Here is a 288358-nt window from a genome sequence, read left to right as displayed (position 1 = left end):
GACGGGATCAGAGAAAGGAACAATCATGGCTCTTCTTTGAAGGGTTCGAGGATGAACCCCAAGATTAATTGAAAAACTGACCACCAGCCTTTCTCAGGCTTTTGTCATCTGCCCTATACCCAGCCCATGAAGAAGGAAGTGTGTGCTAATGAAATGATTAAATCAGAACTGGCACACTCAATAATTGGCCTTTGTTTAATTCTACCTCAAACACACTGTGCTGTGTGTCAGTTCCACCCAGCGTGTAGGTCTAGATACATATAGTCTAAGCACTGGCGGCTATTGTGCACTTCAGCTATAAAATGTCCAACACCATCCTCCACTTTCAGCTGCTGACAACTTTATTATTTACTAAGAGAAGAAGAGGCAAGTAAACAAATGCCCTGTTGCTTTTCAAGCGTCAAAGCTACCGGCATAGTCCAACAGAGACAGGAAGTCTCATCCTCTGTATCCCTCATTGCCTGTATTGTTTGGCTCCTGTGTCTTGGCCGTCTGTGAGCACAGTAGCTCTTACCCAAGAAGGTCAGAGGTGAGAGGCAAGAACAGTGCGTTAGGGAATAGCAGCCTTCAAGCTAAGCCTCCCGCTTGCTATGTGATTAACTCTGTTGCCCGATAGGATTCTGAAATAAATCAGTCCCGAAGTGAACATCCAACAGGCACGTGTTTTCCTCTCTTCTCTTGACTTTGCTCCTGGATGACAAATGCTTCTACGCTCCCATCACACCCGTGTATCTGGCTGTTAAAGAACTCTTGCCACCACCTTCACTTCTAGCTGAGTCTTCAGTCTTTCTCTCTGTGTCAGGATGTTCCCATCAACAAATATGCATGCCTAGCACCTACCTCAGCAAAACAAGCATGCCTCCTCCTAAGAATCTATACATTTCCCTGACTGTGGAGCTTTCCAGATGTCTGTGTGGGCTAGATCCACTTGTTCACATTTCTAGCTGTGCATGTGTGTGTGTGTGTGTGTATACATGTTCAATGTGTATGTGTACATATATATACCTTCATATACCTGAATATAAATGGAGTATCAAAGGCACTCCATTTAATATAAACATAAATATAAACATATACCTTTATAAACCTTTATACCTTTATAAACACACACACACACACACACACACACACACACACACACGTATGCACGTAAGTACGTCTATCTCCTCTCCATGAATATCTAATCAAAGTTATAAAATGCAATAGTCAGTCTCTGATGTCCTCTAAGCCAGGCTTCAGATTGAATATAAACACAAGGGCCCACTTCTAGCAAGAGTTCTGATACCACCTTGCCTTGGGCATTCTATTATACACCTAATTGGCTGTTTTCAGTTTCCTTTGGCTTTGGATTTGATTGCTGTCTTTATTATATTAGCTTGGCTCTGTAATGCTCCTGAAGGCTCCTGTGTTTAAGGCTTGGTCCCCGGGTGATGGTACCTTGGGAAAGTCCTGAAAACCTTAGGAGGTGGGAGCAAGCAGGATGAAGTGGGCACTGGGGGCAGGCCCTGAAGATGATATTGGCAATGTTGATTCCTCTGTTGTGTCTCTGATTCCTGGCCACCATGTGAGTGCCTTTGACACTCCGTTCTGTCAATGACATTCTTCCTTCCCACGGGCCAAGAATCAACAGAGCCAAGAGTGGATAGACTAACAATGAATCCATTCCCCTACACAAATAATTTTTCCTTTATGCTATGGTAGGTATTTTCTCCCAGTGATAGAAAAAGGTGACTGACGTACTCTCCAGTAAGTCCATGCCAGGCCTTTCTTCAGTGAGCAACAAACTCTTTCCTGCCAGACCTTCTGATCCCGTGTCTTTGAATGTCTATATAAGGGGTAGCATTGAGTGTGCACCGACACTCACTCCAGTGTATATGACAGGATGGCACTGGGTATGTGCAGACTCTTACTCACAAGCTTGCTCTTGGTCTTCCTTCAGTCTTCCTTATCTCAAGTAGAATTCTTATCTTTGCCCCTCAACTCCACAACTTCTCTCTTTCCCTCCTTCAATGAGCACACCACACAAGGAAGTTGTGTTGGGAGTCTCAGTTGACAGTCAGTTAAACCTTTGACACCAGCCCTCCGTCTCCTTCACTCAAGCCTCTCATCCCTCTCTGAACAAAGCTTGGAAGTGTGCTTCTTAATATTGTGCTTTGATTTACTGTAATTCATATTCGAGAGTGCTGAAGGATTCTTATTAAAGTCACATTATATTTCTCACTTAATGACTTCCACATGATTATAATTTATCTCTTCCAAACAAATTGACCATCCCCAAAATTTTTTTTAAAGAAAATTAGGAAACTCAGAAAAAAACAGATAAGGATTCAGGGATAAAATAACACAATTTAGGAGTTTTCTTTAAAATAGTACTATATGCCAAACCCTCAAAAGGATTGAAAAGAATAATAAAAAGTGAATGAAGGTATATGGGAAAAAAACGACTACTTACTGATTCATTACATTGGACTGACAACATATACATATGAGGAAGGCAACTAGGAACATTCATGTCCTATTGTCCTTTTGTCAAGACCATATACAATGACCTATTTCTCTCCCTTTCTGATATCTGCTTTGTTAGCTATACGTCGCCCACGTCATCTTCCCCCTAGCAGTTTACGACTTTGTTCTTTCTAGTTCCAAAGTGTAGTGCACACTCAGCGTGGCTTCTTCAGATCTTACTTGAAGAGAGGGTTGTCCTGACCACCATGCAGCCTCTGCTTATTCCCACACACAATCTTTTGTTAATTCAACTAATTATTCACAACTTGATTATTTTCTACGGCAATTTACTTTGCATTTTATTTATATTTATTTTATTCTGTAGTGTGGATGTTTTGCCTGCATGTGTGTATATACACCATCTCTATGCCTGGTGTTCACTGGAGGCCAGAAGAGGTCATCAGATCAGAATGCACATAGTAGGGTTATAACAGAAACTTATTAACAAATGCATTTGTATTACACTCTTCTTGGGTCATCCTTCCTTCTGGCCACCCATGACCATTGTGGACTGATTCATTTGGGATCAGCTGCAGGGGATTCTCATAAGGTCTAACCTATTGGCATTCCCTTCTGGAAGGAAGGATGCGTTTTATGGAGCTCAGGGCTGTGCACAAGATCTTCTGGAAGCCATGGCTCTCTGGGTAGCTGGCTGGAACTGGGGACTACTTTGGTAGTATAGCTGCCTGTAGGCTGCCCAGAGAATGTCAAGTGGTTCCATTTTACAGGAGTCTTCCATGTTACAAATAGCTGTCTACAGTGGTGGACTTGTCTGCAAGCTGCCGAGGACATGTCTGGATGATGCTTTTGAGTTGCACATGGTTCTGTAAATAACGCTAATAAACTAGCTCATCTAGCAGGACTTGTGTGGAATGTTTTCTTTAATCTGTCAGTCTCTAAAAAAAGTTGAAACACATGATTATTGCAGTGTGTGTGTGTGTGTGTGCACATATATATATGTACATGCATGCACATGCATGTTTGCACAAATGCATTTGTGGGCACACATGTGTATGTGTAAGCAGATGTGCATATACACACATGTAAGCATGACTGTGAGAAGGACAAAGGATGAGCCCGCAGCTGTCTTTGGATGTCTTCTTCATCTATTGCTTTCTATCTTATCTTTTGAGTCTGTGTCATTCACTGTTTTGGTAAGGCTGGCTGCTCAGTGCACCCCAGGGGCCCTTCTTCCTCTTCCCTCATCCTTTCCCAGTTCTGGGGTTACAGATGTGTGCACCAAAAGGGCCTTTGTATAGGTATGGAATTCCTATCTCAGGTCCTCTCTTATACTGGAATGCACTTTTAATCTAATTTTTTTAAGTGCCACATATACCAAGAGGAACTGTGTGTTCCAGTTTTTCTATTTTACAAGCTATTTATAGTCACCACACTGTGTAGCAATAGAACAGCAGAGCCTTTCATTCCTCTCTAGCTGCACCATCAGAACAGCCCATGGCACTCCTTAAATGTGTACAACTTTCCTGTATTAGATTGACTAGAACCTTTCAACGTTATGCCATTTCCTAGTAGGGTGAACCTAGAGAGGAGGCAGCATAGGAGAGGCTTCGAGGGTAGAAAATTCACAGAATTAATTTGGGAAGAAATTCCATGACTTCGATTAGGTCTCAGAGGAGATCCCGACCCCCTTAAGTCCCAGTGTTAAGCCTGGTCACTTGATTGCCACCAGGGCCAGCTTATGGTGTTAGTGGCTCAATGCAAAGTGAGAAGTTTAAAATACTCCCTGCTCAAACGTGTTGGGCCACACAGTCTTTTTTTTTTTTCATTCTTTTTTTTTTATTCGATATAATTTATTTACATTTCAAATGATTTCCCCTTTTCTAGCCCCCCCCACTCCCCGAAAGTCCCGTAAGCCCCCTTCTCTTCCCCTGTCCTCCTTCCCACCCCTTCCCAGTTCCCCGTTCTGGTTTTGCCAAATACTGTTTCACTGAGTCTTTCCAGAACCAGGGACCACTCCTGCTTTCTTCTTGTATCTCATTTGATGTGTGGATTATGTTTTGGGTATTCCAGTTTTCTTCACAGAGTTAGAAAGAGCAATTATCAAATTCATCTGGAACAACAAAAAACCCAGGATAGCTAAAACTATTCTCAGCAACAAAAGAAAATCTGGGGGAATCAGTATCCCTGACCTCAAGCAATACTACAGAGCAATAGTGTTAAAAACTGCATGGTATTGGTACAGTGACAGGCAGGAGGATCAATGGAACAGGATTGAAGATCCAGAAATGAACCCACACACCTATGGCCACTTGATCCTCGACAAAGAGGCTGAAAACATCCAATGGAAAAAAGATAGCCTTTTCAACAAATGGTGCTGGTTCAACTGGAGGTCAGCATGCAGAAGAATGCGAATTGATCCATCCTTGTCTCCTTGTACTAAGCTCAAATCCAAATGGATCAAGGACCTCCACATAAAGCCAGACACTCTGAAGCTAATAGAAAAGAAACTGGGGAAGACCCTTGAGGACATCGGTATAGGGAGAAAGTTTCTGAACAGAACACCAATAGCGTATGCTCTAAGAGCAAGAATTGACAAATGGGACCTCATAAGGTTACAGAGTTTCTGTAAGGCAAAGGACACCATCAAGAGGACAGATCGGCAACCAACAAATTGGGAAAAGATCTTCACCAATCCTACATCAGATAGAGGGCTAATATCCAATATATATAAAGAACTCAAGAAGTTAGACTCCAGAAAACCGAACAACCCTATTAAAAAATGGGGTACAGAGTTAAACGAAGAATTCTCACCTGAAGAACTTCGGATGGCGGAGAAGCATCTTAAAAAATGCTCAACTTCATTAGTCATTAGGGAAATGCAAATCAAAACAACCCTAAGATTTCATCTTACACCAGTCAGAATGGCTAAGATTAAAAATTCAGGAGACAGCAGGTGTTGGAGAGGGTGTGGAGAAAGAGGAACACTCCTCCACTGCTGGTGGGGTTGCAAATTGGTACAACCACTCTAGAAAGCAGTCTGGCGGTTCCTCCGAAAACTGGGCACCTCACTTCCAGAAGATCCTGCTATACCACTCCTGGGCATATACCCAGAGGATTCCCCACCATGTAATAAGGATACATGCTCTACTATGTTCATAGCAGCCCTATTTATAATTGCCAGATGCTGGAAAGAACCCAGGTATCCCTCAACAGAAGAGTGGATACAAAAAATGTGGTATATCTACACAATGGAGTACTATTCAGCCATTAGAAACAATGAATTCATGAAATTCTTAGGCAAATGGATGGAGCTAGAGAACATCATACTAAGTGAGGTAACCCAGACTCAAAAGGTGAATCATGGTATGCACTCACTAATAAGTGGTTATTAACCTAGAAAACTGGAATACCCAAAACATAATCCACACATCAAATGAGATACAAGAAGAAAGCAGGAGTGGTCCCTGGTTCAGGAAAGACTCAGTGAAACAGTATTTGGCAAAACCAGAACGGGGAACTGGGAAGGGGTGGGAGGGAGGACAGGGGAAGAGAAGGGGGCTTACGGGACTTTCGGGGAGTGGGGGGGGGCTAGAAAAGGGGAAATCATTTGAAATGTAAATAAATTATATCAAATAAAAAAAAAAAGAAAAAAAATAAATCTATGATAATTAGGCAAGACAAAAAAAAAATGCTCAACTTCATTAGTCATTAGGGAAATGCAAATCAAAACAACCCTAAGATTTCATCTTACACCAGTCAGAATGGCTAAGATTAAAAATTCAGGAGACAGCAGGTGTTGGAGAGGGTGTGGAGAAAGAGGAACACTCCTCCACTGCTGGTGGGGTTGCAAATTGGTACAACCACTCTAGAAAGCAGTCTGGCGGTTCCTCCGAAAACTGGGCACCTCACTTCCAGAAGATCCTGCTATACCACTCCTGGGCATATACCCAGAGGATTCCCCACCATGTAATAAGGATACATGCTCTACTATGTTCATAGCAGCCCTATTTATAATTGCCAGATGCTGGAAAGAACCCAGGTATCCCTCAACAGAAGAGTGGATACAAAAAATGTGGTATATCTACACAATGGAGTACTATTCAGCCATTAGAAACAATGAATTCATGAAATTCTTAGGCAAATGGATGGAGCTAGAGAACATCATACTAAGTGAGGTAACCCAGACTCAAAAGGTGAATCATGGTATGGGTCACACAGTCTTAAACGCTTTTGTCTGTTACTTTTCTAGGGCTGTGACAAAGCCACCATGACCAAAAACAACTTTGGACGGAAAGAGTTTGTCTGGGCTTGTGGTTTCAGAGGCATGAGAGTCCATCATAGTGTAGAACATTGGTCATAAGCAGCAGGCTAACAACAGCAGCAGGAAGCTGAGCCTTCCCATATTCAAATGCAAACAAAAAAGAGGGAGGGAGGGAAGGAGGGAGAAAAGCAGGGAGGGAGGGAAGGAGGGAGGAAGAGGGACAGAGGAAGGAAGAGACCCAAGAGTGGTGTAAGGTGCACAATCTCCAAGCTTGCTCCAGAGACCTAAATCTCTCCAGGTAGCACCAGCAACTAGGATGAAGTGTCCAAGAGCATTTCTAGGGGGGCATTTCTCATTCATGCCGCCACCCCATTAATGCCTGTTAACTACCTTTTATCAGTTTATTGGTTTTCTATAGGACATTAAATGTTCATATTTGCTTTCTTGTCTAGAATTTCAGCAATGTCAATGTTCACAATAGTAAAAAAGAATAGCAAAATAATTATAATCTTAAGATAGAATGACGTAATAGCGTATGCTCTAAGAGCAAGAATTGACAAATGGGACCTCATAAAATTACAAAGTTTCTGTAAGGCAAAGGACACCATCAAGAGGACAAATCGGCAACCAACAAATTGGGAAAAGATCTTCACCAATCCTACATCAGATAGAGGGCTAATATCCAATATATATAAAGAACTCAAGAAGTTAGACTCCAGAAAACCAAACAACCCTATTAAAAAATGGGGTACAGAGTTGAACGAAGAATTCTCACCTGAAGAACTTCGGATGGCGGAGAAGCATCTTAAAAAATGCTCAACTTCATTAGTCATTAGGGAAATGCAAATCAAAACAACCCTAAGATTTCATCTTACACCAGTCAGAATGGCTAAGATTAAAAATTCAGGAGACAGCAGGTGTTGGAGAGGGTGTGAAGAAAGAGGAACACTCCTCCACTGCTGGTGGGGTTGCAAATTGGTACAACCACTCTGGAAATCAGTCTGGCGGTTCCTCCGAAAACTGGGCACCTTACTTCCAGAAGATCCTGCTATACCACTCCTGGGCATATACCCAGAAGACTCCCCACCATGTAATAAGGATACATGTTCTACTATGTTCATAGCAGCCCTATTTGTAATTGCCAGATGCTGGAAAGAACCCAGGTATCCCTCAACAGAAGAGTGGATGCAAAAAATGTGGTATATCTACACAATGGAGTACTATTCAGCCATTAGAAACAATGAATTCATGAAATTCTTAGGCAAATGGATGGAGCTAGAGAATATCATACTAAGTGAGGTAACCCAGACTCAAAAGGTGAATCATGGTATGCACTCACTAATAAGTGGATATTAACCTAGAAAACTGGAATACCCAAAACATAATCCACACATCAAATGAGGTACAAGAAGAAAGGAGGAGTGGCCCCTGGTTCTGGAAAGACTCAGTGAAATAGTATTCGGCAAAACCAGAACGGGGAAGTGGGAAGGGGTGGGTGGGAGGACAGGGGAAGAGAAGGGGGCTTGCGGGACTTTCGGGGAGTGGGGGGGCTAGAAGAGGGGAAATCATTTGAAATGTAAATAAATTATATCGAATAATAAAAAAAAAGTGTGCTTCAAATGGTATGGTGGGACTTGAAAAGAACAAGAAAATTAGGAAATGTAGTGATGACACTAATGTATCTCTCTCTGTGTCTCTGTCTCTGTCTCTGTCTCTTTCTCTCTCTCTCTCTCTGTGTCTGTCTGTCTGAGTACCTGTATCTTCATATACATTCTATATATAATATGTAACAAGGAAATGATATCATTTTGTCTAGCATCTCTGCAGTTTCCAATAAAAGAAGCATTTTTCACTCTCCTTTTCTTACAAGATACTCTGGAATTTACAGCAGAATTTAACTTCCTAATTGAATATGTCACTTATGATTTACTGAAACACTTACCTGTTTTCCTTTTTCCCAGTTTTCAGTGCTGCTGTTTGTATAGCATGTTCAGTGGGGTGATGTTTAACCAGGTGGGATATCAGACAGACTTTACAAATGAAAAGTTAAGTATGCTGGCTTGCTTGAGTACATTAAGAAACTGAAAATTATAAAATTCATTGTGTCAGTAGGTTCGTAAATTTCTGCTGAAATTTGAATTGTTGTGAGCTTTCAGTCAGAGAAGACTAATCAGATAATGCTCTAAGACAATTGACATCTTTATTAGCTAGTTGGCAACTAAGTTGGGTATTTGAGATTTCAGTGTATCCCTGAGTATTTCTTAGCGTGAGCTTTTAAGCACAAAAACCATATTCTGGGTTGATATACTTCCAGTAACAAGAATAGTTAGCCAGAATTGGAACTACAGATGCCAAAAAGCAATGCTAGTGCATTTAGGGACTTTCCCAGAAGTACACATTTTGATGGATTAGGTATTTGTTCTCATTTCAGCAGATGTTGCTGCCTACATACTGGGTTCCAAGTCTCAATGGTACTTCTGTCTCGGTGTCGGTTGTGCTACAGTATGTGTCTGGGGGCCTACTAAGATCTGGGGTGGGGGAGGGGTGGCAGTTGCTATTAATAAAACCTGTTTTAATTCATATTGATAAGTATTTCTAAAGTATTATAATCAATTTATCAGAAACGGAAGTCCTGAGACTAGTGTGTTTTTGAGGAACTAAATTTATACACTATTAAGTTCTGTACACTGTAAAGAATATTAAATATATGCACTAAAAGATACCAAATTATAAATGAATTTTACCTTGTGCAGTGACACATCTGCCATCAGTGATGAAGGAGTTTTCTGTTGACTCTTGTGACAGAAAGAGCAATGGGGTTGAATCAGGCACTGTTTCCACTCTACCAAGAACATATGTACAGGGTGTATCTAGTTATTGAGTTGTACTGATTCTTACTTCTTGGGTAAGAAAACTCCCCTGAAAGTTGTACAGTGCATTAGGTTAATTCGTTGTTTTATTCCTGCACCACCTACCTATGACATGTAGGCCTGCCCTACATACTACTGAACTCCATTCTCCACCGAACAAAATGTTGGACCCTGGTAGGTATGTAAAACAGAACATACTTAATTATAGTGTGATCTGGATTGTAAGTTCAAATTTATTATTTAATAAACTGATCCCTGGTGAAAAAATGAAATGTTTATCTACTTTTCTTACTTAAACATTTCTTGCAAGTGACAGAACAAAGTCTTCTTTCCTACTTCCTTGGATACTCCATCATCGATTCATTACTGGGATGGAGAACTCCTTCCACCATGTGGGGGCTACTGCTTCCTCTTCCTCTGATGAGGTCATTTACATATCATCATTGTCTAGACCTACTCTGCGGGACAGTAGGGCTCTTGAGATGAGCCAGTGTGCACGCTGTTCTGTGACCACACCAGAACACATTGTGAATAATATGGTGACTTAGCTGACAGACACTGTTAAGACACTGATGACTCTAGGAAAACTCAGAGCTATTGGCTCTTGTTTATGTCTCACACCTAAAGGAAGAACTACAGGAAATCAGTGTTTGCTAAATGAGGGACGACCTGTCTTCTCCAGGGACAAGTTACCCAATAACCCCAAATGGTCAACCCTAAACACATACATATATGAACAACACTAAATAGACTCAGTAGGTTGTGTGTGTGTGTGTGTGTGTGTACGCGTCTATACATATGTGTGTGTGTATATACAAATGTGTATGTATAAGAAGATGAACTCATGTCTGTCTTAGACAGTGGAAATATCACATGCAAGAAAGCACTCAGAACTCTTATGATAATTCTGATATAAGACCATCGTTAAAGCAGTGAATTTCCTACCTAGCAGGCCCCGGTCTACCAGAGAGATACTTACAAGTAGATTTACGTGGACAGAAAATTGGGTGACAGTTGGAGGGTGCCTGAAGTTCAAGTGTGGTGTGTGTCTCCATGTCTCGGGAGTTGGGATGCCTTGCTTCCTATTGAACTTCCCATTTCCCTCTTCCACGTGTTCAAAACCACCAGCCACCATACCAACCTGTCCTCGGAGTCTCCACTACACTGATGCTTGTGTTTTCCTCTTCTCTTAGACTTTTCTTTCTTTTTTTGCAAATGGTTTACTGAGCTTGTTGAGATCAGTTTACACCCTGATCTCAAGTGATTCCATGTTTTATGAACAGTGACTCTTCTGCTGTGCCTACACAGGAAGACTTGAAATTCCAAGCAGGCTACATCTCTAGTGTAAATATGAGATGAGAATGACATGCACTGTTATGTATGGGAACAGTACTCCACGACCAGCATTATACATGAAGCCCAGACTAGTAATATAAAAATGCATCACCTATAAATGTCTGGAGGCACATCAGGGACATCTATGAGCACATGGGCATATTAAAATCAGAGCATCAAAATCAAATCCAAGGACATACCAAAGACACAAATATGGTGGCAGCAGTGGCATGTCTTGACATGGACCTCATACAGAGGAAGGCACTTCACACTGGCTCTGTCAACCTGTCACCTCACACCTGCTCGATGGACTGACTCCCAACTGGCCTAGTGTCTGCAGCTCAGTCCCCTCTCTGCTGCTGACACATCCTTTTTGAATTGTTGTAAATTCTTCTGCTGGCCCTGGATTTTGTGTCTGTGGCTTCCATGTTTCCACACCTTGCCTTTCTAGTTTGATTCAGACCTGGTGACAGGTCAATGTTGTGACCCTGTGGCTTGGTTCTGCAGTGGTAATCCCAACAGAGCTCCTTATCTAGCCAAGCAGAAACTCTTTCTTCCTTCGACCTCATCAAAGGCTTTTATGGATTCCTTTAAATATGCTATATAACCCCTTTATAGACACTCGGTGACTTGTGTAGATAGCTATAATGATTGTAAGATGTATACTCCTCATTTGATAATTAACAGTAATATTTAAAATTACAGTAAAAGGATATGTGTGTGTCCATGGCCAGCTGTCAATCTGAGACGACTTGACAAATTGCATCCAATGAAACTCACATAGCTCGCGATTTTATTGTTCTTTATATTCTGACACAAGGAAAGGCAAAAATGTATTTGTGTCCCTGTAATGGCATACTAAACAGAATTCTGGTCTATGCTAGAGGACATTGACACACATTTTGACAAATTATTCACTGACATCTTATTTCAGGAAATGAGCAAGATAAATCAGTTGAATATGGAGTGTGCTAGGTAAGCAAAATTAAACAGAAATGTGGATTAAAAATTTTGTGTGTGTGTGTGTGTATGTGTGTGTGTGTGTGTGTGTGTGTGTGTATTAGATTTAAGTCCAGTGATGTGAGAAACTGGCCATTGATAATAAAGGCTGAAAGTCCAAACCACGGAGCCATCTTAGAGGAGGACACTCAGGCCAGGGAAGAGTAAAGAGAAAGAATGGATCAAGAGTGTACCTGGCCTTTCCAGGGATAAAGTGCATCAATAGCAGAGTTTTCAGTGGGGACAAGCATAGAAATAGTCACAGGGATCTAGAAACATTACTGGAAAGGGTATCTTGCAAGGTTTGTGGTTTTTTTTTTTCTCTCAGGTGGGAAGTCACTGCAGGGTTTAAGCAGGTATTTCAAAACGTAACATTAGCTTACGCATTGAAGAACAGAGAGTGAAGGAAAACTAGTCTAAAAATAAAGTAGGCTTGTTAGGCATACGAAAAGATTAAACTATACAGTGGCTAGAGGATGACACAATTGTAAGGTTTTGTAGCAAGCTCTCATGTGAACATCCAAACCACAAAGACTAAGACTGGTATGAGGACAGTCAGGGACCAGCCTGGCTATGAGATGACTGCTAACTGTCCTTGACTAGTGAGGTATAACGGTTTGTAAAACGTACTTCTTCTTTCACTGTGTGGGGAAACATCATGGCAAGAGTATCAAGTAGGCCACATGGTATAGAAGTCTAGAGAGAAGCTATCTGGTACTGAAAAGGGAAGTTGGGAATGATATACATAAAATAGTATTTCTATGCCCAGGAACAAATGATCAATTTATTTACAATAGCAGGATAAAATCTGAAATCAGCTAATGGATATCCCATCCCGGAGCCCTGAGTATTACCACGTCCTAATGTCTTCACATTTGGGCTTTGGGTAGATGTAAAGATACAGGAAAATAAACCAATGGAAGCAAGAGGAAAAGTAGGCTTGAGTTTCATCTGGGTCTCAGCTGGAAGACTGCACACGCCTTTCCATCTGCTGCTAGAGAAGGTATACTCTGAGTGAGAAATGTGTCCTGCATACAGCAACAGGGAGCTCAGTCCTACCAAGTCTATACATCTCAGCTCAGGGACAAGAGTGGACATCACAGGAAGAGAGGCAGTCAATAGGTCATTAGCTGTTGGGTGAGGGAGCCTAGACAAATGGATCTGTGGCTGAAGAGTGTGTGGAAGAGATGCAGTTCTATTGGCCTATGGGAAGGGAGAGACCCCAGATGTTGTACATGAATTTAAGGTTGGGTGGATATCTTCTTCTACATGGCTATTTTAAATAGGTGTCCATCAAGAGGTGTGACACGGGGCATCAGATTGAATTTAGGGCATGAGACTCACGAAGAGAGAACACGAAGGTGGCGGGCTGCAGCCATTTGAGAGAGCAGCAGAGTGAACTATTGGAGCACAGTGCTCACAGTGTGGAGATTCACATGGTGTTTGCTTTCTTGAAGAAGAATAGAGAATAAAAAGCTTGGGCTTCAGAAATGAAAATGTCAATACCTCGTGCTGAGCGAGCGATATTCAGGTAAAATGTCAGAGCCGACAGAAACACACGCGCTATTACAAAGTGGTGTGGATGCAGTCGTCCCCAGGGGCAGGAGACAAGGAATAACGTGGGCTTTAGTGTCACCGAAGTTCTGGTTCAAGCCCTTTGGAGGCCGGTTAACTTCCTCTGGCTGAAGAATAGAGAGATGAATTGTATTTCCAGGTGAAGGAACTGAACAGCTTGTGAGGCAGGTGAGTGACATTCAGTAGGAGTATATGAAAGCTATTCAGTCAGTAACAAACAACGGATGACGGTTTGAGTTCAACTCAAATGCTGCAAATAAGCAACCCGTGTCGTTGATAATAATTATAACAGCTTTCGCCTTCTCTGCTCTGGTGAGAAGCCAGAATCGCTCTTGTGGAGGATCCGGAGTAATTCTTTCACAAATGAGAATGGAGAGGTGGCAAGCTCCTTCCTGGCTTATATTATTTTAAAGGACAAATGCAGAACTGTAAAAAAACAAAACAAAACAAAACAGCTGAATTGGAGAAGAAAGCAGCCATTGGATAGAACTTGGGGCCTTAATGACCGTAGAGAACTAATGTCCTCAGACACATTCCAGCCCCCCAAAAGCAGATTATTAGATAATGAAATGAAGAAATCTTGTAATCAGCATGTTACCAAGACTCTGAACCAAGACTATAGATACTCAAGACAATATTACTGGGCTGCTTTAAACCAATAGTACATAAGTAGAAACCTTTACAATTCAGCAATCTAAGTTTTCATTATTTTGCATAACATCTATGATTAGCAACTGGTTCTGGTTGTGTAAAGTTATGCTTTTGAGATAATTGGGAATTACATTCCAGATACAGTAAGAGGATCCTGTGATTTCCCGTTTTTGTCTTGTGCATAATTATCTATCTATATTTGTTGCATATTTAAAAAGAGGCTGACCAAGCTGGCTCGATTAGGATGCAGTTTGTTATGTCTACGGAATGGGAGAAGGTGAGGTGGCTGCCTGTGGCGGCAGAGGATCAGCTAGTGTCCCACCCCACTGTTTGTGTGACCCGCAGATGCTGTGGCATCAGCTAAATGCATGAGTAGGAGCAAAGGCAGAACCCACAGCTCCCGTAAGCCAGGCAGTTTATGTACCCAGATTTCATTTCAAATCTCCTTGGATTTATTCTCAAGATTGTGAATTTGGAAAGAGGCTGTTCAAAATAATAGTAGGATGTGGGTGGGGTTAAAGCTGGAAACAACAAGGCTATCGCTGGGCAAAGCTCTCATTTCCTCCCAGGGAAGCTTTTAGTATGTCTGATGATTTCTATGTATCTTCAAAACACATACGAGAGCTTCAGCTCGTATTAATATTTCAAGTTTTTTAATATCAGAAAGCGAGACAAACATTTCAAGACAGCACAATCCGGACTAAAATTAGATTTCCAAGTATAATATATTGTGAAAATCCTTACTGCATTGTGGTAGAAAATGCATTTAAAAAAAGTCATACAGGCTGAAATGAATAATTCCCAGGAGAAATGCTACAGAAAAGAAGAGGGTATGACAGGTCACAGAGCAGATCATCACAAAGCCACACACTAAAACTACTGCTAGGAGGATCGGCCTTCAGAAAACAACTTGTGCAGTCTTTGTGATGTGTCCTAGATAGACACTGGGAGATGGAAATTAAGGCTCAGCATCTCTCAACAAAATGGTTATTTTATTTTGGATCTGGAATGTCTAATGAAGACTGTGCCAAAGGACAGATCTCGATGGTGGTGTTACTGGCAAGAGGTGGAACCTAGTGTGAGCCTTTAGGTCACTGAAGGGAGCTGCAGATCCCTGACTGTTTATCTGTTTCATTTCCTGTTTCTGATGAGATCAGCTTTGGCTGAAAGAAGTCTAGCCAATCAGCCTTGGGCTAGAACCTTCACAGCTGTGAACAAAGCAAGTGTTCCCGGGTCCTACGGGTCACATGTGTAACTTAATTTTTCATTTCATAAAGTCTGACAGGTATAGAATTTGAACTTGAAATTTACACAATGCAGGCTGCAATTTTTCAAAACCTACTTTAATAAGGGTTCTCAAATGCTTCGGTCCTCCTTCTAGCCCACTGCCCAAAGGGAGGGGAGGAAAAATGGTAAACAGGACAAGGGACTGTGGACCTGTTTTTAAGTATTTTTTTTTTGAGGCAATTCCAATCTTCATTGTCAGGACACCAGCAGGACAGTGTCGGGATAGCAAACACGTGGCACAGTCCATCAGAGACCATGCAAGATCAATGCAGCATTGCACCGCTAGCTATGAAGGGCCTGTCACTGTACTCTCTCCAAACATCACACATCTTCCTCAGAGCATCCCGTGAGTCTGCCTCAGCCAAATGCCTCCATCCCATGACAAAACCAAACCTTCCACTTCAGAATAATGTGGGATGCTTTGCATTAGGGAGTAGGTACAAGGTTTAGGAGGCAGGAGCAAAACATGGTGGCCTGAGTGTGAAATGTTCTCAAGCTTTGAATGCTTGTGTCCCAGAGAGTGGCACTGTCTTAAGAACCTTGACAATGCTGGGCTAAACTAACAGAGTAGGTCACGAGGGGCAGGCCTTTGACAATTGTCCTAGGCCCTGCTTCCTACTGTGTTCATTGCCTGCTCTGCAGTGATGGGAACAGCCTGGCTTATGTTCCCACTGACAAGAACTGAACCATACTGCCTGCCCCCTTTTACAATGATGCACTAGAACCCACTGAAACTGTAAGGCAAAGTAAATCCTTGCTCCCTTCAGTTCTTTCTGTCAGGCATCACCGTTACAGGATTATTCAAAGTTCTCTAGAAGAACAAAATCGATAGAATAAATTGTGTGTGTGTGTGTGTGTGTGTGTATGTGTGTATATATGTGTGTGTGTGTATATGTATGTGTATATATATATATATATATATATATATATATATATATATATGTTTGACAGCAGGCACTTGTTGGACTGGTGTACAGGTTCTGTGATGGGTTGTCCAAAACTGGTTGTCCACACATCATAAGGCTGAGAGCGTGGCAGCTGCATTGCTGAGGCTTCTTTAGCCGTGCTGACCTGGTGATGGATACCTACAGGATTCCTGAAGCTCTTCAGTCCACACTGGAAGGCTGAAGATGCAGAGTTCTGATATCAGTGGAAAGTGTTGATACCATCATCATCATCATTATCATCAGTAGTAGTGGCAGCAGCAGCAGCAGCAGCGGTAGAGTAGAGGCAAAGGCCAAAAGCAATGCCTTTCCCTTCCACCCTCCATTTATCTGGGTCATGTCTGGAAGATGCTACCCACTTGGGAGAAATATCTTCTCCTTTTAGTTAATCCTTGCAGGAAATTCTATTATAGACATACCCAGAGGTTAGGTCTTAGTTAATCTCAGATCTAATGAATTTAGCAATCAAAAGAAACCATCAGTGACACAGCAATAATATGAATAATCCATAGTCATCTTTGTGATGACTCTTTCCTCCATCTTGCACCTCTCAGACCTTTTCAACACACAAAGGAAATATTTTCCATGTTAGGGACTCATAGACTCATTTGGATAAGCCAGAATAGTCTCTCAAGTCTTTAATCTCATTTGAAAGATCCTTTGCTGTGCAAGGTAACATTCATGGGTTCAGTCATTAGATCAACAGTGAGGCAATTGTTTTACCCATCATACTGTGATCCAAAACTTCCTTCCTGTCCAGATAAAACCCCTTCTTCATTTGTTGGCATGCTAAATACCATCCTGTTTGAAACTTCTCTGGATTGCATAATGAACCATCCTCATCTAAATCATCTCTATGTAGGAACCATTAGATTAGTTTATTTATTTTAGAAGAAGCCAAATATATTTTCATTTCTCAGATGTCATTCTACCATTCCTAGATAGAAAAATCTTTCTTAGACCCTCCTGGTTGGAGTTCTCATCTCCCTACATTTATAGTCATGGAAAGATTCTGATGCTTTCAGGAAAACAAACCAACAAACTTAAAACAAAAACAAAACAAACAAACGTGAGGAATTTCTTAGATCTTTGAATCTGGCAGGATGTAATCTCATGCCTGTCTCGGTCTTATTTTCTCTTGCTAAGCTGGCTGCTCACAGAAGACCTCTGCTTTCTTCTGGGTTTTGGAAACTTCGAATTCAGAGGTACAGAGCCTTCCAAAGGTTCAACATGCCCATTCCCTTGCCCTACCCAGTGCCATCTTTCTATAGAGTGCTTTAGAGTCCGAGACACAGGCAGAGTAGCAGTTTTCTTTCCCCTCAGATTGGTGTACTGTGTTAGCCTGACTGTATTGGCCTCATCTCCTTACTACCACTAAATGCAAACACTTTTTTTTTTTTTTGCTTTTTTGCTGATTTTCTTAGATTCTTTTTTTTTTTCCTTCTGGAGGCAAACCTTGGAATACAAAAAAATGCAAACCCCTGCATTTTCTAAAAGCCTTTACAAACAACTCTTTAAGAAAGTGAGACCTTGAAAGAAATATTGCTAGAATAAAACTCAAGTTAATAGAGTCATGATTGATTTCTTGGTTCTGCAGTGAGGGAGGAGGTCTATGCCCTGCCACAGCTGATATGAGTCGTTCATTGGATAGATGTACACCTCAGCTAAGACACCATGTGTGATTAAAACCCTTGAGTTTATATTAGTAATGTTAGGGGGAAAATAGCAGTGAAATTGAGACTTAAAAGATTTAAATTGGTGCTAGGGCAAATGTTAGACTCTTTTCCTAACATAATGTTTGAGCCCTATGTTCGATTCCAAACATATACACTAACACCGTAGTAAGGATAATATATAAAATGGGACATATTCTTTATTTCACATGAATCACCAAAAATCAATGGTATTTATTTAATTTATTATTTGGGTATGCTATTCTGCTATTTGTTATTGTGTGTAGATACTTGTGCACATGTGTGGGTGTCTTTGGAGGCAAGAAGAGGATGTTGGATCTCTTGCTGGGGAAAGAAAGCTATTAAATCTTACCCAGTTGTAAATCCAGTAAACTACAATAATAACCAGCGCAGCAAGATAACCCCAAAGGCACCATCGTGGGCCAAGATCTTAGTGGTAACCAACAGCTGTCTGATTGAACTTATATCCCACTCAGTAGGAGAGAATTCATGCCAGATACTAGAAACCTAGCCAAGAATCCATGGCTGGAGACATCATAGACCCTAGAAGAAAGCCTACTATTACTATGCTGCTAAATTGATATAATTACATCCATATGCCCATATTAGCAAAGATCAGAGAAGGTTCATCTTGCAACAGATGCAGGCGACTGTAGAGATCTACAACTGGTTGAAATGCAGATAATAAGTGACTGTGAGGTCCCATCCCCCAAAGGGAATGTTGTGAAAGAGGGAGGAAGAAAGATTGTAAGAGCAGAAGTCTGAGAAGACTTACCTGCTCAAGGCCACACAATCTACTTTCCAGCATGGATAGAAGAAGGGCAAGCAAGGCCTCACTGGAAGTTGAGCAACCACAGGCAGTCAATGGATGCTGAGGGATGGAAAGTCTTTTTTCTTCAGTCTGCCCATGACCATGTAGGTCATAGTAATGGAGTAATTCAGTAGGTTACAGGTTACACACATGCTCTGGTATGCCCACACAGGTGCGCGCGTGCACGAGCACACACACACACACACACACACATACACACACACGTGCACACACACAATGTGTATGTATGTCTATATATGTAATTATAATATATTTATAATTATACTAGAAATAGAAGATAAGGACATGAATTTGAGATGGGGTGTAGGCAGTATGAGAGAAGTCAGAGGGATTAGGGAGGGTTTGATATGTCCAAAACATACTGTACTTTTGTATGAGACTCTCAAAATATTGTTTAAAAATTACCTGAAAAGTGATTTTATAATAATGATATTAGTAATAATTGCTATCATTGCTGGTGTCATTTTTGGCTTTTCAAGATAATGTCTCACTAGATATGTTTGCCTGGTGTTAGACTCATTGTAGCCTGAGCTGGCCAAGTGTGGGGATATAGGCATGTACTACCATACCTGCTTTCTTTGTCATATGGAAGCAATGGTTTATCAAGTCCACTGTGGATATGTTGGTGCTCATGTCTTCTGCTACAAAGGCTTGGGATGCCTTCCGCTTGGCGTGGCTCTTGAGAAGTAAACTCGCAGCTTAACAAATACTTTTAAATTCATTGTCAAGACGATCCAGTATTTTTAATGAAAACAGAATCAACTCTCTTTCATCTTCTCCTTTTCTCCCTACGGTCCATCTTAGCTTCTCTCCTGCCAGCCCCGCCCATGTTCTCCCAACTCTCATATTGATAGCTCTTTTCTCTGTACACACACACACACACACACACACACACACACACGAATATGCACGAATGCATACAAATACAACATGTTGAGTCCATTTTCGCTGAGTAAATATGGTTTCAAGACTGACCTCTCATCCTAAATGAGGTAACTCTTTCACAAAAGAACACACATGGAATGCAGTCACTGACAAGTGGATATTAGCCCAGAAGCTCTGAATACTCAAGACACAACTCACATATCAAATCATTCCCAAGAAGAAGGAAGGAGAGGGCCCTGGTCCTGGAAAGGCTTGATGTAGCAATGTAGGGGAGTACCAGGACAGAGAGGTGGGAGGTGGTTGATTGGGAATGGGCAGAGGGAAGAGGGCTTATGGGACTTATGGGGAGGGGGGAAAAGGGAAAGGAAAAATCATTTGAAATGCAAACAAAGAATATAGAATATAGAAAATAATAAATAATAAATAAATAAATAGACTGACTACTCAGCACTGGATGGCTGTAAACGGGCTCATCTGCCCGGGGTTAATTCTCTCTGCAAGCTGCCTTCAGTTCCCTGTCATTCTTTGTCTGGGGGTGGGACCTGAGATTTTCCCACTTCCGCATTAACATATCCGTTGCTATTGCCATTATTCTGGTCTAGTTTATGCAGCTATTTCTAGGACAGACTATTTCACAGCAGACTTCCTGATGTTCTGGTTCTTACACTCTCTTGTCCCCACCTCTTCCCCAATGTTTCCTGAGCCACAGGGGTGGGGTGGGGTGGGGTGGGGTGGGATGCGGGGAGGAGCTGTTATGTAGATATATTTGCTGCTGCTGGAATCCTCATGATCTGGTGATCTCTGAATTGTGTCCAGTTGAATTTTTCTGCAATGGTCTCCATTTGCTGCAAAGAGAGACTTCTTTGATGAGGGGCTGTAACTACATTTTCTCTGGCGCAGCGGCTCATGCAACAAAGATCTAGTGTTTTAAAAATATTTTATAGATGGTCCCTGTCAGATTTAGGTCATCAATCTATTTAGATCTGATTTTGAGCATTCCGAGATTATATGGAGAATGTGTTGTCACGCAGGCCAATGAAAAGAATGTCAGCCCCCACTAGTCTACAGAGGATTGTCCCTGTGGTAGACAGAGATAGCTCTTAGGTTACACTCAGACTCCTTGTGCCCACTGGCCCGATTTTCTTTCGCTTTGCCATTTTGAAACTCTGTTTGTTTTACTTTATAAAAAGCTTGAAATTCAGCTAGAAATAGATCCCCCCACCGCCCTTCAATAGTCTGTTGGTTTTTAATTGCCGTTAAGTCCAAAACTAAATTTGCAAAGATTGAATAGCCTTTGAATAGAGATTTCCCAATGCTGTGTTAGTTTTTCTTTTTGTTTGTCTTTTGAAACTAGTTTCCATCGCATTTTATGTCTTTATGAAGTTTTAGGTTTAGTTAATAGTATTTCTAGCTTTTCTGTGTTTTTAATGCTGCTTTGAATAACCCAATTTTTAACTGTTATACCCTCTATGCTTTCTTATAGAGTGTGTTTGAATTTACACATCAGTTTTATTTATCTCCAAAACTTGCTGTACTGTCATCAATCCAATAATTACTCTGTATGTTAAGATATTCTCTATAGACAACTTTAGCATGTGGGAGGAGACTGCAGGGCTGGCTCTCTTTGAGGTGTTTTGTGTTTGCTTTCTTCTCCCTTGACTAATTGCTAGGAGGAATTCCCAGTACATAGTTAAGCAGAGGTGGAATTGTTGTCAAACTCTGAAATAGCGTTACTATTTCATAATTATTTATGAAATTAACCATTTCTAGGTACTTCTGAAATGGTAAAAAGTTAAGTTTATTCTACTACTAAATATATACAGGTAAAGCACACATAAAATTAACAAAGACAAAGAGAATAGGTTTTATCCTGGTGGCTTACTATAAAGAGTATTACAAATTTAATTACCATGAATGTTTTTGTTGATCATATTATAATTATATTATTATATACCTTCATTATCATTATATAACTTAACTAAAATGTAACAAAAGCACTAGAGAATAGCCTTTGGGGGAGTTATTCTGCCATGCCAAGGCTGAAATTTTGATTTCAAATAAATGTGAGAGAAGACAGAATTTTGAGACAATTCTAAAATATAAGATAAACTTGGTTGTTTCCAAGTTTACCAGAGTTTTAGGGGATCTGAGCACTAACACTGCCTTTTTATTAATGTGAGTGATCTTTGCTCCAACAGCTCCGAGTAGTGCCATTTTTGAGCCTGGATAAATTCAGAAGAGCAAAGTTCCTGCCAGGTGAGTCTTCTGTAAGGATTCGTATATGTGGCAACCTCAGGGCAGGGGCCCCAAAGCTCAGCATTCAAAGTCTCTCCCGGAGTTGAGGAGTTGATCCGCCTGGAGGCAAGCATGTGGGGCATTTACTTGATCAGTGATTGATGTAGGAGGTCCAACACACTGTGAGGGATAATGGGTGGTAGATGAAAGCAGATGTAGCAAGGTATGAGGAGCTAGCCGCTAAGCAGCTTTTTGCTGCTTCAGTTCCTGCTTTGAATTTCTGGCTTGCCTTCCCTTGATGGGCCACCTATAAAATCTATAAGTCCACTAAACCCTTTCCTCCCCAAGTTGTTTTTGGTCAGTATGTTATCAGAGCAAATGAAATCAGGCTGGACAGTGGTGGCCCACACCTTTAATCCCAGCACAGGGAGGCGGAGGCGGAGGCGGAGGCGGAGGCGGAGGCGGAGGCGGAGGCGGAGGCGGAGGCGGAGGCGGAGGCGGAGGCGGAGGCGGAGGCAGGCAGATTTCTGAGTTTGTCTAGGCCAGCCTGGTCTACAGAGTGAGTTCCAGGACAACCAGGGCTACACAGAGAAACCCAGTCTTGGGGAAAAGAAAAAAAAGAAAAATAAAAATGAAAGAAAGGAAATCAGAGCAAGACCCTTAGGTGCTGTCTCAGTGGTCACATGACTCTACCTGCCCATGTAATGAGAGTCCAGCTTGTCAAACTGTTCTCCTTCTCTCCTTCATTTTCTGTTAGACTCTAACAGTTTGAGACTTTTCCCACATGTATTGAAATCAAGCTCATATCCCTGCATCATGTCTTGGCTGCTTCAAAGTAGTTTCCGTGAAATACTGGCATATCTTACTGCTTAACAAGGTGCTAGAAATATGGGTCAGGCAAGTGTGATAAAAAGAGTCAGTCTGCTTGAATTACATAATAGTAAACTTTTAGAAATATTGGTTTTAAGACGGGATGGAGACAGAATTGATTGTCTTCGTCTTAATCAAGTCCATCCCATGTTTATGTTTTGGAATGTGGCACATTTATTGAGCTGTGAATTCAGGAGATCTGACGATGTTTGCTTGGTGATACTTGTCACAGAGAAAAACATAAGAACTGGCAAACCAGGCTCCTAGTTTTTAATATAATTCAAAAATTGACAACCAAGTCCCCTGTAGATGTGAATATGAGTGCATATATATGTGTGTGAATATATACTCAAAATATCACTAATAAACTGCATGAGCTTGAATTTGCATTATACCAATTAAACTAATTTGCTTTGAAATATAAAAATGCTGAGACCCACCCCTCCAGCATATCTATAGTTATTTTGTTCCACACCCGCCAGCTGTCTCATATAGTTGCTTTAATATTCCTGCTGGCCATTGACACAGAAAAATAACTTGATTCAGAGCAAGGTCGTGCTGATTACATATCCTGTTAAGTTCTGTATGAGGTTTGTTATTCTTAAGAAATTCTACAAAGCTTTCTATAGGACTCATCAAATTAAAGGTCAATATAAACTGTTATGTTTAAAATGGCTGGAGTCAGAGCCAACCACCAGACAGCACTTCCTTGAATGAAATATTGAAGGGAGTTGGGACTTTTCAGAATCCATAGTTGAGGCAGCAAGCAGACTTTGAGCCCGGGGAACACTGGACAAGCTTGAAGCAAGGTTGTGGTTGAGTCATTCCATAAATAAACCGGCCATAAAAGCTAAGGGACATGCTTGGGCAATCTCCTATAGTTCATACACTATCTGGACTGGAGTCTCCTGTCTCCTGTCTCCTGTCCCTTGAATACAGTTTACTAATGTCAAAGTGACCATTCTGCTAACAAAAATAAACCGCCCTCCTACATTGCTGATGGCCTGATCTGCACGTATGCCAAAAAGCCCACCCTGCACGCAAAAATCCCCCGCCAATGTTTGAATCGGCAAATCATGTGTAACCGTGCCAAAACCCTCTGACTTTTCCTATATAAACCCCTAACTTTTGAGCCCCAGGGTCGACCCCTCTGTCTCCTGTGTGAGATATGTGTTGGCCCAGAGCTCTGATAATAAACTGCCTTATGCGTTTGCATCAAGTCGGTCTCTCACTTTTCCTTGGGTGTACGCTATCCGGAGAATGGAGTGGGAGTCTTCCCAAAAGGAGGTCCTACAATATGAGCTCCCTGTGTTTTTGTTTGTTTGTTTGTTTGCTTGGGTTTGTTTGCAGTTTTTGCCTTTATAAACGCTCACAGAAAAGGATGTTCAGGGTCATAGCCTCAGCCCCAAATTCGGAGCTCCAGCTCTCATCGATCAGTCTTAGGATGAATGGACATTCAATAAACCATCCATGTCTGACTGAGATTGGCATTTGTATGGCTTGTGGGGTGACTCTTGGACCCCCCAAAAAATAACTATGTACAAAAAAGAAATTGCACGTCATGTTGCTGGTCTAAACAGACGCAGTGGTTTATAACCTCTTCACACTTTTATTGTAGTTTGAAGAGGACATCCGATATCTACAGTCCTTGCACCTCCTGGTGTGCTGCCCTAGTATTCTCAAGTAAGTGTTGGTTGTGTGCAGTCCATGGAGGAATGCAGGCGAGGAGGAGGAAGTCATCGAGGCTTAGCTTTGTGTTCCTGCTCGGTGTTGAGTCTTGAATTTCTGAACACTTTTCATACCTCAGAGAGAAATTGGATAAGCCTTCAAAGTTTAGTTCTTAATGAAATTCAACAAATGAAAACTACTTCCCAGAAGATGTAAAAATAATTGCCAGCAGAAAAAGCGTTAGCAAGGTTCATCCTGACAAAGCACTAGGAATGTTTACCACTCAATTTAATCTAACAAGCAATGAGGCTTTTTACTTACGCAATGCATCACCAAGTGACAAAATGTTCAGTCCCAGAGTTCTGGGGAAGCAGTGGCTACAACAGACTCGGTTGACTGATGTAGAGTTCAAACTGTAATCTTCTGCTATATTTACTTGTTATATGCTAGCATCTGTCGGTTTCACATTTTGAAGTATAAATTAAAACCTGGTGAAGAGTTAACCCAGCCATTTCATAACTGTTAAGTAACAGGGACATTACATGTGCTCTGCATGGAGGAGATAGATGGAGGTTAATTAGATTTGTTTGAGTGAATGGCTAATTTGTCTTTTTTTTTTTTTTTTTTTTTTTTTTTTGTTTTTTGGATTTGGTTTTTTGGAGACAGAGTTTCTCTATATAGCCCTGGCTGTCCTGGAGCTCACTCTGTAGACCAGGCTGGCCTTGAACTCAGAAATCTGCCTGCCTCTGCCTTCCGGAGTGCTGGGATTACAGGCGTGCGCCTCCACCGCCCGGCTGTCTTTCTCTAATTTATAGATTTCACTGAAAGATAGTTGGATAAGAACAATGTTGCAAACTGTATGTGAATATTTTACATGCACATAATATTTCTCTAGGGAAATGTAAATAGTTACAGAAAGAAAATGTCTTAGTTAGGGTTTCTATTCCTGCACAAACATTATGACCAAGGAGCAAGTTGGGAGGAAAGGGTTTATTGAGCTTATACTTCCACGTTGCAGTTCATCACTAAAGGAAGTCAGGACTGGAACTCAAGCAGGTCAGGAAGCAGGAGCTGATGCAGAGGCCATGGAGGGATGTTTCTTACTGGCTTGCTTCCCCTGGCTTGCTCAGCCTGCTCTCTTATAGAACCCAAGAGCACCAGCCCAAAGGTGGAACCAGCCACAAAGGGCCCTCCCCACTTGATCAGTAATTGAGAAAATGCCCCACAGCTGGATCTCATGGAGGCACTTCCCCAACTGAAGCTCCTTTCTCTGTGATAACTCCAGCCTGTGTCAAGTTGACACACAAAACTAGCCAGTACAGAAAACAACTAGCATTTCCAACATTTCCTTGGGATCAGAGGGATGTGTTGAACACTGATGACTAGGTCTCAGCCCAGGATAGCCTTATTTGGTTTGCCTTGGGGTTAAGCTTTGTCATTGTTTTGCCTTGTGTTTTATGTTCTAGAATTTTCCATATATAGCTCTAAACTGTACAATAATTCAGAATAAGAATTCAACATGATAGGCTCTGATTTGGGTAGTTACCCATTGGAATTTCATCACCTTTTTTTCTTCTCAAGGGTTTTAAATAGCATATGGTAATTATACAGAAGAACGGACTACATTTTGGCATTTTCACATGTATAGCTTATGTGTTCCAGTCATATTCTCCCTTCATTACTTCTTCTTCCCTCCCACTCCTGATGATTCCCCATCCTCTTTTCAACTTGTCCCTCCTTCTCCTTCATTTTCACGCTCTTATGTCTGGACCCAGTGAGTTTCATTAGGGTTGCTTATGGGGACTTGTCTGAGAGGCTTTTTACAGAAGCACAGGCTAGAGACTTGCCAGTGGCTATGCCACTGAAAGGTGTGTTTCTCCCTTTGTCAAGAACCATCAACTACCTATAGGTACAGAGAGAAAAGAGGTCTTCTGAGCTTTTCCTCCTCCATGATAGGGGGTTAATGAGTTCATGTCCTTGCAGGTCTTAGGTAGATAATCAGAGTTTCTGAGAATCCAGAAGGACAGTAGCATGTCAAACCTGGAAGACAAGTCCAAACTACAATCCTCGGGGTCTTAGATTCTTCTCTCTCTTTGTGATATTCTCTGAGCTACAGATAGGATGCTAGAGATTTGCATTTATGGCTGAGCAGTTGTCAGTCACAAATATTCTCAGCACTTGAACCAGTTGTGACTCTCTGCAGTTACCATGTATCACTGCAAAAGCAATCCCTGAAGCTTCTCTGACGGAAAAGGAAACAGCACTAATTTATGAACACTGAAAATCATTGAGAAGACAATTTGATGGGTAGATGATTCCATACAGGAAAAAAAAATGCAGCATCAGAGCTTCTCCCCTAGAGCCGAGCCATGCCATTGGACCAGGTTCACAATACCAGGTATGAATTCCCGCCTATGGGCCTTAAAGTCAATCAGAAAGAAGCTGATTTCTCTTATAAAAAGAAAATCCGGGTTAGAGTTAGGGTTAGCAGTTGATCATAGTTACAGGTTGATTTCTCTCATGTAACCAAGGATTCTAGGGCCTCCAGACCTAGGGCTTCTAGGGTTATATCATATGGTACTTATAGGAAACAAAGAACAATGACAGGGACTTGGGATTTGTGTGGGCCTCAGGGGCCTTCCTAACCAAGAACTCATACAGAGTTCTTGTATCACTGGGATTTTTATGCAATAACCTCTAGAATTAAGAAAGGGCCTTTTGGAAGAGGTTTTATCAGGCATGTATGTTGTCTCCCTTAAAATATTTATTTTAGTTTGGTTACAAAAATGTAGGTTTCCATTCAGCTTTTTCATTGTGGCCAACCATCCCTTCAATACATTAACCTCCGTTTTTCCTACCCTATCCCTACTTAAATGTCCCTATCCTCAATATTCTCCCTCTTTTTTTTTTAACACTACTTATAATCTAATATCCACCTTTCATTAAGATGCTCCCTTCCCTGTGGTGTCTGTCTAGACTTCTGACTATACAGGAAACAAAGTTGAATACTCAAATTTGAAAATCTGGAGGCAGGATACACACATGAGTGAGAACAAGTAGTGATTGTTTTTCTATCCTGAAGTTACCTCACTCAGTATACTATTTTGAACCTGAATGCTCAAAATACAAAAATAGTGTACTGTTTTTGTAACCTGAAAGTTTCGTAGTCTAATTTTTCTTTACAGATAAAGAAAATTCTACTGTGTATGTGTACCACATTTTCATGTTCTATTCACTGGATAACAGACACCTAGACTGATTCTATATTCTAGTTATTATTAATAGAGCTCCAGGAAACACAGAGAAGAAAGTATTTTGGTTATAGCATATAAAGTCCTTTGAGTATATGCTCAGGAAAGAGATGGCTGCATCATATAGTAACTTTCTTGATCACTTTTTAAGGGATCTTTATGGCGATTTTCAAAGTGGCTCCACCAGCTTGAAGTTGCTTCAGCAGTAAATCAGGGTTTCTCTTTCAACATCTGTTGTCATTTGATTTCTTGATCGCCATTTTGAGTATGGTGCCATGAAATCTCAGAGTATTTGTAATTTGCATTTCCCTGGTGGCTAATAAGGTTTAAAACTTTAGAAGTATTTATTAGCTATTGGTATTTCCTTTTTAAAGTTTTTTTTTAATATCTGTAGCCCATTTCTTTTCTTGACTTTTTTTTTTTGAGTACTCTGTGTATTCCAGATAAAAACTCTGTCCAATTTGCAGCTTGTAATGATTTTCTCCAGTTCCGTCAGCTGCCTTTTCGCTGGATTGATTGTTTTCTTTGCTGTATAGAAGCTTTCAGTTTTATGAGGTCCCATTTATCAATTGCTGGTCTTGTTTCCCCAAGTAAACAGAGTCTAATTTATGAAATCCTTACCTGCGTGTATTATATATGGTGCTATACTTTCCACTTTCTGTTCTAGCACTTTGAGGGTTTTTGGTTTTACACTGAGATCTTTGACCCACTGACTTTTGTGTATGGAGAGAGATAAGGATCAAGTTTCATTCTCCTATGCATGTACTCTCCCAGCACTATTTCCTGAAGGTGCTGCTTTTTTTTTTTAAATGACCTGTACTTTTAGTGTCTCTGAAAAACCAGATGGCCATAGTGAGTCATGCTCAAGACTTTCCTTTATTCTATTGATCTAGGTGTCTTTTTTGGCCCAATTATCATGAAATTTTTCTCCACGTATCATGATATTGGGTTTTCGTGTGTGTGTGTGTGTGTGTGTGTGTGTGTGTCCTTTATTGTGCTGGGATATGTTTCTCCCATTTCTCCTCCCCTTGAGATTTAATCGTGAAAGAGTTGGGGTGTTTTGTCAAAGCCTTTTCTGCATTTCTTGCAATAATCATGTGATTTCTGTCTTTTAATCCATTTATTGAATTGATCTATTAATTTTCACACGTTGAAGCATATCAACATTCTGTCATGGAGCCAAGTCGGCCTATGAGTTTAACTCACTTCTGCATCTATTATCACCAGTGAATAATTGATATAATAATTGATTAATAATTTTCTTTTGTTTTTGTGTATGTCTGTATAAGAAATTTAAATCGAATCACCATAAAATGGATATGACAACTAGACATCTAATGCCACCTTGTTAAATTTCCAGGGACACAAATGAGTTACAGTTTGTTGAATTGTTGGTTGTGTAAAGCCTCGTGGACCTCCCCTCTTCTCACCCCACCCCCAACAACAACAACAAAAAATCTCAGAGGCTGTTGGTTTCTTGGATTGCTAGGTCTATTAGTTCTTCTGTATGATTTGATGGTAAGGCCCAACTGTAGAAGACAACACTTATGTCATAAAACAGAGAAGTTGAGCTGGTGCTCTACTAGAAACCTCAGCCCTACAGGCTAGTGTTCATAGTTCTAGAAGGCATTCCTTATACTATTGGAGAAAAAAAAAGTAATCATCAGTATCACCTGGATGAGATACTGATATGACCTATATTCATGTATTTTGTAACAGTCTGCCAGATATACTGGTGCAATAGTGGCAGAAATATCCCCACTTTTTGATTAAATTTAAGGCACACTCCATAAGATGGAATCCATACCTGACACTGCTACAGTATCCAAGAACCATCAAGTAGATAAGTCACAGGCTTAAGCGGAAAATTACTACTATTATTCTTCTAAAGGGACCTAGGCCCTCTGTACCTATGTAACAGATGTGCAGCTGGATCTTCATGTGGGACTCCTAAGGCAAGAGCAGACGCCGTCTCTGACTATATTGCCCATCTTTGGCTAGCTTTCCCTTAAGTGGGATGTCTTGTGTAGCCTCATGGTGAGATGGTGAAGTTCTCCTTTATCAGATTGATTTGTTTTATTTTCATGTGCCTTTACTGTACATTTTCAGGATGCTAGGTCATTTAGAGGAGTTCAAAGGCCCTAGGATAAGCCTGTATTAGCAGCTTAGGTGATGGGAATTAGAGCATCATGGCTAGTAAATGACGGTACCATGCTTACTTTTAAACACTGCGCCTCTGGGTACCACGCAGCCAGAGCTCACATTTCAAGCCTTGAGTCTATATGGAGATGCAAGCCTTCATTTTTCTGAAACAATGTTCCAAAGGTCTTAAAAATAGAAGCTCTTCAGGATATTGACATTCTCAAAATCGTTACATTGTATACTTCTGTGTAGGATTGCCATTTGTTTAAAATCCCTTTTCTCCCATGGTTCAAAATACCATGATTAAAAAATGGCTGCTGTGGAACTGATGTTCTGGCATGTGAAACTATTATGATAGCTTTGCTGCAAAGTCAAATATTATTTCTGTAAATGAAAAAAGATGGATCTAAAACCAGAACACAATATAATTACAGGTTTAAAAAACTGTTGACTTAAAAAGCAAACTTTTCTACATTAAATTCTGAACAACAAAATTGAATATTCCTTGAGTGCTGCCTCTCTGAAAAGTCCACAATAGATCATATTTCAAAAGTAACAGCTTGCAATATTCTTAACGCTTCAGGGCTACAATAAGCACAGATTAAATTTCCAGATGAAAGGCTGGGACCTTCACTAGACTTTGTGGTGAAGAAAATATAAATACAAGGCCAGTGTGTCCTCTGACAAAACTAAGACCAAGAAGGGAACAATGCTGATATTAAAATAAAAAAATGAGAAGAGAGTTCTAAAAACCTGGAACAAAGACATCTGTGAGGACTTCACGACAATCCCTTTGTTTGACAGGCGGTTAGCTGTTAATCATTCAGGAAGCAAATGCAATTGTTTCAAGTTATATGCTCTTATAAGTTGACAGGATGAAGTCTTGTTCTTTAAACTCTGCCTTCTCCTGCCACTGTTTTTACTCCATTTGATCCAGGATCTAAACGTCTTAAGGTGTTCTTACAAGACATTAAAGGTATATGTGTGTGCTGTAGACATGTGTTAACATATGATAAGACATGGTCCTCATTCCCAAAGAACTTAATACATAGCACATCTAGTAGACACTATGTATATATAATAGGGAAGAAAATCTAGAGATCTCAGTGTTTGAAGCACCCACCATGTTTGCCACAGTAGATGGCATAACATAACACTATTTACTACTACAGAGGAGTGGTATGGCTCAGATACTGAATTTTCTTCTTCTAATTAAAAGAAAAATCATTGATAGCAATGTCAATTGAAAAACACTAACCAGTAATTTTTCTCTTATTGACTGCAATTGTTTTCTCTGAAGATTGAGTGAGTTGTTTAATATCTTAATTGTTATGACAATTCTTGACTTGGTTTTATAACTCACAAAGCAATTTTTGCAAAACACAATTCCATACGACTCTCAGTATGCACCTATAAGATACTAAATAACAGCATTTAGATTTCAAAGAAGAAATACCATGTTAGAATGATCTCATGGCTAGCTAGACAGTGACAAGAAACCTGAACGGACTCTATTCTTTTCTTTCTCTCTTCTAAGTTCTGTCATAAATTTAATGTAGTTGTTCATGTTAAGAAATTCTTGTGTGTATGATAGAAACTGAATTGTGAACTTGGTGGTGGAGATGCATGGAGCCTTCTATTTAATGGTTTTTTTTTTTCCTTTTTAGTAAAAGAAGACATGAGCAAAGTTACTAATGGAGAACAAAGATAGGAGATGCTATGTTGGATGTTTGACAGAGAAGCTGACAGGTATGTAGATAAGAGAGCTATGTGTGGTTGCTGCTTAGTGCTAAGGACCTATGTCAAATGGTTTTAATTAATTTGGTTTAGGTTCATCCAGGTTCAGCTGTTTGGGGGCAGAGGCACTACTCTTCGAAAAGTAGAATTACAAAGAGGTTGAAATTTTGCAAGTGAAATACATAGAGGGCAGAGAATTTAAAGGATTAAAAAGAATGATTAAATTGATGGACCATGACCTAAACTGGAAACAAATGAGATAAAGTCCAAGTGATCTGGAGGAAGTGCTGAGTAGAGAGGCAGGGCTGGCATCTTGGCAGCCACAGAAGCACGAGGGTTTTGAAGTTAACTATTTGTGGGTATTGTGTGCTAGACACATGGTGGCCACAAATGTGCTTTATATTATTGTTTTCTGTTAATGTGCATTTTTATAGTTTGACAGTTAACTAGGGGTAAGGGACAAAGTAATTTCTAGAATTTGTGTTAAATATGCTCTGTGCTCTGACATGAAATAAAACACTTCAGCCCCATCAGACAGAGCCACGGAGGTTTGCACATGGTTTGACCATTAGAGCCCCACCCCATAGTCACAGGAATGGATTGAAACCTTAAAAAGTCAGTGCCTCTGTCACACTCAGCTCTTAATTCTTATTTTCAACAACATTCTTCAGTGGAAGGAACAAGAAGGCACATGCCTCCAATCCTGGCACTCAGAAAACTGAGGCAGGAGGATTGTGAGTTCAAGACCAACTTGAACTATCCCTGGATAGACCACCCCCAAAGAAAATATTATCAGAGATTCCAGGAATTGCAACTGCTTTTAGGGCTAAGGTAATAAACATACAATAATGAGTTCTGTGTCATGATGTCGTGCCAACAACTTTTTTTTTTTAACTAAAAATAGGCTGAGGGCACAAGAGTCAACTAAAGAGCTTTCAGTCGTCAAATCAGGAAAAAGCTACACATTAGAATTTATCCATGAGAGAAATAATTATCCACATGTCAGTTACATATGAATTTAACTGAGCAATTTAATTAATAAGTTAGTACATGGGAAATGTGGCACATCTTCCACAGAAGATTCTAGATCAAGAACTTTCCCTCTTAGACTGTGAAAATTCTGGGTGACTTTCTCCCTATGGGTACTTAAGGAGAAGAAGAAGGGAGCGATCAGAGCAGCTATGGAGCAGAGGAACATGTGACTCCGGTTAACATCACAGAAGGCATGTACTGTTCACACTCTTGGGTTTGTGATGTGTTCACAATACTTCCTCCTCTGTGAGAGTTCTCTCAGAAACCTAAAACTCTAGTTTGAGGAAAGTATCAGAAAATCATAGATTAAAGCATGTGTCAAAAGTGCATCTTAGTTATAGTAATTATAGTGTGAAGAAGCGATGTTATGTGTTACCATCAGAAGACCCAGGCTGCCTCCACTGACACTTTGAACTATCTTTGACATCTTTGAAATCCTTCTATAAAACTTCATTTGAAACAATTTTGAAGTTTATGAAAAATACATGGGACCTCCAAAGAGTGTGCATATTTGCCTGGAATGTGGCACCGAGACTCGGCAGTTGTCCTCACTGTTAAATTATCTCTTCAGGCCCTGGGCACTTCAGCTTCCTTTTCTTTATGACTTTCTCCAATGTTGCCTTGACAGCAATATGGCACTTGTAGTCAAAGTGGCTGGTTGTCTCACACGATGTAAAATAATTACAGAAATGCAATTATCTTTTAAATTTCAAAAGCCTCTAGCAGTTTGGAAGTTTTAATGAAGCGTTTATTAGAATGCAGATTGCTCCCCGTCTCACATTTATGTTTGACCCAGGCCTTCAAAGATTTGATAAATATGATGTGGAGATACTTAACAACACTCATAGTTTGTGACTCCTGGTCTTCTCAGCATGGTATACATAAACTCTGTATCTATGGATGGATATCTATGTTGGTCTCCTGTGTGGCAAGCATTGTGTGGTCTGGTGGAAATGTGTAGTGTAGGAGACACTGACCTCAGACCATCTGAGGCCTCTTGTCTTTTACATTACCACTGTTTCTCAAAATGGTGCATTACACAGGAGACAATAGATTGTTTATAAAACTGTACTCTGTTTCAATGCCCACGTGAAGAATCATCAAATATTCCTTTTTGTAGAGAAGGAAGTACAGTTAGTAGGCATGGGAGCTACAGGAGGATATAGAGGGAGTAATAAAGCATTATATATGTATCCAAAATTATTAATAAAAATACTTTCATTCTCCCTATTGAAAAACCATTGTACCCTGTAACATGGCCCCAGGAAATGTTTGAAAATTGAAGGTTTTAAAGGGACATATGAAAACGTTTCCTTTTTAGGATTGAGACTTCATTAGATGGCAGCATCGTTAAGATGTAATATTTTAATAATAATTAAATATAAGAGGACAGTTGAACTAGTCTCCAATTTTTAGAACCAACATAAAAATGTAGTATCTACTAAAAAAAAGACTATCAGGGTAACTTGACTTGTTACTTTCATATAATTAAAATAATTTTACTGCATATTAATAATATTCAACAAAAATGAAGATCAGTGAAGCAAGTCCCTCTTTATATTATTGTTGTTAAGCCTAACCATGCACAAAACCTTGAGATTAGTTTTTGCAAACACATTGTAAGGACTAATCACTGTCTCTAACACATAGAAAATGTAAATTTAAATACAGCTCATGGCAGAATAGTATTGCTTATGTTCACACATAGCACAATAATTTAATAAGCAAAATGGAGGCTATGTCCCAAAACACACTTTACACAGATTATGAATGGGTTATCCTTATTTAAAAGTAAAGCCCCCTTAAGACTTTCTCCAGTGAACTGATAAAGGAAACAATTTCACTGTACTTTTTCAAATAAAGTAAAACTAATGATCCTGAAGGTAAGGGGAAATTAATGCCAATTAAAACAATTGGGCAGGTAGGGATGGTTTATATTTATTCTTAGATTACTGCTTTTGTGGTATCTAAAAAATGGATGAATCTTATCATTTATATGTATAAATCAATACTTATAATTTTCAACCTTGTTTGAGCTTTCATCTTTTAACTGGTGTTATTTTTGTTCTGGCTTGCATTTCTGAGAATATTAGTATAAATTATTTAAAACACATACTGGCATGTTCACTGTACCATCATCTTTCCATTTACATTCCCCTCCTATTTGTCCATTTTGTTCTTGAGAGAAATATGTATGTGTCAAAAGAAACCTCTCTTGAGGTGTTAATTATGTACAAGAGAAAACCCAACTGTGAATGGATTTTTAACATTAAGTGCATCATGGTTTTAGTCTCCAGTGCTTTCTTGTAAATGATGGTGAAGTGCAAAGAGTGCTTGGCACAAACAAGTATGCCATCAACTTGGCATCAACAAACAGCCTATGCCCTAGGGCCCTAGCACATAGTGTAGATGTATTACACACACACACACACACACACACACACACACACTACGTATATGTATAGATGTAATATATATATATACATATAGAGATTATATGTAGATATATATAGATATAGATGTCATAGATATAGATGGAGATGTAGAGATATGAAAAAAAACCTCTTTCCTTGTTAAAGAGGTTGTCATCATTAAAGACAGGCATGACCATCTGCAGTTGACTGTTGGGACAACTAGAAATGTGCCTGAGGCAAAGATTTTACCCATCATACTCTGTCATGTCATGTAAATCTATTCATTCACTTTAAAGCAGTCATTCAAAACCAAGAATGCCACTGGTAAGATTCTCTGCTCAAAGTAATCGCCCAGAGTCAACAGAAGGGCCAGATGTATGTGTGGTCTACAGGGGCCAGCCTTCCATCCTCAGATGGCAGCAGAACGTGACAACATTATCCACATGGTATCCATTTTGTCTGAATAAAGGATGCAGGATAATGTGGGTCATGGAATCTTTTACCAGGGTTCCAGAGAGGTAATGAAGTAAGGCATGTGTAGGGTCAGAGTTTTGACAATAAACCTCCAAAGGCCATTGCATGAAGCTGAGAAAGAGAAGGTTAAGCTGTAGTGGAAAAGCCAGGGTGCTAGAGAGATGCCAGGACCAGGGAACATTGTTGTAACACTTCCTTTCTCCCTCCCTTTCTCCCTTCCTCCCTCCCTCCCTTCCTTCCTTTCTTTCTCTCCTTCTTTCTTTCCTTCTTTCTCTCTTTCTCTCTATTCCTTCCTTCCTTCCTCCCTTTCTTTCTTCCTTCCTCTCTTCCTCCCTTTCTTTCTTTCTTTCTTTCTTTCTTTCTTTCTTTCTTTCTTTCTTTCTTTCTTTCTTTCTTTCTTTCTTTCTTTCTTTCTTTCTTTCTTTCTTTCTTTCTTTCTTTCTTTGCTATAAAAAAGCATCCCGACGAAAAAAGCAACCAAGGAGAGAAAGGGGTTTGTTTTGGCTTATAATTTCAGAAGGATAGAGTCCATCTTTGTGAGGAAGTCATTGAAACAGATGCAGGAATCTGGCTGATTACATTTCATATGCATTCAGGAAACAAAAGAGAGATCAGGAAATGAGGACAGGCTACAAAACATCAAAGTTTGTCCTTAGTGACATATTTCCTATAATAACATTTTTTTCTAAAGAGTGCATAGCCTTCCCAAACTGTACCAATAGTGAAGAGCCAGCTGTACAAATACATGAGCCTGTGAGGTACATGTTATAATCAAACCACAACAGATGTCTGCTAAGGAACGCTGCAGGCAAGGAGTAATGCCAGTCCCCCAAAAGAAGTGTTGTGTGCTACAGGAAGAAGAACTGCAGTGGTAGTTAAGATGACACTGTCATAAGATTCCAATGCAGGAATGTAAGATTCAGAGTGCTCTTCCACTAGATTTGGGTCTTATAATGAATGGTTAGATCATTCCTTGTTATGCCTCTTTTTTTTTATCTCTTTTAGAATGGAAATATTTATCCTTTACCATTGTATGTTGAAATTATGCAACATTTTTTTTTAATAGGAGCTCTCAGTGAAGAGATTGCCTTGAGATTTGTTAAGATGTGGGCCTTTGCTTTTAAATAGTCTGGGGACTGTTAAAGACAATCAGGACTTATGAAGTTGGATGAATTTTGTATTCAATTTAGTTCATTGACCATGAACCTATGGGGCACAAGGGATTGTAAAGCTATGGTTTAAAAGTGACAAGTTTAGGAGCTGGAGAGATGGCTCAGTTGTTAAAAGCATTGACTACTCTTCCAGAGGTTCTCAGTTCAATTCCCAGCAACCACATGGTCTCTCACAACCATCTGTAATGGGATCCAGTGCCCTCTCCTGGTGTGTCTGAAAACAGTGACAGTGTATTCACATATATACAATAAATAAATAAAATCTTTTTTAACAAAAAAGTGATGTGTTTGAGTTTCAGATTAACAAGAGATGAAGTTGTTAATCTGCATTGTCAATTTATTGGAATTTAGAATCACAGTAGAAACAAGCTTCTGTGTATGTTTGTGAGGGATTGTCTAGATTAGGATAATTGAAGTTACAAGATCCATGAATGTGGGTGTTACCATTGTGTGGGCTGGGATTCCAGACTGAATACAAAGAAGAAAGTGCTCTGAGAACAACTTTTCATCTCTCTCTGCTTCCAGATTGTTGATACAGTGAGACTTCCTCTTGTCCCCGTTGTTGTAAATTCCCTGCTATTGTGGACTATATTCCTTACAACTTCAAACCAAAATAAATGCTTTGTAAGCCAATTTAGTCAGATATTTTTTCATAATAAGGAGAAAAATATTAATACAAAGGAGAAAATGAATAACAAAAATAAGAGGAATCTAGCTAGGATGACTAGGAAAATGGCTTCTTAAAAAAGAGGCGTGTCATGTTAGATTCACTAATAAAATAAAGAACATACTACAAATGACTTAAATGTGAATGAGTTATGTTTTTTTACTTACAACTCTATTGTGATGCTGAACATAAACCAGGATCATAGAGAACTTAGACAGTGATTTAAAACATACCCCACAAGTGGAAGAAATATTACAGCTCAGCAAATATAACAATATGACACATGCTTTTGCTCACATTTTTTGTTTGTCCTTCTGGTGTGTATATATATATATATATATATATATATATATATATATATATATATATATATATAATTGTGTTCTTATGCATATGTGAGGCGTAGATATGCACAAGTTCAAGTCACTCCCCACAATGCAGACAGTAAGTAAGTATTGTAGATGGCAATGTACCACCAACCTCAAGTCCAAAAAGACACAGAAGAGATTAAGGACAAATCTCTCAGATTCTCAAGCACCAAAGATGTAGAAGAACAAGAACCTGACAGTCTGGAAGAAGCCAAGAATTTATCAGTCTGTCACTGGATTCTGGGAAATGTCACTCCCTTGCAAGTTTCTTTAATTCAAGTTAAATGTTCACAGAAGGTAGAGTTACCCTCGTTCTGCACACACCTAGACTCTCCACAACAGATTATCCTAAGCCTTAGGGGAGAGGAAGTTGAGTAGGCTGAGAGCTGAGAAATGTTCCTAAGCAGCATTAGTGGGAAAGAGGAGAGGACAATTATACATCACGTGAACTAACCGATCCTGCCCTTCCACAGAGCAATAAGCTGTTTCCTCTTGCAACAGAGTTAAGCTGCTTTTCTACTGGCTTGTCATAAGAGAAAAGTCAACAAATCCTGTATGTTCTTTAGAATGACAACCAATGCTGTATTTTTCAGTTCATAATTTACTCTGGGCATACTAATCATTCAACTCCAAATGTTCCCAAACAGATTTTTATGGGAAAGACACATTGGTCAGTAGAGTTGACTTTCAGGTAACCATTTTGAGATTAAAATTTAGTTCAAGAAAGTACATCAATTTAGAAGCCAGAAACAATGTTCAAGCCTTTATTGTTTGTGAAAATTACAAAGATGATACTAAGGAGATGGACTAGTTTCTCACCTTTTAATATTTTTAATTGCAAACTTTTTCATGCGTTATATGCAGAACATGCTTTTTCCTTCCCCCAACTCCCCTCAGATCCTCCCTACTTCTCTATCAAAATCTAGTTCTATATTTTTTTAAGATTTATTTATTTCATGTATGTGGGTACACTGACACTGTCTTCAGACACACCAGAAGAGTGCGTCAAACCCCATTACAGATGGTTGTGAGCCACCATGTGGCTGCTGGGATTTGAACTCGAAGAACAATCAGTGCTCTTAACTGCTGAGCCATCTCTCCAACCCCAGTTCTATACTCTTTAAAAAACAAACAAACAAAAAATCTAAGAAACACACAAACCAAGCAAACAACAGCAGCAATAACAACAAAACACAGAAAAGGGAATCCAAATACCAGCAAAAGATCAGTAAGCCAAAAAAAAAAAAAATGCTCAAAAAGTCTACAAACTTACCATTGAGTTTCTTTTATGTTGGTCAGCTTTTCCTGTCCTAATCTGAAGAGAGATTTACATATCCAGGGAGAGAACTAGAGAAAGTGAATTTTTCCTTTACCAGTAGGATCAACTGCAGCTATTTTCTAGATCAAGGATAAGAGCTAGTGTCTGCTTCCCTCTGTGGGTGATCAGAACCCCTCTGGCTTGACCCTGAGCAGGTCCTATACACGCTGCCACAGTCTTGTTGAGTTTATATGTATACCAGTCATTCTGTGTTTGGAAGAGATCATTTTCTTGAAGTAATCTGTAACCTCTGGCCATTTCAATCTTTCTGCCTCCTCTTTTGCATAGACTCCTGAACCCTGAGGGGAAGGTTTTGATGGAGACATTTCACTTAGGATTGAATGTTTCAAAATCTCTTACTCTCTGAACATTGTCCAGTGGTATATCTCTGTATTAGTTCCCATATGGTGTAGTAGGAAGCTTCTCCAATAGTGGAGGAACAAGGTGCTGATCTATGGTTATAGCAGAATGTTACTAGAAGTTATTTTATTGTCCAGTTTCTTTGGCAAATATGTAGTATTTAGTTTTCCCTAAGGCCTATGGTTATCCAGTCTCAGGTTCTTGTGCACCCTAGCAGTTGCAGTTGTGAGTTCTATCTTGCAGACTGGAATCCAATGAGAGAGGTTGGTCATTCCCTCAACATTTGTGCCAATCACTACTGCATGAGCATATCTTGCAGGCAGGTCACCACTGTGGATTACAGAGTTTGCAGCTAGTTTGATTACTTTCCTCCCCTGATAACATGCAGAGATCCTTTTAGCACCATCTAGTTAAGCATGAGCTGGACTTCTCCATGTTCAATGAAATGTATAAATTCAGAAGTATGGCCATGCCATCAGTTTGTGGAGAGCAACCAATAGCCTTGATGATACCAGAGATGCTTGGGATGCTTCATGGGACTTCTTTGGCTAATGAGCTGAGGCAGTAGGCTGTTAATCCACTCTAAATTCCCCCAGGAAGTGCTCACTCACTTCTCATACTGCCCAAATGTTTTGGATTCACAAATGAAAGACATACATACATACACAGACTTATTTTTAATATGTCCTAAGCAGCTCAAGAGCTTAACAACTCCTAAAGTTCTATGTTGCTAATGCCTCCCCTCCTATGTCCCTGGATTATTACTTACTAAAATCTATATTTCATTTCTGCTACCCCAGACCCAATTGATTCTTGATTCTTACATGCTTGTGTGCTTTCTCTCCTGCCCCACGCAGGCTGAAGTTTCTGCTTCCCCATCATGGCAATTCTAAAACTCTTCCTTTCTCATGGTTGCTTTGCCCAGGAAATCTAAGAGGTCCTGCCTCTGTCTCCTCTGTCTAGCCATTGGCCACCTGCAACTTTATTTACCAATTAGAGTCAATTGGAGGAGGGACCCTCAGCATTGTTTAAGATAGTGGAAGATTCACTCCATGGCATTGGGTGTCTAGCATTATTTTCTACCATATTGGTCACTCTATTTAGATTCCTTTCATATGTGTGTACATATTTTAGAAAGCATTTACAATAACAGGTTTCCATATTGTCCCTCAAATGACCCTTAGTTTTACTTGTCTCTTCTTATATTTACTTGTCTCTTCTTATATAAGCTCTTCTTATATTGCTTATATTCCCTTTGACCTAATCTCATATAAACCCCCACACATTTTTTACTCCAGTTTTTCCCCATCTTTCCATAATAATATATTCTATTTTCTCTTTCTTGGAAAATCTTCATCTCCCCCTTACTTCCTTACTAGGCATACCATATCTGTGGCTGTATGGACTCTAGAGTACTTTGGATGAATTTATTAGTATGACAATAACTCATGAAAAAATGTTAATCTCAATTGGAAATATAATCAAATGGAATTGCCCTTTCCTGGACTCTGCTAAGTTCTGAGCAGACATTCTTGATTGCAAATTTGGAGACATGAATTTTAAGCTATTAAAAACTGAAGATAATTTAATCAGAATTTTCCCAAGGAAAAATATTAAATAAAAATATAAAATTGCATTAATATTTAAATTCTTTCATTTAAATATTGCCAGCCAGATACTCATAGAATAAGACCAAGCTAAAAGTGAAATCTGTTTCTTCACACAACCTTGGTTCTTATTTTAGCACTAAACTCAAGTCTAATTTTTCTTCCTCTTTATAAGTTTGGAAAAATAACACAAGCAATCTCTTGCTGAAGGCTAAAGTAATTCATTCATATGTTTTTAGGCATAATTAGCAATGGGGAAGAAATAGGACTTTTCGAGTGGAGAAGGCAGTGGGGTGATTAGCTGAAGGTAGTCTGGCTACTGTAAGGATAGAGGAACACATTCCCTGAGTACTGTGTAAGAGGTAGATCTGTACAGAGAGACATTATAGGCTTAGGGGAAAAGAAAAACACAAAAGGAAGCTGATAAGGACACCATTAGGACAAAGTGGTGATAGGAGAGACAGGTTGGGTAGCTGGTGAGAGGTCTCTAATATCAACAATCTCAGGTTGTTCCCTGAATCTAAAGAAGAAGCTAGTGAGGCCACTCTTGTCTGTTCATGTCAGCAGAATGCATTTTGTCTTTCTGTCCCTGTAAATCTCCCACAGTGGCTGAACAAAAGCTATCATTTGTATTTATACAGATCAAATCCCCTCCACCCTGGGAGGAGCCTCAATAGCCCAGCACAAGGGCCAGGAAGTAGAGTAAACCTTGAGTGGGGAGAGAGGCACAGCCCTGTGTTTTATGGCACCAAGTAGAAGTTTAGATCACTTCGGTGGAAAGGTTCAGAGAAATATTTAATAAAGAAGGATGTGAATGCGGGAAATGGAGGAGCGATGGGGTGGGGTTAGTAGATTATCGTTTGAGAAAAGAGGTAGGAAATGGGAGAAAATAAGTGAAAGAGTGATTAGAATTTGTGATGTGTAGTAGAATTCCAGATTTTCCTCAGGATCATAATACCAAATAAAATACCCATTTCCCCATTGATTTGTGGTTTAACTTCGCTGGTGGGTCACTGTATCCAAGTGGATCCTGACCTACCTGATTCTATTTGTTTATCTGCTTTAGGCTGATATATTACAGTTACAGTTTTAATCTGAAACGTCTCCCCCATTCTACCTTCAAGGTTCTGGCAGTGGAAGTATCTAGAAACTAGAGGAGGTAGGAACTTCCTAGAGGAAACAGGCATTTATGACATGCCTTGAAAATTATACCTACTGTCTGTCTTTGACTCTTCTCTCTGTCTCTCTTCCTTTCTCACTGTGAGTATGGTAGTCTCCTCCAGATCCCTGCTACTTTAATGATGTATTGCTTTTCCAGTCCCTAAAGTCAATAAAGCTGAAGACCCTGGAAAGAAAAACTCATAACCAAGATATTTCCTTTGTTCTATAAGTTGCTAGTGTCAGGTATTTCGTGACTACCAATTTGTAGCTGTAATGTGTGATAATCACATTCACAGTTTTTACAGACAAAAGAAATACCTGGTAGAGCAATTTGCACAGTTGATGTTCCTCTAATTTCTTTTCTAAGAGTATTGCATCACTAACTGTATGTTGGAGTCTTTTTCAGTGAGCAAACAAGACTGTAGGGATGACATCTCTATGTTTGGAGTGTCTGTGATGTGTCAAGTACTGGGATAAAACCCTCCTGTTTTCTCATTAAAGCTTCCTAATGACTGCAGGTCAAGTATGATTAGCTCCACTTGAAAGTATTGAAATTCATTCAAGAGATCAAATCAACTTACCAAGGCAGAAAATGTGAGGGCAGTGTATAAACTATCTTCAGTACTGTTTTGTCCCATCCTCCCATGATGATGATCCTGACTTTGACACTTGATCCAAGACTATGCGTGTCTCCAGAGATGATCCCTCTCATCTCAGCCTAGGGAAGTATTCTGTATTGATCATTATTTTCTAAATTTTCTGTACTTGTGAGGAATACTTGATCAGTTTTGGGACTAAATTCTAAATATTCTTTTTTTTTTTTTAGGAAGAAAAGTTATTTTCTTCTTTTTTTGAGTTTTTTTTCCTTTATTGATATATTTTTTATTTACATTTCAAATGATTTCCCCTTTTCTGGGTCCCCATTCCCCGAAAGTCCCATTAGCCCTCTTCCCTCCCCCCTGTTCCTCCATCTACCCCTTCCCACTTCCCTGTTCTGGTATTCCCCTATACTGTTGCATTGAGTCTTTCCAGAACCAGGGGCCACTCCTCTATTCTTTTTGGACATCATTTAATATGTGGATTATATCTTGGGTATTCAAAGTTTCTAGGCTGATATCCACTTATCAGTGAGTGCATACCATGATTGATCTTTTGAGACTGTGTTACCTCACTTAGTATGATGTTCTCCAGCTCCATCCATTTGTCTAAGAATTTCATGAATTCATTGTTTCTAATGGCTGAATAGTACTCCATTGTGTAAATATACCACATTTTTTTGTATCCATTCCTCCGTTGAAGGACACCTGGGCTCTTTCCAGCTTCTGGCTACTACAAATAGGGCTGCTATGAACATAGTGGAGCATGTGTCCTTATTGCATACTGAAGAATCCTCTGGGTATATGCCCACGAGTGGTATAGTAGGGTCCTCAGGAAGTGTCATGCCCAGTTTTCTGAGGAACCGCCAGACTGATTTCCAAAGTGGTTGCACCATTTTGCAATCCCACCAGCAGTGGAGGAGTGTTCCTCTTTCTCCACATCCTCGCCAATACCTGCTGTCTCCTGAGTTTTTGACCTTAGCCCTTCTGACTGGTGTAAGGTGAAATCTCAGGGTTGTTTTGATTTGCATTTCCCTGATGATTAATGATGTTGAACATTTCTTAAGGTGTTTCTCAGCCCTCTGAAGTTCTCCATGTGAAAATTCTTTGTTTAGCTCCATACCCCTGTTTTTAATGGGGTTATTTGGTTCTCTGGGTTCTACCTTCTTGAGTTCTTTGTATATACTAGATATTAGCCCTCTGTCGGATTTAGGGTTGGTGAAGATCCTTTCCCAGTCTGTTGGTTGACATTTTGCTAAATATTCTTGAGAACCTGAAATTTCCCATTGTGTTCTGTACAGTGATTCTTATCTCCTACTTCCTCTGAAAACAAAGACTTTCTTTCAAGGATGTGGGAGAGGCTGCAGAGTCTTCTGGAGAAGGGATATCTAGTCACACTGTCTCATGTAACTGAAGTGCCCCTTGATGCTAATGATTGGTCTCAACTCTTTTCAGAACTAAATATCAGAACCTCCAATATTGTTTTTTTTTTATTTAGAAAAAGAAATGATGAACTTTTATAAAACTGTCCAGAAAAGCAAACTTCCCCAACTTAACCAATGTGTTTTTTCACATTGAGGCATTATTTCACATTGGGCTACTAGGTCTATTTGAGGAGACATTTTAGTTGACGCAACTGGTACACAGCCTTCCAGATTTAATGATTAAAGTAGCCCTTTATCAGGTCACTAAGTGATGAATAAGGCAGCATGCTGAATTTCAAGGCTAAGGACATTGGCTCCTGGAAGCTGAGGGGGCACAGGGGAGAATGAGTCCCTGAGAAAGCAGAATGCTGTCATGCTTGTTCAGTCCTGGAGAACTCGAGAAAGACAGAAGGAAGTGGAGTTTCAGTGCAAGTCCTTTTCAAAGTGGACCCCTGAACTCATTCTATTCTGAACTATTCTACAAGTGTTTCCTGGTTTCCTGAATTCATAATAAAGGCACTTCACTCAACACTTATTGAATGATACATTTGCCAGAAGCACAAACACACACTTTTTGATGTGGACCATTTTCTACAGCCTCATCTTGCCCTTTTTCTTTCAATTATAGATGGAGAAGCAATTTGACTTTACAGGACTAGACACTAAAACTATTGTGTTTCCTGCCCATAATGTCTGTGCCAACATTAATATGCAGACATATTGGCTGCTTCACTGGCATCATAGTCTCTCATAATAGTATTGCTTCTGCCCAATATTAGATACTTCTTACAGAAAAGGTCATTTAGGATTGTATTGATGAGGATCACAAGTATTAACTGCATCACTCTTGATAGAGGGGCTCATATGATACATCCATGCCTGACAAATTAATCATGTAAATTTCAGATTGGGCAATAAATCATAAAGAGTTGATGTATCATTCCAAAATATTTACTAAGCACTCTGAGCCAGAGTATGTCATCTTATATTCCATATTGTCTGACAACAGAGAAGAACATGGATTTCCTCTCAGTAATTATTTTTGCCTCTAATGATGAAGTCTGGATCTGTTACTACAGAAGTTGAGTTTAAAATGGGGGCGAGGCATTGAGGTGACAATACCTGATGATAGGTAATAAACTCTGGGATTGTTTTAAGTATTAAGTTTCAGTATCATGTTCAGGAGAAGGCTAGACCAAGCCTGAGGAAGAATGCTATAGTTTGGTACTTACTTTTCTCCCAAATACCATGTAATAAATGCTGGACTAGGGTGTTAATTGGGAGGTTATGGAACCTTCAGAAGATGAAGACAAATGAGAGGCCTACAGGTCACTGGGAGCCCTTGGAAGGGATTATGGGACTGTAGTCTCTTCCTCCTTCTTTTGCTTCATAGCAAGTGGTATGAAGTTTTGTTCTGCTGCATATTTCTCCTAGGCTATGCTGACTTTCCAACAGCAACACATCCTACTGATATCAGACAGATCTCCAACACTAGGAGCCAAAGACCTCTTCTTTTATCTTCACACGTTAATTATCTTGGGTAATTTGATAGCAATGGAAAGCTAACATTGTAGTCTTAACTAACTGTCCACTAGCTCCCAGATTTTGAACATTATACTCAAGTAATTAAGGGAAGAAAAGCTGTTCACTTTAAGTAACTATCTTTGCTCTTAAGCCTGTGTCTGTTTGGAAGCACTGGTTTTGTGGAAGACAAAGAAGGTGAAGCAGTCAGACTATATTGGTTAATGAGGAAGGATTTAATTGTCACCCGGGGGAAAAAAAAAAAAAAAAACGAAAAGAAAAGAAAAGTAAAAGTTTATTACTGCATACCCAGACTTCAGAAAAACTTTGAGAGTGGGGAGATTCACTAGGGCCCTTCTTTTGCTTCCCAGAAAATGGTTGCTTAATAGAAGACTGTATCATTATTCCATAACTTAAGTTTGATATTATAAATTTATAACTCTCACATCAATTAGTGTTGCATGATAAAGAAGTAGAAGACAAAAAACCCTACCAATACCTAGTTAATGTATGTATAAGAATTTTCTTAACAAAGAGGGGGAAATCAAAAAATTTACAATCCTTGTTTCTGTAACTGGTCATGTGGCCTTAGCTGATATCTCTACATACCTTTCTCTCCTACCTATTCTACATTTCTTCTACCTGTAATAAGCACTTTACCAGGTCTTGGTTCTTTTCCTGGCCAGTTGACCCATGCCTTTATGCATGGGCTATTTGTTATCCTGCATGGATTGGGTTGTTCAGTTTCTTATTGCCATTAGTCATAGGACATGTTGACACCAGGAGACACAGGATCGTCTGCACTCCAGACGTACTTCTTCTGTATGGAGACAGGTGAATTTCTCCCTTATGGCCTGGATCAATCACATCTTCTAACATGGCTACTCTTTCTTTGCCAGTGGACCCAAAAGTTATCACAAAAATAAAAAATAAAAAAAATAAAAGACCATGAGGGGAGTGTTGACTTGTAGTTTGGTGGAATGTTATGTTTCCTGTCAGAAGGATTCCTCTCTTTGGAACCAAAACTTATAGGATCACGGAGAATAATAGCATGGGGGACAGAAGCAAAACTTTGATTTCTAGGCCCACGGGACACAAGATTATTAGAAGAGGAAGCATTTTTTTTTCCTAGTGGGTTATTAGGCATGATGGTGAGTGGAACCATTCCTATGTCCACCTCTTCATTCTTAGACACATGCATCACTGATATTTGGACTTCAAACTCCATTTTACCTAAGATAACCAACTCCCCCTTTAAGCAATAATAGTTTCCCAAAGCATAATTCCCATTCCTAACAACAGAAAGAACAAGTGAATTTGAATGGTCAGACAAGAACACTTATATTCAATATCTAATCCCCGAGTTCTGATTGATAAAAATCAATAGTTGATAATTGATAAATTGATATAATACTTGATAATTGATATAATACTTGATAAAAATTGTAATGGGAACTTGGCCTAGATGCTTGCAGGCTTTTTGCTTATCACCCCTGCTTCAGGACCTGCGTGGGGGCTGCCAGAAGAAACAAGGCTCCCGAGTCCTTGCCGAGCAGCCCTGATTGACCAGTGACTCCACTTATGTGGTGGGAATAACCAAAGATTTTGCCATTTCATGAGCCCACTGCTGTATTCTCTCCTCTTCCTCATGGCATGCAATGGTGTGACACTCCCAAGTCTGACCATCCAGACAAACTATTGACTACAGCCTATAACTCAGTATAAACTGTCCATCTGTCCATTTTTCCCCTCTAAGAAAAATATACAACCATGTTTGAAGTTCCGCCCTCTAAGTAGAGTTTCCTTTATTATGTCATTCATGGCTGTCCCAGAAAGGGACCAATGCAGATGTTCATTTCTGAATGATGCCTACATAGCTTACAGAGCCATCTGTAAATCAGTCCCTACACCTTCTCTTTCTCAGTGAATCCATCACAGGGTGCACCTCAGAAGGCCTTATTTGGATTTGGCTCCAGGGGGCTAGAAGATATTGTAGCAAGAATAAGAACCATAAAATTTGGGCAACTTTTTGGTGTAACTGGCTTGTGTCCTCAGGACCTTTTGTGGCCTGATCACTTTAGACACCACTTCTATTTGATAATGGAATGATGCTGTCTATGTCCAACTGTATGGCTAGATACATCGAGCTTGTAATGGGCAGTTCGAATCCCATATTAACCTGACATCCATTGTTAAATGCTTAATTTCCATTAAGTACAATAGCAGGCCAAAAGCTGTCTGTCAAAAGATTATTGCTTGCAAATGATGCCAGGTCTTAGTTCTAAACCCCAAGGGCATTCTTCCTAGAGATTCACCTTATGAGTCTGCCAAAAGCTCCTAATGCCATCCCGCCTACCACTGACACATCAAGTGTCATCAGATCTGTTGGGTTATATGGCCTAAATGGCAGAGCAGCCTGGATTCTGACTTATTTTCTGAGTCACTTGCTATATAGGCTAAAGTAAAACATGAAGCTGAGAAGTTTTCTGCCTCCAAAATCTGAACAGGCACATGTTTTGTACACTTTTTTTTTCTTGGTAATAGGAAGCCAAGAAAGCTCTGAATAGATGTGTTAATGGCTGATAAATGTCTGAATGAATATGCAAATAGTTGATAAAGTCCTGAGTGAATATTTATTGTTTGATGTGGGCACAGCCGTGTCAAGAATCAATGTCTCAGACCCAGGGTAAAGGGGAAAGCCTTTTGTGATGCTTTGTATAAAACCTTCATCTTCTGAGATATGAATACTAACAGGGTGTGCAAGTAGGTGTGTTTATGAATGATCGACCAGTGTGCAGAAGCTAGCGACTATGTCTTCCTTCCCTGAGATGTTTACACACTGAAACTGCTAGACTACAGAGATCTCCTACAGAGATCTCCTAGCTAACCTCTCCCCCCTGTGCATAATAAATATCTCCCCCTTCAGCATAATAAACATGCTGAGGTCTCAGATTGTTGCATAGTTTGTAACACACACACACACACCACCACCACCACCACCACCACCACCTGACCCAGATTTTTTGTATTTCTGTCTGTCTGTCTGTCCGTCTGTCTGTCTGTCTGTTCTTACTTCATTTCCTCACCACCTGGAATCAGCTTAGGGCCTAGCCATGCTGGACATATCAGGAGAGGTCAAGTGTAACAACTTAAATCTTTCTCCTTAGAAGGACTATCTTCCATGCCTCACACTATTTAGACTTCTGGAGATTTCAGTGCTGTAGAAGGTCCCTGAACTTCAGTTGAATTTATTTCCCATTCTTTCATGTGCACATGCTTTATCACCAGGTCCAACATGGTTACTACCTCCCACTTCTTTGGTTCAGTGAGCAAAATACCATCAGTATGGTTGCCCTGCGTGATAGCTTGTGGGAGAGGTAAAGATCAAGATCCATCCCAAGAAAAGTTATGGCACAGGGTAGGAGAATTAATATTCTGTAAAGCTATATAGCTGACCTTGCCAGCTGAAAGCAAAGACATTTCTTCTGGTGGTTTCCATGCCCAGGTATAGAGTGAAACATCTGACTGATCAGTATCTGAATACCAGGTACCAAGTGCCATGTTAATCTGCTCAAGTAAGGAAACCACATCTGTCACAACAGCTGCAATTGGAGTCAATTCTTTTTAAAGCTTGTGATAGTCTATTGTCAATCGTCATTCTTTCCCATGACCCAAACGGGAATGTTAAAAAGAGCTGTGTTGGAATCCGCCACCCCTATATTTAAGTCTTTAATTCCATAATGGAGTCACTGGGTATCAAAAAGAAGCCATGTCTACTCCAAGGAATACCGGTTCTTATTGACAAAGAGATGGTGTATTTTATATATATATATTTTATGTATATATATATATATATATATACATTTTATGTGTATATATATACATAAAATGTCAATATATATATATATATGTGACATTTGAATAGTAAGATATATAGTTCTTGTTATTCAACACTGACCCCCCCCCATCCTCACTCCTACCCCTGACACACACACACACACTTTTGATAACAAGTGGGGTTACTTTTCATTAGGAAAACACCTGATTGGTCTCATAAACCCTCTTCCTTCTGTCCATTTCCCAATCACCTCCCTCCCATTTCTCTGGAGACTGATGGGGAGGGGGGAACCTGGAAAGGGGAAAGCATTTGGAATGTAAACAAAGAATATAGAAAATTAAAAAAAATTTAAAAAAAGGAAAACATCTCAACACCATTTTTACTGTCAGAGTTTGATGCATAAATTCTACTCTGAAGGAGTTTGAAAGTTTGCAGAGGACATCAAGGTGAGGTGGGGGTGGGACCAAGCCAAGCAATCAGAGCATCACCTCTTGCTTCAAGTGAATCACCATTCTTCTAGGCTCCAGTGAGACTGGTTAACCACAGGAACTAGTATTTACTGGGTCACAAAGACAGGCAAGCATTTCCTCCAGAGTTGTGGTCACATTCTTATGAGACTAAGGATGATTGCAGTGCAGTCCATAGAGGGGGGAGGGGGAGGAGCAGGGGGAAAGAGGATCATTTGCACTTCTGCATCCAGTCCTGCTCTAAGTATTACAGAAAGGACTGACCTCTCTGTCACATTTATTCACAGCCAGAAATAGCCCTGGCTAATAGCCCCAATCATTTATTTAAGTGATTAGAGAGTGCCTCCCCACACACACAATGAACACAGCAGTTGGGTTTATATATTTTTTCATACACATATATATATGTGCAAATGTGTGTGTAACAATAATAATCAAAAGAGGCTATCCATTTGATAGTGAGGGAGACATGGGAGGGGCTGAAGGGAAGGTTCCTGGGAGGATTTGAAGGAAGGAAAGGAAAGGAAGGGGATAAAAGTGACATAATTATATTGTAGTTAAAATTTAAAAAACACATTATAGGGCTTCTTGAGTTTTTTTATTACATTTTTTTATTAAACCATCTAATTAGGGATACTTTACTCACAGTCAGAAATAGTATTAGGTGATAGTACCAACTATTTAACTGATTAGACAAGTATTACAAAGTAGAGAAAATAATATATTAACATAATATACAATACAGAAATGTAATCCAATTTACTGGCAGTAATTTTTCAAAGTATTTAAATTCTAGTTATAAAATAGCTTCTGCCTTTGATTTGGGACAAGCAGTCTTTTGAGAGACACTTGCATTGTGTGAAAAATTCTTAATAGTATTTAAAGAACTCAATTTGATGAAGTGGTATATAATAGTTGATACTCAGGATAATGAGTATCTAACTCTGAACAAAAGCCCAAACCATTTGTAGAATAAAAATATAACTGTGTAAGAGTGAGCAAATTTAAAATTTCTACCCATACATATATTATAATCTTCATTTTTTTCTAATACTATGATTTTCAATATTTCCCTGCAATTATTCAGGCACATGGCAAGCTGTCTCCAGCTTGAGGGACCTCACTATCCACATGGCCAGAAATTAGGAAACTCTTTGTTACCTGTGCAGAATATAAGGTAGAATTATCTAACTTATAGCCTTCATTTGCTAGAAAAAGGATTCTGCCCATGAAGACTTTCTGCTCCACTGCAAGCTTCTCTCTTCTCTTTTCTGTTCTCTTCTGTTCTCCCTACCCCTCTCCTCTCCTTTTCTCCCCTCCTCTCCTCTTCTGTGTATGAGAGAGGAGGTAGATGCATGCTGGGATTACATGGATGTATTTTTGTGAGTACCAGTTCACATGTGTGCCTGGGTATGTATTCATGTGAAGGTTGAATGTTGAAGTTGAGTATTTGTCTTTCTTCATGCATCTCCATTGTATTTATTGAAGCATAATGTCTTGATTTAACCCACAGCTTATCAACTAGCTGGGCTAGGTAGTTAACTTGTATAGTGGATCTTTTGTCTTTGCCTTCCGTGTGCCAAAACAGCAGGCAGTAACCATGCCACTTGGGAAATTACATGGGTTCTGAGTATACAAATTTCAGTCCTTCAACTTGCACAGCAAGCATATTATCTACTAAGCCATATCTTCAGTCATTGAGAAAGATTCTTAATATTAAATAATTATGAAAGAAAGTATTTATTAGTTAAATCATATGAAAAATAATACAATTATTTTAGATATTTGGTAGAATAGTTGGGAAACAAACACTTTTTCTGTTACTTCATGGGCGATCTTTGCAAACAATGAGAGCACTCATGGGCTGGAAGCATCATTCCCAAATCAGCTCCTGCTTGTCTTTAGAGGAAAAGCAAGATCTGCTATTTTGAGCAGAAGAAATGAGAGAAGATGAGCTTGTCAAGTGAGCCAGAAGTCAGGCTCATGCTGCCTTGTAGGTAGAATCATTTTCAAAATTCAATTGTAAAAGGCCATTTCCAAGATTCTGGTCTCTAAACATTAATGGCCACTAGGATCACAACAACAATAATTCCAGACTATGGTCTTGATAATAGCAATTAATCATATGTGTAGTAGAGTTCTAAATGATTGAGTCTATCTAATTTTTACAATTGTCAACATTTAAAAATGCAGAGGACAAATACATGAGATTATAAATTGACCAAAAAGAGATCAGCAAAATCCACACCTCATGGAGCACCCTGAGAAAAAATGGCATTGTTTCTACAACAAATCAATCTCCAGGTTGCAAGGGTATGAGGGTGAGAGTGTATGTGTAGGTGATGGAGACAGAGAGGGTCCATTTAAATAATTTCAATCAATATGCTAACAAGTTGCAATGTGTGGACTTTAATTTGGTCTTAATTCAAACAAGCTCCAAAAACCATGAAAAAAAATTAGAGAAAACAGGATACTGACAGGCTATTTCATAGCAATAGTAACTTGGCTAATGCTTGCAAAGCTACTAGTTCTGTTTTTGCTTGTTAAAAAAATGTATTTATTTTTATTTAATGTCCATTTGTATTTTGCCTGTGTGTGAGTGAGTCATGATCCCTTGGAAAAGAAAGCTGTTACTTTCTATGAAGAAGATCATTACAGAGAGTTATGAGCTACCATGTGAGTGCTAGGAATTGAACTCTGTCCTCTGTAAGAGAAGAAACCAGTGCTCTTTGTAGAGGGTGGTTCTGATGCTAAGGTTCTGTTCCCCAATTGATTCTTGATCGATCAATAATGATAACCAGTGACCAATGACTAAAGACAAGGGTTGGTGGGGGGACATTAGAGCTTTGAGGAAGGACATGGGGAGGATCAAGAGAACTGGGGCAGAAGGAGTCAGTAGCAGCAGGAAATAAAAGCCAACTGGCCATGTGAGTTTTCAGTTGGAGTGGCCAATGACCACACTATCCAGTTATGCCTGGGGTAGAAGGGGAGGTTTAAGAGTACCCAGCCATTGAGTTAGGAAGACATTTTAAGATTAACTGGCATATTTGTGTGTGTTGGGTTTTTTTTTTAATCTGTGGATTCAAGGCCTGTGTTTTTGCTTTTAAATACATAATATATTTTTTATGACATCTATCATAGTCATAGATGGGGCAAAGTAATCTGTGAGCTTACTTCCAAATAGTCTTGGTAGAGCCTGGGAGGGAACAGTATAGGAGACACCAGCCTGGTACTGCATATGAGATGATGCATGTGATAGGCATGTCAAGTTTTATTACACTGTTCTGTGTATAATTTCATACACTAAAAATATTTTATAATAAAACCCCAAATTAAACAAACCAACAATTGCTTTTCTACTTCCCTTTCTCTTATATCTCCTTCATGTGATCTATGAAATGGAGGCTGAGAGAAATTAAACAGTTTACCCAAGGCATTGCTATTTCGAACTTGCTGTTACTTTCTGTGAAGAAGATCATTCATCTAGCTGCATGAACTACCTGTGTGTGCCCTTGTGTGCAAAGGCTCTTCCTTCCTAGTAACTCGTGAGTGCAGAGACTGATGTAGGAAGAGAACTTCAGGTCATTCACATGCTATTTTAAAATGTTTCATTGAATATTTCATCTTGTATATTGAAGTAGTTTTTATTTATTAACTGTAAGTATTAGTATCTACCTCTTACTATCTACCTCTATCACAACCAGATAGCAGCTATAAAATACTTGAAAACATCTCTGTGTATTTTTATCATGCAGACAGGAGGTTTTATTCTGAGTTTTGATTGTAGTAAGAAATAAAGAGCTGGGCAGTGGTGGCGCACACCTTTAATCCCAACACATGGGAGGCAGAGGCAGGCAGATTTCTGGGTTTGAGGCCAGCCTGGTTTACAGAGTGAGTTTCAGGAAAGTTAGGGCTATACAGAGAAATCCTGTCTGGAAAAACCAAAAATTAAAAATTAAAAAAAATGAACAAAAACACTTCAAATAAGTATAAAAAACCACCAGAGTATTTCCCCCAGGAAAAAAAATGTACTATTTATAGTTCAATGCATACCCCCTTAGAATGGTTTACATTATGTTTTGCATAATTACACATGTATGCTTTTTAAAAATCACAGAAGAAGGTACTGTGTATTTATGTTTTACCTGTGGGGAGCTTTCTTCACCCTTAACATGCAGTAGTCGTATATTATTTTTCTTTAAGCTTGTAGTGATTACCCAAATATAGGTGGGATTACAGTAGGCTGCTCCAATACTGACAAGCACAAGGGTGGCTTCCTGTGTTTGCACCCATGATGGTGTACATCCTGGTTCATGTGGCTTTGTGGCTTGTGAAACAGTTTCTACCAGATGAAGTTATCATGGTTCCTCAGAGTGAAATTCATGGGGCACTGACTTTACAGATCTGTTCAGTTCTATTCAGCTGTTCTTCCAATGCTTGTACAAAATGTTTGCCCATAAGCAATATGCCTCATGGCCGGTTTGGTCCCTACTTCTGAGTCATTACTAATCTGTTTACTTTAATTCTATGTATTAAGCAGTAATTCCTGGTTTGCTGGTTTTGGGTAGGTTATGATGTCATTTACAGCCCTATGTACCACTTGGGTTTCTTTAATCCTTCTCAACTATTTGTATCTTTATGACTTTTTTCCCCAAAGCATACACAACAGTCATTGCATTCCTGTTACATTGGCCTTTGGCCTTTATTCAAGTTTAATTGTGGTGTCTTCTAATAGAAAACTTTTGGGGTTTTCTTTGGTTGGTTTGATTTTGGTTTTTCGAGACATGATTTCTCTGTATAGCTGGGGTTGTGCTGGAACTTGCTCTATAGACCAGGTGAGTTCAGATATCTGCCTGCCCCTGCCTCCCAAATCCTGGGATTAAAGACATGCACTACCAACCTGGGCATCACTTATGTTTTTATGGGTTTGTTTGCTCAGTTTAAGGTCTCAAGTAGTGTCTCCTCCTAAGATTTTCCTGCACAAGAAATATAAATTGTTTCTTTTTGATAGTACCATAGACTTCTTTTATACATTTGATCTATAAATAGTGCTATTCACAGAGTGTGCTATAATTCTGATATATGTTACTTGTCCACACTGCCTCCATGTAACAGTGACATAAATCCCATAGGTAACTTCCAAAAGTTTTGTATTCATTTATGCACATATCTTCTTATTATTAATTCATAGTATAACCCCCTGTCTTAGTCAGGGTTTCTATTCCTGCACAAACATCATGACCAAGAAGCAAGTTGGGGAGGAAAGGGTTTATTGAGCTTACACTTCCACGCTGCAGTTCATCACTAAAGGAAGTCAGGACTGGAACTCAAGCAGGTCAGGAAGCAGGAACTGATGCAGAGGCCATGGAGGGATGTTTCTTACTGGCTTGCTTCCCCTGGCTTGCTCAGCCTGCTCTCTTATAGAACCCAAGAACACCAGCCCAGGGATGGTACCACCCACAAGGGGCCCTCCCCACTTGATCACTAATTGAGAAAATGCACCACAGCTGGATCTCATGGAGGCACTTCCCCAACTGAAGCTCCTTTCTCTGTGATAACTCCAGCCTGTGTCAAGTTGACACACAAAACCAGCCAGTACAGTTGACCCCTTGTTCACTTGACACACAAACACATCATTATTAGGCCTCAACCCTTACTTTCTTATTCATCCCCAAGATGTAAATTACTTTAAAAGTCCCACAGTCTTTACATATTAAAAGTTCAATCACTTTAAAATGTCCAATATCTTTAAAATTCAAAGTCTTTTAAAAGTTTAGTCTCTTAACTGTGGGCTCCACTAAAATACTTTCTTCCTTCAAGAGGGAAACATATCAAGGCACAGGCACAACCAAAAGCAAAACTCAAACTCCAATGGTTCAATATCTGGGATCCAACTCATGATCTTCCGGGCTCCTCCAAGGGCTTGGATCATTTCTCTAGCTCTGCCCTTTGTAGCACACAGCTTGTCTTCTAGGCTCCAGCTGACTGTACTCCACTGCTGCTGCTGTTCTTGGTGGTCATCACATGGTACTGGCATCTCCAAAACATTGCTATCTTCCACTGTAATTAGGCATCACCAAGAGCCTCTCATAGGCTCTCTTCATGGTGACAAGCCTCTGCTCCTATGCATGACCCCTTCAAGTCCTGGGCCGTCGATTACAACTGAGGCTGCACCTTCACCAATGGCCTTCCGTGGCCTCTCACTGTGCCAAGAGCCTCAGCTGCTCTTCATGACCCCTTCATGTCTTCAAAACCAGTACCACCTGGGTGACTTTTACACAGTACCAAGTCCAGCCAAAGCACAAAATACAACTGTGGCTATCTCTGGAACATACTCTCTGTGCTCTCAGAAAACACTTCCCAGAAGATTTCACCTCAGTGATGCTGGTCTCTTCTTAATCACTGCTAATTTCTTAGCTACAGCTAACCAGCATCAATAGTCTCAGTAACACAAAGGGTTGCTTTAGTGGTTCTGGTGTCTTGTTAATCACAGCTGATTATTCAGCTCCAGCTAACCAAAACCACAGAATCTTCACAATCAAAACATGGCCACTGTAAGAGTCTTTAATCTTCCCTCTGAAATTTCACAAGCCAGGCCTCCATCTTCTGCACTGTTCTTAACATTGTCTTCCAAGTTCCTACAGAACTTTCCACCAAGCTCTTAATATCAAATGGATCATCTAGCCCAAAGTTCCAAAGTCCTTCCACAGTCCTCCCCAAAACATGGTCAGGTTGTCACAGATATCCCACTACACTGGTACCAATTTGTCTTAGGGTAATATTTCTGCACAAACATCATGACCAAGAAGCAAGTTGGGGAGGAAAGGGTTTATTGAGCTTACCCTTCCACGCTGCAGTTCATCACTAAAGGAAGTCAGGACTGGAACTCAAGCAGGTCAGGAAGCAGGAGCTGATGCAGAGGCCATGGAGGGATGTTTCTTACTGGCTTGCTTCCCCTGGCTTGCTCAGCCTGCTCTCTTATAGAACCCAAGAATACCAGCCCAAAGGTGGAACCACCCACAAGGGGCCCTCCCCCCTTGATCACTAATTGAAAAAATGCCCCACAGCTAGATCTCATGGAAGCACTTAGCCAACTGAAGCTCCTTTCTCTGTGATAACTCCAGCCTGTGTCAAGTAGACACACAAAACCAGCCAGTACACCCCCTACTGGCATTTTACACAGTCTCACTGTACTTAGAGTAATTAAAAAATTAGATTTTAGCTTATGTTTAATAGTAAAGCACATCTATTTACTTGGGATTTAATATATATTTCTAATAAATTTGATAGTTTTGTGTCATACTATTAGTTCTCATCATGCTAAATTCTAATTCCAGAGTAGAAAAATGTAAAAATGTGAATATCTTCTCTTACCACAAAATAAAGAAGCTCTTAAATGATGCTACAGGTATGTCAGAAATGGCTCTGAAACCAGGCACATTATATAAGACTCAAGGGAGTCTTCACTTACTAGAAAGACCCCTTGAGTGGACCATGCAGAGACTAGGATCGAAGCAAAAAGCAAGAGGATTTTTATTATTACCCAGCATGCTGGGGTCACCCGACACATAGAGCCTGAACTACACACATTCTAGGCTATGGCGGGCCTTTTATACAGTTCTCGGGAAGCTGCCTTTAGGCACAATGTGATTGGCAGAACAGTGTTACCTTTAAATTAATTGGTTGATAGGGGTATGAGGTAGGTGGCCACGGATTCTGGGCCTTTCCTAGCCGAAGGGAACACACTGCAGTCTGAGGAATGTAATTTAGCCTCTCCCTTTTGGGAGGAGGAACACTTGCCCTTCTGGAAGGGGCCAGTGTTCTATGACCTGTTCAAAGTTTCTGAGTTAACCCTTTCAATTAGATTCTTCAGCTAAACCGGAGAGAAAGGGATTCTGATAAGCATTGACCTGCAAACTGAATATCAAACTGGGTTTGATATTCTACACTTGCAGTAGGAGAACTCAACACTAAAATCTCAATGTCAACTCTGAGGTTGCCATGAAACTGATTATTTGAAAAACTAATAAATAAAAGGGAAAAATCTAGCAGATGTCTTACCATGTCAGTTAACCATACCTCCAGATAACACACTTTGGATAAAAGTCTATTTTCTAGGATGGAAGTATTTCTGATTTTAAACAAGAAAGCATAATCATTTTGAAACAATTAATTAAATGCATCTGAATAATTATAACCAGTGGTTCATGTGACATAAAAATAGATAATATGCACTTCCCAGCCATATCTTTAAGGCCAGGAACTAAAGTACTCTTGTCATGAAAGGATCTAATCAAGCCACTGTATCAAAGTACCTACTTCCAGAAAATACAAGGGGTAGCTGAAACTTCGCAGGTAAAGTGGCAACACATTTAACAAAAGGGACTAAAGACAGGACACTTAACAGGACAAACCTGTCCTTTCAGTAATAACCAAAAGTCACAAGAAAAAAAGTATAGAAACCAAAAAATATAAAGTACAAGTATCTTATTAGATATCCTAAATTCTCATTTTGATTCCTAATTCAAGTAATAAATAAACAAATGGCTATGGTGGTTTAATGGGGATTGATTACCTTTACAACACTATTCATACCTTTGGCAAATTTTGTTCTTGGGAAATTCCTTTATTTTCTTATTTTGCTACTTTATTTTGTTGCTCAAAATTGTGATGGTTATACTAAGAATCAGGAGTATTATTAGATCTATTTGTTGAATTTTTTCCTATTTCAATAATAACTTTGCATTTTCATAATGATATCTTTCCTAAAAATTCATCGAGCATTGAAGAGTAGAGGAGGCTTATAATTGAAACGGTAGGAGATTTGGGAGTTCAAGGTCATGTAAGGGCCAAGGTCATCCTGTAAGCCCCACTCGCCCAAGGACAAGGTGACTTTCTGGAATGCCAGGAGTTATAGCTCCTAGACAAAGCAAGCCACATGTTTTTTACTCCCTCAAATAAGTTTGTTTGACCCGTTTGTATCTGATGTGTTTGATCACGTGTGGGTAGGAAGATTGCAGACAGGAAATATGTCAAGAGGCGTACTTCCTGATGGGAAATGCAATGAATAGTGGTTTGCCCTTAAAAAGTTCCCACAACATGTGACTTGTGGCTACTCCCTGGGATCCAAGTGTGGATCTGACTCAAGTTCATCCTGGTTAGTATTTAATTAAATCATGTTTCAAATTTGGCTAAAAAATTGTGGAACTGATTTTTTCTCTCAAGAATCTCAGGATTAACAGTCATTCTTGGCTAGTTATCAAGTTCCATATCAGCTTGGATTTCATGAGAGTCTGTCTCAAAAGAAAAACACACAAGACCATGAAAGCTTCACAGACAGACTAAATTTCAGAAGTGCCCTTTAGGACATTATTTTAATGTGTTTTCATGTTTCTACTTTCTTCTCCCATTCAGATGCTAACAGTTCTGTTGGTTGAATTAAGTGATTCACAATAATGACTTTCCCTCAATACTTAGCCTCCTTGTTTATCTTGTAAGCTTTCTATATCAAGGGCACTTCCTGGGAGACCTACAGATTGAAATCAGCTGGGAAAGATATGAGACGTGGAAGAGAAACTTCAGCCAGGTTCAAAAGCTCAGAGACAGAGTGGAAATCACATTTTGGGGGGCGGGATGGTGAAAACACATTGGTTAAAAGATTGGTTATGATAGGCTAGGGTTAGGACAATAGAGAGCTAGGTCTGGTTCTTCTTTCCAGCTCCAAGAAATAAAACTCAGGCTTAAAATATATTTACAAATACCCTAGCCATATAGCTAGGTTCTTCTCTGACTTATTTTAATCAACATTTTACCAAACAGCTAGTTACCCATGTTCAGGGACCATGTATCTGTCTCCTCACATCTTCACTGGCAGATTTTCTTGTGCCTGGCTCTATCCCAGAATACTTTCTCTCTCTCTCTCTCTCTCTCTCTCTCTCTCTCTCTCTCTCTCTCTCTCTCTCTCTCTCTCTTCCCCCCCCCCCCCCACATCCCTAGACAGGGTTTTCTATATAGCCCTGGATGTCCTGGAACTCACTCTGTAGACCAGGCTGGCCTTGAACTCAGAGATCTGCCTGCCTCTGTGCTGGTTTAAAGGTGTGTGCCACCACTGCCCAGCTCAGAATACTTTCTGCCTTCCAGATATCCCATCTTCTATTTCCTTCCTAAACCATAGGTCACACGCTTTTTAATTGAAAAGTGATGCATCCATCCAATACACAAGACACAAGATGTTCTCTTTACAATGTGCCATTTATGAATGAGAATTTGTGCTGTATTTGTGGTTCATGAAGGTTTCTTTGGATGTGTTTCAAGGAAATGCTAAATAGCCATTTAACACAGTTATCATAGGATATTGGGATTTTACTTGATGTGTGGTTCCACACTGATCTAGTTTGGTTTTCTCTTGTTATGATAAGCACTGCAACTGAAAGCAACTTAAAGTGGAAAGAGATTTTGACACCATAGTTCAGTATTGAAGGAAATAAAGGGAGAAACTCAAGCAGGAACAGAGCCAGGAACCTTGAGAGAATCTACTTACTGTCTTAAGCAGCTAGTTTTCTTACATATCCCAGGCTCCTGCTCAGGAAAAGCACCACCCACCGTGGTCTGGGCCCTCCTACATCAATTTGTAATTGAGAAAAGGCCTCACTGAAGGTGCCCTCCAGCTGATCTAACCTGAGAAAATCCTCAATCTGAATTCAGTCTTCACTGGGAATGTCAAGTTCACCAGTAAGATTAGCCATCACACGGACTCACAGGCTTTGTGCAGGAGGATGTGTTCCCAAGTTCCAGTATAGCTGGTAATACCCACCCCAGTGGCTTATGGTAGCAAATAGTATTGCACTGTACTTGCCAAAATAATTTGGTAAAGAGTCAAAGAGTCAAAGAACGGACGCTTTATGATGACTATTATCCTGGTAACTTTTTTTTTTTTGGACATTTTGAATAGAGTTGCCATACAGGTTATTAAAAGTCATAAGACTGACACTTGAATTTGGACAGTGTGCTAGAGCATACCATATATTCTATGTTTACTTGGTTATTTTGGATCACAGTTTTAGACAATAAAGTATAAGTGATATATGCCTATAACATATAGAATATGTTAAATACTGAAATGTATATCAAATGAGTCAGGCATCTGAAATACAATTAGTTGTGTTAACCAGCTGAGATTCAGTTTATTTGCTATGGTAGTAGGTTTGGTTTTACTAACATTCAAATATAGTGCAAAGGATACATAGCAGATTGAAGATGGGGGTCATAACCTCATTTTCAAGATATAAGCAGTATCTCTAGAATCAAGAACATTCAGGATGGAAGGAACTCACTGAAAAGGTAGGGGACAAAGTTCCACCATAAACAGACTAAATCCCTTGTAAGTCACCCAGGTGGTAAAGGTTAGGGGCTGTTGAGAGTAGGCTCAGCAGTAAGAGCGCTGGCTACTCCTCCAGAGGACCCAGGTTCAATTCCCAGCACCCACATGGTGCCTTACAGCATCTAACTGCCATTCCAAAGGATCTGATGCTCTCTTCTGGCATCTCCGGGCACAGGCACATATGAGGTACACAGACACGCATACGTCAAAACATCCATACATGCTAAACAAACAAACAAGAACAAAACAAAGGAGGAAAAAAGCTAATCAAGTAACTCAAAGACAGAATACACAGCAGTTGTCATGTGAAGTGTGAGAAGTGCGTTAGGGCAGGTGAGTGCGTATGTCTGTGATGTGCCTGCATCTTGGTCTTTGTTGGATATTAGAAATGATGAGAAAAAGGTGGAACTTGATATGAGAGAAGAGGTAAGACCCAGGCAGATGCTCTCCGGCAATGCAGGGAAGGAGTAAGCTTAAGCCAAGAAGCAGGATGTGGAGCTTGCACTAAGAAAGCTTGGCAGCTGATGCTTGCCCAGTGCCTACTAAATTTGAGCAAGGAGTTCTTAAATCAGGGTTTCTGTTTTAATCTCCTTGGAGAACTGGTTAGAAAGGAAACGTCTTTTTTTTTTTTTTTTTTTTTTTTTTTTTTTTTTTGGTTTCCTGTAGACACTCCCACAGAGGCATTTACGCTGCAGTACCTTTGAACTATTTTTTAAGTGGCAATTTCACGAATAAAGGAGTAACATTTTTGTTTCTATTATAGACAGACTTTTTTTTTTGACATGAATTTATAACTCGAGCTTTAACTTTATCACCTGTTTAGCACTTTTCCATAAATGGATGGATTACTAATCTTTCTTGCCATGACAGCTGTTGGGTTTTCCTAGTACTTTCAGCAAATAATAGTTTTTAGGACCCTCCTTAGACTCTGAGTCATAAAAGTAAGATCTCCAGGATGTGTTAATTAATGACTTCCAATGGAAACTGAGAAGGAGGTTGTGGGGGAGTGATTGATATTTGCATCCTGTGGTAGTTGAGCTCAATTATGCCTTTGAAACCTAGAACAATGAGCTGCTTTGAAGACCAGTTTCTCATATTCTTCAGTGCTCCATGTCTACTTATTCTGGGTGGCTGCAGGCTGCTTTGAATCTTTAAATGAAAAAGCCTTTGTGTACGAAGGTGAGAAATTTGCCTTCTTGGTCTCTTATTTATCATGATACCTTGTCATGTTCAGCTACCACCAGAGTTTACACAGCGGCTCTCCAACTTCTGATTAGTTTGTTACCATGGAAACGTGGGGTCACATGAAAATACCACTTTGGGTTTCAAAAGTAGTTTATCTCAGTCTCTACCTGTTTGGGAAGATTCCTTGAGTCACACTGTACAGGATCTCGTGGAACAGGTATCACAGCATGGACTAGAGTGTGAAGTATGTTTCCCTCAGGGCATATTTTCCATAGAAACCCTCTGTGTCAGCAAATGACTTCTGTTGTTCCCTATAATTACTCAGTAGGAATTATGTAAGTGAAATCTTTCAAGCCACCATCTGGCAATCAGATCCAATCGAGAAAAAGTACGAGCTTGTTCACCTGACGATGGGCAGTTACGGGGTACTGCGCAATGCAAAACTCAAAGCAAGGAAGAGAGATCAACATTCCACACTCAGTCAAGAAGTTATGGAGTAGTGGGTCCCTCATGGTGGCATTCCTGGGTCAACTGGGCTAGCATTTCCAAATACCAGCGTTTTCATAAACATTTTCTGTTCTAAATTTCAGATGTGAAAACAAATGGTTTGGGGGCTGAGGAGAAGGGTTGGTCTCTCTGCCTCTTGCTTCTTTAAAGCATGGCCAGTCAAGGTGCTGTTTAGGATCGTGTGAAGCATACCAGTTCATGGCTATTATTGATTTTGTTGAGCACTTTCCTAGTTCATTCACTCGTCACCCTTTTTGATCATCTCTTCGAGGTGCTAAGAGTCAATACGTGAGTAAGAAGTCTGGTCTCTGGTTTTCAGGAATTCATATACTTGTGGATAAAGAACACCCTTTGATCCAGGGGATATTTTAATTGCTTGGTGTTGGAAGTTTGTACTCACAACTGACTATCTATGTGAACTTGGCCGGATAAAATTGATTGATGGATTTGTGACAAGGCTTCAGTATCCATAGAAGGCTGGTCTAGAACTCTAGATTCTCCTGTTTCAGCCTCTGGAGTCCTGAGAATACATGTCTGTACCACCATGCCTGGCAATTGAAACAACTTTTGTCAGTTAAGATGCTAGGTATGAAATCGCTAATACAGAGAAGGGACAAATTTCCTCTCCAACAAATTTATGTTTGAAGGATATATTTTATTTTTTTCTGTAGCTGAACTTAGTTTCAACCTCAAATTCCTCTTTCAATGAGTAGTGAGAAGTCTTGTCTTGCAAATTTCAGACAAACTTAGTGTTCAGTGTGTAGTTATGTGCTTCAGGATCCATCATGGTGCTTCGTTTTCTTGAGTCATCTACATTAGTAAGAGCTTAAGTACAAGACTTGTGGTGGTTATTAAAAGTAATAATCCAGTTCCAATTATCTATACCTTCTTTGCCTCTTAATTCTAGTGCATTATTTCTCTTGATGTAAGGCACTGTTTCTCAACCTTCCCGAAGTTGTGACCCCTTAATACAGTTCATGTTGTGGTAACCCCCCAACCATAAAATCATTTTGTTACTACTTTATAACTGTAATTTGCTACTGTTATGAATCGTCATGTAAATAAATATCTGATATGCAACCCCTATAGGTGAGAGGCACCGCTGCAAGGTAAGCTTTGAGAACTTAATATATATAGTGTGTACAATAGCCGTCTTGAAGGTTAGTTAGTACTCAAGGCAGGGACATCTTCAAGTAGTCAGCACAAGAATTACTCTTTTGGTTTAAATGTTGTAACTACCACTAAGCAGACACTTAACAGTTATCCAATAAGTTGGCATTTAATAGATGCTTGTTTGGGGTACAATGGGCAAATTTACACAAAATTTCCTGGACTTACTATGTACTCTGTCTACAGAGAGAGGCAATTTTTCTTTCTTTTTTTAAAAAAAAACAGATAGAAGATTTGGGTACAATGGCAGCAGGGAGACACATTTTTGTGAGATGTTTTGTTAGATGCCTAATAATCCTTGAGTAAGTTGAATGCTGTGTTTTCTTACCTTCTAGTCACAATACTGGCTTCTTACACACACCCAGAAGTTGTTATAGTTTGTATATTGAGGATATAGAGGATTGCTTTCCCTGGACATATTGATAGTTCCATTGAATTTGAAATGAAGATTTGCAGCCTGAAAATTTCCAGCTCTAAAAGCCACTTAATAAAGGGCATATGTATTGAGGATAAGGACAATGACGTGGGTGTTTTAGTTTGATCTCACATGGAAAGAAGTTTGATGCCACACATTGGAGACAGAAGAGGGTAGGAGCAGAATGAGCTCGCTGAACCCTAGCCCACCCACCTGTACCCAACTTAACCCTCAGCTATCCCTGATTATACATCCTATATTCTGGTTCAGTCTGGTGTCCATAATCTACCTCTACCATATCCAACCTCCACATGTTACCAGGGAAGAACCTCTGTGCTAGAATCCAGCCTGGTCAGTTCCCTCAACCCTTAAGTATTGTTATATAGCCTGTATGCTGGCCTAGCTGGAGGCAACTCAGAATATCACATCAGACATGCAGCCAATGAAAGTCCACAAGACCAGATCTGATATATATATATGAATATTTATATATTATTTTCAAGTTAGTATATTTTTGCCCAAATTCCCCAGTCCTATAGGAATGTTCTCCAATAATTACTTAGATGAACTCTGAGATGCAGAATTTAAAACAATAATCAGAAACTTCATCAAATAATTCAAGATGTCTAAAGAAGTCCTGAATAGACCATATAATGAACTTACACAGTAGACTTAGAGATGATATCAATAAAAGCCTGACTAGGTGCTCAGGAAAACACAGGCATGCGTTTCCATGAGATGATGAAGAAAAGCAAGGATCTGAGAATTAATTTAGTAAAGAGATTGATAATCTGAGGACAACCCAATATGAAAAAACACTGAATTAAAAATCACAATAATCCATTAGAAATCTCAGGGGGGATCCTCAACAAATAGAATGGTCAACTAGAAGAAAGAATTTCAGGACTTGAAGTTAAAAATAGAAGAATTAGAAACTTAGCTAAACCACTTAAAAATGAGAGAATGGGAAAATAATATTCCAAGCAAATGGAATCAGGAAGCAAGCAGGTATCACAATCCTAACTTAGGAGACAAAATAAATTTCAAACAAAAACTAATTGAAAGAAATGGAGGACACTCCATTTTAATAAAGGTAATAATCAATGAAAACACATCGGAAGCCTCAACAGGCATGCACAAATTTCGGCACACTCAGGATCCCAAAGAGCATATTACTGGTATTAAAGATGTAGATTAGCTATAACCCAGTATTTGTAGGTGATTTAAATAACCCACTTTCTCTAGGGCACAGCTCATCTAATCAAAAGGTAGAAAAACATTAAAATTGAATGATATCAAGCTGGCCAACAGGTATTTGTAGAATATCCCATGCAAACACCAAAGAATATATGTTCTATTTAGAAGTTTCTCTAAACTAGACCACATCCTGGGATACAAAACAAATCTTAACAAATTCAGAGCCGGGCAGTGGTGGCACACGCCTGTAATCCCAGCACTCTGGGAGGCAGAGGCAGGCGGATTTCTGAGTTCGAGGCCAGCCTGGTTTACAGAGTGACTTCCAGGACAGCCAGGGTTACACAGAGAAACCCTGTCTCGAAAAAACTAAATCCAAAAAAAAAAAACAACAACAAAAAAATTCAGAATATTTGAAGCACTTCCATGTAACCTTTCTGCCCACAATGCAATGCGATAAGACTTAAAGCTGACAAATCAGCAAACAGTAGTAAAGGCACAAGCACAGGGAGAGGAAAGAGCACATCACGGAATGATGAATAGGTCTAAGAAGAAACCAGGAACAGGATGAAATTTCTAGAATTTAATAAAAGTCATGCTACAACACAACAGAACCTCTGATACACACTAACAAAACAGTCCTGCAGCAAACACGGAGAGCTCTAAATAGCTACATTAAAAATTCAGAAAGAAGCTGGGCAGTGTTGGCACGCGCCTTTAATCCCAGAACTTGGGAGGCAAAGGCAGGTGGATTTCTGAGTTCGAGGCCAGCCTGATCTACAGAGTGAGTTCTAGAACAGCCAGGGCTACACAGAGAAACCCTGTCATCTCGAAAAAACAAAAACAAACAAACAAACAAAAGTCTTCTAATTGATAAGCAGAGATATTTTGATCCCCCTTCTAAGAAGGACCAAAGTATCCACACTTTGGTCTTCCTTCTTGAGCTTCATGTGGCCTGTGAGTTGTATCTTGGGTATTCAGAGCTTCTGGGCAAATATCCACTTATCAGTGAGTGCATACTGTATGTGTTCTTTTGTGACTGGGTTACCTCACTCAGGATGATATTTTCTAGTTCTATCCATTTTCCTAAGAATTTCATTAATTCATTGTTTTTAATAGCTGAGTAGTACTTTATTGTATAAATGTTCCAAATTTTCTGTATCTAAAGTAGATGCTCACAGCCAACCTATGGACTGAGCACTGGATCCCCAATGGAGGAACTAGGGAAAGAACCCAAGACGCTGAAGGGGTTTGCAACCCCATAGGAGGAACAACAATGTGAACCAAGCAGACCCCCCAGAGCTCCCAGGGACTAAACCACCAACCAAAGCATACACATGGAGGGTCCTATGTCTCCAGCCATGTATGTAGCAGAGGATGGCCATTAATGAGAAGAGAGGCCCTGGGTCCTCTGAAGGCTCAATGCCCCAGTGTAGGGAAATGCCAGGACAGGGAAGCAGGAGTGGGTGGGTTGGTGAGCAGGGGGAGGGGGGATAGAATAGGGGGTTTTCAGAGAGGATAACATTTGAAATGTCAATAAAGAAAATATCTAATTAAAAAAAAAAAGAAGTCTTCTAACTTAAAAAAAAAAATTTCAAAAGCCCAGGACCAGGTGGATTCACAGCAGTTTTCAATTAGATTTTCAAAGAAGAGCTATAACGAATCCTTCTTAAATTATTCAAAAATAGAAACAGAAGGAGCGTGTTGGAATATGGTCCAGGAATAGAGTCACGTGAAGAGAATTCTGAGTGCTTGTGAGAACACTCCCAGAAAGCAATCTCAGCCTCTTTAAAACATGGAATTGTTCTTGGAATGTGGTTTTGTGCTCCTGGCAGGTGTAGCGGATAGAAGTGAGTTTACTTCAGGTTACTTGTTATTGCTTGTTGTTGTTATTTGATTATGCCTGAAGGGAAAAACATGTTTGTTTGTTCCTTTGTCTTTTTGCCAAGTGTGCCTTAACTTTGTGATTGTTTACAGATTGGCCTCATGAGACCTCTACTCAACTGATGGTTCTCAATCTTCAGAGTGTAAATTTTCTGAGGCTGTGAATGACTGGCGTTGGTTACTGCATGAGACTTTAATCCATTTCATTTATTGTCTGCATTCTCCAAGGTCCAGAGGTGACAGGAGCTACATAAGCCCAAATTCCTTCAACAACCAGGGAAAGACATCATCTGAGAAGGAAACTACAGGCCAGCTTCTATTACAAACAAGTTGGCTTTATCCCAGAAATGCAGGGATGGCTGGGTGGTGGTGGCGCACACCTCTGGGAGGCAGAAGCAGGTGGATTTCTGAGTTCGAGGCCAGCCTGGTCTACAGAGTGAGCTCCAGGACAGCCAGGGCTACACAGAGAAATCATGTCTCGAAAAACCAAATCCAAAAAACTAGAAATGCAGGGATGGTTCAATGACTGTAAGTCAGTAAGTGGATTTACTTATGATTATCTTAATAAGTACAGAAAAAGCTTTTGAAATAAATTAAACATACATGGGTCTGGAGGGAATGGATGTCCATATAATAAAAGCTATATATGACAGGCCCGCAGCCAGCGTCATTATAAACAGGGAAAAACTGGAAGTAATCCTGTTTTTAACAGGAAGGAGAGGGCTGTTCACTATCCCTATTGTTTTTCAATATAAATGTGGGTGTGTGTTTGTGTGTGTGTAATATACATAAGATAATTATATATAACACTGTGATAGCTAAATCATGAAAAGTTATAGATTTAAATGAATGTTTAAAATGTATTTTGTATATGTTGTCAGTGTGGAGTATTTACACATGTCCACACTTACTACTTTTCTTTTCTTTTTTTGGTTTTTTGGATTTTTTTTTTTTAAGACAGGGTTTTTCTGTATAGCCCTGGCTGTCCTGGAACTGACTCTGTAGACCAGGCTGGCCTTGAACTCAGAAATCTGCCTGCCTCTGCCTCTGCCTCCCAGAGTGCTGGGATTACAGGCATGTGCCACCACCACCCGACTCTTTTTAAAAAAAATATTTATTTATTTATAATATATAAGTAACTGTAGCTGTCTTCAGACACACCAGGAGAGGGTGTCAGACCTCATTACAGATGGTTATGAGACACCATGTGGTTGCCGGGATTTGAACTCAGGAACTTTGGAGGAGCAGTCAGTTTTATAAATGTATTTTATAATATAAAATATATAACTAAACAAGCATCAAACATGGCTAACTATATTTTTCTATTGATGAAGCTTAGATTGTTAGGGAAAAAAAAAAAGAAACCAGCTAAAAGGGACTAAGACTAAAGATAAAACAGAACATGGTAAAAAGTTAAAACAAGGGTGGGAATTATGGGCTGGAAATGGCTCAGGGGTTGCGAGCACCAGCTGCTCTTCACCAGACCCAGGTTGCTGGCATCCACATGGTCACTCACAAAGCCCTCTAACTCTAATTCCAGGGGCACTAGGCACATACATGCTGCAGACAAAACATACAGCATATGAAATTAAGAAAATCATTTTTTAAAGAAAATCACTTTTAAAGAATGGAAATTAACAGGATAAGAAAACAATGATTAAAATAATCACATTTTGTTAGGTCGCATTAATAGATCTCAGCAGCTATGAGCAGCTATGAATTCTACCGGTGTTCAGAGAAGGAACCCGAATATCTGAAGCATGTGTGGTGTGACTGTCCCAGTTTCCTTTCTATTGCTGGGATAGAACTGTCCCAGTAAAAGCAGCTTGGGGAGGAAATAGTTTATTTCACCTTTCAGTGTATAGTCAGTCCATCCAAAAGAGAAGCTAGAGCAGAAAATCAAACAGGAACCCTGAGGCAGGAACGGAAGCAAGAGCCAAGGAGAATTACTGCCTACTGTGTACAACCCGGGACCACCTGCACAGGGTGGTCGCACCTGAGTGGTCTGGGCCCTCCCACATGAATCATTCATCAAGAAAATGCTCCACAGGCTTTTCCCCAGGCAAATCTGATGAAATCCCTTTCTTTGCTGAAGTCCAGGCTTCCCAAATCCCCCTAGCTTTTGTCAAGTTGAGAAAAACCTAGCCAGCAACAAAGAATTACTTGGCAAGTCTTTGTTAGATAGGACAATTTCCTGGGAGAGTCCAGCATATCTTATATGTAGAATGATGTATCTACAAATAAGGACACTTTGATTTCTTCCTTTAGCACAAATATCCCTTTTATTCTCTTCTCTTATATCAACTAAATTTTAAGTGCTGTATTAAATAAGAGTGGAGAAAGTAGACATCCTTGTCTTCTTTATTTTAGTGGAAATAGATTGACATTTTCCCCATTTAGTATAATGTTGTCTATAGGTTTGTCATATTAAGCCATTATTGTGTTAGGATATGTTCTTTCTATTCTGAGCTCTCTTTACAGATTTTATTATGAACAAATGTTGGGTTTTTTTCAAAATCTTTTTTTGGCATCCATTGAAATGATTATGATTTCTGTCCTTGAGCCAATTAGTGTGATGTTTGTGTATGTTAAGCTATCCCTGTCTCTCTAGAAGAAAACCAAATTAATCACCATGAATTATCTCTTTGATCATTCTTTATTAAACCTGCCTAATATTCAAATGTGAAATGTAATTTATCAAACTTTTCACTATTTGCTTTCTTATGGTATTATTAAGTCTATTGTATTAAAAAAACTTTTAATAATTTAAGATTGCACTCATTTCTATAGATTTCTACAGATTAGATTCATGATGTCAAAATTCTTGGTCAAATGGTATATTAAAATTTTAGAAAACTTTATGACACGACCTCTAACTCCATCTCCAGTGTTGTGGTATAAGGTTTCATTTTAGATAGAGGCAACCAGTCCTGGTTTAGATGTGGTCACCTTCATCATTGTCCTTACTGTCACGAAGGTTCAGTTCATGGTACCCAGATGCATCTGGGGTCTCCCTGCTATTTTCTTCTTGAACAAAGAAAGGCTGTCAAGGAACATAGACAATTTAAACAAAATTTTACTTAGCAAAGCCAAGCAAACCAACAAGTTTAAAGAGAGACTGAAATGGGTTTCCAAACAGAGGAGAAGCAGCCCTATGGAATGAGCTCTGTACTGTGACACTGAATATGCCTTTAATGAGTATTTATGAGCTATGTGGTTTATTCATGCAGTAATGTGACTTTTTTCTCTCCAAATCATAGTGAACTGGGTCTCCCTATTAGGATATTTCTTCTTAAGACCCTATAGAAAAGCCGACAAAGAGGGTTTGGGGGAGAAGGGTTTCAAAACCAAATACAGACCCATAGTGAATACGTATAGGAAAATGCCCTGGTGACTTAATTTCTGGCATAGCAGGAAGCTCATAATTGTACCTTCAAGGCTGTCTAATTATGGAGAGGCATTATGACTGGCAGAAGATGTAGCTATCAAAGACTGTTTATCTCGGTTACCTCATAGCTAACTTCTAGCCTATCAGATACTTAACTTTTATATCAGTTACTTTCCAGTTGTTATAATAAAAATGAAAAAAAGAACAGCTTAAAGAAAATCGGGTTAGATAATTTCATTTTACCCATTTGCATTATTTCTATAGAATAGATTCTTGACTTGGAAAGTTTTGGTTAAATAGTAAATGAAAAGCTTTAGAACATTTCATTGAGGTGTTTTGAGGTGACCTCCATCTTCAGAGTCCTGACATGAAGTTTAGTTTTAAATAAGAAACAAGAGGTAAGCATGGCTAACAAGTCCTGGTCAGAGTGTGGTCACCTCCATCACTGACCCATCATTGTCCCTTTTTCCAGTCTATTCTGCAAGGTTTGAATTTGGTTCATTGGCTCACCAAATCACTGGCTTATAGTTTGAGGACAGAGGCCATTGTGGTGGGAAGCTATGGTGGAAGAGTGTAGATGTGGCTGGTCATATGGAACCTATGGCCAGGGGGCAGAAAATGATGAATGATTGCGCTCAGTTCACTTTCTGCTTCAGATGGTTCAGAACTTCAGCCAGGGGAAGAGATTGTCCCCCATCAAAGATTCTTATAAATAATCCATAGGCATGTCCAGAGATCCATCTCCTAGGAGATTCCTGAACTCATCTAGTTGCTAATTGAGATTAAATGATCACAATTCTATTCCTTATCAATTTGACACCCTAAAATGTCACTCAACATCTCTAACTCTTAACTTGACAATGTATCTGTTGAAATTATAACCTCCTACCCTTTGTCCCAAGAGTTTCATGTTGATCTTATAATGTGAATTACTATAGAACGTCCCAAGAATCTGAATTCTATAACAGAATTGTTATAGACTTGGGAATTGTTTTAAATTGTTATAACATATAAATTTTAAATTGTTATAACAATTTAAAAGTCCAATGTTCATTTCCTGAGAGTCAAAACAATATCTTAAATGTGATCCCCTATGAAACAGAAAATAAGTTGCACATTTCAAATATACAATGGCACAGAAGAAGCACACAGCAAGGAATGATTGAACCAATGCAACTCCAGAATTTGGCAGGCTAAACGACAAATCCTGCAGCTCCATTTTGATATTCCGGGGCTTGCTATGAAATTATCTTGTGTCCACAAGACTTACGTAGTCTCACTTCTCTAGCCGTACCAACCACGGCATGAACAGCACCCCTCTCGGCCAGCTCCTCTCCATGCCTGTAGCTTTCCTTGGCAGACCCTCATAGTCTAGAAACCTCCTGTATCTTCATATCTCCATTGTATCGTAGACTACAACTTAAGAGTATTCTTTTGCCAGGCAGTGGTGGTACATGCCTTTAATCCCAGCACTTGGAAGGCAGAGGCAGACAGATTTTTGAGTTCGAGGCCAGCCTGATCTACAGAGTGAGTTCCAGGACAGCCAGGGCTACATAGAGAAACCCTGTCTAGAAAAACTTAAAAGAAAAAAGAGTGTTCTTTTAAACCTTCTCTCAAGGACTCTGCCTATAACACACATTTCCTGCCCTCAGCTGCTTTCTGAAAACATGGAATGAGATTCCAGGATCCTCTCAAATGTGCATCTTCAACATATACATAAACAACACCATGTAGATACCGCTTCCAAATTCTGCTGCCAGTTTAAGATACAGCCTGTTTCTCTTGGACCATATCTGTATCCATTTCTGTGTGCCGACCCTGTAGTAACAGGGTCACTTAGCTTTGAAGAGCAAGTTTAAATTTAGACTTTGTTCCCCCAAAGAGCTCTTGAATCTTTACAAGACGAAGCCTCCTAAGGGTGGGGTTTCCTTCTCAGGTCATTTTCTCCTTCGTCATAGTGAAGTCCAGGGTTTTTCTCATCAGTGGTGCTGACAGTTTTAGCAATTACAGCTGTTTTCTCAGTCTGCATTTTCTCTCATCTGGAAATTTTCTTTGAAAACAAATTAGCTCACTGTAGCCTGTAATATTAAAACAGCACCCACGCTATCACTGGCTAGGTACCGACCCTCAGCTTCCGTCTGTTTTCAGCCCGGCAGACAGACGGAGACCACATTATTCATTTTTGCCAAGGCCTGTCTCATGCAGGCTGGCTCTGTCTCCCTGGAGCTCTGAAGTCGCTCTCTCTACCCGCTTTGCTAAGTTCCCATGGCTGGCTGCTGCCATACCTGGCTAATGCTCCCAAACTCCTGCAGCCTGCTGGGATGGACTCTTGCACACCTTTCCCTCCAGAACACAGCTGAGTCACTGTGTGAAGGAAAACACCACACAATCTTAGTTTAGAATCAACGGGTAACACAATCACTGGGCTCAGAATCCAGCATCCTCGTTTTACAATAGAATAAACTATTCTATTTTAGAAATCTCTGGTGGTGAATCCTTGTGGATCTGTAACTTGAACCAACTGCCTCAGGCTTCCTACATTCTATCTGCCTCTCTTGCTTCCCTCCTGCCTTCTCTCTCTCTCTCTCTCTCTCTCTCTCTCTCTCTCTCTCTCTCTCTCTCTCTCTCCCCCCCCCCTCTGACCCAGAAGTCCTGCCTCCTTCTCCCCCCAGTGATTGACTTCTTATATTTGTTATAGTTAATTAGGGGAAAATTCCGCTGTAGTTCATTACCTTTAAAATCAACAGCACCGCATTCTCAAGAAATATGCAGAACAAAAATCATATTCTTGGCCAAAATTCTAATCGAATGACCCCAGTACAGCTCCTAATAGAGTCATTATGCCCCTCTAAAACCTGGCCACTGTCCATATTTTTCTCAGCATTTTTGTCTTCCGATTTCCCAAAGAATAGACCATTAAGCCTTGTTTACAGTATTCATGGGCTTTTCTAGCCCAAAGTTTAAGCTCTTGAACATTTCTTCTGGAAACCCAAGAACCACATGGTCACGCCCATCCCAGCACAGAGGCACTTTAGCTACCAACTTTGTGTATTGCTTGCCTTTCAAGTTGTTATGATGAAAAAGGTCACCTTCAATGGGAAAGGATTTATTCTGGCTCTGTTTAAGAATATAGTCTACTGTGGTGAAGAAGTCGGGAGGGCACAGGAACTTTAGGGCCTTAGTCACATGATAGCCAGAGCCCGGAAGCAGAGAAGTATGAGTGTGATCTGTGCCCTTCTTCCTTTATTCATGCAGCCAGGATCCCAGCTCAGGAAATATCACAACCTCCAATGAGTGGGCCTCCTGTCTTCATGAGCATAACCCAAGATAAGCTCCCATAGACATGCCCAGAGACATTCCAGAACTCATCACGTTGACAATTAAGATTAACCATCACCTCCTCCAAGAATTAGTAACAGTACAATCTTTTAGGGTAGTAGATATAGATATCATGTCTGGTTGATTCATGCTGAAAACTATAAGCCCTATAAACTTAGATATGTTCATTTCTTTTGTGTTTCTCTCTGTAGTTTGGTCAGCTCACTGACCTTTTATAAAGGGAGGTGGCTGTAAGGCATAACCTGCTATCCTTTATGTCAAAGTCATTATCCCCTGAAGTTTCAGGGTCTGGAGACTGGCAGCCATCAATGGTAGCATGAGGTTAAGGGAGCAAGGGTCAAAGACATAACACAAAATTAAAAAGCAAGAAAGGAGTTAGAGTCCCCTGGTATAACATTAGGATTGCTGCCTGTGGGAATCATACAGAAGTTTTCTTTCATGTGATCTAGAGCAGGGACTGATGTATTGGGGTCCAATGTGGCCTTTTCTGTCAGAGACCAGTATCTTTGTTGCTTGAGAATTTGTCGAATTCTGGGGAGAAACAAACGTGATTCCTCATGCATGGCAGCGGAGTGTGACAACGCAGAAGAAACGAAGAAATGTTTGTAGTGAGCAGGTACGAGGGACTGTGCACGGCCATGCCCACGTGTTGGGTTTCATAGCTGCCTGCAGCTATTACGAAGTGGGTTTCTGGAACAGAAGCTGAGGGATAAATAGGGAAGGGAAGGGGCGAAAAGAAGTATGGCTAAGACAATATTCACTGATCAAAGCCAGAAACTTTAATGGCGCCAGACCTTTTAACAGTTTGGGCAAACCCTTCCCCCCAGACTCCAGGCTGAGTTCCGGTGGAAGTTGTCTAGCTTCTCTTGGAGGTCCTCGTCTTGACTGCTCCGGCAGCTGGGTGGGTCACCTGCTTAATTCAGGAATTCCTAGACCTGGAGGAACAAGGAACTTAACCTTTACTTTGAGCATTCCACCCTAGGTGGAGCAGGATCCTGGCTATCTGGGAGAAGTTAACCTTGACCAAAGTCAAACTCTGACCACGTGCATGACTGCCCCAATATGGCTCTGTACACCCACGCCCATCCCAACCATGGGTAGACAACTCAACCATGAGAGTTAAAGACAGAGCATCAGGCCGGGCAAGAAAGAGATGTTTGTCCTGTCAGGAAAGAGAGTAGAAAAGTAAAACCTGCTGTGCCACCAGGTGGGTGGGATGGTGGGTGGGGGAGATTACTTTCTCTTCGGAAGCCCTGGTGCAGCTTGAGAGACTCAAGATAGCAGAGGAATGAAGGGATTGTTTGCTAGCTACAAAGCTGCAAAGTTGTGTCCTGGGGCTTACTCTAGTGTCTGGTCTGGGGTGCCACTGGAAAACAGATAATGTCCCCTTTTGGGGAGAGGTAAGTTCCAGCCCACACCAAGCTTCAGTCTTTTTCTTGCTTTACTATGAGGTTGATCCGTTGTTTCCACTTATGGGTTCAACCAAGAAACTGCTACCACGATCACGTTTGTGACACATCTGCTCCATCTTGAATTTCCTTTACACACTGGCTTACGGTCCCTCTGCTTACTGTCCAGTCCTTCACGGCTGCTTCTTTGCCAACCACTATGTCAATCCCCTGCATCTCTATTGTAGTGTGCATATGGATAGACACACACCATGCAATATTCTCTCTGTCTTCTCTCCTTACACATAATTATGTCAGGAATAACCTGTGATGCCTGGCCATGGTGGGGCAGGCCTTTAATCCCAGCACTTGGGAGGCAGATCTCTGTGAGCTCAAGGCCAGCCAGACTGGTCTACATAGTGAGTTTCAGGTCAGCCAGGGCTAAATAGAGAGACCCTACATCAAAGGAAAAGAAAAAAAAAACAAACAAAAAGAATAATCTATGTTGTTGCTTCTGTTGACAGCTTGTTTTCTCTTTGTCTTTTTTAAACATTTAAGCTGCTTTCACATTTTAGGCATTACAAATAAAACTACCACAATTATTTATATATATACATATCTTTGTATGAACTGATACTTTATTTACCTTTAAAAACTATTCAGTGGTAAAATGCTTGGCTTATATGAATATATATATCTTTAAGAAATTCCAACCTGTTTCACAAAGTGGCTGCATCCTTGCACTTCTCACGAGCACCGTGTCAGTCGAAGTTTCTCCACACCCTGCCCCCACCATTTAGGACCATGAGACTCATTAGTTTTATCTGTCAGCACATAGTGGTTTCCCACTGTAAGGTTAGTGAGCGCTCTTCTGCAGTTTGTCAGAGTGGAGCATTTTTCCTGAACTTCTTTGCTGTTCATGTTTGTCCTTTTGTAAAGTGTCTCTTCAAGTGTGAACAGATCGATTCTTCAGATTGAATTCTTAGTTTCTTCCTATCTTGAGGCTGTACAAGTATTTGGATATTCTAATAATTGACGTGATTTTTTTTTAAACATTTCTCCTGTATGTAATTGGTCCTTATTTTATTTACAGCATTTTTAAAAAATATAACTTTTCTTTTTTTTTTTTGAGACAGGGTCTTGATATATAGCCCAGGTTGACCTGTACCTGAAGCTGGCCTTAAACTAGTGGGCATTCTCATAACTCAGCTCTCTGAGTGCTGAGCTAACAGGTCTGTGATACTATCTTTCGCTAAGTTTGGGCTAGCCTGGTGCCTCACATTAAGGATTCAGGTTCTAGTGCCAGATCTGTTCATTTTTTTTGCCTCAGCCAGTGTCACAAAGATACGCTGTCTACTTCATTCTACAATGTATGTTCTAGTTGCATTACCATCTGTAATCCAGTGCAATATACTTTATTAATATGGTATGACCTGTCGGTCGAGTATCTATTTCAATCATTTTTAATCCTGCTGAATATTACCAGGTTACTCTCCAAAACACTCTTTCATTTACACTTCACAAGTACACATCAAGAATCCTGTTTCCCTGTCTTACAGTATTTGCCTACTAGCAAATGGTGACATTTTTCAATTATCTTTAACAAATAATGAAATGGAACATTGTCTCCTGTTTTAGACATATTAGCCTTTCCCTCCTGAGTCTATTACGCCCTTTGCTTTTTTCCCTATATTTTAGGCAATTAACTTAAAGGTTAAATCATAGTCGGTGCTTTAAAAATACATAAGTATTGGCTGTAAAAGTTATTTTACCTTTCATACACTGAAACGGTGTTTGGAAGAAGGCACAGATAACTTTATTTGAGAACTGTTGCTTAGCTGAGTGTGGAACTCAGAGATCCTGATCAACCTAGTAAATCAAGGAAACTTTCAGTAATTTAGGACTGACCAGGCCAATAGTAAAGATATCCCACAGGCAGGGTGAAACTATGCCATAAGCTGTTTTGACAGAACTGGATTTTAATGTTTTAATTTTTGATGTCTGTATTTCCAGAATAAAACTATACAGTTTAGACACTTGCCTCTAGTTAATCACATATGCCTGGGTTTTCGGTGCCCACGTTTTTTACTGTGGATCTCTTGAGAGAACTGTAGCTGTTTAGCCAATGTATCACTTATGACGGATTGGTCCTTCAACATCAACAGGCAGCATTAGAAAGACTTTGTGAGGGCTGGAGAGATGGCTCAACAGTCAAGAGCACTGACTGCTCTTCCAGAGGCCCTAAGTTCAATTCCCAGCAACCACATGGTGGCTTACAACCATCTAGAATAAGATCTGATGCTCTCTTCTGGTGTGACTGAAGACAGCTACAATGTACTCAATAAATAAAATAAGCCTGGCGGTGGGCGCATGCCTGTAATCCCAGCACCTGGGAGGCAGAGGCAGGCAGATTTCTGAGTTCAAGACCAGCCTGGTCTAGAGAGTGAGTTCCAGGACAGCCAGAGCTATACAGAGAAACCCTGTCTCAAAAAACCCAAATCAAAAAAACCCAAAAATAAATAAATAAATAAAATTAAAAAATTTAAAAAAAGAAAGATTTTTTTTTTTATATTGAAACTTAAAACTTGCCTGGTCTACAAAGTGAGTTTCAGGACAGCCAGGGCTACACAGAGAAACCCTGTCTCAAAAAGCCACCCCCCCAAAAAAAAAAACAAAAAAAAAAAAAGAATTTAAGAAAAAAAAGAAACTTAAACTTAATTGTTCCTTTGTCTCACTGTTGCTGATGTTTAATAATGTACTTAATAAAAACAATTAATTTTTATTTTATTAAAATCAAACAGGCCACACATTTTATTAAAATAATCTACCCAAGTTCTTTCTTCTATGGCAGCTACCACCCTCGGTGACTACCCTCAACATCCAATATATGTGTATATTGTATTAGCTCTACAGCACACTAAGGGACTCACTTAGGAAATACAATGGTTTAATTATTACATTTCCAATAGAAACTACTCTTCTTGTGGCAAATTATAGAAAATTTAGCAGCCATTATCATAGTTATGTAAACCAGTTTTGTGACTCAGTTTCCCCTAAAGGTCTTACACAATTGCAATATGAGCATTTAATATTTCATTGTCTTAGTTAAGAGAACTATTTCCAACTATAGCAGAAGACTGGGTTCTAAGGGAGTGCTAATTATATTGTTGTTAAATGCCAAATTTTCAATTTTTTTCCTCGTCTCTCTTTTCTGCTTGTTTCCAACAGAACAGTTGGTCTGCACATTTACATTGCTGCACATCCTAATTGTCTAAGCGGGGAGAAAAAAAAAAAAACAACCACACTAGGCTCTGGGGAGGTCAGGTAATGAATCCTATCTAAGCTGATGGAGCAGAGAACTAAATCAGACTTGAAAACCTGGCATCAGTCCCTCAGACAGCACGATTATGAAGTGCTCCCAGAGAAATAGCACAGCTTATTTAGAAGCAGATGGGTTTTATGTTGTAGGTGGTGAAGTGGGGCCAGCAGTGGGCTCCTCAATCCTTTACAGCAGATGATTCTGAATGACAGGTGTGGGATCAGAGCCCATAACCTATACCGGATTCTGTAAAAACAAAGGATAAAGCAACTTGCTGGCTGTACTGCTGAACAGTCTTCTGGGGAGACGGAACTTCCATTGAGAAAAAGCCGGCATCCGATTGGCCTGTGGATAAGTCTCTAGGGCAGTTCTTGATCAGTGATTGTTGATGTGGGAGGGTCCGGCCCACTGTGGGCGGTGCCACTCCTTAGGTGGGTGGTACAAGTCCACTGAGCAAACCTTCTTGAAGGAACCTTAAGCGGCATTGGGTCCTGCTTCCAGGTTCCTGTCTCGCGTTCCTTCCCTGGCTTCCCTTGGTGATAGAGTGTGACCTGGAATGTGTCCGTCAGACAAACTCTTTCCTCCCCAAGTCGCTTGGGATGTTTATCACAGAAATAGAAACCTAACTGGGACACAGAGTGGCCCCAACATGAAGGCAGGGCCATGACGGTGGCAGCATCTGCTTCAGAGACTCTCTGTTATGAAGCGGTTTACTCTTATTTTCCTTTGTGATTGCCCTTGCCTTTATTTCTTCATTTATTTCTCTGCCCGGAATGTTTCCTTGAGTTCTTAACTTTCCTTGCTAATTCTGAGCGTACAATCCCGTTCTTTTAGCATCCTCAGACACCCTCTGGACTTGATTTCACTTGACCTCGACATAGACCAGAGACTCTAGATGCCTTCAGCGGCCGTTGGACACACAGCCCCAGCTCTGTCCTGATTCTGTTCACTGTGAGTCAGACAGACAGACAGACCCTCCTTTTGTGGCTCCAAGAGGGTAGCAGGAGAATTAAGGATTAAGCAAATTGCCACAAAATAATTGTTCTACTCTTGACAGTAACAGGTGAAAGGTGCCAGAACAGAGCCTACATTGAACACTTAAGACCTAGCAGGTGCAAATTATTCGCAGTCCACCGCCTTTAAGAATTCGCGCTTGGAGTCGGGCAGTGGTGGTACCCGCCTCTAATCCCTGCGCTTGGGAGGCAGAGACAGAATTCATGCCTGGACCCCTTTGCGAGGCTTCAGTCTTGGGCCTGCCCTGTCTACCTCATTCTCAAAAGCGATTTTCTTTTGGCAGCTTTAAGCAACAAAATTCTCTGACTTAGAAAATTTAGTGTATGGCTACTTAAAAGAAGCGTCTGATAGAACCAGAGGCTGAACGGATAGAAATTAAATCTTGCTCTGTGTTCAGTAACCACGGAAACGTGTCCTTGTAAAATTCTTATGGTGGGCCCCTTTGAAAGACATCAGCATTGTGGAAAGTGTAGGCGAGACTCTAGACAATTAGCTTTCATTGGATAATCATGCTAAAAAAAAAAATCAGTCTTTTAAATATAAACGGTCATTTTATTTATTAGTCAAGAGAATCGGAACACTTCCTCCCTGCACTTTCCCTGTGAGTAAAGTGGTTCAGTCCCTTCGTTTCATTATTTAATAAACAAATCAAATGAAGATGCAGGGTGGGGTGGGGGCAAGCCGTAAAGACTGGATAAGAAGACAGGCGGTGGTGGCGCATGCTTGTAATCCTAGCACTTGGAAGCCAAAGGCAGATGGATTTCTGAGTTGGAGGCCAGCCTGGTCTACAGAGTGAGTTCCAGGACAGCCAGGGCTACACAGAGAAACCCTGTCTCGAAAAAACAACAACAAAAAACTGGATAGGAGTTTGGCCAAGGAAAAATGAACCAGTCAGTGGGAAGCTTCCAGGACTGGAGCAGCGCATGCTACCCAGGCTCAGATAAGGCCATGAGTAGAATTACCACTCACGTGACTCTCTGCACATAGGGCCACTCAGGTCAGGTAGAAGCATTAGTTCCTAGATAGGTGGCAGTTTAAACACCACACTGGAAACCTTAGATGAGAAGATAATTCGCCACCAAATTATTGTTATCTCCATCCCCTCTTTTTCTTTGTGAGTAGGGTCTCACACAGCTCAGAATGGACTGGAACTTCCTGCATGACCTAAGCTACCCTTGAACTTCTGGATTCTTCTGCCCTTGTCTCCTTAATGTTGGGGCTGAGGTACATGCTGTCACGCCTAAGCACTGATCTCATGTTCAGCGAGGCACATGACATGAAGAGGTTCGCATGGCGAACACTGGTTTGTCACAGAGAATACCAGGCTTTCCAGCTGACCGGAACTTTCCTCAGACACCTCTCAGACCCATCAGTGCTGCCTCTTGTACAATGACTGGCTGTTCTTCTTCTGCTCATTCATCATCTGCGCTGTGGGAATTAGCTACAGCCAAGAATCGCAAGAACTATGAAGATAACTGAAAACAAGGAGTGCCTTCTTCGTGCTTTCTGTATTTTTCCTCTCCTGTTCTTGTTGTAGGAAGCAGAGCTATCACGGAACACACGGCCTGGTGCAGTACAGTGCAAGCTTGTTACATGGTCAAACTAGGTGCTTTCTTGTCTGATTTGCAGATTTCTTAAAAGATGTCTAAAATATCAGAAAAAAATAGAATCAGGTTGTTTTGCTTGTTTGTTTGTTTTCGAGACAGGGTTTCTCTGTGTAACTCTGGCTGTCCTGGAACTCACTCTGTAGACCAGACTGGCCTGGAACACAGAAATCGGCCTGCCTCTCCCTCTGCCTCCCAAGTGCTGGGATTAAAGGCATGCATCACCTGGCTATAATCAGGGTTTTTTTGTTGTTGTTGTTGTTTGTTTCTTTGTTTAATTTTAACCTTTCTTGAGCTTCACTGAACTATTTTAAGTAATTTTGCAAAACCCTAATTCCTTGCCAGATAAAATGGGAATGTTTCTCAACCTTGTAACTCAGCTCAGTCACACTAACCCTCTCCTACCTTGGACTGTGGCACTGTTTAGACACCTCAGGGAAAATCTCGAAGCTTCTATGTTGAACAGAGGAAAGCTAACCTCCATGCTGAGGGAAAAAGCACAGGAGAGACTCCAGTGGCAAGACTGAAGGACCTGGGTCTTCAGACATGAGGTGCCTAGTGCAGTTACTTGAGCTGGCTGTGCTCAGCCAGGAGCGTGGCTCTATCCATCCTGTGGAGCAGAAACACAGCCTGGTCAAGCTTAGTCAAATTTCAGACACAAAGCATCGTGTAGAAGAAACCAGTGCTTTTTTGTGTGATTAAGTTTGAGAATGGCATGTTACAGTGGAAGACATGCTATTGCTAAAAGACTAAATAAAAAATTACAAGAAGAAACTAAAATTATAAGAAGAAAACATAAAACATATTTTTGGCGATATCAAATTAGGCCAAGATTTCTTAGCATTGGCATGGACAAAATCCAAACCAAAACAACAAGCAAAAAAAACTGTTAAAGATGAAATTGGAAAACTGAACTCATCAAAATTAGACACTTCTCTTTCATAGACAAGAAAATGAAAATATAGATTTTTTTCAAACTGAGAGAAAACACATTGTAAGTCATGTGTGACGAGTCTTATTTGCTGAATATAGAATCTTCAAAACTCAAATAAAAAAAAACCCTGATCCTCCATTATAAATGAACAAACACTAAGCCGGGCATGGTGTTGCACGCCTATAATCCCAGTACTTGGGAGGCAGAGGCAGGCAGATTTCTGAGTTGGAGGCCAGCCTGGTCTACAGAATGAGTTCCAGGACAGCCAGGGCTACACAGAGAAATCCTGTCTCAAAAAACCAACCCCATCAAGTTATATATAAAGTACTTTCTTTTAAGCATGCTGTTTGTCATTAGTCATTAAACCACAGTGCTGGCAAGGCTCTGGAGCAGCTGGCAGTCATATACTACTTTAAGATAGATAATAGTAAAACTATTTTGTAAAAGCAATTCAGTGATTTCTTAAGAAATTACACATACTATTCCATTTTATTTAGCGATTCTATTTCTACTTGTCCAGTGTGATGAAAGCTTACACCCACTAAAGACTTACATGCTAGCGTTCACAGCAATTTCATAGGTAATAGCCCAAACCCAGGCACAAGTACATTGTCCATCAGGGTGAGTGGGCGACCAATCTGTGGCAGGTCTCTAAAAGTGGAAGATTATTATTCACTGTTGATGCACCCAGTATCATAGATGAAACTGCAAAGAATTTTGCAGAGTGAAAGAAATTGGATTAAAAATGGAGCGTGTCATATTCTGCAATATTTACGTTAAGAAAATGAAGTGTTGTTTTCACGGTGAAAGTAGGGGTTGATTACAAAAGAGACACCAGCTGTCTGGGCGCGGGAATGGTTTATTATTTTGGTGTGGTGATGGTTTAGCGGGGACACTGACCATCATATATCAGAGGACACACTTTAAATACCTGCATGGTATCATACATGTAAATAAATGTATCAAGAGACACCCACAAGAGCCGGGCGGTGGTGGCGCACGCCTGTAATCCCAGCTCTTGGAGCCAGAGGCAGATGTCTATGAGTTCACAGCCAGCCTGGTGTACATAGAGAGTTCTAGGACAGCCAGAGCTACATGCACATATTCTACATATATACATATAAGAAACAACTAAAGCTAAAAAATAATTCGGGAAGAAAGAAAAGAAAGAAAACCACGAGAGTATGTTCCTGCTCTACTTGATTGACTGTACGGGAGGTTCTAATGCTCACCACTAGTCTCCTGCCCACACAGGCTACGCAAGCCATAGGGTCTAAGCCCTTTTTGTTTGTTTGTTTGTTTGTTTGAGACAGAGTAGCTCTGGTATCCGCTTGCCTTTGCTTGTTAAGTACTGGGATTAGCCGGGCGGTGGTGGTGCACACCTTTAATCCCAGCACTTGGGAGGCAGTCACAGGCAGATTTCTGAGTTTGAGGCCAGCCTGGTCTACAGAGTGAGTTCCAGGACAGCCAGGGCTACACAGAGAAACCCTGTCTCAAAAAAACCAAAAACCAAAAACCAAAAAAAAAAAAAAAAAAAAAAAAAAAAAAATGCACCCACATGTAGACTTCAATAAAGTGGAAAATTTGGAGAAGGCCCCTGGGGTTGAGCACTGAAGTCCTTATCTTTTATTTCTTCAGCAGGCACAGGCAAAATAATATTCTAGTTAGCTTAGAAAAACCTCTAGACCTTGTCCACCAAATCAGTTTCAGGCACCAATAAGAGAGTTTGAGGGAAAATTCTAGTCATCAACTACTGTTTAATTTGTGATGGGGGAAAGAGAAGGAAAAACAGAACTGGTGGATTTAAGGGGTGTTGAGTAGAGGGTGGGGCGACCAGGGAAAGAAAAGGAGACCAAAGTGAGGCAAACAGTTGGGGCAGGGAAGAGCCGCAAGCGCGTCTACACTCTATCCGCCCTCCCCTGCCTCCCTCTCCTCCCCTGCAAGATTCTTTAAGAGAGTGGCTCCAAGTGGATTAAAATGCCACAAGACAGAATCCTTACGAGCCCCAGATCCTCCAGGTGAGCCAGGGTTAGCTAGAGCCAGCCATGCTCCTTCCCCAGGCTTGGCGCCTTGCTCTCCATCGCCCCCTGGCGGCCATCGCCAGAGGACCCGCAGTGACGCCTTGGGTCAGGTGTGCGCTGGAAAGTGGGGGTTGCACAGCGTGCTGCGGCGGCGCCCCGCGTCTTGCCCACTCCCAGTCGCACTGCCAGGAATCTATTTGTCAACCTCCCCGGTCTCCCGGAGCTGCTCATCTGCTTTAGGGTGTCCTGCTTTCGGGTTTTGAGGAGCAGACCTGGGGAGAAGAAGCTAGAGGATAAGTTACACCTCCTCGGCCTCAGGGCAGAGATCCCTTTGGTTTGGAATGTACGTAAAAGGTGCAACGTACTTAAGGGGACCCTCGCCTAAAAGTTGCGGGGGATGGCAGATGCATTGAAGCCTCCTCTTTCATAACACAGCGATTGTCCCAACAGCGTCCATTGCCCCCGAGCTTGCCCCTCATATTGGCACGCCCCTCTGCACCGGGAGTCAAAGGCTGGAGGCCATCCCTTGCTCCAGGACTACTGCAGTCCTGTAGCCCGAAATGGGGAGCCTATCAGCGGGGGCGGGGGGCAATCGCCGGCGCCCGGGGCTCTCCCACTAGACGGCGCGGTGTCTGTCCGGGTTACCTCCTGTCTCTGCGACCTACGCCCAGAGCCCAGGAGCTGCAAACCCAGTCACTGCCCGGGGGCTGCCCCGGGGCGGGGGCAGCCCGGAGCACCACTTGGGAGACCGAGGCGGCTTTGCCTGGACTGGCTCGGTCTCCAGATTCGCGACGAGGTCCGCCTCCTCCCTCCCCTTCCCGCGCCGCCTCCGCCTCCTTCCTCTGCCTCCACCCTCACCCCTTCCCGTCGGTGCGGAGCTCCGCTCCGAGCAACGCTCAGCTCGCGACTGCTTGGATGTGGGCTCGGGACAAGTGCTCCGCGCCTCCTCTCGAGATGGACAGCCGCTACACCAGCGCCACGGGCATCGGGGACTTGAACCAGCTGAGTGCAGCCATCCCTGCCACACGCGTGGAGGTGTCGGTGTCCTGCAGGTGAGGACGCGGCTCTCTTTTCTTCCTTCCATTCGGGCTTGGTGGCACTTGACTAGCGCTCCCGGGACCACGAGGCTTGGCGCCGGTGAGAAGTTGCACGCTGAGTGGGGACACCCTAGTTGTGGTACTGGCTGACGTTACTCCCCAGCCCCCACCCCCAGCGGGTCAAATGATACAGAATCCGGGATGAGAGTGGTGGGCTTTGGGGCTGAGTCTTTTCTTTTTCTTTCTGGGAAATGTTGTGAAAGTTGGCAAAGCTGCGTGTGACTCAGCTACAGGAACCCTAGCCGCCGCCCACTTTGCAACCTTTAAAAAAAATTATTTATTTATTTTAAACAACCGCAATCAGGGCCAGAGGTTCGGTGATGACGGGAACCGAAGGGTCAGTCCTGCCAAACGCACGCGCGATGCTGCGCGCCTTGGCCCGGGACTCCCTCCGCTGGGTGTCTGGGAAGCAGTGCGGTGGGCTCAGCTCCAGTTCCACAGCTTCTTCCTCCCCACCCACTTCCTGGAACCATCCAGCTTCCTTACCCTACACCCTTCCGGGACGTTTGCCCTGGCCCTGTAGCGGGTTCCAGGCTCAGTGTTCCTGGCAGAGAATTGAGAAGTCACGACTGTTTTTCTGCCCGCCGGTAGACAAACATCAGAATGCTTCCAGCAACTCCCAAGGACTGCCAATTTCAGACTCCCTTTCCTAACGCTCCCTAGGCCAGATCCTCTGTAAGTCAGGTAGAATAGCTGTGCTGCCCCAGTTTTGGGGAATTAGATGGTCGACTATGTTAAGAATACCTCATTGCACATACCCAGGTGCCCACTCCCCGTTTGAATACTTCCTTCCACGGTTATCACTGGAAAACATCACTCATTCCCCTCTGTGACCCCGTGTTTTTAAATGCCCACAAATGTTCTTAGCCTTTCTTTAGGAAAGAGCATTGTGACTCTAATAAGCATGGGTGATTTTGTTATAAACAAACCCTGAAGTTTAAATGCCGCCAGCCTCTAAAACATCTCAGTCTTCCTAGTGCTGCGCCCATTTAATATTTAATACAGTTCCTCATGTTGTGGTGACCCCGCCCTTTCCCCCTCCCCCCTTTCCCCTCTCCCATCAAATTATTTTTGCTGCTGCTTCATAGCTGTATTTTTTTTACAACTGTTACAAATCGTAAATGTAAATATCTGTGTTTTCTGATGGTCTTAGGTGATCTATGTGAAAGGGTCACGTAACTCACAGAGGGGTCGCTACCCAGAGTTTTGAGAATTCCTGCTCTGAAACTAAAGTTTCTTGGAAATTCAAGTTTTAGCATCCATCCCCCAATTGACCATTTTCTTTGGTCGGGGAAAGTCCTGGGACAATATAGGATTTGTGCTGATTGACTGACCTCAGACTGTGACAGTCATAATGGTGTTCATGACAACAGACACAAGCCCTTGGGTTATTGGGGTCACAGCCTCAAATGCTCCACTAGGCTCCTTTTAGTTAGCAGCTGCCTGGCAGACTCCTGTGACAATTTGTAGCTGCATCTCTTCTCTCTGAAGCTGGTTTTAGTGTTAGGTTACTTACCCACCACTGTATAAGACAGTGAGCAGTGGGTGGTCAGGCATTCCACTATCTCAGCATCTTTTAGAGTTCTGTCATTTGTTTGAAATCCTGCCGCACCGGGAGGCCACTAAACAGACAAGAAATGGCACATAGACTCTGAATGTCTTAGAGTTCCTTAGGAGTGAGGTAAAATAGCCCTGGTCTCACTCGCCAACTGTTCCAATGCTTATTTACTGAAGGTATACTGGGGATTCTGAAGGGCACTGGCTTAAACCAGTTTGTTTCAGCTTCCTTCTCCAGACCCTGGAGACTTTCTTCTAGGTGGGGTTACATTTTGGTACTTAAAAACAAGTTTCAAATAGGAAAAAAAAATTCTGAAAGAGAATTGAGCACTTTGAATGCCAAGTATTTCTTCTCCTAAGCTTGTCCAGCCCTAGTTTATTTTTTGAGTTGTCTAGTAATGAATAGTTGTCTGTTTCAGTTGATTGTGTATGTCTTATTAAACTTGGATGTAGTTTCTACATTTGGGCTAGTGTACTTGACAACTTGTTGGCTTAAGGCTAGTTCGTTTCATTTCTTTGGTGTTGAGAATCCTGTCTTACCACCTTAGGGGGTAGTATTGTTTGAACTTTGACATCTGAGTCCTGGGTGCAAATTCTGGCCTTACTGTTATCTGGATTTACTATTATTACCTGAAAATTTGGCTTTTATTATTTGTGTAAGCTTATTTATGTCTAGTAATGAAGCTAATTGTGGCATGTTTTTTAGAGCATTGTGAGGGTGTTTATGGAACAGCTCGGGGGAGCATGCTTGTGCCAGTATGTGGCAGCGCAAGCTACGAAATAAAAAACTGTGGGCTACTATTGTGATACAGTGTCTCAGGCAGGGTTATTGTGGCTATCATGAGACAGCAGGACTTGGGAAGGAAAGTGTTTGTTTGGCTCAACAGTATAAGAACTCAAGCAAGGCAGGAGCCTGGGGGGCAGGAGCTGATGCAGAGGCTATGGAGGGTGCTGCTGACTGGCTTGCTCAGCCAGGTGCCCAGGGATTGCACCACCCACAATAGGCTGGGCCCCGCCCCAACAATCACTCATTAAGAAAATATCCTATGGTTGGAGACTACAGCAGCATTATCTCAGTTGAGGTCCCCCTTTTCAGATAATTCTAGCTGGTGTCAAGTTGACATAAGACTAGCCAGGGCATGCAGAGAGTGTCACTCGGAGTTCTGCTGGTAGAGTTCTGGAACTACTCTATTTTAACCTTCATGAGCCAGTTAACGAAAACAGAGCTAGCCGTTCGTTCCCAGAGCACAGCTTTCTCAGGGTGGCAGGGGGGATACAGTTGAGAGCCTCTCAGCCTTGCTGTGGGAAGGCAGGGCAAGCATATCCCCTGCGTAGTTGTCAGGGAGAGAGCTCTGAGCGCTGCTGATACTTCAAAAGCAGCTCACAATGGAACCCCCTTTGATAACCTTCTTCCTCTGCTCCCTATAATCAAAAGATCCCTCATCACTTTGGGAAGGGAAAAAAGGTAACAGCTGAGGCCGGAAGCCAAATATAGCTCTTTTTACTGATCAAGTGTCTGAGTGCCTTTTATACTCACAGGAATTAAACCGTGCTTCTTGAGTCGTACGAATATGCTGTCACCTCTGAGACCATGAAACGTGACTGGCAGATAAACATTTTATCAGATAGCAGCCCCAGATAAAACTTAGCAATAAGGCTTCGGCATGTGCTGAGACAGTCCATTGTAGAACTGAGAACTCAGCAATTGTGACAGGAGGAAGGGGGACGGACGGGCTGTTGCAGACCAAGGCAGATAGATGTGCATGGATTGGAGAGATGACAGCATCCATTTTATTTGCTATGAACTTGTTAGTGATGACCACATAACTGGTTACAGCTACCTGAAGGCAGACTCACAATCTTTGACTCCTACCCATTACCTAGCTATGTGTGCATTCACATTTCTTAATTTGTAGATTTTTTTTAAAGACTTAAGTTATCTGACTATCTGAACTTCCCTGCAGCTGAAATGATACAACTTTAGCTAATCTTTCAATTTTATCCTGAAAACACATCAATGTAAAGGGATGCTAACGCTAATGGGAAAAAAATAATTTGCGGTAATTAATCACTTTCACTTTCCCCAGAGCATTTGTCTCGATAGTTTATTGATACACACACACACACACACACATATATCTCACAATTTTAGTGATTTTTTTTGTCATTTTCTCTGGGCTATCCAGCCTCTGGACCCTGGCCCTCCAGGCAGTGTCAGGGGGTGGACTCACTCTTGTGACATGGATCTCAAGCTGGACCAGTCATTGATTGGCCACTCCCATAATTTTTGCTCCGCCTTTACCCCAGCACATCTTGTAGGCAGATTTTGTGGCTGGGTTGGCATCCCAGTCCTTCCACCAGAAGCCTTGCCTGGTTCTGAGACATTAGTTTATTGATGGTAAACGTAGACTGAGTAGGCATGACGCGTGCTTCCGGTCTTCTGACGTGCTTCCAGTCTTCTGACGTGCTTCCGGTCTTCCCATGTCCGCTCTCAAGTTCAGGATCAAGCTAGATGATCCTTTCGGCTATTTCCGGAATGGTAGGTGTACTGATTTTAAACACTAACACGGAAGGAAGTTGAAATGTTTTGAGTATGCACACAATGGGAAGCATCCTAAAAGCTGGACCTGACCACAGTTTCCTTGTCTTGTCTCCAATCGATACCCCCATGAATCATCTGGATGTAGCACAACAAACTATGTTTACTGTGTATCAAGACACCTGGCAAATGAATATGGCAACAAAGTTTGATCCAGAGATAGAGTTCCAAGACACACCAGGTGATGATCCTGGGCAGGACCAGTGTGCCTGCTGCCCCCTGTTCTCAACCTCCCTCCCTCTCCTTAGTCCCTCTTCTTAATTAGATTTTCATTTGTTCTAAAAACTGAGATCAAACGTCATCTTCTTCCATGACCCCGACTTTTTTTATTTATTTATTATTAGTTGGAGGGGGAATTGGATATTTTCTTTATTTACATTTTACATATTTTCCGTTTTCTAGGTCTCCCCTTTGGAAACACCCTATCCCATCTTCCCTCCTGCTGCCTCTATGAGGGTGCTCCCTCACCTACCCACCCACTCCCATCCTTCTGCACTGGTATTCCCCTACCCTGGGGCATTGAATACCCTCCAACCCAAGGGCCTCTCCTCCCACTGATGTCCAACAAGGCCATCCTCTGCTGCATATGTGGCTGGCACCATAGGTCGCTCTATGTGTATTTTTTGGTTGGTGGTTGTACTGGCTGGTTTTGTGTGCCAACTTGACACAGGCTGGAGTTGTCACAGAGAAAGGAGTTTCAGTTGGGGAAGTGCTTTCATGAGATCCAGCTGTGGGACATTTCTCAATTAGTGATCAAGTGGGGAGGGTCCCTTGTGGGTGGTACCATCCCTGGGCTGATGCTCTTGGGTTCTATAAGAGAGCAGGCTGAACAAGCCAATAAGAAACATCCCTCCTCCATGGCCTCTGCATCAGCTCTGGCTTCCTGACCTGCTTGAGTTCCAGTCCTGACTTCCTTTAGTGATGAACAGCAATGTGGAAGTATAAGCTCAATAAACCCTTTCCTCTCCAACTTGTTTCTTGGTCATGATGTTTTGTGCAGGAATAGAAACCCAGACTAAGACAAATTGGTACCAGCATGGTGGGGTATTCCTGTGACAACTTGACCATGTTTTGGGGAGGACTGTGGACGGACTTTGGAACTTTGGGCTAGAAGATCCATTCCATGTCAAGAGCTCTGTGGGATGTTGTGTAGGAGCTTGAAAGATGATGTTGAGAACAGTGTAGAAGATGGAAGCCTGGCTTGTGAAATTTCAGAGGGAAGATTAAAAGCTCTTATTAGGGCCATGTTTTGATTGTGAAAATTCTGCAGTTTTGGTTAGCTGGGGCTGAAGAATCAGCTGTGATTAACAAGATACCAGAACCACGAAAGCAAACCTTGGCGTTACTGGAACTATTGATGCTGCTTAGCTGAACCTAAGAAATTAGCAGTGATCCAGAAGAGACTAGCATCACTGAGGTGAAATCTTCTGGGAAATGTTTTCTGAGAGCACAGAGGCTGTGTTCCAGAGAAGTTACAGTTGTACTTTGTTCTGTGGCTGCACTTGACACTGTGTAAGAGTCACCCAGGTGGTACTGGTTTTGAAGGCACGAAGGGGTCATGAAGAGCAGCTGAGGCTCGGCACTGTGAGAGACTGCAGAAAACCATTGGTGAAGGTTCAGCCTCAGTTGCAATTGATGGCCCAGGACTGAAGGGGTCATGCACAGTTAAGAGACTTTGAATTTTTAAAAGACTTTGAATTTTAAAAGATATTGGACATTTTTAAGGGATTGAACTTTTAAAATGTAAAGAGTGGGACTTTTAAAGTTATTTAGATCTTGGGGATGAATAAGAAAGTGAGGGTTGAGGCTTAATAGTGATGTGTTTGTGTGTCCAGTTGACAAGGGGTCAATTGTACTGGCTGGTTTTGTCTGCCAACTTGACACAGGCTGGAGTTATCACAGAGAAAGGAGTTTCAGTTGTGGATGTGCTTCCATGAGATCCAGCTGTGGGGCATTTTCTCAATTAGTGATCAAGTGGAGAGGTCCCCTTGTGGGGGTGGTGCCATCCCTGGGCTGGTATTCTTGGGTTTTATAAGAGAGCAGGCTGAGCAAGCCAGTACGAAACATCCCTCCATGGCCTCTGCATCAGCTCCTGCTTCCTGACCTGCTTGAGTTCCAGTCCTGACTTCCTTTTGTGATGAACAGCAAGGCAGAAATGTAAGCTCAATAAGCCCTTTCCTCCCCCACTTGCTTCTTGGTGTTTGTGCAGGAATAGAAACCCTGACTAAGAAAGTTGTCCAGTCCCTGGGGGCTCCAGGGGAGGGGGTCATGGCCCCTTTCTTAAGTTGGAGTTTTCTATACTCTCCAACAGTTGTTTCTCATAACTTATGAAGTAGGTATACTTTAAGTCTTGGACACAATGTCAGATCCATTGTGACTCTTTTCTTGATGTTGTATTCTGAGTGGCCAGTAAACACAACAGGCTTTAATGAAATCATCTAGTGTTTGTGAAGTTGAGAGGGTTCCTATTACAGACTCCTGGGCTCCATAGCAGATCTACTGAGACATCTCTGGGAATGCGGTGCTGGGCTCTACTCCCACAAATTCACACATGCTGATTATATACTCCAAAACTTGATGATCAGATAACTCTGACTCAGCAGAAATACTAGCATGCTGATTACAACTGTTCTTTCTGCTAGACTTTCCATCCAAAGCTTTGAAAAATGGAGAGAAGTGCAATCAAATTTAAGTCTCAGTCAGTTTCTTAAATTAGAAAGTTATGTTCGAGAATTTAAAAATAGTTTTGAGAGAAGTTCAGAGAGCATCACTTACAAGAGGGTGGGTTTTCAAGTCAAGGTTAGTCTTATAGTTAAGTAGGTTCGGTTTGTTTGCATGGATTAAAGCACTTTGCCCTGGGCTTGTCACGTTTGAGGTTTAGGACTCCCTTGTGTAGGGCAGCCCCAGTCCTGAGCTTCCCATCTTTCTCCGTGCTCTTTGATGAGACCATGTAATCAGCTGAAGTTAAACAGAAGGAAGTCCCCCGTTTGCCATTCACAAAGTAGCTAAGTCATAATTTATGTTTTGTACAATAGGCCATACATTTAAAACAATTACACTGCTATAATATAATGGTATTAATATATAATTTTAATAACTTGATCTAACACATGTGTAGATGCGATGAAATATGATATTATTTGATGCATTGATTTATCTTGGAGGTTTCCTTTTGTTTGTTGGTATGTTTCTACTTTGATTTTTGATAGGATTTCCCCATGCCAACGTTGTAGTCTAGGCTGGCCTGAAATGTGTGATCCTCCTACCTCAGCTCTGCATGCTGGGACTATAGACAGGAAGCACTAGGCCTGACTTGGATTTATTTTCAATAACAATGAAGAAATAAAAGGGGAAAGTACAGTATTAACATATGATTATAAACTATTACTTTTCCCTGTTCAATGTAACTTGGTTGACATAACACACATTGCTTTCTACAAAGGTCCTACCTAATTTGAGTTTGGGATTTTAAATAATAAAGATAAATAATAATAATAATACATAGTAATAATAATAATTGAGGTATGGGGGCATAAGCATTCCATGGCATGTATATGTATGTCAGAGTTCAACTCGTGATAGTCTCTCCTACCACTGTGGCTTCCAGCCACATTTTAGGACCAAATGCAGGTCCTAAAGCTCGTGTTGCAAGTACTTTACCTGCTAAGCTTTCTTGCTATCCCTGCCTTAGAATTTTTTTGAAGGATATTCTGGTAGGTTATTTCTAGAACCAAGCCCTGACCGTTTCAAAGTCCTTGTTTAACTCCGTCATCTCCCAAAACAATGTGAGATTGATTCTACCGTGGTTGATCTAGAGTTTCCTCTCAACAGGAGTCTAGCCGGTTCGAGATGAACAGCGCTCGATATTAATAAATAGCAGCGCTCTTCCCGTAGCTTACTTCTGAGCGTGCTTGTCATGTTTGTGGGAAACAGAGCTTCCAGTGGAGATGGCAAATGGGGTCAATCTTGTGTGCTAACTTTGCTCACTTGTTAACGGGTCCTGGCTGCCTGAAGTTGACTCTGGAGGGATTCAGAGGGGACCAGAAGGCTTTGTGAAAAACTAGCTGACTTGAGAAATAGTGAACCAAGACTATCTGCTGTCCAGATGCTGTTTTTCTATCCCAGGGTTTCATATTTGTGTTTCATATATGCTTTACAGTCCGCGATCATTCTTTTTAAACCAGTCTACCGGATCCTGGGACTCTGGAGTCCGCTACCTCCTTTCTATCTATACTTTGACCCCTCTGGCTCAGGAAGTAGTCATTTTAGTATTGGGCATGGTAGGGCAACTTGTGGGCGAATGACTTGGAGGATGACTAGTTTTGTTTGCTGAATGATGATCAGGATTCTTCCTCATTTCACCAGCCATTGCCTTTCGAGCCCATCTGGACTTAGAATCTCCAGCTTTCTGAGTGTCTTTCTGAGTGAAAACCTTGCCTTGTGGCTTGCATGTGGCTAAGCTTACATGCAGTTGTCATGATGTTTTCACAGGTCTACAGAATATGGTAATTCAGTGTACCTTCTTTGAATTCGAATACTATCTCACATTTTATTTTTTTATGACTTAATATTCTTTGCATTTTTGCATGTGTTTTTCCATAACCGATTTTAAAGGCACATGTTTTATTACTGATTACTATAAAATCTTGGTTTCGTGTTTTGTGTGTAAACATTTCATCATGCTTGTTGCTTGTTGGATAGGTTGGAAAATGAACCTACCTGTCCATGGATTTAATTATTTTCACAATCTTAAAATTTCAATATAAACAGTACAAAACATGAATACAAACCCATTTTTACTATAGATTTTACTGAAAGAGTAATTTTTAATCCAGCTAATATAACACTCTTCAAGGTTTTCATGTGAACAGACAAACAGATAATTTTAAATTAGGTTGCATTGTTTCTAAGTATAAACAATCACTTTTAGAAGTGGACACTATTTCTTGCCTACTGGCAGATGATTTGCTTCTTTAATTTGGAATGAATGTTGAGCAAAAATCGGCAATCAATAGAACCCAGAGGGGCAGCTGGGTAGATAGCTCCTTTGGTAAATTGCTAGATTCAGTCTTGTGTCTCCTGGGAAAGCAGACAGGAGAGTTTCTCCAGCCCCCTAGCCCAGGACTGTGCAGAATAAGCAAGCTTTCACTGGGAGTCTCTGTCTTAGAACACAAGGTATAGAATGACAGCAATGTTCCTGATGTGGGCCTCTGGCTTCTACACACACACACACACACACACATATGCACACACATATGCACACATACACACACACACACACACACACACTACCAAACTTGTATGTCCAATATTCTATATAATGTATCTAAATAGGAAAGCATATGGACATATCTTAATCTTTGACTCAAGAGGGATTTTTGTATTGAAGAAAAATATTTTTACTAACTTACTTGATGAAGCAATGAAGTGTGCAACTCATGGTATTTCAAATGGATTCTCCCTTGAGGGAGAAATTGTTAAGGTTCTTTCTTACAGACTCCATGTAAGTTGTTCAATCAATTTTTTATTTAGTGCCACAAAAAATGTAAATAAAATTTTTATGAAAAGTCAAAAGTCGCGACAATGTCAAGCCACAAGAATAGAATGACTGAAGGAAACAGTTTCTAGAGATGAAAGCTGATTGTTATGTACTATATATATATACATATATATACACACATATATGATATTTATGTTAAAATAAGCAGACTTGTGAAGCCACTGTCGGTAAATCATGCCACTTCCTCCTTTTGTCTGGCTATGGAGTTTTGCTGAGTTGTTTAAGTAATATCCAAAGTGCTTCTAACACAGCAGAAGGCCCTGAATACTCCATTGATTCTATTTAGCCCAAACTCTGGTAATGCTTGATTGTATGAGGTATTTTTAAGGGGCAAACCTCACTTATTGTTGAGTGAGGACTCAACAATGACTATAAAGTCAGGAAAACCCAAAACTTAGCATCACTCTTCCTCACTGAAGCTGGGACACAGGTGTTTGTGCCTGTGGAGGTGCCCAGCAGCTCCCGGTGTGGAGAGAATGCTGTGATTTTTTTTTCCCCAGGCAATTATTGTGTGTTTGTATCATTTCCTTCTCATTTGAGGAAAATGGTCCAAGACCGCTGTTTTAAACTAAACTGGCGTCAGTGTTTCCTCAGAGACTTTTCAGACTGCTTGTGGGCCCACTAGGAAATGCTAGTTTATGTCTTCACCTGGGACAAAATCCCTTCCCCTTTTAAAAAATATTCTTAGTCCATTAGTAAAACTTCTGTCATTTGGCATTTAAGTCCTCACTTCCTGCTACTGACTATGATGCTGAGTCTGTACTGGGGCATAAGTGTTACCAGAGGATGTAGGCCAGGAAATTGGCGCCTGCGATCCCAACACAGCAGGCTCAGCTACTCGTTCAACATGGCAATTCAAAGAGATAAGTAATAGTGCAAAGCAAGACTGGAGATGTGTCATACATGTGAGAAGAACACTTGAGGATTCCAGTGACCCGCCTTGCCCACACCCACACCCACACCCCAATCTATCTTTGGGGTCCTGATGAGGTTCTGGTTCAAATAGAGAATAAGATATATGATTAACTAAGTAGTCCTCATGACTCATGTGTCTCTGTCCATTATTGACATATTTGGGCTGTGTGAAATCTTCTAGGAGGTAGGAAAGGGCATATACACCATTACAGCTTTGTTTACAACTCCTCGATAGTCAGTGCATTAACGGTCTTTAGATATTTTGATTGTTTTTCTGGTTGAGTTTTGCTTGTAGCATAGGTTGTCCTTGGGTTCACTGCGTAGCAGAAGATGACCTTGAAATCCTGGTCCTCCTTCCTTTGCCTTATCAGTGTTGGGGTCTTGACCTGTTTAGCTTCACATCTGATGTCTCCAGCTTCCCTAGTCTCTCCACTGCCTTTATCTAGATCCTTCCTAGTTCCACGCCACTTCAGACCAGCTGAATCAGGATTGTTCCTCACAGCCTCCCTCCTGTTGGACTCTGTTGATAGTTGACATGGACTCTGTTGATAGTTGACACATCCCTGTTGCTGGAAAGACTTTCAGATAAACTTGGTTGACACTTTTACCCTCTAATTTATAAGGAATTTGTTGTACGTGTTTGTTCTACATTTCACTAAACTGTTTGCCAGTCTCTCCTCTTAAATCAAATACAGATGATATAGAGGCAGGAACACAGGCATTTGCAGCTGGTCTCTTTTTTTTTTTTTTTTTAAGATTTGTTTATTACTATATGTAAGTACTCTGTAGCTGTCTTCAGACACACCAGAAGAGGGCATCAGATCTCTTTACGGATGGTTGTGAGCCACTATGTGGTTGCTGGGATCTGAACTCAGGACCTTCGGAAGAGCAGTCAGTGCTCTTACCCGCTGAGCCATCTCTCCAGCCCCCTTGCAGCTGGTCTCTTACACGCCATCCTTTCTCTGGCTCCCAATGACTTAATGCTTACTGAAGAACCATCCTAAGGACTATCAGATATGCATGGAATTACATTTTGTCAAACACCAACTGAGTCTTAACAATTGTACCACTTCTAGCTGAGAGTAGCATCTTGAGTAGAAACTGCTTACTGATTGCCTACACAAGGTTGTTGAAGAAGGAGTGTATCTTACAGTGTTGGGAACTCCAAATGGAAGACATAAGGAACAAACACAGCCTTCACAGAGTTAACAGTCATATAAAGAAAGGATGAAGGAGACAGGGTTGAGGTAAGGGCCTTTGATGAACTTATCTGTTTCTGTTTTAGGATTCGTAGAACTAAATGCACAGTGGATTTGTAGATGCTGGCGCTGAGTTTATTTCCTCGTCTTAACATGGTTAGTCCTTGTGATTCAGGGGTGCATCACCCATGATGGAGATGACCGCCATGTTAGGAATTTATCTTTAGTCCCTGGGTCGCCTGGTCACATGTGCTGATAGTCAAACTCAGATTCTGTCCTCTGTTTAAACTCGCTAGGGGAGTCTGTAAAGCTCAGATTGCTGTGAAGTACAATTTGAATTATTCATTGATTTAAACAGATTTCTGAAAATAGTTGAAAACCTGGAGGGAACCATGAATTTAAAAGTGAGCCAGGAGGGGTATTTGGGAGGGCTCTGAGGGAAGAAAGGGAACAGAGAAATGGTGAAATTATTACTATAATCTCAAAAAGTATGAAGAAAACAAAATCCCAGCTGATCTAGCTTTGCTTTCACAAGCTTATTTTTATTGGTTAAGAATATATCCCGACTGAGGAGACTCAAGGAAAGTTGACCCACATGTACGGGTTTTCTCTTGAAATGTAGAGATATTAAACTTGCAATTGGTTGAAATTGCAACCGATTTCTCAACCGCTAATGGAGAAAGAAAGAAAAAGTTGGGAAATACAGTCATATACTTCTCATGTATTTAAAATGCTTGGAAGGCAAAACCAGCTGGGCTAATGCCGGGCACACAGTATTTGCCTTCAGCTTTTGCCCCGGATGGATGGGGATTTGTGGACCAGTCACCGCCATCAGCATTGGCATCCTGGAACAGGCATGCTTCACGCATTGACTCGGAAGGAGCAGTGACCACACAGACTACTAATTTAGCAAACTGTGTGAAATACGAAGCAGCTCAGGGCCACTCAGGTGCCAATGAGTTCAAAAGTGGTGACTGCGGTCATGTGGGCAGGAAAGGATTGAGAAAACAAAACAAAACAAAACAAAAAAAACGGTGTTATGGAATCTCAGTGTTGTGACAGGATCCAGGAATTGTGTAAGAAGCAGCGAAGAGCAGGCCAGACTTTGATTACAGCTCATATATTTAACTTCGGGAATTCAGTAAACTCGCCGATCTCTGCTTTTGCATGTAAACAGGGTAGAAAGTCTTTCTCCTATGTTTGCTATTTGGACTGTGTGATGTAATAACAAGAAGATGCTTTGAAAGCATCTATGGCTTAGCCTACCACTCATTGATGCTGCCATTCAAACCAGGAAGGAGAATGATGGCTCCAAGCATGAAGACAGTGAAGACTCAAAGATCTGCCATTTTTAGAAACGTTTTTACATAATCACTGTAAAAATACATAGAAAACCTGAACCAAATTGTGTTTGAAAGAATGGAGCAGAGGCAACACAAACACACACAAACATACAAACACACACACACACACACACACACACACACAGTGTGTTTTTACTCAAATCCATGTTCTCATGTCTTTTGTGGTTGTGTTAACTGCCCCTCTTAGCAGGCTTGTGGATCTTTGCCTTGAGAGTCCTCAGCTGTGATCTAAGGAAACCTGTGGGGTTCCTGTCTGCCACGGGGAGCCCATTACCAATGTTGTGGCCATGCTTCTGTGGATGCTGCCACAGAGAAGTGGCAGTAATGCCCTGTTGCTGTGGAGTCTGACACATGGCTTTGCTGCCTGTTCCCACGGTGACTCCAGGCATTGTGTGTGATACAGGACTCTTCTCTTACTAGATCCTGTGGTGATTCTATGTGCCCCGAGGGTCACATTAAGTTGGCAGCCTCTTTGGTCAAGATGTTCTGGGCATGGTTGGATCTTTCGGTCCAGATTTTAGGTGTGTGCTCACATCACACAGCTCTGGTTGGCAGGTGGTGCAGCCTGGAACTTGTCTTTGATCCTGGGCTTTCAGAATGAGCTCCACTCTTCAGGGGACAGTTGCCCTGGGTGTCCCTCATGTTCCAGCTGGGGGCAATTATGACATCTCACAGGAAACCCAGGAGCTTCCTTTTTCATGTTTCCAGGAGTCTCTCCTTAGCCTTTTAAACTTTAACACACAGGAACTTGAAGCACAGGGTAATGAGCATGGAATCTCTATATCGTGCTGACTGCCTTCCCTTCTACTGTGTGCTGGGTGATGGTCTAGGTACTTTGTTTACTCCCCAGAACACCCTGTGTGGAGCAGTCAAGCATCATCCTCTGTTTTCTCTCACACCCCCTTTTGTTTTCTAACAGAAGATGGCTGAAACATATGGGATTTAGGATGAACAGCCAGGAAGTGCCCACACCGATGCTTCCGAAATCGGTGACATCATGATAGGACCAGGTTGTTTCTTTGATGCTAAATTTTCACTGAAATCATTCATTAATATGATTGAAATCTCATCTCTTTAATCAGTTGCTTGATGATTATTCAGTTTCCACCAAGTGTTCTTAATTATAAGCAACAGTTATGATTATGTTGTAATAGGCATTGCACACAATATATAGTTATAGAATTGAGAAGGATGCCAATGTGTGCACATTATAAAAAAAAAAAAAAAAAAAAAAAAACTTCTCTGTTTGGCATTCAAGACTGTATTTCCAGTCAAGATATAGGTTGGAATAGAAAAGGGAATTTGCTTTTTCTTTCCTAAATTTTAACTATGGGATGCATAGGCTTTGCAAGCTCCTACGACTGGGCTCACGACTCATCTCCGGGCCACCATTCAGCTGAGGTAGAACACTGGCCACAGCGTGAAGAGAGTGAGGAGTAAAAGACCTGCTGCTTTTAGCAGTGGCATCACGTTTTCGACTCAGGATGCTTATACCCAGGTAAACAGCTCCGCATTGTTCTTTGGAGCAAGGTCAGTTTCCAAACACCAGATATCATTTTTCCTTCTAAAATGCACAAGCCTCGCTCTTCAGGACGTTAATTTTCTCCCCATAACCCTAACAAGATTTCACCATGAAATTGGGTTACCATGGCCACAAGAGTGAGGACCTCCCTCACCACTGTAGTTCGTGTAACTTTCACTTTCTGCTGCTGCCTCGGGCCCTTGTGTTCATCATGCTCCCCGCCCACCACACTGGACTGCCAGGCCTCTCCATACCTGCCTCCTTCCCCTCTGTGGCTCCTTCTGCCTTCTTCTAAACCCCATCTGGAAGCACTTTTATGAACTCAATTTGAATGTTTTTCACTCTGTCCCTCTCCTCCTTCCTCCTTCTGTTTCCCTTTCTTCCCCCTCCCCCACCCCAGCTCCTTCCTGTGGTGCTGAAGATGGAGTCCAGAGATTTGAATATCGCAAGCAATCATTCTGCTGTTTTTATCTGTTTAAGTGTGTGGGTTCAGGTTCACTGGTGATTGCAGACACCCAGCTTTTGACATGGGTGCTTGGATCTGAATTCTGGTCCTCATGGTTGTACAACAAGGGTTCTTAACCCAAGAGCCATCTCTCTAGACCCTCAATCACTCTACTGTTGTTGAGTTGTATCTTCCACTGCCCTGTCTTCTGTTCTGAGTGATACCTGAAAGGTGTACCTCCATCTGTTTTCAGACTGCATCTCGTCCTTTTTCTATAAAATAAAACTCCTTGAAATAAGGGCTTTTCCAGTCGTTTCACATGGTACCCAGATACTGGCTGGCATTTAACAAATGTTCAGTGAGTGCTGGTTGAAAGGAAGAATGAGTCTAACCTTCTCCCCTGATTACAATGCGTTAGCTTAAAGTAGGGCTTTCTCCAGCTCTTCAGAAGTGGACAAGCTACCAAGTGAGAATCAATCTGTGAAAGGGGGCAGTGGAAATTAAGGGGGTGGGAAGGGTGGCAGAGAGTCTTAGGTGCCTGGATTATAAAGTAGGGTGCTCAAGGACTCTATCGTATGCAAAGCACAATTCTTCTGGAGATGTAGTTTAGATCTGAGCCGGTAGCTGAGCTGCAGGAGGCAGGGCTGGTCTTTGCTTCTTTGAGGGAGGCTTCGCCCTGCCCTGTAGCTGAGTTTGGCATCCTTCCTCAGTCTCACTAGTGCTGGATGTGCAGGCATGAGCTACCACAGCTGACTGCTCTGCTCACAGACATCTGACTGAGTGCCTGAGTCTGGGATGCATAAGGCACCTCTGTGTTTTCATCACCCCCATTCTTTGTTTTCTGTGACAACAAAATAAACATTTAATATGCCATTTATTCAAGAGTGCCTCCGATTTGTCCATTTTACAGGAGGACAGTGGCTCGTCATGTACCTCATGTGGATCTCAGTGATCATTATTGATGAACTTTATTTAATATACTCGAGGTACCCTAAGTTACCATATTTCTTCTTTTAATGGGCAGTAGCTTTTCTGGTGGAAAAGAAGTTAAAAGATATTCTAAAACTAGGCTGTGGTGATGGTTGTTACACAGTTGTGCAGCTACACTGTAAAGTGAGCTGCAGTGTTAGAAGGCAAATTCCATGCTCTGAATTACATCTGAATTCAGTGGTGGCAAAAAGAGTGTGTGAATCTTTAAAGAGAGACATGGAGATGTTCTGAGAAACACATCCCCAGGGAATTTCACCACTGCAAAAACATTATGCTTACATGAGCTAGCCCAGGCTATATGGTGAATATGTATCACATAACCTATTGCTCCGAGGGTTATGATGAACAAGACAGCTTGAAATTCAAGAGTAAGAGAAAACGATGACGCCTATAGAGGCCATGACAGCATGTGTCTGCTGTCATCCTAACTGCAGTACATGGTTTTTGATACAATGGGCTCTAAAACTAAGGTCAGGAAGTTTAGTGAGCATCTAAACCAGTGACATAGATATTTATAATCAACTATTAGTTGATCTCATATGACTGGCCACATCACCACATCAAACAAGTGAGTCACTGTGCCTTTGCAATGCTTATGATGACAGTGGTGTGACTCGAAGATAAGAGACTTTCAGCTCTGTTAAAACTTAGTAGGACAATCGTGGCATATGTATCCCACAGTCAGTGAGATGTTTTATTTGGCATCTAACTGTACTACTAGAGCTGTAGAACTGTATGTACACTCACTGTTCTGTAGAACTACCCTCTGAGCCAAAGGCCGCCATCTTCAGGAGGAGTCCAGCTGGGCTGACTGGTGAAAGACCCTCACAACTAGGCTTGCTAATTGTTGACCTTCCCTCTTGGTAGGAGAGGACAGGGCCGTCATGGTCCTCTCCTGAGTCATCCTCCCCTCAACCAGTTGCATGCTATTCTGCCTCAATTGTATATGGCCTTAGGGGATCTAGGAAGGGCTGGAGGTTGTAGGTAGAAAAGTATGGGGAGATGGAGGGATCTCCCTCTATGAAGTCTTAAAGAAGTAAGTCACCATTCTTGCTGGGACCTTCCAGATGTTATGGGTCTGAGGTCACTGGGAGATTCACCATGATGATGACTAAACTTTAATAAGAGGCTTTTTATTTAGGCACTGGCACCCAGTGCAGGGCCTAGATTTCACCTGAGAGTTCTCAATATGCAACAGCTAGTCACATCAGCCCAGTCCTTATAAAGGCAAAGCCCGTAAAGTTACATGTGTTCTGCCTGCATCTACTTGGAGGCATTTTGGAGGCACACTTGGAGGTTTTATTTTAACCTATGTGTCTTGCAGTTGTCCTAGTCATTGAGCAGAGTAAGCAAGTTTGATTACAAAATCAGAAACAGCAGTTAGTGTTTTGACGTATACTATCTTATAAGAATAGCAAATTTTACAAGATTAGTCAATCCAAGAATACTCTTCAATGCTAGAACAAAAGGGAAGAGTAGGCTCCTAAGTGATAGCAGCCTGTACAAAGTTAAGGTCTAATATTTTAGAAGCATTTTTTATTGCCTTTTTGGTTTTTCAAGCACAGTAAGTTTAAACATTAAATGTAATGTTACCCATTAAATTGTCCATCTTGAGTTGTATCCTTGGTCAAATCTTTGACTCTGTGGCAGGCACCTGTTTATATTTCTAAAGCCATACAATAATCTTCTGGTAGAGGGAAATTAGTTTCTTTTGGTCCTAAGAGTTCAGTCTTTTGTTGAGGATAGGGAAGTTGTGTTTTCTTTTGTAACTGCTTCTCAGCTGAAATTAGGCTGTCATTTGAGAGCCCGGGAAGGTTAGAATATTGGTCAAAGGCCAGGTGGGAATTCAAGTGATGGGGGTCATTCATCAGAAGCATCTGGTTCCTTGACCCAGCTGGAGAGACATCAGTCAATCACAATGGCTGGACTGGCTTACATTGGCTTTCAGCAAGTTTAGTTCTTTCTGGTTTTGGAGCAATTTATAGTCTACAGACGGTTCCTGGATAGTGTCCATCAGTCCTAACGGAAATCAGCCAGGACAAATAAATACTCGGGGCAGAAGTTAAAGGTTAGGAACTTAAAGAAAAATCTTACATTTGGAATTTCCCACTTAGGAATAGGAAGCTTAGGCTGTTGTCAGTGCTTCACCAATTACCTTAATAGCTTATCAGAATTTAAAGACGGCTTTAAGGTCACCTGTACCCCTGCCTGTCACCGCTCACCCATTGCTCTGTAAGTAAAACTACTGTGCTCAGTGGCTCCCCAGGTGAACTTTGAAATCATACCTTGATTCATCCTCGAGGTCCTGGAATGAGGGGGTAGGCATTGTTTCTATCTGTCCTTGGGAAAGGAATGTTAGCCATACATATCTAGTAGGTCACATGGTTTACTTTGTAGACTATTGCTCTAAGTTGAGAGATGCCTGAAGTCATGGGTACAGATGTCTGCCGAATTCCCTGCACTGGTGCTTAGTCAAAGCATGCCACTAGAATATATATTATCATAGCTGCCTGAGAGTGCTGTTTGGAGTGCTTCAAAATGACTGAAAGCTGAAAGAGGGTTAAAATCATGGGGCAATCTGTATGAGTGTTTGGGGTCCTGCTTGCTAAAGAATTATTGTCTCATTGGCAGTAGGCTATAGTCAAAAAGCTGCCTAGCCCTTATGTACTCAATATGAAAGTTTCTTAGTCAGGGTTTCTATTCCGGCACAGACATCATGACCAAGAGGCAAGTTGGGGAGGAAAGGGTTTATTCAGCTTACACTTCCACATTGCTGTTCATCACCAAAGGAAGTCAGGACTGGAACTCAGACAGGTCAGGAAGCAGGAGCTGATGCAGAGGCCATGGAGGGATGAAGTTAAGCTTTAACTAATTTATTTATTCTCTTGCTTGATTTCTATGTGCAAAATTAAATTTTCTACCCAATAACTTAATTTTTCTATTTCTAGCATTCATTTTTTATTTTATGTATTTCCTAGAATTTTCTGCTATGCTCAATAAAGACTTTATAGCTCATGTTGTTTTTTCATTGACACAACCTGTCAATATAACCTATATGTATGTCAAGTTTAAAAATCAAAATGAAAAGTCAGTTATTAAAATTTACCCCAAAAAGATCATTTTTTTTGTTATTCTGACTACTTTCCTGAAAACTTGAATTTTGTAATTTTATCTGGAGAATGAGTCTTACTAATGATTGCCACTTGTTCGGCTCATGTTGAAGGATAAGGAAATGGCTTGTCTAAGAGCTGAGCACAGCCTGGTACCTGGCTTGGTGAACAGAGTAGGAGTAGAAATTGTGCTCTGAGTTCTTGTTTTGTGCTGGCCACATAGGAAGGGAGTGGGCAGTGTTTAGAACAGCAGCAGGTCAGAGAGAAGTTTCCAGAAAAAGAGAGTGCCGTGGGAAGACATAAACACGGAGAACAATGAAGCAGGGGTAATCTGGAGCTAGATCAATGGTTCTCCGCCTTCTTAACCCTTTAATATATACAGTTCCTCATGTTGTGGTGAAACCTGAACCAAAATTATTTTGTTGCTACTTTATAACTGTAATCTTGCTATTGAGTTGCAATGTAAATATCTGATATGCAGGATATCTTATATGCTCTTCACATGGGGGTTGTGACCAGAGTTTGAGAACCACTGAGAGATGCACAGAGATGTAAAGACAAGATGTGGTGGGTGGTGAGTATCTGGACAAAACAATCTGGATTTCTGTAGGTCATGGGTCTCTCTTGGAGGTGTCTTGGTGACTGTATTTTTGTGATGGAAGGCAAAAAAGCCAACAGAGAGATGTAATACTGAGTCAAGGCTATGGATGCTTCAGGGCTGTGGAGAGAAACGGCTGGTTTTCATATTAGACATAAGAGATTTTCACAAATTAGTTGCATTCCAGGCATGTTTTTTTTTTTTTTTGTTTTTTTTTTTTTTTTTTTTTTTTGGCAGTTGTACTGGCTAGTTTTGTGTGTCAACTTGACACAGGCTGGAGTTATCACAGAGAAAGGAGCTTCAGTTGGGGAAGTGCCTCCATGAGATCCAGCTGTGGGGCATATACTCAGTGATCAAGGGGGAAGGGCCCCTTGTGGGTGCTACCACCTTTGGGCTGGGAGCAAGCCAGGGGAAGCAAGCCAGTAAGGAACATCTCTCTATGGCTTCTGCATCAGCTCCTGCTCCCAATCCTGCTTGAGTTCCAGTTCTGACTTCCTTTGGTGATGAACAGCAATGCAGAAGTGTAAGCTGAATAAATCCTTTCCTCCCCAACTTGCTTCTTGGTCATGATGTTTGTGCAGGAATAGAAACCCTGACTAAGACAATTTCTCTTCTGTTTCTGGAGACAGAGTTTGTGTTCTCCACCATTTCTCCTAAGAAAGTTGTATGCCCCTGAATTAACCCTTTGCTTCTTCAGATCTGTAGAGGTTCTTATTATCTTCAGTCTACCAGGCATGTGAGGTATCAGACACTAGATTTCTTTGTAATTTGTAGTAGAGTGATTAAGAAGAAATATGAAAATATTTTCACTCTTAATTATCTCTGGATGTCTGAAGCATATCCCCTATGCAGAGTTGAAACTATACATCACTGGTCTTTTAATGTCAAGAATACTAATAAACATAGTTGGAATAACCCATCATTTATTAAAATGACAAGGTTGTTTCTGGGTGTCCCGAAGATTGCTGAGAGGTGCATGTTGTTTATGGTGGTCAAGTTCCCCCATCTAAGATCTTGGTCCTCTGCTGTTGAAAGCCAGGCAGTCTTGGTGAGGGCTACCCAGTGACTCTGCTTTTTAGAATTCCTTTATGCCTTATATGCAAGCTGACTTGACTTTTCCATAATTTCAGCCTCAGAATGTTTATTTTTATTTACATATTTACTTTTTTCTTTTGGAAACCTATCTTTTTGGCCTGTATACAATCTGTCTCCTTCTGCTGTGACAGTCATAGTTTGGGGAACATAGATTTTCCTGAAATATGCATGTAAAATTCTCAGAAATAATGTTTTCCAACCAATGAAAGAATAAGTGAATCAAATATTGCAGGAAGATCAATTCCAAAGATGGATTTTTTCCCCTTGCCTTTATAAAAAAATTTGAAAAGTGAAAAGTTTTTTTAGATTTAAGGAAAAATGTATATTTTCTTAATATACTCCCTGATTTTAGTCTGTGGGAATGGCAAACATGAAGTCTCAGGCTTGGCTCAGTGAATCCCTGTGACCTCACATGCCACGTCTCCCTGCTCTGCTGCCTGTGGTAAAGTACCTCACCACAGCTAATACGAAGGCTGTCAATCGATGTCTTCCATTAAACAATAACTCTCTTGTGTGATTCAGTGTTAGTAGGCCTTGCTTTCTGCAAGCTTGTGCCAGGTCCTGGAGCTGTCTAAACAGTATTTGGTAGCAGCCTGGCAGGCCTCCAGTACTCAAGAACCCACACTAAACGGCAGGCAAATATAAGACTCAACAATTTCCAACTTTTAATCATAACCTCTTCTTTGGTAGAAACAGGATAATTTTGAGGTGAGGCCCCATTAAACAGATTTTGTCACATGTGGAATGATTTTGCTGTGCAATATTGTCTGGATCTTACCTTACCATTGTCCCCAAGGAAAAAGAATATATATAATTATATATCTATATCTATAATTTCTGTTCTATTTTATTTAGCCATTTCTATTGAAAACTAACAGAACTGTTCCACTCATACAATAATAAAGACTTGTATTATTGGAGCAAGCTCTCCCAGGTACACTTAGTAATAATGCATCCTGCAGTACCCCCCTCAGTGTTTTCAATTTGAGGATGTATCCCTTAAAGCAAGCATTTCACATGCTTTATTAAGTTAGCACAGCCAGAACTTACAAGCACTCAAAGTGCTCTGTTTTTTAAAAAGTATTAACTTTGAAATTTATAAGAACGTCTAGTGGATTCTTCTATTCAAGTTTGCATCTGTGATTGGATAGGTAATGATATCCGTTTTCCTTTTACAAAAAAAGAATCCTTATGTGGTATCAGTTACTGAGGAAGAAGAAGGAATGAGTAATAAAGGTTCTTGTATCTTTGTATTACTGTGTGCATGATGTGTGTGTGTGTCTGTGTGTGGTGTGTGTGTGTATGGAGTTCACGTCCTTCTTTCCACCTTCATGAGGGTTGTGGGCCTAGCATTCAGGTCAGCAGGCTTGTATACCTCATGCACTTTTGCCAGCTTAGCCATCTTGCTGGCTCTACAGAAAGCTCTTATTATGAGATATGTGTAGGCGTACTTTTTTTTTTTTTGATTTTTCTGCTCTTTATTAAAGGTTTACTGTTCTTTTTTTTTCTTTTTTAATATTTTTATTTTCTATATTCCTTGTTTACATTCCAAATGATTTCCCCTTTCCCGCATCCCCCCTCCCCATATGTCCCATAAACCTTCTTCTCTCCATCCCTTCTCCAATCACCTCCCTCCTTTTTCTCTGTCCTTATATTCCCTTCCAATGCTAGATCGATCCTTTCCGGGATCAGGACCCTCTCCATACTTCTTCATGGGAGTCATTTGTTATGCAATATGTGCCTTGGGTATTCAGGGCTTCTGGGCTAATTAATATCCACTTATCAGAGATTGCATTCCATGTGTATTCTTCTCTGATTGAGTTACCTCACTTAGGATGATATTTTCCAGATCAAACCATTTGCCTAAAAATTTTGTGAATTCATTGTTTCTAATTGCTGAGTAGTATTCCATTTTGTAAATATACCACATTTTCTGAATCCATTCCTCCTTTGAGGGGCATCTGGGTTCTTTCCAGCTTCTGGTAGGCGTACTTATTTTGGGCAACTTTATTTGGGTTCTTATATCTACCACCCTTCTTTACTCCAATCCCTTTTAAACCCCAACCCTAGGTAGGAGAGAAACAAGATTAGAAGGGAAAGGGGACATAGACCTCTATGCGCTATTTCCTGCCAAATAGGGATGTAGTTCCTTAGGTTCTTCCTCATCTCATCGATATCCAGCAGTCCAACAAAGCAGCGATAATAAACGCAGCAGGATAAGCCAGCATCATCAGGAGCAGCAAAAGAGGTGGTAGCAGCAACGATTGCTGCCTTCTTCAGAGCCTTCTTTCTCTTTCTCCCTCTCCCTCTCCCTCTCCCCCCCTCCCCCTCTGGGCTCTGGCATTTATTCCCTCTCCAAGAGTCCTCAGAATTAAACTATCTGCAACTGTCAAAGATCACGCCCTCTCAGAACAAGCATGAGGCAAATAAGTCTGCTGGGGTTTACATCAGAATCAGCTCCATATTCCCACCCCTGGAATTAAAAACAAAAACATGTCTATGTAACGTAAGTGGGTTTTAAAGCACATCAGCACTCTCACTACCGATATTTTATACTTACATGCCTATCAGTTGTTTTTTCCCCTCTGGTACATTTCTCAAAATAGCTGGAATCAGTGCTGAGAATTAGTTAGATTCTTCACAGCTGAATTGGTGCGGCCATTTTGGTTACTCTGTCATACTGTTATTTTTTTTTTACATGGCACCAGAGATGGCCAGTTAGTCATTCAACACCTTTGTCTTCCCAGTACTCAAGACTCTCCATGACATCTAGTATATGTCTGTTGTATTTGTTGCATAATTGCTGTGCACAAATTGGAGTCTGATGTTCCTTGTTTGCTTGCAAAATGCCTGCAGAATTCCGTGAAAGTTTAAAGGAAATTGCTATTTCTCATTCAGCAAAAAAAGAAAAACTAACCTCAGCTGTTGAGAGGCAGGGTCTCAGGATGGCAGTGGATGGTGAGGAGTGCAGTAGGTAAGGAGATGGCTCTTCACGCTGCCTTTCAGCACAGCCAGGCTAATACCTCTGGAAGCCTTGTTATCACCAGGAAATGGTTTTGAGCATAAAGTCAGCAGTCAGGTTGACAATCTTAAGACACCTGATTACTGTCTTCCACGAGGATAGCTTCCGCTATGCTTCAGGGGTGTTCTACTCCTGGGGACTGAATGCTTCAAGAGCCGCACAGTGAAGTCTGTCCCCCATTAAAGAGATGTTGGTGACTTCCTGATTATCTACTGTCCTGTTTTTGATATGTAAAACATACTTCCTCAGTGAACTCAGACTGTCCTTGTACAGACTGTCATACATTGGCTGGCCCTGTGGTGCCATTAAGTCATCTTCTTTTAAGGGCACAGAGCAGTATTTTAATTTAAACTTAAAGAAGAGTGATCATTAGAGTAACTTGGGCACTCTTTTGTACAGTTTACACTAGATATCTCTTCAGACTCAAACATACATACACATACAAGTGTGCCTATATAAACATGAATATCACTGTTCTTCAGGTACTATAAATGTATGCATGGATATTACTTGACTCTGTAATGTCAAATAGCAATTCTGGGGGTGAAACCCAGAGCTTTACATGTTCTAGAACAGGGGTCTATTACTTAGCTATATCATATTCCTCTGGGCAATATTTCTATAGTATACTATTTTCTAGATAATTCTTCAAGAATTTGCCCTCTTGTTTTGGCCGTAACTACATTTCCAAAATGGAGACAGAACATTCAGCGGTTTTAGCTTAATGCTGTAGTAGCATAAAACTATTGGCATGAGTTTTTTTCTTCTAGTTCAAGCTAATGGCAACCCTTGGGAGAGCACAGCTTTCCCATCTCAAATCTATCAGAGTGTGTGAGCCTGTGTTTGTGTGTTTGTGCCAATATGTGTGTGTGCATGCATGTATGTGGCATGTGTATATGTGCATGTGTGGTATATGTATGTACAAGTGTGTATGTGTGTACATGTGTGTGTGTGTGTACATGTGTGTGTCTTGCATAGGAAACAAAGATGCTTCTGTGTGACAAATGCCTCTTGATGCTTCTTTGGCCTCTTGAGCTGTTTCTCTCATTCTGTAAGCAAGGCCTTTCAAATTGCCCTTCTGATGAGAACTTGTTTTGCTTTATAACATTTGGCTCAAGGTGCACATTCCTAACACTTCTGAGAAAATAAGTTGTTTGTTCTGGAATTCTCCAGACTGTGTTTTAGTCTATAAAGAACAGGGGAGTTGGCATCATGAGGTCATTTCTTACTGGAATTGTGTGTCTTGTTTAGTAACTTACTTTTTCTGGGCCTCAGCTGGGTTTCCTTATTTACAAAATGACTTTTTAAAATTGTTTCTTTTATTTTTGAGATTATAATATAATTAAATCATTTTCCTTATTCCCTCTCCTCCCTCTAAACCCTCCCTTACATCCCTCCATATTCTCTTTCAAGTCCATGTTTCCTCATTAATTGTTGTTACATGCATGCATATATATATCATATACAATATATATTACATACACATATGCATATATTTCTAAATAAGATCTGCTTAGTCTGTCTAATGTGATTTGTATGTACATATTCAGGGTTGACCATTTGGTATTGAAGAGCCAATTGGTTGTGCTTTTTCTTGGTAGGGAAGACTGTTCTTTTGCTCTCAGTATTCCTTAGTTGTCTGCAGTTCTTTGTATAGGGTTGATGTTGCCTGGGCTTTCCCATTTCCAATTTGACAAGTCTATTGTTGGTCTCCTTGTTCAGCTCAGGTTTCAGCAGGGATGTTGGTGAGACTTTAAGTGTATAGCCTCTGATATTACACAGTCTCTCAGGACGTTCTCTGATTCTCTGGCTTTGATGATCCTCCAGTCTCTCTTCTTCGATGTTCCTGAGCCTTAGATGCAAGAGTTGTTTTGTAGACATATCTACCGAGACAAGCTAGGCTCCATAGCTCTGCTTAGAACTGGTTATGCTTCTCTGTAATGGCCTCTGTTTGTTGCAATGAAATTTTTGGATGAGGAATGAGGACTACACTTACTTCGGATTTAAGGACAAATATTTAGATGCAGTTAGAGCTTATGTTGGTTTAGGCAACTGGAGCTTGTAGGTTCTTCTCCAAGCTCCATGTTGTCACTAACTCTAGGTGGTTGGGTAACTTTCCAATACCAGGCATGCTTTCCCTCTCCTAAATGGGTCCTAAATCTAATTAGAGAGCTGTTGGTTACCACCAAGGTATGTGTGCCACCATTGCGTCCAGAGGTTTATTGTGCTATTCATTGTCATGGTTCACAGGTGGGATAGTCAAGTTGACAGATTGGCTGCTTCTCTTGCTTGGAAGTTTGCCTGGTGCCTTCTGGTCCCATTACATCTTCAGGGAAGATTCATTTAAGTCAGATCCAGTGCAGTGGCCTCCAAGCCCTGTTTTTGAAGTACATGGTGATGGCTGCCATGGTACCAACTATCGGGCGTAGGCCTAGGGGATTAACAGAAAACACAGACTCCGTCATTCTGGTGAGGAGCATGCCAAAGCTTTACTGAAGGACCAGCTGGCTGAAAAACAACCATAGCCATAGGTCAAGCACCTGGGAAGTCCCTACCACACAGGGAGGGAAAACAGGAATCAAGCTAAGCCAGGGGATGTTCCACTCTCAGGAAACCTGTGCAAACAGCTCAGCTGGGGGTATTGAGCTAAGCTCACTGATGCCCAACACATGATTCCTTCAAAAATAGGGACCTCACCTCCTACCTTGGGTGGGAGGGTGTAGCCTGGGTGTACCCAAGAAGGTCAATAGCAGTAGTTTGTAATATTTGGGAATCTTTTTAACAATCCTGACCCAACAACTCAAAAGAGGACTTCTAATGGCTGCTGTTGGGGTTTCTTGCTAGATTGTCTTTGATTCTAGGAAGAAGCATTCACTCAGATGAGAACTTTCATTTAAATTACATATGTCTATTTATACAGAGACTTCTGCATATTTCACATTTCCCTTTAGGTAGGTAATGTCTGATTGCCTATGATTTCTTTAGCCACCCTTACTGCTGCCTTATCCTTTTCTCCTTTTGCCCTCCCTAATTAGAGATCCCATTTCCCGTTTCCCCAAGGAAATCCCTTGTACCCAGTATTTGCTCTTCTAGTGCACCCCACTGACCACCCTGGCAATGGTTCCTCTGTACTTTACTGGTTTCTGCAGTTACTGTATGGTATGGGCTCACATTAGAAGATTTGGCGTGAGGAGCCTTTGATTAAATGGAACGCTCAACTCTGTCTGCCTCGGTCAGGTCACCTCACTCAATTTAGTCGTTTCCATCCGACATATTAACAGGAGTGTATTTCTTTTTAACAAAGTATATATAAGATAAAATATTTTGTATGAGATTTTAAGTAGGCTTATGGTCAAGGTGCAATGTGACCACTGATGATTGTTGCCTCTCTGTCCATAATTTAAAATTTTGACTTTTATGAATTTTCAGAATGTGCAAGCATAATACCCTTCCAGGGACTCAAAGTCAGATATTCTGTCATATCCTACTCATATGACCACAGGAGAGAACAGCATATATTTAGGCAGAATTGGAAAATAAATCAAAGTTGTCAAGATCACATTGAGGAAGTTCTAGGGTTTTCAACTTCTTGCAGATAAAAATCTTTTTTTTTATATTTTTAATTAAAGATTGTAGCTAGTCTTATGAGCAAGGCACTAGCATTACATTAGAGTCTTTAAAATATGTATCTGGCATATTTTGAGTCTCAACCACATTGCTTTGGCTGTTTCCATGAACTTTGAACGAAGTAACTTAATTAACATTGTTTTAGAATTTTCATGGGTAGAAGTTGGAGCCGCCGGAAGGGCCAGAGAATTATTACTAAGTGGAAAACTACCTTTGCAGATGCACTATCACAGTGCCTCCTCAAGCGGAAATGTTTTGAATTACCATTTGCCAGCCGCTGCTGGAGTCTGGGAGTCTGCATAAGGGACAGGAAGGAGATTGTTTTTTATTTGATTTCTCTGTAGCATAGGCCTTTTAAAATCTCACTCAATTCCAAATACAAATATGTCTTCTTCCCTGCCCCTCCCCCCCCAGGAATATTTCAAGAGGTGGCTTCAGGTTGCCACCTGTGCTGTTGGTTAACTATCTTTATTTTTTCAGTGACAGTGACAGTGGAAGTGGTAGCTTTTGAGAGGTGACTTTTTAGTACTTGCCTACCTTATTAATCATAAAATACTGACCATAACTCTTGTATTTTGTTGCTTATGTGTATGTACATGTTTGCATGTGGGTGTGCACGTGTATGTTCACATGCATGTATGTTTGTATAGGCGCAAATGTGTGCACTGTGTGTGTATGTGCACACACATGTGTGTTTGCATAGGTGCACATGTGTGTGTTGTGTGCATGTATGTGTGTCTGTGCATGTGTGTGCAAAATGTGTGTTTGTGTAAGTGCATATGTGTGCGGTGTGCGCGTGTGTCTGTGTGTGTGCCCGTGTGCACGCACACATGATTGTTTTTGTGTGTAAGACAGACCAACACTGATATTTTCCTCCACTTTTCTTTACCTTATTCTTTGAGGCAGGGTCTTTTACAGAATCAGCAGCTTGCTGATTTTGCAAGCTGCCTGGCTGTTGAGCTTCAAGGACCCACCCATCTCTGCTCCCCCTGGGTTGGGCACTTGGGCGCATGTGCACTCCCTGGCTTTGAACATGGGTCCCGAGGTCCTGACCTCAGTCTTCAGGTTTGTGTAGTAAGCACTTATTGAGCCATCTTCCTGGCCCCTGAACTTAATTTTTAAATGATAATCCAGGATTATACAATGTATAATGCAATGTATAGAATTGTATTATTGCTGTTGAAGATAACAGAAATGCCCGTTTTTCTGATTTTACATTTTTCTGTTACAGATGTGAAAATACTTGCAACATTTTAAGTCAAAAGATGTATTGGCTTTGCCTAGTTTTTTATATGCCTCTAATAGAAAGGCGGCTTAAACAAGATCTATATGCTCATCAGAAATCCCCAGACTAGAAGCTTGTTTGCAACAACCCTTCAGGGCTGACAAAACACTCGTTTATAGAACAGGCTTTCTACTACGTGCTGTTATATGTGTCCATGTGGCCACAATTGCTACATTTGTCTTAGTAATTGACTCTCATTTTAGTTTGGGAAGTTGGTCCAAGCATCTGCAGGGTCTCAATGATGAATTAAAAGGAAACCTGCAGTAGTGATGTCTGCACAGACATTCCAGTTCTATAGGGCAGAAAGTCAGACCATTGCTCAACTGTAGTGCAGGACAAGGAAATGAATCCACTGATAACCAGTCTGAATAAGAGAAGCAAGAGGTAGAAAGTTAATATTTAGTTCCATGTGTGTGTTCACATATTTATATTTTCTGCAGTTATAGAAATCTAAGTGTTTGGTTTTGTAATTAACTAGTGTTCTCTGTTTTATTTAACAGAAATCTTCTTGATAGAGATACGTTTTCTAAGTCTGACCCAAGTAAGTCAAATGTTCTGTTTATTTTACTTAATCTTGCAAACGTTATGTGAAATTTACTCTTTCTGTTTATGTTTGTTTTCTTAACTGAGAAAAGACATTGAGATTTGTGGTGAAATTCTTTGCACCTCATTTGACAAGTGATAAGATTCTTCTTAATTCATAATCATTGTGTAAAGTCTTTAATCTCCACTTATATGCTATCAATTAATAGAACACCTTTCTTGTTTACACACAGTGCTGATGAGTCACTGAGGTAAAGGCCGAGTGCGTTTGCCTCAGGTTGACACTTCTGAGGTTGCTCTGAGCAATTTAAGCATTTCAGAAGCAGTTTACACACGTGCTAAAACACTGATATTTGACATTATTGAAGTATGGTTTTAAAACTTATCCACATCTATAGTGTAATATAAAGGCAATATCTACCAATGGTAATATTCTCTGTATGATAAAAATGGTCACATTAAATTCTGGTGATTTAAAGCCCTGGAATTAAGCCTGCTTGTTTTGTTTTGTTTTGTTTTTAATTTTTATTTTTCTTAACTGCATTCTTTGGACAGTTGAAATAGAAATCATGTAAATTCCTACTAAACATTTACATATGTGTGTGTTTTTTCATCTTTTGCAGTTTGCGTCTTATACACACAAGCAGTTGGAAATAAAGAGTGGAGAGAGGTAAGAGACACTGTATTTTCCAAGTCACTGTGCAGAAGATCCAGCCTGGGCTACAGTGCAGAGTTGTTTACCTGTTTGTTTTAAGTTATTTTGAGTGTTCCTCAACCCAAAGATTGGATTTCTTATTGTTTAATTTTACTAAATTGCATTCACGAGCTTCTCATGGAATCTTCAGCCCCTGAGACTTGTCCAGTTGACTTGCTTCCCTCTGAGCCTGATGTCTGTGGAGGCAATCTCACTTTTAGAAGTCAATGGTTGAGTTTTTATAAAATGCCAGACCAAAAGGATCTTAAGCGGAGGCACTTAGCGGAAAATAAGTGCCTGCTTTTATATATTTATGTTCTGTTAGAACATAGCTTGTTGTTTGGAAATAAAACAGAAACTCACCCAGATATGCATTGTTAAATGTGCAAAAGCAAAGCAAATGAAAGATTCCAATTACTGTATTTTCCAGACCATATGCGCACTTAACGGAGAGAACAGCCATCAAGAGTGGGGCCTCTCACTTCCCTGGGCTTTCCTCCTTTTCTCAGAGAGACAGCGGATCCTTTTAATGGGGGTCGCAGTATGTGGCTAGCCCTCCCTAGTGCAGGTCTGGTACTTTCTGTAGTAGAAAGCTTCTCATTAGTTACCTTTTTAATCGTCTCAATGGTGAGGTGTAGACGGTTAATAAAGACCAATGTATTTTATGCTCGACTGGGGTTAAAAACAGCTCTAATATTGTAACTCTTGGTTAAGGATGGACTGCCAGTGTGAAGCTGAGTAGTGGCTTCTCTCATACATGTTTTGGCGAGCTTTTCATTGCTAGAGCAAATACCCAACACAACTTATGTATAAAGAAAAACAGCTTCTTTTGGGTTCTAGTTTTAGGTTTAGTCTATGCTTGGTTGAGGTAACCCATAGTGGGAGGCCGAGTTTCTCCATTGTCAGGACGCAAATGAGAGCAGGGAGGGGCTAGGGCTAGTGCCCATTGAAAGCGACACCTCCAGGGACTTGAGAATCTCTCTCTCTCTCTCTGGGCTTCATGTCTTCTCAATAGTAACAGTTTTGAAATCTACCTTTTAGTACAGGGGATTTTGGGTAATAACAAACTGAAAGACCTCGTCCTTCCAAATTTCATGGCTGTGTCAAAATGCACACTTACTCCACCCATCAGCGTTGTGAAGCCTTAATTCAGCATTGCCTGAAAGACTCTGTGACGCCAGTGAACTGAACGGCAAGCCCTATAAAGACAAGAGCTATGCATATCCCAGGGGGAGTGGTGAAAACAGACACAGAGAGTTCAGGACACAGAAAGGAGTTAGCTCAAAGTAAGAAGGAAACTCAGCAGGGAAGAAATCCCTAGTATTCCTGGGCTGCATTCTAGCACACTGTCACCAGACGTGGACTTTAAGGACTAGGGTAGCCCCATCCTCTATGGTCTTCTTGACTGTGGCTCCTGTGGCCAGCCCCTTCAGCTGGCTCTGCTTGCTCCTACAGCATCCCCAAGGAGGCATAGCTGCCTGCATTCATCTGTCGGAGGCTGCTTGCTGGGATTTGGAGTGGGTTGGCCTGGTGGTATTCCTTTGAAATCTCCACGGGAACATTCACGACTCCCTTTGTAGTCTTAATAGTGTGCTCACCTAGAAAAGCCAGTGTTATAGTGGACACTGAAGTCGACCTACAGCTTAAACTACCTGGTCCCCCTCAGACTGTACAGTGAGCTCACCATGGATGGGTAACCTGGGGAAATGATTCTCTAGTAGGTCCTGGGTGTGTAGAGCACCCAACAGCCTCTCTTCTGACATAAGCTTTCAAACCAAATTTGCAGTTCTTCCCTCTGGAGCTGCCATTAGTGGGAGCTGAGGTGTTCACAGCATGTCTGTCCTCTCTTGGATGCAGGGATCTGGTTCTTTTTTTTGTTATCTGTGCTGTTCTGGCTTAACTGAACTGTACGTGTGCCTCTTTGTCTGGCTGCACTGCAGAATTTCCCAGTCTTGCTGCCTTCTTTTCTTTGATCCCGATTCTTTCCTTAAATCTGACTAAAAGCAGCCAGTGACGCTCATGCTGAGAACTGAGTCCTTTGTTGTCTTGAAATTTTCTTTGTCAGACAAACAAATCCATCATCTCCAAGTTCAAAGGACCAAAAAGTCTCACAGCATGGCAAAAAAGCCTCAAATTGGTTGGCACGGTACTAGAAGCAAGGCCTTTGGTCCGTTTCTCCACGGAGTTCTGGTTTTTGTTTGAAACCCCACCAGCAGACTGTTACTGTCCATGTTCCTAGCTGTGTTCAGCACTGCTTTCAGAATTTCAGGCTTTTTCTACCCGATTCCACCTGACTCTTGTGTTTCCTGTGAATTCTACAGGAGCACATCATGTTATCATGTTAGCACACAACATCTGCAAAGATCACTCGACTTCCCGGTGCTGACGTTTTAGATCAGCCAGCATTCTGTTACTGTGGGATAGTTATTGTAGCAATGTCAGTTTAGTTTGACAGTTGCAAAGATCTGAGTCCACGACTTCCCTGGCTGAAGCAGTAGCTATTGGCAGAAATGCAGAGTAATTCAGAGCTGTTCGCCTCAGTTCTATGAATAAAAAGAAGGTTAGGAGAAGGCCACAGTCTTGCAGTGCCTTCAACAGCATACTTCCAGTGACTTCATGGTGGGGACTGGGAATGGCCACCGTAGGTTCATATAGGTCTTTCATATTTACCTCAAAACTAATCATATCTAAATGTCAAGTTATATAATAATAACTATATAATTGTTTTCAATTGTCCTGAAATTTTTCCCGTATCCTCATGACCTAATCAGTCATCAAGAGTTGTGCATTTTCTTTCACAAACAGGGCAAAGTAGAACAATAAGTTACTGCCTTACTGCTTCATTACCTTCTCTATTCACGTGTGTGTGTGTGTGTGTGTGTGTGTGTGTGTGTGTGTGTAGGAATATGTGCCTATGTATGAGGAGGTCACAAGAGGACATCAGGTATATTTCTTTGTTGATCTGACTGAGCCAGAAGCTTGCTGTCTTGCCAAGGCTTGTTGGCTTGTGAGCCCCTGAGGCCTTACCCCTTTGCTCCCTGGTTCTGGGCTTACAGGCCTGTGGCCATGGCTTGCTTTTATTCCTGTGCTCTCTGAGGACCTGTACTAGGATCCTCTTCCTTATATAGCCAGTCCTTTTATCCAGTGAGCCTTCTCCCCAGCCTCACAGGCTGGCTTTTGTTTTCCATGTTGCAGTGTTCTTTCAAGCCTGGCCTACCTGCCTGCCTGCCTGCCTGTCTGTCTGCCTGCCTGCCTGTCTGTCTGTCTGCCTGTCTCTTTTTGTTCTTTTATTTGGTTATGCATTTGATTGGCCTAAATATCTTTGCAACCCCCTGAAACATGCTCCCAGTTCCCCCTTTTCCTCATCTTGCTTATGCAGTATACAATCTTAACAGACCATAGGTGCCACACAGTGGGGAAGAGTACGATGCTTCAGTAACCAACAAAGGAACCACGGTAAATATGGAACCAGGTGCTTAGCCAGTGAAATGGTGACAGTCAAAAAATGGGGAATTTGAATAACAATGGTGTAAAATGTTCAGAACTGCATGAGACTGTTCTTTTTTTTTTTTTTAAAGATCTATTTATTATATGTGAGTACACTGTAGCTGTCTTCAGACACCCCAGAAGAGGGTGTCAGATCTCATTACAGCTAGTTATGAGCCACCATGTGGTTGCTGGGAAGTGAACTCAGGACTTCTGATAGAGCAGTCATTGCTCTTAACCACTGAGCCATCTCTCCAGGCCTGGAAACTGTTCTTGTTGCATGTTAATAAACTTAAAGTTTTATTTGGTTAAAAATCAGTCTCAGTTTTTTTTAATTGCACAATTAGTGAAGTGATTTTTTTAAAAAATATAATTTGCAAGCTCTTTTACCAGAACAATGGATAACAACTGTTTTAAGCTATTCTCATCTATTGGCTATTTTTTTTTTACACTTTTTTTTTATTCGATATAATTTATTTACATTTCAAATGATTTCCCCTTTTCTAGCCCCCCCCCCCACTCCCCGAAAGTCCCGTAAGCCCCCTTCTCTTCCCCTGTCCTCCCACCCACCCCTTCCCACTTCCCCGTTCTGGTTTTGCTGAATACTGTTTCACTGAGTCTTTCCAGAACAGGGGCCACTCCTCCTTTCTTCTTGTACCTCATTTGATGTGTGGATTATGTTTTGGGTAATTTTTTTTTATAAGAGGTATGGGCTATTGTAATCATTATACTAGGAAACAGAAACACAAATGGATAAGCATCTTGACCAGTGATACTTGGTTATAAATTTAGAATGGTGCTTTGAACCACGGTTGTCTGAAACGGTTGCTGGTGGACTACTCTTGTGTATACGATTATTATCCAATTTTTTATAAAGGTAAAGGCATTTCATGTCATTGGGGGGTACATTGTAATTATTTCTGAAGCTTGAGTCTGAAAAAAACAAAAACAACAAACTCCAAAGTCATATGAGAAGCTGAGGCTTACTGTTTAGGTGGTATGTTATTAAGATAGAAATGCCGAGGTACAGTAGAATATTCCGCTGCTCTCTTGTTTGTCATTGAGAGAACCGAAAATGGCCATTACAGGAAACCACCATTCAAAGGGTGACGTGAAAACCAGGCAGGACCCAGAGCTAACCTGGATGGGTAGAAACCATGGGTGAAAAATGAGAAGCACTGGATGTCTTTCTACAAAAGAACACCAACGCTTGTATAAATTATGAGGAAAGTATTTATCTCTCCCTGTTATGGAAGCTGTGAAGTTTAGTATAGATGTCGAGGGGAACATGTCTTTCGAAGCCTCTTTACATCATTCAGTGGTGGAAAGAAGAAGGGAAAGGAGACTGGGCCAGGATGGAGTTGGGATGAGCTCACCAAAGCATCTTTATCTCAGGAACCCAACTTTCTCTAATCAGGGGGTTGCTGCCCCGGAAGAGCCATCACGTTGCTAGGGGGACAGCATACAGTGTTACCTCTTCAAAGCCCTGATGGGTTGTCCAGCGTGTGGACCCCATGCAGCCATAAATAGTAAGGAGAAGGCACTTACTTTCAAGGTAGTTTCCAAAGAGCTGACAGGATCAACAAACCAGAGAATGATACTGGAGCCTAGGGAGGAGATGTGGATGCAGGAAAGCAACTAAAGGAACTGAACAACCACAAAACACACCCTATTGATACTTAATCCCCATGACAATTCTTAAGAAGGACACATCCCTTAGCTCACAGAATGTAAACATATCCTTTACATTTCCCAAGGTAGCACAGCGGCTGGTTTCTTGCTGACTCTCTGCTCATGTAACACTAACAATGATGATTTCTGCTCCTATAGTTGTTCCAGTAATGAAGTATTACTTGCTAGCAGCAATCTCTGGCATACAAGTACTGTACACCTAAAGATACACCAATTAGAAGAGGGAAGACAACTTTTTTAAAAAACAAAATACAAAACAAAACACTACCAAGCAGCAGGTAACAACTCTCTACAGTATAGAATTCTGTTCTTGGTGCTTGCCTAGCAAATGATACGAAATGGTCCTTGGGGGTTTAACTTGGCCTCAAATCCAATCTGTAAGTGTGGCATTACGTAGATGCTAACAGCTAACGCAATCTGAACCTACACCCATGCATGCACAATGCATATGAGGAAAAAAAAAAGATGCATTTAGATTGAGCTGCACAGAGTTGCCATTTTTATATGTAAAAATGATTTGTCATCAGGCAATTTCTGGTGACTTGGCCCAATACTATTGCTCTTTAGTTGTCTGGGAGCAAATTCAAAATCTTCCCTTTTGGTTTCTCTGCATTAGGGCACAGGTGAGTAGGTATGTGTGTGAGGAAGGACTCAGTCTTAAAGTAAGAGCTAGCCCCTGTGGCACGTGAATGAAGGAAGGTTTGCTTTGAACACTGCAGAGTCTGGATAGTCACAGCAACCCAACCATCTTCAGATTCTTAAAAACATTTTCACATAGAAGGAGGGTATAAGGCAGGAGAGCGGGACACTATGAGGAAGACCTTTACTACATTAGTATTTGTTACATGAGATTGTGTTCCTAGTGGCTGTGTAGAGGCATGGTGGTTGTCAGTGGCAGGAAACATTCAATGAGGTCTGTGCTGACTCAATAAGAAAAGCTTGTTCTGTGTGCTGATATTCTTGTAAGTTAGTGATTTCATGTTGTTAGGGGAGCCAAAACAAAACTTATTGCCACTATCAATTCTTTCAAAAACATATCAAGATGAGACATATTTATCTAGCTATTTCAGATCAGACTTAGAAAATAGAGGTGCTTTCTTAATAACTTCACAAAAACCTAATCATTTATTAATCTCAACAGCATTTAGTAAGTACTAATTGTGTAGCTGGCATGGCAGTTATAGTATAAAAATAGAGTATGTGTACCTCAAGAAGTGTATGGTACAGTTAGATTTCTCAGCAACTTTAATTTGTTTGTATATCCATATTTACTGACTTAGATACCAACTTCACCCCACTCCTGGTTTTCTTCTATCTAAATTAAGGGTGATTTGTCAAAAGCATTAGCCTGCTATGAGTTCATGTTCTGAGATGCATAACATTTAGATAGCAGAGATTACCTGGCAAAATGATTAAATAAGAAGTTTAGATAAATACAAGATCATCTTAAATCATCTTGTAGTCAAAGTGTTTAAATTGTATCTGACACTAGTATAATTATACTCTTCAGTATATCTTATCTAATGATCATGCATTATGAAAAACTCATGAAATAATGGATCTCTTAATCTTTCAGTGCTACAAAAGATACAAGTTGTCATAAGCTATGAAAATTCAAAAAATGACTTAATAAACATAGTGAAGGAATCTCCCAAATCGTTGCATGCCAATAGAGACTTGGAAAATGCTGTTCACTTCTGTGAGTTAGAGTTTAGTTCTGCAAAATGAATCCATTTGTGAGTTACTCTTAAACATTTAAATTACAAAGTCGATTAGGGATTCCATAAGTTTCAATGTGAGGGGAGTATTCAGTTGCAGTTGTTTATAAATTTCAAATATTGTTGCTTAAGATGATTGACATCGTCGGAGTTGTCTCGGGCAGACTTCCTTTCATGCACGCTTAGTAGTCCAGCGTCGTCTCCACGGTCAGTCACGAATGCGTCACACCTACTGAGACGTCACTGGGAGAGTCTTCACAGCTCAGCTTTCTTAACTTCACAAATAGGATTTCTGCCGTGAAATGCATGTGCTTCTTTATCTTGCACCCTTGAAATCCTGCAGTGGTATTATGGGCTTTGTTGCTTTTTCACTTCATAGAATAAATATCAGACTTTATTATATTTTATTGGTACCTGTATTAGTCAGGGTTCTCTAGAGAAACAGAACAAATAATCATCCATATACACATATTCACACACACACACACACACACACACACACACATTCAGCTTAGGAAATAATGTCCAAAGAGTCCAACAGCATCTGTCACATATCTGAAAGCTGAGAATCTGGTGGTCACTTGGTCCTCTTATCTGAGTACCACAGGAGGTGGATTAATGAATACAACAATGGCTGCTCACACCAGAGCTGCCCAGAACCCAATAGTTGGTTTAGTCTATACCAGACTAGCAGAGAAACATGACCTGAATAGAGGATGCATCCTCCAAAATCCAGAAAAAAAAGAGAAAGTTAAAATGCTAACTCTACCACGAACTTGTCCCATCCTGAATACTGTAAATACCTCCGCTGAAAGAAGAGACAATGGAAAGACAAACAGGAAAAGACAAACTCAACCAATATATACTGCTGATGCACAAATCCAATGCAGAAATAAAAATACCATGAAAAATCCTACAAAACCCATAATAATGGCCCCCAATGAATGTGACCAGAATAATATATAAAAATGAAACTCAAGAATGATTATAATTGTGGTCCAATAACTCAAGACAAAGGCTAAACAGGTCAATGGAAATTAATCCAAGACATAAAAAGAACACCAACCTAAACTGAAATGATGCCAGAATTGAAAAACTCAACAAGCCAATTAAAAACTTTAGGGAAAACCTTGCCAACAGAATGAACTGTGCCAAAAATAGAGAGCCAGGGATTAAAGACAAAGCAGAGACAAAAATTTCTGTGAAAAATTAAAATGCACACACACACAGGACATATGCATATATATATGTACATATATATACATGCATACATACACATATGAAACACACAGAGAACATGGGAGACATTCTTGGGCATCATTAAAACAAACCTTTAGGGACCTCATAAAATTACAAAGTTTCTGTAAGGCAAAGGACACCATCAAGAGGACAAATCGGCAACCAACAAATTGGGAAAAGATCTTCACCAATCCTACATCAGATAGAGGGCTAATATCCAATATATATAAAGAACTCAAGAAGTTAGACTCCAGAAAACCGAACACCCTATTAAAAAATGGGGTACAGAGTTAAACAAAGAATTCTCACCTGAAGAACTTCGGATGGCGGAGAAGCATCTTAAAAAATGCTCAACTTCATTAGTCATTAGGGAAATGCAAATCAAAACAACCCTGAGATTTCATCTTACACCTGTCAGAATGGTCAAGATTAAAAATTCAGGAGACAGCAGGTGTTGGAGAGGGTGTGGAGAAAGAGGAACACTCCTCCACTGCTGGTGGGGTTGCAAATTGTTACAACCACTCTGGAAAGCAGTCTGGCGGTTCCTCCGAAAACTGGGCACCTCACTTCCAGAAGATCCTGCTATACCACTCCTGGGCATATACCCAGAAGACTCCCCACCATGTAATAAGGATACATGCTCTACTATGTTCATAGCAGCCCTATTTATAATTGCCAGATGCTGGAAAGAACCCAGGTATCCCTCAACAGAAGAGTGGATGCAAAAAATGTGGTATATCTACACTATGGAGTACTATTCAGCCATTAGAAACAATGAATTCATGAAATTCTTAGGCAAATGGATGGAGCTAGAGAACATCATACTAAGTGAGGTAACCCAGACTCAAAAGGTGAATCATGGTATGCACTCACTAATAAGTGGTTATTAACCTAGAAAACTGGAATACCCAAAACATAATCCACACATCAAATGAGGTACAAGAAGAAAGGAGGAGTGGCCCCTGGTTCTGGAAAGACTCAGTGAAACAGTATTCAGCAAAACCAGAACGGGGAAGTGGGAAGGGGTGGGTGGGAGGACAGGGGAAGAGAAGGGGGCTTACGGGACTTTTGGGGAGTGGGGGGGCTAGAAAAGGGGAAATCATTTGAAATGTAAATAAATTATATCGAATAAAAAAATTAAAAAAAAAAAAAAACCAAGCCTTTATCATCAGAAAAATCACCCAGAGAGTGAGGTGCCCATTAAGTATAAGAAGTCTACAGACCAAATAGACAAGACCAGAAATTATCAATGACATATTAGTTAAAACATTAATAACATAACAAAAAGGAGTATTGACCACACCACAAACTGAGCACCTTGTCGGCAGTAGATGGAGCGTGAGAAGGCCTCTCGGCCCATTCAAGACAGTAGAGTTTTCTGAATGTTTGTAGTTTCTCATGACCCCTCATTTGATAGCATCTCTTTCAATTTAGATAATTCCCTTCATTTTTTTTTTAAGGATGGGCCTTATGGAAGTATGTGATCTCAGCTTTTGTTTCCTGTCCTATGTTTCTAAAGGATAGCTCTGCTAGTCTTCTTGGTTGTGATTATTATTATTATTTTTTTATCATTTTCATCTCTCTCTCTCATGCTTTGAAAGCGTCCTTCTGCCAAGTCTGTGATCAGGAGTTGGAGCATGCCGCCATGTTCTTTTTTTACTGCCTTGGGGATACTCCTCCTTTACATTTGAGTGAATGATTATACTATGTTTTGGAGTAGATTTGGCCAAGTTAAATATGATTACCTCTGACCTTCTGTAACCTGGATATTTGTATCCCTCTCTTGGTTGGGGAAGAGTTCTGTTAACATTGCTTTTTAAAAATCTTTCTTTTCCTGAGCTCCTGTCTCTCTGGAGCCTGTTACCAGATTGTCTACTTTGTGATGCTGCTGCCATGTTCATACTATTATTTATTTACATTTCAAATGTTATCTCTCTTCCAAGTTTCTCCTCCACAAGCCCCATCCCCTCCCCCTCCTCCTTGCCTTTATGAGGATGCTCCCCCACCTGCCCACCCACTCTTGCCTCAGTGCCCTAGCATTTCCCTACCCTGGGTCATCAAGCCTACACAGGACCAAGGGGCTTCCTTCCCAGTGATGCTCACTAAGGCAATATTCTGCTACATATCCAGCTGGAGCCATGGGTCTCCCCTTGCCCCCCCCCTATACTCTTTGGTTAAGGAAGGGGAAGGGAAAGGGGGATACAGTTTAGATATGGAAGGAGATGGGGAAGAAGTACAGAGGGTCGGTAATTTGAAAGTAGGTCTGAAGCAGTGGGGGAGGGGGGCTAGGGGTTGCCACTAGAAAGTCCTGGGTGCCAGGGACCCAGCAGGGAAGGCATTAGCCAAAATACCCAACAAAGCAGAAAGAGAACCTATAGAGACCATATCCAGTGAATAGTCACTGCTCTTGGTTGAGAGATGGAGCCACCTACCCACCTCAAAAATATTAATCCAGAATTTCTCCTGTCAAAAGGAAATGCAGGGACAAAGAGCGGAGCAGAGACTGAAGAAGTAAAGGCCATCCAGAAACTGCCCCACCTAGGGATCCATCCCATCTGCAGACACCAAACTCAGATACTGTTGTTGAAGCCAAGAAGTACTTACTGACAGGAGCCTGGTAAAGTCCCCTGAGAGGCTCTGCCAGATCCTGACCAATACAGATGAGGACGCTCTCAGCCAACCATCGGACTGAGAGCAGGAACCCCAATGGAGAAGTTAGGACAAGGACCGAAGGAGCTGAAGTGGTTTGCAACCCCACAGGAAGAACAACATCAGATCCCCCCAGACCTCCCAGGGACTAAACCACCAACCAAAGAGTTCCCATACTTTTAATTCCTTCTCCTCCTCCTTTCTCTTTCTCCCTCTGTGTGTTTTCAAATAGCCTGCCTTTGAATTCACTAATTCTCTCTGTTTAATCTGTAATATCTTTCTGTTACAGTTTAATTTCACTCCATCTGTTTTTCAGCTCAATAATTTTGTGGATTTTTTTTAAAAAATTTTCTTTCCTCTCCCTAAATTTCTTTGTTGGTGGATTGCATCTTTTCTTTGTTTTGCCTTGAACCACATTGCCTTAAAATAGCTGATTCAGTTCTCCTAGTCTTTGTCCATATAGGTATTGTTTCATTATTTTCTTTCAACTTATTTTAACTCTTAGGTGACATCATGATTTCCCTGAAATTTTCTGGTTCTTGTTGTGGGGTACATTTTCTGCATATTGAAGAATTAAGCATTTATTCTAGTCATGGTAGTTGGTCATTATCTATGCCTGTTTTTCTAGAAATGCAAGCATTTCACTTTCTGCCCAATTTTTTTCAGAGACTCTTCAAATTGTGTCTCCAGCTTTCCTGCAAGTCTGGGTGATGATTGTTTCATTACTAGAATGACTGTCTTTAGTCAGGGTTTCTATTTCTGCACAATCATCATGACCAAGAAGCAACTTGGGGAGGAAAGGGTTTATTGAGCTTATACTTCCACGTTGCAGTTCATCACTAAAGGAAGTCAGGACTGGAACTCAAGCAGGTCAGGAAGCAGGAGCTGATGCAGAGGCCATGGAGGGATGTTTCTTACTGGCTTGCTTCCCCTGGCTTGCTCAGCCTGCTCTCTTATAGAACCCAAGATTACCAGCCCAGAGGTGGTACCGCCCACAAGGGGCCCTCCCCCCTTGATCACAAATTGAGAAAATGCCCCACAGCTGGATCTCATGGAGGCACTTCCCTAACTGAAGTTCCTTTCTCTGTGATAACTCCAGCCTGTGTCAAGTTGACACACACACTACCAGCCAGTACAATGACCTAAACTCAGATTTGCCCCAGATCTGTGGTTGGCTGTTGGTCACTATGTATTAGTTTATTAGGATAGAATCTAAAAAGGCTACTCTGACTCTATGAGCCTCTTCTTGAGTCTAGAATACGTCCTCATGCCTTACAAAGTTTCAGGTCTGTAGTAATAATTTTAATTGTCCAGAGAGTGGCAGGATCGTTCTCGATAGACCAGCTGTGGAATTCTATGCCATACTTAAAGCCACAAATTCGCCAAACTACCATAGCCTGCCATATAGCTAAGTACTACATAACATCAGGTTTGACCAAGGCCTATTCTGCTATCTGAGGTCTAATGCTTAGGTAGATTTATGACCCAAGATTCTGAAGCCACAAAGTGTGGCCAAAAGAGAAGTCTGAGGGGAGCGATATTTCTCCTTGATGTTGGTCCTCATCCAAAGGTCCCAGCTGTGGACACTGGCCTGTGAATGGCTCTACCAGGTTTTAGCTATCTGTGGCCTGGCATGGATTCCTAGGCAAAAGCCTACACTGCTACCCCGCTCTACAGTGAGTGAGTAGCCTTGCTCTTACTCTGTCTTGCAAGTTTGAGGTGGTGTGGAGAGGCCTGGCTCTTGTCCTCCAGAACAGACACCAAAGTGGGTCATACCCTAATTCCTGCAAGAACCTATGTAGTCTCAGCGGTGTATGTTAGCCCAAGCTGCAGCTGGTAGTAATATAGGGCAGAATGCGAGCATGTCTCATTAGGACATTTAAGGTTAATCTAGCACTCTGCTGTTAACCCTCTTGAAGACAGTTGTAAGAGCCCGAGGTTGGGGAAGGGTGAGAAGGTTAGCCCTTTGGGCCCAACACTGATATAAAACTGGGTCATAGCTGAATCTCACGGCTTCGGGATGTTAGCAGTTGGGCGGGAAATTGTGCCACAAACCCACTCTATGGCAGGCCTAGAGGCTCCATAGGCCAGCCCTATCCTGGATGTGGAACCCGGTGTTGGTTTTCACAGTGGTGATCCCAGCCCTGAAGTCTTGCTACTACTGTCTTTGCTGACTATGATTGCAGGTGAAGACAGAGTTGGGGATGCGGGTGGAGGAAGCCAGTTACAAAAGTTCATTTACTCAACCATGAGCATTAGCAGAGCACGCATGCGTGAGATGGGGAGGGGGGTGGTAGAGGGAGGGAGGGAGGGGAAGAAGATGGGGTTCTATGTGCTGGCGGGGGAGGGAGAGAGGAGATGAGGCTCTGCATGGCAGTAAACTTCAGGATGGGGAGCCTGATTGATGCTAGATTTTAGTTTTAAAGAAAACATATAAGTCAGTCTCCGTCCCCAAGTCAGAAGCATTTTGACTTTGGCTATTCGGAATTAAGGAAGAGAAGACATGGACCAACTCTTTCCTTCTTACATCCTCCATTGTTTCTGAATCTTTTCCTTACTCGAACAGTGTGCTGGGAGCTCCTCATATGGTGCCATTAGCTGTTGGGGAGATTGTTTGTTATTGTGAACAGCCACCATTCTAACTTGTGTGTTTGTAGGGATGGATGCTAGAGGATCTTAGCCACCATTTTGCTTTGCCTCTCCACATTGCATGTTTTTCAAATTTATCAGTTCACTTTAGATAATCACCTCTTTGTAATAATATAGCTTAAAGTTATTGGCATATTTAAATTATCTCATTTCTGCCCATTTTGTTTGGAGTAACATTTCACCAAACCCTGCATTTTAGTGGGGGGAAAATCAGCTTTTTTAACTAGTGTTTCTGGGGGGTTGGAGAGGCAGGCGGTTGATTTGCTAAAAAAAAGAAAGAAAAAGAAAGAAAGAAAGATATAAAGTTGCTTTGTGTAGTGAGCCACGTGACCCTCTTTCCCTCAGAGGAAGAGGTCCAATCATATAAACCTCAGACTTCACAATTTGTTGAAAACATGTATCACATATAAATTAAGATTTAACTGATATGTAATAAATATAATGTGTATTCTCCAATAAGAACTATCCATGTAAATCAATCCATTTTTTCTGTATGTAATAAATTATGACACTAACCATAGTGTTGATAGCTAGAAATAATTTTTAAAAAGCATGAGAAGTAATCCTGTGAAATATTATTAGTTTTAGGCTATGATTGACTTTAAAAACAGGATTTGAGAAAAAGTTTTAAAATAATGGAACCTGAAAATTGATGGGGATTAGTGCACTGTAGCTTATGTATGAAAGTTAAAGAGATATGGTGAAGGCTGAATTTTTTTTTTAATGGTAATGCTTCAGATGAATTTCTAAAAGTAGAAGGTCCTAAAAATCCACAGACTGTCCCATTTGTAAAACATGGATTTAAGCAAGATTATCACAAGGAAGTCACCTGGCTTCTCCTTTTGCATCTCAGTAGCCACACCTCACTGATCAATAATAACCTAAGTTCTGAATAGAGGCTTAGATTTTTCACTTGTTATTTCATAAATAAATGAACTTCAGATCATTAATTTGTAAAAAATTTGCTTTGGGTAATGAGTCCCATGACCCTATTTTATCTCTTTCCCTCAGAGGAAGAGGGCCATGGATTCACCGATGAGGCAAGAGTTTAACTTTTAAGAGCAATAGTATGAGGATGTAAGTCTTGAGTGTGTGTGTACAAACGTGAGTATATGCATGTGTGTGTGTGTGCACATGAGTGTGAAAGTGTGTGCTTGCATGTGGGCAGATGTGTGTTTGTCGGTGTGAATTTAACATCTTCTATTCTATGGTACAGTAAATATACACAGTTTATAGTCTTAAGTGGAATAGTTTATAGTGTTAAGTGGAATTTTCTCATTGAGTGATTCTGAATAGTATGTCTGCCTTAAACTCTGTTTGCACTACAGTTTATTATTTCCCTTGTCTGATAATCTGTCCTCTGCAGCTCTAACTAACAATAAATGTTTTTTATCAGATAGTAGTTGACTTAAGATGTAGTCTAGTTCTGGTGAATTTGTTAGGACTCATTTGACCTAGGCTATATCTTGATAACATTTCTCCTGAACAGACCTGATATACCTGATGTTAAGAAAAGGAGTTTCTAAATATTATTTCTAGTAATTCTCCTCTGAAGTACTTTAATAATCAGTTGATTTAGAAATCAGGAAAGAGTATTTTCTTCCTACCATTTTCTGCTACACTCATTTCTAAATAGAAAAAGTAGATCTTTATTCTGTTAGCATAAGCATCAAACAAAGGAAAACTTTGAAAACTTCACTGTGAATTATTTTTTAATTTATTCGTTAAGGTTTGGAAGAATGATGTTTTATTCTAATAAAATAATTTTTATATTTAATTTAAATAAGCAAAAGAAAAGGGCAGTTTCTTAATTATTATATGATAAAAATTTGTATAGGAAAAAAATGTAAGGGAAAAGGCTGAAAAAGACACACCTGTATATATTTATTGTACCACAGATTATTTTCAAAAGACATATATCTCCTTTATATAAAATTATATTTTAATTACATTTCACTACTCCCTTTTCTCCCTCCAAATCTTCCAATATACCATTCTTATTCAAACTCCGTTCTTTTTTCAACTGTCATTACAAGCATATATGTATTATATAACATAAATATGCTCAAAATATGATCTGAGTTCGTATATTACTTGTATATATGTTTTATTGTTCATTAGATAATTATAAACAGGAGTATTCATTCTTTTGATAATACAAAATGGCTGATATTCAGAATAAGATTTTTTTTTCCTCTATGACTCATTCATCTCCCTATCCACTCAAACTAATTTTCTCTTTCCAGAAGCCAAAACAGTCAAACAAACAAACAAACAAACCCAAATATTCCAAACAAAACAAAAGCACACACACACACACACACACACACACACCCTATGTGTTTTGTGTTGGCCAACTATTTACTCCTGGGCATGGGGCCTCCCTGTGTATACCTAGTGACACTACATTGGAGAAGACTGATTTTCCCTTCTCAGAAGGTATGAATTGTAGATAGCTTCTTAGTAAAGTGTGTAGCTTTGTTTCTGCCACCCTTCTCAATGCTGGGAGCTTGTCTTGTTTGACCCTGTGCAGGTCTTGTTTGCCCTGTCGTCTCTCTGTGAGTTCATATTTATATCCACACTGTTGTGATCAACCACTCATGTATAACTAACACCTGATTATTGACAAAGATGCACAAAGTATCTCATTGGAGGCAATGTAGTATTATGAACAAATGGTGCTGGAAAAACCAGATAACTAAAAATTGGATGAATTGGATTACCTCTAACCCTGCACACAATTTACTCTGGGTGAAATAATAGCATTTGTGTGATAACCTGAATCACTTTGAGGAAAATAGGTAGACCCTTCAAATTACAGTCATAGAAAAGGACTTTCTGAATATGACCAATAATCAACAGATGGAATTTAATGAAATTATACAGCTTCTACACATCAAAAGAATCTGTTACCTAGTAAGGAGATGGGTGGCAGAAAAATCTTTGCCAGCTGTCCATCTAACTGGCGATTAACATGCAAAATAGACAAAGAACTACAAAACCCGAGCATCAACAAACCATCTAGTCAATAAATGTGCCATGAAACTCAACAATGAGTTCTTGAAAGAAAAAGTACAAATGGCTAGCAAGTACATCAAGAATTTTCAGTATCCTCATTTATATAGGAAATTCTGAGGATAATAGCCTTGTGTTGTTGTGTCTCACAGCGGAATGGCTGTTTTCAAAAATAATGAATTATAATGGTAAGGACATAGAGAAAACGGAGTTCTTGTTTTTATTGTTAGGAGGATAAACTGATGCAGAACTTCTAGAAATCAACATGGGGCTTTCTCCAAAATGTAAGTCAGTTATAGGAACATAAGTACAACATACTTAGAGGGCTCTGTATCCTCTTACATAGGTTCTTGTCCATCAATGTTCATTTATGCTCTATTACAATATAAGTCAGTTATAGGAACATAAGTACAACATACTTAGAGGGCTCTGTATCCTCTTACATAGGTTCTTGTCCATCAATGTTCATTTATGCTCTATTACAATAGCGAAGAAATGAAACCCGTCCATATATCCATCAGTTGATAAATGGATAATAAAAATATGGTCAATATACACATCAGAATTTCATTGAACTATTAAGAAAAATGAAAATTTCAGGAAAATATACAGAATGGAAAAGAATCATAGTGCAGTGGCCATACCCAGATAGACAAATAAATAAAATAAAATAAAATAAATCTAAAAGTATATTAATTATCTTTGAGAGGAATCAAGTCCTCTAGATTCAAAAGAGTTTGTCCAATGTATTCTCTGAAGCCATTAGGTATTTTAGTCTGTTGAAAAGACATAATATTTACATTATTTCATAATGGCTCTGGCTGTGGAATTTATCATGAAAACAGAAGAGATGGAGATAGGAGTTAAAAGCCCTTGAAATCATTCATTGTCAGACAAAAATCTTGAATTAAAATTTGTAATGCAAAATTATCAAGTGGGTCATTGTGGGGATGTATTTTGAAGTTAAAATTGATAATTTAGGAAGCAATGGTGAAGAGGCCATTGATAGGTTAAAAAGGAAGTTGTTGATATAGGTAACTTCCCTTTCAGTTAGAGTATAGAGCAATATACAATCACTTTTTATTGGGACACAGGTCAAAGTACCGGGATTAGAGAGGTTATGGGGTAATGATTATTATTAGATGATAATTTTGGAGGGCCTGTAAGACTATCAGATGTGTACATAACTCAAGAGAACAGCTGTGTGCATGAGTCTTCAGTAAGGTGACTCTGGGCTGGTCAAATAGTCTTAGAAGTCACCATCAAGTAGGTGAGTTGAAAAGTCTAATGTATAGTCTTAGTCTGTTTTATAATGCTATGAAAGAGTACCAGCGAGTGTACTTTGTGAAGTACTGAAATTTATTTTCTCCCAGGAGGTTGTTCCTTACCTGTACCTTTTAGTGAGGCTCTCCTTGGTGTGTTTCCACAGGCAGAAGGTAGAAGTGGGCAAGTGATAAGCCTTAATCCCATGTTCAGGAGTGGAAACATTAGGGGCCTTATGTCATCACTAGTTTTAGAGAAGATACTTACGTGGACAGAAAACGGCCAAATGACACTTCCCCAGTAGAAGTGTGCCTGTCGGGAGGTCAGAACCTAGAAGTACACTCTGTAAAGAAGAAATTGAATGCCCGCGGATGCTAAAGAAAATGTAGTCAACCATGAAGACAGAAAGCTGGAAAAGCATGCTTCAGGAAGGGTGGGGGCATGGAATGATCAGCTATGTCATATAGGCTGAGAGGCCATGTGAGGCCAGGGCCCAAAATTCACACTGAATTTAGCTTCGTGAAGGCCCTGGGAATGTCAGGGCAATGTGTCAGAAGATGCACTGAGACAGACACAGTCATGATTTATACATGATTAGCTAAAATCAGAACCCATTAGTTTTCAGTAGAAATAGCATAGTGTACTCAGCGCTCACTGCAGTGAACAAGAAGTAGTAAGCACGCTCATGGCTGATGAATTGAGGGATTGTGGGCAGAGTACATGGAACCTCTGCTAAGATAAGTCATTTTTTCTAGTGCTCTCAGTACAGATTTAGGTTGAAGTTCAAACGAGGTGTACTGGCTGGTTTTGTGTGTCAGCTTGACACAGGCTGGAGTTATCACAGAGAAAGGAGCTTCAGTTGGGGAAGTGCCTCCATGAGATCCAGCTGTGGGGCATTTTCTCAATTAGTGATCAAGTGGGGAGGGCACCTTGTGGCTGGTTCCACCTTTGGGCTGGTGTTTTTGGATTCTATAAGAGAGCAGGCTGAGCAAGCCAGGGGAAGCAAGACAGTAAGAAACATCCCTCCATGGCCTCTGCATCAGCTCCTGCTTCCTGACCTGCTTGAGTTCTAGTCCTGACTTCCTTTAGTGATGAACTGCAAAGTGGAAGTGTGAGCGGAATAAACCCTTTCCTCCCCAACTTGCTTCTTGGTCATGATGTTTGTGCAGGAATAGAAACCCTGACTAAGACATGAGGGATAGATTTTGGGAAGCATAAACAATGGTGGAGTTCTCTTTGCGTGTGGTGCTTTGCTAGCTTAAGACTTTCCACTTCAGTTTAGGAGCTGTTTTAGCCCTAGAAATTGGAAGCGGTGAGGGTCTAGATTCCCTTGGACCGTGGCTACAGCTGCATCTGAGTGTATGTGTGTGCCTAACACAGGGGAGCATCCACAGGTGACTGTGTATGAAGAGTGCACCCCACGACTCTCTTTTCTCAAGCAAACTTGTTTCAAATGAACTTAAAGCTGTCTACCCTCCAGTGAGAGGTTCTGGCCAGTTCCCAAGACGATGGGTCTCACAGCATCATTCGGTCATTTCGTGGAGCTCATGAAAAATGCGTGGCTTTCTTTTTTCTTTGTTTAGCATTTTTGTTAGTTTTGTGTTTTTGCTTTTTTTTGTTGTTTTTTTTTTTTGGTTTTTTTTGTTTGTTTTTTTTGTTTGTTTTGTTTTGTTTTGTTTTATTAGATAGGGAGATCACTAAGGCTGGCATGGAACTCACAGACATTCACTGGTCTCTCTGGCTCCTGGGTGCTGGAATTAAAGGTGTGGTCCCCCATTCCTGGGTACCTGACTTCTTTTCAATGGCGTGCATCTCTTTAGCATGACCTTTGCTCCCAGCTTGCCCCTTTTCTCATAAGGGGCCTCCCCAAATCTCTTTGCTCGACTTTTCCCCCTTGACTCTCACTGTAAATCTTGCTTCAAGTAGCCATCAGAACCCAGGCTATAGCACAAATGTTACAGCAGCCAGCCCCCAAGGTTCTTCTTTCTTGTTGGTTCCTCCTGTGACAGCGGAGGGGGGAAGATCTGCCTGGTAAGACTTGGTCTTGCCACATATTTAGGGTTGCTGTTAGTAATTAAATGCTTTCCTATCTTAAGTCTAAATCACTTTGCTTCTGGAACTGACCTGCTTGTCTGAGTTGCTCTGAGGCTTAAAACTGTTTAGCACTTCATCATAAAACAGTAGGGGATTATGCCTTTGTTCTATCTCTGCAGAAACTGCATGGCTCTAACTCACAGCCTCCTAGTTGAAGTCAAAGGAAGAAAAAAAAAAGACTTTGAAAAGTGGTTTTAGAGCGGGGGGGGGGGGGGGGGAGAAACACCTTTAATCCCAGCACTTGGGAGACAGAGGCAGCAGGATTTCTGAGTTCACAGCCTGCCTGGTCTACAGAGTGAATTCCAGGATAGCCAGGGCTATACGGAGAAATCCTGTATCGAATAAAAACAAAACAAAAAAAAAAACAAAACAAAAAGAAAAGAAAAAAAAGGTTTTAGCCTTTATTTCTAAGTTCTTCAGTTCTCCAAAAAGTTTCTACAAAAGTTCTCCTCCAAAAAGTTCCCTCTGCTTGCTTGCTTCTACCCTTGTTATTTTCTCCCGCTGTCATGATAATGCCCTTATTCTCAATACCATGACTCCCAATGACTTGACTTCTAAGTTTTACTTAAGTTCTGTTGTATCGAAAAAGTTCACCACAAGTTTACTCATAAATTCAAATAATAAGAAGAACTTTTTGCCATGTGGTCAAGTATTCTGAAAGATATTTAAGTGCTGAGGACAGAGGGGAGATATCCCCCACCCCCACCCCCTGCTTTCTTACAAAGGCCTTTCCCCCCCTTTATCTTAGAGAACTTTTTAGCCAGTACTCAAGAACTTTTTCAGAAAGGATTTAATAGAAGCCCTGCTATAAAAGAGCTTAATTACTATAATTTTATGAATTCTTCTAGGATCATCATTAAGAATTAAGAAATCATCTATTTGTCTATATAGCATCACTACAAGATAGTGCATCTTCGTTGTTCTGCCAAAATCTACTCAAAAGAGTGGCGCAATACCTAGTGGTTTGTTATATATATTATATAATAACAACGAAACATATTAATAGCTGAAATCTTTCCTAAAATGAAATTCACTTGGGCCTTTCTTGAAGAAGCAAATCATCATTGATTTTAATACAAGGCAGACCCATCTCAGGAAGATCACCTGTTAATTTTTAGCTTCTCCTTGATAGCTCCTGACGAAATATATGCTGTCTTGGTATATTATCCACCAAATCAATTGCCCTGTTATTTTGGATTTCAGTCTCATTTATGACATGAACAAAAGAAAGATATTTTTTCTAGAATAGAAGAGGAACGACCTCTAGTCCAATGCCCAGTGCAGTTCTCTCGTGTGTCTGGAACCTCCTAAGCAGCGGATCTCTGTGAGTTCTGTGCCAGTCAGCGATGCTTACCGACTACGTTCTCATCAGTATTCTACCCTGAGTTCCCACCAAAACTACCCACTTATCTCTTTACAATACTCTAGAGCAGTGTTGCTCTCCCTTCCTAATGCAGTGACCCTTTAATATAGTTCCTCAAGTTATGGCATCTACCAACCTTAAAATTATTTCTGGTGCTACCTCACAACTATAATTTTGCTACTGTTATAAACTGTAGTGTAAATATCTGATATATCTAACGAGAACCGAGGCTCTAGAGCCTAACATCCATCTCCAAACTCTTCCTTGTTTCTCCCACATGCCAGTCCTAAAGGTCTAAGCACGCTTTCTAAGGCTTAGTCACAGCAAGAGGCCAGTTCTCTGACATAATCACTCTGACCAAAATTTCTTATAGAAGCAACCTAAGGGGCAATGTGTTTCTTTGGCATTCTGTGCATTGTAGTGGAAAGTCATGTGAAGGAAGAAGTTCACAGCAAGCTCATAAAAGGGCTGCAGGAATATAGGAAGGGACTGTGAATAAATATCCCTGAGATCCTAGCTCTACTGATTGAATTTGTCCACTAGGTTCACCTCCTGAATTTTCCAGAACCTTTCAAAATGGCTCCACAAGCTGGACAAACAACTTCTAACTATATGAGCCTTTGGTAGGACCTTCATAAATGGATGGTAACCATTGAATTTGTCTGTGTGATATTGATCCATGATATATTGTTCAGTGACAAATTACTTCTTTGTGAGGGAGTGATTAGTTGGCCATAATGCAAATAAATTCTTTGTCATATATATAATATATAATATATATATTATAATCATTTAAACATAAAGTTAGAGCAGCCTCTGGCCTGCACATTGAATAGTAGACAAGCTTGATTCTTCATTTTCTTATTAAAACAGATAAGGCTTCCTGGAACTTTAGTAAGAATAGGTTCTCTAGCAAGACAGCTTGCCTGCTTGGTTGACGAATGGCTTTGAGCTCAGGTTACAATCCCCTCATTAAACTGGCAGCTGCAGGTGAAGAATCTTGGCTGAAGACAAGAGCATGTGTGTTGTGTGTCTTTGTGCTGACTTTAGGAGCACCATCTAATGACTGTCCTTACATGTAAAGGAGAGAGTTGCTCAAAGTGCACTCCTGTTCCCTGATTTCCACCCCCTCAAAATAGAGAAACATATTTTTCCAAGCTGAAGCAGTACCCACTTTTTAGAAGCATACAAGATTGGTATAGGTCATTATCATGTCTCAATTTGAATGAAATTGTGCTGCAAGTATAGAATAGTTACAAGAAACTTCTGCTGAAAATATGACTAAAGACCTTATTGTGTGAAGGGCCCATTTCCATAAAAGTTGAGGCAGAGAGCTATGGATATTTGTTCTAATTAAGAATGCATATTATTAGGGCTGGAGAGATGGCTCAGCAGTTAAGAGCACTGACTAATCTTCCAGAGGTCCTGAGTTCAAATCCCAGCAACCACATGGTGGTTCACAACCATCAATAATGTAATGGGATCTGACGCCCTCTTCTGGTCTGTCTGAAGACAGCTACAGTGTACTTACATATAATAATAAATCTTTTAAAGAAAAGAATACATATTATTTGTCTGACTTTTTAAAAAGTGTTTTATTTTAAAAAGTAAGTATCTTGTATACATGGATTCTTGAGTTAGAAAGGGATTAATTTTTTAAGTTAGAAGGGAGAAGGATGCATTACAACATGTAGCTGAGTTTTGAATTGAACTCAAGTTCACTTCCCTGAGGGAGTTGGAGCGTGGTTTGGTCTTTAGTCACTTCTCTCTGGAGCTGCAGTTAATCACACCAACAGGGTGTTGGTTGCTTATTTTTTTAAAGGAACATGGACACTGAGTGTTACTCTTCCAAGTAAGTCACCACGTAAAGTTTGCTTTTAACCTTTGTGCCTCTTCTCTCTCTATCGACAGTTTGGAAGAACTGAAGTGATTGATAATACCTTGAATCCTGATTTTGTAAGAAAGTTTATTCTGGATTATTTCTTCGAAGAAAGAGAGAATCTTCGTTTTGACTTGTAAGTTCTACTGAAACATGACATTATAAACGTGATTTTCTTTAAAGAACTACTTGAGTATATCACAGTCTAGACTGTGTAGATTGCCCTGAGATGTTCCACAGAAAGACAGTTTTATTCTACTCAGCCAGGGGCTGAAGCACACACAGTACTGAACATATCTTTTCTTTATCTTACTATTTTGAAATAGTTGAATAGGTGAGTAGGCAGCTTAGTTATGCTGGGAAGTGTACGTGGACTCTCTCTCAAGCCCACCTATACCCCAGTGGGTTTCTTCAATCTCAGAGTTCTAGAAGGGAACACAGCCAGCATAATGGCTAATGGTGGATGGCTCATTTCTCCCTGTGTCATACGAGCCTAGCACTGTATCTCTGTCTCATGATGGCTTCCTTAGGTACTTACTTCATGCTTTTAAGGCCAGGGTGGTAGATATAGCATTCAAATACACACACACACACACACACACACACACACGATCTCTGACACCAAATCAGCCGTACTAAAGTACTATTGCCAAGTTCAAATCCCTGACCAGAGAAAACATAGTGCCAACTTTTTCTCCATTAATTTATATACTCCATTAATTTAATTTACGTCCCAATTGCTGCCCCCCCCTCCTCCCTGCTTCTCTCCTCACACAGTCCCTTCTGCCATCTCCTATTCCCCTTCCATCTTCCCCTTCTCCTCTGAAAGGGTGGAGCCCCTCCTTGATATTCCCCACCCTGGCACATCAAGTGCAGGGCTAGGCACACCCTTTCTCACTGAGGCCAGACAAGGCAGCCAAGTTAGCGGAACCGGATCCACAGGCAGGCAACGGCTTTCTTAGCTATGAATGAGTCCTTGTTTCACAAAGGTGGATTTTAGGGATTAATGGGCTTTGGACATGGGTGAAAGGAAACCTGGGGGTTGGGGGACAGAAAAAAATGTGTACTTGTATTCAAGATACTCTGTGTAATATAATATAGCATTTGCCTTGTATATCAAAATAATGATTTTGAGTTTCAAAAGTATTTGAAAAGGTTAATGCCTTGTTTAAATCATTGAGAATAGTGCCAGCCTATTAGCATCTATAAATACTTTTTAAAAACAAAAGATGACAATATCTTATTTAGAAGAGTCCCAGTTTCCCTCCTAACATAAAATAAGTTCTTTGCTGCTAGCAATTGTTTTTATTTTATTCTGAAATATATGTAACAAAATAATTTGTAATGCTTCCTTTCAAGGGTGCTAGATGGTCATCAGATTTCTGCAGCAAAATGTTGTACTATATTCACATTAGACTTTTATGTTCTCCAAATCTCTTAATAATCAAAAGAGGATGAAACAATGTCTTCTTCCCACCGGTGACCATAGAGGCTGCAATATTGTTACTTAACACCTCGAAAGAAAAGCCGCTCACTGCTCCCCTGACTCAGCGCTTATAGCAACTGTTTCTGCAATGATTCATCGTACCCCCTTAACATCTCCTCTTTCATTTTATCCTAAAACCAGTCACCCTTTCATGATTCTTTGTTCTGTTTCCATTTCTTTTCCCTTTTCATGTCTATCTCCATTTTCTTTTACTTAAAAGTAGTAGGTATTCATTGTAAATGTAAAATGATAGAACTATTCGAAAAATAAGAGTTCTGTTATTCCAATAAAAAAATGGTGCACCTGGTTCACTACATCAATCATCTGAGTTTCTTTAACAGTGACGTGCATGTGGGAATTGAGGCAAATGTATTTTCCTGTATTTTTAAATGTTCTCGTATTTTTCTATGCCACAAAATGTAATTCATTTATTTTTAGGGCTGCATGACTATTATTGCAAGAATATAATGTATTTTGCCATTTATTGCCTCTCTTTGTCACTGACTCTGCCCTTCTGCTACAGGTAACCTGAAACAATGTCCCTGCTTGCAATGCAGTGGGAATTTATTATTACAACAATTTGCATTTTGGGGGATAAAGTGTTGAGAGTGAAATTTTATTATGGGAAGCACACTGTTTTGTTGACACTCAACCTAGAGATACATATACAGACCTCGTTGCTTCTCTGAACTCTTCTTCTTTAGCTCTGACTGTTAGAACCATTTCCCTGGAGTTTTGGTTGCTGTCTGCAGACAGGAACCAAACCCCTTTGTTGGGTGATAGCTATTATGCTCTCTTCTCTGCTGTCACCCTTTGCCCTTTTGCCCTCCTATCCTGGCACTTTGGGTTCATGACCTGCTGGTCATTTCTTCTCTGGTACTCATTGTGGTGGCTTTTTCCAGAACAGCTATGTCAGTGGGACAGGAAATGGAAAATGACTAAGGCAGGCTGACTGACACTCTGTAACTTCAACTTCCTAGAAACTACAGGTCTCACAGAAACCAAATAATCCTTGAACCATGAAGCTGTACTGCAGGATTGAGTTAAATAGCACATTATTAAAATTCCAGAATTTTTGATTTCATGTTTGGAAAAACCTAAAACAAGGAGGACTGGAAAGGGTTAATTGCAGAGCTCAAGGAAAGTGACCCACATGTTCTCTCAGTTCATGTGAATTTCTGAAGGCTTAATTCCCTTGATTTTATTTCATCGAGCTGTCTCATATAATGCTTTCCATTTTTTAGTTGGCTACTTTTTATTCTGTGATCTGTTTCATTATATAAGTAAAATAAATAAAGGAAGATTTATTACTTTTATTTCCTTTTTCCTTTTTCTTTTTTTTTTTTAAAAGGATTTAATTATTTCATGTATGTGGGTACACTGTTGCTGTCTTCAGACACACCGAAAGAGGGCATCAGATCCCCATTATAGATGATTGTGAGCCACCATGTGGTTGCTGGGATCTGAACTCAGGACCCCTGGAAGGGCAGTCGGTGCTCTTAACCATTGAACCTTCTCTCCAGTCCCTAGGAAACATTTCTTAACTGTATTTTTGTGAGAATAATTTGAATTTTATATTTTAATTTTTCAGATATGATGTTGATTCAAAGAGTCCCAACTTGTCCAAACATGTAAGTTCATATTTTTTCTTATTATATATTGTTTCATAATAGGATGTACTAATGCTCAATTTGGTAATTTAAAAGTTATATTTGATGTGATGTGATTTACACAGAAAACAAGTAACATTTTAAAGGAATGCTGGAGTCACATTTAGAAGGAGCTTATTGAAAGAAAGTACCTTCTGTTGGTAGAGTGTTGGGTCGGTGTTTTCATTTTGTGAGATGTGGGCCTATTGTATGTCATATATCATCAGGTTGAACAGTATGAGACAGTGAGTCAGATTGTCTTAGTAGGGTCCATGTCGGAGACATTGGGAGATACATGGGTTCCAGGCAGAGCCTTTGCCCTGCCTCCCTGCAATTCAGTTGTTCAGCAAAATTTCCTCAAATGTCAGTTTCTTAAGAGTGCAAGACATTAAAGGACATGCGTACAACCAAAATTATGAGTACAAGATATGCTTGTCGTCAGGTTGAGCCACGCCTGTTTCTCCAGTCTCTTCTCTCCAGACCATAGCTGTTATCTGCAGTAGTGCCTTGCAGTCTGGGAGCAGGAGAGAGAGATTAGGCAGGGTAAGTGGAGAAGACAAGAGGAAGGGACTCAGGCAAAATACCCATTTATCTGCTTGTCACTGATGCGAAAGACTGAAATTGGATCAGACCAAGCAGCAAGGCCTGTTGACTGTTTGTGCTGCTGTGATAGACTTGCAACTTAGAATGCAAAGGGACTTGTTTCTGCCTTACAGTTCTATGGAATGGCAGTGAAAAGACATGGCGGTGGCAGCCTGAGGCAGGATGAGCAGTCAGAAAGTAGAGTGATAACATTTCACCAGTACATAGGGAAGAGAGGGGAGAGAGGACAGAAAGATACAGGAGAGGGGAGAGGGGAAAGGAGAGAAGAGAAGGGGGAAGAGGGGAGAGTCACCAAACCATGAAGCCCTAAAGGCTGACCTGGTGACCAGTGACATACTCTATTCAATAAAGGTTCATTTCCCTAAAGATTCAATCACCTTTCCAAACAAAGCCACCAACTGGGTTCAATTGATCAGTAACCTGAACCTGTGAGGGACATTTCACATTCAAACCACAATATGAGGGCTGAGTGAGGAACAGGTACAATGATGTTGTGAAAAGGACACCGCCTGCTTCAAACTCTGCATCGGAGAGTTGTAGAACTAGCAACTAACAAACATTGGAACGGCAGCTAGACTCATCCTTTGTTGTGTGCTGTAAACAGAATAAGTGGACACACAATATCCATTGTAGCCTATAGAGAGGGATGTTGTTGTTCAAATAAGAGAAGAATTTATAAGGTAATCACAGGCTAGGAGAGATGGATTTGGGTAGTTCACTAAGTAGGAATAATATTTAATTGTATAATAAAGAACACACTAGAAGTATGCGAAGGAATAAAAAAGGAACCATATACATAATGATTTTTCTATAAACTAAAAAAAATGGTGTAATAAGCTGCTTCCTTCCTGTTAGCTCTTTATGCCACCAGCTCTTTATGATGGCTACACAGCATTGTGGTTGCGCATTGAGAATGTGCTGTTCTTTATCATGGGTTCATAGTGTTGTGCCTTTGCTTTGAGAGTGTGTTGTTCTCTGTGATGGTTTTGTAGCATTGTGGCTGGGCACTGAGAATGTGCTGTTCTTTATCATGGGTTCATAGTGTTGTGCCTTTGTATTTGTATTGAGAATGTCTTCTCCCCTAGGATAGTTTCACAGTTTTGTGACTGGGCATTGGCGAATATGCTGCTCTCTGTTGAAGATTTGCGGCATCCTGACTGGACATTTTTCTTCTAATTTCTTCTAATGTTTTCTTCTCTGTAAAAGGTCCACAGCATCATGGATAGGCACTGAAGATGTGTTAATCTCTCTGATGGGTTTGTAACATTGGGGCTGGGCTTTGACCGTGTTTTGTCTTTGCAACAGGCTCATATTGTGACAGGGCACTGTGCCCTGCTATTAGAAAAGATTTACACATTCTTGAGAAGAACCTGAAAAAGAAGCACAGCTCCTAGGCAATGATTTTCTCTATAGAAAGAAAGAGCAGCATCCACTCATCCACACGGACTGGGACCATCTCAAGGATAAGAGGCAGAGCTTGGCCAAAGCTGGGAACTGGAGAGTCAGCAGGGACCAGGGTGTTTTCTCTCTTCTTCTCTGTACTTCTGAGGTCATGTGATCATTCTCTTCAGCACCTCTCTGGAGCTTCTCTTCTGTTTACCCATCATCCATTTATTGGACATAATATGGGTTTCCATTTACCTGGGACATAATTTCTGTGTTTCTTGATTGTTTTAGTTCAAACTGCTCTTCAGAGAGTGTAATACAAGAGCAGTTAGAGACATTTCCATGGTGATGGATGGTTGGAGCATATGTACACATAGGCCCCATGTGTGTGTGGAAGTACATGTAGGCCCTATTAGTGCAGTGGCCTTCCATTCAAAGAAGAAAGTATGTGAGGTATATGTGTGTCCAACATGACCAACAATATTTTCCTACAAATGATAGTTATTATTAGACTTTATGATATAAAACACATGTCTTCCATAATATGGGATTGAATTATTTTTTTTAAAATAATTCTTTGGAGGAAGAGTATTTTTCTCCCCACGAAATAGTCTCATGCTTTTCTCACCCTAAAATGCTTTGTGAGGCCTAGCAGATGACTCAGCACTCAAGAATGTACCTTGCTCTTTCGAAGGACTTGCGTTCTGTTCCCTGCACTCTCACCGAGTGGCTCACAACCCAGTGTAACTCCAGCTCCTTGAGGATAAAGATCTTCTGTTCTCTCTGATGCCTGTACCCACATTCACATACCTTCACACAGATGCACGCATACACAAATAACATGTCATTAAAAGCCATAATCCTTAAAATTCAAACTTTCAATGTGATATCCCTCATAGCAGCTCTTCGATCCAGTCTCTAATCGTTCGTCTTGGTTTCTTCCTTTGCTGCGTTCTTTGTAACAATCTGGATTCTAGTTTTTAACTTCTAACACTACTCCAATGTAATCAAGATAGTGACTGCTCCTCAGCTCTAAGTTAGTGCATCTTCTTTCCTTTGGAGAGAACTGACCCTTCTCTTCAAGGGAATAACATATTTTCCCTAATTTGCCCAGGAATCCCTCTCCACCCCCCAAGACTTTCTACTTTTACAGAGCAAAGCTTCTTTTTCTTTCCTGCCTCCCTGGTCTTAATATTAATGTTTCTCGTGGTTTCTTTTTCATTATTTATATCAGTTCGCTGTGGGACACTTTTCTTCTGGATAGCTGTCATATTTCTATGTCTTGTGAGTTGCCAGAGTGTCTGATTTTTGAACTCACAAACAAACCCAATTTTCAATTGCTTGTTAAATATTTTCCAGTGGATAGTCTATTGAAACCTAAAATTGAAATGTCTTTGGTTCATTATCTTTCTTGTGTTGTCTCTATTCTCTGTGCACCCAGCCCCTCTTCATCTTTCCTACAACATGCAATGCACCATTAAACACTTTCCAGCACACATACACATACACATTCAACAGATTGTCACTTTTTTTTTGTTTTGTTTTTTTTGTTTTTTTGAGACAGGGTTTCTCTATATAGCCCTGGCCTGTTCTGGAACTCACTCTGAAGACCAGGTTGGCCTTGAACTCAGAATCACCTGCCTCTGCCTCCCAGCTGCTGGGATTAAAGGCGTGCACCACCACTGCCAGGCTCAGATTGTCACTGTTGTCCACACCAAAAGAATTGTTTTTGTCTTCTTGACTTTGGTGCTGGTTCTATTTGATGTTCTTGAATGATTGCCTTCCCACACAGATTATGTTATCTAAATCATCTTCATTACCATATAATATATTTAAAATATATCATGGAGCCAGCAAGATAGATCATTAGATAAAGGTGCTCACTGTTGGCCTGACACACCAAGAGCTTGATTTGTAGGACCCATGTTCTGAAGAAAAGACCTAACTTCTGAAAACTGTCTTCTGACCCCCACCCTGCTCAGCAGGAATGCACACCCAAACATGTACACATGTGCACACATCTTTCTCTCTCTCTCTCTCTCTCTCTCTCTCTCTCTCACACACACACACACACACACACACACACGTACACACATGCATGCACACACAGACACATGCATGCATGCGCATACGTGCACATGTGCATGTGCATGTGCCCATACCAGGTAAGTCTAATAAAAAAATAAAAATGCATATATTCAGCAGACAATACAAATGAGTTAATAAATACCTTAGGCTTCTAGGCTAAGTGGATAAAACATGTACAAAGAGGGAGAAAACATAGGTTTGAATACTTGCTGGAGATTATTACCTTGAGGTTCTGTAAGAAATTAATAATAACACAAACTCTTTGTTATTTGAAAGCACTAAAGTACAGATTTTTAGGTAAAAAGCACATAGTGCATCCAACCCTAAGTAATTCATGATGCATTTCGAAGATCAGAGGCACCAATCAGCAAACTTGGTGTATCCCCAGAGACACAATCTCTTAACAGCAGAGCTGTCTACCTGCCAACTGTGCAGAGTGAAATTCAGACCAGAGTCATTTAGAAAACACTGCTAAGTGCACAAATCCCCATGCGGATGAATTCACTGAGTTGTTTTTCCGCAAAAGGGATCTGTCCGTAAATCATTTCTTGGAAACAGACTTTAAAATCATTGGTTTTGAAATTTTGGGGGAGGATTTCCTTTTTAGGATGACCATGTTTGTCATGGGATATTTAAGGATCCTGGGTTGGAAATCTCTTTTAGCAGGATGTGGTGGCGCATGTTGTGGACATTCTGGCCCTCGGTCTTTGGGAACTTAAGGGCAGCATCCATACAGTCTCTGTGAATTTAGGGCCAGTAGTTTCAAGTCAGCCAGGGCTACACAGTGAGATTCTGACCCCCAAGACAAGAAAAGTCATAATACTATCAGGGAAAATGGAGATCGAAAGTAGACCAAGTAGCTTTGGTTTGGAATAGTGTTACATGAAACAAAGGTGGAATTTTAATGAGTTTCTCTGGCGGCTGGAAAGCTTTCAGTGGGTGAAAATACTGGTTCCAAGTCAAGGGTGATGAGATCCAGGGTCTCATTTCATCACTGGATTGTAATCTCCAAATAAATACCTCCAGTAAAATATTTCCCTCCACAGGCATTAAATAGTGTGAATAAAGGATATCATTCGTTGAGGAACCAGGGAACCCATTCATCTTAATAGTGTTGGTAGAACAATATCCTACACTTTCCATTATAATTTAATTTCATCAGTTCAGCAATCCATGAAAAGGTTAAGGATAGGTGTTCTTAGTTGGTGTGCCAAACTAGATGACATTGTGTAGCCAAGAGGCAAGCCAAAATTATTTTTTTTTTCTTGCTGGACTTCAGAAGGTGGCACTGAAATTCTTGTTTCAGACGCAGTAACAGTTTCACTGGCTACCTTTGGCCATCATTCACTAACCTCCAGTGTAGGCTTCCGTGGTCTTTCTTTCACTTCCTAACTATTCTGCATATAAATGTCCTCTTGTGGGTTAATTTTATTTTACAGTTTCATTTGGAAATTTAAACGCTTGGGCTGTGATATGTGTTTTCTCTTGGGAGTAGGTTAACACAGACAGGCCAAGTTTATTTCATTAGAATGTAAAGCCAAGTGCAGTGGAGCCTTTTCTTACTTCTGCGACTAAACACCTGCAAAAAACAACAACAACAAAAAAAACAAAAACAAAAACAAAAATTTCTGAATAAAGTAACACAGGGAAGAAAGCATGGGAAAGTTTAGGTAGGAAGCAGTGCCTGTTAGGTATATCACAGCAACTGCCAGGGATTCAGAGACCCCGAAGAGAAACAAATGTGGGCTATTCCTCTCTAAAGCTCATCCCCGGAAAACTTTAGGGGCCCCTGGAGGCTTCATAACCTTACAAAACAGAGCCACTATGTGAGGGCCAGTGTTCAGATATGTGAGACCATGGGGGAGAATTTCATATTAAAACTATAATGCAAAATTGATATGCATATGACTGAACTGAATTGGAATGTATGTATCCATGCCCATACAGTCAGCTCAGGAGTAAACATGTTTGAGTCAACTCTTGGATCATGAGAGCAGAGAGAGCAGTTCCAATGCAAAGTGTATCCTGTCTCCAAAAGCTGATACGTCCTTATGTGGAGGTAGGGTAGGCAGATATAGTCAGTAAAGACAGATATGAATACATGATTAAATGCGTTATTTTTCCTTATAGCACATATACTGATGGCCATAGATAGCATAATACTGAGAAACAGAATGAGAGAGAGAGAGAGAGAGACAGAGACAGAGACAGAGAGAGAAAGAGACAGAGAAAGAGAGAGAAAGAGACAGGGACAGAGAGAACACTACAGTCTGAGATTCCCCTTTCCAGGCACTGTGGCAGGACTCTCATTCTCATTAGTATGTACTTAACTGAGTATATAGTTTACAGGGGGAGGGGGGGAGCTACTGAGAAGCTTAGCAAGGCATAATTTCAAAACCAAAGGGAGAGGCAATTTGAAGTCTTTGGAGGAAGGGATGTAGCATACCGTGGCCATGTGACAATGTTGCTGAGAGCCTTGTGGTTCATTTGAAATGGGCATATATATATATGGGATGCAGAGATTTCCAGGCACGCCATGCCTCTAAGGGTTCTAAATGGTTGTTGGTGCATGCTACTGGAGAGCGATGTGATGTGATTTATGCATTTCAGTGATGCGTGCCGGCTGAAGTGAAGAAAGAGGTCAGAGAAGCGAACCAGAGTCAAGGATAGCGGTTAGGGATCTGTTGTCATTTGACAGCAAGAGTCTCATTTGACAATTAGAGCCACTGGAACGGTAAGAAGCAGTCCCACCTGGAATGTATCCATGGCTGTGTGATTACAGATGAATTCCCTATTGGCCGTGAAATAAGAGAAGTTGCTTGACTGTCTTGAGCACTGGTGAGAATAAGTGGATAAACAGTGACGTCTACTGTGGAGGTGTCTGAGGTCAGAGATGTGGGGCGAGGCCCAGGTGGTAAGGACAAGTTGATGCTAGTTTATTCTTGACTCCTAGTAAGCTTTTAAATGCATATATTGGCTAGGTGATGCTTAGAGACTAGTAAATACCAATCGAGAGTATTAGGACTTAGGCTACTTTAAACAGATTGCAAATGGAGAAATCCAGAGGACAGGTTCTTGAGTGAACTGAAGCTGTTAGAAATTCTGTAGAGGAAGACTAGCTATAACCATCATTTTCTTTCTTTCTTTTTTTCCCAAATCCCCTTTCTCAGTCCCCCCCCCCCCACATTCCGAGATAGCTCCTCTCCCATCCTCCTTCCCCCTACTTCTATGAGGATGTTCCTCCCCATCCTAGATTCTCCTACATTAGGGCATCTATTGAGCCTTCATAGGACCAATGCCCGACAAGGCATTCCTCTGCTACATATGCAGCCAGAGCCATGTGTACTCCTTGGTTGATGGATTTGTCCCTGGGAGCTCTAAGGGGGTCTGGTTGGTTGATATTGTTGTTCTTCTATGAGGTTGCAAACCTCTTCAGCTCCTATAGTCCTTTCTCTTAACTCCTCCATTAGGGACTCCCCCCCCCCCCCCAATCCAATGGTTGGCTGTGAGCATCCGACTCTGTATTTGTAAGGCTCTGGCAGGGCCTCTCAGAAGACAGCCAGAATCAGGCTTCTTCCAGCAAGCATTTTTTTTCATCCCCAATTTTGTCAGGGTTTGGTGACTATATCTGGGATGAATTCCCAGGTGGTACAGTCTCTGGATGGCCTTTCCTTCAGTCCCTTCTCTACACTTTATCTACATATTTGCTCCTGTGAGTATTTTGTTCCCCTTTCCAGAAGAACTGAATCACCCATACTTTGGTCTTTATTCTTCTTGAGCTTCATGTGGTCTGTGAATTATATTTTGGGTATTTAGGTCTGTCTTGTGACCAATAATATGGTTGATTTTGGAGAAGGTACCATGAGGTGCTGAGAAAAAGGTATATTCTTTTGCTTTAGGATGAAATGTTCTCTATATATCTGTTAAATCCAATTGGTCCAAAGCTTCAATTAGTTTCAATTTGTTTTCCTGATCGGTCCATTGAGGAGAGTGGAGTGTTGAAGTCACCCACAATTATTGTGTTAGGTGCAATGTGTGCTTTGAGCTTTAGTAAAGTTTCTTTTATGAATGAGGGTGCCCTTGCATTTGGAGCATAGATGTTCAGGATTGAGAGTTCTTCTTGTTGTATTTTTCCTTTGACCAGCAAGAAGTGTCCCTCAGAGTCTCTTTTGATGACTTTGGGTTGAAAGTCAATTTTATCTGATATTAAAATGGCTACTCCAGCTTGTTTCCTGAGACCATTTGCTTGTAAACTTGTCTTCCAGCCTTTTACTCTAAGATAGTGTTTGTCTTTGACACTGAGGTGTGTTTCCTGTATGCAGCAAAATGTAGGGTCCTGTTTTCATATCCAGTCTGTTAGTCTATGTCTTTTTATGGGAAATTGAGTCCATTGATGTTAAGAGATATTAAGGAATAGTGATTATTACTTCCTGTCATTTTTGATGTTATTTTTTTATTTGAGTGGTTATCTTCTTTTGGGTTTGATGAAAGAAGGTAATGATCTTGCTTTTTCCCAGGGTGTCGTTTCCCTCCTTGTATTGGAGTTTTCCTCCTATTATTCTTTGTAGAGCTGGGTTTGTAGAAAGATATTGTGTAAATTTGGTTTTGTCATGGAATGTCTTATCTTGGTTTCTCCATCTATTGTGATTGAGAGTTTTGCTAGGTATAGTAGTCTTGACTGACATTTGTGTTCCTTTATAGTCTGCATAAGATCTGCCCAGGATCTTCTAGCTTTCATGGTCTCTTGTGAGAAGTCTGGTGTGATTCTGATAGGTCTTCCTTTATATGTTACTTGGGATTTTTCTCTTACTGCCTTTAATATTCCCTCTTTGTTTAGTACATGTGGGGTTTTGATTATTATGTGAAGGGAGGTATTTCTTTTCTGGGCCAGTCTGTTTGGAGTTCTGTAGGCTTCTTGTATATTCATGGACATCTCTCTCTTTAGGTTAGGGAAGTTTTCTTCCATAATTTTGTTGAAGATATTTGCTGGCCCTTTCAGTTGTAAATCTTCACTTTCATCTATGCCTATAATCCTTGTTTGGTCTTCTCATTGTGTCCTGGATTTCCTGGATGTTTTGGGTTACAAGCTTTTTGTATTTTGCATTTTCTTTGACTGTTGAGTCCATGGTTTCTATGGTATCTTCAGCATCTAAGATTCTTTCTTCTATCTCTTGTATTCTGTTGTTTATATTTGCAACTGTGGCCCCTGATTTCTTCCCAAGGTTTTCTATGTCCAAAGTTCTATCCGTTTGCAATTTCTTAGTTGTTTTTACTTCTGTTTTTAGATCTTAGATGGTTTTGCTCAGTTCCTTCACTTGTTTGTTTGTTTTTTCCTGTAATTCTTTAAGAGATTTTTGTGTTTCCTCTTTCGTGACTTCTGCCTTTTGACTCAAGTTCTCCTGTATTTCTTTAAGTGATTTTTGCATTTCCTCTTTATTGAATTCTATCTTTTGACCCATAGTCTCCTGAGTTTCTTTAAATCATTGTTGTGTTTCCCTTGCAAGGGCTTCTACCTTTTGATCCATTTTCTCCTGTATTTCTTTAAGAGATTTATTTATGTCCTCCTTGTTTTCCACTAACAGCATCATGACCAGTGATTTTAAATCTAAATCTTGTTTTTCTGGTGTGTTGGGGTATTCAGGACTTGCTAATGTTGGAGAATTGGGTTCAGATGCTGCCATATTCCCTTGATTTCTGTTAGTATTGTTCCTACATTTGCTTTTTGCCATCTGGTTATCTCTGGCATTAGTTGGTCTTGCTGTCACTGGCTGGTGCTTGATCCTCCTGTGAGCCTGTAAGGCTATTTCTGCACTGCTGGATGACTGGGTTTCCCCTGGCACAAATTACTGATGTGCTGCCTTCCTCTTGGGTACCATTGGAGCCCTGGTGTGTCTTGCCCCAGCAATGTTATACTCGGTTGTCTCTGTAAACCTGGTGCTGGGAACAAAAGTGGGGAATGCTGCGGGGACCTTTTCCAAATGCTTATCACTCTGTAGGGCAAACGTCCCCTGACATGGCTGGCACACAGATGGCCCACAGGGCTGCCCAGGCCCTGAGTGCAGGCAGAAGCCTGACAGGCTGAGACCCAAGCAATGTTAGACTCCAGCTATGTCTGTGTAGCTGGTGCTGTCTGTAAGATCTGCCTGAAGTCCGGGAGCCAAGATGGTGGAGAGCCCCAAGCATCATTTTCAAAGCCTATTACTATATGCCTGTCTGGTTCCAGCCTACCCCGTGCCTTCTATTTTCTCATTTGCTCTGTCCACTCCCTTGCTTTCTCTCCCTCCAGTATCATTGTTGCCTCATATGCACTGTTTTCTTGGGAACAATGTTGCTCTTGAGAGTTTTCTACCCATAAGCTTCTGTCTCAGACATTTGTCTGGTTCTCTCCCTCACATTAATCAATGACTTTTTGAGGATTTCATACATGAGCTCAGAGAATTTGTCCCTTCTCTATCCTCTTTGCTCCCTCTAACTCTTCTGGTCCCCCAACCATTCAGGTGCTTAAAAAATATTTATTCACTTTTCTCCCTTCAACCCCTCCCATGTCCTTGTATCCACTCCTTTTCACATTCATGACCTCCTTTTCTTCAATTATTATATACATGTGTGTACATGTGTACTCTCATGTGTGAATAAATATATGAATAAGAGCTGCTGAGTCTGTTTAATGTTTCTTGTATGCATATATTTTTAGGGCTTACTTACCACTTGGTACTGAATCCATTAAGAGGTTTAATCTAGGCAACTGATAATTCCCTGTATTTCTTCATGTACAGGCAAGACATGGTCAGGTTTTCTCTTTGCGGTTGACATGGTCTTGGTAGCCATTTTGCTAAGATGTCATGGGTATAGTGTCCCTGTCATATATAGAAGATGCAATCTCACAGCAGATTTCCCGTTCTTCTGGCTCTTACAATCTTTCTCTTCTTACTTCCTCAGTGTTCTGTGAGCCTAGGTGTAGGAGTTGTAGAAATATCAGTTGGGGCAGGCACGCATGTTCAGTTCTCTGCCTTTTGATGTTGTTGCTTTCTGTAATGGTCTCTGTCTCCTGGGGGTAGGGAGAGAAACCTTTGAGAGTTGAGAGTGAACACACTACTGCCATTTCCCCAAACCTGGCAACTGCTAACTATATCTTACACCTACAGATGAGTGTAGCTCTCAGATATGCTCTCTATGTGCACCATTAAAAGAGTGTGTAACTGTCTTCCATGCTGTCCTCTGATGTCTGTGGGACAAAAGCTCTCTGATCCATTGCACTTGATGAGACCTAGTCTTATTAACATACCTGAGTGGTTGCTATTCTGTATGTGTATTAGGCTTCCTATCCCCACGTTAATTCAGTCTTCTAGAATACGCTTTTACACTCTTGTGTCTTACATAGAATTACTACCTGATCTGGGCTACATGACTGTTATTGAAGTGTTCATTAGTTTGGAGGAGCTAGCATAGTTTATATGGAAAATTGGCTCTTACTGAGTACTTAGTATCAATAGAGGTCCTTCTGGTAATGTTACATAACATTTAATATTATTACTTAGTAACTCTAAAGTGTTTCATACTGAACAATTATTAGTAAATATTCCATAGTATTCTTAGTCTTTTAGCTGTTTGCTTGTTACTTACTTACTGCCAGTGAGAAAATGAATGACAGTGAGTTACTTTTCAAATCGCTTAGTTGAGAATTAGTGGGTTTGTTTTTAAGATAATGTATTTCCAATAGGTGATATTTACACTATTTCCAGGTGTACTATTTTACACATAAATATTATGCTATTTGTGAATTTTATTGCTTTTTAAAATTTATCTGCTATATTTGTGATGATTTAAAAAATGATTTACTTTAATCAGTGACTGCTGATTTGTTGAAACCTTAATTGTCAGCCAGTGGATTAACTACCCTAATTTGTACTCTGAAAATGATAAAAAAAAAAATGTATTGAAAACCATCATTCCAAAGGGCAAATAGATAAATTTAGTTGGGGAGGATTTGTAAACTTTGAAAGTTAGTTTAGAAGTTTTTGTTAGAAGAGGATTAACTACTGTGGTTCATCAATGTTCTTTTTTTAGAGGTAAAATCCCTGGGTATGAAGACAAAAAGCTGTTTTGCTCTTCGTTAATCTGCAACCAATTGTTTCTATTAAAATATTGACCTCAATTGTTCACTGGTGAGCTTTCTCATGTCCCAAATGCTATGACTGTGTCAATAATCACTTAAAAATCAAGGATCACTACTGAAACAATGTAGTACTTGGGCTATTAATTAAAAGTGGTTGCCATACTAAATGTAGTGTGTGATATAATAGCTCACTCTCCATTCTAATTTGTGCAATTTATAAAATAAAATAAATAGAAATGAATTAGAAAATATTAGACATTTCAGCAGTAAATGATAGCAGGCAACACCAGTGATATGATATTTCTGGATAGAATTTTTCATTTCCCCAATTATACTTCATTAAGTTAAAAATACTACAAATGCAAGACATTTTTAACATTCGTTTTTTTCTTTGACTGTATAGATGTGCTAAAAATTGGTTACATGATCTCAAAATGTATAAAAGCAAATCACAACTCACGTGAAGAAATCTAATGGTCAGGTCATGAGCAGTTGACTGTCCCCAGTGGACCATCAACACAACACTGAATGACTTTTAACCTAAATCACCTATTAATTAGGGAAATTATGTATGCAGATTTGCATCAATCATTGATAAAGTAGGAAAATCATGTCATAGTTATCGTTAGAACTGTGGAGAGATGTCATGCTGTGAGATGCTCGTGAAATTGCTTAGTATTAGGTTTGTGGTATGCTATGTGTGTTAGTAGCAAAAGTCAGAAACAGAAACATCTTTCAGATGATTCTCCTGTGTTCCCTGTGCTAGTGCTTTCGAACATCCTTCTGCACATGTATGTTTATGTGTACAACATGAAGGATGGGTTGGTGTGTAAGACACATCTACATTGCATCATAGCACTTTCAGGGACTTGGCATGGCTGGAATTGGAACAGAAGATATTTTACTTAAATAGTAGTATCCCAGTTTTGGGTCCTTGCAGCACATAGTATATTATTAGTATGTAATAATGCTTTAGCCAGAGGATTATGTTCCAGACTTATATTCCAAGTGCTTTGCAAATATTATCTATAGATATTTTCTTAAATAATCCTCCTAGGAATATATGAAGTAGGAATTATATGTTCATTTTGGAGATCAGACTACTGAGGTATAGGAACATCAGTATGTGTATGAGTGCAGACAACAGAGACCTTTGTGTTTCTATTCAAAGGTAGTATATTATATTGTAAACTCACTGTGTGTGTGTCTGTGTCTGTGTGTCTGTGGAAATCAAATAAATCATATATAGAAACTATTAGTATTTGTACCTAAACAACTCAAATCAGTTCTTTTACTGCAAAGTTTTCCTTTAACATCTAAAAATATTTTTATTTATGTATTTTGTGTGTGTGTGTGTGTGCGCGCGCGCGCACGCATGTATATGTGCACCCTAGTATGTATGTGGATATTGGAAGATAGCTGAAAAGAATAATTTCCCACTTGCTATCATGTGGGTCCTAGGGCTGTCTTCTGAGCCATCTCACTATTTCTAGAGCTTTCTTTTCCTATGTATAGAGTTTCTAAAGCTCAGGGCAGAAGTGAAATGAAAATAGAGAAGGCAGACAAGTATGAAGCTATGATATAAAATACAATTTAGGCAACAGAACATATCAGTAAGGGTTCATGCTTAAGAAATGGTTATAATGATAAATCTGAAGAATAAGAATTTGTTCTTGCTGTCATCTAATCCTTGGTGCTCTCTCCTTCTTGCTTTAGTCTCCCTCTTACAATTGACATCAGCATATTGAGGATAATAGCTGGATTGACTTAAGTTTCAATGAATCCTAGGTGTGAACAGAATGCTTTTTCATATTACAAACCTATTTAAAATATAAAGTAATGGATTTAATAACTGTTTACTGTTCTCATGGTCATCTAAGGGAGAATCCATCTATTATATATATATATGTATTATTATGTATAGCCATTCTTATGCTATACATTAAAGCATTTCTCAGCTGCCTAAGACTCCCCAGGCTGGATTTGGTCTGTAGGGGTGTAGCGTTGTAGCAGAGGCTGCATTTATTCTTGGAAATATCATCACGATCTAATTATAATCATTCCACAACTGGGTCACACAGCACCCGCCTTAGAAGCAGTGAGACAGTTTGTGGTGTAGCTTGTTTTTATTTCCATCTCTACCTACAGCCCCAAACACCTAAAAATACCCAAAGAAAGACACTAATTATTTACACATGAGTGTACTGTAAAAATGCACAGCAGATGGGAGCCCCTAAGCCAGCTTAAACACACATTGAATAGAAGTCTCCCACTTCGTGACTACTTAGTAAATACTGTGTGCCGAGTAGTGAATGTGTAGCTTGATACAGAATGTACGCACTCAGAAATCCAGGAAAAACACAGGGATGCTATGAACATGGGATAGGATAAGGAAACAAGCAGGATTCTCGTAGATTCACAGTGTAACTGGTAGCACACATTTTATTGATCTAACTAATTGAATTATCTGTCTGTTACACAATACTGATGCTCCCCTGTTTGCTGGTAGGTGTGTAAACTGCCACCAATTTCTATTGTGTTCTCCTGTGCAGTAGCTTACAGCTTTTTCTGATCCCTCCTGTTCCACTGACAGAACCCACTTACCATGTATTTGCAGTAGCTCATCGATGTCAATATTCTTAGTAAACAGTTCTAGAGTAATCCATGAAGTTTTTTTTTTTTTTTTTTTTTTTTCTGTAGCAGATTTATTTCCCAAGTACCAAGCATTTGGAAGGCCAAGTATTCAGCCCTACATAGCTTTAGCTTTATTCAACTTCCCATGTCTTTTAAATATATATTGAAATTGACATGCTAATGATGGAGTTTAACTATTAGTAATTTATAATAAGGATTTAAGTTGTTTTGCATATGAAAAAAACAAATTTTAAAAGACCTGCATTTTAACGATAGTACAGCCCTTTATCTGTTTCTAAGTTCTAGATTTAGAGTGAGTTTTTGGGACTCTGGCCTGCTCCCCTCTGCCTCCAGCTTCTGCCACACACAGGGCCAGTTTGCCAAATCTGTTTCGCACCACTCATTGCAAAGTTGGCTTGGATCTTAGCACTTTGCTTAGTATTAGCGACTGTCATCTCCTGAGTGCAAAATCTTTCCTGTCATGAGCCTGGGATCAGAGCAAGTACTAGAGCCGTGCTGTCGGGACCAGACCCTCTGCTCTGATCACATCCCTGCACTGACCACACTGTCTTGCTTGCTTCCGCTTATCCAGCCTAGAGAGTTCTTCCTGGTCCAGGCTCTTCACCCCCACACCTCCTTACTGTAGTCTGATCTTTCCTCTAGGATTAACAGTTCAGTCTGACTCCAAGTGCCCCCTCAAGGCTTCCTTCCTAATCTACACGAGGAAACTCCTGTTTGGACTTAGAACACTTTTTCCGCTGTGTTTCCTGCTTTCCCTGCACTGTGCAATGAGGCAATGAGGGATTTTGTTCCTGTGGCTCATTGCTTTTTTGTGTACCTGAGTTCCGAACTCCCGCTCTCAGCAGCACGGCTGGGCACAGCACCCTAACGAGCCTCCCATTTATCTTCTGGGTTTTCAGCATGATTCTAAGGAAATTGCTTATTTCAAATACCAGTTTGCTTATCTGTAAGCATGAGTTGGCTTCTTTTTTTTTTCTTTCTTTTTTTCTTAATTTGAGAAGTTATTTTTTTCCTGAAATTTTAGTAAACTCAGCATCACACCTTGAACACTTTTAACAAGCAGATTTATAGACTCTTATTTTACTGGAAAAAATGAAATGTCATATTTGATGTCTGCACGTCATTGTCATTCACAGGGCTTCCCTTGGGCCATTCAGCACATGAAGCTCTGCCCTGCAGAGCTGTTAGGATAGCTAAGATCTCGGAAAGCATTCAGGCTACCCTGGAGCCTGGGGCTTCTTCTTGACAACCGCTCTGCTCTCTCAATGTGTGCATCGGGACAGTGGCAGAGCCCTTGTTTGATGGTCTTGTAACACTGGAAGCTCAAAACAGTGAACTGGTTCTGTGACTAAAGTGTGACATAGCGTGTGAACTTGGGGCAGAGTGACAACACTTAAGTCGATTCGTATTGGGCTTATTTATTTATTGGAATTGGGAATTCTATATTTCAGTACTGAAATCAATGCAAAAGTGATGCACAAAATATCTGCTTGCACAACAGTGTGGGAACTTATGAGCTTTAATCCTCTTATCTATTTTAGGACTTTCTGGGACAAGTGTTTTGTACATTGGGGGAGATTGTTGGTTCACAGGGAAGTCGTCTGGAAAAGCCAATAGTGTAAGTACTTTTTAATTCAGACAGTGACATGTCATCTCTGGCGTTTTTATGTTAGCAGTTTGGAGCTCATTAATGTGTATGGTTGTAGAACAAAAGAGAGTCTTACATTTTCTTTTAATTGGGATTTTCTCTTCCAGTGACTAATTTTGACATTTTAATAAAGAATGTGCATCAGCTGTCATATGTTAAGTAAAAAATCATACTCAATGATGAATTGATCAGATTTGAAAGGAAATGTACTCTATATTGTTAGATTTGATACTTTTATGGAAAACAAGACATTTCTTCAAGTCAGGAAGTATGCATAGCACTACTTTCAACCCATTTGTTCAATAAGTGTTCTTTGGATTATTGAGATCTTAGTAGTTAATTGCTACATAACTTTCCAGGGGTGTGGGACGCAAACAATCTGTTCATTCCAATAGAGCATCAATGACACTCCCAAGAAGTGATTGGCAGTGAACCAATGGGTTTATCAAGCTTACAGAAACATGGGCTGGTGGTGCATTCAGATTGACAGTGATATCCAAACAGCAGAAGCAATGAGAAGTCCCACTTCTGAATGCTGTACCAGGTCCAGTGCATCCAGCACCTCCTGAGACCACCTGCAGCTGGAACAGCAGTATGTGCTGCTTGTGGGACCGGGAGAAGTGGCTAGAGTCTCAAGTGAAGGTCTGGTTTCAATTGTGGTGGTCCTTCCTTCCCTGAGGGAAGGGCAACCAGCCAGATTCTGTGTCAATGACCTCTATGAATTGAACAGGCCACCAGCCCTGCCATCCCTGCAATCCCCAGCACACAATAGATGAGAATTCCATCATTGTTTTTGCCTGTTAGAGCTGGTGGAGGAAGCAGCAGCATGTGGTTCTGACCAATTCATTTATCTTATTTCTAAAAATCAGGAGCTCTAGGGAAAAAAAAGTTCAACAACTGAGAACTAGCCACGAAGTCTAAACTTTAGGATAAATTTAACTCCTGTCTTATTTATTCTCAAACCCACAAAATTAAATATGTCAGAGTGATCTGTTCTTTAGCCTCAGGTACATGAAAACACCTCTTCATGTTTCTCGTGTTTCTGTATAAAATTTAACTCCATGTATATGTCAGGGTTATACAAAACCTCTTAGCTACTAAACTAGGGGGGTGTCTATTCATTGTAACTTCCTTTATTTACCATGAGTTTCACATTAAATCATTAGCAAATATCAGTTTGAGAAAGACTTTGATTTAGCTATTCCTTTTTAAATAGTCCTGCTATGTATAATTTATTTCCATCTAGTTATAGGACTTCAGTGCTTAGTAGTAAAATGTATTTATTCTTAGTTTAGTGTGTTTAATAAAGCCAGGTGTAGAGCTTAAGGGAGGAAGAGGAGGAGGAGGAGGAGAAGGAGGAGGAGGAGGAGGAGGAGGAGGAGGAGGAGGAGGAGGAGGAGGAGGAGGAGGAGGAGGATTGTCCATGATTAATGCTAGCCACGGGTATGGAATGAGAGTGCTCCAGAACAGCCTGGGTATGATGTGAGATCCTTTTACAAAATAAAACTACCAAATATGTCGTTGAGCAGTAAGCTGTAAAGTTGGGTTCAAAGCAAACAGCTTTAAGTGCCTTTAAAATTATGTCATTTTCTAGCCAAACAACTGTTAACATTCATAAGGGTTCCTAGAATAGCATGAATCTAACTTTATTTTTCAATTAAAAAAAAAAACATTACATCCTCTGCTATCTTAAATATATCTTTAATATTTTTTCAAGATAAAGCATTCACAGTAAAGTATCAAGTTTTCATTTCAGATGAGAGAAATAGGAATGGTGTTTTTATAAACTTAAAATCATATTTTTTTAAGTTGGTGATCTTATTGGAAAAAAATTAACTGCTTTAATTCCCTACATAAAATGCAACCATAATTCCAATTTTAAAACCTGCTTTAATTGCAAAGCATTTTCATTAATTCTTAAACATCTGTTTAAAAATTGAGATTATTATATTCATTGGGGTGTGTAAAGACTATAGCATAGCATCAGATTGTACCCTTGGTTCAACTGACTCGAAATTCCCATTTGAAGAGATCAACAAGTGTCAACCTGTCCTAAGAGGTAACAGGAGGTAGGGTAATGATTGGAACACTATTCAGATGTAGAGAGGATTCAGTAGCTATTGAGTTGTATTGGTTTTGCAGAGTTGTCCATTGGGTTTGCCAAGTGGTACTGAGGCTGGACAGCTAATACAGCAGGGCCTTAGAATCATTGATACAATGAGTGAGGATTCCAATCATTGTGCTTTATGAGATTTTGAAAATGTAGACAACTTTGTTGTTTCGATGTTGTATGTATGTTACAGAAAACGGTATGGTTTTCTCAATTGTCTAAGTATACATATGTCCTTACTAAACATTTTTCTCAGGCAAGCACTCGGAAAATGTTGCCTCAACAGGCTTCTTGTTTGAGTGTGAGTCTGAGAGTTTTCTAAGCCAGTGGGCCAGGCAACAAGTCCAGGTAGCAGTGGGTCACAAAATCCAGAATTTGTACATCACGGAGATAGGTCACAAAAGAAAGAAGACAAGAAATAAAACTGTAGAAATTGCAGGAAGGTAATGTCTGAGGTGAATTGAAGGTTTCAAGTATGGGGAGGGAGCTGAGACCCAGCCCGTCACCAGAGAGTAAATCCACATTGGATTAGCTTGCTAGTGGAATGCTACTTTTGCTAGGTATTGTCAGAGAAGCACCAGGTAACACACTCACCTTCTGTGGTCTCCGTCATTGCTTCACCTTAGATGAACAAGGGATTGGAACAATTATAGGTAGTCATGGGTCCTCCTGCTCAAAACCAGACTGGCTTTCCTGAAAATCTATACCCATGAGAGACATGTGTCTGGAGGGTGCGGATACATTAGAAAGGAGTTCCACAGGTGGACAGTTTAAGTTCAGGGCCTTCCAGTAAGAATGCAGCTTCTGGGCAGACAACGTTTTACTCCATTACCCCAACTGCAAATAAGTTTTCTTGTTTGAAAAAGTGCTGTTGTATTGAGAAAGTCAGTGACACACCTTTCCTGATGGGCCGCCTGTACTGTCAAGGCATCCTCCAAAGGAGCTGGCCCTCTCCGAGGTTCATCCTTGCTCAACCACTCAACATCATTTCCATGTATTTTGTCATTTCCCCTGAGTCCATCTAACAGGAAAACAATCCCCTAGAGATGAAAAAGGTTGGGGAGAGTGGACATGTTCCTTTTAGTTCCTTTTAGAAGAGAGTGGATGTGCACGCAAGGACAAAGGCAAGAAAATACTAACAATATGTCGTCAGGAAGGTGCTTCTCCGATAGGAAGTTAGTTCCGAGAGACACACACACGGCTTTTAAAGACACAGCTCTCATCATGTGGTATATAAAACCAGAATTTGCAAAGCATGCCACAGATGATGTGGTTCACACAGGAGATCACAGACTCCTAAGAGGCAAAGTGAGTATCTGTTCTCCACAATGCCCTCTCTCTTGGACCACATTCCCCCACCCTGACCAGACACCCACTCAAAAGGGATGATGTTTCAGGCTGTTCCTCAAGGTTAGGGCTAGAGATGGGGGTCTCTGCATTCTCCTGTTTTCGGGCAGCTCCTTTGCAGTTGTGTGAAGGACTCCGGCAATCTTCCCTGTGCTGCTGAACACACACTTCTGAAATGCAACACAAAGTACCTCCTGAGGTAGGAAATACTCCCACAGCAAACAAAATTGATTCATCCTGAATTTTAAAGTTCTTCCTGTGTCTCATGTGTTATTTAACTTAAATTGCATTATCCAAATGGTTTAACATTTATTTACTAGTTCATTTAGATCAGAGATTTATCTTTTGGTTTCCCATTTATATTCTAAGTTATTCAAAGTACCCTCTTGTTCTCTTCCCTCTAAATGACCTGGTTTGTATGCTGATAAAATGCTCAGAGGACTCTTAGCCAGCTTCCTAATTGCTGCTGAGTTATCATTACCTCATGAGACAAGCACTTTTAAATGAGTAATAACTATAAAATTCGGGGCTTTAGAGAAGACGAAGTAGCATTCTAAATGATTCATTAATCAAACCTTTGACAACTAAGCCAGGTTTGTCACAAAGGCTGAAAAGGATACTTGTATATAGCCACGTGTCTTATTAAATAATCATAATTTGAATTTCAGCTTAACTGTTACATTTCTGGACTTTAGTTATGACCATCGTTGAAAGCGTTAGACATGTATGTATATATATATATATATATATACATATATATATATACACATATATATATATAATTTAAATTATATAATTTAAAATATTATATTTAATTATTTAAAAAGTAGCCTCTAAGAACTAAAGTGAAGTGATTTGAACTGGTATTCAAAACTTTTACTTCCATTTTATTAGCAGTTAGACTTTTTTTTTTTTTTTTTTTTTTTGCAGCGGACAGGAAGTCTGTTTTTTTTTGGGGGGGGGGGTAGGCTACATTCATTCACCAACTATTTATCACCATACATTTTTGGTGATGCGCTGTTTGCTTGTCTGCAGCCTTTGCTGGGTCTCTGTGACTCCTGGCCCCTCTCATTAGCAGTTAATTAGCAATTAATCACCATCCCTCTAACTTAGCTCTGTGGTTTGTTGTTGTCATTGTAGTTTTGTTTGCTTTTATGCCTTTAGATTGGATCCAACCTTCTCCTTAATGGTCTCAGTGCCTTACTTCCTCTTTCTGTAAGGAGTTTAGTGATGGATACAGCAGTCTCAATAAATAAATAAATAAATAAATAAATAAATAAATAAATAAATAAATCGAGTCAGCTCCTGTTTAAGAATGATTACTGTCATCTTCTGTGGGGGAAAGTTTGGGTTCCTCAAACAATAGACTTTCTGGTTTTGTCCCTTTCAGCCCAAGCACAGGTACATCTGCATCTGGACATGGGACCAGAATGCATGGGTCTGTGGCAGGAAAGCAGGTCCTTCCTCTGAAAGGGAAAGGGAGCCCTCGTGGTAATGTACCAGTTGCTCATTTAGGTGAAGGAAGTAGAAGGGACAGGTTCTGAAAAGCAGTAGTAGCTCGTGGTCTCCGTGCCAGGTTTTGGGTAGAAGATGAAGGGAGGTTCAGAGAATGGCAAGTGAGCTGTGGAGGGCACAGGGTGGGACCCTGAGGCAAGTGGGACCTGGAGAGCAGGCTGAGGCTGTCTGTCGGATGCAGGACTCTTAGGTGTTGCATAGGCCTCAAGGTGGAGACAGATGAGTGCTGAAGGTCTCCACCAGAAAGGATGCACAAAGGACAAAGCTGACAGGAAGCTGAGGGCTGAGAAAACCAAGACACAGAGGGCCTGACAGCACCTGAAGTCCAGCTTCTCAGTGAGGGTTCATCTATGTGTTGTCTGTGAAAGCCTGTGGAGAATACCTATCACTGTGAGAGGAGGAAGAAGAGGAGGGGGAGGAGGGAAGAGCAGAAGCAGGAGGGGCTAAAACAAGGACAGCTTGTCTAGAAGGTGAGTTTTTAGAAACTTACAGTAAGAAAAGACCACGCTTTTTATTATGTAATTTTCTGCATGTTAAAATATAGCCAGCATTGACATAGTTTGGGCTGTAAAATTATCTCAAACATGTCTGTGGCTATATTATCTGAAGGAAGTGGTTTGATGAGAATGGGCCCCATAGGCTCCTGTATTTGAATTCTTGGTCTCCAGTGGTGGAGTTGCTTGGAAAGGATTAGGAGGTGTGGCCTTGTTGGAGGAGGTTTGTCACTGGGGGTAGGGTTTGAGTTTCAAAATTCTATGACATCCCCGCAGTGTCTGTCTGTCTTTGTGTCTATGTGTCTGTGTCTGTCTGTGTCTGTCTCTGTCGCTGTCTCTTTTTCTCTCTCTCTCTCTCAAACGATTTAAGCTCTCAGCAATTCCTTCTATGCCAGTATGAAGGCCATGAATTCTACTACCCTCTGGAACCATGAGCCCCAAGTTAAAGCCTTCCTTTTATGAATTACTTTGGTCATGGTGTCTTTTAACAGAACTAAAGAAGTAACCAAGATGTTGACTATAAACTCAACAAAGTAATTCAGTTTTTATACTCTATTATTTACTTTGGTGGCCCATAAACTGCACTGGAATCAGAGCTGTTAAATCTCGGCTCTTCCACGAGTGTGATGCATAATTCGGTGTTCTTTACCACCACCATTATCCTACCGTCACTGCAGTAAGCACCTGAGGAAATAAATACTAGGCTCCTCTGCCGAAGTTCCACTCCGAGATCAGTTGGCTAAATTGCTTTGGTTTGTACAAAGGCAGACGATTGTGGCAGGAATACAGAGCCCTTTCATATATCGTGGACAAATGAAAGAAAGAGAGGAAGGTTGCAAGTCTCCATTAACCTCCTGAAGACACACAAGGATAACATAAAGAGCCTTAGTAGGCTCTACTTTCCCATCTGTGCTCTCTAGAGACCAAGTCTTTTAAACTAGTAGACGTTCAGCAGGCCAGATCTTAACTGTCACATGTTATAATTTTACTGTGGGTTACCTTAGTAACATGAACAGTTAATTTGGTGCAGAGGAAAGTATAAAGCCGTTATGAGGAAGGGTGATAAAGCTAAGCTTTGAAGGTGATCAGAACTGGGTTTCCCAATTTCTCAGGTTTGTCGTTTAAGCAAATTGCTTTAAATTCCTTAGCTCCAATTTCCTATTTTGAAACACCCCAACAATATACTATTAGGATAGTTATTGAAAGAAACAGCAATGCACTGTCTGGTAAGTTTGTCTTGGAGAACACTGGGTTCAATAAACACTAAATTGGTGGCTACTGTTCATATCTTTATTAAAAGTATCCAGTAACTTTAAGCAAAAAACTCATAAGTCAAATCAGTTAACCTCTTCCCTTTGCCTTCCTCTCTCTTTCCTTTTCTCTCTCCCCTACTTTTGTCTTTTTTCTCCGTGTGAAGGTAGAAATTCAGCAAATTTAAGGAAAGGACCACAGGAAACCAAATTCGACTTCATTATGTAAATTGGGGCAAGGGGATGAGTTCCACTTTTCATTATTTGTGTTTTATAGAACAGTTTGGTTGCAGTTGCGTGTCCTGTAGCATCAGATGGATGCATGGTCTTACACAATTGCAAGGAAAGCCAGTCTCCAGTTTGGTGTCAGTTAGGAACCTTTGTGTTTGCATCGATACCACAGGTGCATGAACATATTAGTAGTATTCATGTGTGACACAGTCTAAGATCACCTGGGAGAGGGCCTCTGAGAATGACTAATGAGTTATCTTAATCACAGTACTCATGTAGAAGGACCCCATACCTCTTGGATTTAAATTAATGCATTGCAGGGGGATATTAGATTCTGTAGCTACATAGAGTAAACAGAAGACTTGTCTCCATCTGGGGTGGGGAGTGGTAAGTTCTATTGCCAACTCCTCAAGTGTCTGCCACAAGTTTGTGAGCCTCACGTATGACAGAAGGTTAACACTTAGCTGAAGCAGTTTCTTCTGCTTATTTTTCTATATAAACTCTGGAAAGAGCTCCACAAGTATATTTGCTTATGTCAAAAAACCAAGGTCTTCACAGCAGGACGTTACAGCAGGATTTGACTCGGTTCCTTGTGCTATTCCAAGATTCTAGCGGCTACAGCTAGCATCATGTGTGTAGATGAATTCTTCTGGCTGGAAAGGTGCAGAACACACATGGTGACTCATGCAAAATGGGGACAAAATGAATTTACTTGCATCAAAATGCCTCTGAATGTCACCATCAGAGACAAATCCCAGAGCAGGTTAGTCTGTTTTTTGGAGAGATGTGACATTTCCTTCAGTCATATGAGGCTTGCCTGTAACTCCTGTAGGCCTTCTGATACGAGACAAATGAAATAATGTCCACCACAGTGAGCAAATTGTACACTGGTAAAAGGTCTTATTTTTCTGTTAGATAAAATATGGGTTTGGTAAATGCCTTAGGGGTTTTTATAAAATACTAGTTGACCTAAAATACTTTATTATTGGAAACTAATTATAGTCAAGAAACTACTAGAACCATGTGTGAATGGTGCAAATTCACAGCCGTTCCTGATCTTGCTAAGATCCCCAGTTATCCATTAAATAAATAGATACCATTCCTGTCTCTATAAGTGGGAATTAGGTTAGACTAGTGTGTGGAGGCCATTTTTAGTGTTATGAATTTTATCAGGAAAGTGGAAGAGAGTTTTGATGTTCAAAGAGGTTCATTCACCTTGGTCTAGAAACTGATTATGGTTTGTTAGCAAAAACATAGTTCAAACCAGGGAAGTTTTATACAGCATTGAGTAACTTAAAAGAGTAGGGGAATGTCTAATTCCAACTTCAACGCTCAGGAGAGGTTTTATTTTATTTTTTCAAAGTAAGTGGCTCCTCCTCTTTTGTGAAGGATATCAAACATGAGGTTAAGTTTTGTGTGTTTGGTTGGTGGATTTTGTATATTTAGCCTTCACTGGGGTGCACTGTCATTCTAGGAATAGATCGAGTCACAGGATGTCAGTCTCTGAGAATACACTCCAAGATGTAAAAACCTTCAACATTTCAGAAAACCCTTTGTCTGCTTTGAGAGTAGTATTGATCCCACCCTCTTTAATAACAGAAGCAGAGCAATTGGATCCAAATTCAGATTGAGTCAGCTCCAGTGCAGGGTTCCAAACACAGATAACTGCTTAACAAACTAACATTTCCAAGGGAAGTCCTTACAGTGCATGCTCTCAGTCCTTTGCACAGATGCCTTCAGTTGGAGTTTTATATATAAGCATGCGGTTTGTACTTGACAGCATTGGCCCTCTGGGCAGCGTTTTAAAGTCCGCTCCACACCCCGCCCACTCGTGCTCCGCACCCCGCCCACTCGTGTACCATCTTGGATTACTTGCTTGTTTGCTTTAAGTTCTCTGTTGTCTTTTCTTAAGCACAAACACCCAAACCCTGAATAAATAGGATAACAGAAAAACCAGTTGTGGTTCTTCTTAGCATTCTTCCTTCTTACGGGAAGCAGGACACACAGCTCGCTGGGACGAAACCAGAGCATCCTTCTAGCACAGGCTGGAGGTGGAACACTCCATCTCATCCCCAAAGAGCACCTGCCAAAAGCCTAAAAAAGAACACCCAACCCCCGTGATTACACAGACCCGTGTGTCTTAAGGAGAAGTGTAATGCAATGTATGTTTATTAAAGAGAATAATTAGAGTGATAGTCACATTTATATGCAATTGTTTTGTTAAGTATTTTACTTTGTTTTACATTCTGTGGTGCTGTGGGTTAAACTTAGGGTCCTGTCTGTGCTAGGAAAATGCCGTACCAGAGAACCACACTCCAGTGTTTCTTGTGCATATCAAAGCTTTTACATTTGTTTCTCAGGAATTATAATGCCATTTTTAGATTATCAAGCTCTTGCTACAATTGCAGTCACTATAATACTTAGGCAGAGAGTAGGGTTCAGGAATATTAGCTTCATATTTCTATAAATATGTAGGTAGCTTAGCTCATCTCAAAGCCACATAAAATAACTTCTTAAACCCTCTTGGCATATGAGGCGTGTAAGAATTACTATCCTATGCTATTGCAATGTCTGCCTTCTTCTCCTTTCAATGTCAACCCTGACATTGTGTTTATAAAACAAGATCACATTTGGTTCCAACATTCAATTTGTAGTGTGATAAATGAGTTTCTTGGTGTAGACAACAGTTCAAAATTTAAACGAAGTATTTTACTTTCACATGTCAGGCATATGATACATTTTAAAAGTGAAAATTATTATTTTCACTTTAATAACCAATTTACAATAATTTTTGGAACTGAAATTTTGTTGGTAATACAGTTTATTGCAGGGAAAGACACATGTCTGACAATTAAGTCAAATCCATCACTAGTTTTAAAAAGTTACATTTGTATAGATCTTTTGGCCACAATGTATTTTCCCCTATAGTCACAGGACTAAGAAATATTGATACACAGTAAGTATGTTTTCTTTTCTCTCACATGCTATTCCCTATTAGACTTTTATTTGCATGTACTCTTGTGCTTCTTTAGAAGGACTTCAGAGCTTGCTGAACTGCAAAAAGGTTGCGTCACTGGTCACTGGCATATTCCACCCATAGCTACTCATTCTGTCTTAGATAGGGTTCCATTGCTGTGAAGAGACACCACATCCAAGGCAACTCTTATAAAAGACAGCATTTCATTGGGGCTGGCTTATATTTTCGGTTCATTACCAGCAAAAGATTCTCCTCCATTGGCTTCTCAGCAGGAGGAGGCTATCTCCTCCATCTCTGGCCAACCTAGAGCACTAAGAGTCCTCAGTGCCCACCCCACAGTGACACATTTCCTCCAACAAGGCCTCACCTCTTGATAGCGTCACTTTTTGTCAATGAAGCATTTAAACACATGAGTTTATGGAGGCCAAACCTATTCAAACCACTACATGTACTGAACAATTCACGCTTTGTAACTTCTGTTCCAAAGTTCAGCTCTACTGGCATAGCAATAGCAGCATTTCTTAGGTTGGTTGCGCCACAAACCTCACACTAGCACATCTAGACTTACTGAGGCAATCCCATTTTACCAGCAATTATAACAGTTTCGAATTGTCATGTATTAGTCTCTTGAGTCACACTGGAATCAAGTTGGATACCACTTGGTTTCCATGTATGTATTTCAAAAGAAATTAGGAAATAGAAATTAGATTTATTCCAGTTTTTACAAACTAGGAGAGCACAACCTCCAGCCCCTGGTGCCCTCAGTGTTTCTCCATTTTGCTTGTGACAGTGCTACAATATTAGAGAAGAACAGAGGCAAGAGCTAGGAAACAGGCCGGGTAGCTGACCTGTAATCAGCTCGTAGAACTGTGGGAAGTCTTTTCCTGTAAGACGGGCTCTTCTTTTGGTTGGTGGCCTGGTGCTGGGGCCTTTTAGTGTCTTTTCCAAGCTTGGGGTTCCTGCAGAAAGTCTGAACATACTAATTATGCGTGTGTGTGTGTGTGTGTGTGTGTGTGTGTGTAAGTCTGTGGGGCTAGGCATCTGTGTGCATATGTGGAGAGAGGCCAGGGACAGCTAGTGTTTTATTCTATCTTTGCTTTATTCACTTGAGAAAGGGTCTCTCACTGAAACTTGAGTTAGGTTCGAAACCAGCAAGTCGAAGCCACTCTCCTGTCTCCACAACTGGTACAAGAGGCCATACTCTGCCTTTTTACCTGGGGGCTGACTTTGGATCTCAGACCTTCATGCTCAGCCAGAAAGTATTCTTACTTGCTGAGCCATCTCTCCAGCCTGGAAAGTTTTCATCATGTGGGTTTCTTTGTTTTACTGTTCCTGGGAATCACGGTCACATAGCTGGAAAAGGCTGAAAAACCTGTCTGGAATGTCACAACCCTTATCTCACCAGAGCTTCAATTGAGGGTCAAGGTGACAAGATGAGGCTTAACAGTTCTATGACTTCCTCTGCCCTCCCTTTCCACTTCTGTCTAGTTAGAACCTCAGGTTTCATTTGTCTTCCCCCCCCCCCTTCTTCATCTTCCATGGGGCACTATGATCCTCATCTAACCAGCATCTCTGTTTCTGCAGCATTTGGTCGGAGTGTAGTGTATATCACCAGGGCAGATCACACCCTTACCTCAAATAGATCAAGCTAGTTTATTCTAGAGCCGAGTAATAATGGTTGTGGCCCAGGAGTAATGATTCTTGTCACACCTCCCCCCCCCCACCCCCAGTTCCATGTTCCAACATGGTAACAGTTTCATGCCGTTTCTGCAGTAACAGAACAGGAGTTACAATACAATCAAGGCTCTTGGTGGAAGCATCCGATAGTCAGGTTGCAGCCAGAATGGGAGATCTGTTAGAGGCTTCAAATGGCATCTGATGGCATCCTCAGCCTTCGGGCCGATGGAAGTTCATTTCAAAAGGACTTATCTGATAGTCCCTGGATGTTTGGTAAGGTTCATAAGGTGGGTAAGGAATGGAATTATTTATAAAGGGGCCTGGGGAGAGCTGGAGGTAATGTGGCTCCAGGCCTGGAATATTCCAAGTCTCTATAATCACAGTTCTAATTAGCTCATGGGCCTGGTAGAATTATTCAGTTTCAAGGCCACCATTCTTACATACTGCGCTGTCACTGTAGTGATCACATTCCATCGTTCCTTCATAAATATTCTTTCATATGCACATCTTTTCCACGTCTCCCTCATTGAAATAAATGTCAGTTCCTACTGTTCCTGTCACACTGTACTAAGAGCTCTACATGCATTAACCATGTGGAATTTCACATCTAGTAACTATCATACAAGTTCATTGCACATATTCATCATAGATAGTACTCTGACACAGAAAGAGACTTCAGACTAGTGTATACTATACACTGAACAATTATATCCTCTTCACGATGCAGATATTCACCAGATGATATGAGTGAGGCTAGAGATAAGTCACTCTCATGACTTAAATTAAGAAGAAGACTGGATTTCCCACTACAAACTTATATTATTTAGAATCAACATTTCCTACTTCAGTCCCACATTTAGAATTAGAGGACAGTTTTAAATAAACACATAATAAAACTATAATGTCCTGAACATTTGACCTGTGCGTTGTTTGATTTGGTTTGGCCTTTATCGTTTTCAGTGCTAACTGGGGTTTGAACTCAGGCCCTGGTACATGCTAGGCAGGCCACTTACATTGGTTGCACAGGCCATTCAACACCATGATTATTACATATGCGATAGTTAGTGTTACCTCATTAGCTTGATTTGTCAAGCGAATTTTCAACTGGATTAGGTAGCTTACTGAGGGCAACAGTGAGTATTTTTAACTGAGTTGATGATGCTTCTCTATATGCCTCTAGGAGAAATTTGCATGGGGGGGCCAACGTCACAAACATGGCTGAGTATAGATTATCATGAATATCTACAGTATACTCAATTCACTACATTGCGTGTAATCATATGGAACCTTAAAGGCTGAAGAGAGAGGCCAAAGATAAAGTCAGAGATGCATGGTTGGAAGGTCAGCTGTTGTAAGCATGAGGGTAAGGCACAGCCTGTCGGCCTGACAGGCAGCTTCAGCTATGAGGAACTATAAACAGAGAGTCTGCCCACCCCTGCTCAGAATTTGATCGACAGTATTGTTCCACAGCAAATGGTACTTTAAATCTATGTTGATGGGAATTCATAATAAAAGCAACAGGAAATGAAAGCATATTTTGCTAGCTAAAAGTGGGACTATTATAATAAGTTAGTTGCTTGGTAGGATGTGAAGAACTGGGGCATTCTGAAGAACAACAAAAGCCTTAGATCGCTTTGAACAGATTTGGTGAGTTGAGAAACTCTGATTCTGCTCAAATGATAGGAAAGTGCTCAGAAAAGGCTCAGTTTCAGACAAATATGCAAGGAAGAAGACTGAAAGTTTGGATGTGCACCTCCAGATAAAGCCCCAGCATGGTCCGGAATATCCCAATAAAAAGCCACACAAGAGACTTTTGGAATACACTCGCTCCTGGACTGTTAGGTCACTCAGTTATCTCAGCCACAGCCGAAATATGAATGCGACTCACCTAGGAAGGATCTGGGCAGGGACCTCGTGCTTCTGACATAGCAAGAAAGCCACCAAGGTTTCCAGCAAACAGATTGGGAAAGGATCTTCACCAACCCTAAATCCGACAGAGGGCTAATATCTAATATATACAAAGAACTCAAGAAGGTAGAACCCAGAGAACCAAATAACCCCATTAAAAAGTGCGGTATGGAGCTAAACAAAGAATTTTCACATGAAGAACTTTGGAGGGCTGAGAAACACCTTAAGAAATGTTCAACATCATTAATCATTAGGGAAATGCAAATCAAAACAACCCTGAGATTTCACCTCACACCAGTCAGAATGGCTAAGGTCAAAAACTCAGGAGACAGCAGGTGTTGGCGAAGATGTGGAGAAAGAGGAACACTCCTCCACTGCTTGTGGGATTGTAAGATGGTGCAATCACTTTGGAAATCAGTCTGGAGGTTCCTCAGAAAACTGGGCATGGCACTTCCTAAGGACCCTGCTATACCACTCCTGGGCATACCCAGAGGATTCCCCAGCATGTAATAAGGACACATGCTCCACTATGTTCATAGCAGCCCTATTTGTAGTAGCCAGAAGCTGGAAAAAACCCAGGTGTCCCTCAACAGAGGAATGGATGCAAAAAATGTGGTATATTTACACAATGGAGTACTATTCAGCCATTAGAAACAATGAATTCATGAAATTCTTAGACAAATGGATGGAGCTGGAGAACATCATACTAGGTGAGGTAACCCAGTCTCAAAAGATCAATCATGGTATGCACTCACTGATAAGTGGATATTAACCACTTGGAATACCCAAGAAATAATCCACATATTAAATGATGTCCAAAAAGAATGGAGGAGTGGCCCCTGGTTCTGGAAAAATTCAATGCAACAGTATAGGGGAATACCATAACAGGGAAATGGGAAGGAGTAGATGGAGGAACAGGGGGAGGGAAGAGGGCTTATGGGACTTTCGGGGAGCGGGGACCCAGAAAAGGGGAAATCATTTGAAATGTAAATAAAGAATACACTGAATAAAAAAAATAAAAATTAAAAAAAAGAAGGAAAGACAGGGCTAACAAATGAGGTACTGGTAGCCTTCCAAGTCCTGTGGGTAAGACAAAGGTGCAACCTCATGCTGTATTGCATAGAGAAGAAAGAATGGTCTAGTGACTGAGCTGTAGTATTGAGGTCTACTTACCTTTGGTTTTCACAAGGAACATGTGTGTGTATGTGTGTGTGTGTATACCTTTAAAGATGACACAGCATTTCCAGAGAGAAGGCTATTTTACTTGCCTTTATGTTGGATATTTAAACCTTGGGATTCACAATAGAAAGGAAAACAAGGGATTAAAACAATTAAAAACAGCTGTTATCAGTTGTGGTGGCACAGGTCTGCAGCCCCAGCAGGTGGGAAATGAAGAGAGGAGGATCAGGGGTTTCAATACTTTCTCAAAGGTACATAGTGACTTTGAGGTTAGCCCTAACCATGTCTCAAAAGACAGGCAAAAAAAAAAAGAAATCAAAACCATAAGAAAATAGGAAGGATGCTAAAAATGATGAATGCTGTATTAGAAAACAAAAGTGTTAAAAGTTAAATCAATTGGCCTCTTAGTCCTGAGGGATTAATGGAAGGGATCATCCTGACATGTATATAATTCACTTCATGGGGAGTGAAGGCATGGGAGGCTTCCTGTACAAGCAGAGATATCTTTGTTGGAAGAAGTTGAAGTGGTCTTCTCTGAAAGAGTTTGCCAATTGGAAGAAAGTACAGAACAGTTTTGGAGCGGATATAATTTATATTGATACTTGTACAACTCCTAAGATGTTAACAGCCCATTTCTTCACATTCTTCCCCCAGTGAAGATAAGAAGACTCCAGTTGGTTGCACACATACTGTGACTATCAGGAATGAGTTGTATTTTTAAGGACACAAACCATCCTTGGGCTGAGTCTACCTGTGTAGTTCATAGGGCACACAGAAAGTCCGTGACTGCATGGTTTGTCATAGGACACACCTGTTTTTCTGGAGGATTGGCAAGGATTTCTTGTAGTTTGCTTGTAGGTAGAAAAGTGGGTATACAAGCTACACCTTAAAATGGCTGATGCAATTACTTCTCAAAAAGAAAATGTTTCTTTTGGCACACAATTTCAATCTTAGGTCTTGGTAATAGGCCTCTGTTAACAAAAGATGATGAATGTGGTGTGTGTTATAAAAAAACAAAACCAAAAGAAAACCTTTTCCTCTAACCTACACCTTATCAGCTGTGAGTCAAAGGAGATTAGAAGGGATGTTGGTCCCACTATCCTTTTTCAACATGAACTCTCTATGGCCTTTACTCTCTCCCCACCTTCTGATTCTAAAAGCACCTCCCAGTGGTGACCCTTCCCCCATAGGTCAAGAATGTAATACTTGGACTTTGGGGAACATCTCTCCAACTCATAGCAGGAGACACCTACACATCCCATGTGTTTCTAGTTGGCATTGTTCGTGGTGTCTTTAAAAGTATGTGAGCATAAATAAAACAGAACTGTAGAGAAACAGTTTGAGTGGAGATTTTATTTTGCTGAATTAGCTTTTGTATTTTATCCTTGATTAAATATATTGAGTACCTGGTACACAGAGCTCTCAAACTGTGGGTTGACAAGAACTTTGCGTTCAGTTTTGCTCTGATCAAACTTACCACTTTGAAAGAAAAAGTGTAAAAACTGTTTTTTCAAACTATATAGGGATGATTATATGCTAATTCTTATGGTTCAGTCTTTAATAGTACATAACAGATTCAGGACAGTCCTGCAATCAGTGAAATATAGGGAACTTCAATGAAGTTTAAAGGGACACACTGTATGAGCAGGTGGGACAGGGCAATGAATAAGCATTTGATGAATGGGGGGAGTTCCTGGGAACCAGGGCTTCTTTTGTATGGATGCATAAACGTGGAAAGAGAAAGCTTTGTCATGTTATATTATGTTACTTGTATGTTGACCACAAGAGGAATCTGATTCTCAGAGGCCCGAGATGTTGCCTGGGATGTTAAGACATTGTCTGAATTAGGAAATATGGGTCCAAGGACAAACTAAAGGGGAGGCTGGCAATGTACTGTTAGGGAAGAACTCAGTGATAGTAGCAGGCTCTTTATATGATTATAGGAAATAAAGCTGTATTAATCAATATAATTCCTTAATATAAATCTAAACGGACTAACTCTGATCTTATTGTTGTAGAGGAATCCCAGGCAGGAAATGTGGAACAATCATCCTAACGGCGGAGGAGCTAAACTGCTGCAGGGTAAGCAAGCGTTTTCTTTGTTTAAAATTATTTTTATTTACAACTGTTTTACTGGTTTTGGAGAATTTCATATAATGTACTTTGATCACACTCCCTTCCTCAATTCCATACTCCTTTCTTTAGACATCCAATTTTATCTCCACTTTAAAAATTAAAACAAATCCAAAAAGAGGCATCCAGGCCAATCTGTGCTGTCCTTATACTTTGAGTCGTGTGGTCAGCCACTGGAGGGGTCCTACCAGCAGTCATCCTGTTGAAGATAAGTGACTGTCCCCAACCCAGCAGTTATGCATTACCCATAGCTCCTCAGCTAGGGGTGAGACTTTGTGCCTATTTCCTGTCTAAGCTGGGATTTCTCTGGCTTGAGCTTGTATCAGTCTTGATCGCGCTGTCACAGCTAATGTGAGTTCATAGGTGAAGTTGGCCTGTTCTGTCCAGACAACTGTGTGCTCGTAGATTTGTACCACCAGAGGCTCAGGTTCTTGTCTACTCCAGAAGTGTCTGGGATGGGTTATAGATGAATGGGCCTTAAATCCAATCAGAGTGGTTGGTTACACCCACAACATTTGTGCCACTATTGACTTAGCATATCTCACAGGCAGGTCACTGTTGTATATCACAGGGTTTGTAGCTGGGTTGACGGTTAGGTTACCTTTCTCATCTGGTAACATACAAAGTACCGTCCAGTATTGAGAATGCTAATCAGTAGGGGTGAAACCTCTAGTTTGGCAGCCACTCAATTTCTCCATGTTCAAATGTTGTCTTCAGTGATAGAGCTTATCGTCCATATCTGGAGAGCAACCAATAGCCTCGGAAGTAGCCTGTGATGTTTGAGAGTTTCCAGGGAGCCTTTTTGGCAAACAATGAAATTAGTTGTAACTCATTCCTGACATGGGAAGTTTCATTTGGTGACATAAGATGTCAAGTTTGGGCATTGTCTCTCCCATTCTTTGGCGATTCTGCTTGTGTTTCTTTCATATACATGCATGTGTTAGGAAGTTTCTTTAGGAGCAGGTTTCCATGTGACCCCCCTCAAGGAGTCTTTAGCATTAGATGTTTCTCTCTATGTCCCTTCCCTTATCCCCCTCTTCCATCCCCTTCTAAATCTATCTACTCCAGTTTCTTGCCTCTCTCTTCATAAATATATATTCTATTTCTCCTTCCACAGGAGATCCCTTCTCACCCCTTAATATGTACCTAACGTCAGTGGTTATACTAACTGTAGCAAACATATTAAGGTTTTAGAAGCTAAACATGCAATAATTTTAGTTTTGTATCTGTGTTACTTTTGTTAGGATGATATTTTCTGGCTCCATCCATTTACCTGAACATTTCATAATTTTATTTTCAATAGCTGAATAACATCCTTGTGTGTGTGTGTGTAATGATGATATATAGATATATATATATATATATATATATATATATATATATATATATATATATGAATGATGTTTTCATAATCCATGCATCAGTTGATGGATATCTAGGCTGTTTCCAATTTCTGTCTGTTATGAATAGAGCAGCAATGGATGACCAAGTGTCTCTGTAGTGGGATATAAATCTTTTTGCTTATTCTCCAAATAGTAGTATAGCTAGATCTTGACAGACATCCTTTCCCAGATTCCTGAGGTCCTACCACACCGATTTTCTCATCGTATATAAAAGTTGGCATCACCCTATCATGAATAAATGCCACCCTTTCCCCACATCCTTGCCATTTGTTGTGTCTTTTTTTTTTTTTTTAAATCTTGACCATTCTGAACAAGATAAGGTAAAGTCTCAAGGTAGCTTTAATTTGTGTTTTCTTGATGGTATTGAACACTCCTTAGTTGTTTCTTGGACATATAGATTACATCTATGTTCTCCACTTTCCCTTGTGTCAGATTCAAGGTATCTAGCCTTCCATAGAAGTCTCTGATCTGATGCACTTAGAACTGAGTGTTGTGCAGGTTGTTGAGTATGGATCTGTTTGCCTTCTCATAAAGTCTATCATCCAGATTCTTCACACCATTTTTGAAGATGCTCTTTTTAATCCAGGATGTATTTCTGGCTTCTTTATCAAATATCAAGTGTCCATAGACTTGTGAATTTCTAGATGGATCATAAGTCCACTGATCCACACATCTGGGTTTTTCCCTCCCTTTGAGGATATCTGTTATTTTTGAGGATAACTCTGTACTCTCATTTAAAATCTGGATAGTACTACTTCTAGCAGGATTTTTTCTTTGGTTTTAATCTTTTAGGATTGTGTTAGATATCCTGGGATTGATTTTATTTGTTTGTTTGTTTGCATGCTTGCTTGCTTATTTATTATTTATTTGTGTGTGTGTGTGTGTGTGTGTGTGTGTGTGTTTTCATATGAAACTAAAAGTAGTCCTTTCAATTTCTGAGAAGAATTGTGTTGGAATTTTGAAGGAAGTTACATAGTTGTATTTGCTTTTCTTAGGATGGTCATTTTCCCAATGATCCTTGAGCATGGACAGTCTAATGGCTTCACTTTTGTTTTTTTTTTTTAATCTTAAGGTTTTTTTTTTTTTTTTCTTAATGTGGGTCATTAACTTGCTTGGTTAGAATTATCTATCCCAAAATATTTTTTACTTTTGAGATGATTGGGAAAGGCACTGCTTCTTTGATGAAAATATTTATCAGCTGTAGGAGTTTCCCAGTGGAATTCTCAGGGTCACTTATGTATGCTATCAAATCATCTGCTTGTAAAAATACTTTTACTTCTTTCTTTATTATTGGAGTCCCTTTGATCTACATTAGTTGTGTTATGGCTCTGGCTAAGGTTTCAATGTTAAGGAGGTGTGGAGAGAGTGGGCATTCTTTTCTCCTGGTTTTGGTGAACATTCCTCAAGAGTTTCTTCTGTTTTAGGTTGATGTTGGCTGTGGGCTTGGTGTAAGCTGCCTTTATCAGGGTGAGGTATGCTCCTTGCATCATAGTCCTGTCAGGGTTTTTATTAAGAAGGGATGGTGGATCTTTTTCAGAGTTTTTTTTTTAATTTTCTTCTGTAAATTTAGTGTCCAGTGACTTTTGTCTTTCAGTCTATTTGTGTGGCAGATTATAGGATGATGTCTAATGATTTACATATATTGAATCATCTCTGGAATTTAGCCAATTTCTTCCTGGTAAACAATCTTTTTGACATGTTCTTGGATTTGCTTTGCAACTATTGCCTATGTCCGTTATAGATACAAGTTTATAATTTCCTTTTCTTCTTTCTTTCTCTTTCTCTTTTTCTTTCTTTTTTGGTTCGGTTTTTTGAGTGATTTAGATGCCAGGCTAATAGTGGCTTCATAAAAAAAAATTAGGATATGTTCTATCAGTTTATGTTTTGTGAAATGAGTTGAGCACTATTGAGATGAATTCTTATTTGAAGGTCTGGTAAAATTCTTCACTGAATTCACCTGGCACTGGATTTTTTTTTTTTTTTTTTTGGTGGGGGGTGTTGAGAGACTTTTAATGGAAATTACTTTAAATTTCACTAGTGTTTATGATCTGTTTAAATATGATTAAATATGACAAGTTGTGTACATCAAGAACTTCATCTGTCTCTCTTTGGTTTTCCAATTGGGTCAAGTACAGATTTTAAAATGTCCTAATGATCCTCTGTATTTCCTTAGTGTCTTGTCATTTTTAAGAGATTCTTTGATTTTACTCACTTGGATCTTCTCTTTGTGTCTTTTACTTAATTTGACTAAGTTGGATCTTCTCTCTGTGTCTTTTAGTTAATTTGACTAAGGGTTTGTCAATTTTGTTGTTTTCTCAAAGAACCAATTCTTTATTGATTCTTTGTATTTTTTAGTTTAGTTTGTTTGCTTATTTTGTTTCTAGTAAATTGATTTCAGCCCCTAGTTTGCCATCCATGTTTTTGTGGTGTTACGTCTTCTTATCGTTCTAGAGCTTTCAGATGTGCTACTAAATTACTAAAATGAGATCTTCCCAATTTTTTTTTTAACATAAGCACTGAGTGCTATGAACTTGTCTCTTCGAACTGCCTTAATCATGTCCCATAGGTTTGGGTAGGCTGTGTTTTCAATTCTAAAATGTTCTGAATTTTCTTGATTTTTGTTTGGTCTATTGTTTTATTCGGCAGTGAGTTGTTCAGTTTCTACGAATTTGTAAGCTTTCTGGTGTTTCTGTTCTTGATATTAAGATATAATTCCTGGTGGTCAGATAGGTTGTAGGGTGTTATTTAGTTTTCTTGTTTCTTTTGAGACTTGTTCTGGTCCTGTGTACATGGGAAATTTTGGAGACAGTTCAATGAGGTGCTAAGAAGAAGGTAAATTCTTTTGTTTGGATGGAATGTTCTGTAAATATCTGCTGATTCCATGTGATTTACAACATCATATAGTTCCAACATTTGGTTTCTCTCTGGATGACCTGTCTATTGGCAAGAGCAAGGTGTGTAAATCACTCACTGATTGTGTGAAGGGGCCATATGTGATTTTAGCTGTAGTGATGTTTCTTTTATGGACTTGAGTATTCTTGTGCTTGGTGCTTAGATGTTTAGGATCCCAATATCCTTGTGATTTTCCTTTGATGAGATGCAGTGTCCTTCCCCATCTCTTTTGTTCTCCTTTGGATATGTTTTGGTTGTAAGTTTACTTTCTCAAATGTTAAAATGACTATACCTGCTTGTTTCTTGGGTCAATTATCTTGGAGTATCCTTTCCATTCTTTCACTCTGATGTGATTGCTATCCTTGATTATAAGATATATTTCCTTGATGTAGCAGGAAGATAGATTTTTCAATTCAATGTGTTGGTCTGTATATTTTTTTAATGAGGTATTGAAACTGTCAATATTGAGAGTTATCAGAGAGCAGTGTTTATTGATTCCTGTTAATTTATTTTTATGAATTTTCTCTTTTGTTTTAGTACTCTGGGATTATTTATTTTTAACATCTTCTTGAGTGCAATAACCTCTTCACAATGAAATTTTGCTTTGAGTATTTTCAGCAGAGCCCTATTGGTAAACAGGCATTGCTCAAATTTGGTGTGTAATGTTTATATTTCTCCATTTATTGTGACCAATAGTTTTGGTAAATATAGTAATCTGGTATGACATTTTTCATCTCCCAAAGTTTGTAGAAGATCCATCCTGGTCATTCTGGTTTTCAGAGTCTCCACTCAGAAACTGTTATCTTAATTGACCTGCCTTCAGGTCAATTAAGCTTGCAGCTTTTAAAAGCTTTTCTTTGATCTGTATGATAGTGGTTTGATTATTATGTGTTTGGGGAAATTTCCTTTTCTGGTCCAATCTATTTGGTATTCTGTCTGCTTCTTGTACCTTGATAGCCACTGTTTTCCTTGGGTTGGAAATCTTTTATGCTATGATTTTGTTGAAAATATTTTTCTGTGCATTTGACCTGAGTTTCTTCTCATTTCTCTTGTTTTTTTATTTCTTATAAATGTGGCCTTTCCTTAGTGCCCTAGATAGATTTCCTGAGTTTTTTTGTGCCTGGATAATTTTATATTTAACACTTTTTTTTTTGACTGAGGTATCCATTTCTTCTGATCTGTTGTCAACATATGAGGTCATTTCTCCCATGTCTTGTAGTCTGTGGACAGAGCTTATTTCCAGGTGTTTTGTGTGACTTCATTTTCTTTCTTTCTTTTTTCAGTTTCAGTTTTTTTTCATGATTCTATTTCTTTGTTAAATTCTACTTCATGCATCAAAGTGTGTTAGTTTTTCATTCAACTGTTTTGTTTTTTTTGTTTGTTTGTTTTTATGGACTTTAGTAAGTAATTAATTCATATCCTTGTTAAGGTCCTTGGACATATCTTAATTTGAAGTTCTTTTCTTGTGATTCACTGATGATGCATTTCTCATGGTGACTGTAATAGGGTGTCAGTTCTGGTGAGGCATGTTGTTTTTCCTGTTCATGTATGTGTGTTTGTATCATAGTCTAGGCTTCTGGTGTTTTAACTATTGAGTTGTTTCCAGGTGTTTATATATGGTCTTGTCTGATTGGGTGGGTATTCCAATTCTTGGTTCTTGATGCCTTTTCTGAATCCTAGGCAAGTATAGAGGCTGTGGGGTCTCTATAACGACCACTTATGTAGGTCTGCAGATGGCAGAAAGGAATGGAAATGGGCTAGGAGGAACAGGTGAGATTGGTTATGGGTATGAGCTAAGTAGGGGTAATGTTTCCACACACCAAGTTCCAGAGTCCCCAGGGAGGAGGGACTCCTGTATGTAGGGTGTGATAGGATAAGGAATAAATTTAGTGAGACAGGAGTGAAAGGGCCATGGAGATCCTAGGTATATAGCAAGAGCTGGAGACTCATGGAGTTTGGGTAGAAGGGCCCCCTGAATCAGGTTGCTATGGGAATTAAGATTAAGTCTGTTGAGATGGTAATGGAGAAACCAAAGGAAGGTAAAAATCACCTGCCCAAGTCCCAGCCCACTGTGGCCTCTGTGGGTCCTGAGAAAAATGTGTTTCTGGGTATTGGTGGTTGAAACCACCAAATAAATATGGCTGCAAGGGAAGGCTGAGAGGATCACCAGGAAATAGCTAAGTTGTATTTGTACCAAGAGGCGACATCCCTAGGGTATGGAGGTAGGGTGTGAGGAGGGACACCTGCCTGAAAGCTACAAGGCTGAGGGTGAGACTGGAAAGACAGTAATGAAGGACTGGAAGAATGGTAAATATTATCCAAGTCCCAGCCTAGTGTGGCCACTGGAAAACCTGGTAGAAAGTGCTTCTAGGTGTTGACAGCCGACACAAAGGAAAAAAGGTAGCCTGGAAGGGGAAGCTAGAAGCTAAGAAGATCAGTCAAGGCAACATCTCTTCCACTGTTCGTAGGGTAGTGTTTAGTCAACATCCTGAAATGCCTAAGATTGCTTGCCTCAACCAAAGCTTGTCATAATTTCATTCTCATGCATACACTATTAGGATGTGAAACTTTTCTTCAGCAAGTTAGTTTTCATCTTGAAGAGACTCATGTTTAACTCAAATAAATGGTTATTCTACTGAAACTGCAAGCTGCTTTAAGCTGGATTTCATTGTCAAGTTCTGGTAATAAAATGAATTTTTCTTTTTGAAACTCAAATGATTTGGTAACACATCATAAATCTTAAAATATCATCCACATTTGGTCCTTACCTAGACGTCTTACAGCTCCCAAGTATATGATGTGATAATTGTCAAAGAATTTCTGGAATCGATGACAGTTTAATCACTTGGGGTCTTAGGAAATTCACAGGGTTGATGATGATTTATGATTCTGGGCATCTTTAAGATTTTTTTCTGCACAAAAGTTCTTGATGTACTCTGCAATAATGTTCAGTTCATCTTGGGTTTTGTGCAGCCATTGCATTGTCTTCTATCAGTCTTACAAGCTCTACTTTTTTATGTGCTGTCACTGGAGCAGCATCAGTAACTATACCAGATATATTGACTATGGAAAAATAAATTGCTTTAACATTATTTACTACTTTTTGTAATTCATTTTACTTAGTTGTGTCTTTCTAACAATATTAAAAAGACTCATTCCTTCAGTGACATCATATTTGTCATCAACATTCTAATAAAAATAGCAAAATCAGTCATATTTGCAGCATCAGACCTGCTGCCTGTCACCAAAGCATAAAATGTAAAGCAATGGCTCTGCTCTCCCAATGTCTCTCGGTAGATTTTCCAGTGCATTCGATCCATGTGGCTATAGTCTAATAGAACAAACAAATTGTTTATAGAAATAGTGCCTCCCCTATTAAGACTTGAAGATAAAGTAGAGAAATTGGATCACTTAAGCAAAGGAATATGAAAAAATACACAAAATAACTTCAAGGATAGGCACAACAAGAAAGAAAAGATGTGAAGTGGTACTGAAACAAGTGGATCTTACTATCTGTCTTAGTCAGGGTTTCTATTCCTGCACAAAACATCATGACAAAGAAGCAAGTTGGGGAGAAAGGATTTATTCAGCTTACACTTCCACACAGCTGTTCATCACCAAAGGAAGTCAAGACTGGAACTCAAGCAGGTCAGGAAGCAGGAGCTGATGCAGAGGCCATGGAGAGATGTTTTTTACTGGCTTGTTTCTCCTGGCTTGCTCATTCTGCTCTCTTATAGAAACCAAGACTATCACCTCATTGTGATGAAGGGCCCAATTAACCAAGAAACATGATAATACTAAATATATATGGACTGAAATCAGGCATATTCAGCTTCATAAAAAGGTACTTGTAGACATCAAGAAAGTGTTAGTATGTGATCTCAATACTCAACTTCCAATGTCCCAGGAAGGCTATCTAGATAAAAATAAACAGAAATGTTGAGAATGAGGTGGCATCATTCATTCAGTATATACAACAGAAATCTACAGAATATTTTGCCCAAACACTGAATAATATACATTCTACTCATCAGCCCAGGGTGTTTTTCAAAAATAAACACAAACTGAGATAGAAAATAAATTTTTAGAAATTTGAAATAATGTTTTTGCATCTTCTTAAACAATACTACCAAAAGCATTTTATAGATTCAGTGCAATCCCAATCAAAATTCTCAGGACATTCTCCACATAAATAGAAACAAAAAAGATCCTCAAGTCCATATGGGAGCACAAGACACTCCACATAGTGAAAGCAATTCTGAGCCAAAAGAACCACGCTGGGGCATTACCACACCATATTTCAAGCTGCATTACAGATAGTAATAAAGTAAATGGCATTTTCACAAAATAAACATGTAGATCAACGGAACAAAACACAAGACCCAAACATGAGTGCCTATAACTACAGCCATCTCATATTTGGCAACAATAGCAAAAATTGAGAAAAATTACATTAAAGCTATATCTCAACAACAGATCAACCCAAGTGCTTAAAAGGCCTGTCTGAGAAACCTGAAACACTGATATCTTGGTTAAGAGTTACTATGCCTAGGATGAAACACCATGGTCAAGAGCAAGTTGAGGAGGAAAGGGTTTGCTCAGGTCATACTTCTACATTGTTGGCCATCATCAAAGGATGTCAAAAACAGGAGCTTGGGCATGGCAGGCACCTGGAGCAGGAGCTGATACAGAAGTCATGGAGGAGTGCTGCTTACTGGTTTGCTCCCTTTGGCTTGCTCAGCATGTTTTCTTACAGAATCCATAAACAACATCAGCCCAGCAATGGCACCACCCACAAATGGGATGTGCTTTCCCCGATCAATAACTGATTAACAAAATACTCTACAGGCTTCCCTAACTGCATGATCTTTTTGAGGAATCTTCTAATTGAAGTTCCCTTCTCTCAATGAATTTAGTTTATGTCAAGTTAAGGTAAAATTGCCAGTACTATTGATAATGCTAGGAAAACTTAAGCCATACCCTAAAGGCAGAACTACCCTGTGAGTTAGCTACACCACTCCTTGTCATAAACCTAAAGGGCTTGGTAGTCTACTCCATAGACACGTGCTCAGTCATATTCATTGCTGCTCTGTCCACAATAACTAGGAGATAGAAATAGCTCACCTGTCCCTCAATTCACAGTGTATAATGTAAACATGATATATGTGCCTAATAAAACTATATTCAGTTGTAAAAAATATGTATATAAATGAAATCACTAAATTTTCAGGTAAATGGGTGTTACTGGAAAATAGCAAGTCAGATAACCCAGACCCTGAAAGGCAAATACAAGATGCTCTGTCTTTGCAGATCCTCACTTCAAATCTTCAGGTGTGCTTATGTGACCTGAAATATCCGATGAAGCCAAAGTGATAGAAAAGGAGCATGGGATGAGAGGGAGGGAAGGCGAAGTGTAGCTCTAGAGGAGGGAATAGTAGGAGACAGGTGCTAGAAACAGCATAATGTAAAAAAGATGAGGACTTATACTAGGGAACAGGAGGAGAATAATGGAGGAGCTGAGGGAGGACAGAGGGAAATAACACGAAGAGTGTTTAAAAATTCCATAGGGAATCATTTTATTTTATAAGCTTGTATATATATAAATTCATGTATACATATGCATTTGTGTTTGATGTTGTTAAGCCACATGGAGTGATAGTGCTATTCCTATGTGTCAGGTACTGTTACAAAAGCAAACTCTAATGCTAGGAATGAAAAAAACAAAAACAAAACAAAACAACCCCCCCCCTCAAGCTATTGGTTGGGGGAGTAGAAGAATCTCTCAAAACAATACAGGATATTGTCATTGTCCTCAGTTGCCTCCCAGAACATGAAGGTGAAAGACTCCACAGACTTTGGACATAGGCCTTGGAGAATTTGAGCTGGAACTGTCCTAGAAGTCTCCTTCCTGAAGACTAGCTCTCATAGTAGTCAGAGCTGCTTATCAAGCTGCCAAAGGAGAAAACCAATCATCCTACCCAGCTGTAAACCTAGGAACCACAACAATAACACACAGGCAAAATGTCCCCACTGTTACAGCAGTGGCATTTTTATCTTAGGGTAACCAATAGCTGTCTAATTGCCCTCAAGGCCAGTTCAATGGGAAGGAATTCCAATCACATAAACCTGGACAACTCATGACTGGAGAGGTCATAGAACATAAACAACCTACTTCTTTCATTTTTCTTCTGCCATTTTCTAAACCAGTATGATTTCTAGCTGGGTTCTAAATACTTATCCTTAAACCTCCAGATAACTGAAACTCTTAAATCTCAATGAAGACACTTCCTTTGGCCATAGACAGAGACTATTAGAAAGATCCACCAGTGGTCAACCGCAGGGAACAAGTGCTCCACCCAACTGATTCACCAATACCACAACCCTTACAAGGCTTAATTAAGATCAAGGGATATTGGAGAAGAGTAGATGGAAATATTTTTAGAGCCTGAGGCTCTGCAAATTTAACCTGCTATTTAACCTGCTGCTAAATAGTCTCCCTTAGATGTTACAGAAAAGGTGCTAACACAGCACTTCAACAATATGGTAGCCTGGACAAGACTATCATACTGACGTCACCATTTGATACACCAGCATGTAAGGTAGAAATTCCACATGGTCCTATAGCTAGGTGAACTACCTGTGTTCAATAGCTGCGGAAAGGAGAGCCATTTTCTCCTCAGGTTGAGTTCCCACATATTTTGTCTATTTTCTAGTGGTCAGACATATGTGCAAGAGTAATGCTAGATAGACTCAGTGAATGATATATAGGTATAGGTATATACATGTAAACATGCAAGGACATTTGTTTATACATTTATATACAATAAAGAATAGACCATGATTCGGGGAGAGAGGGGTAGGATACTGGAAAAGTTGAAGAAGGGAAGAAGAGCAGGCATGTATGTATAGTGCTCATGTATGATGTTCACATGCACAAAAATATAAGCCCTCAAAATATTGATTTGGATCTTAAAATCTACATATTTTTCTACCATTAAAATAAAATACCCAAGTCTGCTCAGTTTGATGGTGTTTAACTTACTTGGTATGATAGTCAGATAAAGTACCTTGAGATTACTCATTTTAAGTGCTTGCATATACAAATCACTTGCCGTGACTAGCCTAGAATAGTTGCAGTTGTATGATTTATGTTGCACACTGAAAGAAAGATGCTTTGTTTTTCTTGAATTCAAGCACTAAAGAAATTATTTTAATGTCATTTTCATACATTGTGCTCTGCTTATTTATTATAACAAATGTCGCCTAGCTAGATGGAAATTGAGGCTTACTAAACAAATCCCATGTCATAGATGATCATTAGACATGTCCTAAGTGATCAGGAATTGTAATTATGTGGCTGAAGACTCTGCAGTGTGACATTGAAAACCTGGAGTCATCTAGCTCATTGTCATTTGGGTATGGGTAGGAGCAGGTACAGCTTTCTGAATACTAGTTGTCTGGCATTTGAATGAAATTTCCAGGACATCTGAATGCCTCATAGTCCTTCAGTAAGTAATGGCCTCTCCAGTTCAGCTCCCGACACTTGGCCACTGGCATCCAAGTAACAAATGAGTTTTCTTGTCAAATCTTGTTTGTGATCTGTTGTTTCTAGCTGTTCCTTTCCCAGATTTTGAGCTGTTTTATTAATTCTGTTTTCAGGATGCTGTCTTGATGCAGTTCTGTGCAAACAAATTGGATAAGAAGGATTTCTTTGGGAAGTCAGATCCTTTCCTTGTATTTTATCGAAGCAATGAGGATGGAAGGTAAGTGTGTCTCCTACACCACTCAGTGCTGGCCTGATTCATGTTTGCGCCATTATTTCTGTCAGAGATCTTCAAGGTGGTCAATCAAATACAATACTTGATATTTTAAAGATGGGTGTGATTTCCTTTTTCAAAACTAATTTGATAGCCATTTATGTTTTATGTTTAATGTATGAGTTATTTTCCACTTCCTCTTTGCTTTTTATAAAAGTTTGCTTTTCTTTCAACAGTGTAGAACAGTGGTATGTTTTAGAAACCCGAATTAACCAATGTATTTTCTATTGAACTAAGTGGAAACCATTTGTTTTGGATAAGGGGGAGGGGAGGACACACATCCTTCTCTCCTACAGTGAAATTCCTAGAACCTACAGCTCAGGGAAGTTCCTAGAATCTACAGCTCAGTGAAGTGTTTCAGTCTGGTGTGGTCTCTTACCAGTCACGACTAGATGCATGTGTCCAGAGTTCACTGTGCATGGATCTACATTTGATTATTGATTCCTGTGATGCATATTGTAATGCCCACATTACGAGAAAACTTAGTAACTAGGAAGATGCCTGAGGGTCTCTTGCCAAGATATAAATCATGGGATACTAAATGGCTCTGGCAACATGTACAGCTTTCTGCTATATAAATGAGGCGATCCACTCACAGGGCTGAGATGGCTCTGGTACTATGCGGCTTGCTGATCTATAAATGGGATGATCTACCTCACAGAGATGAGTTACTACACAAACTCATGTGGAAGTCTCTGGAGAGAGAGAGCTGAACCGTTATTTACTTTTGATATTGTTTTATACGTTATCTTTGTTCATCGTAGCAGTGCATAATAAAGCATTAGCTAACAAGAAAATACTACTTAGACACTCTAAATGAAGGAAATGAACTTCCAACTTATGTCACTGTGGCTGTGCTTATAACTGAGATGGCTGAAGATGTCAGTGCTGTGCACACTGATGGTTATTCCTAGGCGAGGAAGAGGTTCTCAGGTAGACAAAACTTCTTCAGTTCGAGTGTCTGTGTCCTTCTGATGGAACTGTGTGTTCCCAGAGTTCTCATACTTATTTTTGTAAAGAAATTTATACTCCTAAGATTTCAGCTTATCACATATCTAATGATGTTTTTGTGACAAAAATATGTTCTGCTTAGACAAATGATATTTTTAATAAAATGAAGTCTATTTTTCAGAAGTGAAACCATTCTAAATTTCCAAATTATTAAAACTTAATTCTTAAAATTGATAAATTTGACTTCAGGCATAGTTTCACATATTGATACTTATAGAACACTGGTTTACTATCTAGGTCAAAGCATGCATTAATAAATACATTAAAGCATTTACATGTGTGGTTATTGTTTTTATAAGAGTTCAGTGAAAGGTAATTTTAAATCCTGCTCACTTTCTCATTTGTTTTTCAGTGCAAGATCTTTTTCTTTGTTTTTATGGTTATTGAAATGAGAATCTACTTCTAAATTTGCAAATTTAGCTAACAGGTTAAAACTCTCTATACTGGAAACAGTAATTAAAATCTTTTTAATATATAATTCTATCATGTGTGCTCTTTTGTGACTAGGTTACCTCACTCAGGATGATATTTTCTAGCTCCATCCATTTACCTAAGAATTTCATGAATTCATTATTTTTAATAGCTGAATAGTGCTCCATTGTATAAATGTACCACATTTTTTGTATCCATTCCTCTGTTGAGGGACATCTGGGTTCTTTCCAGCTTCTGGCTATTATAAATAAGGCTGCTATGAACATAGTGGAACATGTTTGGTATATAATTCTAAATTTCTATTTTCTTAATTTCCTGTTGATGTCATTATACTCTGTGTTTATATCTAGATAATAATTTTCCTTTCCAAGTGGTGTGTGTGATAATGAGCTTTAGCTAAAGAATCCTGACAGGCTATTTATTAGGAATGTTTTTGTATGACTCTGTCTATTCTATACACAAATACACAATCCTATATCTACATGACTAGGCTCCTGGCTACTAGGAGTCTGCTCAGGAAGTATACACATTTCTCTGGCAGTGGAATTTGAACTAGTGAGAGTTCTATGTCTACAACCACACACAATGTGCTATAAATGAGAATAATTACTAAACAAAAAAATATTTCCAGGGCTGGAGAGATGGCTCAGTGGTTAAGAGCAGAGACTGATCTTCTAAAGGTCCTGAGTTCAAATCCCAGCAACCACATCGTGGCTCACAACCATCCATAATGAGATCTAATGTCCTTTTCTGGTGTGTCTGAAGACAGCTACAGTGTATTTACATATAATAATAATTATTTAAAAAATTAATAACACTTCCTGGCTTATGAATGTCTCCTTGAACAGACAAGTCACTTTTTTGGGTGGAAAATCCCTAGTATGAAGCTGTTTAATTCAACATCTAGTGATGCTAGGATTATAACATACATTTTAACTTTACCTTAAGCAAATTTGCAAAAGCCAATGAGTATTGCATACCTCAAGTTTTTATAAAATAGCATTGGTATTTGTTGAATTTGTAGAAATTAATCTGGGGTAAATACTGCCCTATCTCATTGTTTATATTATAAAGAACTAATCCTACAAGTTTGTAAACCTATCTGTATATTAAATTATGTGGCAACAGAAGCCTGGAATATGCACCACTAACTATGCCCATGGAGAGGAATGGCTAAAAATACCAATGCATCATAACCACCCATGCACACGAGTGTGGGGCGGGTACAAAAATGTGGTACATTTACACAATGGAGTACTACTCAGCTATTAAAAACAATGGATTCATGAAATTCTTAGGCAAATGGATGGAGCTAAAAAAAATATCATCCTGAGTGAAGTAACCCAATCACAAAATAACATGTTCAGTAGAATTATATACTAAAAAAGACTTTTGATTACTGTCTCCAGTATAGAGGGTTCTAACCTGTTAGCTAAATTTGCAAATTTTTACAGCTTTACAATTTGTCACAAGACAGAAGTGGTCAAGAACACTCTAAATCCTGTGTGGCAAGCCTTCAAGATCTCAGTGAGAGCATTATGCAATGGGGATTATGACAGGTAAGATAGCTACGGCATAATCAGACTGAGCATGGGGAATGGTCATGGTCTATGGAACTAATATCTAGTTTGCACTGTATTTTTATGAAGGTGACATCTTCACCTAACTAAATTTGATTTTAACCCTTAATGATTAGAGATCATCCACAGACATAATTTTAGCTAATTAAAACTTGATTGATTAGACTTGTTTTCAAGATGAGTATGTGTTAAGTACTAATAATAGATCAAATGTTAGTTTAACTTTTAACCTCCTGTTTAAATATGGTTATGAACTCTCAACGATCCAAGTTTCCAATGCATCAGTGGCCCATCTTGCTCAAGTGCAGCACATAGGTGCCCACTATGAGCAGGACATTGATTGCCTAGAATACTGTCACTCCTTAGATGCCCTTAAATCCATTACAAGATGTAATTGTGCTAATAACCTTCCCAGAAATACAGAGAAGGCATGTCACCAAGATCCAACCTGTGATCCTTCCAACATACTTGATGATTTATAATACTGAAGTTTTTCTCTACTGGATGTTTATTGTAGGTTCATTTTATAAAAACCTCTATAGAATTCAAACTAGAAGTATATAAAGATAAAATTTTAATCTCTGTTCTATTTCCTAGTCTTACTATTTGTATTTAGCACAAAAAAATAAAACATCGTCTTTTAGGTAGTGTTGAGAACAGGGCCTTGCTATGTAGCCCAGGCTGGCCCTGAATGCCTGATTTCTCTGACTCAGCATCACTTGCACCACCAGACCCAAGGGTGGTTTATTCTATTAACCAATATGCCAATAAGAACTCTAAGCAGTGTGTTACCATGTTCCCTTTTAAACCATGATATGTGAAGGATGAGTCTAACTTTATTTAACTGGTTCATTATTTCAATAAGAAAGCAATTCTTGTATGTTTTCTGATTAGGAACATCAACACTGTCTAGTCATGTTGTGAAATTAAGGCTCCCAGGCCCTAAATGAGGCCTGTTCAGCCAGAAGCTTTGGAAAGAGGTCTAGTAAATGATGCGCTCTGCAGGTGACTCTAATCTGTGTGAATTTGAGAAATACTTGCCAAGACAACGGTCTCCAAGAGGGGAGATGTGGGTCTCTCTTCCACCAAGGAGCAATGTTGTCCACACGCTTTGTCCACACTCTGAAGAATTAATAAAGATTCTTGAAACTGACTTTACATGTAAATTTAATTGTAGTGATAAAATTAGCTAAACCACCTTCAATTTACTTTGTGAAATGTATAAGCATATATGCTCTAAGAACTAAATGACTGTTTTATTTTGTACATTAAGATCATATTTATTCTCATATTGTATTATCAGATTGTATTATGCTATTTAAGCCACTTTCACATGTGTACTTTTCTCCTGGCAGAACAATCAAGGTAGAAGTGTATGACTGGGACCGAGACGGAAGGTAAGTCTTAGTGCTGTGTCATCCCTGTTCCTGAGTCTTCGTGATGCCTGCTCAGAATGCATGGAAATGACTCTGAGGTGTTTCCGCCCCTCCCCAAGATTTATGATTTTGTTTTTTTAAAAAAAAAAACATACTGGTGAGTTTACTTGTAATTTTAAAGGCAGTGCATTTTCTTCAACTTTGGGATTGAAACAAAGTGTTTCTTCATTTATAGCACCAGCTCCATGCTTGGTCTTGATGCATTGTCAATGTGTTCAACATACAAGTATCTATTTTCACTGCTATAGAGAAGGGATCTCCATTGCTCCAGCTCAGAGATTCTGTTGATGATCCTATAAACTGTTTGACATGCCACCCAAGGGAATGCGCATGCAAGAGTGCTCACATACATACACACACACACACACACACCATGAAATCTAAAACATTATTTAAAACCACACTTTTATGATGGTAGCACTAAATTTTATGATGTGTAAAAACATGACTTTTACATATGATGAGCCCCTTTACACTACATCCCCAGTCAACTATTGCTTTTGAGAGATCAGGTTTAGAGCCAAAGGAAATATTTGACCCTGAGAAGACTGAATATAAAATGTGATGAGGTTAGAAGACAGGAAAATCTTTAAGGAGATACTTAAGTATTCTTTGGAACTGAACATATGCAAAAAGATTGGTCAAAGAGATTACAATCTTTTGTAGGTTCCTTTATAGTTCTAGGACAACAGATCTTTGCCTTCATTTAAATTACAGCATCATGATATAAAATGTTAACACATAGCTCTGTACCACACATGTGCCCAGAAAGAAATAGTTGCTTAGATTTTAACTAAGTAGTCAATTTATGGATGAATTATAAAAAGGTAAACTAAATTATTAATTTGAAAAGTCTCAGTAACACGGCCAATTAAATAAACAGTGAGATTTGAAAAGCATGTAGGTTCAAAAATAAAATAATACAGGTAATACAACTCAGTTGTTAACTTTAGAGTTTAATAATCACCAAAATTGATCGTTATGCCAATTGAAAGCCTGTGTTCTGTATAACATGGGTACTACATGTGTTTGTCTGTTTCCCAATATGACATCCACATTTTCCAATACACTGTAAAGATATAAAGGACATTGTAATGTTTCCTCTCTGCCATCTTTGATGTATGAAATTCTGTATCTCTCATTTTGCATTTCCTGTACATCCAGAACTATTTATAAATCTTTTTATAAAAGGATTACTAGTGATTTGGGGATTTGGTTTTGAGACACTATATAGTTCTGGCTCACCTGGGAATTTGCTATGTAGACCATTACTGGCTTCAAACTCAGAGATCTTCTTGTCTACACCTCTTGAGTACAGAGATTAAAGGTTTGTGTTATCATGCTCAGCCTAGTGGATCATCATTTTTATTTCAAACAGTCTAGATTGGCATTGTTCAATGAAACTAATCCAAGTCACAGAGATAATTTCAAATTTTCTTTGGCAATATTAGAAAGTAAAAGTAAACCAACACATCAGTGTAATAATGGTTTACTCTTAGGTGTATACAATGTAACAGTGGTTCACACTTAGGTGTATACACTGTAACAGTAGGTCACACTTAGGTATATACAATGCAACAGTGGTTAACTCTTAGGTGTATACAATGTAACAGCCATTCACTCTTAGGTGTATACAAAATAACAGTGGTTCACTCTTAGGTACATACAATACTACCTTTTAATTCAGAATGATATAGCAATGGTTAAGGTAGCTAGTGTACTTTTTAACACAATCTTTAAAATCTGACATGTGTGTTATTATGCTTATGACACAGCTCAGTTCAGACTCATCATGTTTCAAGTGACTAGTAGAATCATGTGCTGGGGGATGCCTCATGGCATAGCACTGTTTTGGCTGTGATGACATCTATATGATGTGAACTGTAAGAGACATTATATCATGTGGGCACCGTGTCCATTTCCATAATCCCAATACTCAGGAGGCCGAGGCAGGAAGATTCCAAGTTCCAGGCCTATATGGGTTATACAGTTATTTCAAAGCCAGTCTTAGTCAATTAATGAGATCCTATCTAAAAATAAAAATAAATAAATGGAACATATCTTAGAAATAGAGTGATTACATAGTTCTAAGACCCTGAGACTAATAATCTCCTCCATGACATTCAAACAAACTGAAGAACTCTGTATTACTCTGTGTGGATATTTAAGCATACAAGACTAGTTAGTGCATATAGTATTACAGTAACAGCTCTCAACCTGTGGGTCATAGCCTTTTGGAGGCTAAACCACCCATTCACAAGGGTCACCTAGGACCATCAGGAAACACAGATATTTACATTATGATTTATAAAAGTAGCAAAATTTTAGTTATGAAGTATCATTAAAGGTAATTTTGCAGTTGGGGGCCACCAAAACATAAGGAACAATATTAAATGATTGCAGCATTAAGAAGGTTGACAACCACTGGTCAAGAGATAACATTTCAATTGAAAATTTAAATGGAAGTCAGCAGTGATGGTGCACATAGTTAATACCAGCAATCTGGAGACAGAAGCAGATGGATCTCCTGGTTCGAGACCAGCCTGGTCTATACATAGTGAGTTCTAGGAGAGCCAAGGTTATACAAAGAAACCCTGTCTCAAAGGAAAAAAAAAATATGTGGAAGATTCTTGGCCAATTGGCTCCTCATGACCACGTGTTTTATTCATAAGGGAGCAGTGGTTGACTGTAGTCATAATGTAGCAAGAATGGGTACTTCAAGCAGTCATGTGACCTGGGTTTCCTTCTGTGAGGAAAGCCTTGTGGGTATGCTCAGCAATACTATACTATACTGCTCAGCAATTACTAGTTTACATTGAATATCCTGTCCTGAACCAGTCTAGAGTAGAAGAAATATTATCTGGGCTTTTTACTCAAGCACAGTGACAATGGCCTGAGAAGGAACTAGCCTTATGTCACCGTCTTAGGAGGAATCAACTCAGATGTCTTCAATTTTTGACAAGTTAAACCACCTAGATGCTCCTTTTAGTCTCTTAACTGTCATGCCTTTAAGGGATGTGGAAGAATATTTAAACTGAAGTGAAAGTTAACATGCTAAGGAACACACTTGTCTGGGTCATAACTGTTATCAACCGTGTCCTTGAAAAGCCTCGATTTCTTAGAAGTAACCTCAGCTGAATTTGGTTTGATTTAAAATTGGGATTCATTAATGGAATAGTTCTGCATAAAATCCGCAAGGCTGTGATGTGCGGCTGATTGCAATAGGTGACAAGGTAGGCAGTTGCTTCCATGGCTTGATGATTTAATGACAAGACTGAGCCAGTGAAATGCCAGTCATTACATCCCAGCTTCAGACTGCTAAATAGGGGACAATGAATGACATTTTGGCCACTGCATGCTACCCAACACTCTCATGTCAAATAACGGTGTTTATTATAAGTAAGCTTGAACTTTATTTTTCTGTGAAATGCGACACAGATGCCAGGTCTTTGGTGAGTTTTGTAAGCCTGTTGAAGGTTGTGGTTCTGGGATTCTGTGTCATCTTAATCCCAGGGCTTAAGAATTTTCCTGTGCTTACCATGAGATGTGAAACCTCATTTAGATCACTTTTAAAAACCGTTCATGACTACCTCTTCCTATTTTCAATTTCCTTGCTGTCTCTAATCTTCCCCTAAAATTAGCCCATTATTTGCTTGCAGTTAATCCTACTGCCCTGTGCGTGCAGGCCAAAAGCTTGGTGATTTTTATTTTAATGTTGATAAATGGAATTTTACAAACAATGTTATTCAGGCAAATCTAATTTTTTTTTTTATTAATCCTATCTACTTAGGTTTTCCCCCACAAATGTAGCATGTGGCTTTCAGTCCCCTGACCTTTTAATTTGCAATTATGATGTTCAAGACTGGGCTATTTTAAATATATGTGCATTAGATCCTTAATCAATTTTTAATTCTTGAGCATCTTCACTTATTTGAATGAGTTAAGAAAAAAAAAATCCGTTCAGTTGGGTTTGTAATAAACTGTCATGAGCACTTGCATGTTAAACAGTTGACTTGTTATAGTGACTTAATGGAGGGCTCTAATATTTATGTAAAACATTTTAATTTTTCTAAATTTTCTTTTTAATCTTTCTGTCTACCTTTAAAGATTTCAGAGTCTTTAGATTTTAATAAAAATGTTCAGAAACTGACTTAACCATTTCCTATGGGTACTCTTCTAAGATATGTCAGCAAAGTCTTCAGCCATTTTCAGCTACACAGTGCCCCGGTCTACCTTGCCTTATCAGAAGTTTTATAGTGTCTTGCCCACCTGGGCAGGCATGCTCTGCTAATGCATAGGTTTCCTGTCCAGGCCCTGTTGAAATGTCATTAACCACAGGAATGCTTTTTATACACCTGGATTCACCCAATTCTTCATTTATTAGCCTACTTAATGCATTCTTTCTGCTCGGTCGTCCATGCTCAAGGCAGGCTCACTGAGTTCAGGTGGGTATTTTATCTGACTGCTCACACAGTACTTGCTAGTCAGGTGCTTCTGCATGCTTGGGTCTAGTGGCTGTGTCAGTTGCTCAGCTGAAAGGGACATCTGAAAGCAGCTGATAACCTTCTGTGAGCATTCAGCCATCACAGATGTTTGGTAATCAACTCATTCTCTCCATCACTTGATATGACATTATCTCAAATGACTTTGGTATGTTAGAGTTTTATCTCTAGGGAAACTTCAGCTATAATTAACTTGGCCATCCCTGACTTCCTTGTTCAGGAATTCTGTAAACATTTCTTTTGACTTTCTCGATCCATTCATTATCCTGCAGTATGCCGTTTAATCTCTGTGATTTTTATGTAATTTCTAGAGACTCCTCTGTTGTTGGTGTCAAACTTTGTTTCCCTTTGGTCAGATAGAATGCTTAGAGTCATTTCAGCGTTTTTTTGTACTTACTGAGATTTGTTTAGTGCCCAGTATGGGGTCTGTTTTGGAGAATCGTCTGTGGGCTTCAGAGTAGAATGATGCTTGTGTGAAATATTCATAGATACCTGTAGTTAGATCTGTTGGATATATAATGTCATTTAATATGACTATTTCTCTGTTTATTATTATTTTTGTCCCAGTGATCTATCTACTGGAAAAAGGGTGGAACTGAAGTCACCTACTGTGGCTAAGTAGTGTTCACTGTGTCTTCAAGTCTAGAAGTATGCTTTTTATAAAATGGTATGTTCCAGATTTTGGTGCATATCTATTTGGGATTACATTATCTTTTTGGTTATTTGTTCTCTTGATTAGAAGAGTGTCCCTTATGTCTTCTGATTAATTTAAATTCTACATTGTTAGATAGTTAGATGATGGCACCTGCTTGTGTTTGTGGCCTGGTCTCCTTTCTTAGGATAATCTTTCCCCATCCTTTCACTTGAAGATAGGTCCTTGAAGGTAAGATGAGTTTCCTGCAATCAATAAACAGATTAAAGTAACCCATGTCTTTTGATGGGTGAATGGAGGCCGCTAATAATTAATGTTGTCATGGAAGGGTGTGTATTTATCGGTGTTACTTTTGTCGTTTGACTTTTGACATTTGGCTGCTTGTGTTCTTAGTCCTGTTTTGTATTTCAGGATTTACATTTTCATTTATTTTCTTCCATTCTTCCTTGACAGTTTCCTCTCTGCATTCCATTTATGACTTCCAGCAGTCCTGGCAGGGCTGGTTTAGTGGACTTGGCTTCTTTCAGCCTGTTTATAGCATGGAGAACTTTTTTATTCTTTGTCCTACCATGGCAAGCAGTTTAGCTGAGTGTAGTAGTCTGGGTGGGCAAGCATGCTCTTCTAGAACTTGCAGTACGTTGCCCCAGTTTCTTTGTGCTTTCAAAGTGTTGATCAAGAACTCAGCTGTGAGTCTGCTAGGTTTTTCGTTATATATGGCTTCTGTATTTTTTTCTCTTGTATCTTGCATTATTCTCTCTTTATTCTGACAATTGAGTGTTGTCACTGAAATACGCTATTGGGAATTTCTATTCTGATTTTACTTGGTGTTTAGTGTGTTTCTTATATCTATCTGTATGAGTGTGTTTTCCTTAGGGGAAGTTTTCTTCCTGTTGAAGATCTGGTCTGTGACACTAACCTGCAATTATTCTTTGGCTACAACTCACTGATTTGTTATTTTTAATGATGGTACAAATTTGCTGCAAATTTGTTTTGTATGTTTTTATTTTTTTTCACATTCCTTGTTTGAATGCTCCAGTTCCTTTCTTGCTTCAGGCTGGAAATGCTGGATTATGTAAGTTTGTTTTTGTATTATTCTTGCTATATTTTCTTCTTTTCCTTGTGTTTTCTTATCAAAATACAAATGGTAATTTGAGAAGTGACGGACTACGTCATTCTGCTTTGAATCACTATGAAAACAAAAATAAGTTCAGACAATATTATTGTCTTTTAATGGCATACTGGTAGTGAGCTTTGACAGAAAAAGACAAAACCAAAATTATAATGGCACATTCATATAGATTATTAAATCTAACCTTATGAAGTCACACAAATTTAATCACACAAAAATAAAAAGTGAATCTATATATTACAGTAGCTCAGAAATATTCCAATATGTAAAATGCACGAGGCATAGCTGAGGTGAAAATGAGTAAATATTGAATCATATTTATCCTTTTATGATGGAAACATGTTTCTTTATTCTTGAACAAATATATTACTTGTGAGTATTTCAGAAAAATCATAGAATTGAATTCTTGTAGCTATATACCAGTGACAGACAGAAAAAAAAAATGTTGAGCAGGGGCTCTATTCTGAGTTGTTTGTTTGTCTTGGTTTCTTTCATTTTTTAGTTCTTTGGTTATTAAATCTGATTGTGGTATTTTGTTTTGCCTTTTATAACAATATTATCACTGGCTGATGGTGTCAACTTTTGTAACCATGTACTTACCGAATCTCAGAAACTCATTTCTCTATATATCAATGCTTCAGTTTAAATCTAGAATCCAATTCCTTTCAAAGTATAGCAAAAAAAAAAAGTAGGTGATATAAACAGTATGGATATTTTAATGTCCATGCAGTTGGTAAAGATTTTGAATTCAGATATTATTGTAGCAATTTTCTAATCTGCATAATCCTAGACAAATATGTAGAGGCTGTGGTGCAGTTAAAACAAAACCGGACCTCTCTGTCCTGCCGAGTAACTGCGCATTGTTAGGTCTCTGTTGATTCCACCTTGGCTGCATGCAATCTTTGTGAATCTGTAAGGCCATTTCCAGAGGTTTCAGTGAGGACATGCTTAACAGAACACAGAGAAGAGGTACCTAATCTGCATAAAAGGTGGAAAAGGAGAAACTCCTGAGGCGTGCTAGCATTCTCCTCTTTCTACTTCCTGTTCTTCTGTCATGGGAAGAAGTGAGGACATGTTCCCACCATCCTGGAGCCCTCTGGGGCCACGCCTTTCTCATGAGTAGATTGGATGTTGTATTTTAGGTATTTTGTCTTAATAAGGAGAAAAGTGGTATTCTGGTCAAAGATCTTTTGCTCCTTATATATAATGTTTGTTATTGAACAAGGAAGTTTTAATTGGAGTGCTATGTTTTTGCTTCATTTTACTAAATTAAGATACAGGCAACTGGCAAGAAATTAAAGGTAATTATATTTTAAAAAGTTATATTTGTATGTATGAAGTTTGAATTACATACATGTAGTTTGAATAATGAAACATAAATCAAACATTTCTTTGTGCTCTTAAAAATTACTTGTGACAATATAGGAATGTAATTTTCTTCTAAATGTGACAAAGCCACATATAACATCCTTAAATACGAATTTGACACTTATACATCATTATAAACCATGTTAAAACAATTTCTTCATCCTAGAAAAATGTGATTATATTCACGTCTTTGTGTGGACATAATAAAGTAAAATCAAATTTATAAACAAAATATTTAATAAGCATAAAAAAGTAAATCAAAAATATTGACAGTTCTTGTTGTTTAAATATGTTACATGCAATTCCATATAAGCTACAAAGCACAGCTATATCTTTATACATTTGTTGTGCTACACATGTATAAAATATATCTTTGCAATTTTTATCTGTAGTAGAAATGTATAGAGGGGCAGGTTTGGGCAAGTATGATAAAATTAGGCTAGTTCTGCTGTGCTAATGATTGGGAGTGATAGCATCCACCCAGTTTCCATGGAGACCAAGAAGCACACGTGTAACACATAGAGGAGCAAAGATATTCGATGCACTAGAGCCACTTAATATTTGCCTAGGGTTGCTTATATCCTCAATATATACATATCTATTATAGTATGTAAAAATATACCTTACAAAGAAAATTTTATTTCTATCAGAATGGACTGTGGGCTAAGATTGGGGCATTGTGGCAGAGTGCTTGACTAGCATACAGATTTAGGTTGGACCAAGAAACATAATCATGCTTATTCCACAGATGACAACATAGCACATAGCCTGGGAATGCTTAACAGCCATTGTGGGACAACTTAGGAGCGCTAGATAGTGTCTACTAGAATTTCAGGAAGCCACAGGGGGGAAAAAAATCAAATAAGAAAAAAGAACTAGTAGATTCTAGATAGCACGCCACGACCATGACAACATGTAGAATGATAAGATTATATGGCCTAATGGTTCCAGATGGTGAGGGTTCATGATGGGATCCTGAAGGCATGGCAGCTGGAGCAACAAGCTAAGAGCTCACCACCTGAAGCTCCAGCACAAAGCAGAGAATGCACTAGAAATGCAGGAGGCTTTGGAATCTCAAAGCCCGCCCCCATGACGTACTTCCTCCATCAAGGCCACGCCTTCTACACCCACCCTCAAAGCACCAACAATTGGAGACCAAGTGCTCAACCATGAGGGTATCTAAAGTATACAGTCAGTGCATTAAAGTCAGGAGCATTAAAGTCGAAGGAGTTACGATGATTAGCAAAAAGGGGAGCAGCTTCAAGATTGTTCTCTGAACTTAAGAAGACAAGCTGTTTGCTGCAGTCATGGCCAACCACGAATCTGACGAGCACGTGACTTGCTGTCATTGTTTGGTTTCATCATCTGGGGACAGAGACTACTGCCATTCTGTAAGCATGGGTTTATACAGGAGGAGGAGCGCCTGCAGCTGTCTATCTAGCTCCCCTTTGAGTGGGAGAGGTCTGCCCTTGCTGTGGGCGCTCACTTTTTAAGCCCTTGTTATTTTCTAAGACTATACGATGCTTCCTGCCACTGGAAGAAACTGAGTCAGGAAAACACAGGGAATATAAATGGAGAGCGAAGAAATATAGACAGAGGCTCCCTTCATAGGAAAGATATATTAGTGACTGAAATTCTGGACTGAAATCAGAGAAGGTGCACCACTTTTGACTCTGGGTTTTAGGAACTTTCCATCCATTAGTCCGGAAAGGTATGATCTTCCTGTTTTCGTCATATCACAGAGGTTCAGCCTACAAGGCTGATAGAACTGGGGACTAGATTGTGACTAATCTTTGCCAGCCAGGCCACAGCTCACCTCTTAATAGTTCCACAGCCTCCAAAATAGGGAAGCCAGCCCGGGAGCGAGCAAACATGAGCCGATGGGGGACATTTCATATTCAAATCATAACAAGTTGTACTCATTTGTGTGGGAACAGACCTGAAACACAGCATCATGCTATATCCTAAAGGGAATGTCTGCAGGTTCCCTTCAACCCACACGTGAATACATCGTAATGTGACATTAACCCAAAGAGAAGGCCTCCAGAAGCAAGCATCCTGGAATCAATGCGGGCTTCATTTGTGTCTATAACTTCAAAATGCCATGCTATTTTATATGGCACTTCAAATTTGTATGTTTAATATGTCTCTATACATGATTTTTACTAGACCATTTTAATTGAATATATATATATATATATATATATATATATGTGTATATATGTATGTGTGTGTTTGAAATACATTGCAAAAAATTAGAATACACTGTATTAAGATCTTTAAAAAATAAACACCTTTGACAGAATGAATCAAATTAATTATCTAAATTTAATTTTGAAATAAGGCATAGGCATTGTTTTAGTTAAAGACATCCATCCATATATTCTCCCCTCCCATATATATATGTCCTGAAATTGAAAGTAACTCAGTACCACAGCATGGTAGGGAAAGCAACAGGGTGGTTTGGATGTATCTGCCAGCTGTTATAGCTATACAAAGTTCTTAGGTGACAGTTGAAAAAGTAAGCAGGAAAACCATCAGAACTTTCCCAGAAGGCAGAACCTTCAGTGTGACCAAATAGCCCCATAACCTGTGGAGCAATAACAATCAGAGTTGTGTTCAGATCGCAGGGCTTCAAAAATTAACACAATAGGCACCTTTTCTGTTATGCTGAAGTACCTATGATTTATATGAGGCAAAAAACACTGATAATCTAGTCAAAGTATTATCACAGATCAGCCACGTTAGTAATCTGAGCACTATACTAGTCATAGTACCCACTGTGTACCCACATAGTACCCACTGACATAGATGTAACCGAGGAGTACACTGTTGCCATTCACAGTACCCACTGTGTGCCAGGCACTGACAGTGCTGTAATCTGAGCACACCATGTCACTCATGCTACCCACTGTGTGCCAGGCACTGATGTAGATGTATGGGAATACTGAGATAAGATTTTAACTTGCCTATTTTCTAGACTAATAAACTCAGAGGGGAAGCACACAAATAATCATATGTACTCTGTGGTGGGAAATAGAATGATAGAAAGACAATGTGTGCTTTGAGGCTTGCTTTTGTTTCTGAGAGCTAAGGGTGGGGGTATGACCCAGCAAAGGCTTCTTGGAGGAAGATGGTAGCTAAGCTGATAGGTGATGCTGACGACAACGTGCTAAGGTGCATGGGGGAGCTGATGCCTGTACTCATGGACAGGTATAAACCTGAGTCATACTTGCAGCATACTGCCCTCCACTGGGATGGGACATGGATACGTACATTTCATCCAGTGCCTGACTCAAAGCTAGCTTCTACAGTGAAATTGCTAGAGATGGTAGTCATCAGTTTGTTCTAAATTTCTCTTACTTTGTTACCTCAAACATTTTTATGTATTATAAAAATGTGAATAGTAATCACATAGAGAGATGTAACTCATACAGAAAGCACTAAGGGAAACTTGACTTTGAAAATGCATCCAGAGAACAAGATATTTAGTTACACTCAAATCAATAAAACATAGTGAGAACAGTACTATGAAAGTTACAGGGAACTTGTTACTTGGGAATATTTCTATATTTAGCAAAAATGTTCAATATTCCATGAATACAATAAACAGATAAATTATTAAAGCAAGTTTAATTTCCTTTTGATTTTAGTAGACTCCAGTGATAATATATATGTGTGTATGTGTATGTGTGTGTGTGTGTGTGTGTGTGTGTGTGTATCTGAGAGATGGCTCAGCAAATATAAGGACTTGTACAATCATATGGACTAGATTTTGGATGCCAGCATCTGTGTCACAATCTAGGCATTCCACAAATATCTGTTGTGCCAGCTTTGATGGGTAATCACTGGGGCTTGCTGGCTATCAGTCTAATGCAGAAACCATAAGCCTTGGGTACAAAGAAAGGTACCACCTCAAAGGGATAGGCAGAGAGTAATAAAGGTGGACACCCCACACCCTTGTATGCCCCCACAAGCACCGATAGGCATGTGCCTCCACATACATACACACATACACACTCAAACACATATGCCACACATGCTCTTTTTCTCTCACACACACTTGTATGTACACAACACATACTTAAACACATATTATACACACTTTCCCACAGACAGTTGCATTCACATAACATACACACACACACACGCACACACACACACTCATACAAACACCAAATGCACTTACACACATACATATATATTTAAAAAGTAAATTTGAAATAATTTTGATGTTCTTAAAGTCTTATTTATACTTTAAATACAAGTAGTATTTGAAATAGTACAGTTTATAAAGGCTGGGAAATAATCTGATTATCTCTTTTCACATCACTGGTATTCTTGAGACGATCTGTTTGTGTCTAGACTTGGCAACTTTATTGCCTGCTATTCTTATGAAGTTTGACAAGTCTTCTATTATTCAGTCATTCCTCTGGGGGCTGTATTGGTAAAATGATGGGTATTCTCACCTATAGATCACTGTCTTGGTTTTGTCATGCAAGTTTTGACTAAATGGATGTCATTTGCTACACTATAAGGATATTTCAGTTACATATGAGTTTGGTTTTTTTTTTTCTAAAATGACTGTCTTGAATCATATTGAGATGGGAAACAATACTTCATTTCATTTCTTCATGGTCTGCCTTGTTCTGAACAAATGCATGACATCTTGAAGAGGTGCATATAAAACAGTAGATTGGGTCAGGACCCTGGGGTCTAGCAGAAAGGGTAGGAAATGGTAGGGGATAATTGATGAATTATTCCTCTGCTTCTGTAGAGGATAGCATAAGCTACATTTTGCTAGAAACAAATTTCAAATTCTCCCTTCATTTTAGAACATGTGGGTGTCTTTCAGAGCAGGTCACCCAGTTGAGCACCTTTAAGTATTAATATTTCATCACTGAGAACAAACAGATTGCCCTCCCCCATTGCACATCTCTCAGGTTTTTTTAAAGAGTAACAAATGTATTAAGTGTAAAATTGTTAAATACTAAAGACCCTCTTCTGAGATCCACACAGAGTTCAGTTTAGACAGAGCATGATCAGAAACCAGTCTCCACGTTGAATCCAGGATGTTCCATTCTGTCAGAAAGGCTCTGTGTAGGGAGATGTGTCTGACTTTCAGTCTGCATCGCCTGATTTCATTTGCTTGGGACCAGTAAACATTGCCTTTCCCCGTCAAGTGTGTGATAAGTGTTGGATGGCAGAAACAGAGCACAAACAATCAAGAACGCTGAATTCTAAGCAAATAACCAAACCTAGATAGGCCCACAGAGTGATGTTCCGTCTTCACTGTCTGTTCCCACTGCTGCTCAGTGAGCACTCAGTGTCTGTCACAGGTCTGATCGTACCTGTCAGCATCTCAGCATCTGAACTGCTTCAGTAGAACCTTCCATCTCCATGGTTACTATTTTAAGATACCGGAGTGTTGCATAGGGAGAGGTGAGGTTCTGCATGGAATCACCAGGACTCGAGAGAGTTGCAAGGTTTCTTACAAGACATTGTGGATAGAAAGCTGCACTTTCCATGTTCAGAAGAATTGTTCCATCTGTCTTGATTAAATCCTTGTTTCCAAATTTCGTAAGACATGTAGAAAAGCAGAAGTACAGGTAGTAAAGGTTGTGTCCTTTTGTATGTGTAACTGGATAGAGTGAGTTCTGAGGATTTGACATCATAATTACAACATATTACTAACTTCATCACTCCCCCTTCATGTCTGCATGGATGTAATTCCAAATCTGAAAGTTAATTAGAAATTCTAATTAGCGTGCTCAAAGGGGTTCACCGTATATAAAATGTAGTGTTGTATAGACAGGACCTATCAGATAAGGGGAGTCAGGAAGCTGGGCACCAAAATAAGTAGCTCCTGAAGTGATTGTAAGGAAAAATTTCTTGTGATAAAAAGTTCATGAAATTGATTTCAGTTAATTGGCTTTACCTTTCTTCCAAACCTCTCTTTCAGAAATTAAATTTTCAGTTGGCTAAACACAACATATTCATTGCTTATTACTGTCCACTAGGGAATGCTCTTGACTTTTTAAGTGATTCACAGTTAAACATTAAAATCTGATAAGGTTTACAAGCACATGCGTTTATGACAATGATCAGCTTGTAAGTTCTGTGACACAAAAACTACTGTGGCTTGCCTTTTGTTTATAATAATATTTAAGCTCCTGTCTTAAATTCTTTTTCTGTTACTGTGATTTTAAAAAAAACTGACAAAAGCAACTTAAGGGAGAAAAGGCATATTTTTTCTTTAGCTCACTGTTTAAGGCACATCATGACTAGAAAGGGTGGCAGGATTGAAGCAGCTGATCACATGACATTGAAGGATCAAGCAGTGAAGGCATGTTGCTGCACAGCTGATCTCATTACAATGGCAGAAGTTTTGAGTGTGAATGCCTGCTGCTCCACAGCTCTCTCTCTCTCTACTTACACCTCATGATCGCACCTAGGGAATGGTGCCGCCCATGGTGGGCCAGTGTTCCCACCACAATCTGCACAATCAAGACAATCTTCCCCAGACAGGCATAAAGAAAACACCGTCCAGGTGTTTCTAAATCCTGTCAGGTTGACCAACTCTCCAGCTCTTATAATGTACATGATCTTCTTTTGATGAATTATTGATATTAATGAAATATGATTATTGATTATAAATTTTAGATTAAGGCAAATTATGTAATAATAGAATATAATACAATTATCTTTCTCAAGAGATCTTCTAAGTTATAAAGTTGTGTTTTATCAATATATTCACATTTTAATATATTAAATCAATAGATTAAACATTGTTCCTTTGTAAATGTTTTGAAATATGAATGAGAATTGCACAGAGCTAATGCTTCACACTTTTTCTTCCTCTTACTTTCAGTCATGATTTCATTGGGGAATTTACAACAAGCTATCGGGAACTCGCAAGAGGACAGTCACAATTCAACGTCTATGAGGTAAAAAGCAGCTACCTCTGCTACTAACCTCCTGCAGCAGGCAGTGGGTGCCAGTGATACTCTTCAAAGTATCATTGCCAAAGGTCAAGCACATGCAAGCGTACATGGGCATGAGGAAGTATATGCAAGCATACCTTTATAAATCTTTACATTTGGACCAACCTATCCCTTTAATATTAGTTTGCTTCTTTTTTTTTAATCAAATGGTTGTTTCAGGTGGTATATCATTAAGGAAAGGTATTTTTGGAGAGCAGATGAAATTCTGAGTGGATATGCATTGTGGAGGGCAGCAAAGCCTTCCTCTGGTGCCATCACAAACGTTGACAGTGTTTGTAGAGACTTTCAATGCAGCAGCTTCCTTCTCTAAGGACTATAGCCTGAGGCTGCTCCTCACAGCCAACCCACTGAGGTTTGCTGCCCCTGCCTCCTTGTTCAGTTTATACCATGACCCTGACTCCTTGATTCTGATGTGTAAAGGAAATGTGCTGAGCTTTCTGAGTCTCTCTATCCCCCCCTCTCTCCCTCCCTCCCCCTCTCCCTCTCCCTGTCCCCCTCCCCTCCTCTCCCCCTCCCCCTCTCCCCTCTCTCTCCCTCTCTCTCTCTCTCTGTGTGTGTGTGTGTGTGCAGTCTTTCTGCATGAATGTTGTTGTGCTGTCCCTCCTTCATTCCCTTACCCCCCCCCCCCCCCGTTAGTTTCATGCACAAAGCACTGCAGTGCTACAGGCAATTGGGTCAGTTTTATTCTTGCTCTAAAATCACGTGATCTACTTATTTTGCAGTTTTAAGATTTGCCTAAGAAAAGGTTTTTTTTTTTTAAATAAAATGCATGTGTGTGTGTGTGTGTGTGTGTGTGTGTGTGTGTGTGTGTGTACACCTTCAGGCACCACAAAAAGACATCAGCTCCATGGGAATTATAGTTACGGGTGGTGGCCAGCGGCCTGATATCGATGCTTAGAACAGAATCTAAGAAGATTCTGGAAGAGCAACAATGGTCTTAACTGCTAAGCCATCTCCCTATCCCCCAAAGACTTTTCGTTTGATTTTTTTATAATTAAAATATAACTAATATTATTTTTCCCTTTCTGTTTCCTCCCTCTAGCCCCTCCCATATGCCCTCACCCTTCTGTCCCAAATTTGTAACCTCTGGCTTTTTTTTCTTTAAATTTTGATGTGTGTGTTCTTGAATACATAAATCCAGTCTTTGCAATGTGTGTAATGTTACTTGTATGCATATATTTTCAGGGCTGACTGTTTTGTATAGGATAAGCAGTCGGTATCCTCTTCTCTGGGAAAGGCTGTTTCTCCCGCTCTCTGCCTTTCTTAGCTGCCTGTGGGTTTTTCTGTATAGTTGAAGCTTTTGTAGATTTCCCCCACTTGTGTTAGCATGTCTGCTCACGTAGTCCCTGTTCAGGCCTCGGGAAATGTTTTCTTATTTTATGTACAAATCCTAAGCCGTTGTGCTTCAGGTGCAAAGCTTTGTTTCCCTACCCACCTCCATAAACAAATTACTAATTAGAGAAGTGAAACTATTCATTTTTCTACCATTAGCATAACATTAGCTAAGTAAGCTATGGCCTGCATAGTGTTTCATTCACTTTCATTTGTTACTATGCAGTCTGTAACAAAACCCAGATTTACAACATATACTGAAGTCACATCCGCCCTCACCCACCTAATCTTGGATTAGCGCGGTTGATCTTTGATCATGGTTATCTGATCATTCTCTAAACTTTTAAAATTTTACTATATATGAGTAGTAAGAGAGTATATCTCAGTATTTAGCGGGTGATGTACCTCTTCTCCACCAAGATGCCTCTAAAGCTGATTTCTTTTGAGAGTGAAGTTCCTCTTCCCTGACCTTCTTACTGGTCTGAAATAGTTGCATTTCACTCATAATTCATTCATTAACTGGCTAAAATATCTTCATTTTTCTACTTTCCATGGTCTTTACTGAACTCTGCATCCCTCTGGGAACACGAGATGAATGAAAATTTCAGTGTGTGAGAGCAACACAGACATAGTGTTTGCAGTGGTCCTTAGTCTAAACCGTAGTGTGCTGATTGACCTGAATCAGCAGAGGCTAAAGTCAGTCCAAGAAAGATTCTAGTCCCAGACAAAGACTGAATAATAGTCTTTTCTATTCAGATCTTTCAAAAAAAAGAGATATTAAGTCTATACAGGCAATGAAAGTAGTGTCAGATAGTCTATGTACTGTAAGTGCTTAGTCTCTCTGACCTCAGTGCTGAGGAGCAGTAATCATGCATACAACGTTTTCTTGCCCTTTCAGGGCGTTTCCTGCAGAGATATGCCACTCTGAACTTCCTCAGTTGATACAATCTACTCAAATGATTGCTTTCAGCCAGTCCCCATTCTCTGTTATATAAGGAAGACAGCTTTCATAAGAAGCCAGGGTGAGACCTATGATCAGATGACAAAGAAGCTAAATAGGGAAATTTTCATTATTAGTAACTGCCCTAGGATGATGTTGGTGCATTAGTTCAGTGTAAATGTTTTCTTTTTATAAAAGAAACACTGTCAGTAACATCAGGCTGAAGGAAGTTAACCATGATACATGTGTACAAGGAGTTTTCAGATCTCAGTGGACATCTGGGCATGTTGGCACTCAAGAGGCTGACAGAAGACTCACGAGTTCAAGTCTAACTCGTGCTGTACAGTGAAACTGTATTTAAAAAAAGCAAGTTCCATCTATAATACACAGAGAGACAGACACAAACATGCACCCGCACAGACACACACACACACACACACACTCATACACTTATGCAGGAGAGAGGAGTGGGTGAAGAGGGTGGGTGTGGTTACTTATTGAGTGATTCTGACAAATGAGCTCTATAAAGCACAAATTTTGGTTTTTTGGTGGTCTATGGACATCTTGGTTTTTCCAGTGTGGTGATCAGTAGATGATTTTGTGTACACCGGGACACACATTGCCTGGTCCAATAGTATTAAATACTGCCTTGGCTTTCTCATGTTTTCTGAGTAGAAACTTGGGCTATCAACCCTTTCTGGTCCTTCTCATACATGTCAATATCCATATATATCCCTCCTGAGCATATTCCTGCTAATAGCACATTTTCCCCTTGGAAATTGGTTTGTGATTTGTTGTTATTTCTTTGTCTCGGTCTGCCTTTCTGTTTGTCTGTCTCTGCCTTTCTCTGCCTCCCTCTCTCCCTCCCTTCTTCCCTCCGTCCCTCCTTTTCCTCTCCTCCCCCTCAGGGTCTCATTCTGATGACTAGGCTGACCTGGAATTGTGGCAATCCTCCTGCCTCAGCCTCCCAAGAGTTAGGATTCTAAGTGTTTCCTCTCACATCCAGCTTGAGCTTTCTGAGGTTTTGTTGGTTAAACACTGGTACACAGAAGTTCCAATTCATACACAGTTCTTAACACACGTACCAAAATTTTGAATTGCTGGATTGGGCTCAGGTACCAAAGCTCACCTGAAGAGCCACATCCTCGTTTTGAAGTTATACCTGTGATGTCTCAGCCTCAAACTTGACAGAAAGTTTCCCTTAAGATCGCACATAACTTAGCCAACCCCTCATGATGGTTGGGGGTCAGTCTTGTGCACTGTGAATTTAGACGCTGATTCCTATGCCAGACTTTTGTCCATAGTCCAAACAATAGGCATGGTCAAACAAATCCAGTCTTAATGTTGTGTGTGTGTGTGTGTGTGTGTGTGTATAGTTTTCCATCATCTGTGATTGGTCAATAAGGCTGACTCCGCCTATGACTCTGAAGAGGAGATAGGAAGACTAGACTAACAATCCTAGCTAGGCGTCCAGGTAGAGAGAAGAGAAAAGGACCAAGAGAATGAAAGTAGAGAAAGAAGAGAGGCCATGAGGCAGAGGTTCCAGGAGGAGTCCTGATGGGTGGGTGGCCGAGGGATTCCCCATGAGGACATCCATGGAGCAGAGCAAGCCAAGGAACATGGAGCCCGTGGCTGCACAGTAGACAGCTTACAGGATTAGACCAGATGAATATCTGCCCAGTCGTAGTGCGTAAAGTTAATAAACCTAATGGGTCTTTGTGTCAATTATTTGGGAGCTAGAACAAGTATAGATAAGCCATGATGCTTTAATGTCTACACGTGATCTCCCACTGATTTGCAGGTTTTTATGCCATACGCAGTACATACTCAAATTTCCCCTCTTTTAGAGCACACTATCAAAATTGTTAGGAAAATGGACCAGAGACATCCCAGTCCTGACAGCGCAAGAACTGAGGAGTGGATCTGTAGAAACTGTTTTACTAGGAACATGAGACCAGATGTGACTGAAAATATTTCAGACATAAATGCATGATAGAGATCCAAATTGCAGCTAACTTTGCATGTTATCATAGGGCATAAAACTAGCCCCTTCTGTGGATTGTTACACTGATCCCTGAGATGGCCACAGCCTTTCCTAATTCAGTATCTCCCTATCTTTTGGTTGTCCCCCCCCCCCTCCAAAAAAAAAAAAGAAAAAAAAACCAACCAGTGAATTATTTCAACTCTTAAAAAAAGCAAAACAAACAAACAAAAACATCAGTTATACTTAAAAAATAAGATGAGGTAGAACGCCCCCATCCAAAATATTTCTAAAGCAACCACAAACTCCCATTTACTGAATGATTTTTTAAAATGTTTCAGTGGAGTCCGGCAGTGGTGGCACATGCCTTTATTCCTAGCACTTGGGAGACAGAGGCAGGCAGATTTCTGAGTTCGAGGCCAGCCTGGTCTACAGAGTGAGTTCCAGGACAGCCAGGGCGGCAGAGGCAGGCGGATTTCTGAGTTCGAGGCCAGCCTGGTCTACAGAGTGAGTTCCAGGACAGCCAGGGCTACACAGAGAAACTCTGTCTCAAAAATAAAAAAGTGTCAGTGAACACCTGTTTGTCCTTTGCTCCCCTCTTCCTTTTTGCCCGTACCTTTATTTTCCCAAATATTTATCCCTTCCCATGGCCTTTTCCTGCCCTGCCCCCACATGGCCCACTTAGGCCCCTCCCTGGGCTCCTCCTCCTTCCCACACCATCCTTTTCAGCTTTCTGGGGAGTTCAGTGGGTAACACATGCTCTTGCAAAGCACCCAAGTTAAGTTCCCAGCACCCTCATCATGCAGCTCACAACTGCGTTCAGCTCCAGCTCTAGGGGTGAACTCTGTGGGCACCAGCACTCACACGCACACACGCATGCGCGTGCACACACACACACACACACACACACGCACATACACGTGCACACACACGTGCGTGCACACACGCACATGTGCACACACGTATACGTAAACAATACATATTAAAACTTAATAACAAACCTCTCTCTAAAGACACCTCGTATTTCAGATCCTCCCTTTTGCTTTGCACATCAGCCCACAGAGAAACCCTTTCTTCTCTCCTTTGGCAGGTATCCAGGTACTAACAGTTACCACAGACTATTTTCAATAAATGTCTGGGAGATAACGCCTTTCTGAACTCTCAAGCTTTGAATTAGGTCAGATGAAGACAAATCAAATGCTGTTTAAAGAAGCTTTCCATAGAGAGCGGTTTTAGACAAGTCTGTTAAGGCTAATTCTTTGTAAGTAACGCCTTCTGAGGAACCATGGCTTGACCTGTGGGTAGCTTTGTAGACTTCTGTCTCTCCTCTACTCTCTTTGCAAGGCTGATTTTTCTGTGCTACCGAGCTGAGAAAGGAGAGATCGAGAAGGCAAAGGTGATGGAGAGAGGTTCAGTGCTGTTTTTCTTCTTGAATGAATGAGCCTTGATTTTGGATTTTTGGGACAAGTCTCAGTTTTTCCAGATTTACACACACACACACACACACACACACACAAATGGTGGCCTCTCAGTCCATGTTTTAAAGATTTATTTATCTGAGTACACTGACACTGTCTTCTACAGCTGTGAAGAGTCTCCTTTTCTGTTGCTCAGGGAGCATGGAGCAGGCCCTCGAAATTATTTAGCGAATACAGTATTTAACCATCTATGAGAAATCAAGAAATGATGCAAAGCCACACAAGAATTAATGATTTCAAAAATTTGAAAGCTTGTGTGTTGGCGATGTTGTGTCTAAAACCATCCACCTAGCATTTGGCATTCAATTTAGGAGAAATGAGTTTCTCCAGGTTTTAGGAAATAGATAAGAACCTCCAGGCAGCCTTTAGTGGAATTTCAATTGAATACATACATACATCTCTTTGGCCCCTAGGACATTATGATTAATTTTGTGATTAAGTTAAAGATTTGTCATGTAGGTCACATAGGGCAGGTTCAACAATCAAAAACCACAAATACCTGATATCGCATGTAACTATGATCACATTTATTGCTTCAGACACTGAAATGGACTAGAGAAGCTCATTTCAAATATGGAACAAAGGCTGGAGAGATTGCTCAGGGGTTAAGCACACTGATTGCTCTGCCAGGGGTCCTGAGTTCAATTCCCAGTAATTGAATTCTTTCTGCTAAAGAGTATTAACATTTAACAAGTCCTGCTGTGATCTTATTAGGCCAGCACAGCTGAAGACATGCCATTGACAGTCATTTAACTTAGAAGATAGGACAGCAACCTCTATTGGGTAACAATTATGAAAGAGTACTGCCCGCCCCCAGGCCTCTGTACCACTCCTTCCAAGTATCCAGTAAAGTATGGCTCTTAAACTTGAATAGTTAACCAAATAGCTTTATGTATATAAATCTCCCAATTACATAATGCCAATTTACAATGATAAATCTTATCCCTATATTTGTAACCTCTCCAAAACACCAGAAATACATCTGAAGCCCTCTGGATATCTTCGCCCCCTTCTTTCCCACTTGTCTGGTCCACCAAGCCTCTTCTGTCTCTCCTCCCCTCACTTCTCTTAGCTTCTCTTTCTCTCTTCCCTCCAATCACTGGCCTCTCACTGCCTCAATGTGAATGGATAGGAAATATCTTGCAACAGTAACCCTGTATTGTTTCTTGGAAAACCTATTTATTTGCTTTTAAGGAGGCTATAGCTTCAGTGTGTCCGGTTTTACATGGAGGTCCTTGATCCACTTGGAGTGAAGTTTAGTACATGGAGATAAGAATGGATCAATTCGCATTCTTCTGCATGCTGACCTCCAATTGATCCAGCACCATTTGTTGAAAAGGCTATCTTTTTTTCCACTGGATGTTTTTGGCTCCTTTGTCGAAGATCAAGTGGCCATAGGTGTGTGGATTCATTTCTGGATCTTCAATTCTATTCCATTGATCCTCCTGCCTGTCACTGTACCAATACCATGCAGTTTTTAACACTATTGCTCTGTAGTATTGCTTGAAGTCAGGGATACTGATTCCCCCAGAATTTCTTTTGTTGTTGAGAATAGTTTTAGCTATCCTGGGTTTCTTGTTATTCCAGATGAATTTGAGAATTGCTTTTTCTAACTCTGTGAAGAACTGAGTTGGGATTTTGATGGGGATTGCATTGAATCTGTAGATAACTTTTGGCAAGATGGCCATTTTAACTATATTAATCCTGCCAATCCATCAAAAATGTCCTTCAATCCTTAACATGCTTGTATTTATATATAAATTCGTTTGTATATAAAACACCTTTAAACCCATAGTCATAGGTTATTCTTATCCAAAGGGAGAACAATTATAGGAAAGCATTTCTTAGAGTAGGCACAATTATTTTGTAAAGTTAATTTATACCGTCAAGAAATAGGGACCATGTTGTAGAACCAGAATTGGGATAAGGATCAAGGGGAGACTGGTTTGACCCAGAGTTCTGTGATTACAGTATGTCATGTCCTTAAGTATTTTAAGAACTTAAATTGTTCCTAAGAAAGATCCAGGCCCAGTAACCATCTCTGATTAGAGCATCCTTATTTTGTTTTTAAAATTTTAGTTTTACTATGAACAAAATGAAGCTGGACAAAGTTATCGGCTTCACGTGAGCATTTACTTATAAGTCAAATTCTCATCAAGTATACAATGCTCAAAAGAAACCATAGACACATGTGTACAGACATGTGTACTGTACTGTACATGTGATCGTACATAAGGCATACTTTAATAAACCAAGATTTTGAACATTATTGCTTATCGAAATTACGTTTCTGTTAGTTTTCATTTGAAAGGGAAACTTAGCCGATTTTTAGTAAACACATTGTTAGAGTGGAACAATAAAGTGAGAGGAAAAACCCAAAAAGTGTGGCCACCAAGGGTCAGCCCCTCCCTGACACATTTATTTGTCTCAGCTCCAGCCACCCCTGGGTACACTGAAGGCTTTTCTCTCACATGGCGTGTTGTTTAGAAGAAGCCCAGGTGGGGAAGGGTAGCTTCGGATCTTTCTCTGAGAACTGGCTCTAGCAGGAACCCTTTGTTGTATGAAGCTTGGGGTGGGGGTGGGGGTCTCCCTGTCCTTCAATGCTTCTTCATTGTAATTTTGCTTCAATCTTTAGCCCTGCTGTCCTGCCACAATGTGTCCACAAGTCTGTCTCTCACCAGCCACTGGGGAGTGGGTTACAAACAGCATGGTTGCTAGCATTATAAACAGAAGCTTTGTTGATATGTCTCCTAACATTCACACATTAGGTCATTTGCTGTTATTGTTTTAATAAAGGGAAAGTTATGACTTTCAGTTGTACTTTCTTTAGCAATCTATGATTTTCCTTTTTTAAACTTCTTTTGTTTCCTTCCTTGTTTCCTTGCTTCTTTCTTCTTTCTCTTCCCTTCTTGTCTTTTTTTTCCTTTTTTTTTATTATTTTGTTTTTTGGTGGTGGGGCCATGTCCTGCCTTTTGTAACTCATCCTGGCCTCAGTTTCCCAACCCACCTGCCTCATCTTCCTCAGGTGTGTGTTACCACCATTGAGCATGCAATTTATAATTCTTTCCAAGAAATTATCATTATTCGGGTACTTTGATCTTAAAGGTCTCATTTAAATCCAGAAGATATGTATGACAGTGAAGACAGTCCTCAGTGGTTAAGAACACTTGCTGGTCTTCCAGAGAAACTGAGTTCCATCCCTGAACCCCAGCTGCCTTCAACTTCAGCTCCAGAGGATGCCATGCCCTCCTCTTGTCTCCGTGAGGACTCCCATTGCAAAAGAACACATGTCACCTCAAAGTGAAAGGAGATACTTTACTGTGGAGACAAGTTCCAGCGACTGTAGCCCACAAATGTAGCTTTGGCTTGCCCCAGATTCTGTGCTCTAAGGTGGAAGACATTTCATGAAGTTTTGTTTTTTTTAAATATTTATTTATTTATTCATTTTATGTGTCTTCGTACACTGTAGCTGTGTTCAGACACATCAGAAGAGGGCATTGGATCCCTTTACAGATGGTTGTGAGGCACCATGTGGTTGCTGGGAATTGTACTCAGGACCTCTGGAAGAGCAGTCAGTGCTCTTAGCCACTGAGCCATCTCTCCAGCCCTCATGAAGTTTTTATAATAACAAAAAAAAGTCATAAGCAAGGACTTAAAAAAAAGAATAACATTGGAAGGCCCAAGGTTAGTGTAAATGTTATGTATAAAATTTGTAAATAAAGCTATTTTTTTATTAATTGTACCAGCTAAGCTCACTGAATAGTAGTAAATTTAGTTACACACACACACACACACACACATCTTGTATCACTAAACATAAACTTTGAATACATAGTGAAAAGAAAATATGTCAGCAAAAGCATCAGAGAGGAGGAGGGTACAGTAAACTGAAGACATCACCATTATAGGCCTCAGACACTGTTGATAGAGTTCTTAGCCCCTTCATTATTGGGAGGCAAACAGCTGAGAAGTCACCACCACATTCCAAAGAATCAGCAGCACCTTGTTCATACTATTCTTGTTCAAGCTATTAGGTCAGGTTCAGTGGAGGCCAGTAAGCATCTATTGAGAGGACTAAAGACTGAACAAGGTAGTTTGACTCTAGACTTGCAACATTCTGTTATGGGGATCGCCTGAGATGACCACTCAGGCACAGTTGATTGACCATCTTTATTCCACATGGCTGGGACTACACTCAGGTATTGAGGGACCCAGGTGGAGCCCCAAGTGTCCAGAGAGAGCCCTAGGTTTTGGAAGGCCAGAATTGTATCTTGCCTTCAAATGCCTGGCATCTCACTTGCAGAAGCAAGCAGTTTAGGAGAAGCTAAGGTAAGTTAGCTGGGCTTGACTTCAAGTCTTAGATCAGAGTTGGTTAATTTTCCACAGGATTCTCCATCAAAGAGATTTCTGGTTAAATGTGAAGTGTCCTCAGCAGGAATACAAGATGGAGGAGCCTCTGCTCTGCCTTGCCCTGTCACCCAGATCTCCACTGTCATTGAAGGCCTAATCAGGAATTAGCCTTTCAGGATGTGCACCTAGAAGGCGCGGCTTTTCTCTGGGAGCATGTCTATGGCGTTCCCAAGGACATGACAGACCTTCCCCCAACACACACACACACACACACACATACACACTCACACACATACACACACACACAATACCACATACAAACATACACAAACATACTCCCAAATCACTCTTTCAGACAAATAAAATGATAAAATAGGTTCTTATAAAAATGTATATGAATGAAGGCTATTAGAAATAAAAGACTTGTTTTAAACCCTGCCACTACAGATTTTAGCAGAGCAGTTGACCAAGTGGCCACCCAAGCGACACTGTAAAAGGGGGTGTGCAAGATGTGAATGTAGCAAGCTGGAGTACGTGTGTTTTTAATCTGAGGAAGCTTAGCATTTTTAATTGTTCTATTTGCTTTTTTACAAGGTGGTGAATCCCAAAAAGAAAGGAAAAAAGAAAAAATACACTAATTCAGGAACAGTAAGTCACATTGAATGTTATTGGTTAAAGACTCCGATTCTAAATGACTTAACAGTTTGGGGCTTTCATCATCTCAGAAAGACATTTACTTTTCTTTGAATATGAAAACAAAGGCATATGCTGGAAGCCTTACCTTCCTTGGGAGGGCTTCACTGGAGAAGAGGAGATCATGGAGGCCATGGATGGTTCGCTGCTGACCTCTCCCGAGGGAGGCTGATGTGCCGTTCTGACCTCTCTCTTCAGCAGTGAATCTGGCAAAGACCAGACTCGGAATGGCTACATCCCTCAGATGGGGACAGGGGAACAAAGACGGCCAGAAAACCAAAAATAATTAGGACCACCCTGTTTTCAGATTAAACGAATTAAAAAAAAAAAAGAAAAAAACCAAGCATTTTTCTAAAAACTAATTTACTCAGAAAAAACTTGTTTTGTTGTTTTCTTTTAAAGTTTTGTGTTAATCATAACATTCCAAATATTAGATGGCCGTGTTAGAGCACGAGCTGCAAAGGGCTGTTTCCTGCACAGCTCAGCTTGGCAAATCCATGTGTGCCTTGGTACACTTTCCAGACTTTTTAATCTTTCCTAATCTACAGTGGGAAGCAGCATAGTTGCCCTGCAGATCACTGCCAAGCTGTTCTTCACAGCCACAGAGAAGGAGGAGATAATACTATTTTTCATTCCTTCGCTTCTGATAGCATCACACGCACATCCTAGCAGATTTTAACAAATTATATGTGTAGTTATTTTTGGAATGCAAAGGAATATAATGTCCTTTTTAGTGGAAAACTGTCTGTGTCCATTCCATGTTGGGATGTTGGTGTTACAGTTAATACTGACGGGTAATAGTCTGTCTCTCTCTCTCTCTCTCTCTCTCTCTCTCTCTCTCTCTCTCTCTCTCTCTCTCTAGGTAACCTTATTGTCCTTCTTGGTGGAAACAGAAGTCTCCTTCCTGGACTATATTAAAGGAGGGTAAGTCTTCTTTTAAAACTTGCATAGCATCTTGTGTGTGTGTGTAGATTGTTCCCATTGCCATGGAAGTAACCAAGGACCATCTTTGAATATTATACATACATACATACACACACATAAGTACTTGTATATATGTATACACACATACATATGTATATATAATCTATTTTATATATATGAATGAAATCTATTAGAAATAAAATATTTGTTTTCAAACTGGCTGCTACAGATTTTAGCAGAGAAGTTGCCCAAATGACCACCTGAGTCAGATTAAAGGGGCTGCCCTGGGAGTGTGCAAAAAACGAATTTAGCAAGCTGGAATACATGTGTTTTTAATCTGAGGAAGCCTAACAGTGTACACGTGCCACAGAGCCGGAGTGGAGAAACTCAGGGTAAGCCTCGCAGTGATTGATTCTGTGCTATCACACTGTGGACTGCGACGATGGAGTCTGGGTCCTTAAGCCTAGCAGTAGGCGTATTCACCAACCAGTTGAGCCATCATGCCGTGCCTGTGCTCCCTTTAGGATATTTCAATGAGATTTTATCTCAGATCATCAGAGAAACACGGGCTGTGCATGCCGTTACCTTTTGTCCTGGTTACAGTTTCTACTGTTGTCATGAAACACCAGGACCAACGCAGTGTGTAGGGGAAAGAGCTTACCTGGGAAGTCAGGAAGCTAAAGCTGGAGGGAGGAGCTGATGCAAGGCCCTGGAAGGGTGTGGCCTACCAGCTTGCTCCTCATGGCTTGCCTAGGCTGTTTACTTAAAGAATCTGGGCTCGCCTGCCTAGGGATGGTACTGCTCAAAGTGGGCTGGGCCCGCCCCCATGGATCACCAATTAAGAACATGCCCTACAAGCATGCCTGTGAGGTTCCCTCCTCTCAGGGGACTCTAGCTTTTGTCAACTTGACATAAAACTCGCAACGACAGATATTTACTAAAATGAAATCTATTTCAAAAGAAAATTAATAATGAAGCTACAATGTAAAATCTTGGTGAATAGCTATTGCTACATTTCAACAAGCACACCGTTAGGTTCGCTGCATAGGAGTGATGCTGCAGTGCCACATGGCATGAGCTGTTACCATTTGCTTCATATTACATTGCTAAAACACTCTATTAGTTCACACACGTAACATCTGTGTATAAACATGTACAAAAGCCCGACCCTTACTGAATAAGCCTCCCTTCCTTTTACTTTTGCAGATTTACTAATTAAATAGTTTACTATCCGTCTTAATTTCTTTTTATTTTTTAATTTTTTTCCTCGAGAACTTCATGAGTGTTTACAATGAAATGATTAACTATTCAAGTGTAAAATGCTTCTGCATCTCCCAGAAACCACTGCTACTGGACGTCTCTTCCAGAGCTGCTGCTTTGGAGGAAGGAATACTGAGATAGAAGCATAAACTGTTGATTTTCTTCTTGTCATGATAGAGTGGGAGAGTGTCATTGGAGAGATACCATGTGGATACATTCTAAGACAGACTTTAAATCATTCAGGTAGTTAAGAAAGGGTGATGATGATTATAGCCCTGAATATTATTGTCATGAATCTCTAGTTAGCTGCATATTTCAAACACTAGGCCCACCTCTTCCCCCTGTAACTGGTTTCTCTTTCCAATAGGTAGGACTAAAGATAAGGATGCCTGCCTTAAAGGAGCTGTGTGATTGGATGGTGTGTAGTTCTAACCCTCAGTAAACACTAGCCACTGTTTTCTGAAATCTTCAGTGGGTTTGAAATACCGGACTTTTGATCATGATTGTTTTCCATAATTTTAGCAGTGGTAATTTTCAGTTCTCAAAGAAATGGAAGGAAAAGATAAATTCAAGTGAATAAAGTCAGGGAAATTCATCTTTGAAGTTAAGTTCCACTTGGAGGTAACTATTGTTTTCAGATAGTACTATTCACCCTACCACATCTTAATTATGATGTTAAGCCTTGGTCCAGATTATAGATAAAGGGTTTCTATCCCAGTTACAGGAAATACAAAAGTCTTTCTGGGAGAAGAGAAGAGAGCCAGTGTGCCCATGTATCATTAGCTCATTCTAAAGGTCAGTGGGAGGTTCTTGACTTTGCTAGTTTGAAATGCTAGCAGAGTGTCAGAGCCCTTACAAGTCAGCCCTGTCAGAAGAGCTGGAGAGATGGCTCAGTGGCCAAGAGCAAAGGATCCAGGCTCAGTTTCCAGCACCCACATAACTGTCTGTTACTTCAGATGCAGGGAGGTCTGATGCCTTCACATGGACAGATACAGACAGATGCACCGACAGACAGATGGACAGTCAGACACGCAAGGAAAACACCAATGCACAAAAAATAAAAAAGATAAATCATTCGGATAGAATAAAAAAAATAAAATTTAAAATCGACAAATCATCCCCATGATAGTTTTCCTTAAAAAGAGACTTAGAATAGTTTCATGCAGTAAACTGTTCACATTGGTTTTACAAAATGTGTGGTGTTTGTTTGAGTATCGCCTCAGGGAGGTTGTTTACAGTGAGCAGGCAACACTGTAAGGTTTTTCTAATCTGATTTCTTGTTTGAATATGCATGCCTAGGACTTTTTTCTTCTTCTTTAAATAGGGTTCCATTTAGGGGGTATCCAAGTGATTTGTATTCATCAGCGTGGTGGAAAGCTAAACCCTGCAGCTCCGAATGGAGATAAATCTAATAAAAGCAGCCTGCCTTCTATAAACTCACAGGGAATGTTTTCATATCTCATCGAAGTCAACACTTGGGAAAGAGACCTCTACACATCCTAAAAGACAATCTCAAAACTGATTTTCATTAATGCTTAATTCTAAATCTATGTACTTAATGGGAGAAGTCGGGAGAGGGTCAAGCAACCATATATATGAAAATCCTGTATGAAAGCCTGTTTCTTGGCATGCCATTTCTTTTAAAAGTAAAATATGTAAAGTTAACAAAATAATATGATATGGGCTTGGAAGTCAAGAGATGTCCAGCCTCAGGCTCTGCATGGCCTTTCGCCTTTAGCCTGTCTCTCTGCAGATAGCATGGTCAGTCCTGTCCATACCATACTCAGGGTAATAGTGGAAGTGTTTCATCATATGATATGATGCCAATCACAGTCGTGTTGGGCATTTTCTCAGTCATGGGCCATAATGAGAGAGTAGACAGCCCTGTGAACTAATGAATAAAGGAAAGGAAGGCAGATCCAGCAGAGGGCTCTCAAGGCACTGTAAACCTCCTGCTAACTGGGGTCAATCACCTCCTCTCTTTGAAGTGCTGGAGCTGCTGAAGAGGAGGTTGCAATCACAGATTTGTTAAAAAAAAAAAAAAAAAAACAAAACAAAAAAAAAAAACCAAAGAAAAAAACAGCTGTGGGAAGCGTGTTTCTATCTCTGAAAGAGTTTCACTCTGGGGAGCAATTAGAAGTTTGAGAGGGAAGATGGAGAGAAAGCAGGGGCTATTGAAGGGCAGGTTGCAGAAAGAAGGCAGAAAATGTGTCCTCTCTAGTGCCTGATGTGCGTATGTTGGTGCCACAGTGCACACTGTGGGTCACACAGGGTGTGCTGTCTCCAAGTTCATCCTCTGCTGAGTGCAGTGGTTGTAATTCATCGCTTGACCTTGTACACTAGCTGGCAAATACAGAGAGGATTAAAGAAAAAAACAAATCTTGAGGCAGTATGAAAAGAACCTTCTCTCCTGAGAGGAAAGGATCAGAGGGAGCCTGGAGAAGTGTGGGCTTCCCAGGAGTCTGCTGTGGCTTGTAGAGCTATTTAGCACAGACAGGTTCTCAGTCTTGTTGCCTTCAAAGGAATTGGTACCTGCATATTCTATGCAAAAATGGTGTCAGGGAGAGATAGTACTTTGGGGAAGGATTTGCTCTCACAACTGCCTAGCCTAGCTTGCTGTTGCTGTGGTTTTGAGATCCAAGCTCACTGATGGACAGCTCAATCAAAAAAAAAAAAAAAAAAAAAAAAAAAAAAAAAAGCAAAAAAACAAAAAACAAAACAAAACAAAAAAAAAAAGCAAAAAAAAAAAAAAAAAACAACCCTCTCCATTACCTAATTCATTTCAAATAGGATTTTTTTTTTTTTTTTTTGGAGCAGTGCTTGTAGTTTTGGACAAGAGCTTTATTTATGTTTGTTTTGATATTACTTATGAGTTGCCTTTATTTTGTTGGTTTGGTTTTGTTTTTTTTTGCTACTGGTTAGAAGGGGCGAGGTGCTACCTTGTGAAATTATACTCTGTCGCCTCTGTATGCATTCAGAGGACTTACCTCTATTAACATAACATAGCCCCAACACTTAGGCCCAACTACCATCAGGAAAGAGTGGGCAAATGGACTGGAAGAGCCAGAGGACGAGGAAGTCTTCCGTCTTCTACAAATGACAGGAAAGCTATACCCAGGATATCACAACAGTCTAGCTCCTTAAACAAGACCTAAGTAATAATAAGATCAATAGATACCTGACACAGGAGAGGAAAATCTCACAGGGTTCAACCCCTAGACAAAGAACTATGGCTATCTAGTGAGTGCTGAGAGAGGAGCGAGTAACCCCTCCCAGGGATGAGTCTGCTAACTGATGATTCAATATAAAGTTATCATTGCTGAAAACGTATACTCACAAGCCACACTAAAGGGATTTGTCAAGATATATTTACATATATATGCATATATGCATATAAATAATCTAAGCCTATTGATTTGAGAGAGTGAGTGGGGGCATGGAAGGGGATGGAAAGAGGACAGGGAAGGGGGAGTTGATATAATTATATTTCAATTAAAATATTTTAATTAAAAAAAAAGAAAACAGTGAGCTCAATTCCCAAAGTCCAGAAAAAGCATCACGTCTGTTCATTTATGAGACCGTGTCTGTGTGGGCAGGGAATGACGTCACCCCTCGCCGGTGGTTCCTTTTTTCATTTGTCTGCGGAGGCAGTGCCTAGATGTATTACGGAGCATTTTTGTTCTTATCTCAATGGAGCAGGTCCAGTCCATCCATAGTAGCTGAAGTAGAGGGAAGGAAGTCCACCATGGGAGGTCAAACTCTAAACACCAATCACTGAGGCCCTGGTAGCTTGATCAGCACAGCAGTGTTTGCAGCAGTGTGTTAGAAGCTTCAGAGTCAGTGACAGGGATACTAAGGACTGTAAAACTCAGCCAGGCAGTGGTGGCGCACACCTTTGATCTCAGCACTCAGGAGGCAGAGGCAGATGGATTTCTGAGTTGGAGGCCAGCCTGGTCTACAGAGTGAGTTCCAGGACAGCCAGGGAAACCCGTTCTTGTCTGGCTGATCATGATTAGTACATTTAAGGACTTGTCGACTTTATCTTATATAAAGGAGTGTTTTGCCTGCATGTATGTCTGCCTCTCACATGTATGCCTGGTGGCTCCAGAAGACAGACATTCATTGGATGCCCTGGCACTGGAGTTACAGCTAATTGCAAGATGTCATGTAGGTGCTGGGAACTGAATCTGGGTTTTTTGAAAGAGCAGTTTGTGCTCCAAAACCACTGTGCCCTCTCTCCATCCCCCAAAGCAAAGCAAGAGTTTTAAAGATGGAGCACTGTTTGAATCAGGCGGTTTTCTGTTTATTGGTTAATTACTTTTAATTTAAAGAAAAAGGAGAAGCTGAGAAACCTGAATCAAGGAACCGGGCTGAGTACTAGTGCTTAAGTCTTAAGGGTCAGAGCAGGTAATGGAGCCAAAGTATAAGCTAGACTGCATGTTAGAGAATCAGGGCAGAATCATGGTGCTGATAGCCTCACAGCTCGAATAGAAGGACTCCTGGAGGTGGGTGGGTTTAGATTCCATCAGCCACAGAATGTAAATATGTGTTTATCAAAATTAAACAAGGATGAGGGACTTCACCTTCAGGATTCATAATGTTTGGTTTGTGCAACTGAAGAGGATTTTTAATTGGTGAATAAATCACAGCAGTCCTAAAGGTGCCCATGTTTACTTGTGATAGCCAGTACACAGTAACAGCTATAGGTTATCTGAAGGCTCTCTGGGTTATGTGCTCAGCTCCTTCCATTGCCCACCATGCCAGCAGATGTTTCTGACATTTACAGCTGCAGAAAGGTGGGGAAATAAAACAGGAACACTCAAGTGTACACCCCCACAGAGCTGGAGTGTGGAAGAAGTTAATAGTAATGTGCTCCCTGTGCCACACAACCTCGATTATGTATTCCAGAATAGCACAGCTCCAGGAGGTTCTTGAAGTTCTTTTGTCTGTTTTGAAAACAAAACTTCTGAGTGCAGTATTTCAAGGACTTATACATGTTCCTCGTATGGATCTCCCATCAGGAGCCGTCTTGTATGAACTTATGTTTGATCCTATGTATGAGCTGATGAGGAACTGAGAACACAGGGCAGCATTGTTGGCTTTTTGATGGGAAAATAATCTTATTAAAGTCTTGAAAAATCTACTTGAAAAGGCTGTGATCCTAGCTTCCACCATCTTTAAGGAATGGATTGTTTTGTAAACATGTAGACTGTGACCATCCGCGTGTTGAGCATACATCATAATATGCACGGATACACCCAGAAGCAGTGGGAATGGATTCACTGAGAAGATTCTGGGTGGTCCTTGTTGAGTCTAGTAAGGCTCTGTTGGAACCATAAGCCTGGTAAGTTCAGAGCTGGTTTTTCCTTGGCTTCCAGGTCTTTCTGTCACATCACCCAGCTCATGGCAACTGGGAGATGGTTGTTGAACTTTAGGGTATTTGTTTTGTTTTGATATTGTGTTCATGGTAAGAGTGGGCATCCCATCACTATCAACGGGTGACTTGTGTGTTGAGTCAGGTTTAATCTTTCTTTTCTGATTTGAACACACTGATGAAGCAAAGTCAGTGACAGAAAGGAGTCTGAGGAAAGTAGAAATTAGTCAAATCCCATTAATCAGTAGCAGTGTCTCTGCTACTCCCTGATCATTAGTAAGTTGCCCTATTTAGCATTTAGTGCTAAGTGCATCAATCTTTTCTACTCTGTCTTAGAGGATCCTGAGCCATCGGAGGAATCTTTGATCTAAATAACTGGCCAGTAAGATCTCTCTCTCTCTCTCTCTTCCTCTTCCTCCCTCTCCCTCTCCCTCTCCCCTCCCTCTTTCCCTCTCTCCCTCTCTCCCCCCTCCCTCCCCATCTCTCCTCTCCCTCTTCCTGTCTCTCTGACCCCCTCCCTCTTCTTCTCCCCCTTTTCCTCTCAATCTCTCTCTCTCTCTCTCTCTCTCTCCCCTTCTCTCTCTGTCTCGCTCCCGCCTTTCCTCCATCTTTCCCTTTTCTAACTCACACTTCATGTGTCTCTCTCCTCTCTCTCCTTTTTCTTTGTAGTCTCTTTATATTTTTAAACAATCGATGAGTGTTTTGTACAGAATCTGTTTTGTGTTTGGGTATGTTATTTAGTTCTAAATGTTTCTTCTTTCTGCCTTTGTTCTCACTATTATACAGGTGTATAATTCCCAGGGAGCTAATAGCCCCAGCTTTCCTTTGTAGCTGTGATAGGTGCAATTGCTTTGAAAGGACCTTTCTTGCTTTGACTGTTACAGTTTCCATCCTGAGAGCAACTTAAGCTGTTGTGTGTCATGCTTTCTGTTTCCGTGAATAGATACAACCATAGAATTAAACTACTCATGAGTGTGGAAGTACAGGGAGGTTCCCATGTGCAGAGAGAGTTACATGGCTGGTGGGAAAAGTGTTTGCTGCACACGCCTGAGAATGCGAGAATGTCTCCAGCACTCTCATAATAAAAGCTAGGGGTGGCAGCATGCTCCTGTCACCCCAACAAGGGTGGGCTGAGACAGGTGGAGCCTGGGGAATTCCCAGCTTCTGGCTTAGCTCCAATGATGATCTCCGCATTCGGTGAGATAATTTATCTCAGAAAATAAAGTGGAGGACAATGAAGCAGTATCAACCAGACAGACAGAATGGGTGAACACACACATACACACACACACACATAGAGGGAGGGAGGGAGGGAGAGAGAGAGAAATCAGCATCCTCAGAAGGTGTCTGTTCCTAAAATCTAAGGAAAAGTTGATCTGAATGTGGATTTCTAATTTGGTATTTAAAATATGCTAAAATGATGTGTTTCCAAAGCTCTGGGTTACTTTCATCCTTAACCAGTTCTCATTTGAATAAATAACAGACAAGCAGATGCTTCTGAGATTAGTATTGATAGCATAGTTGGTAGAGGGCAAATTTACATTAAGCATATGATAATGTCCTGATATCTTTGTGATTAAGGACATCTGCCCTTGGGAAGGTATTAATTTACATTCTAATGCTGGCCTTTGTTGCTGCTTTAGAAAACTATTGAATTTTGTGAGGATCCTTTTTCTTACGTGTAAAATATATAAAAAATACAGAGCTGACTGTCCTTTGCAAATTATTGTTAGATTAACTGAGATAATGTATATAACTGGGCATCCTCATGTATATGTTTAATATGTGTGTTATTTTTATGGGCTATATTTTATGTATATGCTATTCTCCTTGTCTTTTTCTGTTACTGTACTATTCTTGGGAACCTGCCCTTCCCATATTGAAATTTACCCAAGGTCACAAGTGAGTTGCCAGGACTCAAATCTAGTTATTCCAGACTCAGTATTCTGTGTCACCTTGTCACCCAGCATTACAGCTTTTTGCTGCGACACACCAGTGGGCTGGGGGTGGTTGTTCTCAGCTCCTCACAATGAATCAGTTATCTGGAATGTTCTCCCAATGTCTCCCTCCATTACTTCTCTGAAAGTTGTACTCGTTTTGATTCATGCTGACCAGAATGAGGCTCCCAGAGAGGCTGTATCCTTAGCCTCTAAACCTGATTTCTGCTCTGAGTAAAACGTTATCTTGTGGCTATAAAAGGAATCTGCATCAACTTTGTAATACCTAAATGTGAAGCGTTGATCATTCCTAAGGGAGGGGTATGAATTTAATTCAATCCCAGAAGTATATGAAGGAGTTTTGAGAGGAGTTTTGAAGGAAAGGTCTGTTGGTTAGGGTAGTATGAGGGGCCTGATATTCTAGAGTCAGAAACCAGTGATGTGTAAGCCTCATCCCTACAAGTAGGGATCCCATGATAGGCAGCATTGGCAGCAGCCACAGCGTATGACAGTTCCAGACTTTGAAGAGTTCAGTTTGCCAAGAGTATTATTTTTCACAAGAAGTGCTATAAGTCTTTAAAATATGCTAGATATGTTCTTAAAACACAAGCATACTTTTCCTTGTTTACTGAAGTGCTATTTAAATAGCACAAGAAAGGGAGACACAGATACAGTCACATTATCCCTGTGATTATGAGACTGCCTTTTACATATGGTTTTATTATTGGAAAGAAAGGAATGGTATCACAAATGTAAACAGTCATAAGTGTACCCAAAAGTGAAATGCCTACCTATTTAGCTTATAGAACAAAAGAATTGGAGAAAGAAAAGAAAAAAAAGGAAATAGCCCACTCATTTAAAAGAGTAAACAAACTGAACAAGTGAAATAAATTTATGTATTGACTAACTGCTGAAAATTTATGTATATTATTTTATATGTGTATTATATATATAATTTATATATATATATATATATATATATATATGTCATTTAGATATATACACATACTATGTGTGTGCATATATATGAAATGTGGAGGGTACCACAGCAACTTGATGTGGAATGCCACTTCAGCTATGTCAGTTTTTAGAAGCACAGAGGAGGGTCCCATCTCCAGGGCTGGTGTTGTAGCGGTGTTACAGTGTTATAGGTAGTTGTACTGCTGGTTTCTAAGGCAGCAGTTACCAAGGCGTGCAGGACTTGAAACCTCACAGTTGTTTGTGTGGACTCTATACCCAGCCACTTGCAAGGTTCTCGAGCTCAAAGCCGAGCTACTCCAATTCAAAGGACGTTCTTATTTTACAGTCACAGGACAACAAAGGTATTTCTAACACGCTCTCGCCTAGTATATCTGCCCATCCGATGTGGTCTAATAGAGGGTCTATTTGTTTGGACAATTTGTGACACTAAAAGTGTACCACAAAGAGACAACAACCTCCCTGGTGTGGTCACTTACTTTGCGTTGTTGTTTGCTTGTATTCTAGAACGCAGATCAACTTCACGGTGGCCATTGATTTTACAGCATCAAATGGTGAGTGCTACCACCAGTGTCTGGTACGTGTCCCAATCACGTGACAAGTTTTTATCTTCACTAAAATTTCGTATAATTTTTCTTTAACTTTCTACTACCATCTAGACATGTGAAATGCATGAGCACTATAAAGAAATACAACACATTAATTACATGTTGATCCACTTTATTATGTCACATTTCTTTCAAAGGAATACATTTTTTAGGTGTAGTTGAGCCCCTTCTGTATTGAAACCATTTTCCTGAAGCGTGTCTAGCTGTGGCCCCAACTCAGCCTCTGTGTGTACTTACTCCTGTAAATGATCTTCAGCCATATTTTTTTACTCACTTTTAAACATCTTTACATCTAATTCACTAATAGGATTGATCACTAATAGGATTGATGTATAATGTTTTAGTATGGATTTACAGTATCTCCACTAAACTTCACTACAGTATCTTCACTAAACATTTAGTAATGTTTAGTTTGTTTAGTATGGACGTTGATGATTCATGTAAAAATATTTTAAGGAGGGGCTGGAGAGATGGCTCAGAGGTTAAGAGCACTGTCTGCCCTTCCATAGGTCCTGAGTTCAATTCCCAGCAACCACATGATGGCTCATAACCATATATATCAGATCTTGTGAGATCTGGTGCCCTTTTCTAGCCTTCAGGCATACATGCAGACAGAACACTGTATACATAATCCTTAAGAATATCTTTAAAACGTATCTTAGGGAGGAAAAGAAATGGAGATTTAATTTTATCTCAAACCAAGTTTATTTTGAATTGAATGACTATGTAAATCGGTTATATCATATCCTAAAATCATGAGCCTCATTAATATCTTTTATCTTGTCTATTACTGTTTGTATGTGTGCATCTGTAGGGTGCACATGTGTGAGAATGAGTGGGCCCATGTCAGAGCCCATGGACAGTGATCAGTATACAACTCTGAGAAGTCAATTTAGAGTTTGCTCTTAAATCCAGGCTTACACACCAAGCACTGTAATTTTGCCAAAAGCTGCTGTTTGCCCACAGGTGGTTTTCAAACTACCATGATTTACTTAGAAAGGTCCAACATTACAAGACAAGGAGGCAGTGCAGTTTCATTAGAGGCTCTGCTCAGGACTTTCTTTTCATTTAATCTTCTTGAACTTAGTGACATTATGTGACATTCTTCAATGACATTGAGCAGCTGCAGCAAAATGCAGCTCTCTGGGTTACGGGATCACATGGAAGATGGATGCTGCCCTGTGCAATTGGGGGTGGCTGGGATATGTTGCAGGATTAGGAGTGTTAAGTGTACTTTGGATTTACAATATCTTCAGCATTCACTGTGTTTATAAGATAATGCCTGTCTCAGTTAGGGTTATGATTGCCGTGATAAACCACCTCAGCCCAAGCGAGACTCAGGGAAAAGGGTTCATTTGGCTTGTTACTCCATAGTACTGTTCATCACTGGAGGAAGTCAGGACAAGAACTCAAACAAGGCAGGGACCTACAGACAGGAGCTAACACAGAGGCTATAGAGGGGTGGCTTTTGTTTCCTGGCTTGATCAGCCTGCTCTTTTTGTTTGCTTTTTGTTTGTGTGTTTCTCTGTGTAGCCCTGGTTCTCCTAGAACTCACTCTATAGACCAGGATGGTCTCCAACTCAGAGATTCACCTGTCTCTGCCTCCCGAGTGCTGGGATTAATGGCATGCACCACCACTACTACCTTGCAATCATCCTCCTCTCTTATAGAACCTAGAATCACCAGCCCTGAAGTGTGTCTACTCATGAAGGGCTACCTCGATCTTCCCACAACGATAAGTAATTAGGAAAATGCCTTAGAGGCGTGCCAACAGCCCAATCTTATGGTGGCATTTTCTTAATTGTGGCTCCCTACTCTCAGTTGACTCTAACATGTGTCAAGTTGACACAAAACAAGGCAGCACAATACCCTAGTGCATCTTGAGAAGCCTTTGTAGATTTTTTTTTTCCTAATTACTCATTGTGTCTACAGCTCTCCTATTGTCTCTTTACATTTCTCTTACATTGACCCACCTTTCACAAATAAGACTTTTAGGAACCAGTCAGCATGCAAAACACACCTAAATCCAACCTTCTTCCTGTGCAACCTTGCACAGTTGAGCAAACCTAGTTTTGCAAAACATTTTACTGGTAATACATGTTGAGTCATTCGTAAGATAGCTAGAATTGCAGGTAACAAGGCCAATTTCTTACTTCTTGTTGTGGGAAAACTGGTTCTTCAGCATTATGTCTTCAGATAGTGATCTTGACTTATGTCTATCAAATACGGCCCACACAAGTAATTCAGCTTAAGTCCAGTGAGTTGAAATAACTAGTCATTGTCCTACTTGTGGGTTTTAAGCCAACTAAGAGAATCAATTGCCTATTCAGCAGAAAGACACCACAAGGGACACTCACTCTGAGATAATGACAATCCAAACAATGTGCAAGGAGCAACCAAATTAGCAATTAAGAGAACTACCTTCACAGCTTATCTACTGAACCATGTTTCCAACAAGCTTCTTGGCTAGAGTCTACCAGATATTTAAACAGTAATTAATGCCAGCCTTTCACAAGCTGTCCCAAAAAACAAAGAAGGCAGGGCATTTGCCCGTTTCCGCTGTGAGGTCATTACTACTTTGATGCAAAAACAAGACAATAACATCATGAGAAAAGAAAACTTTAAAAAAGTCACCTTTCACATATACATGTACATAAAAATATTCAGTGAAATAACTGAAGCCAGCAACATATGATGATATATCATCTGCTAATTTGTTTTCCAGTTTTCTCATATTCACAGTACTATATTATATTACTTGATTTTCAAATATTAAAATTTTGAAAATGAATCTCTCATGGTACTGAGAAATCATTTGATATATTTCTATATGTCTATAGTATATATACTTTCTAACCTTTCAGAGAAAAACTATAAAAAACCTGTGCTCAACATCACCCTGAAGGGTGAAAAACTGGATGATTTCTCTTGAGACGGGAAACAAGACAAGAATCTCTGACATTTCCTTGTCCACATTATACTAGATGCTATTGTTATGGAAGTTAGACAAAAAATCATTTAAAATATTGATACTGAGATAAACAGAAAGGAAATGAAACTTCTTGTAGATATTCTATATATGCAAAATGCTGATAAATGCACTAAAATGTTAGAGCAACACTATAGGATAGAAGATAAATACATATATCAATTCTTTTTCAATGCCTCATCAAGAAAAATTATGCAATGAAAATTGGAGGATAATTTCACCTATATTAATATTTAAAAAATAAAAAAACAGGAATGTATTTAAAAATATATATACATTTTATAAACTGATGACTGTATTCTCATAAGAATGTCAAGTGAAATTACATACCAAAATTTAAAATCTTTGTTCTGGATTGTAAGATCATCTTCCTCCAAGTGATTGACAGATTTTATAGGATATCAAAATCCAAAAGGTTTTATTTTAGAAAAGGAAATGAAACTCTTTTTGCAGATATTCTGTATATGCAAAATGCTGATAAATGCACTAAAATGTTTTATAACCAGTCAAGAGTCGAACAACACTCTCAATTTATAAAGTTATATGGAATTGCAAAGGTTTGAGAAAAGTCAAAGCAAATTAGAAAGAAAAGCACCAAACATAACTGGATAGAAAAAATAATGGTCTTATCCCCAAGCAGCCCTGGGTCAGATAGTTAGCCAGGCACAATGGATGGAAGACCAGATGGGCTCCACGCTGTTAAATGGCAAAAATGTTCAGGAAAGAAAAAAAAATAACAGCAACTGAAAAAATCAAAAAGCAAGAAAACAAAATGATAAGACGCAGATGAGCGTTGATGGCTCTGGGCGTGCCATCCAATTCCTATGAGTGACAGCAAGGGCATGCTCAGTGTAAGGAAAGGAAAGAGAATGGTATCCAGATGACAGCATTCATGCTGCAAACCATACTATCCAAACAGATGATGACACAGGCCAGAAGTGTAGCAAGTAAGGTTCATAAGACCTTTAAAAGTTCAGAAAAGGATATTCAGAACTTAAAAGTAGGCCAATGGAGACAACAAGGAGGCTCAGTAAAGAAAAGTGCTTCCTGCCAAGCTTGAGTTCAGTAACAGGACCTAAATCAATCTCAATCTCAATCTCAATCTCTCTCTCTCTCTCTCTCTCTCTCTCTCTCTCTCTCTCTCTCTCTCATGCACAAATAAATAAATAAATAAATACATGCATACATAAATATTTAAAATAAAATAAAAGAGTAGGCAAATAATCTGGACATGGTATTGCCCCAAATGCTATACATAAGAATTATTCTTGACATACTTAGTCCACAGGATACATAAACCAGAACTATAGACGGATACCATTCCACATCCATGAAGATGGCAAGAACCAATTTGATCACCAATACCATTGAGAACTAGAGAACCCAGACCCTTCGTAGTACTGTGGATATTGATTGTGTAGCTGTAGCTGCTTTGGAAAACAATTTGGCACTCGCTCATCATATAATCCAGAAATTTCACTACATGATATATATCCAAGAGAAATGGAGACATGTAGCAAGAAACCATATATGTGGATATTCTTAGAACCTTGGCGACTAAAAGCCAAAATATGGGGGGAAAAACACTCTTTGAGAGGCTTGTGAGACATGAAATCAGATGTTCAGTCTGTGATGGATTCCTTGTTCTTGTAATCATCGCTGCTACTAGTTAAGCAACAACCATTTCCATCTTTGTAGGCTTTGCCGAAGGCACGGCAGATTCTGACAAGGTCACAGACTCAAGGAGCTAAGTATTTTTAATTGCTAGTTTTGTGGAGCAGAACAAAGGAGACATGAGGCCAGGGGAAGGGAAGGCAAGAAGAGCCCAAAGAAACAAAAAATAGTGCTTGCTGTGTATGGGATATAACTAAAAGAGAGAGTGAATTCAGGACCTGGTGAACGGTTCAGAGGAAAAGATGGTGTAGAGTGAGAAGCCAGGTCTGGACAAAGATGCTGCATAGGGACAGGCAGAAAATGATAATTAGGAGTATTCAAATCTGAAATAAAATGTACAATGTTGTTACAAATCTGTGGCCTGACAAACTCACATTTTAATCTACTTTCTGTCCTTAGGAAACCCTGCCCAGCCAACTTCTCTGCACTATATGAACCCTTACCAACTGAACGCCTACGGAATGGCACTGAAGGCTGTAGGAGAAATTGTTCAAGATTATGACAGTGATAAGATGTTCCCAGCCCTGGGTTTTGGTGCAAAGCTGCCTCCAGATGGAAGGATATCTCATGAATTTGCCTTGGTAATGATGCATTAAAAGTATTTGAGAGCTTAAAAAAAAAAAACCTCACCTGCCAGATATTTCAGTATTGATTTTTCTGTTTCTCCTATGAATGTAGGAAGTCTTGTTGACTATAAACTCTTCTCGGTTTTTGTAATAGTTCACTCAGGAGAATAATCTTCATATAAAAGGCAGATTATCATCAAGTCTGCCTTCATCATACACAGTAGGGTCTATTCTGGGTATTCATCATTACATGAGAAATGTCCCTAAAGTGAAGAGATATAAAATAATGCAGGTGTGTTAAATCCATGCATCAGGCCAGAGATCACAATATAACAGGATAAGCACATTTCTTCCTTTGCTTGGTCTAAGTATCAGGCCTCAGCCTAGATGTTTTTAATAGCTCAAGAATAATTCGTCTAAGGTGACGTTCCTGAGGTTCCCTTCTGGATATTGGTTTAGATGCTCAGGTCTTGTCTACATCAAGTGTTTTGTGGTGTATGTGCACTGTGAAGGTTTGCTTGCCTGGGTTCATTATCTGATGCCTGAGATGAGACGGATGAGGTAGCTGGAGTTGCCTCTTACACACAGGGTATCACTGGCTTCTTCCTAGTAGAGCAGACTCATGGTATTCAGATCCCCTACAGGGAGCCAGTTTTCTTGGGTGTTCTGGACTCTGGGACAGAAACTCCAGATCCATTAGATCACAAGCTTAGAAGTTCTAAACTGTTACACTATTTTTACTAAGTGAATTACTAATGCCAGCACAGGTTTCAAGGGAGGGCAATTAATTTTGACTTCTCAGTGGAAAGACTATCAAGGGATGTGTGGCTATCTTTAACTGCCTATCCTTCTCTATGCCTGATAAAAGGAGTAATTGATTAAACTAAATGAAGTTATTAATTTTCCATGCACAGGTCCTCTCCCCCTCTGTATGTTATTATTCATGTCTCTTTCCCTCTCATTCTGGCCTCCTCTACTCCTCCCATCTTTACCTTTATACTGTGGGATCAAACCAATGTTGTATTACACTGTTAGGGATGGTGCAAAGAAAATTACACCTAAACCAGATTCTTTAAAATTCAGTTTCATTGTAAGACAGAGATTGCTGTAATCTGAATGCATCTTGTCTAAAGCTCTAGTGTTGCCAGTACTGACAGAGCTAAGAGGTACACCTACTAAGAGATGGCTGTTCAGAGTCTGACAGGATCATGCCCCAATATTTCTTTTTCTTTTTTTTTCTTTGTTTTATTTATTTACATTCCAAATATTGCCCCCCTTCCTGGTCTCTGCTCCAAGAGTTCTTCACCCCATCCCCCTCCGCTTTGCCTCTGAGAGGGTGCTCCCCAACCCAGCTCAGTCACCCATCTACCCACCCCCCACATCCCCCTTCCTTGGGGCATCAAGTTTCTACAGGATTAGGCACATCTTCTCCCACTGAGGCAATAAAGGCAATCCTCTGCTACACATGTGCTGGGGGCCCAGCCTCAGCCCCTATATGCTGTTTAGTTGGTAGCATAGACTCTGGGAGCTCTGAGGGGTGCAGGTTAGTTGATACTGTTCTTCCTGTGGGGTTACCATCCCCTTCAGCTCCTTTAATCCTTCCCCTAACGCTTCCATAGGGTTCCCCCACCTCAGTCCAATGGTGGGCTGTAACCGTCTGCATCTGTCTCAGTCAGCTGCTGGTAGAACCTCTCAGAGAACAACCATGCGAGGCTCCAGTCTTCTGCCATCCTCGTGGTTCATTTTTTTTTTTTTTTTAAATTTCCAGCAGTTTCTGCCTTCAGGCTGAAGATGAGTCTTTACAATGCAAAAAGGGCCTTCCAAATTTCACAGCATTCTCTAAGTATTTGGGTAATATGACAGTCAATGGCTTTTGGGATAGCCCCCTCTCCAGTTGTTCAGGACCCACATGAAGATGTTGCACATCTGCAACATATGATCAGGGGAAGCCTAGGTCCAGCCTGTGCATATTATTTGGTTGGTGGTTCGGACTCTGAACTCCAAGGGTCCAGATTAGTTGACTCTGTTGGTCTTCTTATCCCCTTCAGGCCCTGAAATCCTGCCTCCTATTCTTCCATAAGAATCCCCATTTCCATCCAGTGTTTGGCTGTGGGTGTCTGTACATAGCTCTGCTCTTAATCATTATTAAACTATAGCTTACAAGAGTACTCCATAAGTCTCTGTAAGATAATATGTTTTCTCAATATATGCACATGAATATATATACATATATACATCTGCACACACCAATAAATATATGCACATGCATATGTACAAACACACATGTACATACATATGCATAAATACATGTAAACAGATGAATATATGCACATACCCATATTTACATGCACACATATGTGCCATGTGTACACATATACATACACACACAAGCTTTTAAATGAACAGAGTTAGTCTTTTCCCACATATTTTCATGAGTATTCGTTCATTGCTATTTCTATATTCATTCTTGCTTTTCCATTACATCACCGACACAATCTTAAGATACTACAGGGAGGGAATCATTGTTTTCTTCAATGAAATAGTCTGCACATAACACTACCAACATCATTTAAAATGAGCATCTTTTGGGATTTTTATGTGTCTCAGAGAATTAAAAATCTTAAAATCTTCCAGAAACTTAAAAAGTCATGAAATCACTTGGATTAGCCTCAGCAGGGTACGTTTCTATTTTAAAACCCAGAGAAGGAATGAGTTTGTTCAACTAAATGAAGTTAGTGATTTCTTTCTAAGTACTTCTCACCTTTGTGCATAAATTTTACCTTTTATCTCCTTTTTCTGATGCTTCTTTACTCTTATTCATTCTTGATGCCCAATCCATAAAACTCTCTACTGCTAAGAATGAACTGTTCATTATCTGACCTGTAAGCTCTCCTTGAAAACCAATTCAAAATTTCCAAGATAGCCATCATGACCTGTAAAAATCTATAAAAAGTTGTCCCTGTATGTTATTAAAGAAACAGGAGTTAACATTGATTCTAATGGTAATAAACCAAAGATAGTATTGCCTAATGGTTATATTCTCTGTTTTCAGAGCACTTTTGTTTTCCTGGCTAAAATAAATACTAGTTAATAAATCTTCTCTGAGATAATATTAACATGTACACAACATCGCTCTAATCAATCTTAAGAGACAAAACTTGATCTCCTGTGAACTTTGTTGAAGAAATTAGTTTTAAAATCCTTTTATAACTTCTTTCAACTTAGTCATTAAGGGGAAATATAATCTTTGTAACAGCTAAAATGTTTTAACTAATCTGATTAATACAAACCGTATATTCTTAAAAAGATTAAGACTTTGCCTTCCAAAGGAGTCTTATCATCCTCAGACATAAGGAAATCTTGTGCCACTACTTATGGTAGGAGAACTAATTCAGAAATCAGCCTTTCAGCAATCCACAGTGATAAGCAGAACAAACAGTGGCTGTCTTTCCACTACCAAAGGAGGGAGGATGGTGACCTTGTAGTTTCCTTTCCAGGGTAGGAGAAGAAAGAGTTCCACAGAAATACAAGCCCCCAGTGAAACGGTCAAAATGCTGTTCATAAAACTAGCTTAGAACTATCCTAGTTTGTAAGTGTTCCCTTAAGGCAGGTATATAATACACTTTCTTCTATGCCTAAAATCAGTAATGAGTTTTAATTTTAATTAGCTTGTGCCTTTCAAGGGAAAAGAGCATCATAAAATCTTATTTAAAAGAAGATAAAATAGGTCAGCTCAGAGGAGAGATGGCTGAGTTGGTAAAAGTGTTTTCTGTAAAAGCATGAGGACCTGAGATCAAATCCCTAGCCCCCATGTAAGTAAAATCACTAATAGAAAGCTGGGCCTACTGGTATACCCATAATCCCAGCACTGCACATAGAGACTGGAGGATCCCTGAAGCATCTTAGCCAGCTAGGCTAGCAAGAAATGGTGATTTCCAGGATCATCTGAAAACCCTGTCTCAAAAAGTAAGGGGAGTTGCTACTGTAGAAGATAGCCAATATTAATATCTGGCCCAGGCACATGTGCATGCACACATACAGCCACACATTCACACCTATATACCCCCAATCTAGGTAACCTCCATTTAATATCAAAACCAACATTTGTGTGTTAAATGGTAAATTTGTATATTTTAAATTCTAGATGTGTTATATATGAATTTCATAATGAAGAGATTTTTTATTATTTTACTACAATCTTTTCATTTGTCCCTTGATATTTAAGTACATGTATATAATATATGTTATCATATCCACACCCACTCCCCTCTTCAAATTCCCTCATATCAACATGCCTCTCTGAACACTGAGGAAAATTGACTGTCCCTGTCTCAGCAGCCATCAGATACTAATAGCTCTTCGGTGGGTTTTGTGGTCTGTCATCCATGTTAGAATGTTGACTGACCTTGTAAAGGTCTTGTGCTGGCAGTTACAGCTGCTGTGATTTCAGGAGTGTAGTGGTCCTGTTACATCCAGAGAACGCTATCTTGAAGTTCTCCTACCCCCAACCTCTGGTCTTACAATCTTTCAACCCCTATTCTGTATGATTACCTTAGTCTTTGGGGAAGGATATTTGATATAAATGTCTCACTTAGGACAGAGCCATCTCTAGCTACTTATTCTCTGCACTTTGAGCCGTAGTCAGTCCCTGTATCAACCACTATCCAGTGTGGGGTGGGAGGTTGGGAGAAGCTTCTCTGATGTGGGCTGAGAGCTGCACTAGTTTGTGGGTATAAAGATAAATACTTAGAAGAAAATTTTATATCTGTTTAAACAAATAACGGTAGTAAGCTCTCTCCAAGGGCCTGTGGCCTTTCCAGGTTATGAACCAGGTTTGTGGTAGCAGGTATGAAGTTCCTTCCTGTAGAGCAGGCCTTATAACCAATCAAAAAGCAGGTGGTTGCATCCATAAGTGTAATACCACTATTACATCAATGGGTATATCTTATCAATCCCGTTGTTACTACTATAGCTTGCAGAGTTCACAGCCAGATAGTAGTGGGAGATTGTGCTTGCACTCTTTGATATAAAGCAAAGCAAAACAAAAACAAAAACAAAATCATACACTAACCTAAAGAGTCAAAGTCAGGTTCTCCATATTGGAGAGAGTGTGTAGCATTTGGTTTTTCTGGATGGTGTTTTTCAATTAGTTTTGTTTATTTTTCATTTTTTTGTTTGTTTGTTTGTTTTTGTTTTTGTTTTTTTTGTATTGGTCACTTTTCTGTTTCTGTGAAAAGACACAATGATCTAGGCAAGTTGGAGAAGAAAAGATTTTGGGGGGGGCCTACAGTTTCAGAGGGATAGGAGTCAGTGTCATGGTGGAGAGACATAAACAGAAAGCGGAGACTACAAAATGAGAATAGCATGCGATTTTTAAACCTCAAGTCCTATCTTTAGTAACATACTTCCAGCATCGAGGCCATACCTCCTAAGCCTACCCAAACAACGCCACCAAGAGGGGACTGAGAACTTAAGCCTGTGAGCCCATGAGGGACACTTCTATTCAAACCATCACAGTTTTAAAATACTGGATTAGTGTTAATTTTTTTTTTTTTTTTTTTTTTTTTTTTTTTTTTTTTTTGTTTTTTGGATTTGGCTTTTTTGAGACAGGGTTTCTCTGTATAGCCCTGGCTGTCCTGGAACTCACTCTGTAGACCAGGCTGGCCTCAAACTTGGATATCCACCTGCCTCTGCCTCCCAGCGTGCTGGGATTACAGGGGTGCGCCACTACCACCAGGCCAATTTTTTAAAATATTCAAAAAATATAAAAGTGAAAGGGAAGAGTGAGAATAAATCCCTTATTTATAAATAACAAGATTGAAGGTGTTTTTTACATCTGGCATAGTTTCTAAGCTCTCTGTCTATCTGAAACATTGGTCATTGCCATAAATGGTGACATTAAGGGATTAAGGGATCAAGTCAGACTTCCTAGAGTCACAGTTTATATCTCTCTTGCATTGTGTGACCTTTAATGAACTAACAACCCGGTATTTCCACTTTTTCATGTGTTAAGTATTAATAGCACATTACTGACCATTTTACCTATTAAAGTTTTATGTCCCAACATTTCAGTATATAGAATTTAATAAGCTTTAGTTGTAAATGATCAGTTATTGTGACCTTCTAGGAAGAAGCATGCATGCTAGAATTGCTGATATTTAAATGTTTAAATTATTGATGTTTAAAATTATGGTTATTATGTCTTTGCATTTATCTATAAGTAAGCTAAATTCTCCTTACTTGAAAAGGCTGCACTTTGTGTAAGGCTCCGTCTTAGCAGATGGGATAGAAGAGAAACCATGCAGAAGCTCCTCAGACTTTGTCCTTCTCTTTGGTTAGCAATTCTGGGGAAGCTGGCCGCCATGTCATTGGGGAACAGACCTGGGACACATTCATTCGCTTTATACTTTAGCTCACATCAGGGTTTCTGATGACGGCAAGACACACCAGAATCTTAACTTGGCACAACATCATACACTGTCCTGCTACAGAACAGTTTACCTCAGCTGCTCTGGAATTCCCACATATAGAGGAGACAATGTAGATTAGTGTTTGATGCGAAGATAGAAAGGAGTAAATGTAGAAATTTTCAATTCCTATCTGGAATTTCTACCCCAGTTAAAAGACACACACACTTGTATTTATAATAAGCCTTAAGAGTTGGGCAGATACCTATTCTCTTTGCTATTATGTCTCTTTGCCAGCCAATCATTCCATTATATAATTTGCGGTGTTTCCTCTGGGCTGCTCTTAGCCGGCCCATAAGGCCGTGCTTTCATGGCTCACTGACCCTGTGGTAGCTTCCTCCTCTGTTCAGCTTCATCTCCCCCTTCTGATTCTGACCCCAAGCGTGGGGACCCTAAACCCCGCCTTTACCTCTTCTGCCCAGATATAGGCTTTCGGCATCTTTATTCACCAATCAAAAAGATAACTTGGGAGCACAGTCACAGTCCCATGGTGTCACTTGGGACTCTCTCATCTCTAGGACAACCAGGTCTAGGGGCCCCGCCCTTCCATTATGATACATAGCAAAAGACCAAACCTCAACACGAAAAGCACTAGAAACAATCCAATAGATGAGAAATCAGCATTTAACATGGTCTTACTCGAATAACTTGTAAAACGTGGTCAGGAATTAATGTTGGCAGTGCCGGGGCATGTGTTGTATGAGATAGGAAGAATGTGGTCCCCATGCCGACATACTCCCAGAATAAAGACTTGCTACTAACCTGCTCCATCCACTTGAGCTACACGGATAGCCTCTTTGAATCTTTCTCTCATTTTTCTTGTTTTTCTTTTTCTCACTTCAAGTTCTATTTTTTATGACCCTTACTCTAGGCATAGTAAGGCAGCTGTAGCCTGAAAACTATATACATAGCAAATATTTTGCTTTTTTTTTCTGGTTTTCAAGTGAAACAGAATTGATAACATTTACTTTTTCTTTCAGATTGTAATACCCGATTACTACCTATATTAAATTGGAGAAATATAGACTATGTTAAGGATATGGAGTGAAAAAACCACTAGACACCCAACTACCCAGAGATAAATGCAATTATCATTAATTTTCTCCTTTATAGATTTTAAATAAAATTTCTATATGTTACACAAACTTACATGGAATTGAGATACCTTTGATTTTAAAATGTCTAATGTGCTTCTGTGGTCATCTTGAATTTTTACACCCTCTCCTCAAATTGTATAAATACATTTTTTCGATCATAATGTGTTCTGTGTACTATCTATTGCTGACTAGTTAACTGGTCAGTGCATGTAGGTTACTGTAAAACTTTAAGTTCAGATTATCTTCTGCGTGTTATTGTGTATTAATTTATCTTTTTAGCTTGTTTTTATGTAGACTAATTGCTTTGTTGTTGTTGTTGTTGTTTTACCTTTTCTGCCCATAACATTTATAAGAATGGCAACCCTCAGAATCCTTACTGTGATGGCATTGAAGGTGTCATGGAAGCTTATTACAGAAGTCTGAAGTCTGTGCAGTTGTACGGGCCAACCAACTTTGCTCCTGTAATAAACCACGTAGCGAGGTAAGTCGAGAGCAGGGCATGTGTTTGTGCTAGTGCAGGCTGATATACTGGATTGTTCTGAAACTACCCTATAACCGCATCAAAATTCCAGGATCCACGGGTCTCCTGCTTAGTTCAGAAGTAGATGCAGGGTGGTCACCACAAAGCAATCAACAATGCTTTGCAGAGAACTTTATACCAGCTTTTTTTTTTTTTATTTACCCATTTGTTTGCATTCTAAATATTGTCCCTCCCTCTCTGACCCGTCTCTAAGTTTCTCCCCCAATCCCTTCTTACCTTTACCACTGAGAGGGGCAGCCCTCCCCTGTATTCTTCCATCCTAGAGTATCAAGTCTTTGCAGGATTAGGCATATCCTTTCCTACTGAGGTCATAACAACCCTCTGTTACATATGTCAGGTGCCTTGGACCAGCCCGTGAATGCTCTTTGGTTGATGGCTCTGTCTTTGGGAGTTCCCAGGAACAGTTGACACTGATGGCCTTCCTGTGGGGTTACCATCTCCTTGAGGCCTTCAATTATCCCCCTAACTCTTCCACAAAGGTCCCCAACCTTTGTCCAATGTTTGTCTGTGGATATTTGCATCTGTCTCAGTCAGCTGCTAGGTGGAGCTGTTCAGAGGGCTGCTATGCTATGCTCCTGTCTGCAAGCACAGCATAGCATCATTAATAGGGTGAGGGATTGGTGCCTGCTGATGGGATGGGCCAATCAACTGGTCGGCCATTCCTTCAGTCACTGCTCCATCTTTTACCTGATTTCTTTTAGGCATGACCAATTTTGGGTCATAAGTTCTGTAGGTGGGTTGGTATCCTCATTCCTCCACTAGGGATCCTGTTTGGCTACTGGAGGTGGTCTCTAGGTTCTATATCGCCACTGTTGGGCATTTCTGCTAAGGTCACCTGCATTAACTCCTGGGAGTCTCCCTCATCCAGGGTCTCTGGAACTTCCTAGAATCCCCCATCCCCCACCTCCTGGCCCTCTGAGACTCTCTCCTATCTCTCCCCTGATCCTGCCTGATCCCTCTGCCTCCTCCCCCAGGTCCCTTCCTCCCTCACCTCAGGAGAAGCATGCACCAGGTTATATTAGACCTGTCCTTTCCAGCTAAAGAAAGTGTTTTCTTTGAAAATAATATATGTGAGTGCAACCACATTTGATGGCGATCTTAAAATGTCTAACTTATTCCTATCAATGTCACGTCCTGTGGTGGCATAAAAATAATGAGGCAATCCCATTAAGACAAGTGAAGTGCTTTCTTTCTGATGTATATGGGCCATGTTCTTTCAACCTCTCTGATGTTAATGCAGAAGCTAATTTTATAAATTCCTGAACTCTGCTGGTATATAGTAACACATTATTGAAAGAAGAGTTTGCTTATGACTCAGACTGATCTTTCTGGGGGTAAAAATATTAAAACATAAACTCTATTTATACATATTGATGTTTCATTAGTACATCAATGAATTAGGTATCGCTTTACAAGTTCCTAAAAATTGTCTAAACATTTGGTTTTTCACTGCTCTCCCCATTCCATGTGACCAGAAAATGAGTGTGTTCTACTTTGCACTACATGGGATGTGCAAGAATACACGAAGTGTCTCAGCAGTCAGGGTTGATCCTGGAGTGACAGAAGATGTGTAAGGTCACTTCTCTATCGGGACTCTTTGTCTTGGACTTCTCAAACACTTCCATAAATGATTTCTGTTAAAGTAAAAAACAGACTGCATTTCAACCTTATCTGTTCATAACTACAAACACTGGAGTTTAATGAACTGGCAATTAACTTTTGCCCCCTTTTTCTCCATGGTGTGCCTCCCCTTCTGTTCCCACGGCATTCGTATCTTAATCAACTATTTGGCCATTATTTATAATTTGAAATTTATACTGACTAACTTGCCTATAGGAGAGATGTTTCATTTTAAATCATTCTAGCGTATTGATGGCTGCCAAGAAAAACAGGATCAAAAATATATTGATGGAAAAGAATTTTAATTAATTCCCTAACACTACAATGAACATCAGTTTTTAATAAAAGAGGCATAGAAGAGTGATGGAATTTATTTTATATGGATTCATGCCCACTGTTGTGAATATGGTAATCAGTACTTGTGAATCAGTTCTGTGTTTTTTGTCCTGGTAATATATGCTTTTCCACTTCTATTTAAAGCATAGTATTATACTAGGGAGATATAAAGTGTTTGCTGTGCATGGATGTGGACCTGAGTTCTAATCTTTAGAATCATGATTCATGTCTGCAACCCTAGTGCTGAGGGAGGGCTGGAGAGACAAGAGGATGCTTGGAGTTCATTGGCCAGCATCCTAACTGAACCAGTGAACCCTATGCTCCGAGAGAGCTTCTGTGTCAAATGATGAAGGTGCCAAATGATTAAAGATGACATCTGACATCAGTCCCTGGCCTCCAGTTCACCTCCACGGGTGAGCACATCTTATTCACACATACACCACACACATGCAAAACAAAATGAGACAGATTAAAGTTAAACACAATAAAACAACAAGTTACAGTCTCTACAACAAGCTATTACCATTTCTGTGTTGCTCGGCACTTTCCAAATCTCAGTTATAGAAGTTACTGTTAGCTAAAGGTTTCAGCTCCTTTATTAAAAAACAAAGCCACAATCTAATAACTATAATCATCTCTTATTATACTTAAGATGGGAGAAAACAGCCAAAGCTGGATTTTTTATGACCCTTCTTCCAGGACAGTAGGAAGTTCTATCTCACTACCTTTTAATATAAATATCTTAAGTAAATGAATTTTTTTAAAGTAATCATTCCATTTGATTACATCTCAAATGATAGCCCAACTTCACGGTTACCCCTCCACCAACTCCCACCCACATCCGCCCTCCCCACTCCCTTCTGCCTGTATGAGGGTGCTCCCCGACCCACCCACATTCTCCTGCTCAACTGCTCCAGCATCCTCCTACACTGCGGTATCAAACCTCCCCAGGACCAAGGCTTTTCCCATTTTCTTTACCTTTAAAATTATGTCTAGTTTTATTTATAATATTTTATTAAGATAGGTAATATCTGGCTGATCGAAAATCATTGTCCTAAAACTTCATCTGCTGAAAGACAAAACTATTTGTTTCTTTGTTCAAAGTTCCAGCGCAGTCAACATGTGCATAGGTTCTGCTCATATAAAGGTTCCTGAATATGTCTTCTCTAGTGAACACATTTCAACAGTAGACAGCATCCCATATAGGAAATTAACACTCAGCATGGGTTCAGCTGCTAGAGTTTAATATACATGAAATCCTATGTATATCCCCAGCACCCCATAAACCGAGTATGGGGTACATGCATGTAGTCTTAGCTCTTGGGAGAGGAATCAATAGTTTTGAAGGCTTAGGTAATCCTGAGGTGCATAGCAAGTTTGAGGCCAACAGAAATACATTATACCGTAGCTCCTCCAGAAAAATAAACGTGTCCACCAGCTGACTTCTGATAGGCTAGTATCAAATGTTACCATTAAAGCCTATTTGGACCTAAGTCAAAGCAAATACATAATCCATATTTTGTCTGTTTGCTTGTTATATTCTTCAAGAGTGTTTCCTGGATGAGTGAAAGCTTGCCTGTTTATTATATCTATTGGCATTTTAAATTCTTTTGGAAGTTAGCAGTTTTGTACACTTGCTTGGTTTTTGACTGATTTCTGGGTATCTGATTGGCTTTGAGATAATAATGGGTTGTCAAAAACATGAAATAGGAAAACACAAAGAAATCCAATACACAGCATTTATGGTTCTGCATTCATTTGGACACGTCACACATCCTGCTTCTAATTTCGTGCATACCCAGAAGTTTTTACTCAGGTTTTTATGGTTCAAGGATGGTTTCAAATACTATAAAAATGGATCTCAGCATCTCTTGATGCCTTCTGTATATCTAGATTAAAGCACCATAGCCTGACATCAGAAGGTTCCATTGTCTAGCCGCCACCCCACTAGTCTAGCCCCATTCCCCTCACAGAGAACTGCTGTCACTGATGGCCATCGTGGTCTGCCACATCCCCCATCCCCCATCCCCCATCCCCCACACTTGTTCATAGTTAATATTAGCGTAACTCTGCTTCATTCTCAATTCAGCGTCTTTTTTGTTTGTTTGTCTCTATTGAACAGTGAGAACATTTCAGGATCCAGAGACTCAGTTAAAATTAGTTTTAACTTGTTAGAGGCTGACATTTTTATTTTTGGAATTTCCGTAATTAATTTCAAAGTCCCTTGAGAAATGCATTATGCTTGATGCCTTCCATCTGTATGAATAGACAGTGAAATCAGAGATAGTGAATCAGGAATCATTGTTGAGGCGGTGACATCTCTGGCAATAATCTCTGTGCCTCTGCATGGATTGAATTCACTTCTTTACCATAGCTCCACAAGGTACCAGCGCTACTGTTACTCTTGTTTGTTTTTGTTATTTTTTATTTTATTCTGGCCTGTAAAGTGACCATTTGTGTGAACTAAAACTCAATAACCACAATAACCAAACCCAAAGTCATGCATTGCTATACCTTGTACCTTTGACTTTAATCTCTGCCATGGAGGTTAAAAACATGCAGTAGGTTGGAAAGGTTATTTGGAGGTTAGAACACTGGCTGCTCTTCCAGAAGACTGTGCTTGATGTCTGCCATGTCCATGGTAGCTCACAGCCATTTCTAACACTAGTCCCAGTAGAGAGATACCCGTTATTAGTATACACATACAGGAAAAATATCCATACACATTAGGGAGATAAAAGACAAACAGACACACACAGACAGACAGAACAAAGAATAAACACTGATAGAAACAAAACACACCTCCCCATTTTTGTAGGGTGTCTTGCTCACCTCACAGAGGCAGTTTTGGGTAGCAACCTTGTAACAGAATTTTCACATTTTATTGATGAAATGTTTAAATGTGTGTCTGCCTTTACTCAGTATTAAGAGGTGGCACGATCCATTGTAAAAATGATAATCTAATTATTTAAATGAAAAACTCCCAAGTGAATTTCTTATCTTTTCTTCATGCCGGCAGTGTTCCTGTGCGCTAATGAAAAGCTAGAAGAATACCTCACAAATCTGAGGGAGCCATTTCTGAACTTTTATGTAAAATGCATTAGGAACCAGAAGAGAAACTTCAGATGAATATATTTAAATCCTGCAACTCTGACAGAGTTAATTTTCCTCTCAGATTTATCATAGTGATATTAACATATAAATTATTGATTGGCTGTACTCCAGAACAGGTAGTGATATGGCTTTAATAAGAGATTTATTTATCCAGTTCGCTGAAGGCTCCATTAGGAAGGAAACTTCTGTAATATAATTTGATCTACAAGCCTGTGTCTCCTTATCACTTCCTGAAAGGAGCCTGGAGTGTGGCCCACCAGAAACTTCCTTCTTCATTCCTCCTGTAACATATTATTTTAATCCTAAGTATTTAATATTTTTAAAAAGACGATAAATTAAAAAGATTTTTTTGCACTGTGAGATGATTTTGTCTGAAATTTAGACTTACTCTCCAAATAAAAGATGCAATTATAGAGCAAATGACACAGAAATAGAGTAGTTTCAAAACATTAATTTTCAACTAATATTATAATTAAGCACTAGAATAAATTGGTCAGATCTTATATAAAATGTAATTTATAATAATTTTAAGTGTACCGAGCCTTCCAAACACACACATACTTTTATAGCATTAATCATAAAGTGTTAAAATTTTCTAAGTATTATAGACATCTAGGTTTCTATGAATTTTAAAATGAATGACAAACTAGAGACATTTTAGGTTCCTTGTGATCTGCTTCAGTCTCTATCCCCTCCCCTCTCCCTACATACTGTGAACACAGCCTCTCTGCTGAGTGGGATTAATCCAGCTAAGCCATTCAAAGTGGGAGTTTACATGCATGAAACCCCACTTCTTTAGTCGGCTAGACACCTTCCATTTTTTAGCAGCTTTGATTTGTCTAAAATAGCTGAAGTGTGCTTCTAGAGGCTTTCCTATTACTATTTCCATTATGTTACTCCTCACATTAATCACACAAGATATAAAATTCTGCATGGAACTAGAGTTTGTAATAGATGCTTTTTCTTTTTTATTAAAGATATGACTGTTCATTTATTAAATACTGAATTGTGACTGGAAACTGTAAGATTGCAGGTTTTTTTTTTATTGTTTCCGTTTTTAAGTAGAAAGGCTAATGGGTTTCTCTGTTTGGGGTTGTTCCCCATTGATTGATTGCATTGATGTGGAATCCTTGGTGTTCATGGTCAGTGGCTTCTACTAGTGTCAGTGAATGAGCTCTGTCAATATTCATCTTATCAATACCATGAGTACATACCAGTTTCATTTGTACCTAAGAAACTTGGTTCAAATGAAATATTCTTATTAATATGATTTCCAAATCGATTCCAATATGATACATTGTTTGCACCCAAGTTGTTCAAGAAGAACCAGTTAAAGTTCGTCATGGTGGGATCAATTTCCCACTCAATATAATTTTTAAATCATTTTTTCCTTTGGTCTGGTTAATTTTTTTAAAGATGCAGGTCAAGGTCATTTTGTTTCCTTCCCTGTCTCCTATGAACTTCGCAAGACTCACTCATTACTGGACATGAACGAGTTTACGTGGCCAGCTCTAGGCCAGTGAGAGTGTAATAACAAATACTAACATAATAAATATTATTGTGACAATTTTTAAGAAAATCAAGTTCTGATGACTTAATTTTTGAAGAGCTCAAACATTATATATTGCTGTCAAAATAGGTCTTTTAAAAACCTGTATCCAAATCTTACTTTTTACCAGACCAAACCAAACCAAACAAAAACACACACACAAAAACCTTCCATTCTGGTAAACTTTGTTAGTGAAACCACTTCTAAGGCAGCCAATTTCTGTGTCCTGGCACCAACACAGCAGTTAATCTGGTTGGTCACTTCAGGAAAGATATGTGCTTAAGTTTGCTTATCAGAGGCTTCCAGCATATACATAAGTAGTTTCTCAGTAGTAGAAGGCTGGGTCGGCCATGCCATGCTCATCTGGAGGTCCTCATGGTCCACGTGCTGTTCTCACCTTCCTGTTGTTTTTCAGATACGCATCCTCTGTAAAAGATGGCTCCCAGTACTTTGTGCTCCTCATTGTGACGGACGGTGTCATCTCGGATATGGCTCAGACTAAAGAATCTATAGTTCATGTGAGTAGGGCCAGGGTCTCTGGCTTCGGGACAGCGCAGTACCCCTGGGGTTGAGAATGAAATCTATTTTAGTTGACATCATGGAGAAACAGAATAGCCATACCATTGCAGATGATACCATCCTTAGCTTATCCAGAAACAATCCCACAGTGCTATATGAGGACCGAAGAGGAGGGATTACCTTCACTGATAAGATTTATTTGGTTTTTAAAGAATAGACTGGTTTGTACTCAGGCACACTCTAAAGACCAGGACCTATCATGTCCTAACATTCCAGCTCCATGAAAATGATGCTAGACTTTCTTTCTTTCTACACTTGGTTTAAAGCCATCCTGTGCATTACAATCCCAATTGTGTTTTGTTTGTTAGTAATGTTATTAACTTCTTTTGAAAATTAGCTATAAACCTATGTTTACAATCTGCTAAATTACATCGGTCTACTAATCTTTTCTTCTCTGCCTAAGATTGGCATTGTTTGGAATAGAGTAGTATTTAATTAGAAGTGATTTGAATACATGAGTTGCTGGTCAGATCTCACAATTTTAGTAACAGAGAAATGTATTATTAATTATTTAGTATGAGGAAAAATGAGTCCATGTAGGGAATATTTTTTACCTACACGTACGTTGAATTTATTTCCTTTCTAGTTAGTACTATAAGTTTGCACTTTAGTATACTGACATAATTAGCTAAAAAGAGACAGCATTAAGAAAGAGTTGTTTGATAAGTGGATATTAGCCTAGAAACTTGGATTACCCAAGTCATAATCCACATATCAAATGATGTTCAAGAAGAACAGAGGAGTGGCCCCTGGTTCTGGAAAGGCTCAGTGCAGCAGTATAGGGCAATACCAGAACAGGGAAGTGGGAAGCAGTGGATGGGGGAACAGGAGAAGGGAAGAGGGCTTATGGGACTTTCAGGGAGTGGGGAGCCAGGAAAGAGGAAATCATTTGCAATGTAAATAAAAAATATATATCGAATAAAAAAAAAGAAAAAGAAGAAAGAGTTGTTTGTAGTATATCAACTTCAGAGAGATGTTCCCTCTGTGTGTACTATGCATCTGTTACTGATTCTAACTGTTGAACTTTTTAAGAATAACACTTGTATTTATTTATTTTTGTATATGTATATGTGTATGTGTATGAACAGGCATTTATGGTGCACATGTGGAGGTTAAAGGGCAACTTGAAGAAGTCAATACTCTCCCCCTATCATGAGTCCCTGGGTTCCTTAGTCCATCAGGTTCTATAGTAAGAGCCTTTATAACTGAGCCATCTCCCCAACCCCATCTCACGATCTTAAGTAGATTATAATTTAAGTACTTTATATGATGAAAAGTATGTTGTAACATCAAATATTCAGTCTCAACAGTTCATAGATATTTAATGCATAGATGAGGAATGTGAAACATAGCTACCATTTGTGTGCTCTTGCTAATTCACTGCAAGAGTTAGTTCTGATAATAATTCACTATAATTACTTCAGATAACAATTTGAACATGTTATTAAGAACCGTCTTAATGAACATCTGTGAAAATGTCAGAAAATGTCAGAAATTTTCTTTTTTTAAGTTTAAAAAAATATATTAGTATTTCAAGGACTTGCCAATAAAAAGTAAAAATAGCCAGATCCAAAGTCTGCAAGAATGCTTACACATGTTTTTCTTTTTTTTTCTTAAGAACTAAATGTCTTAATTGAAATCTAATTGTGGTTTTCTTCCCTAAAGGCCTCAAAGCTTCCCATGTCAATAATTATAGTGGGTGTTGGACCTGCAGAATTTGATGGTAAGTAGAAAGATTTCAGGGGTATTCTTGTACCACCACACTTCTGTCAGCTTGACCTGTGTGTAAAAGAGTATGACTGAGTTTATGTAGAATGACCTCATAGGTATAAATATAGCTCACATGTGAATTAAAAACTGCCATTGGGTAAGACAACTCCCTCTAGTTTATGCATTAATGCATCATTCAGCTCTGGCCTTTTACTAGAGTTTGTATCTCAAAATACTATGTAAGATGGACAGAGTCATAAATTGAGATTTGGTTCCTAAGGCAAGGAACACTCTAGGGAAGCACATTTTGTGGGCGAAGTGTCGACAGCCTTTAAAGAACAGTGATAAATCCATGGATCATTACAATTCGAGAGGAAATATTAACATGCGCGCAATATGCTAATTGAATGTGATTCTAGCCTCTGGCTAGTGGATAGAATTATCTTTATAAACAAAGAGCTCCATCATGGGAAAGAATGGAACAATGGCAGTGGAACTGATCTGATTACATGGATGATACTGGACCTGCTGACTGAAACTCAGCCTTTTCTATAACTATTGACTTGAGCAAACATCTTTAAAGATGGTTTGTTACTGGTCACCTGGCTAATTTCTTTTAGGGGACACCACTGAACTGCAATTAACTGGCAAATATGGTTAGTTATATTTGCTAAGAGCGGCCATTTATTTAGCTTGAGACTTGGTCTTCCTATTTCTAATGCCCGAGTGTTTTAGTCCCGACTGCTGCTGGGTCTGCTACTTTTCACTCTGACCATTCACATCTGTCCAACTGTGGACATGTGCCGTCTCTCTAGAGTCACAAATACTATGGCATCTTCTTCATGCTTTGACTCACGATAATCTGCACTGGCTAGTGAGGGCAGATTGTAATTCCCAATAGCCACCAACTGCAAGCTAAAGTAGATGGTAGATTCTCCTCTGGTCCTTGTTGCTTGGTCCTGTAATGGTTTACCACTCATGGCTATAGCAGTCTGTCAGGCCTGGTGAGAATCACATTGGTCAGCTTCTGTTCGGCAAGAACTCATTACACTGGTACAAGCATGCAAAGCCACTGGCTCTTGCTACGGTCAATCTCTGTCCGTGTCCCTTCATGTAGATTGGCACAGTAGTACTTGGGCACTACCCTCTCTCCAAATCCAAGGCTACTTATTTTCCCTATTTTTTCCCCCAGTGAATTTGTAGGGGCCTGGGAAGTGACGTCATCATTTCTCTACCCCATCTCCAGAACTAACTAAAGGAAAATACTGAGGAATTAATCAGACAAACCAGTAAAGAATACATTTCAACTGTAGATAGAAACAGACTTTCTCCATCTTTTGATGGCTCCGACTCTCTTCCTAAGCTTCCCAGCTAGGTTTCCTTGGGGCATTAATTGCCCTGAAACACTGGATTCCCTCAGAGACAAGCTGTCCCTGCTCTGAGAGGTTGATGGCCCTTAGAGTCCAGCAACATTCTGCGGAGTAGTCATAGTGCCTCTAGGATGCATGAAAGAAGTGTGTAGACAGAACGGGAACTTCGCTTCCCAGTAGACTCCCCCAACTCCTAGAAACCAGAATGCCATTATTCTCTGGAAAAATGTTTTAAGTATGAAATTAGGGTCCTGCAACACCTAGTTTCTCTTTTAGCATGAAAAAAGTTTCAATGAGATCAAGACATTGCCTGGCCAACTGTTTTATTATCTGGCTAGGCTATAATACATTCTTCACTGACATACATATATATGTTGTGTGTGTGTGTGTGTACATATATATCATATATATGGTTTATATATATATATGATATATATCTGATGTATATATATACATGTTACACACACACACACACACACACACACACATTGAACTTTCCTATTGAATCTGTTTTAACCCTTAACTCCATGACTAAGAAGTAAAGAAAAATTGCTGGCAGATGAGATAGAAAAATATCTGTCATACAAATCACTGTTCTACTGTCAAAAGTCATCTTATGAATTTAGGAGGAAAATAAAATAGTCTTAATGCAGCAGCTCCTTTGGTGCAAGCTGGGGAGAAGGGATGTAAGTTGCTCATTCAACCTATCTCCTATAGCTGGGGAAAAGCACAGGATTATCTTATCAGCTTGCAATCTTTGCCCTGTGGATCAGGCAATCAGAACACCTGAACTTCGGGTGTGACCTCTCCATCATTATCATTTTGCTTTTATTGCTCTCGGGAAGCATGTCTTCCCATTCATGTTGTCTACAATTTCAAACTCTAAGCATGATGAAGAGTGGGAGGTGATGTCCAGAGCCTCTTAGGTGTACAAGATTATTGTTTTTCTTCTCTGATGGTAATGAGGCAATAGAAATTGTATAGGATAATAAAAGTGAGGTCTCTGTTACCACCTGAATCTCATTCCCAGTTTTGAGTGTGGTAGGGGAATGATACAATTCATGAGCATTAGAGAGAATACAACATATCACCAGCAATTCGTTATATGTTGAAATAATATGAAAATTGTAAAAGTGAGCCCAGATGATACCAGGAATTATTTGTTTCGAATATGTGAGCACACCCACGAATAAGATACCGGCCTTATCATTGGTAGTACACACATTTTAGAAAATTAAGGAATATACTGTGTATACAGGCAAATCTGTTCATCATAATTACTAGTAACGCTTCAGCCAAAATATTGACTCATAAACATATGTAGAAAGATAAATGGAAAACAATGTTTTCCAACCTAAATTCATCACAGGGACTAAAGCAAAGAGTGCCGTTGAGAATGGGGTTCTAACTGAGCCGTGCTCTAATTTGGGGGGCCTCTTTGGAGTCTGCTGATTGTCCTGTGTGGGCAAAATGAATTTTCAATGATAGAATTACACTTCAAGCCCGAGCCAGTTCACTCCTACAATTAATTATTTAGAGAATCCTCACAGCAAACTTAATAAACTCTGGGAAATGTTTCTAATTGCAGCATCAGACATCAGCAGCTGCTCTCTTTGGACAGTATTTGTGAATACCAGCTGTGGCCGCCAACGTTGAAATTATTTCTTGACTAACAGAATTATCATCCTTCACACAAACCATACATTTTTTGGGACCCGAATAAATGCCACTCTGTTTTTGCAGTGATCTATAAAGTAAAACGTGGGCAGTGTGGACTTCAAACATCAGCAAGAATAAGGTTCAACTTGAAGATAATTGCGAATGTTTCTTAAATTAGAAAAACATTAAAAGGGATGGGTTAGCACCACAAGCCCATTAGATCTTTTAGGCATAAATCCAGGTTTAGAACCTGTAGGATGGTAAGCAGGATAGAAAGATAGGATTGGAGAGTGCTCCCCAATGCACTGACTCCTCTAGAGAGTCATTCACACTCGTGGCTTCTTTAGCTGTAGATGGTGTAATCTGTCAGGCTGCTTGGAGAAAATGTTTAAAGAAATGAAGATTGCGGCCGCCTTCCTGTAACTTCACAGGATGAGCTGTTGCACACATGCATAGTAATTTCCTAATTCACACGGTTCTATTTTACTACATTGTATTCAATTAATGTCTATATTTCATTTTCAAGCAATGGTTGAATTGGATGGAGATGATGTCAGAGTTTCCTCCAGAGGGAAGTATGCTGAAAGAGACATTGTACAGGTAAGGATTTAAATAAACATTATCCGTCTCCTTCATTGTGAAGAACCCATGTCTACTTGATATATAAAGAAGCAACTTGAATTGCAATTAGGAGTGCTGGCTTCTGTTAATTTAGTTGGTTCCTTCTCTGAGACGTAAGTTAAATAACAGTGCTTTTTACTTAAGTAAAATTGCTTTTTCCTTTGTCTCAGGCTCACTATATGTAAAATGCAGGTATTAGTAATAATCTTTTCCTAATATATTCTTTTGAGAAATTTTTTATCACGATCTTTAGTGAAATAGGAAGCTGTAAATATATTAGTCTTCACTCAGATGGAACATTTAAAAACATGATATATACAAAAATAAACTGTTTAATAAACCATTTAAAAATTATAGCCACTGTTAGAATTTTCTCAGATTATAGTTGGAAAAGTGAAAATGTGTGTGTTAAAGCTATATATAAAAATGAGCTGTACATAAATATATTTATGATACATGGCATACAAATGATATATTACCTACAGATTTTACATGTAGAAAATGTTGGAGAAAAATACTTAACTTTAACTAAATACTGCCTGCCGTTGGGGAGCAAGAAGAAAATGAGCAGTTAAAAGTTGTCACAGAAGGAAGGGATTGAATTCAACCAAAGCCATGTGTGCTTTACTTTCAGTGTACTTTTAAGATGCAAAAGAGGAAGACTTCTGTGACATATACCTTTTTTAGTAGCCAGCAGTTGGCTGGTGAGATAGCTCAGTGGTTAAGAGCACTGACTACTCTTCCGAAGGTCCTGAGTTCAAATCCCAGCAACTACCTGGTGGCTCACAACCATCCATAATGAGATATGACGCCCTCTTCTGGTGTGTCTAAAGACAGCTACAGTGTACTTACGTATAATAAATGAATAAATCTTTAAAAAAAAAAAAAAGAAGCCAACAGTCAAAAGTCTCAGTACCATTTAAGGGTGTGATATGTACCTTTTATGGGCACAAATAACGGTCTCGGTATTATTTCTAAATAATTTCCTGTATGCTTACTGCTAATGAAACTACTGTTAAAAAAAAAGAGAACAATTTGGCATCCTACAGAATCGGGTGCAAATTCTAGCTTATGATAACTTGGACAAGCTGAGTTTCTATGTTCTGAGCACTAAGCAGCCTTGTGAAGTGAGACCATCTACATAAATACGTCCCTGATGTACGTTGCACGAGCACCAACAAAAGTTAGTATGATAATTGGGAATAAAATGCCATTAAGTTGATAAAGAAAAGGATCATGGTGTCTCTCTGTGATAGAGGACTTGCATGCTAAACTCTATTGAGTTTGATTTCCAACATTACGATAACAAAATAATAATACTAATTATTAGTAATACTAATTGGAAATACCAATACCAAAAAGATTCTAAATTATTCCCCCAAAATCAATAAAATTACATCTTAATACAGAAACAATTTCACAATTATTGTTCTAAAAGATAAGTATGATTTAAAACTTCTCTACAAGGCATAATGTAAAAAGCACAAACACATATAGTAAATGATATAGCCAAAAGTACCTGAGGAAGAGGCCAGGAGACACCATCTATTTAAGTGTATTATGGTGCTCACTTCCAAAATTAGACACATAATTATTCACCTTAACCTCATCATCATAATTATGGGTCCAAGTTATTTTTCTTTACCTAAAAGCTCCACATAATGTCCAGCCCACACTTTCCAAAAATCAAATCACTGAAAGGAAACTCACATGCGAAGGACTTCAGGATGTGCTCTGTTGCCATGGCAATGCTTCTTTATAAAATCAACAAGGGAATCTCATAGCTTGTTCCACCCCAATGAATGCTTAAAAGAAGCAACACATTATCCCCGAGGAATCAAGGTTACTCACCTCACCAAAACTTTTTTTTTTCTATTCCATTGATCTACCTGTCTGTCATTGTACCAATACCATGCGGTTTTTTATGACTATTGCTCTGTAGTAAAGCTTGAAGTCAGGGATAGTTAATCTACCAGGTGTTTTTTTTTTTTAATTGTTGAGAATAGTTTTCACTATCCTGGGTTTTTTTTTTTTTTATTCGATATATTTTTTATTTACATTTCAAATGATTTCCCCTTTTCTAGCCCCCCAATCCCCGAAAGTCCCGTAAGCCCCCTTCTCTCCCCCTGTCCTCCCACCCACCCCTTCCCACTTCCCCGTTCTGGTTTTGCCGAATACTGCTTCACTGAGTCTTTCCAGAACCAGGGGCCACTCCTCCTTTCTTCTTGTACCTCATTTGGTGTGCGGATTATATTTTGGGTATTCCAGTTTTCAAGGTTATAAAGGACTATTACATTATGCTGTTACCATAAAACTATATACCTATGACATTTGTGAAAACAAGACCTGCCATGTCTCTCAATGGACTGATGGGGACATGTATTGACTGACACTGGGCCCAGATGGTCTGTGAAAGACAGCCAGTATGTTCTTCTAGGCTCTCCTGTCGTCTGGAGTCCAAGCTCTTTTGTCTTTGATTTTCTCTGAGGTTGTAGCACACAGAAAACTCAGTGACCCATTGGCCCAAGTTCATTCAGATACAAGTTAACATATGTAGGGAAATCTGCTCTTCTTGAAAGTTCTAGTTTCTGAGGCAAGGTCTCTCATGCCTGTGGCACCGGGATTTCCAGAGAATTCAAACACACTTAGACCGGGAAACACTCAAGATTTGCCACATTAAACTCCAACTGTAAGGATAAAGGATTCTTAGACATACTAAACGAGAAATAGACATGTAGCATGGAATTAGGAGCCCCTGGGAGGCAAAGAACATCCTTTCTTACATCTCTGAATAAGGAGCGGACTTTATACACTCTTCTAATTTCACAGAGAAGTTCCTAAATTAATCCTTGCAAAACATGAGCAGTGTGGCCAGGCACACATCAGTCATATCCATGAGTCATCTCCTTACCACCTGGAGTCACATTAGGGGGTCTGCCATCAAAGGTCTTCATGTTCTCTTGAAATATTTGTAGATTGGTTACTTATATGGAAACATTCTTGAATGTTGCAGACAGTAGGATAATATTTTGTATCTACCATTGTTCAAAAAACCTGTATCTGAACAAGCCAGTAAAATAGCATCAGAATTCAAAATAAGTGCTGTGTAGGCTCTGGTTTTCTTGCAATCCATTTTACTCTTTAGGTAATCAAGTTATTAGGTACGTTACTAATAAATCCTCAGGTCTCTCAGGTTGGAGAAAATGAAAGCTGTATCTTACAGAATGTAGCTGATATTCAGCTGAAAGTTGGGGGCAGAAGTTTGAGCTTCTCTTATATTGTCAGGCATTAAGCTGCTTCTGCATTTGCATAGAAATGATGTTTGGGTATGTTACATGCTCTATGTGCTAGGCAAGCTAAGACCAGTAGCATTTCTTCATTGACCCTTTAGTTAACATTATGACAGACACTTGATTACTGTATTTTTTTAAGTAAATCTCCGTTCAGTTACTGTTTGCCCATAACCCTCAGCTAATTAGAAGTGGAAGCCAGGAACTAGAAACAATGCTAAAATGTCTTAGACGACTCTTTACAGGACATCTGAGCCACATAAACATCTCCACAGCCTGACCTCAATTTTCCTCTTTTGCTAAACATACTCAAAACCACTGCAGTACACATGTTCCCAATGCTTCCCTCTAGTCTACCTTGTCATTTGCCTGGGTCAGTTTTCTCTGGTGTGAGTAGAAGTCCTCTGTCTTGAATTGCATCCCTCCCCCTTTCTTTTGCCCCACCCCCTTACATATAAAGCAATGCCGGTCCAAGAGGGAGAACTAAATAAGCCACACAGAGTTACTTTGACTACAAACCAAGTTCTAGTATATCTCTCTACCTAAATGTAAAATTCCAAAGATGGTGAGTCATCTTTCCATATGACATGTCAGAGTCAGCGCTAACAATGACTCGTGCCAGCCACTGTTCCGGCCTTGCCAAGTTGAGCTTTCTAAGCTTCTGTTTCCTCTTCAATCAAATCAAAATAATGATAAAACACATGGGAAATTAAACAAGATATTGCATTTAGTCCCCTAGCAGAAAACATCTTGTGGCTCAGTACCAGTACATTAATAGCAGTGCAGGTACTTGTCAGTTACCCAACTGGCACCGTCTGATGGAAAGGCATTTTGTGTGTCTTTATTTTATAGTAACTGTACCTTGATTTGATCCCATCTTATGTACGATTATGTACTCGATCTTGTATTTACAGTAAGCAAGACGGGTTCCTATGGTGTTTATTTTCATAGGTCAGTATATACAAAGGGTGTTTGTTGTGCTGTGGCTTAGCCGTTGCATTTAATGCAGTGCTGTTCTTCCTGGCTGCATGCAGCTGCTGGCCAGCCTATCAGTTCCTTTAAAAAAAATGTTTTTTAAATTACATTTTCCATTAAAAGAAACATAATAGCCTTGAAGTCTTAGACCTGAAAACTCACTAATGGAGTTCTGCACTGTAGAAAAATCAAACACAATTGAGTAAACAGCGACTAAAAGCCAGTTTGCCCGAACTCATTCTAATTTGTTCTCATAGATAGGGAGACCCATCTATCACAGTGGCCACGGAGGATGTCCCTTTACTCTGGAGACATTAGCTAGGGGAAGAGTTGAAAGAAGACATGGAACCCCGCGCATGCCATGTTTTCTGCTGAGCAGTGAACAGCCACTGTATTCGTTGTATTAATAGGTTAAGTCAGCTCACCATGGACAGTGCTTTCCTCTTAATGTACCTGTTTAAGAGTCCGAGTTCAGAGATGACAGAGTGCCTTCACCATATGTGGGGACCGGTTTTGCTTTATTTATGTTTTTAACTAGATGTCCCTCGATGCAGTGTTCAGAAATGAAGAGTTCAAATCACAGAACAGAGGGTGATCTGAGTGGTATGTTGTCAGGGTAGGAGGGTTATGTGCAAAACAACTAAAGGATATTTTGCCCTGAGAACTGTCGGGTGGATTTGACAAGCGGTAATGACAGTGGGAAAGTGTTGGCATTTGCCTGCTGGCTGATAGTGTACCTGGCCACAAGACGCAAGAACAAATAGCCCTCGGAGAAACATTTTACTAATTCAGGATTAGCAGGAAGAAAGTTGTCAACTTCTTTCCTACTCTCACATGCTTCTGTGATAAGTAACAACCTCTTGGTAGCATTGACTCTCTCTGATCGGGCTCTCCACTGGGGCTCAGGTGGCACGCCAAAGGATGTGGCTGTCTAACAAATATAAGTAAGAAATGATGGACACCTCTCCAAGGATGAAAATCCTAGGCCTTTATTATTTATTTATTTATTTATTTACTTACTTACTTATTTATTTATGTTTTTGGTTTTTTGAGACAGGATTTCTCTGTGTAGTCCTGGCTGTCCTGGAACTCACACTGTAGACCAGGCTGGCCTCGAACTCAGAAATCTGCCTGCTTCTGCCTCCCAAGTGTTAGGATTAAAGGCATGCGCCACCACTGCCCAGCCCCTAGGCTTATATTTTTGTTGCTTTATTCATGGTATATTAATAAAGGGGTGGGTAGGAATGGGGAGGAAGAGCAGAGGGAGAGAATACAGTAATCAGGGTACATTGTATCAGAAGAAGAGGAGAACTCTGGGTATTGGGATTTTAGTTCTGAGACTTCTAGAATAGAACAGGATTCTCAAAAGCAAGCTGAAGTACAAGAGCCTAAGAAAATACAGAAGAAGCCAACAGAAGACAAAGAAACCCGTTTGCTGGCATGCTCAGGAAAATACAAAACTGGAAGCCAAAATATATGTGGAAAGGACCTGTAGAGGTGTGTGTGTGTGTGTGTGTGTGTGCGATTATAAAAATTAAAAGAATAAAATTAAAAGAAAACAAAACGCCGACATAATATTATGAGTCAAAGAACCATCAAAGATACCTTTGAGCTCATTTTCTGTGGGCCAGCTACTGCTGCGCATGCAGCCTACCCTTAAAATATATTTTGTTTCCCAAGTGAGACTCCCTTGGGGGAAAACAAAATGTTTGCTTGCAAGTGGTTATCAATTGAGGATAGTGTCTAGATCAAGGATGGAAGCCTTTGTCCCTGGCTTCTTTCTGCTCTCGGACACCACCTGGTTTTGACATGTGTGAGCCCATGCATATGTCAGCAGCCTCTATGAGTTTGTGAGGAGAGGTGGGTAGGAATGGGGAAGAGGAGCCCACGGGGAGAACATAGGAATCAGGATACACTGTATGAGGGAAAAAGTACATTTTCAGTAAAATAGAGGTAGAAAGACACTGCAGTAGAGCATGTGGTGAATTAAGTTACATGCACACATCTATAACATACATATATAACAAATAGAACATGCGTAAGAAAGCCCACACCAATAAAAACATTTTTATCTTCAAAGGAAAAAAAAAACAGACAGATAGAAGCCTATCTTCTAGTGCTTGCTAAAGAAGATTAAAAAGTTTCTTTTTAATTAAAAAATTAAATTCTGTGAACTATTGATGGAGATATAATGAGAGGAAGAACAGAATTGACCTTGTTTCTTTACATCTTTAAGTTTTTGTTTGCACTGTCATCTTGCTCTTAGTGAAGTGATGTGACTTTACAAAAGCCATGCCCTCCCATTCTCCCCTACCTGAAGGTTGTACACACTGTGAGCTCTCTCCTGTCCTGCTGTAGCTCTCAGGAGTGAATGATCCCTTCTCCTGTCTATCATGTCTGAAAGCTGAGGAAGAGGCTTTGGCAGAATGGAGTGTTTGCATTTGCCTTCACTCCATCAAAATCACACCTGCTATTTTCCTATATGTTTAACTTGCTTTCTTTGCAGCAGCTGGATTGTTTTTAAGTGCGCAAATTACAGTCATATTCTTAAAGTACACTTTGAATAATAACTTCCACCCAAAGCAAGTTTTCACAATAAGTTTGTCACAGTTACATTACAGTATGAAACTGGAATGTTCTTGGTGTCTCTGAAATAAAGACATTTATATAAGCTTTCAAATCCTATGTGCAGAAATCATTCTACATCCTAAATTAATATCTTCCTGCCTCTTCTTATTTCAAGGCTGAATGACTGATGTGCTTATAAACTAGCCACATCCTAAATTATTTCAATCATTTCCAAGTTGCTTCGAGAATTATTCCTTATAGAGAAATTGAACTGTTATACTCAGCGGTGCCGTGTTTATTAACTAAGTTACTATTCCAAATGACAGTGGACCCAGACAGTCCCTTGGCAGAGCACATGGTATAGAGCTGATAAGGGCTGCTGTGTAATTGCTAGATAAAGGCAAAGCGCAATGCCATTTAAATATGAAAATAATTGTAACGTTTCAGTAAGAACGATTCCAACATCTCATGCTGAGATCTTTTGCTTTCACAAATAACATATATATAATAAACAATGTATGAGCATACTGCTGCTGTGCCCTGGGATCCAAGTTCTCACCATAGGTACTGTGTGTTTTTCCTATTTAATAGCCATGGTATGATGTTTTCATAACAATTAAAAAAAAAAAAAAACGTGTTTAGGACTCCTACATCGTGTGTGCTATTTTCTATGTGGAAGATTTGTTTCATGTTCTACATTAGTTAACTTTTATATCAAAACTGTATTAAACATGTACTAGCACAACTTGACCGAAAAATAAGATCCATAAAGGTGAAGTGCCCCCCAAAGAATGGCACAAGCACCACCAAGGAGAGAACTGCATCCCATTTGCTAAAGACACATTATGAAGATCAATGATTGCTGTGATAGTCAGCTGTAGTGACAAATATATTTTAAATGTAGGATGTGTATCATGCATACTGTTACTCGGGGCATTTATGATTCTCCTTGTTGCTGTGACAAAATACTCAAGACGAAAAGCAAGTATGAGGAGGAGAGGTTTTATATGGTTTATAATTTTAGGTCACTTTCATCACTGATGGAAGTCAACCCAGGAGTCCAAGCAGGGATTCTGCTTGCTGGTTTAGTGTCTGGGTCACTCCACTAGCTCTCTCCTACAGCCTAGGAATGGTACCACCCATGGTGGGGTGGGTCCGTCCACATCAGTCATCAATCAAGAAATTCCTTTACAGACATGGCTGAGGGCCAGTCTTATTTAGGCAATGCTGCATTTGAGGCTCCCTCAGATGGCTCTAGGTTGAGTCAAGTTGGCTGTGGAAGCTGAATGTAAGCCAGGCATGGTAATGCACACCTGATATCCCAAAACTCTAGGAAGCAGGAGGATCATGAGTTTGAGGCCATATTAGGCGATAAAGTGAGATCTTGTCTCGAAAACAACTCATAAAAGTAAAATATATTTTTTTTAAAAAAAATTCTATGTGCTAATTCTGTGTCTGTTACATTAATAGCGGAAGGTTGTGAATTGATTTTTTTCCCTCTGTTCTAGTTTGTGCCATTCAGGGATTATATTGACAGAAGTGGAAACCACATACTCAGCATGGCTAGACTGGCCAAAGATGTCTTGGCTGAGATCCCCGAGCAGTTCCTCTCCTACATGAGAGCCAGAGGAATCAAGCCATCACCTGCACCCCCGCCATACACCCCTCCTACACACGTGCTGCAGACACAAATCTGACCACGCCCAGATGCTGATGCCCCTCACATGCCAGTCGGAACTGCTAAGCCTGTGCTTTGATCCTGGTGCTCTGCTATGAACCAGGGAATGAGACACTTTCTCAATTTGGTTTCAGCAGTACTGGATAATGTGCTTTCTTGGATCCAAAATTAATTCTCTTCCTAAACCAAAACTGTAAATAGGGTTGTTGCATGAGCAACCGGGAAATCATTTAAAATGCTTGAAGCAAAGTAGAGATGTCTTCTCTAATTTTTGAACATTTTTGTTTTGGTCTCAACAGAATAGTAAATTCCCAATGTATTATTGGGGAAAAGCACAAGCTACATTTTTAACACAAATGTCCTTGACTGCTACATATATAGGCCAGCAGTCTCTGTGTCGATGTTTACACGTTACTACTTTTTAAATTTCAATACTTTTATAACTGTTCTTAAGAATAAGTTTTAAATATTGAATCCTTTGTCTTCTTAATTGCAATAGCTATAATCACAGGAGCAATATCTCTTTGAATGACTGTCTGGACATTCACAGTATGATTAAGGGAAGAGAAAGAAGTAGAATCTACTTAGCAAATAATATCCGTCATCAGTTTTGGCCAATAGTGGGAGTTTCAACTTTTAAACAGATGTGGCCCTGTAATATGCATTTTTTCATGGACTTTGGGTTTAAATTTAGACTGCAATTTATCTTTCGTAATGCCAACTAGAAGCAATGAACAAGCAAACATTGCCAACTGTTAATGCACAAAATATACTTTGTATAAAAACCACCATCCTTATAACGCTATCATTTAATGCGTTAAAAACAAGACTATATAACTCCAAACCATGTAGCAGGTGTTTTGAACTTTGTATTAAGTTGTATCCTGTCTAGATATTTTGATTCAAAGGGATACTGGCTCTCTTGCTTGGGATTTCCATTCTTACCCTTCCACCTTGCCTTGGGGGTTGCACAGGCTGGAGTCTCTTGTGAATTCTCAGTTCAATGTACACAACCCTGTGACTCAGCACACAACACGTTTTGTGACATAAACTCATTCCTGTGCCCTGACCTGCCTGTTTGTAAATTAACCCATCTCTCTACCCTGACCTGCCTGCTCACAGATCAATTCTAAATAGTTTTCAATGTACAGTTTTTATACGAACTACAGTTTTGTGAAGTTATGTCTACATTTCTTTAGAACAAATGGCCTTAAATTCTCACAGAATTCCTGGAAATGATTGTGAATTGCCTTTAAAAATACAGAAGTGTGTATTTATTTGTTGTTGTTTTTGTGTCAACAGTGTGACTGCTTTCTAATCTCTCTGCCTCCCCCTCTTTGCTACTTGGACTATTCCTACTGTGTGTGCTCTTGGCACAACTTGACCTATGGTGACTTTTATAAGCATGAAACTGTTTTAATGGGAAAAATGCATAATCCTCATAGCTAACAGAGTCACAGTTACATAACTGTGACGTAAATTGTCCGTTTTTAAGTACCTATTAAATTATTTAAAAGGATAGCTGTCTACTGTGTATTTCCTGGGAGCGACATAGTTTCATAATTTCCTTCACTGGTCTTAAACATGTACGCTGGTCTATTTTATTAGCCAACAGACTTCATAGGTTTACCTTCATTCTTCAATCAAGAAGACAACAGTAAATACATTCAATATTCCTTCTTGTCAAACATCAGCTATTTTCCTTGTACTCACCAGAATGAGCACTCTTGTCTATGTGATAATGCACTCACATAGCACGGGACTGGATTCCAGGGATGTGATGCACCAACCTTGTGGCTTTGCAGAATAGTTGGGAAAATATATAGTCTTGGGTCTCCATGTAAGACTGGGAAAGTCTCGTCTCCTCATCGGGACTGGAGACGGCATACGTCATAGACTATCATGATTCCTGCAAATCAGGCTCATGCTCGCAGCCCTTGGGAAACTCAGTGTAACCACCTAATTTGTTGAGATGCTAGTAGGTATGCTGCAGTGGGAAGCCCGAGGAACACGTTACAGACTCAAACGCATGTCAGCAGCTGCACAGACCAACTGCACACCAAGGTGATTTGTACCTTAGATAAGATGCTTCAAAACGGTGTGCACCAGGAGAAAAGTGTCAGAACTGAATCACCAAACTGCTAGCCTTAAATTACTTGCCATTCTATCTGCATGATGAACTCTTGGGCTTTGGTTCCGTCACTTCTACCACCCACGCTCACAAGTTATGCGCCATCAATTTCTATTTCTTCCCAAAAGAGTATTCAGACTACACAGATCTGTGCTTTTTCCTTACCCATCCAATATTACCCAGCAATATGTCAATGCTGAGCTCCATCCTTAACTGTTTCATTGATAAACTACTTACTTGGGGAATATGACTTGAAGGGCAGTCAGTTTGGGAGGGGGTGGTGCTCCCTGGAGATATGCTTCAGGCTGCCTAGCCATCCTATGGAGGAGGTGTATTAAGTGGAGGCTAGGCCGGTCCTCCAGACGGGACTGGAAGTCACAAATGCTACATGTTCCTCAGGAAGTACAGTGATGAAGGTGGCTCTTGAGCCACAGATAATCTAGCTCTTGGGGTCCCTTCCTGACATGAGGCTTGTAGGATGTTATGTGTTTCTCAGTGCAGTGGGTAAGGTTGCAGACAGATGTCTCTGAGACTTCCTACTTGTGGTAGTGCTCCTCAGATGTCAATTGGTCCCCACATAGTGTTTGTTGAACCGGAAGGCAAGCAGACTGGCTCTGAGGGACTGTGCCTGAGTCTGACTTAGGGAAATATTGTTTGTAATTATATACAGTCATTGATATGACAAATGGACTTGTTTGCTTATCCCATACTTCCTCATCAGCACATCACCAACCCCAACAAGTCCCCATGCACTTATTTCCTAGGCTTTAGAGATAGTCTACATTTTACCATGGAAAATACAAACTTATTGGAAATTTTGTGCATTTAAATCTAAAGCAACCATAGCCAGAACATCATGATTTTTCTCATCAGGATGTTGCTCACTGATATAATTTCCACAAAATGGGACTGCTGGGCATTCATAATGGATTTAACAGAGTTTACTTCATATAGATAAGATTCACTATCGAAGGTACACATAGCACTGACTGTATAACTTAGGACAGGTAAAGGAAAAATATGCTTAGAACTGACTTAAAAATAGCAACACCCATCTCCCTCACCTTTCAAAACAAATGAGTTAATAAGTTATAAGAATGACTTAGTTGAGTTTACAAAAAGGATCACCTTAATAATTCTTACATTTCACAGAAGACAGCTTTTTGTCTTTTCCTCCCTCTCCCAAAATCTCCTAGATCCGCCCCACCCAACCAAATCCATACCCTTTCTTGCCCTACCTCATTAGAAAACAAGCAGGCATCTAAAAAGAAAATAAAGGAGGAAAAATAATAATATGATAAAACCAAAACTGAATAGGGCAAAATAAACAAATGGAGAAAGGCACACACGCAAAAGCACAAGTAACACATAATGCGTGTTCCAAGGTCCTTCACTCTCTGTACTTTGTCCAGCATGGCTCTCTATGTTTCCATATACTACAGGCAGAAGCCTCTTTGATGATGGCTGAACAAGACACTGGTCTATGAGTATAGCAGAATGTTGTTAGGAGTTGTTCTGCTACATCTCTTCAGCAGAACTGTAATATTTGGTTTTCTCAAAGGTTCATGGACTTTTTAGGAAACTATATGGACTCTATAGGTTCCTGGTTGCCCAACCAGTGTCAGACATGGGTTCCAACTCATGAACTAGTCCTTAAATCCAAGAAGATAGTGTTTGGTTGCTCCCATTGCTTTGGTGACACTGTTGAACCAGCAAATCTTGCAGACAGGTCACCATTACAAATGGGAGGTTTTGTAGCTGATTTGATGTCTACCTTTCTACTCTGGTAGGATACAGGGTGCCTTACAGTACTGTGAAGACTAGTCTGTAGAGTTGGGGATTGAGGTAAGTATCAGTTTGACTTCTCCATGTTTAATTATATATGAAGGAACTGTCTTCAGCAATAGGGCCTGACCAGCATCGTGTGGTGAGCAATCAATAGCTTTACCAAAAGCATGGGCTGTACGGGGTCTCTGTAGGGCCCCCTTCACCAGCAACTCGGAGATTAGCCATTCCTGACACTGGAAGCTTTCTTTGGTAGTGAGAGGTACTAGTTGGGACTCTGTCACTTCATTATTCAATGGTTGCATTTAGAAGACAACTTTGATTTATAACATGAAATAAATCTTTCAAATCTTAAAAGAGGACTTTAATTTTAGTATATTCAAAGTAATAGAAATTATTTACCTATTATTGCTAGTGTTAAGAAGAGATAAATTCAATATTTGGGATTTGGCTAACTTTAGATCACTTAGAGTTCTCAGTGAAGCCATAAAAAGACACAGCAAACATCACAGAATAGCCTTCTTTTCCTTTGTTCAGAGACTACATATACATTTTTAAATCTATTTTTTATCAGCTGGCTCTAGAGGTCAGTCACCAATTGAAGTCTTGAAAGATAATTATAAGTGATTCTAAGTTTCACTCATTTTTTTTCCTGAGGACATTTGATATTTCATATCAATGATTTTAAATATAAATCTAAAAAAATGACTTAGTATGTTTGATATCTTCATAGATTGATCACAATAGCCCTCCAAGTTTCAGTAAGAGAGTGTAGCTTACCAAGATGCCATGCATTGATCATCAAAGACCTGGATGTCCATCTCCATGGTCTAGAAATCTTATCCATTTCATGCGATATTTTCAAGGATCCTTAAAACATTTTTATGCTAGCCTCTCAAAGACAGATTTTTGCATTCCCTGAAGTATGACTCTTTTAAGAGCCAGAAAGGTGGGATTAGTGGATGAACTTGAGTACTTAGCTATGAAAAGCACCCTCTAAAGGGTTGTACAAGTGGAAAATCTCAGCTTCTCATTTACAAAAGCAGACTTGTCACCATTCTTCTTTCATATACAAACTCGGAGGATAAATACAGGATAGATGTTGAAAGGTCTTCAAGTTTATGTGTATGTGTCCTTATACCTCCAATCTTCATAAAGACTTGATGCCAGGGAAGGGGCATGCCCCCTGGGGGAAGAGACTTAGAGAAGAAGGGGAGAGGACTAGGGAAGGGAATTCTGGGAGGGTGGACTGGGAAGTGGGCAACATTTGGGATGTAAATAATTTTTAAAAATTAATAAAAAGGTGACTGACTATAAAACACTGATTACTGAAGTGTTAGAGTACTTATTTGTTATCATAAAGTGAGCCAGAATTCGGTGTTTTCAGACTGAGAGAGAAGATCTATAAAGTCTAACTGGATGTGTACAGTCTAAAAAGTTCGCTAACTGGAAGGGAACTCACATTTAGTACTATCACCCTAGCCAACTACTCATGGCTGGAAGGATCATAGACCCTAGAGGAGAAACTACTACTGCCATTTTCCTAAGCTGATATCATTTCTAACTATATACTGAAAACTTACTTTATACCTGCATATAAGTATGGTTTTTACACCCTATTTAAGAAGCTTCTCTTTTAATCAGAGATCATTACAGAGATCTACAACTGGTCAAAATACAATGAGTAAGTGATCATGGATGCCCAACCCAAACAATACATCTGTAATGTAAGTCCTACACCTAAGGCTCAGGGGAACATCTCCGGGGAGAGAGAGAGAGAGAGAGAGAGAGAGAGAGAGAGAGAGAGAGAGAGAGAGAGAGAGAGAGAGAGAAAGTGGGAGCCAGAGAACCAGGATACATGCTGATAGTGTCTTCTAGACACTGGAAATCTACCTCCATGAGGTCTCAACAATATGGTTGCCTAAACAAGACCTACTTAATGACAATATCAATTATCATGCCAGCATGGATGAGGAAAAGATCCTAAGATATTGTACCTAGGTGAAGAGATGTCCTCAGCCATTGGATGCTGAAAGAGTGCTACTTAAGCCCAACTAGTGAGTGCTACATACAAATACAACTAAATTTTCTCAGTAGGCTGTATATGATATACATGTATAGAAATTTTTTAAAAAAAGGTCATCAATTTGTAAGAGTAGGAAGTTATCAGAGGAATTAGAAGGGTGGAAATTATGTAAACACAGAACTCATAAAATTCTCAAAAAAACTTCTAAAAATTAAAATAAGAACAAGTATCTACCTTGTTTGAGTTAGGGTTTCCATTGCTGTGACAAAACGCCATAGCCAAAAAGGAAGGTCGGGGAGGAAAAAAATTATTTGGCCTACACTTCCACTTCCATAGTCCATCACTGGAGGGAGTCAGAACTGGAATTCAAGCAGGGTTGGAACCTGAATGCAGGAACTGATGCAAAGGCCCTAGGGTGAGGTTGTGTTGCTTACTGGCCTGATTTCCACGGCTTGTTCAGCTTGCTTTCTTATAGAACACAGGCCACCAGCCCAAGGATGGCACTACCTACCACGAATTGACCATGCCCAGTTGACAACTAATTGAGAAAATGCCTTACAGCTGGATCTCATGAAGGCACTTCCTCAACTGAGGCGCCTTCCTTTCTGATGACTCTAATTTGTGGCAATGTGATGCACAAAACCAGCCAGTACAGAGCTTTAAAGCAAGACAATTCTCCAGAAAGGAAGGAGAGAATGTCAGCACTACTCTTAACAGCAACCATCATCCTCTCGAGGCTTCAGGCCAGGTTAATGGAGGTGAAAGGTGAGGAAAGAGTATTAGGTGCACTCCTACCAACACCTGTCATCCTTGGTGAGCTTCACAATCAAGCTAATGGTGGTCAAAATTGTTCTGTTAAAATGGAATGAAATGAATTAAAGACAAACTTAAGCACTCCAATTTCTCACATTTCCAACTTTAATCCCTTTGCCCATGTTCTTTGGGACATGTTGGCAGTAAAATGGTCAAAAGCTAGGCAGAGAACAGGATGAAAGAGGAAAGAGTTCTGGAAGCTTTGATCAAATCTGATGGTCATGTGGACCTATGTTAGTAGAGAATAGGCCAAGGTCTTCACCAGATGCCAACTTACTCTATCATGTCTCTGCTGGAAATTCTCATGACAAAAATGCTAAATAGCAACACAGAACAGTGATGAATGACATGAGAGGCTGCATTCAGCAAATACCCAGATTCTTGCTTAAAAATTAAAATAGCAAGATTGTATGTTGTATACCGAACAGACATTAAATCTTCAACCCGGTGTTTTATCTATGTCTTCCTGATATATGATGGCTATATATATATCAGGGATATAGATGGGGCAGATACATACTGTCACTGGTGTGTCTGTGTACATGGGGCAGATACATGACTTCACTGGTGTGTCTGTGTAGATGGAACAGATACAGGTCTTCACTGGTATGTCTGTGTGGTTGGGACAGATACATGTCTTCACTGGTGTGTCTGCACCATGATGCATGTGATGATGACAGTATAGTGGACCTAGTAAACAAGACATAGGACCCTGAAGAAATGTAGGCGTTTTACTCCTATTTCCTATGTTTCTTGATTTCTCAATCCTGGAGGAAATATGTATGGCCTATACAGGATGTGGGCTACAATTCTGAGGCTTAAAACTTTGCAAATGTATTTATAACAGGATGTGGTCATTTTCATATCCTACTGTGTCAAAATGTATTTTTTTAAATGTATTCTTGCATCCTTTGCTTAGCAACAAAGCTGAGATGGGTAATGCCTGTGAATTTAGCGGTGGTGTAGAGGACTTGGGGTATTAATACACTGACATTTTAGCTCAACATTCCACCCACCCACATTCTATTGAAAACTAAATTCCATTAAACTTTCTAAGAAGGGACAAATAAATATTCTAAATCCTACTCACATCTCCCATCACATGATCAGTTTCTTCTAAGCAGCAAAATAATCAGGATTGTTAGTATTTAATCACTTAGGAAAAACTACTTCACACAGAATCTTCACATTATAACTTTTTCAGTGCTTCAAGCTGAGTATTTCCATGAAACACGGCTTTCTTACCACTCACTTGCCTTTTCTCCAAAATCTGAATAGAAATGTTATCAGCTTTTTCTTGGACAGCTGATGTGTTTGAACTGGGTGGTTTTGATACTGAGAATCACTATAGAAGAAGCATACATTAACAGAAAGCCCATTTTCCTTTAGATGTGTTTCATTAGCAGCAATTTGTCAGATACTTTTACCTTTCTTGATAGATATGGCCAGGTAAGCAAAAGATCTTTTATTCCAATCATAGTCACTAAAATTAATTCCCATGTCACTCCAAAAACATGTCTGTGTGAGTTGGTTTTTGTCAACTTGACATAAAGCTAGGCATACATGGGAAAAGATAATCTTAAAAGATAAATTGCCACCGTAAGATTGGCCTGTAGGCAAGTCAGTTGCACCATTTTATTAATTACTGATTAATTTGGGAGGACCCTAGCCCATGACTGGGCACGTACTGAAGTGTATAACAAAGCTGGCTGATCAATCCACAAGGAGCAAGCCAGTAAGCAGCATCCGTTCATAGCCTTAGCATCAGCTCCTGCATTCAGGTTCCTTCATTATTTTCTCCTGACTTCCATTTATGATGGATTATTGCATACAAATGTAAGATGAAATAAACCCTTTCTTCTTCAAGTTGCTTTTGGTAATGGTATTTACCCTAACTAAAACAATCTTTTTTTTTTAAGATTTATTTATTTGTTTCATATATGTGAGTACACTGTCTCTGTCTTCAGACACACCAGAAGAGGGCATTGGATCCCATTACAGATGGCTGGGGACCACCATGTGGTTGCCGGGAATTGAACTCAGGATCTCTAGAAGAGCAGTCAGTGCTCTTAACCGCTGAGCTATCTCTCCAGCCCCTAAAACAATATATCTATGTTCATCTTTCTTATTTATTATATATGTAAGTTACAGAATAATGAATGACAAAAGGTTTTAAAAGGAATTTCAAATAGGTATATGAAGCCAGAGCTAGAAAATTATAATAATAGAAAGCATTCTTTGTGGGAGTGAGATAATAAATCAAACCAAGCTGGAGAATCTACTCAGGCTGCTGACTACAGGTCATAGGTTCAGGCTGCAGGCTCAGAGTTAAGATGAAGGAGCAGAGTCAAGTGAAGGGCTGTGCCCAGTCTACATAGCTAGATAGACGCTCTGGGTATATTAATGGCTGTCTTGATGGACTGTACATGCAGATGGATAAATGAGAATAAGGATTGTCATGGCAGATGTTATTTCTTGAGCCCTCATCAGCAGGAAGTCCAAGCCAAACTAAAGTCCCCGGGATAGTCAGGATTTCGTAGCCTGATGGTCAGAAGACATGTTGGGTTATTCCCTTTACATTTCCGTAGAGTGCAGATGAGTTACACCTTTTAATGTGACTATTATACCCTCAAGTTCTTCCTCCTGATTTTCCTCATATGATCTTAATAAACTCCTTGACTTTCAATTAACCCCAATGAATGTATCAGGAGGCAGGCTTTTAACTCCCAGGAAGAAGTCATTTCTCAGTCTGCACTGGAGAGGTGATGCCACATTGCTCATCTGTCAATCCAGGGCCTGAGTCATTCTTTGTCCTCAAAATATAGCCAAAGACACTTGTAAAATGGAGTCTCTCTGGGCAAGGCACAGTCTGAAAAGCCATATTTGACCAGGAGAAAGGCACAACTCTGTCTATTTTACATGCAGGGATGAGTGGATTGTGGACTTCTGCTTCTCCAGACACTGCCACAGTTAGTGTTTTGCTTGGAGTCAACCTGCCCCATTCTGAAGCAACTCAGAAATCTTGCTTCCAAATTTATATTCTAGGGTTGATAACCTTATCAACACCAGAAGTATGCCTAAGTCATCAAGGTTTGTCAAATAATATACAAACTTGATTTACTTTCACTTCCAAATACACAGAGCATAATAAAGAACATTGAACATTATGGGGTCTCTAGCTAAGATTCACATTTAGCTGAAGAGTCTGTGAGTTTGCTTGCTATGTCTGATACCCTTATTTTATGATTGTACTATAAAACTTACACCTTTGTCCAAAAAGTTGGCATAATTACTAATATAATAATGTCTACCATCTCAATAAGTTCTGAAATTCATCACATCACTCATTTTGTCTCTTTAGCTGACATTGTTGTTATTAGTATTTTAATTACTATGATTATGAATCTATTAGCGTATTTGTTGTCTATTGCTTTACTGTATAGGCATTATAATTATATACTTTATTTATTAAATTTTAATCATATAATGCTTCTCAGGCAATGAATGCCAAGATCACAGACAATAACAACATTTTGTTTGTCTTGGAATGTATTTCAATTCCACATATATGTCAAACTCCTTGAGAAACAATTCTTATTTTTGTGAAATTAATCCTAATTTATAATACTCCCATGGTTTATTATTTATATTATTCTTGATTATTTCCTGCATTTCTTTTCCATCTGTGATACTTTTTTTTGCCTTAACAGATTTTTTCCTCCTTTCATCCTTCCTTCCCTCCTCCCTCCCTTGTGAAGAGTCTACTGGTAAAAAGTTCAATCTTGTATCAGCCTCCGCCTTCCTTGAGACAGGGTCTGTCTGTTGCATTCCAGTCTGTTCACCTGCAAATTAAGATCATCCTACTTCACCCTGCCAGGTACTGGGATTGCGAATGTGTTTATACATGACTCTGCATGTGCTTTTCGAGGATAATTGCTCTGTGCAAATGTTTTACGTTAGCATTTATGTTTGCTCTCTGTATGTGGCAGGTAATCATCTTTATTTCAACTTGATTGGACTGATAACCATGGCACAACTTTTGAGTGTGTTTGCGAAGTTGCGCCTAGAAACATTTAAAAGTAGAAGGCTTCATCATTCAGTGGCACCATCCCAGGAGGAAAAGTTTGTCTAAAATATAAAGGAGAATGTGGTCTAAGCATATCCAACTCTCTTTACTTCCTGATTACAATGCAATGTGACACTCCCCCATGCTCTTGCTGCGGAGGTGTCCTGCCATGATGTAACTCAAATTATGAGCCAAAATAAACCCTTTTCACCTTAAATCACTTTTGTCAAGTATTTTGTCTTTGGAAGAAGGAGAGCAGCTAAACGGAGCTGTCACTGTTCCCACTCCTACTGTTAAAAACTCATGGCTCAGGAACTTACATGTTATTCATAAAGTCTATACTCACCCTCCAGCAAAAGTTAATTTGCTTTTCAGCCAAATGCTATGTTGTTGTTTAGTTGTGGGTTTCCTTGTGCTTATTTTCATTTGTTTTATTTGGATGGGGAAGATTGGTATTTTTATTATTTTTGAAAATTTCATACACATCATTTTAATTTAGATTTCTACTCTTCTCTGTTTTGCAATCTTCTGCAATTGTAATTATCTTCCGGCAGTGACTAGTTTCATGTCAGCTTGACATAAGCTAGAGTCATCTGAAAGGAGGGAACCTTAACTGAGAAAATGCCCCCATAGGATCCATTTATAAGGCATTTTCTTAATTGGTGATTTATATTTACATGGGAGGGACCAGCCCATTGTGGATGGTGCCATCCCTGGGCTGGTAACCTAGGGTTTTACAAGAAGGGGAACTGAACAAGCCTTAAAGAGCAAGACAGTAAGCAACGCCCTTCCATGGCCTCTGCACCACCTCCTGCTTTTAGCTTCCTTGCTGTCCTGACTTCCTTCAAGGATGAACAAGGGGTTCTTTCCTCCCCAAGTTGCTTTTGGTCACTGTGTTTCATCAGAGCAATAGTAACAGTAAGAAAAAAAAAAAAACTGGTACTAGGAGGGTACTGAGCATGTTGTTTCAGGGGAGGATTGTGATAGGAACTTGGAGTTGAAAGAGTCATTGAGACCTCAGTGGGCTGTTCTGTAGAAGCCTGGAAGACAATGTTGACAGCGGTGCAGATGATGGAAGACCAGCTTGGAACGGGTCCTTCACGTGAAGAGTCTATGGTGTCTGGTTGAGGAACTATTTGTTGTTAACAAGAGACCAGAACCACTAAAGTGGTTTTGTTCTGGTAATAGAATGGATGCTGGTCAGCTGAGGCTGACCAATCAGCCATGATAAAGCAGAGACCGGCATCATTGAGGTGACATCTTGGTAAGTGTGTCCTCTGCATCAGCACACAGAAGCTCTGGTCCAGAGGTAGGCATAAAATGATTGGGAGAGAGCATGAGATATTTGCAATTCTTGCATGTATTTTTTGATTTGCTGTAATTCACCTAAAACCAATCCCTCCTGATATTTGTTTAGGAATATTTTGACAAAATTTCAAATTCTTATACTTATATCCTTCTTGAATAAATTCATAGAAGTATTAGAAAGCATTGATTGAATGAGCATGCAGCCTACATTGCAAGTAAGTAAGCTCACTGGGACACTTAAGTGATTATTAAAGAGTTTCATCATCTCTCAGTGATAGCTTGCCTGAAGCCTTACTGGATCAAGCTTAGCTGTTTAGGCTTTTGTATTGCAAGATAGACACTGGAGAAAGTATTCCATGTAGATGTGTCACATAGGCAATTAAATTTGAAAGACCTAATAAACTTCTGTGTACCTTCAGTATTTTTCCTCAGTGTCTGAGATTAACAAGATTATGTGGACATTTTCTTGGCATGGAGGTCATATTATAACTTTATACTTAAAGGACATATACCCTGGCATGTATACAGGGCCCTCAAGCACATACACACACACACACACACACACACACACACACAAAACCACACGCTACCTTACGAAATACATAAAAGCAACCAGTCTAGTCTATATGTTACTTGTATGTATATCAACTGGCTCAAATCTGTATGTTACTTGTATGTATATGACGCCAGTGACCACTCACTTCTAAGCTTTCTTTTTCTTTCCATACCCTGTCACTTTTTCTATTCTATCTATTCTGTGCCTTAAATGCCTTCCAAATATACCAACTTTTCTTCTTGCACATGAGTCCACCATTATTTCTAATTCAGATGACAGCAGTCTCTCTTAGTGCCTTTCTTTCTGTCTCAGTTGCTACAATCCTTTCACTACTACATCATGCCACTGTTATCAGTGTGAAGATGCTCTTCTCTTACACTAAACCTGCAAAGGTACCCTACTGTCCTTCAGAAAATGTCTGCATTTATAATCATGGCCTATGAGTCCTAACATAGCTATAGGTCATTGTCCTGCCTATCTTCCTAATTTTCATGAGAGAGACAGAGAGCGGTGCACATACAGAGAGAAACATACCATCAACCCATCACTATATTTTTAATATTGTATTAATATTAATGGAACATATATTACAACAGGTCAAAACAGTATTAAAGATCTCCTTCATATGAAAATATTTCAGGAGACCAATGTAATCTGTAAAATAAGTACAGTTACTGTTTTTATGTTTGAGACAGGGACTTACTATGTAGCTCAGGCTGGTCTGAAAATCTATGTAGACCAGGCTGGACTTAAACTTATAGACATCCACCTGCCTCTGCCTCCTAAGTGCTGGGATTAAATTGTGTACCACAACATACAATTTTAGCAAACCTTTATTTCTCTATGGGTAACACATATGACATGTAGTTTTGATACAGATTTGTCATCACACTTTCAATTCCTTTCAATTTACATTACTCTTTTGATGATCCAGTTTATTCTAAGGTCTGTAGTTGCTTTGGCTGGCTTCTTCTTTTTATACAGTGCCTCTTTGGGGAAAATCTTTTGGGCTTCACAAACCATCAGAGTGTCCCAAAGCACAATGCTAGATATACCTGAAGAACAATATGTCTACATTGTATTTCAATGTGAGTGCTTTTACTTTAAGGAATTCAACTGCAAGCTGTGTAAGGTATAGGACTGACTAGGAATTTAAACTCTTATGGAATTTCTAAGAGCTTACTGATCCATTCAAGACCCAGAATTCATATTGATAGGTTGCTTGCTGCAATGAGTGTGTCTTATATAGTAGCTTGCCTTCAGTTAAAAGTTTGACTTTATTTCTTCTATAGCCATGTGCTACCTTTTTTTTTTTTTTTTATCATCAGGCACAGGATGCACCTACAAATAGCTAAGGAAGGATTGGTTAGTAAAAGACTATTACAATATTCTCACTCAGCACCACAAAAAGACTTCTGCTCTCAATATTTTAATTTAAAATTCAACCTCTGTGATATGTTTTGCATATAGCAGCAGCATGTGGTTTGGCAGTGTTCCAAGTATGACTGACCCAATAGAGAAATTTGTAAAGCTTTGGAATAGCTTAAAGTAGCCCTGTGTCACCTCAGTATGACAAAGTGGAATGGAAAATAATAAACCATTGACTCTTTCGATGTAAGTGAATAAAAGGAAAGAACAAAAGTGCACACAAAGCTTCTTAAAGGAAGAAATAGAAGACAATTGGCTGCTCTATGCTCAGCATCCTGGGCCCTGGCTTTGGTACAGTAGTTGCTCACCAAATACTTAATGAAGTAAAGGTCACAGTATGTATCAAAGGTGAGTTCTTTCTCCAGAACACCACCTGGCTCTGTAAGTTATACATACATACATACATACATACATACATATATATGTGTGTGCACATGCATATTTTATCATACATCCATATATATTTTACTTATACCTATATGTCTATGTAGATATATAGATCTTTATATGTGTCTAGGATGTGCATGCTGTGGACATTAAGTATCTTCCTCAATTGCTCTTCACCTTATATTTTGAGACAAGTCATTCATTGAACCTGGAGATCACTGACTAGCTGGACAGACTGGCCAACAAGCCCAACAGATCCTCCTGTTTCCACTGTCTGATGCTGTTATTACACGTGTGTGATATCATGCCTTGGTTTTACATGGTTGGGTACCCAGGATCTCAATTCAGTTCTTGTGCAACAGGTCTTGACAGGCTCAACCATCTGCCAAGCTCCTGTGATTGATACATAGATAGATAGATAGATAGATAGATAGATAGATAGATAGATAGATACAAATATACATGCAAATGCAGATGCAGATACAGATATATTCCAGTTTTGCATTGCCTTCACCATGATAAAATTATTCTGTGCTGTCATTTTAGGAAATGTACATTTTTTTCAGTGATAATACAAAATTATTATTGTGCAAATATAATGCGTTCAGAATGCCCTGCTACATATTGAAACTTTTGGATAGCTTAAATAGAAGCAGTGCTAGTTCTGGTTAGTTACAATGTTTAGTTTGCTTTTCACTCTTAACCTCCATATCTTTGATCTAAAAACACTGCCACATATTCAATGAGAAGTGTGTGTGTGTGTGTGTGTGTGTGTGTGTGTGTGAAGCTTCACATAACAATAAGGATTCAATGATGAAGAAAATGACTGAAAATCATGTTCTTTCTCATCTGCCATTTTTAGTGGGAATGGCAATTAATTATATAGTTCCTAAAATTGGTCACGGTTCTAATCCATTTCAAACATCAATGATTTCCTTGATTGTTTGCTAATTAGATTGGGGAAATGAATGCAGAAATCATAAACTTATGTGAGAAGGAAAACAAATGAGACTCGTCCTGCTTCCCATTCTCCTCCATGCATCTTTAGAGTTTTTTCTTCCTGAAACATTATTCTATTTATTGTAATTTTTATTCCAGACAGTCCCATGTATATATTTTAAATAAGCATGTTTTCTGCGTTTTAAGGATTGTCTACATTTAACTTTAAAGGGTTCTATTTCATTTTTGTCAGCTAAACCAAACACTGCGTTTCTACATTTGTGTTTAGATTAAAAGAATCCCAGAGCTGTTTCCAGCACATTCATTTTCCAAAGTGGAAGAAGGGTTATATGCACAGACAAGCAATCCTTTTGGATAGTAGCAGCATTATACAGGACCTCTTGTGATATACTTGCTTGTAAGGTACTGCTTCTTCATGTAAGTGATTATCTGTGCTAAAATAAGTCTTATGTAATTGCTCTAAGGGCATGCTTATCTTCCCAAGCCTCTTGGGAAAATAAAAATAGGGCACATTTAACTCCTGTGAATGAAAAAAAAAAGTCTTTAAACTTGTCAGCTTTGATAAATTTATGTGGGGAGACCATAGGCATAAAAACTGAGTGCAATCGGGCTGTTGCCAACATTATTTTATTGCTAAACAAACACTATTTTCCTTTATTGCTACAACACAAGATAGAGCCTATTTATCAGTGACAACTAGATATAAGAAATACTGGAAATTCAGCATTTTATAAAGCCACCAGTCTGATGGATAGATTTACTTGATTCTGCATCTCATGAATGGATGATACACACCTCCCACTGGACTGTAAAGGGTTCAGTATTGGATCTTTCCTTGAGAATACCTTTTGTCTTGTAGAATCTTAATGCATGCAGGGTGATAAGAAGCTGGTTAGGACATCTGAAGAGAAGTGAAGCATCCTCAATGGATCCCAAGTCCTGCCATTCACACATGGGTGGAAGTATTCATTCAATATGCACTTCAATGAAGTGTCAATGTAGTCAAACAAGAGTCACCAGAAAGAAACATTTTAAGCTGCCTTGAAATAACTGATCCTGACCCTCTATTGAACAAAAACATATAAATGTTTCTCCTTCCTTTGGGAATTGTAAGCACCTGCACTTACTTGGCAGGCCTAGGTCACCTAATATGGCCACAAGGAATTAAAACAGGACAGGCTGGAGGGGGCCACAGACAACTGAGGCTGTTATGATTTGATTGAGAATAATCAGATCTTTTATACCTTTATCAAATACCAAATATGATGGCAATTGCCAAGATCAGTACAGTTGCAGTTGGAAGCATACAATGATGCTATCAAGTTATACAGGAAACATAAGATTAATGTCTAAGAACAATTGTCCTGCCAAGCTTCCATACTTTCTTGACTTCCAAGGGTACATACAGAAACACAGAGTCTTCACTGAGTGCTTCACTGCCTAGGATAGTGCACCAGTCTCTCAGGAACTGAAAGGCACAGTGTGTCCCAGGGGTCATGAACTCTGGTGGTTTGAATATGCTTGACCCATGGAGTGGCACTATTAGGTGTAGCCTTGTTGGAGAAAGTGTGTCTCTGTCGCACTGAGCTTTGAAACCCTCATCCTAGCCATGTGGGAGCTAGTCTTCTGTTTGCCTTTGAATCAAGATGTAGAACTCTTTGGCTCCTCCAGTCCCATGTCTGCCTGGATGCTGCCATTCTCCTGCTTGGATGATGATGGACGGAACCTGTAAGTCACCCCAAATTAAATGTTGACCTTTATAAGAGTTGTCTTGGTCATGATATCATTTTACAGCAATGGAACTCCTAAGACAGACATTTGGAGAAGGAAGCTCTGAAAGTGAACAGCCCTGCCCCACTTTCAGATCTTTCTCTGATTTCTGATCTGCTGATAAAATGGGATCAGTCAGATTTCTTCTCTGGCATCCTGTTGTCATGCCATCCTGATTAATATGGATGTCCCTTCTAGAGCCCATAAACCAAAATAAATTCCTATTTTAAAGAATTCCTCTTGCTTTTAGTTAAAAAAAATTTTATCACAGCACTGAGAAAGTAATGAATGGGTCATTTTTTAAAGAATTTGAATGTAATTAGCCTATGTGTTTGGATAATGTTTTCCCCAGAATATATGAGGTAGTAAATGAAAATCATAGTACAAGATACAAGATACTTTGTTACTGTTCAGGAAGGCCCTAGAGATACTCCCCCTCAAAGAAACATAAGCTATCACTATTTTCATGTTAACCCACCATACTTAGATGGTAAGACCTTATTTCTAATAACACCTCAAACTTTGGCTTACAGAATATAGAAACATCAATTATGAAGAAACTGCCTTCCTGAGGGCTAGTTTTCTGAATACTAGAAGGTGGGTATAGACTGTTGGAGGAGAAAAGATATTTGTGTTCTTACTCAGCACTGGACCCTACATACTACGATACTAAATGCCCAGACAAGGTGTGACTACTGGTGCAATAGCAGCTTGATTGCTATTTGGTAACTAATTACTTGGTGATTGGATTTCATAGAAGGGAATTCCTTTCCTTGTAATCCCAGTCAAATCCCATTGCCAGAAGGTTTTCCAGTTGAGTCTTTGGTTGTTATTTTGTTAACTGATTTTGTCAAATTGTCTTCTAAATATTTATGTGTATTCAAGACCTGGACTGTTCTCAACCTTGGTGAGAGAAGCATTTTGTTTGTTTGTTTGTTTGTTTGTTTTGGTTTGGTTTGGTTTGGTTTTTTGTTTTTGCAGCAGACATCAGTTAATGGAAAGATGTATAGTTTGTCAAACTAATAAGAGATTGAATGTTCAGCTCTATAGTGGACATCAATATCAGCCCCACCATGACCAAGGCTTTTTACTTACTATTTTGCAAAATAGTAAGTAAAAAGAATGCAAAGCCAGATAAGGGATGTGGGTGGGTTATATAGGAAGGTAGAGGAACAAGCCAAGAGGAGCAAGGCTGAAAGTGACATTCTTCCATGGCTTCTACTTCAGTTTCTGCTGTTGGGTTCTTACCACGTGTTCCCATTTTGACTTCCCTCAGTGATCAAGTGTGATCCAGACCTGTTAGCAATAAATCCCTTCTTCTCCAAGTAGCTTTTATTCATGGTGTCTTTATCACATGAACAGAAAGCAAAATAAAACAAAAATTGGTATCTGGTCCATGGGCTATTGCCGTGAAAGACCTGATGACCATGCTGCTTTGGGAAGGATTATGGAGCTATTTTGGGCTGGAAACGTTTTTGAATAGTCAAAGTTTAATGGGCTATTCTGTGAGAACTTGAAAGATAAGGATACCAAGAGAAAGGCTGATAATCAAGGCCTGGCTTATAGAATTCATAAAGAAGTCTGAGAGCCCCTCAAAGACTCTATCAGGGTAAATCATGGATATATTTGAATTATGAATTGAGTTAAGCATCTATGGTGTCTGCTTAGCTGAAGTATCAGCTGTGATTAACAGGAGATGCATACTCCTAAAGTGAATTCTTTGTTTTACTTGTACAGTTGATGCTGGTTAGCTTTGAGAAATCAGCGGTGACAGAAAAGACCAGATTATTGAAGTAAAATCCAGAAGTATTTCCTCAGGGTTAGCACACAGAAGCTGTAATCGAAATTGGGCCAATGCTGTGTTTCATTCTTCTGGCTGAAGTTAATAATGTGTTAAGATGTTCTCATTGCATATTTGTTTTGAAGGCATGAAGGGATTGTGAAGAGCAGTTGAGAATCAGTACTAGGAGAGGACAAGAAAAGCCATTGATAGAGGTGAAACCTCAGTTGTAGTGGAGACTCCACAATGGAAGGGTTGTGGAGAACAACTAAGGCATGGCAACATGAGAAACCAGGAGCCAGGAGAGGCCACTGACTAAAGTGGATACCCCAGAATTCAAGATATCACAGAGAAAGGCTGAGGCTTGACACCAGGTCACAAGCTCAGAATTCCTAATGAGGAGCCAGGATATTGTTGGCAAAGGTATAAGCTGTGGAGTTTCCAGCAGATTGTAAATGCCAAGTCCTTGGAATAACCAAAGACAACAAAATACAAAGAGTTTTTGTGTTTGGATGTGATGTGTGTGTGGTGTGTGTATGTGTGTGTGTGTGTGTGTGTGTGTGTGTGTGTGTTTAAGTGCTATATAAACTATATGTGCTTTGAGGACTGTTTCCATGGCAATGTGTTAGAAGCAACATATCTAAATACCTTAATCTTTAAGAAATATTAAAAATATTTATGTTTTGATTACAACCTTATCTGATAACCATGATAGGGATTTTAAACTACAAAATGTAGGAACGTGTGCAGAGGGAGTTGCTAAGCTGCCAGCACCAAAGGGTTAAACCTTTTATTAGCACAGTAAATGAATCTGAGCCTAGCATAGACTTGGCTGAACCTCTGCAATTACCTGGTGCACTTGGCAAGAAAGAAATGGGATTGTAATCAACATAATTATATGGCGAAGCTCTGGAGGAACGATTTAAGAGTTGATGCAGAACATATTTGAGAAAGAATAAACATAAAATAACTTAAGTTTACAAGAAAGGTAATTTTGAGAACAAGCTACTTGAAGTAAGTATTAACTAAATTCCAAACTAAATTCCAAAATAGATGTTGTCATGGGGTCATTTTGAGAATAGAGACTATAAAGTAAAGGGATGTATTCTGTTGCCAAATGGGGACCTAACGGGTACATCTACAATGCTGTTCTACCAACTTGAGCAATCTTCAAGTGGGTTCTATATGCAGTGTGCTGCTTAACTGACAAGTGACATTTTGAAGCCAACTCTTGCAGAAAATGTACAGCAATTGGTAATATAGAGAAGGTTAAATAAAAATGGCTTAGGACCAGTTTGCAATCCCACCAGCAATGGCCTCTTTTTCTACATCCTTGCTAGCATCTGCTGTCACATGAGTTTTGTTTTTTTTTTTTATCTTAGTCATTCTTATTGGTTTAAGGTGGAATCTCAGGGTTGTTTTTATTTGCATTTCCCTGTTGACTAAGAGTGTTGAACATGTCTTTAAATGCTTCTAGGCCATTCAAGATAACTCAGTTGAGAATTCTCTGTTTAGCTCTGTAGCCCACTTTTTAATTGGGTTATTTTGGTTTTCTGAAGTCTAACTTCTTGAGTTCTTTCTCTATTTTCTATATTAGCTCTCTATCTGAGCATAGGGTTAGTGAAAATCTTTTCCTAATCTCCAGGTTGCCATTATGTCTTATTAAGAGTGTCCTTTGCCAACCAGGCAGTGGTGGCACATGCCTTTAATCCCAGCCCTTGGGAGGCAGAGGCAGGCGGTTTTCTGAGGCCAGCCTGGTCTACAGAGTGAGTTCCAGGACTACACAGAGAAACCCTGTGTCAAAAAACAAACAAACAAAGAGAGTGTCCTTTGCCTTACAGAAGCCTTTCAGTTTCATGGGGTCCCATCTGTCAATTGTTGATCTTAGAGCTTGAGCCGTTGGTGTTCTGTTCAGGAAATTTCCCCCTGTGCCAATGTTTTGAGGCTATTTTCCTCTTTCTCTTCTATTAGATTCAGTGTTTTTTGTTTTATGTGGAGGTACTTGATCCACTTGGACTTGAGCTTTGTACAAGGTAATAAATATGGATCAATCTGAACTCTTCTACATGCAGACTGCTAGTTAGACCAGCACCATTTGTTTAAGATGCTTTTTTTTTTCACTGTATGGTGCCTGCCGTGTACATACGATATTTTACAATTCATTATTATTTACCACAACACTAGCCAAACTAGGTAAGATTAAGTTGTACCTCTTCAACAAAGTTCTAGATGATGCAGAATTCTGCCATTCAGGGTTGGATGCACAGTGTGAGCAATGGTAAGGCCTTTGATATTAGCTTTTGTTTTTTAATGCCAATATATGACCTTAGATAAAATTTGGAGATATTATCTGGGCAATTTTATACTAATGCATATTTTGAGTTTTCCCTTGTTGCAATGAGGAGCACATTCAGAATTCTATAACCTCATACTTCAAACTCCTTTAAACCAGATGATCTGTCCTCAAAAGTTTATTCTTTAAATGGCTTCTTAAAGCTTTCTTCTACTAGTTATCAACTTATAATTTCATTTGCTCAAAGTCAACTGTTGTATCCTTTGTTTTAATTAGCAAATTTCAAAGTTAACTATGTTATATATCAACCTATTGACTACAGTATGAATGGTACAAACAGGAAGTATCACTAGCCCTATTTGAAGATTTTGATCAAGCAATCTTTATCAAGGAAAATTTGAATATACTTTATATTCCCTTCTATTTTATATAATCTTACAGCATGTGATGGACATGGCTAATAAGTTTTACAGTTGACTTATGACTGGGTAATGTATAATATACAGGAATTAATATTGTCTCAGTTCTGGAGTCTGAAAAGTTTAAAATGCAAGAGATACCATCTGGTCAGTATTTTCTGGTAGCATTGTCTCGGGGCAAGGAGAAATGAGCTTGCTTCTTTAGAATGGCAAAATGCTCAGAATCTAGGCACATCTTAAAGGTCCCACACACATTTCCTGCTCCCAGACTTCCTTAGTTGCCTATAGTTCTTTGTATAGGATTGACATCTCATGGGCTTTTATACATTCTGTCTGAGATGATGCCTTTTAAGAAATATATAGATTTTGAAGCCTTCACCCTCATTAATTGATCAATGTCATTACTAGGATAGTAGAATATTACTATGCTTTCACCTTCTGATCCTTCTGCATAGACTTCCTGATATCATAAAGACAGGCAGGGCCCACCTCAGCTGAGAGGTGTTTATTATTTACTTTTTAATTCTGGGGATTATGATATAATTACATTTCTCCCCTCCCTTTTCTCTTTCCAACCTATAAAAATTTCCTTTGCTTAGGTTTCATGTTTCATGTTTTTATTTTTATATATCTCCAGATATTTTCTAATTTATCCTGGGGCTTCTTTGATCCATGGGTTGTTTAAGACTATATTGCTTGCAGGGCCGGTGGTGGTATACACCTTTAATCCCAGCACTTGGGAGGCAGAGTCAGGTGGGTTTTCGAGGCCAGCCTGCTCTACAGAGTAAGTCCCAGGACAACCAGGACTACACAGAGAAACCCGATCTTGAAAAAACCAAATCCAAACAAAACAAAACAAAACAAAAGGTTAAAAAAAAGATTATATTGCTTAACTTCCACTAATGTGTTAATCTTCTAGGTTCTATCATCAGTTTCTAAGTTCACCCTGTTTTGATCAGTAATGCTTTATATATAATTTCTAGCTTTAAAATATATTTGGCTTTAGTCTGTGTCTAAATATATATTCTGTTCTGGGTCATGTCTCATGTCCTTTGTTTTTGGCAATGATGAACCAGGACATACCCTATGTGTTGCTGAGTCTTGTGTAAGTCTTCTGCTTCTTTACCTATCCTCGATCTGCTGTTCTGTTGATTTTTGAGAGTGGGCAATGATGCTTCAAATTATCATTATCACAGTTTATTTATACTTTTTAATCTACTGGTTTTGTTTCATATAAAATTACAATTTGCCATATGAATGCTTATAATTATTTTATATCCTTGTTGCATGTAACCTTTTATTAGCTTTTTGAAATGATCATTCATTTTGTTTGATGTTAGAATAGTCATTCCTACCCCACTTTGGTTACTATTTGCACAGAATACCTTTCCCATCCTTTTTATTTCGAACTAATTGTGGTTTTGGTTTCACAATAAAGTTCTTATATTTTAAAACTAATTTTCTTGACCTTGTTTTCGATTGGAAGAGTTTAATCGGTGTATATTTAAATCCATTGCACATGCTTCTCAACTTATGATGAGGCTAAGACTCAATACATTTAAAACATAAGGGGGCAGGGCAGAAATGCATTTGGTATATCTATCCAGGAAAAGTCATAGCTCTGTGATACAGAACACTAAGAGTAGTTCAGTTCCATGGCCTCAAGGTTGATGCAGAGTTGTGGCTTTCTACTACAGGCTGGTATTATGAAAATATTTTACCATATAATGATATGCTGGGAAATAATTAAAAGAAAATAATGATATCACTTAATAACCTACTGAATATGCATAGTTTTCAACAATTATGCAGTGGAGAAATAGGGTGAGGATAATCTGTATCGATAAAGAGGGATTATTTTGTTTTTATTTTCCATCTGACTTATAGTTTTGTCTTTTGTATGTTAGTATTTTTTGCATTGAATTTATTTTTATAGAGAACAGTTATTGCTCTATTGCTATGAAGATATACCACAACCAAGGTCACTGGGGGCTAGCTTACAGTTTCAAAGGGTTGGACCAACATCATGAGCTTCATGGTGGGTAGCAGAGTTTTAAATCTTGATCAACAGGCATAGAGAAACACTGAGCTTGGTATAGGTTTTTGAAACATCAAAGCCCAACTCCAGTGGCACACTTCCACCAATAAATAAAGCCATACCTACTTTAACAAGGCCATACCAGTCCCACTAATGAGGGACCAAGGTTTCAAACATATGAGTGTATGGGGGCCATTCTCATTCAAACCATGACACTTTCCTCTTTTTGTGTATATCTTAAAACTATTTTCTTTATGCTTACCATATGATGCTCAATATTGTAAAGCTCGAGCATCCTAATTTAAATTTCTACCAGATTAACTTCAGTTACCAACAAAACTATCTTTCTATAACATTTAGTCTCACTGATTCAGATGTCAGCATAAGAATTAGACATTTATACAATTGTGTCAAACTCACCGACTTAACAATTAAGTTTTTGAAACCTATCAGCCTCTTAAGTCACATAGAAACCAAAATGGAGGAAGCTGAAATAATGGTAACCGTTAACATTGTTCATTTTGGCCTGCATTTACCTGTGCATTAATTTTTTTCCCCATGGCTTTAACTCCCTACCAACTTTTTCAGGTCAACAGAGCCAGGACCTTAGTGTTGTAAGCAATACATCATTCAGGGAATAGAAAGCATATTGGGAATTTTAAGCAGCAAGAGGTACTGTAAAAGAAAAAAAGATAAAGTTGCTCTGGTGGGTTGAAAATAGAAAGGAAATGTAAGTCTGGAGCTTCCAAAGACATCAGGTTTCTAGACACCAACTGTACCTGTGTAAGATGGCTTAAAACAACAACAACAACAACAAAAAGGACTGGGGATATAATTCGCTTGGTAAAGTGCTAGCCTAGCATGCATAAAACCCTGAATCTAATACCTAGCACAACTTAAACTAGGAACAAAAAAAAAAAAACAAAAAACAAAAAACAAAAAACAAAAAAACTAGGTACAGTGTCAAGAACCTGTGATTCTAGTTCTCAAAGATGGAGCCAGGACACAGTGATCACAAGATCAGCCTTAAGATCTCAAGTCAAAATCTGGAAAAATCAAATAAAAATCAAGAATAAGCAAGCCAGCAAGTCAATGAAGCAAGTTCAGCTGCAGTCTAGAGGTGGAACAGTGATTGGTGTCCCTGACATTATGGAGTCAAAAGTCACACTGCCCCATAGGCAATCACACCCTGCACATGCTATAGCAACCCTGTCATTTGACCCACAGTCAGAGTCTCTCCATCTCTCTTCCAGATGGAAACTGTATCCTTAATCTGAAGTTAAGGGAAAATGCTTTTAATCCATGATCTCTTGTAATGCAGACAGAGAGAGACAGGAAGGCAATGAGCATCCGTGCACCCTTTTTACATAATACAATCTGCCACTGGCATGCTGACCATGCATAAATGTGCCTCAATCGATAAAGTTTTCAATATCATCTATTAAAAAAATTGAATTAACTTTCGTCACCAGCATGACAAATTTTCATTATAATCTATTTTATCCAAATAGTAAAACATTCATCTATTAC

The 288358-nt window shown here is 39.8% G+C and overlaps 1 protein-coding gene and 1 long non-coding RNA gene across 3 annotated transcripts; one reads left to right on the top strand and one right to left on the bottom strand.

Annotated features, from left to right (window-relative positions):
- Positions 1 to 81412: 81412 nt before the first annotated feature.
- On the bottom strand, positions 81413 to 83525 carry LOC127667823 (uncharacterized). Its single transcript, XR_007973940.1, has 3 exons — positions 83396 to 83525; positions 82314 to 82518; positions 81413 to 81949 (listed from the first exon to the last, which is right to left on the bottom strand). It is a non-coding gene; the product is annotated as an uncharacterized LOC127667823 (long non-coding RNA).
- Positions 83526 to 85667: 2142 nt separating this feature from the next.
- Cpne8 (copine 8) lies at positions 85668 to 264587 on the top strand. 2 transcript variants are annotated; one of them, XM_052161280.1, is made up of 20 exons: positions 85668 to 85915; positions 115349 to 115389; positions 116015 to 116061; positions 139165 to 139268; positions 142210 to 142249; positions 158657 to 158733; positions 175470 to 175533; positions 187539 to 187642; positions 190594 to 190698; positions 192075 to 192116; positions 206678 to 206753; positions 217486 to 217539; positions 218447 to 218508; positions 228565 to 228611; positions 233728 to 233909; positions 241812 to 241939; positions 249034 to 249136; positions 250863 to 250920; positions 254463 to 254536; positions 262899 to 264587. In XM_052161280.1, exons 1-20 carry the CDS (start codon positions 85779 to 85781, stop codon positions 263085 to 263087), a joined length of 1734 nt encoding a protein of 577 aa, XP_052017240.1. In that variant the 5' UTR covers positions 85668 to 85778; the 3' UTR covers positions 263088 to 264587. The 2 variants fall into 2 exon arrangements, with proteins under 2 accessions (XP_052017240.1, XP_052017241.1); XM_052161281.1 differs by lacking the exons at positions 85668 to 85915; positions 115349 to 115389; positions 116015 to 116061; positions 158657 to 158733 and having other exon boundaries at positions 139172 to 139268.
- Positions 264588 to 288358: the final 23771 nt, after the last annotated feature.

The sequence above is a fragment of the Apodemus sylvaticus genome, chromosome 17, assembly GCF_947179515.1.
Source record: "Apodemus sylvaticus chromosome 17, mApoSyl1.1, whole genome shotgun sequence".
Taxonomy (NCBI): domain Eukaryota; kingdom Metazoa; phylum Chordata; class Mammalia; order Rodentia; family Muridae; genus Apodemus; species Apodemus sylvaticus.
This window is presented reverse-complemented; position numbering and strand designations above follow the sequence as displayed.

Coding starts and splice junctions, on each gene's coding strand:
- Cpne8 (XM_052161280.1), top strand. CDS start 85,779: ATGTGGGCTCGGGACAAGTGCTCCGCGCCTCCTCTCGAGATGGACAGC. Junction 115,390..116,014: donor GTTTTCTAAGTCTGACCCAA/GTAAGTCAAATG, acceptor CATCTTTTGCAG/TTTGCGTCTTATACACACAA. Junction 233,910..241,811: donor TATCTCATGAATTTGCCTTG/GTAATGATGCAT, acceptor AACATTTATAAG/AATGGCAACCCTCAGAATCC.